The sequence below is a fragment of the Desmodus rotundus genome, chromosome 3, assembly GCF_022682495.2.
Source record: "Desmodus rotundus isolate HL8 chromosome 3, HLdesRot8A.1, whole genome shotgun sequence".
NCBI classification, from domain to species: Eukaryota; Metazoa; Chordata; class Mammalia; order Chiroptera; family Phyllostomidae; genus Desmodus; species Desmodus rotundus.
This window is the reverse complement of record NC_071389.1, coordinates 136,072,076-136,320,465: the sequence shown is the minus strand read 5'-3', so window position 1 is coordinate 136,320,465 and position 248,390 is coordinate 136,072,076. Positions and strand designations below refer to the sequence as shown.

General features: G+C 40.2%; 2 protein-coding genes and 3 pseudogenes across 3 annotated transcripts; 3 read left to right on the top strand and 2 right to left on the bottom strand.

Annotated features, from left to right (window-relative positions):
• The first annotated feature begins 10,720 nt into the window (after nt 1-10,720).
• Nucleotides 10,721-77,908, top strand: TBC1D15 (TBC1 domain family member 15). 2 transcript variants are annotated; one of them, XM_024576483.3, is made up of 18 exons: nt 10,721-10,800; nt 28,564-28,662; nt 29,087-29,161; nt 36,732-36,870; nt 40,777-40,987; nt 49,982-50,084; nt 51,038-51,088; nt 51,392-51,589; nt 53,991-54,119; nt 54,810-54,913; nt 56,737-56,831; nt 62,259-62,375; nt 67,894-67,994; nt 71,785-71,884; nt 72,275-72,372; nt 75,132-75,248; nt 75,777-75,863; nt 76,586-77,908. In XM_024576483.3, the coding sequence occupies exons 1-18, from the start codon at nt 10,771-10,773 to the stop codon at nt 76,805-76,807; spliced, it is 2,076 nt and encodes a 691-aa protein (XP_024432251.1). In that variant the 5' UTR covers nt 10,721-10,770; the 3' UTR covers nt 76,808-77,908. The 2 variants fall into 2 exon arrangements, with proteins under 2 accessions (XP_024432251.1, XP_024432250.1); XM_024576482.3 differs by lacking the exon at nt 51,038-51,088.
• LOC112319178 (ethylmalonyl-CoA decarboxylase pseudogene) lies at nt 51,600-53,440 on the bottom strand (annotated as a pseudogene).
• On the top strand, nt 55,018-55,894 carry LOC112318979 (small nuclear ribonucleoprotein G pseudogene; annotated as a pseudogene).
• An 18,337-nt stretch (nt 77,909-96,245) lies between the features above and the next one.
• TPH2 (tryptophan hydroxylase 2) lies at nt 96,246-191,344 on the top strand. The gene is made up of 11 exons (XM_024576287.3): nt 96,246-96,497; nt 99,462-99,614; nt 102,146-102,329; nt 102,440-102,540; nt 107,219-107,286; nt 132,214-132,410; nt 135,840-135,975; nt 153,858-153,984; nt 181,162-181,257; nt 189,729-189,862; nt 189,984-191,344. The coding sequence occupies exons 1-11, from the start codon at nt 96,393-96,395 to the stop codon at nt 190,156-190,158; spliced, it is 1,476 nt and encodes a 491-aa protein (XP_024432055.1). The 5' UTR covers nt 96,246-96,392; the 3' UTR covers nt 190,159-191,344.
• LOC112319156 (tropomyosin alpha-3 chain pseudogene) lies at nt 160,427-160,987 on the bottom strand (annotated as a pseudogene).
• Nucleotides 191,345-248,390: the final 57,046 nt, after the last annotated feature.

Here is a 248,390-nt window from a genome sequence, read left to right as displayed (position 1 = left end):
CTTGCCTGAGGCAATATAATCAGAAAAAAATATTGCTATGAGAAGTATCTGACACTTTACTGCCTATGTTTCTTGTAGGATTTTTATGGTTTTGGGTCTAACATTTAGGTCTTTAATCCATGTTGAGTTTATTCTTGGTATAAGAAGGTGGTTTAGTTTCATTTTTTTCACGTATCTGTCCAATTTTCCCAACACCATTTATTGAATGGACTGTCTTTACCCCATTGTATGCTTTTGTCTCTTTTGTCAAATATTACTTTAGTGTAAAGTTTATTTCTGGGCTCTCTATTCTGTTCTGTCAAGCAATGTGTCTTGTTTTATGCCATACCATGCTGTTTTGATTACTATGCCCTTGTAGTATAGTTTGATACCAGGTAGCATGATTCCTCCCTCTTTGTTCTTTCACAAGCTTGCTGTGGCTCATTGGGGTCTTTCATGGTTCCATATAAATTTTTGGAATTTGTTCTAGTTCTGTGAAATATACGATTGGTATCTTGATAGGAATTGTAGAATTATAGATTGCTTTGAGTAAGGAAATTTCTAACATGCGGGGAAGTCAATACATATTGCTAAAATTTCAGACAATTCAACTTGCATAAAGTAGGGAGCACAATCCCTCTTACAGTCCTAGGAGTTCGGTGTTTGGTGTAAAATACACACTGTAGATCCTTAGGGCTTTTTGTTTTTCCTCTTTATCCTTCACTCCCTTTAAAAGGTGAGGAAATCGAATAGTTCCACTGAAATAGTTGGGTCCAAAGCATTCTTAAATTCCAATAACAGGCTCCATGTATGCTGTATGTCTTTTCTTACTATTTAATATTAACTCAAGATTGGGGGCATGACATAAGGGAAAGTACACTATGCATGTACACACTGTTATTAGGTAATGTTCACATATAATACTTAAGTAACTGTTGTAGAGAAACGTACACCCTCAAACTTTAGAAGGAATGGATAGACTGCAACAACTGTTATTTTTGAGGCTTTAATTTATGCAAATATGTGAATTTGCCAGGTTTGTTATTCATTAGCTTCATCAGAGTACAAAAGAGAAATGTTGATATTCCTCTTTCTCAGCAAACAGCTTATAAATTTCCTGTTTTCTTTCCCCATTTTATAAAGAGTAAAATGAAAGCATTCAATATAAAGCCTCATGACATATTAAAGGGGAGAAAAATGTGAGTGTTTAAGCAATGATGCTGAGAAGGGAACATTTGATACTAGGTAATATGTGCCTTGATGGAACAAAACAGGAATACCTCCTCAGGGTAAACAATAACTTCATTTCTCAGTAGTTAGCTCTGTTATGATTCAGAGATAAATGAAATCATTACGTGAATAATCATTAGTTTGGGAAGTTATTTTTTATTATTTGCCTAACAGGTCTCTCATTTCCAAAGCATCACAGCAATAGAAAAAAAGATATATGTACAGGCTGTCACTGCGATACAAATACTCGACACTCAAAACTCCCTACATATAACCATGCCTCAGGTTCGAAGTTTTTTGTTTGTTTTTCAATTGCTCTTCATTGCTTTTCCAGCTCACTCCTACAATTCTATTCATAGAAACTCTTTTGTTTATCAGTACTAGGATGAAGAATTGTGGAGAAGCAATCCATGAGAAAGATTTGATGTCCTGGCTGATTGTTAAAGGATGAGAAGCCATTTCCTAAGGTTGGGAATGGGAAGCAAGGGGATGCCATACTAAAAGGAACTAATAAGCAAAGGAAGAAATAACTTAGAATTCAGAGAACCATAAACAATTTGCAGGGAATAGTGGGAAATAGGCTGAAGGGTTAAGGCAAGAAAGGAGCCTGAATTTCAAATTGTCAATGTTGCTGAAAAATTAGTGAATTGTTTTAGGAGAGTAATGATACTGTGACAGAACAGAAAAAAATATCTCTGTGCTTCATTGTGGAGAAGGGATTAGAAGGCAACAATATTTTCAGCAGGGAGTACAAGGAAGTTGCTGCAGACCTTTATGGGGAGATGACAGTGGTCTTAAATATAATGCATAACTATAGAGCTATTACTTTCCAATTGCATTAAGAGTTAAACAAAATTTTTGGTCCTGTCTATACATATGGTATTGCAGACATGTAGGTTCTCTACCCAATAGCTATTTCCCTATTCTTCCTTGCTAAGTGATCTCTGGTAGTGAGGGCCATAAATTTGAGGGCCCTACTACATCCTGATCCGTACTAATTTGGGAATGAGAATAAGATGCAATTCTGGCCAATAAAACTTGAGAGAAAGACTCCTGAGGCCTTTTCATTAGTCTTAAAAAAGGAACACATGGAGAAGATATCCACCAATGATATAAATGATGAGGGGTCACTGTCCAAAATCTATAAAGAACTTGTACAAATTAACACCCAAAACCAAACAATCCAATTAAAACATGGGCAGAAGACCTGAATAGATGTTTCTCCAAACAGGACATTCAGATGGCCAATAGACATATGAAAAGATGCTCAATGTCAGTAGTCATCAGAGAAATGCAAATTAAAACCATAATGAGATATCACCTCACACCTATCGATTGGCTACAATCAATAGATCAACAAACAAGTGCTGGCGAGTATGTGGAGAAAAGGGAACCCTCATGCACTATTGTTGGGATTGCAAATTGGTGCAGCCACTGCTGAAAACACTATGGAGTTTCCTGAAGGTATTAAAAATAGAATTACCTTATGATCCTTCTGGGTGTTTACCCCCAAAAATCCATACGCTAATTTAAAAAGATATTTGCACTCTTGTGTTCATTGCAGCATTATTTACAATAAACAAGATATGGAAATTGTCCATTGATAAATGAGTGGACAAAGAAGATGTGGTACATATACATATACAAGGTCTGTCCAGAAGGTATCCAGCCATGTACTATGAAAAATAGAGACATTTGTTGAAGAAGATACAAGAAACACTGCATGTAAGACAATGGCACCTCTGACCCCTTCAAACTAGGCACCTTGGGACGTCACACAATTCTCCCAGTTACCATCAGCTGCCCCACCATAGTTTTCTGAATCTCATTGACGGTCTGAAATCTCCTCTCTTTCAAAGGTGATTTCAGCCAGAAGATGCGGGGCACCAAATCTGGGTTGTAGTGGGGGCTGAGTCACCTGGGTGATTTGAAGTTTTGCCAAAAAACTCTGCATTAGATGTGATGCGTGAGTGGTGCATTGTCCTGATGAAGCTGCCAATCACCAGTTGCCCATAGCTGCGGCCTTCTGAATCATCCGAATAGTTTTCATGGAGGAATGTTCAATCTTAATGTAAAATTTAGTGCAGATTCCTTGCTCTACTCATTCAGTCATTTTCAAAACAATGGCCACACGATGCACATGCTCAATCAATGGCATCTATAGTGCCCACTGACTAGTTCAGTGAAGTCATTGTTCACACATGTGCATTCCAGTCCACTCTCCTTGGCTGCCAGGTTACATTAATGTCATGCAAACCATTCTCATTATATTAGCAATGGCTGGACATTTTCCAGACAGACACATATTATATTAGAATATTAGCCATAAAAAAAGAATAAAATCTTATGATTTGCAACAACAGAAATGGACCTAGAGGGTTTTATGTTAAGTGAAAAAATTCTCAGAGAAAGATGAATACCACATGATTTCACTTATGTGCGGAGTCTAAACAAAATAAATAAACAAACAAAACAGAAACAGACTCATAGAGAGATCAAACTGAAAGCTGCCAGATGAGAGAGGATTTGGGGGGCTACGTGAAAAAGGTGAAGGGATTAAGAAGTACAAATTGGAAGTTAAAAATAGTCATGGGGATGTAAAGTACAGCACAGGGAATACAGTCAATAATATTATAGTAACTACCACATTGGATAGTTACATTATCCATTGGCCATGGATAATGTGCATTTTTTTTGTCCAAATTTTTGAGGGGAAAAATAAGGATGCACATTGTATATAGGTAGTACTAATTCCACATCTATATAAATATTTTTTAATTCTTAAGAAAAAAAATTTTTGGTAAGCTATATAACACTTTATTTTTAGCTGAATCTCTGACCACAAATTTTCTAATCGGCAAGAATTGAACATATGAAGCACTATTTTCAGGCCAACGCTACTATTTATCTATTTTGCCCTCCAAAATTCAATCTCGTGTCTTTTACCTTACCAGTGTAGTCCTAGACCTTGTGAGGCAGGCAGAGGAGAAGAACAGAGACAGAGAAAGACAGACACAGAGACAAGAAAGAGACACACAGAGAGGGAGAAGACAGAGAAGGAGAGAGAATGAGCATTTGGAAATATTTTATTGGCAATGAGCCTTCACACCCACTCACCAATATGGCCCATTCAGTGACTCGTATTTCTTCTTGGGAAGAGAAGAGATAGGGTGAAAATAAAAAATCTGAGGTAAAAAGAAAGAATCCTAGTGCCTCCCCTCCTTATAGATCTACAATGATAGTGACAAAGAAAATAAATTCTCTTTGTAAGTGATTTTCCAAGATGTGCCCAGAGACCCTCAGTTACTCAAAAAGGTGTACCCTAAAACTGATAGTGACCAATTAGCTAACATCGAAAATGGATGAAATAGGGCCAAGATGGAGGCGTAGGCAGATACATTTTGCCACCTCGCACAACCAAAAGAAAGACAACAATAAATTTAAAAACAAAAAATAACCAGAACTGCCAGAAAATTGAACTGTGTGGAAGTCCGACATCTAAGTAGTTAAAGAAGAAACATTCATCCAGACAGGTAGGAGGGGTGGATACAGGCAGCTGCAGTGGAGAGGACACATAGCAAGGCTGCAGCTGGAGGACTGGGCAGTGGTGAGGCTGTGGATGGAGGACAGGGCAGTTCCACATTTGCATGTGGATAAACCAGGAGGAACAACTGGGGAGCAAAACAGATGGCTCAACCCAGGATTCCAGCTCAGGAAAACAAAGCCTCAAAACTACTGGCTGTGGGGGTTCTGGCTGCAGGAACAACTCCCACGCTCACAGGAGACTTCCCTGGAGAGACCTACAGGGTCCTAGAACATACACAAACCCACCCACCTGTGAATCAGCACCAGAATGGCCTAATTTGCTTGTGGGTAGTGGGGGAAGTGACTAAAAGCTGACAAGAGCCAAGCAAGCAGCATTGTTCCCTCTTGGGCCTCTCTTCCACATAAGCGCCACAATACAGCAAAGCGGGTTGCCCCCACCCTGGTGAATATATAGGGCTCTGACCTTACAATGTAACAGGCCCCATGAGACAAAAAAATATGGCCCAAATGAAAGAACATTTTAAAGCTCCAAAAATAGAACTAAGCAATGAAGAGATAGCCAACCTATCACATACACAGTTTAAAACACTGGTAATCAGGATGCTCACAGAAATGGTTGAGTATGGTCGTAAAATAGAGGAAAAAGTGAAGGCTATGCAAAGTGAAATAAAGAAAAACATACAGAGAATCAACAGTGAAGGGAAGGAAACCAGGACTCAAATCAACAATTGGGACCAGAAGGAAGAAATAAACATTAAACTGGAACAGAATGAAGAAACAAAAATTAAAAAAAAATGAGGCGAGGCTTAGGAACCTCTGGGACAACTTTAAATGTTCAAATATCTGAATCATAGGGGTGCCAGAAGGAGAAGAGGAAGATCAAGAAATTGAAAACTTACTTGAAAAAATAATGAAGGAGGACTTCCCCAATCTGGCAAAGAAAATAGACTTCCAGGAAGTTCTGGAATCTCAGAGAGTCCCAAAGATTTGGACCCAATGAAGCACACACCAAGGTGCATCATAATTACATTACCTAAGATTAAAGATAAGGAGAGAATATTAAAAGCAGCAAGAGAAAAGGAGACAGTTACCTACAAAGGAGTTCCCGTAAGACTATCACCTGATTTCTCAAAAGAAAGCTTGCAGTTGGGAAGGGGCTGGAAACAAGTATTCAAAGTCATGAAAGGCAAGGACCTACATCCTAAGATTACTCTATCCAGCAAAGCTATCATTTAGAATGGAAGGGCAGATAAAGTGCTTCCCAGATAAGGTAAAGTTAAAGGAGTTCATCATCACCAAGTTCTTATTATATGAAACAACCCTGTTTGCCTTTTGTACAACTCTGGTACCTTTTGAGTTGCTATCCCAGTGCTGGAGCTCAGAGTATGTGAATCAGAGTAAGTTCATGCATGGGCCCTTTAAGGGGAATGCATGGATACCAGGAGCCATCTGTCTCCCTCAGCCACACCCCCTGCTGGTTTTTACAGACAGAAGATATGGGGACATCTCTTCCTCTCACTGGAACCCTGGGGTGGGGAAACTTGTGTGGGGCTGGGAGTCCTCTCTCCTCAGGTGGGGACCTTTGCAGCTGAGATATCCATGACACATGGTTGTGGAATCAGCTTTTCTATGTCTCTGCCCCACCTACCTGCCTCTATGTGGCTGCTTCTTTATGTCTTTAGTTATAGGGCTTCTGTTCAGCTAGATATCAGGCATTCTGAATGATGTTTTATCTATAACTTAGTTATAATTTTGATTATAACTAAATTATAATACTCAATTGACCATACTCAACCACTTCTGTGAGCATCCTGATTACCAGTGTTTTGAACTGTGTGGTTGTGGGAGGTTCCATGTACCATATTTACCTACTTAGTCATCTTGACCAGAACTTACTCACTTCTGGGAAATAAAAAAAATTTTTGTTGTTGTTTTCCCCTCTATATTCTCTGTTCTCTCTCATATTGATGTTGGATAACCTTGTCTAATCCACTAATTTTCTTAACTTTTCTCTCTTACTTCTAGAGTTTTGTCTTTTTGCTTTTTGTTCTAATTTCTGGGACATTTCCTCAGCATATCTTCCAAACCATTTATGAGTTTTTAAAAATTTATATTATTATTTTTTAACTTCTAACACCTCATTTTGCTTTTCTGAACATTCCTTTACATGGCCTTTTATTTTCATTTCATGAATGCAAAATCTTCTCTCATTTCTCTGAAGGTATTTATTATAATAAAAAGTTTGTTTTCTGTTCTCTGCTTTCTTTTCTTCAATTGTTTTTTGTTGGGTTTTATTTTGGCCTCTGCATTTCAGTTTAAAGGATTTCTTCAAATGTGGAGTGATCCACAATTATCTGGTTATAGGTAAGGGTCCAGAAACAAAAGCTGACTAGTAGTTTTAGGTATATAGGTGGAGCTCATTGGTTTTTGTTCTTCATTATTGGAAAACATGGTTGGGTCATTTCAGTGCCAATCCCCAACTGTCAGTAACTGTAGGTCTGATTTCATCTGCTGGTCAGTTTATTTAGAGAGAAATCTTGTAATCTCTTGGCTGTCAGCAAAGTCTGTGCTCTCTTCATAGTACCACCTTGCACAGTTAAACGCTAAAATAAAGTTTTAGTCTGAGTGTTGTAAGATTTCAGGAAAGACAGAGATCAATGAGTAGTAGCAAAGTTGGGGGATATCTTCTCAGAAGACGGGACAATTTCTGAAAAAAAATATAGGTCACTCAGAAACTGAGGTGAGGTGTGCTCCTCCTTCCTTTCTCTTCCTCCTCTTCTTTCCCCGCAGGTGTGCATCTCCTAAACTCTAAGGGTCCCCACAAGACTTGCAACCAGGGGAGCAATGGGAAGTGGCAGCTTTCCCTGGGCTAACCCCCTGAGCCTGTCTCCAAGGACTCATTTTCTCTGACTTTTCAGTGAGCCAAAGCAGCCCTGCCTAAGCTCTCTTGTTGCTTCTTCTATCCTAAACCCTTCCTTGTTTCATTGTCCCTAGCTTTAATAAGTATACTCTCACAATAAAAAAAAGAAAGAAACTGAGGTGAAACTGAGAGCATCAGATTGAACAAGTAATTATATTCTGTAGAGATGGGTGTGATCCCTTTCACATGATAGTGTAGTACTGCTGACTGAGTCATAAAATCACCTTGTGACTTTGGTAAGTCATTAATCTCTATGAAATTGAATTTTTTCAACTGAAAAAATCTGGGGAAACTATCTCTGAAGTCCTGCCTAGGTCTAAAGTTTCTTTAAGGTACTTATTAAGATTTTTTTTTATCAAATGACTTGTTGAGTGATGTTATAATCAGTAAATAATTATATAGTTCATGGGAGTGAATTTAAGAACTGTAAAATTACTCACTCCCATGGAAAAAGTAATTATTTTGTTTTAAGTTATAGGGAACTCAATGACTTTATTTACATTAAATTTATATGCATGCTGCTTTAAAAAAATCTGTCCATTTGTTACACATAAGTGTACTATGATTATTTTCCTTCTAATATAGTAAAAAACTAAAGCATGAAACAAACTATGTTGAAATCCCGACCTTGATTCTTCCTTTTGCATATAGACAGAGGATATCATTGAAGAAAGAAAATGGTCTCGTTCTTTTTGAAGGCAATGTATAACTGTGCCATTTCTAAATGGGGAATTGATTTAAATTATTTGTTAAACAAACCCTTATTTAGGTGTCTACTGTAGGTTAGGCATTTGTGTCAGGTGTGGTAGTCACAGAAGTAAAAAGCATATTCCCTGACTTCCAATAGTTTGTAGCCTAGTAGGGAAAGAAAGGCAATTCAGTAAATTACCAAGTATTTTACAGTCTGAGACCATGGGAATGTAGAAATGGAACCTCTGTAATTGATGACTACTTTGGCTTACCCAGAAGCCACTCTTTTTTCTTGAATGGTTCCCAAATTTTTCTTTGACAATTACCCTTCCTCTCATTTCATGTACTTTGACTGGAGCTGTGGGCATATGATTCAAATCTGGCTCATCAGGACATTGTATACTTTGGGTCATAATGATTGGCTCAGGGGTGATTACGCAAGCCAAGCCAACCCAATCTGCTGCAGTCAGAAACAATCTAGGGACACAGCATGGTACATTCAGGGGACATCCCAAATATTTGGCTATGGTTGGGGACTTGGGTCTGAGTGGGCAAAGTTAGGAGATAAAACTGAAATGGTGGGCAGGAACCATTTGTGAAGAACCTTGTACACCATGCTGGAGATGGGAGAGCTATCAAGGGATTTTAAGTGTGGAATTCACATGATCACATTCATGATTTAGAAGAATTAATCTGATAGGGATGTGAAATGGGTTAGGAGGAAGATGAAGCAGAAAGCATAGGCGGTGGCGATACCGGAATATGAAGATAATGGCACAAGGATAGTGTTTGGAAAAAAAAGTAAAATAAATCCAAAGATAGCCCATGGATAGCACCAGCATTTAAGGGGCAGTTGGAGGATGAGAGTTAAGGATATGAAGAAGTAGCAGATGAATCTAGTGTGTCAAATTTTCAATGATAAGCCTTTAATCCCCAAATTTATTATATAAAAAATACGCACCATTTTGAGTATTCTACTCCTGTCACTCAGCTATTTTCTAAAACACAGATATAGGAAATGTCACAGTAAGAAAATTTCTCTAACCATACCCCATTACTATGAGCTGGTGGAAAATTTAATCTGGGTCACTAGTAGGGCTCTCCAAACCACACTCAGAAGTTTTTGAAGGTTCCAGGGGTCTTACTCAGTCCAGTACATTTGGGGAAGGCCCTCAAGTTTTTAGTCAGTGTTGGCTACTATTTCTGTGCTCCTTTCCCTATCCGTTAGAGATGACCTGCTTTGCTGATTCAGTGCCAACCTGGGGCATGGGGTCTTCGCCATGGATAGAATCTCTGATGCCTAGTATCCAGCCTCCCTAATGACACCACACATCCATTCTCATCTAAGGGCTCGCCACCTCCCTCACCCATTACGGAGTGCCCAGATAGTCACAGAACCTGCAACCCTCCTTTTCTGTTATTCCCATTGGTTGCTACTTACTCAAACAACCTCAAGAGCTTCTAACCTCTTTCCACTGAGTGAAGAGGAAGTACCTCAATGCACCAGTCTTTTGGTACAAAGGGCCTTTTATTATATCCTGGGGCAATGGAAGTCCCAAATCTTCTGCCAGAGCTATCACAGGTAGTATCCAATCATTCCCTAGCATTCTTTTATAGCATTGAGAATAAATTAATATCTTACTACCTTGTCAAACCATCTTACCCCACACGCATTGTTACATGAGATCCCTACAACCACTCCTTGAGTAATTCTCATTTTACACCCTGAAGCTTGGTTGAATTCAGAAACTTGTTTCAAGTCACACAGTTACTAAGAGGTATGTACCTTGGACTCTAGAGCAGTGAGGGCGTGGTATATTGTTGCAGTTCTTATCAAAATACCTTGCTCAACATCACGTGTGAGTGGTAGTGACCAGACTCAAATTCAGAAACTTCACCTCAGATGGGAAAGTCTCCAGGTGTGCACCTCGGATAGAGGGCTAGGATTCCTTTAAGCTTCACCACAGCGCTGCTATCTTAATTTTACAGATGAGAAACTGACGCTGAAGCTGAAGGAGGAGGTGACTTGTCTGCGGCCACAAAGCCAGGGCTATGTTTGCTGGCTCCCAACATAGCGCTTTCATTAAACTGAAGTGGCAGGTGAATAGCTGAGTCTAACACCCCTACAAACCCCAAGGCAAAGCGCTCCAATTTTGCCTCCTTCTTAGGAAAAGTAACTTGGCATGTGCGCACTATGCACCAGAGGCCCCACCCTAGCTGCCTCTGAGCCCTATTCAGCACGCATGCGTCAGGCGGCTCCTCCCGCCCCGCCCCTTCACTCCGCGGAGTTCCCGCTACTCCCCGCCCCTTTCCCTCCCGGAAATCGCCTAGTTTTTCCGGATGTTGTTGTGAGTACGAGAGACACGTGAGGCACTGCTACGTCATCACTGGCCCGCGCAGAAAACATGGCGGCGGCGGGTGTTGTAAGCGGGAAGGTAAGTAACGGCCGTGGGGAACACCTTCCCTTTTTCTGGGACGGGGGGTGCTTTTGCTGCCTGGAGGGCGGCAGGGAGGTACGCGAGGGCCTTTTTGTACAAGGAACAGCTTGTGGCGGGTAGAGGAGAAGAGGACTTGGTGGTGTCAGCTGTTTTCGGGAGAATGCCGGCTCAGTCCGGGCATTAGACAGCTGGCTCCTGCCCCCAGGCCAGCTAGGCCTCCGCACTCTTGCGGTCTGCTGTGCCCCGGAGCGAGGGACTTTTATTTGTATTACTTTTCCTACGAGACAGGTGGTTGCCCAGTTCCTTTTTTTATTCCGAGCTCACTTTTTTAGTTCTTCATGTTCGCTGTTTTGACTCGAGCGGCTTTCTCTCTTCGAGGCCTTTATCTGATTTGCTTTCCTCTACTTCACTCTGGTGAAGGCTCTTCGAAAGGAGCTCTGAGCAGGTGCTGTGCAGCAGTGCGCGTATAGGAAAGGTGTATTGAATCCATTTTACCAGACTGCTGAGTTGCTTGGTGGTTGTGAGCACAAGGGCAGATTTGCATTCAGGGAGCTGGAGATTTACACCATCCCACGCTTGTCTAGGGAGGCGTTAGTTAAGGTATTTATTTCCTAGATGTCTGTATGATGTTACCCTGGAATTATCTGTGGTGCCTTCTGAAGGAGGCGGTCATTGATCCCCGCCTAGTTGGTTAGGAAGTAAGATTGGGTGCGGAGGAGAATTGTATATTGCCCATGCACGTTCCGACAGCACACCTGACTTCTTAAAATTAGCTTGTTATTTAGGACTATCATGACATGGCCTGGCAGCATTTCCCGTTGCGAGAGTATTTCATAAACAGTTGGGTCTTGTGATGATTCGTCCCACACTAAGGACTATTTACTGTCTTCCCCTGTTCCTTGAGTTTCACTCATTTTCCCCCTGCTGCATCGCATTTTGAATTACTTGGCAGCACTTGAGGTTTGGTGTATGGATACTACACTAGGCCACCAAAATAACATGCGGTCGTGATTTCTGTCTGCCCTTCATATTGCTTATTTCCAGAATGGAGGTGGTCCCAATCATAATTTCTTGTATTGGAGTTGTTAGGATTACATGAAATTTTTAATAAAAACATTAACAAATTACATACTTCTGCATACCTCCTGTTTTAAATAAGTTGGGCATTGATTTTTTGATTATTCATGCTCTTTGGTTGTCTTGTCAGTTTTTGTCTTCAGGGTAGATGCTGATCTACTTGACTCACTACATACAGAATGGGGCAAAAGTAGGTCTATAGTTGTTCATATTGAAAATAATACAGTAATTAATAAACAATAACACAAGAATAAACTGTGTTTCACATACTCACAACTGTAAACCTACTTTTCCCCATCCTGTATGTGAAGGTTATCCTCTTTGATTTTCCATCTGTGCTGATCTGATCTAAGATTTTCCAAGAAGGGATCATTCCTTTTGAACTACATTTCCCTCCTTGAGGTGTGGATTGGTTTTGAAAGAACTCTTGATATGATGAAACAACTGTGAAATATAAGACTTTTTTCACCCTTTCTTCCCAAGCACTTGCTGTTTATAATCTAGCTTCTTAAAATTAGTCTTTTATTTCATAACTCTACTGTATCACCTCATTCTCACATTGCAGGTTCACACCCATTTCCATCACTCCATCTAGACTGTATTTTCATGCCAAAAGCTGCCTCTCTCCCAAGTATATACCATCATGACCCGCCATACCCACTTACTCTCTCAGTAAGCGCACATCTAGTTTAAAGGCATCATCATTCACCTGGGTGCATGTAAAACACAAAATGTCCATTTCTATGACAACGTTTAACCAATAACCAAGCTCTAGCAGTTTTATCTTAATGATGTTTCCTAAGCTTGCTGCATCCTCTTCATTCTCAGTGTTTACTTCATTCAGGCCTTTAGTTTGCCTGTAGTTTTGAGTTCTTGGCAGGTTTTTTTTTTTTTTCCTTTGTGTGCATTCTCTTTGCCCATAGTCACCTCTCAGCACCACCACTGGAGTTATTTTTCTCATGCACAAATCTGATTGTTGCTTGCTTTAAAAAACAAACAAATCTTTCTTTTGTTACTGTCACCACTAAAATAGTACCCAAGGCATAAAAACCTGTGTTACCTTTCTGGCTTTATCTTATGCCTCCCTATTTCCCAGTGTTTTTTTGGAAATGGGGAGTAAGGAAGTATATATACGAGGTTTGTCCAGAAGGTGTCTAGCCGTGCATTATGAAAAACAGAAATTTATTGAAGAAGATACAAGAAACATTGTATGTAGCACAATGATGCCTTGGTCCCCTTCAAAATAGGCACCTTGGGACCTTACACAGTTCTCCCAATTGCCATCAGCTGCCCTATTGTATTTTTCTGAATCTTATCAACGGCCTGAAATCTCTTCCCATTTGAAGGTGATTTCAGTTTTGGTAACAGCCAGAAGTCTAAGGGCACCAAATCTGGGCTGTAGCAGGGCTGAGTCACCTGGGTGATTTGATGTTTTGCCAAAAAACTCTGCATGAGACGTGATGCATGAGTGGTAACATTGTCATGATGAAGCTGCTAGTCACCAGTTGCCCATAACTGTGGCCTTCGGAATTATTGGAGTAGTTTCTGTGGAACGTTCACGCTTAATGCAAAATTTGGTGCAGATTTCGTTGCTGTACTCTTTCAGTCATTTTTGAATGCGATTGCCATACAGTACACATGCTCACTTAACAGCATGTATTGTGTCCACTGACTAGTACAGTGAAGTACTCATTATTCACTCATGCGCATTCCAGTCCACTCTCCTTGGCTGCTAGGTTACATTGGTGTTGCGCAAACCATTCTCGTTATATTAATAATGGCTGGACTTTTCCCAGACAGACTATATACTGTATTTTGTTGTATATAATGCGAACCCATGTTTTAGTACTAATTCCCATGTATAATGCAAATGGACAAGTACTACCCATATATAATGAGCATTATACAAATTGTATACGGGAATCAGTACTACCCATGTTTAATAATCATCCTTATTTTTCCCTCAAAAATTTGGGCAAATGTGCGTTGTACATGGCAGAATACGATGTGCGTGTGTGTATGTGTGCGTGTGTGTACATATATACATATATATCTAAGAGAGAGTGTATGTGTGTGTATTTATTTACCCTTCTCCTGCCATCCTCCCAGAAAGGTTCAGCAAAGCCCTGTCTACTTTAGAAACCTAGAGCAGGGGATGTTCAACAGTGTTCATAGGAATCACATGTGGTGCCTTTAAAAAATACAGATGCTGGGCTGCAACCTCAGTCTACTGAACTAGAATCTTTCTGTGTTGAGATGTAGGATGTAGAGTAACTTTTCTAATAAGTCTACTTTCCTTGCTTTGAACTTTGAATGTAGGAAGTGGTGGAGGCAAGACGTTAATCTCTGTCATATGGATAAGCAGTGTAAGATAAGAGGTAAGAGTTTGATTCTAGAGCCAAGCTAGTTTCCAAAACTAATTTCATGTATAATATGAAGATGACAATAGTACATACTTTATGGGATTGTTAGGAGAATTAATAAGTATATTAGAACAAAGCCTGGTACACAGTAAATGCTCTGTAGGTGTTATTCATCACCTTAATTTCCCTGTAAGTTATTGGTTGGGTATGATGGAATTTTAAAGATTAAGAATATGATTTTACTATGGCTGTGAATTTTATTTTTGAAGTTACCTCTAGCTCTAATTCTTGCTATTTTGGGAATTTAAAAATACCCTGTTTTAAGAGTTATGTCTTTTTTTTCTTTTAATTATATATTATTGATTAATGCTGTTAACAGTTGTCCTAACATTTTCCCCTTTCCCCCCTCCAACCAATACCCCCCACTCCCTCTGGCAATTGCCACACCATTGTTCATGTCCATGGGTAATGCGTATAAGTTTTTTGGCTACTCCACGCCCTATACTGTACTTTACATCCCCATGGCTATTCCATAACTACCTATTTGTACTTCTTAATCCCTTCACCTCTTCACCCATTCCCTCACAACCCCTTCCCATCTGGCAGCCACCAAAATGCTCTCTGTATCCGTGATTCTGTCTCTGTTCTTGTTTGCTTAGTTTGTTTTTAGATTCAGTTGTTGATAGATACGAATTTATTGCCATTTTTTCGTTCATAGTTTTGATTTTCTTTTTCTTAAATCCCTTTAACATTACATGTAGTAACGGTTTGGTGATGATGAACTTTAATTTTTTCTTGTCTAGGAAGCACTTTATCAGCTCTTCCGTTCTAAATGATATCTTTGCTGGGTAGAGCAGTCTTGGCTGTAGGTCTCTGCTTTTCATGACTTTGAATATTTCTTGTCAGTCCCTTCTAGCCCACAAAGTTTCTTTTGAGAATCAGCTGACAGTCTTATGGGAACTCCCCTGTAGGTAACTAACTTCTTTCCTCTTGCTGCTTTTAAGATTCTCTCTGTATCTTTAACCTTTGGCATTTTAATTATGGTGTGTCTTGTCGTTAGTCTCTCCAGTTTGTTTAGGACTCTCTATGCTTCCTGGACTTACATGTGTATTTCCCTCACTAAATTAGAGAAGTTTTCTTTAATTATTTTTTCAAATAGATTTCCAATTTCTGGCTCTTTCTCTTCTCTTTCTGGCACCCTTCTGGTGCGAATGTTTGATCTTCTGAAGTTGTCCCAGAGGCTGCTTACACTATCTTTGTTTTTTTGTATTCTTTGTCATCTGGTTCTGATTGGTTGTTTTTTGTTTCTTTACATTCCAGATCATTGATTCGATTCTCAGCCTCATCCACTCTCCTGTTTTTTTCCTATAAATTGTTCTTTATTTCAATTAGTGTATCCTTCATTTCTGACTGGATCTTTTTTAATGCTGTTGAGGTCCTCACTAAGTCCCTTGAGCATCCCTATAACCAGTGTTTTGAACTCTGCATCTGATAGATTGCTTATCTCCATTTCGTTTAGTTCTTTTTCTGGAATTTTGATCTGTTTTTTCACTTGGGCTGTATTTCTTTGTCTGCATTTTCACAGCTTCCCTATGTTGTTTTGATGTATTAGGTGGAACTGCTATGACTCCCTGTCTTGGTAGTGTGCCTTAATGTAGTAGGTGTCCTGTAGGGTCCAGTGGCACAGCCTCATCTATCTATCACTCAGGCTCTGTACTTGAGGTGTACCCTTCATGTGGGCTGAGTAAACACTCCTCTTGTAGTTGAGCCTTGATTGCTTTTGGCAGGTCAGTGGAGGAGATTTACCTGGGCCAGTCAGCTGCAAGGACCATGGCTGACCACCAACTTTTGTGGAAGATCAGCTGTGCAGGGGCGGGGTGGTGGTGCTCTGATGTGGTCTATAGCTGTCCACTGGGTGTGCATTCTGTGGGGTTTCCTGGGTGGTACAGGCCAAGGTCAACCCCCACCTGTGTATTGCTTATGGCCAAGGTGCAATGCCTGAGTTATAAAGCAGTCTGAGATGCCTGCTACTTGTGCTGGGCTTGGAGATTCCCAAGTGGAGCCAACTGTGATCCAAAGCTGGTTGCTGCTAGTTCCATGCTGGGGCCACTTAGCAAAAGGTACAGGGGCTGGGGCTCCCTGAGGCCAGCTGTTCCTTGTTTAATAGGATTTAAGAAGTTGTGAAGTATGAGCCAAGACCAGCCATTCTGTGTGGAAAAGTCAGGGTAACAGTTTGGGCGACCCATAAATTGGGTTGGACATAGTCTCAGGGGATCTCCAGGGCAGGGTAAACGGTGTTAGCCAGTTGGTGGAGTCTCAGATATGGCACCCACCTGCTGCCTCTGAGGCTTTGTGTGCGGAGGGCTCAGAAAAACAGTGACTTCTGCGTGCCTTTCTGTCTGGGAGAAAACTGTCCTCCAGCTCCCCTCTTGATGTCAGACATTTCACTTCCTCCCTGTGTGTCACTTGTGCCTTTCAAGGTGCTACCCCAGTGGTGGAGCTCAGAGGGAGTGAGTCTGAATGAGGCTGTGTGTGGGTTCTTTAAGAGGAACTGCTTGGGACTCCAGCAGTTTCTTCCACCAACTCAATCCCCACTGGTTTTTGCAGCTAGAAATTATGGGGACTTATATTCCTGGCACTGGGACTCTGGGCTGGTAGGGCCTGGTTTCAGGCTGGGACTCCTTGCTTTTGAGATACCCCTCCCGAATTTTTATCCACCACACTTGGATGTGGGACCAGCCCATTCCACCTCTCTACCCCTCCTACCTGTCTTGATGGATGTGGTTTCTTGAATTCCATAGTTGTCAGACTTCCATTTCACTTGATTTCTGATTGTTCTGAGTGATGATTGTTCTATATTTTGGTTGTAATTTTGATGTGGTTGTGCAAGGAGGCGGACCGTGTTTACCTGTGCAGCCATCTTGACTGGTAGCCTGGAGTTGTGCAGTTTTGATGAGTTTTGGTGAATGAAAAAAGTCACAGGGCAGTGTTTAAGGAAATGAAGCATGATGGCCTGGGTTCAAGCCCATCCTCCATTGCTTTATAGTTATACTTTGGGCAGCTTTCTTAACTTTATTTGCCTCATTTTTCTCATTTGTGAAATGAGAGCTAATAATTATATTTCCATTGTGGAATTGTAGAGACAATTAAATGAATTAACATTTGCAAAGCATTTGGAACAGTACCTGGCGTCAAGTGTTCAATAAAGATTCACTGCTATTATTACTTTTGTTAAGAAAGATCTTTCAAACTGCCTTCAGATAGTAAGGTTATTACTGGTTTGGAAATAGTTTAATATTTATTTTTGCTGCTATTTTGCACAAAGATTAATACTTCACAAATATAAAAGTAGTATAGTTATGTAAAATAAACTAGAGGGAGAAAGGAGGCAAAAGGAAAGTAAATAAAGGTAGGGAAGGTAGCTGAAACTGAAGTACAACTATTAAATAAATGATGTGCTTTAGTGAGCTCTAGATTGGCTGTGAGTTTTCTAGCAGCCAAAGTAGAGAGGGGAACCTGATTAGTTATAAGAATTAATAGGACCTGTGGTAGAGTAAAACCAAAAGCAAAGCCCAAAAAACTACTTTCTGAAGATTAGACCAGAGTATGTAGTCTTCTGTAGATTCTTTACAGTATGTAATATAATGAACGTGACTATATGACATAGTGTATCCTTTTGGTAAAGAAAAGGACCCTGTATTTCCTCTTAGTATGCTGTTGTTTTTTACCTGTGGTTAGTTCAGTAGCTCAGTGAATACAGGGTACTACTTTGTTGTATTCATTTATCTGATTTGACTAAATTAAAGGGTAGGTTTTTTTGTTTTTTGTTTTTTTTTGGTAAGTGTGTATGAATTTTTTTCTTCATACTGTTTTTGCTGAGCTTTTGAAAGTGGGTTTAAGTTTGACGATAAATGCTGATTTTTAGAATTCACCTATTTTTTGTTGCTATATATGTATAGAACCATGTTTTTACAGTCAACCAAACAGGGAAGGAGTGACATCCTTTTGTGAATAGTGAGGGAAACAGGGACATGTCTGTAAAGGTCATCCTTCTCTTCTAACAGGTGAACAGAATTGAATTAGTGGAATGAGTTGAATTTACCTACCATAGAGAAGGTGGGAGAAAGGAGATAGCCTGAAATAGGTTTGTCCTTATACCCAGTGCCCCTGATGTTACAATTTACTTTCAGTTTTGAACAAATATTTATTAAGCACCTAATTTGTTCCAGTCACTATATTATGCAATGGGGTTACATTAAATAGCCTCTTACTTTGGAACTTACACGTTGCAGTTGTTTAGAAGGAACACATTCACTAAAAACCACCTCTTACCATGTCTAAACAGGCAGTGTGGTATGAGTTTCAAGTCCTTGAAGTTGGTGTATTTTTAGTGAATATTTGTATTCTGAAGACCTGTAGACTGACGAATCATCATGAAGGCAGGGCCTGCAATGTTTCACCTGCATCTAGTACAGATTCTGGCACATAGTAGGTATTCGGTGAAGAGGAATGAACAAAAAGGTAGAGAAAATGAAGGGGAACTAGAGTGAGAGAGAGATGGGCTCACTAATAATAGCACTTGTTTTGGAGTTAAAAAGTCCTATTTTTAGTACACTTGCATTTCACTCTAGGTTTGTTTTTACGTATTAGAATTTGGTTCTGTTGAAAATACCTTGAAACAAATGGGAAATCAGCTATTATTTTTTCTTAAGAATTTGTTTTGGTGGCATTCTTAGTAAAATATATCTTGAAGCTTACATTTGGCCCCTTCCAATTCCTTTTAGATAAACTTACAGTCTTGTGAAACCCTTGTGCTTAAGAAAGATAAAGGATATTTTCGGTATCTTGCAGATTTTCCCAGAGACTTTTTCCTAGACTAGATCTTGTAACATGGTAGTACCTTTCTGGTACGAGGTACGGTGTGAGTATATTATCTTTATTTTTTCTGGTATTCTTTAGTTTAACAAATGTTTGTGTAACTTCTGTGTGCTGAGTGAGTTCTTTGGATATGAGAGTGGTTGAACACAGACTTCTTTCTTGATGGAGTACAGTGATTTGCAATTTTAAAAAGTTACTTCAATATATGAATTAGTAAAAACATGCCTTTTTGAGAAAGAATTCAGATGTTAAGTCTTTGCTTTGAAGGGACATAGCTGCTGGGACTAGATGAAAAATTACAATGCATCCTTTTCATTTTCACTTTTTTTGTGGAAGGAAAGCCTTATGAAATCTGTTAACTGTGTCTTACTGTGCACTACTATAATTGTATATGTAGTTGTTGGTATAAGGGAAGTCATTCGTTTAGTCCTCATTGTAGCTCCCCAGACTGCTAAATTATTCCTGCTGTCCTGTCTGACATCGTTTGGCACACTGATGTCCTTAAGAAACAATAATAGTTCTGCACCTTGTTCTTCATTGAGAATTGTACCATTCTCAGTATCTCAGTGTCTCTATATCTTCACTCAGAATTTCTGTGGTTTGTTTCCCTTAGAACCACCTATGTTCTACATTTCTTTAGTTCCATTGTCATTACTGATTGATACATCCTAAATAAAACTCATTGTTTACTTTCTCCTGTATTCCATCCTTATCTCAAGTGAATAAACTTATCCACTCAGTTTTGTCCTTGACTCTTCTCCCCTTCACCTCCCACATATGATCAGTCATGAAGTTCTATCATTTTGACTTTTTAAAATAACTAAGCCATCTGACTTTCCTCATCCCCACTGCTGCTACCTTAGTTCAAGCCACAAGTCAGTCTCTTCCTCCCTGGCATTACTGCAGCTGTTTATTCTTGGCTTTGTGCCAGAGTACTAGAAAAAGACAGGTCTGACTTGGGCATTCCTCAGATAGAACTAATGGCTTAATAGTGGCAAAGATTATTTTCTGAATAAATACAAGGTCTCAAATTTTTGAGCATAGCTTCAAAACCTTTTATGATCTGATCTCTACTCTTGTCTCTCAACACTAGCCTCTGCTTTCTGATCTGGGTTGTAGCCATGTGCTGAACTGCTCTCTCTATAGGACATACATCTTCTTCTATCAAATAGTTAAAATTGCCATTCTTCAGGCCTCAGCTTTTCTGTCACTCTGGTTAAGTCTTCCTCATTTCTCATCCTGCCTGAGCCCCTTAAGTCTAGGTTAGATATCATTTATAAGGGCCTGCTGTGGCAGCTTATTCATACTTCTTTTGTATGTTGTGGTTGCCTGTTTTTCTAATATCCAATTACTTTGTTAAGTGCTATGAAGGCAATCACTGAATCCTATTTTATTTATACCGAGAAGCTTGCTTTATGCCTCGTGTATTGTAGGTCTTCACTATATATTTATTGAAGAAATAACTGAAATTGACATCTTATTCAGGATCCTGTGCATCACATTCTGCTATGACCTTTGGTTTTCTGGCTTATATGACATTCTAGTTTAGTCAGACACTTTTTTTCAGTATGTGTGTTTTTCCATCAACACCTTTATTATGTGAGAAGCATCAATCGGTTATCTATTTGTGCTTTAAAGAAAGAGATTGGTTAACAAAAAATAGTATATATTTATATACATAATTACCATTATGGGTGGACTTTATTTCTGTGTGTGGATCCAAATTTCCTTCTAGTTTAATTTATTCTGCCTGAAAGACTTTCTAACATTTTTTTCTTGTACTGTAGGTCTGATGGTGATGAATTTTTTTAGCTTTTGTGTGTCTAAAAAAGTCTTTATTTTACCTTCTTTTTTGAAAGATATTTTCTCTGGGTATAGAATTGTAGGTTAATAGTGGTTTTCTTTCTGTACTTTAAAGATGTTGCTCCAAGGAGGTAGGAGGAAACTTTTGGAGGTTTTGGCTATGTTCCTCTCTTGATACTGATGGTTCACAGTTATATACTTACCCCTGTACTTAGACGTTAAATATGTATAGATTCCGATACTAGTATTTCAATCATACCTCAATAAAGTGTTTTAAAGTTGCTCCGTGTCTACTAGTCTTCATTGTTTCTAAAAAAGAAATCTGTTATAGTCATTATATTTAATGTTTTTTCCTTAGACTGATTTTAAGATTTTCTGTGTATTCCTGATTTTGCACAATTTTATTAGGATGTACCTTTATATATTCTTCTTTGTGGTTCTTGTACTTTAGAATTCATTGACCTGTTTAGATCTGTGGGTTTATAGTTTATAGTCTTTGTCAAATTTGGAAAAATTCTGCAATTATTCTTTTGAAAGGTTTTTCTGTTTCTCCTCACTATCATCTCCTTCAGGTATTTCAGTAATATGTATACTAGACCACTTGAAGTTTTCCTGCAGCTTGTTGATGCTCTGTTCACTTTTTCTCAGTCTCCCCCCCCCTTTATGTTTTGTATAGTTTTATTGCTGTAATTTCAAGTTCATTCTTCTGTAGTGTCTAATCTGCCATTACCCCATGTGGTGTCTTTTTCATTTGGGACATAGTAGTTTTCATTTCTAGAAGTTTAGTTGGGTCTTTGTAATACTTTTGATGTCTTCTCTTAACGAGTTCTAACTTTTCTCTAGTGTCTGAATAATACATGGGATTCAGTTATAATAATGTCTTAATATCCTTCTCTACTAATTCTATTATTTGTGTCATTTTGGGTCATATTTTATTGGTTGATTTTCTTCCTCATTATCACATTATGGGCCATGTTTCCCTGACTGTTAGCATGCTTGGGTGCTAGATAACTTTGTATTCCTATAAAATATTCTCCAGTTTTATCCTAGAAGGCAGTTAAGTTATGTGGAAAGAATTTGGTACTATTGGCTCTTGCTTTTAAACTTGTTAGGTGGTATCAACTCAGCATTTATATGAAACTAATTTTGCCCCAGTGCTGAGGCAAGACTATTCTGATTGCTCTAGCCAATGCCCTGTAAATTATGAGTTTTCCACCTCTAGTGGCAACAGCTCTTTGTGAACCTGCAGATTGTTTTTTCTAATAATTTCAGGTGGCTTTCCCCCTCTCCTTAGGTAGATAACTGATACATACGCACTTTCTCAACACTCAGCGACCTCTACAGACCTTTTGAGTTCTCTCTCTGAGCCCTTCTCTTTTCTGGTACTGTTTTGTGAAATCTGTCTTGGCCCTCCCCAGTTCCTACCTCTGAGCCTTCAACTTAGGGAGATTTTTGTATAATGTCCTGGTATATTTTAATACTTTTTAGATATTTCCCGAGCTGGATTACTTAGGAAACTAAATTTCTTCTTAAATAAAAAATAAAATGGGCAACAGTAGAATGATGTATATATGGGAAAGAAAGAGTTGCATAATGAGCTTCAGTTAGGTAAAGTGTTGCATTTGATTCTTTAGGGTTCACTTCATTAAGCTTCCAGAATCTCTTCAGTGTTGAGTATCACAAAACCTTAGATTGTGTTGTAATGATAAGCTTTTCTTGGCAGGTGAGTATCCCCTTTTCTGTGAGAACTATGAAGTTCTTGGTTATTTTAATACCTGAGTATGTTAGACTTAGGTGAAGATATGCTGAAGTGTTCTTTCTGGAAATGTCTCTGATCTATTTGTCACTAAAGTTTGAGATTTTAAGAGTTTTTTTTTCCATAACTTTTTTCATACATCCATTTTGTGGCTTCCAATATAGTTATCCTGTTTTATGAATTGATGAATGGAAGTCTGGAAAGGTTACAGTTTATGCTTTTAGAATTTCTTTTTTTTCACTTATCAAAATTATTTTTTCATTCCTATAACAATACATAACTTTTAACTTAGATATTAAAATAAGTTAGAGGAATTCACATAAAGGTTACAGTTCTACTTTCAACCTTTCCCCATCCCATTCTCTTTCCAGGTGTACCATATTTTTCAGACCATAAGATGCACCTAGGTTTTAGAGGAGGAAAATAGGGAAAAAAAATTAAAGCAAAAAATGTGGTAAAATATTTAATAACATAAATAACATTTCACCAATGTAAATGTAAGCTACATTTGGACTATAAGATGCACCCCCATTTTCCTCCCATATTTGGGGGGGTGTGCGTCTTAAAGTCTGAAAAATATGGTAACTTCTGTTGATAATTTAAAGTGTGTCCTCTCCTAACTTGTTTTATGTATTTTACAGAGATAGAGAAAAACTTAAAAAGTATAAAGGTTATCATACTATATGTAATTGACAGTTTTCCATATCTGTTTGTCCATTTAATCTCTCATTTTTTTCTTAACTTCTGAACAGCATTCACCATAGATTGAATATCCCAGGATATAGTTGGTCATTTCTCTTTGTGGACATTTAGATTCATACCTTCCATTTTTCCTTTTCCCCTCCCCCCTCTGATAGTATAAATAATAAATAATGCTGTTATGAATATTCTTATGCATAACTTTGTGCATGTGTGTAAATCTGTGTGCCTTAACACTTTTCATCTCTGTACAAACACTAGAACTGTCTCCCACCACACTCCAACTTTTGCCTTCTGCTTAACGCTGGTTTGTCGCTTCATAACTATTTCATTGAAGGTCATCTTGAGTTTTTGAGATCAGAACTTCTTTGGTGATCTTGATTATGAGTAGATTCTTTTCTGACATGATATAAGTCCCTATCAGAAGTGACTAACAACACTGGCTGGTATGGCTCAGTTGGTTGTGGTGTTGTCCTGTACACTAAAAGCACGGAGATTCAAAACCTGGTTATGGCACATACCTTGGTTACTGATTCGATTCCTGGTCTGGATACATATGAGAGGCAATTGATTGATGCTTCTCACATCAGTGTTAAATCTCTCTCTGCACCTCTCTCCAAAATCAGTCAACGTATTTAAAAAAAAAGAAGTGACTAATGTAACATAGTAGAGACATTAAAATACTGTGGGAACTTTATAGCACAGTGGCTAGGAGCAGTTTTCTGGTGTCAAACGGCCTGGGTTTCAGTCTCACACCAGTCCTTTCCACCCCTTACTGTTTGTGTCATTGGCCTTCGGCAAGTTATTTAACCTCTATTTCACTTTTTAAAAAATTATATTTTATTGTTTATGCTATTACAGTTCCAACATTTCTCCCTTTGCTCCCTTCCACTAAGTACCCCCTTCTCCCTCAGGCAAACCCTGCACCATTGTTCATGTCCATGGGTCCTGCATATATGTTCTTTGGCTAGTCTATTCCCTATGCTGTACTTTACCTCCCTATGACTATTCTGTAACTACCAATTTGTACTACTTAATCCCATCACCATTTTCGCCTATCCCCTGACCCACCTCCTAACTGGCAACCATCAAAATGTTCTCTATACAGTATCTATGATTCTGTTTCTGTTCTGCTTCTTTGTTTATTTTGTTTTTTAGAATCAGTTGTTGATATGTATTGCCATTTTATTGCTCATATTTTTGATTATCTTAAAGAAGACCTTTTAACATTTCATGTAATACTGGTTTGGTGGTGATGAACTCCTTATGCTTTTTCTTGTCTGGGGACCTCTTTATCTCTCCTTCAATTCTAGATGATAGCTTTGCTGGGTAGAGTAATCTGAGTTGTAGGTCCTTGCTTTTCATCACTTTGAATATTTCTTGTGAATCCCTTCTAGCCTGCAAGGTTTCTGTTGAAAAATCAGCTGACAGTATTATGGGAGCTCCTTTCTAGGTAACTACCTGCTTTTCTCTTCCTGTGTTTAAGATTCTGTCCTTGTCTTTAAACTTTTGCATTTTAATTATGCCATGTGTTGTTGTGGGTCTCTTTGGGTTCATCTTGTTTGGGACTTGCTGCACTTCTTGGACTTGTCTCCCATACAAATACTAACCAGGCCCAAACCTGCTTAGCTTTTGAGATCAGATGAGATCGGGTGCGTTCGGGGTGGTATGGCAGTAAACACTTCTTGGACTTGTATGTGTATTTCCTTCACCAAGTTAGGAAAGTTTTCTATCATTATTTTTGCAACAGGTTTCTGATTTCTTGCCCTCTCTCTCTGCTTCTTCCCTCATGTTGCAAATGTTGGAATGCTTGAAGTTGTCCCAGAGGCTACTTACACTATCCTCATTTTTTTTTTTTGATTTTTTTGTCTTGCTGTTCTGATCGGTTGTATTTTGTTTCCTTATCTGGGATGTTCCAAATTTTAGGTTGATTCTTGGCTTCATCCACTTTACTGTTGATTCCCTGTAAATTGTTCTTTATTTCAATTAGTGTATCCTTTGTTTCTGACTGGATCTTTTATATGCTGTTGACGTTCTCACTAAGTTCTTAAGCATCCTTATAATCAGTGTTTTGAACTCCTTATAATCAGTGTTTTGAACTAGGTATCTAGTAGATTGCTTGTCTCCATTTTGTTTAGTTCTTTTTCTAGAGTTGTGTTCTGTTCTTTCATTTGGGGCATATTTCTTAAGTCTCTTCATTTTTGTCAGCCTCCCTGTGTTTGTTTCTTTGTATTAGGTAGAGCTACTATGTCAACCCACCTTGATACAGTGGCCTAATGTAGTAGGTGTTCTATGGGTTCCAGTGGCACAAGTCTTCTCTGTTACTCAAGCTGGGTCCTCAAGGTATACCCACTGTGTGGGCTGTGTACACCTTTTTGTTGTTGTTGAGCCTTGTTTGCTGTTGGCAGATCCAAGGTCAGCCACTGCCTGTTTTCTGTCCATTGCCACACAGCATAATCTACAAAGTGATCTGCCAATGGCTGCTACTTTTGCTGGGCTTGTGCCCAGACGAGGCCAAGCTGTTAACCAAGGCCATCTGCTGCTGGTGCCAGGCCTGGGGCATCTTAGTGCGAGGTATGGGTTTGCTGAAGCCAGATACTGCTTGTTTGAGAGAATTTAGGAAAATATGAAACAGGCCAAAACAAGCCATTCATATTGAAAAGCCACTGGAAACAGCTTGGGTGGGTCCTAAAGTTGGGTGGGACAGGACATCAGGGAATCACCAGGGTGGAGTAAACAGTATGAGCCAGGTTGATGGAGTCTCAGGTATGGCACCCACCTGCTGCACTTTGGCTTTGTGCCAGGAGGGCTCAGAAGAGGAACGATGGACTTTTCCAACACTTCTATCTAGAAGAAAGATGTGCCCTATCTCTTGCTTTGGTGCCATACAATTCTGTGCCTCCCCATATGATTCTGTTGCCTTTCAGTCTTCTACCCCCACACTGGAGCTCAGAGTGAGTGAGTACCACTAAGTTGGCTTCAGGCCCTTGCAGAGGAACTGCCTGGGATCCAGAGGTTTCTGTCTTCCACAGCCTTAGTCTGCTCTGCTTTTTACAGCCAGAAGTTATGGACACTTATCTTCCTGGCACTGGAACCCTGGGCTGGAGGACCTGGTGTGTGGCTGGGACTCTCACATCTGAGATATCCCTCCTGATTTTTATCTGCCACACATACTTATGGGACCAGTCTGTTCTATATCTGTTCTTCCTACCAGTCTTCATATGGTTTCTTCTTTAATTCCATAGTCATAGAACTGTCATTCGGCTTGATTTCTGACGGTTCTCAGTGATCATTGTTCTGTAGCGGGGGTGTCAAACTCCTTTTCACCGGGGGCCACATCAGCCTCGCAGTTGCCTCTAAAGGGCCGAATATAATTTCATCTCCTTAACAGTTAAGGAGTAGTTACATTTATACAGTCCTAAAATTATTTCAGCCCTTTGAAGGCAACTGTGAGGCTGATGTGGCCCCCAGTGAAAAGGAGTTTGACACCCCTGTTCTATAGTGTAGTTGTAATTTTTACGTGGTTGTGTGAGGAAGCAAGCCGTGTTTACCTTTACTGCCATCTTGACTGGAAGTCCAGTTTTTTCATTGATACATACGGGCTTCTATCCTAATGATGTAGTAGGGAATAGTTGTAGAATTTATGGCCCTGGGTTATTGTAAAGATTAAGCTGTAATTTATGGAGGCCCTAGTGCATAAATGTTCCATAAATGTTAGGTAGAAGCAGGAGAGAGTACAGCCAATTTATATTGTTCAGCTAGTTGGTGATGGTGATGTGCTCTGATGGTGCTTGTCTTGCATTGTTGATCCTCATGCTATTCTGAATAGTGATATGATTATATTAATAAAAAGTCTATGTAAATAGTAAGTACACTGTGTTCCAAACTTACTTATGTTAAAAGTACTAAGGTGGAAGTGACTATTTTATTTCTGTTTTACTTATTTTCATAATCAAAAAAATTTTAATGGTTCAGAGGGATCAAGGGATATAATATTAATTTATAACATTATTCTATAGACCATCAGTTTTCAACCTTTTTCATCTCATGCACATATAAACTAATAGCTAAAATTCTTATGATGCACCAAAAAATATATTACACTTTTTCTGATCTGGCCAAAAAATAGACATAGTTTTGATTCATTCATACCAGATGGCTATTGTGTTGGCTGTTGTCATTTATTTTTTAAATTTGATAATATAAGGGTAAAGTGGTCAGTGCCCCTGACTCAGGGTATTGCATTTTTTAAAAACTTTTATAGACCACCAATTGAAAATCGCTACTATAGAAGATGAGGCTTCACTTTGGGACCATGTTTTAATCATATGTGTATACCTGTGGCCGGCGTTTTACTTGCTTTTACATATAGAGCACTCAATAAATATTTGTGACCTTGAACTAGTTAATCTAGTCATTCCTAGAAGTCCTTGACATTACTGTTTAAAATTCTCATATTATTCCCTGAATTTACATGCCACTGTGCCACAAAGAACACATCAGAATGATCTTACAGTAAAAAATGTGCTATTATAGCCCTGACTGCTGTGGCTCAGTTGGTTGGGCACCATTCTGCAAAATGAAAGGTCACTTTTTCGATTTCCAGTTAGGGCACATGCCTGGCTTGTGTGCTAGGTCCCTACTCGGGGTGCATATGAGAGATAGCCGATCAATATTTCTCTTTCTCACACCAGTGTTTCTTTCCCTCTCTTTCTCCTTCCGTTCTCCTCTCTCTAAAAACAAATAAATGAAAATCTTTTTAAAAAGTGCTGTGATGGGAATAGTTAGAAAGCATTGATTCCTGATTGTATTTTATCTGCTTTTATTCTTGAATATTTTCAGGTCTGTTTTCCATTTGAATGCAATATTTTGCTTAATGTTTGTTAAAAATATATTTAAGTAAAATTTGCATATTGAGACACAGCCATTAGCCTTATATCTTTGTTTATGGAGTAGGTTAAAATTGTGATAATCACAAAACCAAAACTAGAAAGCAAACATCCAGTTTATCTTTGTTTGAAGTGGTCTTAAGTCTGAGTGCTATTTCTATAGTAATACATTGATATGTGAAATAATCAGAAACTTGGTTCAGGCATTACAGGAAAACATCTCAATATTTTTAAGTTGATGTTGAAATAGTATTGAATAAAAATGGGGTGATTCATCTTATTTTTGCTCTTCCAGATTATATATGAACAGGAGGGGGTCTATATTCACTCCTCTTGTGGAAAGACCAATGATCAAGACAGCTTGATTTCAGGAATATTACGTGTTTTAGAAAAGGTATGTTTTCAGCAAATGATTTTATTTAATAATTGGTCATGGTAGTGCCTCATCTTTGGGGCATCATTATCAGCAAGTTTGAATTTCATGTGTAAGATAAAATTATGTAATTTAATAGTGCTTATAAATTTAACATAAATGATGTTAGAAATATAATACTTTAGATAAGTCAGTAAAATAGCAAGGAATATTTAACTTATGTAAAAGTTGCAATAATAAATTTTTTATGATAAAATGTAAGCATAATTTTAAAATCTATATAACATTTGTTGTCCAATTGTAGTTTACGTATGATATTACGTATTTAAAGTGTTAATATTTAAGAGATTAAAACTTCATTTTGTGTACAGGGAATTAAAAATAGGTGAGTAAGAATTTAAGATATTGTTGAATAATAAATATAGTTTATAATTTTTTTCTCTAGGATGCTGAAGTGATAGTGGATTGGAGACCATTGGACGATGCGTTAGATTCTTCTAGTATTCTCTATGCTGGAAAGGTATTTAAGAAAAAAATGAATGATTAAAGTTATTGTAACTGAGCAAAAAAAATGGAGATTGGGCTGCCTGTCACCACAAAATCACAAAATCCACACTTGTGAGGCAAATGCTGGTATGAAAGGAAAGAGGTTTTATTCAGGTGCTGCACGATCTTGGAGGTTGGTGGACTCCTCCCTTGAAGCCCATCGCCTCAGTAAGACCAACAGAAAAGCCAGTGTCCAGAGTTCCTGCCCCAATTTAAAGTACAGTCCTTTGGAGCCCATAGGTGGCTGTTAAGTGGTCGTAGTCCCCATATAGTTAGCTTAGGTTGTTTGTGGCAATTGCCCGTTTCAGACTGCCTCTTGCATGAGGAGCCTGTTCGGCCTTGGGCCATGCAGCTGTTAGTGCTGCCTGGTTTTATGCTCCTGGGTGAGAGGATGTGTGAATGCACTGGTCTGTGCATCACCAGGTAGACGAGAACAAGAGAGAGACTCCCTCCTGTATTCCATGGGCCCATGGAGAGAATAGGCCAGTGCACTGTGTGGATCCTAAGCCAGAGAGAACCTCTTTATTCCCTGGGATTATATTAGCTTTGGTGTGGGACAGACCAAGTGCTTTTTCAAAATGACCAATGAATTTACCAAGCTTTCCTGTGCATTGGGTGGGTCCACCTCCTAACCAATCCTTTCTTTTCCCAGGCTAGACTTACAGGCCTCTTTGGTCCAGCACCTCCCCCTGCACCATTTTGACTTCTGTGGTGCATATTCCTGCCTTCCCCCATTCTGGTATCAGAAGGGAGGGGAGGGCTTTTTCCTATCCAATTATCTCTCTAGCCTTTCCTGCTTGGATCCTCTCCATTGATATTTTAGCTTTCTAAGCACTCAGTGTAAGAACCTCTGCATGCTGCCATCCCAGCCAATGGGTGAGACTCCCTGACACTCCTGAAGGACTGTCTACTGATAACCTTATGCCATTGAAAACAAACAAACAAGCAAACAGCTTTATCGGGGTATAATTTACATACCATAAAACTCTTTTAAAGTCTTTAATTCAGTGGTTTTAGTATATTTACAGTTTTGTGCAACTATCACGAATATCTAATTTTAGAGCATTTTCATCATTCCTGAAAAATAAACTACCTTTTATTGGTTACACTCCAATCCACTCTTCTCCCAGCCCCTGGCGACCACTAATCTACTTTATCTCTAAATTTTGCCGTTGTGGACATTTCATCTATACGGAATCATACAAAATGTGGTATTGTGACTGGCTTCTTTCACTTAGCATAATGTTTCACTGTTCATCCATGTTACAGCATCTATTGGTATTTTGTTTTTTCTTCCTTCTGAATAATATAGCATTTATGGATATACCCCATTTTATTTTTCATTTGATAGACATTTGGGTTGTGTTTACTTTTAGGCTAGTAAAAATAATGCTGCTATGAACAGTCATGTACAATTTTTGTATGGACATGTATTTTCTCTTGAAAACCTGGGAGTGGAATCATTGGGTTTTATGATTATTTGTATTATAACATTTGTATCATGTGTTGACTTCTCACTATGGGAGGTTGATTTAGCTCTATCTTATCTCTGATTCACTTTCATCTTGAAATTCTGGTTCTGCTGTCCACATTTCTTCTCAAAGTATTTAATCACATAGATGATCTTCTGATTTCATCTTCATAGAGACTTTCTTACCAGAGTCTTACTAGCTTCACTCTGAACTGGTTGCTCTTTTGTTTCCTGTGCAGCAATTATCCTGGAAATTCTGTTTTCCTATTTCCGATATTTTAATCCCTGCTTTTTATATCCTATGTTGTTATCTACCTATTTTGCATTACTCCCTTGTTTTGGTGTAGTTCTAGTGCTTCCTGAGAAAAAAGGTATATGTAAGCAAATACATTTCTTTTTATAGACTTTTCTTTTTTAAAAATATATTTTATTGATTATGCTATTACAGTGCCAATTTTTCCTTCTTTGCCCCCTTTCCCCCAAAACCCTTCATTCCCTCTGGCAGTCCCATCTTTACTGACTGAGCTAGCCGGGCCACCTATGGCAGTCCCATCTTTAGTTCATGTCCATTGGTCATGCATGTAAGATCTTTGGGTACTCCATTTCCTGTATTGTTCTTAACATCCTCCTGCCTATTCCATACCTACCAATTTGTACTTCTTAATCCCTGCACCTTTCCACCCTTCACCCTCTTCCCCTTCCCAAGTGGTACCCCTCCAACTGATCTCCATATCTATGATTCTGTTTCTGTTCCACTTGTTCGCTCAGTTTTTTTTTTTTTAGGTTCAGTTGTTGATAGTTGTGAATTTCTGCATTTTAATGTTCGTTTTGATCTTTTTCTTTTTTCTTTAAGTATATTTTATTGATTATACAATTATAGTTGTCCCATTTTTTCCTCCCCTTTATCCCCCTCTGCCTGTACCCCCATCCACCAGTAGTCCCCCCACTTAGTTCATGTCCATGGGTCATGCATGTAAGTTCTTTGGCTTCTCCATTTCCTATACTATTCTTATCCTACCCCTGTCTATTTTGTACCTACCATTTATGCTTCATATTCACTGTACCTTCTCTCCCACTTGCTCCCCTCCCCTTTCCTGCTGATAACCCTCCATATTGTCTCCATTTCTGTGGTTCTGTTCCTGTTCTAGTTGTTTGCTTAGTTTTTTTTTGTGTGTGTGTTTTTTTTAGGTTCAGTTGTTGATAGTTGTACATTTGTTGTCATTTTACTGTTTATAGTTTTTATCTTCTTTTTCTTAGGTAAGTCCCTTTAACATTTCATATAATAAGGGCTTGGTGATGATGAACTCCTTTAGCTTTTTTACCTTATCTGTAAAGCACTTTATCTGTCCTTCCATTGTAAATGAGAGCTTTGGTGGATAGAGTAATCTAGGTTGTAGGTCTTTGCCTTTCCTGACTTTGAATACTTGTTGCCAGCCCCTTCCTGCCTGCAAAGTTTCTTTTGAGGAATCAGCTGACAGTCTTATGGGAGCTCCTTTGTAGGTAACTATCTGTTTTTCTCTTGCTGCTTTTAAGATCCTTTCTTTATCTTTAACTTGTGGCATTTTAGTTGTGATATATCTTGGTGTGGTCCTCTTTGTGTCCATCTTGCTTGGGACTCTCTGTGCTTCCTGGGCTTATATTCTATGTCCTTCACCAAATTATGGAAGTTTTCTTTCATTATTTTTTTCAACAGGTTTTCAGTTTTTTGTTCTTTATCTTCTTGTTTGGCACCCCTGTGATTCGAATGTTGGTATGTTTGAAGTTGTTCCAGATGTTACTTAGTCTATCTTTGTTTTTTTGGATTCTTTTTTCTTCTTGCTGTTCTGACTGAATTTTTTTTCTTCCTTTTGTTCCAACTCATTGATTTGATTCTTGGCTTCATCCACTCTACTGTTGATTGCCTGTCAGTTTTTCTTTATTTCACTTAGTGTAACCTTTATTTCTGGCTGGGTAGTTTTTATGCTGTTGAGGTACCCATTGAGTTGGTTGAACATTCTAAACACCAGTATTTTGAACTCTTTATCTGAGACATTGCTTATCTCCATTTTGTTTAGTTCTTTTTTTGGAGTTTTATTCTGTTCTTTCATTTTGGCCATATTTCTTTGTCTTCTCCTTTTGGCAGCCTCCCTTTTTGTTTGTTTCTATGTATTTGATAGAGCTGCTTTGACTCCCTGTCTTAGTAGTGTGTCCTAATATAGAAAAGCACATGCATAAGTTGGGTGCGGCAGATGGAGCTTTAGTTAATTGCCTGGGCAGGGCAACCTTTGTGAACTGCTTTGATGGGCTCTCAGTTATGGTTTTCCCACTCTGTGGCTCTGTGTGGGGGAGGACTACGGCCACCGCCTGGCCTCTGGTGTTCTGTCCAGGAGGGACCTGTCCTCGCACTCTTGCCCTGATGCCAGACACTTCAGTTTCTCCTCATATGCCACTGGTGATCTTCAAGCTGCTGCCTCAGTGCTGGAGCCCAGTTAGTGAGTCTGAGTAAGTCATAAGTTGGTTGTGGGCTCTTTAAGAGGAGATGCCTGATAAGTTTGCAGTTTCTTCGACTACCCCACCTCCCACTGGTTTTTACAGCCAGAGTTACAGAGACTTAGATTCCTGGCACTGGGTCCCTGGACCAGGGGATCTGGTGTGGGGCTGGGATCCCTTGCTTCTGTGCTATCCCTCCAGATTTTTATCCACCACCATGGGTGTTGGACCTCCTGTTCCGCTTCTCCATGTGTCTGCCCCTCCTACCTGTCTAATGAATGCGACTTCTTTAATTCCTTGGTTGTTGGACTTTTCCTACAGCTCGATTTCCTGGTGATTCTGGGTGATACTTATTTTATAGTTTAGTTGTAATTTTTGCTGCTGTTATGGGAGGACGCGAGCTGTATTTACCTACACCTTCATCTTAATGAAGTCTTCTTTTTGTAGACTTTTCTGTTCTTACTCTGAATTGGATAGCTTGGCTGGTATAGAATTACAGTTTGAAGATAAATTTTCCAACCTGTTTTTGAAAGTTATCATCCCTGGTTTGTCTATTTTTTTTTTTTAATTGCTGTTAGGTTTAATATATTCTAATTCCTATTCCTTTGTATGTGTTTTACTTTTAAAATCTTTCAGAATTGGCTTTTATATCTAATGTTTTATATGTTCTGGTAATGTGCCTTTGCAGTTTTTTTAATCCTTTGTGCTGGGTACTTCATGGACACTTTTAATATGGAAATGTTTTTGAGTTATTTCAGTGATGATTTCTTCTCCATTTTCCATTTTCTTTCTTAATGAATTCTTTAGACCTTCTGGACTGGTCCTATAATTTCTTTAAAAAAGATTTTATTTATTTATTTTTAGAGGGGAAGGGAGAGGGAGAAAAGGGGAAAAACATCTCATTGGTTACCTCTCACACACACCCCAACCCAGAGACCTGGCCCACAAACCAGGCATGTGCCCTGATGGGGAATTGAACTAGTGATCCTTTGGTTCGCAGACTGGTGCTCAGTCTACTGACCCACACTAGCCAGGGCTGATCCTGTATTTTTTAAAAATACTTTCTGTCCTATTTTATAATTCTTTGTGTATAGTGTTTTCTAGGAAATTTCTGCAAGTTTATGTTCCAAATCTTTTATTGCCTTTTTCATTTTTGTTATAGTTTTAATTTCTAAGACATTGTGTTTTGTGTTCTTCCCCACCCCTTTTAAAAACAGGATCCTGTTCTTAGTTGATGTAGTATCCTTCCTTATTTCTAAGGAGTTTAAGGATAGTTTTTTTTGATGATTTCATTTCTTTAGATAGTCTACTTCCTCTGATTGACTTCTTTTCCCTTGTTTCATTTGGACACTGTCTTTTGTGTAGATATTTGCCTTTGATGTTTGGTGATCTTTATAGGACTCATATTTAACAGCACACCCAGAAAAGTGATTATACTCTCTCTAGGTATGGGTAAGCTTGGTAATAGTAGGGACTCAGGGTGACCTGGCTAGGCTCTTTCCTTGGGGATCCTTGGTATTGAAATCTAGGTCTTTCTCTTAGGCTAGTCATTTTTCAGAGAACAATCTGCAGATTCCTGCCTGGAAAGTGTAAGCCTGGATTCCAGTGTTGTGAGAATTGAGTAGAGAAAGAGAGCTAGGAGTCTTGGCAGCTAGGTGTCTCGCCAACTCATTGTTTAGATGGAATTTCACTTCTCCTGTTTTTAGTGTATTATCCCTTTACTGAGTGTGCTTAGTTTCTCCTAATCCAGAAATAGTCTGTGTTACCTTTACCAATGAGTAAACCTCTAGCCTTCTGGACTTTTGTTACTAGTTCTGTTTTTAGCTTGACCTTTATCCTAATTTTCAAAAGGGCCTGATAAGCCAATTCCAAGCCTTTGTACGAGGTGGGGTTCTGTAGATGCTTCTTAACTTTCTCTCCTAGTGATGGTTAGGGTTGGTAGTGATAGCAGTAAGGGTTGTATTTTTTAAATTGGGCAAATATGTGGGGGCTTCGCTATTAAGGACCTGGAAGAAGAAACACTACACTTTATACTTTCATTGATTTAGTCCCACCAACCCAAATTTTTCAGTCTCTATCTATTCTTATTTTTTTCCTGTGCCTTTATAATATCTTCTCATTCCTAGAATTTTTTCCCCTTTTTAAAAAGAAAAGATCGATGCTAGCAATACACGGATGCATTCTTGTAAAAATTCAAATAATAGAAGGTTGAAGTAGTCCTTCTTGATTAGAACCCTGTCCTTCATCTGCCCTTGTTTTTTAGTGTATTGTCTTTTGAGAATTCATCGGTTTTCCTCCCTATCCATTTATCTCTAGTTCTCTCCTCTGTGCTTCTAATTACATATATACATGCAGTTGCTATGTTGCACACATTGTGACAACGTTTTTATTTACTATTACATATTGAACATATACAAATACTAACATATCAGTCCTTAAACTACTGCTTGGTATTTCATTGATTACTCTCTAGTTTATTTACTCATTTCTTCATTGATGGATATTAGGAATTTCCAATTGTTTTTTACTTTTACAAACAATTCTGTAATGAAAATTCTTGTATTTGCATCTTTGCATCTTAATATTTCTGTGGGGTAGATGATGAAAAGAGAACTATTGCGGTAAAACACGTGCCTATTTTGAATTTTAATGTTTATCTTGCCTTTTGGGAGTAAGTACTGTCATCACAGTGTGGGATAGCATTCCTCACACTGTCTTTTGTGTTTTTGTTTTTTTATCGAATAGGGCAAAAGAATTGAAATTCATCTTAACTTGCTTTTCTTTGATTGTTTTGGAAATTGGACATCTTCCTATATATTACTTCATATTTCTTCTTTGACTTGCTTGTTCATACCATTTGCTTATTTTTCTCTTTTGATATTTGTTGATTACTAAATAAATTGGTAGGAGTTGTTTTTGTATTCTGGGTGTTTTTATGTCATCTACATATTTTCGAAATATTTTCACCCATTCTTTTACGTATGCGTGGTATCTTTTGCTATATAGAAGTTACACTTTTTGATTTAGTCAAATTGTTAACATTGCATTTTAGACTTTTGGTTTTATCCTCTTTTTAAATGAAAAATCCTGTAGAACTATACATGTGGATACGTTATTTGCAGCTTTTAGCTACTTTTGATTGAGGGAAATATGCAACCCGTGGTTGCATAAATACATCCCCTGTTAGCTGTTTTCCTCAATCAGAAGTCTGAAGACTTAGAGCTATTTGCTGTGGTTCTCTTGCCTTTTTCCTCATGGTTAGAAGATGGTAGCTATATTTTAAAGCAACACAGCTGCATTGAAAGCAGTAAAAAGGGGGAAAGGGATGAGACTTTTATTAGGAAAGCAAAGCTTTCCAGAAGTTCTGCAGTTGACTTCTTCTCATATTTCATGGGCAAGCCTAACTGCATCCTTAAGCTTTTCTTATGTTTTTGGTAAAGATGGGAAAGGGAGAAAATTATAGGAAATAGTGTTTCATGTTCCCACTGGTGATACCTGCCACAATGTACAAACTTAATTTATATAAACACTAAGAAGATGTTACTGATTGAAATTAAATTCTACTTTTAGTCCCTAAATATTTTATGTGTTATAATTGTTTTAGGACTCCAGTTCAGTTGTAGAATGGACCCAGGCCCCAAAAGAAAGAGCTCATCGAGGACCGGAGCATGTGAACAGTTATGAAGCAGAGTGGGACATGGTTAATACAGTTTCATTTAAAAAGAAACCACATACTAATGGAGGTATGAATTAAATCTTTTGAAATCTTCAACTGATTTGCTGCAATATAATGTAAACAGAAGTGCAAAGCAATTCTTTCAGATTCTTCAGAAAAAAAGGATGCTTTGGTTGATACATATAACTCATATTTTTTTAGTTATATTCTCTTTTCTTTTCTCTTTTTGTTGTTTTGTTGATTGTGAATTCATGAAAAAAGGCTTTCAAAACCTTTTTCTGTTTTGTAGTTATTTAAGGCAGAAAATAGAAACACTTTAGAAAATTGCTTCGGCTTTCTCTCATGCACTTTTTTCTTAATCTAGTAGAATAAAAAATAATGTTATTTTATTCTGAAGCACCAGGGGGAGATGGTGTATGCTACTAAACCATCTGTTCTAATTTCAGTGTTCACTGGGATCTTCAGAGCTCACACAGTCTCCCCTTTATACAAGTTCAGTGACTCTTCTCTTTTATATGTATTTAAATTTGTACTTGCTGTGCAGCAATTATCTGCCTGTATACAACAGCAACGAAAAGCCAGGCTTACAGCCTGATAGAACACATATACTACTGCAAACGTGATCTTAGCTAGCCCATTTGTGATGTGTAGCCAGTTATTTGTGATGGAGCTCTTTTAAAAACATTAAACAGTTGTATAGAGTTAAAATGTTTTTTTTTTCCTATTGATTCATTCGTATTTCATAATGAAAAGTATATTTTAACTCTTTAATGATTTTGATCTGAATATAGGAATTCATCCATGTTTACTAGATTCAAAAAGGCTGGCCAGAACTTATTGGAGTATGTTTTGCTACATTTATATAGCATTGTTACTAAGTAAATTTTATTTTTATATGTGGCCTGGGGAATAATTCTCATATATAATAGTTGTGTTTTGAACTATATCATTTCTTGGAAACAGTGGCAATTAAGAAGTAAATTGTAATTCACAAGATGCCATTATGAAACATTTTCATATTTTTATTTGTTTAATTTTATAAAGATTTTACTTATTTTTAGAGAGAGAGGAAGGGAAGGAGAAAGAGAGAGGGAGAAACTCAATATGTGGTTGCCACTCATGCACCCCCTCACTGGGTACCTGGCCCTCAACCCAGGCATGTGCCCTGACTGGGTATTGAACTAGTGACCCTTCGGTTTGCAGGCTGGTGCTCAATCCACTGAGCCACACCAGCCAGGGCCATTTTCATATTTTTAAATAGCATTTTAAAATAAATTTCTTGTTCATTATTATAATCTTTTTTTTTTTTTAACTCTTTGGTGATTCGCAAAGAAAACTTGGAATAAACCTTTAAAAAATTGAGTATCAGGGACTTACTTAACTTTACATATATATATATATATATATATATATATATAAAATATATATTTATGTTTCCATTTAAAAAAAATTTTTATTGTTATTCAATTACAGTTGTATGCCTTTTCTCCCCATCCCTCCACCCCACCCCAGCTGAACCCACCTCCCTCCCCCACAACTTTATATTTCTTAAGAGTTTCTGCTGCTAAGTCTTTGTTTTTATGTACCAGATCAAATGTTTGGGAATACATATTCCCAGAGCAACAGACTGCCGGGATTCTCTAAACGCAGTATCTAAAATGTCATATCGTTGATGTTAATTCAGTGTGTTGGAGATGTTTTTCACACGTGTTTGGTAACGTAGTAAGTTCATCAGAACTAGTTTTGTTTACCTTTCTGTAAGGATAAAGAAGAAAATTTTAGCTAACTCTTGGTTTCTGTTAGTTTTTCTTTGTAACCATTTATTTCTGGTTAGCTATTAGTGATAGATTAAATTGAAGATTACTTTCATGTTGCCTTGATATTAGATTATTCATTTATTCTAAGCATTTTGAGTACTGATTGTATGTAGTCACTCTTCTAGGACCTGGAGATGAAGTTGTGAACAAGATAAAGTTCCTGTTCTCATGAAGCTTATATTCTATTAAAGGAATGTCTAGAATTGACTTGAAATGTTTCTCTTATCATTTATCAGCAGTTTAAGGAAACGTGTGAGGCATTTTCTATTTTATTTAATATGTAATGTGTGTTGTCTCTCATTAATGAAGGAAAATCTGTGTAAAATTTTTGCTTTTGAAAATGTACAAACTCCCTCATGATTCATATAACCTGCATTTATTATTTAATATTCTCCACATGATTTTCTTACATTAATTTGGGTTAAACACTTTTTGCATAATTTAAGAGTTTTATGTAAAGAATTGTTTATATCTAGTTATTCATTGCTCTTTTGCTATGAAAATATTTTTGGTCTTTGCAGATCATATAATAATATGTATCCTTTCTAGGTAGTCCAAGTATATTCACACTTAAATGATTCATGAAGACGTTGGAATTGTAGAATTGTTCTCATTTTGATTTTAGCTCGTAGTAGTGTTATCAGCTTTATATAAATTCCAGTAAAACATGATGTGTAGTAGCCAAGTGGGAACATGGCACTTAACCTAGTTGTAGCCTTACATATGAGTTCACCATTTGAACTGGTGTGTTACTTTAGCCTTTCTGGGGTTCCTTTGAAAGGGTACTTGCCAGAGTGTCCATGAAATAGTGATTGTGCCTGTATTCCTTACAGGTAGAGATTTCTGTAAGTTACAGATTTCTTTGCGTCAGTTTAAAAGATCTTTTGGAGGTGATGGAGCTATAGTGTTCCTCACTATATAAGAAGGTGATATACATGCAGGTTAATACCAATTGACCTATGCTTTGGTTGAGTTCTAGAAGCATGTATTATCTATGCAGTTTATCTTTGTAGAACTGATAGTATGGGACAGAATTAATGAAGATCTTGAATAACAGAATAGTATGACACTTCTTAGGAAATAACATTAGGGAAAGGATTTTTAAAAAATTTCGGAGATGTGACATGCTTATGTCTAAGTTAAAATGTTAAAATAAAATGATTGGAAATTATAGATTAGAAATTAATTATATGCATTAATGAGAGAAGCATAACATTTTCCCATTCTCTAAATTTTTATTTAAATAGGTAATCTTTAAGTTGCTTGTTATCAATTATGATATTGTTCATACACTTAGGATTTAAAGCTTCTGTAAACAGCCCACAAACTCAGAAAATGCTTTATTTTCATATAACTATAGTTGGTTTGAACTGAGGTCTTAATTTAGTAACAGATTGATTTAGCAGGAAGATTTAATGTACTCATTCTCTTTGAAACATTCACAACTTAGAGATCTTTTCACTCTTAATTCCCCACTGTTTTTTGGGGTTTTCAAAAAATAATAGTTTATTCATTCCAATGTAATTATTTTGCTGGTATACTTACCCATATTCTACTAGTGTAATCTAGTAGAAATAGTTGCAAAAGGAAGTAAGGGAAATAAAGGCTTTGATTTTGCTTTTTGTTTTAAATGACTGTCCAAGAGCATCATACCATTCATATTTGGGGAGAGTGGAAAAGATGAACATTTTTTGAGTATTTACTGTATATTTTGCACTGTACCTAGTTAGTTGAGAGGTATTGTGTGTCTTAATTCTTAGAATAACATTGGGAAGTAAGTATAATTATCTCCATTTTACAGATGAAGAAATGGAGACTCAGAAAAGTTCAGTTATTTACTCCGATCATTCAGTTTGTAAGGTGGTGGTGCTGCAAATTCAGACCAGCCAGCCTGCTTTCAAAACTGTGTTCATTTTGGGCAAAGCTTATATTTAAATGTGGATAACCTTTCAGATTTCTGTGCAATAGGGTCATTATTTAAGAAATTATTCTTTTAAAAACTATGATGCCATTTTTAATACAGGTGGAAGCCATAGTGATAATGGTATAGTCATACCCTAGGGTCAACAAATTCCTGTTAATCAATCATGAAGATCACTGTGAGTACCTTTTAAAAAGGTGAAAAAAATTTTTTGCCCCACTTTCTTATTTTTAAGATACTCCAAGTCATAGAAATGGGAAAAGCAAATGGTCATTCCTGTTCAGTTTGACAGACCTGAAATCAATCAAGCAAAGCAAAGAGGGTATGGGCTGGTCATATCTGGTATTCTGTCTAAAGGACGACGTCGTTCTCCCCGCTCTGCACTTTCATCAAGGAGACAGCAAACTACTGATTGACTCTCTTGAAAAATATGTGGTATTGTGTGAGTAAGTATCAAATTACTTTCTACTTATTAAAATTGAATTGTTGTGTTGGTCCCAAGACAAAATATTTTTACTTGTCATTGGATATCAGTAACCTGTGTGTGTATCAGGGCACAAGCAGTTTTGATTTTTCTGAGGTTTGACTGCTTTGGATGAATAACTGCATAAAATTTTTCCATTTGAGTGATGTGTATCAGCTACCTATCACCTTATTACTGTTTAAAGAAAAGAGTGTTCTGTATTTTTATGCACATTTAAATGAATGATGATTCATCAATAACTTACGGATTATGTATTTACCAAATTTACCTTTTATTACATAGTTTCTTTTAAACGTAGAATTTTTATCTGAAGTGTTGCAAACTTTAAGTTGGGCCCTTAAGTTTAAGCCCTTTATAATTTATAAGTATGGCAGATAGGGCTTCCTCATTTTTCAGAAATCTTGTATCTTACATTTATTCATCTCTGTGCCTTTGGATACACATAGTCTCTCTTGCTTTCGCTGTCATCAGATATATTTTGGGTATCAGTTATGTTCAGAGCACTGTGCTAGTTGCTTGATATTTAGTAGTGAACAAAACAGGCACATTTCTGGATATCTGAGAGTTTCCATCCTTGTGAAGGTTGCCAACCACTAAATGGCATTAAAACTCAGGACCTAAGGTGGAGGAGGTATGAGGTAGGTACTTTGGCATCTCCCAGGAAGAGAGGAAGTGTACCTCATTCAGATTGCAGATTGGGTAGGAGTCAGGGAATACCTTCTGAGGAAGTGACATCTAAATTCAGACCTCACAAATGAGTGAACATTAGCATGAAAGGGAAGGAAATATTAAGAGGGAGAGATGTTTTAGGTAAAGGGAAGAGCGTAAAACGTGGTGTAATGTCAGAACAGTAATTGAATATCACAGGTTTGCATAGTGAGGGAAGGGAGGGTGCCAAATGCAGAGATTAGACCAAAGAGCTGGGAAAAGGCCAGAACATGAAGGAGTTTGTAAATTACATCAGCAAGTTGTTGCAGTCATCCAGACGAGATTATAATGGCATGAAATAGGAGGGTGACAAGAAAGATCCAAGTGTTAGACAAATGTTTAAGGTTGGAGTTTGTGACTGATTGGATATGTGGAGGTGAAAAGAAGGAAGTTGAGATTTTTTAGCATGGGGAACTGAAGGGATGATTGTTAACTTCATTAATAATGTCCTCACTTTTTAATAGAAAATAGAGAAATGCTCTTACTTTATCGTACCTAAATTTAGATTATATAAAAAGCTAGGAGTGATCCAAAAGTTGGAAGACATTGACATTGTGTTCTTTGTGTTTTCTTGAATGAAATTACTCCCCTATCATGTTGATCACTTCTGCCTGGCACTAGGTATGCTGATCAGTACCATTAACCGTAAGAAAGTCCGGTCTGATTGGTAGTACTTGGATCTTGAACTTCAAGTGAGCAGCTATGAATAGGCTACCACCCAAGGGGTTAAATAGATTTCAGGAGGGGCACTGTCATGATTGAGGCAGAAGGTTTGGCTCTCTGAATAGCAGGTGTTAAAGACTTGGGGTTTTAGCTGTATAGCAAGCTCAGTATTAATCAGTGTTGTGATGTAACAGGCATAAAAGAGCTCACTCAGTCTGAGACTTGATTAAAGCATAGAATCGAGGATGAAGTAGAACCTCTCTGCTCTTCACTGGTGGGGTCATACTTTGGAGAATTAGTTTTAAGCATTTCTTTTTAAATGTGTTAGACTAACTACTACACAGAAAATATGACTAGTGTTATGAAACAATCAAAATGTTATCATGAAAAACATTAGAAGGATGTGGCAATTTAACTTGAAGAAGAGGAGTTTTGGTGTAACATTAAATAAAACCCAAACTTCCTGCCCTATCTTGGTTCTGTTCATCTCTTAAACCTCATCTCACACTATTCTGTTCTGTAGTCTAGCCACATGGTTTTCTTTCAGTCCCTAAAGCACTCAGTGCTTTCTTGCTTTAGGGTCATTACATGTGCTGTTTCTTTTATGTGGAATATTTTTTTTGATTTCTGATCGTGGAGGTCTGAGTTTAATGGCGCTTCCTCGAGGGGCTTTCCTGCATGTCTCCTCTCCCATTGTCTGTAGGTTCCCATGCGCGTTCCTTTTCACTGTCTCAGTCCCTTGTTAGCTTCCTTCATGGCCCTTAACAGAGTAAAATAATTTTGTCTATTCTTTAATATTCTGCTCTAGAGTGTAAGTCCATAAAGACAGGGATTGCTTCTGTCTTATTTACATTGTCTCCTGAGTTCTAGCCACAGTGCATAACACATATTTGCACAGTCAATCTTAGTTGAATGAATAAATGGCACGTTAACTTCTACAAATAATTTTGAAAGTGTTGTTATAATAAGTAAATTGTACATTTGTTTTGTGTGATTCCAAAGAGAAAAATAGAAGGAAACAATTTTAGTCCAAGAGGTAGGAGTTTTCTATCCTGGATGGGTTCAAGGATTTACAGCAATCCCGTTATAATGTACTGTGTAGCTTGAAGGTGTGCTTGTGATGTTTTAATGAGGGCTCTGAGTGAAACTTTTGCTTTCCTGCATTTGTAAATAGTTGAGAAATAAATACAAAAATCAGACAGTTAGTGATAAAAAATATACCATTATTGGTGAGGCTTAGATACACGGCTGCATAATAATTCACCCCGAATTTGTTTTGAAGTCAACTAGTTTTTGTCACTTTTGGACAACTGCAGGTCTCCCTAGTGAGGACAGATCACTTACAGTGGGAATGAGAGTAGACTAGAGACCACTTTTTCTGTTGGCAGGCAGGTCAAAGAGAAGGACAGAGCTGGGTGGGATTATGCCAGGAATCCATCTTATTCTTTCGTGATCTCAGCAATCAGATGTGTCCCTGTGAGGAAAGAGAGTTTTTTAGAACAAGTGCCTATTTCCATTTGGAAACATGAAATTATGGGAATGCTGTTCCTCTTTCTCCCCCTATTTTTTTTTAATTCAACAACTAATTTATTTTGAGGAACTGTGCCCAGTTCTGGAAAGAGAGCAATAATGAAAAAAGATATGAACCCTGCCTTCATGGATTTTGTACTATTGTGGGAGAGACTAACATTGCTTATACAAATATGTGTAAATTTTCAGCTGTAGTAAGTTTATTTGATAAGAGACATATAGCATTATGAGAGCATATAATAGGATAATTAATAAGATAACATACATACATAATTTTTTGTGTCAGTAGTAATTGAAGCCCTGAGAGAAGATGAGATTAAATAAGTGGAGAATAAAATGGAACACTATATGAGCATATCTGATTAACTACTGTCTTTAATGACCTGGTCAGAGAGAAAAAGCAGAGGAGACTAACCTCCTTACACTTTGTTCTCTTGTCTCTTCCCATTCTCTTGCCTTTTCCCATTGGGCTTTATCATTAAGTATCTGGTCAATCAAGGATGTGGCTGTTTTGGGGTGAGGAGATAGCAGTTTAAAGTAAGTCCTTCGAAAGCTACACCCCAGTACCAGGCACTCCTCCATTGTGTATTCTTCTGTGACAGTGGGGGTCAGTTTACTCTTTGCCACCTGAAGGGTTTATATGTATACGAATAGTACATCAGGTATTTTAACTCCAAGGCTCCTCTGTCCTTGGAGTTCAATTAGCTGAAAATTAGCACTCCCTATTCTCTTTCCTATCATAAATTTTGACCAATTACTATGAGCCTCATAGTTCACCAGAGATTATATGTTCAGTCCAAGTGTTAGAATGTAGATAATCCAGACAAGCAGTCACCAATATAAAAGAAGTCTCAAATTGCCATTATCAGATACTTAGGGAGATATTAGAGTTCATTATTATTTGTGTTCATTAGTTATTATCCAAATAAATGGAATTCCCAATTAAGTTAAAGTCCAAAGAAATAAAAATCCCCAGATATGCCCCCTCCCATTTTTTTTTAAACTGGGTGTCAGCCATGTGGCTCTCATTTTCTGTCACTGTAGTAGTTATCCTAAGGAAAACGATGTTTCTAGAGTCATATTTCTGTGGTAGAGATTGTTGTAGAGACCAAAAGGAGGAAGAGTAGTCTAGGAAAACCTTGGTTTAAACATCGTCACTGGGATGCCAGCCAGTCTATGTCTGGACACTCCCTCCTTGTCTTCCTCTGAGTTCAAAACCAATAGAGGAAAAATCAGTCAGGCCATGTTATTTTTTTCTCTCCTTAATGTAAATTGAAGAATGTGGCTTGCATCTTTGGCCATGTTGTCTTTCTAACACTTCCCCAAATGAATTTAATGGCATGAACACACAGATGGGTAAAAAAATGAGCTGCAAATACATTTTTGTGACCTTTCTGGAGCCAAGTTGGTTGTAGGATATGAATGAAGGTTATTGTTTCCACTAAAATTATATTGTGTATTCGCCCTGGCTGGTGTGGCTCAGTGGATTGAGTACCAGCCTGCAAACCAAAGAATCTCCAGTTCGATTCCCAGTGAGGGCACATGCCTGGGTTGCGGGCCAGGTCCCCCCAGTAGGGGGTGCCCGAGGGGCAACCACACATTGATGTTTCTCTTCCTCTCTTTTATTCCCTTCCCCTCTCTCTAAAAATAAATAAAATCTTTAATAAACACTGTAAAAAATATATTATATATTGGGCCATTTTTGTATAAATACATAAATTTCCAAGCAGTAAAATGTTCTTCTTAAAAGCCAAACTCATTGTATCAGTTATTGACAAGATTAAGTTACATACCCTCATTTATTTCCTGTGAGAGATATTTATCTCTCATATGGAAAGGGTTGTTCATATGGAAAATACAATTAATAACTAATAATACAGAATAAACTCTTGTGTACTCACAACTGTAAACCTAATTTTGCCCCACTTTGTATGAGCCAATCTTATGTATAGTTTTGTTGTAAATATTATGTACCCTTTTAGTAATCTTCCTGATTGATAACTTTTGCAATGAAATTTTTACTGCTTTATCTTTACATATTGGTCATTCTCAGTGGCAATATAAAATAGTTACTTCTGCATCTCAGTGCACACACATTCTTAAATTCTAATAATTTCTGAACTTATACTGAGGTCTTTGGGAGAGGCTCCCTCAAAAGCTTGGGAAGTACTTGAGAGTTTTTAGGAGATAGGCTTCAATAGTTGTGATACTAGACTATGGATTTCTTTAAGCCATTTAGTGGGCTCTGGTAGAATTACTAACATTAGTACCATTAAAAGTTTTGTCTTACTACTGCAGTGAGCTTGAAAGTCTTGAATAATGTTATCATGAGAGATCAACTTCCTAAAACCCATAATAATTCCAGAATACATAAATATAATACTTATAAATCTATAACATTGAATCTTCCCAGATTAAATCAATGTGATAACCTGGCAGGTGGAAATGAACAATATTTAGAATGCCAGCCCTCTTTTTGATGAGCTCTGCAATTGCCTACCAATATACTACTTGTGTTTTGACTTACGTACTTTAAAAAAATGTTTTGTTGATTTCTTTAGGGACAACTAAGTCATAAATTTCTTATATCTCTCCTCCTAGAGCTTCTCCCAGCCCCTCTTCATAGAGCATTAGGTATAAAAAAAAATCCTTCCTTTTTAAAAATTATCTGTGGTTGCTTGTTTGTTAGGCAGTCATTTCTTCCATTCTACAGTTTCCTGGCTATAGCTTTAGGTTTGTAGCTGTAATAATGATCTGAGTCGAGATAGTTGAAGGTTGTACATTTGTTCCCCTTCTCCACACAAAGCTGGTGTTTTGACTTCATGACCAATTTTTATTTGGATTTTAAAGAAATAATTGGACTTAATTTATTGTTAGAAACAAAATAATAAGTACTGTGCCAGCAGCTAGGAAAAACTGTTGTCTACATCAGTTATTGTTCTGGTGTCACACTTAGAAGTTGATCTGTCATTTGAAAATACCTTGTGAGAACCCCTAGGTCTTCCTGTTGAGTGTGACCCCATAAGTGTTCAAAAAACGCTGTTTAATGAAAGTTGAACATTTTCAAGTGATGTTTCCCCCCTCCTTCCAATGACTCAACCTCAGCTACTTTTAAAAAGCCAAGGGGCTTAACGCTCCTATTGTCTCTGTAGATTAAGTACTGTTTCTGAATATCTAAGAATAAGATACTGTTTTGGATTTCATATTCCCCTTCCATTGCTGTTGCATCCTGTTATGTGAGAATTGAGAGGAGATAACTGTTATTAAAGTTTTTATCTCAAACATTTATAATACACTAGAGATAGATATCAGCAAAATAACATTTAACTTTTATTTTAAACACAAAACTTGTGGGTTCATTATAACTAAGTTATCAAACTTATTGAATAGAAAAAATGGATAATTCATCTGATTACTTGAAATTAGACAGCTGTCTATTTGGAATGAATTTTATTTGTTCTGTAGCTGTTAAGAAATAGGAAAAACTTGTGTGCAAAGTTTGATAAACAAGAACTAAAAAATATTACTGAACTGTATGTTATAACCTTCTTAAATATGTTTGTGTGTCTTAATAATTATGGTGAGCATAATTAATGATCTTTAACAGAAAATTAATCTATTGTATCTTATAATTTTTTATATCAGAATTAGAATTTAAAAATTTTTTAAAAGTATATTTTATTGATTATGCTATTACGGTTGTCCCATTTATTTCTCCCCTTTGTTCCCTTTCACCTGCACCTGCACACCCCCTCCCACCAGAATTCCCCCTTTCCTTAGTTCATGTCCATGGGTTGTACATGTAAGTTATTTGGCTTCTCCATTTCCTATACTATTCTTAACCTACCCCTGTCTATTTTGTACCTACCATTTATGCTTCTTATTCCCAGTACCTTTACCTCCATTCTTCTCCCCACCCCCTCCTTGCTGATAACCCACCCTCCATGTGATCTCCATTTCCAGTTCCTGTTCTGTTTGCTTAGTTTGTTTTTGTTTTTGTTTGGGGTTCAGTTCTTGATAGTTGTGAGTTTGTTGTCATTTTCCTGTTCATATTTTTGATCATCATCTTTTTCTTAGATAGGCCCCTTTAAAATTTCATATAATAAGGGCTGGGTGATGATGAACTCCTTTAACTGTACCTTATCTGAGAAGCACTTTATCTGCCCTTACATTCCAAATGATAGGTTTGATGGATATCAAAAGATCTTGGATGTAGGTCCTTGCCTTTCATGCCTTTGAATTCTTTCCAGCCCCTTCTTGCCTAGAAGATTTCTTTGGAGAAGTCAGCTGATAGTCTTATGGGAACTCCTTTGTAGGTAACTGTCTTTTCTCTTGCGGCTTCTAAAATTCTCTCCTTATCTTTAATCTTGGGTAGTGCAATTATGATGTGCCTTGGTGTGTGCTTCCTTGGGTCCAACTTGTTTGGGACTCTCTGAGTTTCCTGGACTTCCTAGAAGTGTGTTTTCTTTGCCAGATTAGGGAAGTTCTCTATTATTTTTTCAATTAAGTTTTCAGTGTTTTAGTCTTCCTCTTCTCCTTCTGGCTCCCCTATGATTTGAATGTTGGAACGTTTAAAGTTGTCTCTGAGGTTGCTAAGCTTCTCCACATTTTTTTTTGAATTCTTGTTTCTTCATTCTCTTCTGGTTGAATGTTTATTTCTTCCTTCTGGTCCAAATTGTTGATTTGAGTCCTGGTTTTCTTCCTGTCACTGTTGGGTCCTTGTACATTTTCCTTTATTTCACTTTGCATAGCCTTCACTTCTTCCTCTTTTTTGTGACCATACTCAACTGTTTTGTGAGCATCCTGATTGCTAGTGTTTTGAACTGTGCATCTGATAGGTTGGCTATCTCTTCATGGCTTAGTTCTATTTTTGGATTTTTGATCTGTTCTTTTATTTGGGCCATATTTCTCTGTCTCTGTGCATCTGTTACATTGTAAGGGGCAGAGCCTTAGGTATTTGCCAGGGTGGGGCAACCCACATCAATGCAATGTGGTGCTGTATGTGGGGGAGGGGTCAGAGGGAACAGTGCTGCTTGCTCAGCTCTCGGTGGCTTTCAGTCACTTCCCCTGCTACCCACAAGGAAATTGGGCCCTTCTGGTGCTGATTCCTGGGTGGGTAGGTTTTTGTTTGTTCTAGGACCATGTGGGTCTCTCGAGGGAATTCTCCTGTGAAGCGGGGGGTTTATCCCATGGCCGCACTCACAGGTTTTTACAGCCAGAGGTTTTGAGGCTTTCTTTTCTTGTACTGGAACCCTGGGTTGTGCGGTCTCTATTGTTCCCCACTTGTTCCTCCCGGTTTATCCTCACGCAAATGTGGGTCTGCCTGATCCTCCAGCTGCTGCCGCCTTGTCCTGTGTTCTCTCTGCCCTGGCTGCCTGTTTCTGCCCCTCCAATCAGTCTGAATGAATGTTTCTTCTTTAACTCCTTGATTGTTGGAATTCCATACAGTTTGATTTTTCTGGCAGTTCTGGTTATTTTTTGTTTTTAAATTTTTTGTTGTCTTCTTTTGGTTATGCAAGGAGGTAAAGTGTATCTACCTATGCCTCCATCTTGGCTGGAAGTCATATCTTGATTTTTAGTATCTTGTATACAATACTACCAAGCTGTGGAATGAAATTGGAACAATTTCAAAATAGGACATTTCCTATAGTGTATATATCATATATATCCTGATGAATCCTAAAATGTATTTTGACTTACTTTAGTTTTTTTATGATAATAAAGGAAGATATATTTGCAAGATTTTCTACTATTTATAATTCTGAACAAGAATTTGAGTTCATTACAATTAGTACTCTTGGCTTTGCCTAGAATAAAAATATACTTCAACCCTTTCATATTTGTTAATTTAATATTTCATGTGTCATGTAGTTTTGGGACTCAAGGTAGTTCCTAAGTATTTGTTACTATTGCATAAATGGGAAACAGTTCTTAAACTGGACATTTAAGTTTTTTTGTTTTTGTTAAGGAAAAGTAGCTATGTACTAGTAGTTATTCAGGTAGTAATTGATGCAGTTTGCTAGTGTTTTTAACACATGCCTTCTTTTTATTACAGATCTCCACAGGATAAAAGAACACTCCTTGTGAATTGTCAGAATAAGAGTCTTTCACAGTCTTTTGAAAATCTTCTTGATGAACCAGCATATGGTTTAATACAAGTATGTTTTTTAAATATGTCCTGTATTGTTCATTTGTAAATCTGTCTCCTTTATTTTATATACCCCACCTCCCAACTTTCTCAGATTATACAGAATGAGGCAAATGTCTCTCTGTGTATAAAATTTATAAAACTATCCTCTAATTTTATAGAAATAATAGTATGTTTCTTATTATTTGTTAGACTCAAAAGCTTCCTTGGTTCTTAGTTACTCTTAAGGCACTGTTTTCCTTTATACTGAAATTGGGCATCAGTAGATTTTTATTATCATAGCTTTCATTGATTAAGTGAAAGGTCACTGGGCAAGCCACTTGAATTCATTAATGATAAACTTAGGCAAAATCTGGTTTGAATTGTTATTTTCCATTTAAGTAGGGTCTAATTTCCCTTAAAGTATTTGAGTGTATTCTTGAATTTGACTAAAAATATTCACTTAACACAGATAAAATAAAAGTTAATTTATTTTCATTCAGATTTCTATGTAAACTAACAAAATGGTGGTTTATTCATTCATTTATTCACTTATTTATTCATCAAATGTTTGAGTGCTTACTCTTTCCCAGGTGTTCTCTTCTTGGTTCTGAGATGAGTAAGAGAAGGAAAAAAACGAGAGCTAAACACTGATTAAAATAAAAAGTGAGGAAACAGTTTTTCCTATTGTGCAAAATACTCATTTTAAAGATGAACATTAAAGAAGTAACTATTTTTGCTAAATATGAATAATCAAGCAGTTTGGGATTTAGAAGTAACTAGCAATAGAAAAGGCTTTTGTTGTTTTCCAGGACAGCACTGCCCAGAACCAAGTATTCTTATTAGCACGGCTTACTAATCATATAGTTAGGTGAAAGTATCAGCTAATATTTAAATATTATGAGCTTTTAAACTTAGCTACCAAATGTTTTTGTTAGACTCGTATGGTGCTGTTCACTTCAAGAAATATATTTTTTTGTGAAGGCAGGACTGCTAGACAGAAGAAAGCTGTTGTGGGCCATTCACCAATGGCAAGTAAGCACTGCATATGTTTCTGATGTGCAGATTGAATGAAGCCTGCAAATCACTTGTTTATCTGCAATTCAATCAGTAGCATTAATTTGCCATTTAATATACTGTTTTAACAGAATGAAAAGATTGGCTGAGAAATTTAAAATTTTTCTTCTCAGAAAAAAATAAAATTTTAAGAAAATCTTAGAACACTCTGTTTTAGTTCTGATTATTCCCCTTTTAAAAAACTTTGCCCTTTTACCCATCATGAGGTATTTTTATTCTTTATTTGAATAAATAATGCTAATATTTTTTTCTACTATATAGAAAATTAAAAAGGATCCTTATACCGCAACTATGGTAGGATTTTCCAAAGTTACAAACTACATTTTTGATAGTTTGAGAGGCAGCGATCCCTCTACACATCAACGACCACCTTCAGAAATGGCAGATTTTCTTAGTGATGCTATTCCAGGTTTAAAGATAAATCAACAAGAAGAACCAGGATTTGAAGTCATCACAAGAGTGAGTGGAGATTTATATTAATGCAAATCTTATATTTTAATAGGAGGAATGTTTTTAAACATCTATGAATGCTATACAAATAGAAACTCAATTTTGGTTATATCTGCCTCTTTCTCATAATTCTTTCTTATAAATAACTTTTTGCTAACTAACATCTAACAACTAACACTTGTCCTGCCACCAAATTGTTGGTTTGTTTTTTTGATTACTACATATATTTTCTGTTCATTAATGTTGGATCTCTTTTCTGTGATTACTTTTTTCTACTGTTATAATTGCTTTATTAGTTATTGTTGTTAATTCTTAATATGCCTAATTTAGAAATTAAACTTCATCATTGGCATGTAAGTAAAGGAAAACAGTACACGTAGGGTCCAGTACCATCCATGGTTTTAGGTATTCACTGGGGGTCATGGATCCTATCCCCCGCAGATAAGGTGGGGACTACTGTTTACTTAAAAGTATGCCAAAGAGTTTAGGTGTTCAAAAAATTGTTAAAAACAAACCCAGATACTAGAAGTACCATTCCAAGTAATTCGACATTCATATTTAATATTTATTCAGCATATTCATTGGAGGTATAGTAGGCCATAATTAAAAACAACTACCTACAAAGTTTTCCTTTCCTAGTAAATAGCCTCTAAATTCGTGGGTCCACCCCAAACTGTTCTTAAAAGATCTCTTTTGGTCTGTAAAGTCTCCTGGGAATAAAGCTTCTTTGACTGAAAAAACAGAACTTTTCAAAGCTCTGATTACTTCCAGTGGCCCTTTGATAAACTACTCTAGCCACTCTTATGCCTCTTCTGGATACTCAGTTTCATCTGAAGACTGGAAGACCTCTTTGACCATCCCTAAGTTTAAAGCTAAAGCCTGTTCTGAATCCAGTTGAGGGCCGCACTTAACACTTAAAAGCTGTCCACTACTGATAATTTCATCCAGCGAGGTAGTACAGCCCCAGCTTGGTACTATACCCATCTCTTTGTGAACAAATCTGATCTAACTCTCTAGTCATTAACCTGAAATTATGTGCTGTAACAAATTCTGCTCCTCCACCCAATGCCAGACCTTGATCCATAGCACCACTTTTTAATGGAAGTCTCAATAAATCTTGTTAAGGTATTTTGCATGAACATACATCAGGCCACTCCATCATCTGGAGTTCCTGGTGCTTTCACAGCATTCAGATCAGGTTGAGGAGAAAGTATTTTTTGACCCACAAATAATGAGGGGCAAAAAATACTTTCCCCTCTGTTCAGTTTTCCAATTCAATCACTTTTCCCAAAAGTTGTACCATCATAACATCTGAGAAGTCGTCCCTTTTACTTGGGTTATTCAGAGTAAGAAAAGCCAGTGCTGTTGTCTTGCTTCTGAAGGTCCGTGGATCCACCAGGAAGCTGCTGTAGTTTTGTTTTTAATTCTTCCTCATGGAAGCCATGAGATGTATTATAAAGGGACAACAATCCTGTTGGATGTAGCAGTTTGTCCTTAGAGACAAAGATATGTCTTTAAAAGGCTTCTTGCCATTTCCTGTTTGGACTCCATTTCTCTTTGCAAGGTGGTTTCTCTTATTGGAATGATCTGATTACCTTTTGATGATGATGAACAGGTTGGTGGTTCCATTGAGTGCATAGCAGTGAGTAAATAGTGACCCTAGCATGTTATCCCTAGTTCTGTTCCTAATTTATGTTTTCTTAGTAGACACCAGAGGCAGCCAGTCAGGGCACTACTACTCCAAGGCCTTTATTCTCATGGGAATCTTTTCTTTTTCAGATAAGATGGACTTTGGCCCTGAATTATGACCAATCTTTATATAAATGCTCAACAACACTTTTAAATTTGCTACAGTGCTAGGCTGCACATAGTTATAGTTAGAACATTATAAATACCTAAATTGTGGTACTTAATTAAGGGGCTTATCTTACAAATGGCATTTTTAAATTACCAACATCTATTAATTGAATAAAAAACTATAGAAAATATCCAGTGGAGCTAACGGATCATGAATCAATTCTGAGAGCTACAAATTTTAGTTTGGAAGAAAAGCTAATTTTAGAATATGATTAATGTGATAATACTGTTTTTTGATAATATAGCGTACCATTTAGTTTGAAGGCTCCCTTATAGAATTTACATGTTAACTGTTCTGCATGTAATTGAAACACAAAATAGCAAATGTTTTCCCATCTCTGAATTTATAACCTCATTATATGTATGTTTAGTAGGAGGGAAAAAATGTATGGAATGCTAGTTGTTTTAGTTCATGAACTAAATATTGGAAAATAAGGGAAGATATTAATAATGTTAGAACATTTCTGAGTAATTTTATTTTAAGTTTCTCTATACCTTGATTTCATTTCACTGGTTAGAAGTGTACTCCTTATTACTTATCTTCCTATTTTAGATTGATTTGGGAGAACGACCTGTTGTTCAAAGGAGAGAGCCAGTATCAGTGGAAGAATGGACTAAGAATATTGATTCTGAAGGAAGAATTTTGAATGTAGATAATGTGAAGCAGATGATATTTAGAGGGGTAAATACTTTAAAATGGATTGTATTTTATTATAACCAGAGACATTGAAATTAAGAACATTGTAACAATAGCCACAGGGGAGTGGGGAGGGGATAGTGGAGAGGGGTCTATAGGAGCTACTGTAAAGGACACAAGGACAAAATCAAGGGGGAGGGTAGAGGTGGGGAGGGAGGTGGGACTGGCTGGGGTGGGGTGGAGGGAAGGGGAGAAAATGCAGACAATTGTAACTGAATAAAAAAATAAATAAATTAAAAAAGAAAAAAAAAAGGATTGTATTTTAAACTGCTGGTATTCAATTTTTCTTTTTCTTTTTGTGGATAGGGGGAAGGGAATAAAGTCCTTTTTGAAAAATGTTGCCTTAAAATCCCTGTAGAACAGAGTGAGGTGCTCGTGATGTCCCTGATGTCAGATGGGGGAAGACCATTAAGCCTAAGGAGAGATATTTCTCCTAACTTGACATTTTATGGGTTATATGAAGGAGACATGTATGTACCTCAGTGGTACTTGCCTTACCTAGTAATGATTGGGCTTCAAAAGACTTGGCAGTTCTACTGTCTGCTATACAGTCTACTGTATACTCTGCATTGTTTGAGCTAGATTAGTCTACCTATTTATTTAAATGCAAGTTTTGTGAACTTGGAGTATTGTATTCTTTTTCGTGAATGTGTTTACTATACATGTTTTCTTCAGGGACTGAGTCATGCATTGAGAAAGCAGGCATGGAAATTTCTTCTGGGTTACTTTCCTTGGGACAGTACCAAGGAGGAAAGAACAAAATTACAAAAACAAAAAACGTAAGTAATTGTCTTTATATGTTCATCTAAGAAATTCAGATAACTCACCCATACAAATTAGTAAAGGGTGGGAAAATAATTTTTATCTTTTTAATTTAAAAATTATGAGCACCAGTGTGAGGGAGGCCACAGATCCTCTTTGGAGGTATCTTTGGGATTGCTGAGTAGACACCATCAGTAAAGTTCACCCTCCCAAGTTAAAAAATACGGACAAGAAGTTATCATTGAAAGTAAGTGGTGGCAGATGTGTCTAGGGATATTGAGGGGATTTGATCCCTTTAGGAATCTTGTGACAGATGAAAGTGGAGAGGGCAACTAAGTGGGCAACAGAACAATATTGGAATGGTGGTAATACAAGGAAATTCTATCGTCATGTTAGAAGCCTCGGAAAGAGTATAAAGAATGTCTGTGTTCACCAGAGAAACCAACTGCTTCCACACGTCCCCTCTCCATAGCACCTGCTTTTAATACAATATAAAAATTGAGTTATATGCATTTTCCTTTAAGATTTTATTTATTTATTTTTAGAGAGAGCGGAAGGGAGGGGAAAGAAAGGGAGAAGAACATTGATGTGTGAGAGATACATCTATTGGTTGCCTCTTGCATGCCCCCTACTGGGGACCTGGCCCCCAACCCAGGCATGTGCCCTGACTGGGAATGGAAGTGGCAGCCTTTCACTTCTCAGGCTAGCACTCAGTCCACTGAGCTACACTAGCCAGGGCATGCATTTTCATACTGAACTTTCGTAATAGTCAAAAAAAATTGAGCACCATAGTTATTTCAGACCAGAAATGTTTATTAGAAAGACTTCATTGCAGTTATGTTGGTGAATATGTAGAAAGATGTTAAAAAATATTTCAGTCCCTTTGTAAAAACATATTGCATACTTGAAAAATAACTAATAAGATTTGGATTTTAAAATATATCTCACTCAGTCATAGCTGGTAGCTCATTTGTTTAGAACATCGTCCTGATACGCTAAAGTTGTGGGTTTGATTTCTCATTAGAGAACATACAAGGATCACCCAATGAATGCATACATAAGTGGAACAACAAATCGATGTTTCTCTGTCTCTTTCTTCATTCCTCTTTCTAAAATCAAAAAATTAAAAAATTTAAAATATTCATCTTGATTTATTTTTGAATTTTTTTTGAAATTATAAAAATGGCTCATAAATATATTTGCTATTTAGGTTATTTAAGTAATTTTTCTTGTGCTCTTGTAACATAAACTGGTCTTTCATTCGTTTTGGAAGAGTGTTTCTATTTTTAAACAATTTCTCAGATTTGAGAAGAAAAACTACAACTTTCTAGGTACACTACTTATTCTCACCTCATCAGTCTAACTTTTGATTTAAAGGTCACTCCTAATCATTATGTACATATTCAAATTCTCAGACAGTTCTTTCTCTTCAACACTCTCACCAGTCCTTCTAAGACATTTTCACTTCAACAACTTTGCAGTAAGCTTGTCACATTTAAAAAAACAACAAAGTATAGATTTACAAAGTGTAGATTATTTAGAAACTTTCATGGTTAAAATATTTGATGACTGAAATAATTTTCAGTATGATATTAAGGGTTAAGGCAACTGTTTCCTTACAGTCATGCCTAAATGAGTAGTTTAAGTTTATGACATGTATAAGGTAACTTTATTTTTCCTTTGTTTTCATAACTTGAAACATTTTAATATCATATTTATAAAGGTAAATCTCACTAGCATTGTAACTACTTGGATATATTGTTTGTAGAAAAGCTTAATTAAATTTTTTAAATGTTCAAAGTAGAGTAAGCTGTTTTTGGTGTAAAATTGTTTTCTATAGCGATGAATACTTCAGGATGAAACTACAGTGGAAATCTGTCAGCGAGGAACAAGAGAAGAGAAATTCGAGGTTAAGAGATTATAGAAGTCTTATTGGTAATTTTTTCTTAATTTTGGAAGTGCACAAGAGAGTTTTACGTTGAAATCTTGATAAGATTTAAGAAATGAATATATGCGCTACAGAATCGGGGTTCAAAGAGAACTCAGAATTTGAGATCACATTAGCATGCGTGCTTACTGTTCTTGGCTGTTCCTCTTCAAATAGGTGTGTGACTTCAGTCAGTTTATAAATAAGTACTAATACATTCCATTTTTAATTTAAAAATAGAAGTTAATAAAAAGAATATTTGCTTGCTGAATTAATTGCATTAAAAGTTGGCTTCCTTATTTCAAAAACAGTTTGTTAATTATAGAAAAAATTAAGGCCCTGGCTGGGTATCTCAGTGTGTTAGAGTGTTATCCCGATAGGCTGAGGTTGTGTGTTTAATCCCTGCTCAGGGCACATACAAGAGTCAACTGATGATTGCATCAGTGAATGGAACAGCATTCCCTTGCTCTCTCTCCTTTCTTCTCTTTACTTATTGTTTCTAAAATCAATAAGTAAAAATTTTAAAAAGGAACTATAGATGAGCAAAAAGAAAATAAAAATTAGTTTGTTTCTGTCATTCACAAATAACTTTTTTTAAAAATCTTCACCCAAGGACATTTTTTCTTATGGCTGTTAGAGAAAGAGGAAGGGAAAGAGAAACATTGATGTAAGAGAGAAGCATCAATTGGTTGCCTCATTTACCTGCCCGGACCAGTAATCAAACCTGCAGCCTTTCTGTTAGCGGGACGCTACAGGCTACTGAGCCAAACCAGCCAGGGCCAGAGATAACTGTGTTTAATAGATTTTCGTTTATATCCCTCCAGACCTTTTCTAAATATACATGTGTTTCACTTTTAATTAACTAAATGACTCTAGATAGATAGTAAATTTTTGTCAGTTTTTATCGTTTGAATAACTAGTCCTTAAAAAAGAAATGCATGATAGAATTTTACATAAGAAAATTAGACTTATTTCCAAATAGTGAATACTGGGTTGTCTGGCTCTTAGGGTGAAGGCTAGGTTGGTATACGTTATGGAAGGAAAGCGTAGTTACTGCTGTACAGGTCTCACCTGACAAGTTTCGATTCATAATCTCCATTTCACAGATAAGAAAGCTAGAGCACTGAGAGTGTAATGACTTATCCAAGGTCACCTGGTGAATAAGGGCACTACCCAGTTTCAGTGCTCTTAACTGTCTTGTTACCTCGCCTCTAGGTAATTTCCGGATGGTAGTGGAGCTTATTTTTTTAATTCTTTTATTTTATTTATCTATAGATTTGTTTATCTATAGTGTTATGAGTGAAGATAGAGGGATGTTTTTATACCTCCATGGTTATCACCACCATCCCATGAGAGAAAAAAAATCCCTAAAAGCCCAACATAATAGACTGATTTGGTAGTTTTTGGACACAAAAAGACAAGTGCAGACAGATCTTTTTAGCAATAGTACTTTCGATTGAAAAAGAATTCTATTTTTTTGAAAATAAATTACACCAGAATAAACCATTCTTTATCTTGCTAAGGAAAAGGTGGGGGATCTTGAGGCATAGCATTATCTGAAGTTGCCCACTGAAGCCCTCTGCTATTTTCAGTTTCAGTAGGGAAAATGATAACAGACTCCTTTTTCCTGCTTGGACATGAAATACTGGAACTGCACGGAATCTTAGAGATCAACTAATCGAGTATTTTAACCCTTTTCTTTGCACGTGTCAGATCCTCTTCCCTTTTTATGAAGCAGCAGAGATTGTGGCTCTGATCCTCTCAGTCTTTCTTGTGTCCTGTTCTCGCTCTTTCTGGGAGATTGGAGGAAAATTTAGATGTTTTAAATCCCTGTAATATAATTTGAATTGAGAAATACTTTAGCAGATAATAAAATTAAAGTGCAGGAAAAGTTAGTAAATTGTCTTTAGTAATCTGTTTTGTTAGTTCCATAGCCCAAAGTCATTCATAATCAGATCTAATTCTTAACGAAATGACTTTTCAGCTGTACCATGCTTTCTACCAGAAGTATACATAACTAGGCTTTAAAGCATTCTTTTTCTATAGTACCTTTCCCCAAAATATTTTTTTAGGAAAGATTATTAAAAGCTTTTTTTTTCCTATTTGGTATAAATTCACTTTATTAAAAAATACTCAGGTAAGCTGTAGGCCTTGTGGGTTGTGCCAAGAAGTTGGATTTTAAGTATGAAGAGAAACTACTGGAGCATTTTAAGTAAGACCATCTTATTTATATTTTAAAATTAATTTTTTCTTCTGTGTAGAAAAGGGATTAAATCAAGGTTAAGAGTAGGAACAGGGAGACCAATTAGTAGAAATGACTCCCAGGTAAGAGATGGTTAGTGGAGATGTGGAGAAATATATGTATTCAACTTATATTTTAGTGATAGAACTAATAAGACCTTCTGATTAAATGTCGGATACGAAGGGGAAAAAGAGAAATCAAGGATAGGACTACATTTCTTGACTTGAGATATTGGGCAGTTAGGGTGGTACCACTGGCTGAGATGAGGAGAATGTGGTATGGTGAAATTAAGTTAGGTGTTGTGTATGTGTACTGTATCTTAGGGTGAGACATATAAATGTAATGTCAAGTGGCTAGTTGAATAATCTGGAGTAGGTTGGGTATTATCAGTATGATTATCTGTGGGGATACATGACATCACCTAGAGAAAAAAGAGATAAGAAGACCCAGGAATACCAGTCTGTAGAGCAGTGGTTCCTAACTTTGGCTGCACAATAGAATCATCAAGGATCTTTTTGAAAGTCACACTGATTATTTTAAGCATTCCCACATTCATTCAATATTTACTCAGTGCCTATTATGTAGTAGGTTCTTCTCTAGGCATTGGGGAGTAATCAGGGAACAAAACAGAAAATTCTTGCCCGCAAGGAGCTTCTGTTCCCGTGGGGGGAAAATGACAGTAAAAAAAGATAAATAATATGTGACGGGGGGACCCCAAAACCCTGGAATTATCTTCTGAAGGGTGGGCACCTTGTAGTACCAGCTTGCCCTGCTAAGTGAGTGTTCTAGGAACCCAACTGTATCAGTGGTACCAGTTGGCATTGTTTGTTGTGAGAGGCTGTGTTTGGCTCAGTGAATTTTTTTGGAAGACTCTTTTAACTCATCTTCCCATTTCATGATGGGTGATTTAAGGGTGTACCTGCCCACACTGCACTGAATGTTCAGCAATCTTTGACCAAAAACAGCATGACCCCTGTGCCCACCCTTCCTAGTTACCCAATCTCCTCCTGAGTGACTTTCTCTTATTTCCCAATGAAAAAAGTCCTCAAAGGGATACGTTTTGCTGATGTGGGAGAGGTGAAACAAAAATCTGCAGAAACACTAAAGGCACCAAAATCGGAGTTCAAAACCTGTTTTGAGCAGTGGAAAAAAACATCTTGATAGGTGTATTGCATCAAACGGAGAGTGCTTTGAAGGTGACTGAAGTTTAAACATGTAAGAATAAATACGCAATTTTTTTATAAATAAATTCCATTTTCTTGGGTCCTCCCTCATATGTGGTATGTTGGTGATAAGTGCTTAATAGAAAAATAAAACAGGGAAAATGGCTAGGAAATGAATGTGTTGTGATATTGTTTTCACTTGGGTGACCAGAGAAGGCTTTTCTTGAAAAGGTGGTATTTGAGTAGAAACTCAAAAAGGGGGCATTGTTGAGCTGTGTAGATATCTAGAGGAAGGGCATTCCAGGCAGAAAGAAACATGTGTCACACTCGTTTCTATCCCAGGGTCTCTGCGTATTTGAAGGACGGTAGAGATAAGAGGGTGGCTGGAGTGAGTTGGGTCCCGCAGAAACTGATGAGGTCAGAGAAGAAACGCACATGGGAGAAGATCATGTGTTGAAGGCTTGAGGAGAGAGAAGTTGTAAAATAGTTACATGAGTATGCAGAGGGAATGAATAAGAAGGGTTAGCGGTGGTGAATGCAAGATGGGATAGTTGGCATGGTTGTGTTTTTTAGCTTTATAGATGGAGAGTTGGGTTTAATGAGGGTTTCATTTTTTTTTTAACCTAAGTACTCATTTTTTTTCTAGAAATATCTTCTAGAAATACATCCGTTATAAAATACTGTTTCTGTTCCCTTTTTGTTTTCTGCTTGGCAGAAATATAAAAGAGGAGAAAAGTAGATTGTGAGAGCACAAATAACTTTTTACTACGTTTAAAACACCTGTTAAGTCAGATAATCTAGATTGGCATTATGACAGTGTAAGTTGTGTTCAAATTAATAAAAAAAACTTTTATGTACTTCTTTATTAACTGTGATATGAAACTGAAATATTTTGACATTTTTAAATGAAATTTTGCATTTATAGCATGGTTTTTCTGGTATCGCTTTTCCTCACTAGTTGGAAAGATATATTCACAATTCTGTATATATATACTTCCTTTTATTAAATCTAATGTGTATTTTAACAGAAAGCTAGAATATTGCTCTCATAATTTTTTTTAAATGTTCTTACAGAACCTAAGCTGAAGTCATTTTCTGTGTTAGATTCTGCTCTGTTGTGTAATATCTGCCCATCTCACCACAAGTACTGAGAATGTTTTCAAATTATTCGGTTTGAGGGGGAATGGAAGTCATTTATAACTTTTAAACAGAATTGGTTATAGAGTAAATTAATCATTTGAGTTTTAAAAATTCTTTCTAATTTACTGAGGGATTTAATTTAGAGGAATACCTTTTTTTTTTTTTAGTTGTAAAGTCTTTCCAAGATACATTTAATAGGTATCAGTGTTTATAAACTGAATTGTCTCTATAACTTGGAGTACTCTTGTAGTGATGTTTTCAAATCTCTTTTTAATGTCATGAAATCATCTTCAGCAAAATGTGGGTTTTCATTTTTTCAAAATTAAAATGAATTGCTTATATGAAGGTATAAACTGAATAATGAATATATGAGAAAAAGGAAGTAATTTGTACTGAAGATGATTATGGAACATGACAGAGAAATTGATAATACTCATAATGAATGAAGCAAATATGAATGAAACAATTTCTTTGATTATACTTGGTTGCATAGTAGCTTTTTCATTACTGTTTTCAAATAATACTGCCTAATCACAAGCATTCATGACTGGCACTTTTATTGCTAACTAATGTGAATTATTACTTAGTATTGCTTTTAATTAATGGGAAGTATTGCCAGTTATTCAGTTAAAAGATTTCTGTGTTGAGATAAAAACTGAAAGATATTTAAAATATACCCATGAGGAGGTAGACTAATTTTTGGAAAGTATTCCAAAATGCTACTTTATTGCATATCTGAAATGGAATTTGATGAATTATTTTTGTTAAGTCAAGGATTGGCAAGAGAATAAAATTAATAGCAAGGAAAATAATCCTGTACTTTTAAGATGTGAGCTTTATAAAAATCTGTGTTGAAAGGTTTTCAAATATGTGATGATTTTCCTCCTCAGAAAAAGATGTTAACAGAACGGATCGAACAAACAAGTTTTACGAAGGCCAAGATAATCCAGGGTTGATTTTGCTTCATGACATTTTGATGACCTATTGTATGTATGACTTTGATTTAGGTAAGTTCTCTTCTAGTTTTCTAATTTTAAAAGATTTAATTTATATTAATTGTAGAATTTCAATTTAATAACCTGTTAGACATATGTAATACAACAGCTCCGTGGCCTGTTTTTATAGGAGCTCTTCTACAGGGCACTGGGAATTTACAAGGCTGTGGTTCCCAGATCGCGCACCGGGGAGCACTGTGTTGTCACAGTGAAGTCGTGGGGGCAGCGTGGGCTATTTTAAATTTTTGAGGGAACTATAGTAACATCTTTATCTGTAACTACTAGCTGAAACAGTTTAGGGTTTCAACATTAGATCACCACATTCCTGCTGATGAAGTTGTATCTTTGCAAAGCAGTACTTTAGCTGTGCTTTGATAAGCAAGTAGTGGTGAAAAATGGATGAGGAACAGAAATGAGGATGGTGGTATCCAATTGGATTTCAAGGTTTGAGAGGTAGTGTAGTGCCCAATAGGTGCTAAGTTCGTAGGACATAGAAATTTAAGTTGTTTGGATTTAAATACTTACTTGTTTCTTTGAGTCTAGGGGTGCCTTGGAAAAATTTACTGAGACATTAAGGATTCTGTGAAGTCAGAATGTTTTGGAACCTTTGATAACTGTTCTCCTTTGTTAAGGAAAATACTGATTTGGTATGTTAGACATTGCAGATGATTATATAGGGCATGTAGAACTTTTCTTCTCTGCTTTTCTTTTCTTGGTAAGTCTGTTCCCTACCAAGAATGGGTTGGAAAGACTGGGACTGGAGGTGAGAGTTGGGGATTGCATGGGGAAAAGATGCAAAGGGATAGAGAACCTAAGGAACCAATATTTTAAGGGGCAAGAGATCTTGAGCTGTTTCTTTAAAGGACCAACAAATTCCCTAAGCGTAAATCTTTAAACAAGTATAAGCAATGGGAAATTTCTGAGTTACCTACTGTGTGAGTGACTCTAAAGTAGAGGATAGTGGAAATAAGTGTTTTCCAGATTACTTTACTCAGCTAGAGACATCTTGGGAGAAGGTAATTGGATATTCTGCATATTAAACCCAAATGAACCTTGAATTATGGGTACATTTTCTTCATTTGTATCTATGTGAGTTCCTCTTGGCTTCTTATATGTAAATTAGGGGAAGATATAAACTCTGTTGTGGATCTTAAGGCATTAGCCTCTTTGGTGACAGAAGTTGAAAACCACAGCTTTCTCTTTAAAATTTGGCCAGGCCTGCCTATCATACCTGTAATGAGTCTCAGATCATTGAAAACATTGATAGAGTGCTTTTCGGGTTAGAGAGTGCTGCCGTACTTGATTTGGATTTGGATTCTAATGGCAGCCTTTCGAAGAAGTGGAGAAATAATGCCTACTTTATGAATAAGGTTACACTGATTCAGAGAGTGATTGAAGGTTGCTCAAGGAGTAAATATTGTACTGAGGGGTGGAGACCCAGGTCTTTCTGGCAGGCAGTCTTGCCAATATACATTCAGCACCCCGGGTCTTTGCCATTTTGGTTTCTGTTACCACTGGAGGAAGTAGAACAACCATCGTCCTAGGGAGGAAGACGTTTTGCCCTGAACTCTCAGATTGTCATTTTGAGGTAGGAGTTCATTCATAGTTTCAGAAGGAGGTCCTGAATGCTCAGGTTTTTTCAGGGCACAGGTCCAGATCAGCTAACTGGACAAATTGCTGTTTTAATTTGTCTGTGTTAACTCCACATTCTTTCTAGTCAAATATTTAAGTTATCTGAAACATAGCCAAGGTTCCCATTAGGAGCTCTAGCCTTGTAAGAAGCCAAGGTAGTTTGATAAAGCAGTGGACCAAATTTCTTGCCTTTTACTCATAGCAAAGGACCTTGGGCTATAAGTTTACTCTTATAGGTGATTCTGTCATATTAAGTTGTTTACATTCTTAGCCCCTAGATTAAGTAGATATAGGTATATTTATATTGAATATAATCTCATTAATAGTGAGGAAGGAGCCAAAAATCAAAAGCAGACAGAAGATTAAAATTACCAAAAGTGATAGAACTCAAGGAGGAGCAATTTTTAGTTAGTTCAAAGACCCGACACCCAGGATGTGTCTATGGGAGGTATCTTTTCTACAGTGTATGTTCATAATGATGATCCTGAATAACCAATAAAAAGTGAAATTATACTTAAAATACTGTATATAAGAAGGCAGTGAGTGTCTAATGTAAAAAAAAGGATTTCCAACTGCTAAGATTTTAAAAAATTTGATACTTTAAGGGCTTAAGGTTCAGTTAACCTGGAAAAATGAGCTACGTGTAGATGAAATTCTCCTTACCAAGGTGAGAGTACACCCTAGGGTGGTCAGGAGGCCACTTCTCACACCTCTGCACTGAACCAAATTCGCTGTGAAAATAAGTTCAGGGAACCACTTCAGAAATTGTGGTGGTGCTGATTAAGATGTGCATCAGTCAGCCCTAGTGCAGATTCTGAGTGTCACTGAATGCTAATTCATACCGCTTTAATCTTTCTTTAATTAAAAGGAATTTGTACATTAATTCCACCCCGGCAACTCATGACATACTCCAACGAACATCATGTATAAAATAAAATATAGATTAAAAGCAACTAGAATACAAAGATTAATTTGACTACTTGCTTTAGCAGAGGCTTGGAGAAGAAATATGGTAGTGATGCCATATGAAAGCTGAGTATTCAGCCTTAAATTAACTTCTCAGAAATTTTATTAATTATACCTTTATAATAAAGCGCATTTTTTCCAGAGGAAAGGTCCTTTGTACATCTCTTGAATAGCACACTTTGAAATATTTCTGTTATAGACCATAGCAGTCAGTCAGACACAGTCAAGTAGTAATCTTTTGCACTTTGTTGAATTCAGATCAGATTTCTTTCATGCTTTAATTCATTTAATCTTTACGTTTGCACTGTTTTCACTCGCTTTCACTCTGTTAGGGCCATGTAGGAAAGTTTTGATGATAACAATTTAGTCTTTCTTCCAAACTACTTATTCTTTCCTTCGAAGTCTTAGTTTTAGTCAGGGTTCGCCAGAGAAACAGAACTGTTAAGATTGTGTGTATACACACGCATGCACGTACACACACACCAGAAAAAGAGAAAAGAAAAAGAAGTCTGACAGTTTGCAGTCTGCAAGCTGGAGGCCTGGGAACGCTGGTGGTGTGGTTTGAAGAACTGAGAGCAGAGGAGCAGTGGTGTAGATGCCAGTTCAAGTCTGAAGGTATGAGAACCAGGAACACTGTGGGCAGAAGATCAATGTCCCATCTCAAGCAACCAGTCAGAAAGCAAATCGGCCTCCCTCCATCTTTTTATTCTGCTTAGGCTCTCTCAGTGGTTTTGCTTATGTCTACCCACATTGGAGAGGGACATCTGCTTTAATCATTTCTCCAATTCAAATGCTAATCTCTTCTAGAAACACCTTCACAGACATTCCCAGAAATAATGTTTACCAAGACATCTGGTCCTCCTGTGGCCCACTCAAGCTGACACAAAATTAGTCACCACAACTGTGCATTATTTTAAAAAGCATCTGCAAGTATATGTAGAAATGTTTACATTTAGATATGATGTCACATACCATTTTTCTGGCACTTTTCTTTAAATGTCTTGATAACTGCATTGTCTCTCTGGTACTGTAATAATCAGATGCCCACCATGGGAACCCAAATGTTCTTTTGTGCTAAAGGGAGTAGAGCCATACTTTTCCACTGGGTATAGTGTAGACATAGGTTGATAAGACTAGGCATGGTAATAGATCAGGGGTGTCAAACTCATTTTCACTGGGGGCCACATCAGCCTCGTGGTTGCCTTCAAAGGGCTGAATGTAATTTTAGGACCGTATAAATGTAACTACTCCTTACCTAGGGGCAAGGAGCTTGGCCCTGCTGCCAGCTAGAAACAAGGTGCTGGGCTGGATAAAACAAGGTGGAGGGCCGAAATTCGGCCCACGGGCCTTGTGTTTGCCACCTGTGCAGTAGATGATAGGGCAGAGGCTCAGAGCAGATGGAGCTAAATATTTGTAAGGAGATCCAGAAGTGACCTTGAGGGCCTCTCTGTTACACATTTCATCTGAGATTTTTCAAGAGACTTTGGCTTATGTGCTTCCTAGGTCATTTTTTTGTTAAAGTTTTCTTCCAAAATAGGAAGAGTGATGTAGAGTTGTATATCATTTCTAGCAGAAATATCTTCTTCCCTTTAAAAATATTATATGCTCTTTAAATGGCTTCAGTGCACATAGATTTTGATGACTGATAAAAATGTAAGCTTTGTGTCTACACATGAAGGACTGATTTCCACAGACTTCCCAAGCTACCATTGGAAAAAATCTCCATGTAGCTTTGACAAATGTACAAAACTTACCGAAGTTAAATGATAATATATATGCGAGAAGGGTTACTATGAGCTCTTGTCCCTTTGTTGTTTCAAGTAGCTTATGTCTTATCTAAAAATCTAATTGTAAAACACTTAAGAAAATGAATGTTTTATAAGTTTGAGCCAAAAAATAAGATGCTTGACACATTCAGTGAAAAGTACAAATAAGACTTTTCGGTCATTTTTAAGTAAGGGGACTCTTAACTTTCCAATTTTTCTTTTAAGTTAGGGCTGTAATTAGTGTCAAGACTAAAATTGTAACAGCACTGAGAGAAAGGCGGTTGAAGTAGCAGTCTTAGGCACAGCATATTGATTGAGTTAAATCCAGTTGCTAGCATTGTTTGGTGGGTAGAGAATAACAAGAAAAGAAAGACAGATTCGACTGTTTAAAAGAGGTAATTTTGTGACTCCTTTTATTTAGATTACCAGTGATCTGGTTGCTAAAGCAGTTGGATCCTCCTTAGGGCTTAGTTTTCTTGGCTCATTCAAGGCAGCTTGGCACTGTTTATAGCTCTGGCCTGGCAACTTTCATCCCCTTGACTTTTACAAAAAGCTTCTCCCTTGATTTCATGTTCCTTTGACTATTTTAATCTCTTTTGAATATGTACTCTTAAATTTGATGTTTCTCTTGACTTTTCTCTCCACCTCTCTTCTTTCTCTTAATGCTTTTGCACATTATTTTTTAATAATACTACCCACTCTTGCCCTGGCCAGTGTGGCTCGGTTGGAGTGTTGTGCTGTAGACCAAAGGGTTGCGGGTTTGAGCCGCAGTTGGGGTGTATACGAGAAGGCAACCCTTCATTCTCTTTCACATCAATGTTTCCATCTGTCTCCCTTCCCTTCCTCTGAAAACAATGAAAGAAAATGTCTTTGGGTGAGGATAGACATCATGATGATGATGATGATGTTACCCACCTTGTAGTGATATTCACGCTAAGACATCTACTGGGAGATGTGCATCTGCCTGACATCTCCATCTAAAACAACTCGTCTTTCTTACCTGGCTGCTAAACGTCCTCCTTGTTTCTTTTCCTTTCTTGATGAACATTATACCTACCGATTTCTGAACCAAAGAAAAGATGAAATTTTAAGTGAAATGGTGATGATATGCACAGAAGGATATATAAAGCGAAGGTTTTCAGAGCCATGATTGTTTTTCTTCTTAGGATATGTGCAAGGAATGAGTGACTTACTTTCCCCTCTTTTATTCGTGATGGAAAATGAGGTGGATGCCTTTTGGTGCTTTGCCTCCTACATGGACCAAATGGTAAGAATGAGGTTCCTTCCTTTAATAAAACTAATTTGAAAATTTAAGTTGTATAATCTCATTATATAAGATTGATGCTTCTATTTAGCCAGTTAGGATGGAGCTTTAGGAAATTGCTTCATGTTGTTTGTTTTTTCCTTAAATAGCCTTTTCAAGAGGCTTGGAAATGCTGGCATTATTTTTAAATCAAAAAGTAGATAGAAAGTGCCCGTAGTACAAGACCAGTCAGGTTTTAATATCAGTAAATGCCGTGAGTCATTACAGAATATTGATGAAATTGACGAATTCAGTTTTTGTGAAGTAGTTGAACTTTCATATCATCTGTTTCAGAGATAAAGCTTAGTCATACCAAGTAATATCCTTACCTTTTGTGAACATTTTGGGTTTTGTCACTGATTTTTCTCCAGATGTATTTGAACTATTAGTAACACTGATACTTTCTTAGTAATTCACCATTATTTTCTCAGAAGCATGTGGTTATTAGAGTTGAACTCTATCTATCTATATATTATTACAAAGAACATTTTATCTATTATCATTGATATATCCTGGTAGTAGAGTTCTAAGACAATAGTACAGAGACAGTGTAACAAAAAAATAAAATAGAACAGTCTTCTCAGGTTATCTTAAAAAAAAAAAAAAAAAGCAGAGGGTCTAGGAGTAGATAAAGCATATGAAATCCAAAGATTTGACTACATAGGTCACTGTACTGTTTCAGAATATGATTAATATGCTTCATCGTGGTCCTTGATGTCAGATATTGAAATGGCTTGCTTGCAAGGGGATAAAGATTTTGAATATGTAATCATTGAAAATGTTTCCCTGTAATATAGGTTTTAACTTAGAGTTTCTGGGACACAAATGTGGAATTTGGAAGTGGTACCCTTCTCTTTTTTGATTACTTCTATTCTTTCCCTGTTGCTTGCCAATTTTTCTTCCCCTGTAATCTTTCCCTCTTTTGTCTATTTCCTCAAGTCTCATCCATAGTTCCAACTCATCCTCACTTTCCCACTCCGTTTCCACATGCATGATAAGATTTGATGGCTTAAAAATATCTTTTGCTATTAAATTGATAAATACTCAAATTATGTAGTTCTTTACCACAAACTAATATTTTTGGATTTGGAAAGATTATTATTTGCAGTAATCTAGTGATATCATAGTTTGTCTTCCTTGCCTTTGTAATTGATTGATTTTACCTGCTTTCTTAGTTCCAATTACTCCCAAGTGCTCTAGAAACCTGAGGCATTTATTATAAAGGTCTGTACAACTGATAGTAATTGTATAAAAACTCTGGTCTGCCTTCCTTGTGTTTTTGTTGTGTACCCTCCTTTCACTATAGCTAGTAGTTCCTTGATAAAAGGTTCATTTCATGTCTTTGCTTTAACTAGTTTGCTGGTACGCTTCCAGAGTTTTCCTAATGCCTGATAGGAGGTTTTTATTCAACACATTTTTGTAGAATAAACACACGAATATTTCCCCAGTGCTTAGTTTAGACCTCTGTAGTAGGTACTCCAAAACAATTAACATGAACATACTGTGTTTAGTTTTTTACAATAATAGTTTTCATAAAACTGAAGAAATACTGGCATGTTCAAATATGTTGGCTTATAATACCAATTGCATACATACATGTGCATGTATTTAGGTCTCAAATGTAAAGATTACGTTCTGAACATCTGTAAAACATACTTCCAGTCTCTGTTATTTTTTGTCTATGAAAGTTCAAGTTCTTCTGTCTTTATCACTGTAAATGTTCTCTGTGTTTGCCTTTTCACTGAGGATGGTCTGGGGACTTTTCTAGTCTTTATTCTAAAAAGATCCCTTAATATATTGTCTACTAACATCCCTTTTTTCATAAAATTTGAATGAAAGGGCAGTATGTTGGAAACAAAATAACCTGCATGATTATTTTCACTCTTTGCTGCTTAGTGTCCTAAGTCGGTGCTGCTGCTGTTCAATTCCATTTGGTTTTACAGCTTCGTTTCATGTAAGATTTTATTTCTTGTGATGGCTGAACCTAACATGTGTAGATTTACTTTTGTTGGTATTTTCTCACATCTGATGTAGGTCTAGGCATAGACTTTGTTACAGAAAGTTATGGAAACATTTGCAAAACAATCTCATGAACTCTCTTATACCCACCATTCATTTTGCCATAAAGCTTAGTCCCTCCTGTCTTTTCCTCACTCCCTACCCCCGTATAATGTATACACATGTGTATGTATGTATCCATTATACCTATATGTGTGCAAACATTTACCTATAGATACAGTTGAGGCCCTTCGTATATCCATGTGGATCTTACTTCTTCTCCAGGAATAACTACTTTGAAAGTTGGCTTCTGTCATTTTGGGAGTGCTGCTTTCTATAGCTGAGGGTCAGCAGTGGCTGTGCCATGTTGGTACTCCCAAACCGATTAGGCTTTGGCTGGGCTGTAACAAAACTGACGCTGTTCACCAGAGAGTTCATCCTGCCTTTCCCTACAGGTCCATATAGTAAATGTGAAGAAATGGTAACTCAAAGGCTATGTTAGCCTGTTAAACTGTTCTTTTAAGTCATTAAAGAGAAACTTGTTTGAGAATCAGTAGCCTTTAATTTTTTTTGTTTTTACCAAGAATGGGTGGTTTCTCATCTGATACGCACTTCAATTATAGCACTGCTCTTGTCTCGAAAACTGAAGGAGAAGTGTGAGAGAGGGGCTGTTCTCAGGCTTTTCACAAGGGTTAGGGCAGAGGTCACTGTAGAGGGGTCAGGGCACATTTTAAAGGGATCAGAATCATCTAAGAAGCCCTTTATTTATTTTGTTGCCCCCTCCTTTGACTGAAGTGTTGGTAGGGAGTCTACTCAACTTTGAAGATTTTTGAAAGCAAGCAAACCACAGCAGTTCCTAAAGTTTGTGTTCAAAGTTTACTCAGGAGCCCTTCACACTCTTAAATGTTAGTGAGGACCACAAAAGCATGTCTTCATGTGGGTTATATTTATTGATGTTTATCATATGAAAAATTAGTATTGAGAAAGTTGTAAATATTTATTCATTTAAAAATAACAGTAAACCTACTATACCTTAACATATATAACATTTCTAAATGGAAAGTTAGTTTTTTAAAATAAAAACAAATTTACTGAGAAGAGAGATGGTTTTCCATTTCCATTTTCTTTAATGTCTATTTTAGTAGAAGACAGTGGGATTTTCGTATCTGCTTCTAGGTTATCTTTTGCATTAATCAGTATACATTATGTAGCCTTTACACATGTGGGAGATATTAAATTGCAAGATGCATATAACTAGTATTGTCATGAAGGTGGTTTTGACATAGATTTCTCTCATGTCATCAAATATAAGAAATAGTCAATTCTTTAAAATGAGATACATGTTAAAGCTGAAATTAATTTTATGTCATGATAATTTGAAGAAATATTTAACAGTGTAAGTGATTTATTTTGGGGAATAAAGGATTATTCCCCAAATGTGTGTTCCTTTCACCAAATCTCTTACTCATCGTCAGAAGTAAGTATATCAGTCATTCTGTAGTTGCTGCTGCTGCGTTATTCTTTATCTAAATCAAATGAGTAGAGGGAACAAATACTCCTTAGTCTGAGACCCAGGATTCTCTTTTCCTCCTCTTTAATGTTCCTTTTAGCTTTTTAATTTGTTGTGATTTTTAAAAATAAAACCAGTGTGGCATTTGTCCAACATTTGTTTTTAGACTCATGGTTTAGTTATTATGTACTATAAAATGTTTATTAAATATTACTCATGTGGTAACATCTATTTCCTTCTATAAAGCATCAAAATTTTGAAGAACAAATGCAAGGCATGAAGACCCAGCTAATTCAACTAAGTACCTTACTTCGCTTGTTGGACAGTGGATTTTGCAATTACTTAGGTAAGGTTAGTGAGTCAGAGATACACGCAGCAAATTATAGGGTAGTACACGCAGAGATAAAATGTAAGTAACTCTTTTAAAGACATATATACTCTACTGCTGTTGCCTGGGTTCCTCCGAGGAATAAAGGTGTGGGACCAAATTATCTTTGTGTAATTATGTCTTAAAACAGTTTATTTATAAAATGAATTATTTGTTGTTATTTGGTTGTTTTCTTTTAAAGAAGTTAGCCTGCAAATTTGAATTGTTAACTTGAATTACAAGACAGTTAACTGTATAGGGCTTTTAATAGCCTAAGATACATAGAAAAGTTTGAGTTTGAATAGGTCACTGTATTCTGAGATAATTAGCATAAGAGTAAGCCATATATGTATTTTTTCTTCTGTATAGAATCTCAGGACTCTGGATACCTTTATTTTTGCTTCAGATGGCTTTTAATCAGATTTAAAAGGGAATTTAGTTTTCTAGATATTCTTCGATTATGGGAGGTAAGTTCTTAAATTATTCAAATGTAATATTGATTATGGAAAACATCTATTCTGTAGACTATAAATGGATTATAGTAGTCTAACTGAAATTTCTAAAGCAAGTATGTTCGAAATTCTGATAGTTTGCTATCTTTCCTTAAAAATTAATGATCTTGCCCCGGCTGGTGTAGCTCACTGGATTGAGCACGGAATCCAGTTCGATTCCCAGTCAGGGCACATGCCTGGGTTGCAGGCCAGGTCCCCAGTGAGGTTCACATGAGAGGCAACCACACATTGATGTTTCTCTCCCTCTATTTCTCCCTCCCTCCCCCTCTCTCTAAATAAATAAGTAAAATCTTTTTTTTAAATATATATATTTATTGCAAATATTTATCTATTTGCATATATTTTGTTACCAAAAACATCATGCCTATTTTTATTTTACTTTTTAAAATTTTTTAATTTTTATTCAGTTACAATTGTCTGCATTTTCTCCCCATCCAAAAACTATGGTATGTTTACACAATGGAATTGTACGCAGCAGAGAGAAAGAAGGAGCTTATACCCTTTGCAATGGCATGGATGGAACTGGAGAGCATTATGCTAAGTGAAATAAGCCAGGCGGTGAGGGACACATACCATATGATCTCACCTTTAACTGGAACATAAGTAAAATCTTTAAAAAAATTAAAATTAATGATATTGAACTGAATATCTGGTCTTTGGAGCCTTTTTGGAAACCATAATTCTTATGAGAGATTTGGGGCCATTTGGTTGCCTAAAACCAGTTCTCTAGACCATTTGAGTCTGTTCTGTCCTCGGGAGACTTGCCACATTCTGGTACTGGTTGTGTGGGGTTTGACAGGTCAGTCTGTTGAAGTGGCACTTTATTTGTAGTGTCAGGTATTGGGATGGAGCTGACCTGTGTTTTGCTTTGTAGAAGAATTTTAAGTTAGAGCAAGAGAATGAGAATAATATAACACACATCCTACCATCCATATTTAACATTTTGCCATATTTGTCTTTTTTTCCCCAAGAAAAAAAATTAAAGAAATCATCTGCAACTTCTTTAATCACCACCCAAGTCTCATTTCCCTCTCCCCGAATCTAAGAGATATTCAAGATCATGTTTTTGGTGTATTGCCTTTCATTCCATTTGGTATCCAGGGCAACTCTTGATGAAAAACAGAAAAATCATTATTTTCTTTTCAAATATCTGCTAATATCAAAATAGAATATTGGTGTGATGACTGATTGCTATGTTTTCTTTATAAAAATAAGAGATTACAGAAATTTTCCCAAGGAAAGGATAGGGGAGAGAATTCATTTGGATAAATAGACTTACATGCAATAGAAACAACCCCAGTGCCCTCTGAGGCTTTTATGGCTGGAAATTGTTTCCTATGCTTATGGTAACTATGTTATCATTGGAGAAGCTCATGTGTTGAAGGATCATAGCTTTGTGGAGGATCACTTCCTCTATTTGAAAAATTCACATGTTCTTTTTTCCTCCCACATTTCATTTAATTATCAATACAATCCTTGAAATGGAAAGATAATTTTATACTCTGCATTTTCCAAATGAGGAACCAAAGAGTTTAAAGGAAAACTCATGTTCTTGAACTGGAATTTTTTAAAGTTTATAGATTTTGTTAAATTTAGTATCTCAACTTTTTTTTTAAAGGATGAATTGAGAATATTATTATCACATAACTAGAATAATTACCTAATCTGTGTTTACCAAATACATTGGAACTTTAAATGAAATCTTGGAGGTTAAATTTCATTTAAACATTTAAAAGTTGGATTAGTGTGGAAATTATACAGCGTCATTTACTCCTGGTAAAAGAAGTGAACACATTGCAGGCATGCTTTAATACTGTGGTTATGTGGGTCCAGCAATTATTAGGTCTGTTAACCAGGAGGAAATTGCGGCCTTAAATTTGAAGGCATCACTTAGGAAGAAGTGCAGTTATTGATCAAACGTTTTATGCATTTGGGTATAAATTTTGGGTAGTTGATTCACATTGTATCATAATCAGGGATACTCTGACTTTTCTAATATGATGTTTAGGCCCTGACCTTTGTGGCTTAGTTGGTTGGGCGGTGTCCCGCAAAGTGAAAGGTTGCTGGTTCGATTCCCTTTTTGGTCACATGCCCGGGTGCAGGTTTGGTCCCTGGTCGGGGCTCATATGAGTGGTAACCAGTGGGTGTTTCTCCCTCACATTGATGTTGCTGTCCCTCTCTTTCTCTCTTCCTCTTGCCCTAAAAAAATAATTAAATAAAAAAGTAAATATGATGTTTAAAGTGTAGAGTTATTTCTGGGTGTTTTTGATTCCATGCATTGTGTAAATGAATCTTTTTTTTATTTATAGAATTTAGCTTTCTTCTTTTTAAAGAGACTGAGGGTGGTTTAAAAGTAAGAAATGTAATTGAAAGTTCAGAAAAATATTGAAAGTGCCTCTAACCCTGACACCTTAAACTTAACCTCATTGCCGTGGCTTCTTAATTAATGCCATGGATCATACTGGTTAGACTCAGTGATTTGTTTATTATAGTTACCCAAAGAGCCACATCTGAAATTCATCAGAGTCACATAATGTTAAGCTTGACATTGGTTACTTTGTAGGTAACCTCACTTGCTAACTAGAAGATGGGTAGATCTACCAATCTAGGCAACTTCTGCTTTGTGTAGAAGTCATTTATTGTTCAGCATTGTATATATGAGGAAAATATTGTAGAATTCATATATTTTAATAAATGGTTGTTTTGTTTTCTAGGTAATGTGGACTGAACTACCATGTAAAAATTTCCATCTTCTTCTCTGTTGTGCTATTCTGGAATCTGAAAAGCAGCAAATAATGGAAAAACATTATGGCTTTAATGAAATACTTAAGGTAGTTACTCCTTTCATTTAAATTTTAGTATTTTGGCTCTTTTCTCTATTTGGTTGGACTGATACACAAAATATTTTCTGGGAGCTTTATTGAATCGCTTGAGTAACTTCAGTTGTATCAGTAACAGCACTAGGCCTGACTGAGAATGACAGCTCACCAAATGCATATTAGCCCGTTGTTTTTACCTGGCTAATTAAGAAAAAAGAAAATTCAACAAATGCTTTTTTATGTAGTTTAGTTTTCTAAAAAAAAATTGTATTTTGCTTATAACTTTGAGGTGGTAGACTTGAGATAGATGCTAGATTTAAATATTCCTTAAGTTTATCTGTTATTTTTTAGCTTTAAAACATGAAGCGATCTAAGAGGGTCTAAGGATAGATATATTGAATTTTCTGTTTATTTGCAGTATGTGAATATATTTATTTTAAGGATTTTATCTGCAGTGAAATATAACGTAATACATTATATAGTAGAACATAGTAGTGCTTTTAATTTTGATTATCATTTTATTTTATTGATTCATTTTAGCATATCAATGAATTGTCCATGAAAATTGATGTGGAAGATATACTATGCAAGGCAGAAGCAATTTCTCTACAGATGGTAAAATGCAAGGTATACAGTATTTTAAATAATTGCAAGCTTTTTTGTTTGTATGGTTTTGGTGGGTTGAGGTCAGGAAAGAAGTTTTCTTAGAAGTAATATAAATGGCAGTTTTAGCAAGTTGAAGCCAGACACAAAGCATTGGCTAGCATTTTGTTTATCATAGATTTGTAGCAACATAATTGGAAAGTTGATTAATAATGCTAGGCACAATGGCAGAAGTAATGAAAACATTTCTCTAACAACCAGCGAGTCTGTGGAATTTAACTAAGCAGTGGTCTTTGTGTCCTTCGTTCATGGTTCCAAACACTTATTTTGGTTCAGTTCTGTAAACACTTACTTGGTAGCTATTCTGTTGAAAACATGTCAGTAATACCTTCTTATTTTTATGGAACCTTTGTGTATTGAGGGGAAAGGACTGTGTAAGTAAGATATTGTAAAAATAATTAGAATTAAATAAATGCTAAATATTGGTAAACTATATGTTTGTGGGAGTGGTAGGATGGGATGCAGAATGATTAGTTCAGAATAGAAGATCAATAGACTTAGTGAAAAAAGTGGTTAGGATTTCATCTGGAGTGGAGAAGGAAGGTTTGAGAGGGTACACAACAGTTACACTGTTAGAACAAATGTTCGGATTCTGGAATCAGTGTAGTCTTAATTAGAAGTGTTACTTTGTGGTTAATTTCCTTCTATAGTGCATGATGGTTCTGTGTTTGATTTTTCATATTCAGGAATTGCCACAAGCAGTGTGTGAGATCCTGGGACTTCAGGGCAGTGAAGTCACAACCCCAGATTCGGACATAGGTGAAGATGAAAATGTTGGCAGGGCTAGTTGTCCCCCGCCTGCATTTCAGAGTACCTCCTTGCCTGTGCTTGCTGCCAGTGGAGCCAGAGATGACAGCCCACCTCAGATACCAGTGTCCCCCAGTGTTAGCAGATTAACACCTGCATGATCCTTCTTGTTGTTTAATTTTTGAAGAGACACTTTGTTGCAACTTTTTTCCCAGTACTTGAAAGGTGGAAATTTAAAATCTTGGTAATGATCATGCTTTAAGGTTTATGGAAAGAAAGTGTACTGATGTTCTTGCATTAAAGCTTTACAAAGATTTACACTAATTATTTTTGTAGTTACTTCTACCAAATAGCCTTTCTTTTTCAATAACATTCCTTAGTATTTTTATAGCCGAGTACATTTTATTTTCTTGCTGATGAACTGGAATTGGATAAATATTACAAGTGGATGAGTTGGAAATTATGCACTTTGAAAACATTCACTTCGTTTACTCAAAGTTTAGTGGGTTTGGATTTGATTAAATTAAATGTTAAGGCTTGCTGCGGCATTCTAGCTGAGAAATAGATCGCTGCCCAGTAACAAAATAAAAGAATCTGTTTTTCTCCATTGTTTACAACAGTACTCAGCTTAAATATTTATGCTGGTTGAATGTGATTTAAATTGGACATTTTCATCAATGCAATTTAATGTGTAAAGAGCTATTTCAACCATAATAAGTGGATTGGCAGTATATTTTTTACATTGAACTTTTCTTCTCTTGTATGTAAAGACTGTATAAGTACTTATTTATGAGTATAAGAAAGGATAGGCATATTTTCTTTAACTGAGTAAACTTGACTGTTGATTTATATAACCTGATTTGACAAAATTAATACATAGCTTCAATATAAAATCTTTTTCAAAACTATTTTCTTAACCAAGCATTTATTTCATGAAACTACATTCGACCCTTTACATGGTATAATTTTGAAGTTAATTGCTTGTATCCTCACTTTACTAATAATGTTTATTAACTTTCCTAATAATGTACTAACTAATCAGGTCTTTAAATTTTTATAAAATACTCTGCAAAAGCTTGTCAAAAATTTCAATATACTATCACAAGTCTCAAGATAGTGCTCTTTTGTATATGAACAAAACTGTTGTTTTTACCATGCAGTGTTGCATGATTTTAAGTTATGTGGAATTAGCATAACTGATTCCATTTTAATTGTAATTTGTTGATTCCTGTACATATCATTAAAATAAATTTGAAATTAAAGTAGTGTTTTCAGTTAAATTATACCTAGAAATAGTCTGCTAGTTTCTTCATTAGGAGAAAAAAATCAAGGTGGGTCCACTAAATTTCATATTTTTTATGTGATTGAAACAATTGTTTGAATGAGTTGTGAAACAGGGAAAGAAAAATGACTCCTTTTATAACTGAAAAAAAAAACGTTCACCGGCATGAAATTGGGCATAGTATTGCCTTGCAGGATATAATTATGTGACACAGTAAAGCAACGTCCTGCAATTGATGTTAATAATATAAAATGTGACGCAGTTCTAAAATGGTCTAATAGATAGATCCCCCCTAGAAAGCTAGGGAACCAAATGAAATTCTTTTCCTACTTGAGCGGTGACTGACAATCAGCACAGTAGAACCATTAGATGTTAGTTTTTAATATCATATGTGTTATCTTTCATCAGTTAATAATGAGTAAGTTTGTTCAGAAAAAAGAAGTAAACTGATCAAAAACTCAGCATCTCCAGTTTTTCATTTCCTGCTGTTCAGGAAATTGCTTAGAACATCTTGATGTCCTTCTTGTTCTTCCGAGACCGGGGTATTTGGACGTCTGTTCCACTACATAATGGGATACCTACTTCAGAGTTTTAAAAAATCTTAATATATTTAACAAGTTGAACTTCTGTCAAGTTTTGTTATAAAACTACTTTAAAACATTTTTACTAAACCGCCTGAATTTATATGTAGCACATTTATGATATGGAAGTGATAATACAGTATAGTGCTAGATATTTTTTATTATAGTATAGTCGACATTCAATATTTTACTAGTTTCTGGAGTACAACATAGTGATTTAACATTTATATACCTTACAAAATGATCTTAATAAGTCTAGTAAGCACCTGTCACTGTACAAAGTTACTATGATCTTCTAGACTATTTTCCATGCTATGCGTTACTTCCCTGTGACTTAAAACCGGAAGTTTGTTCCTCTTATGCCCCTTCACCTTTGTGGCAGTTCCCTCCATCCCCCTGCCCTCTGGCAACCATCAGTTTGTTCTCTATATCTGTGAGTCTGTTTTGTTTGTTTTTTATATTCCACATGTTAAGTGAAATCATACCGTATTTGTCCTTCATTGTCTGACTTATTTCATGTAGTATAATACCCTCTGGGTTCACCCTTGTCACAAACAGCAAGATTTTGGGTTTTTTTTTTTATGGCTAATATTCCATTGTGTGTATATACATAGTATATGAGTGTGTATATATATTTACATATATACAACACATTATTTGCAAATGTATTAGTGAACACCTAGGTTACTTCCATATCTTAGCTATCGCAAATAATGCTGCATTGAACATAGGGATGTGTATATCTTTTTGAATTAGTGTTACTGTTTTCTTTGGATGAATACCTAGAAGTGACATTGCTGGGTCTTACGGTATCCTATTTTTAACTTTTTGAGGATCCTCTGTACTGTTCTTCAAGATGGCTGCACCAATCCCACCAACAGCGTATGAAGGTTCCCTTTTCTCCACATCCTTGCCAACTTTTGTTAACTTGTTTTGTTTGAAAACAGTGGATCTGACAGGTGTTAGGTCATACCTTATTGTGGTGTTGATTCGCATTTCCCTGATGATTGGTAATGTCCAGCATCTTTTCATGTGCCCATTGGCCATCTGTATGTCCTCGAGAGAAATGACTGCAGGTCTTCTGTCCAGTTTTTAATTGGACTTTGTTTTGATGAATTGTTTGAGTTCTCCATATATTTTGGATATTAACCCCTTACCAGACATGCCATTTGCAAATACCTTCTCCCATTTGGTGGGTTGTGTTTTTTTTCTGTTGATGGTTTCTTTTACCCTGAAAAAGATTTTAGTTTGATATAATCCTGTTTGTTTTTGCTTTTGTTGTCCTTGCATGAAGAGAATGCTAGATAAAGTCTTAAACAGAGTCCACAAAATCCAGTTAGCAAATACTATGTAAACGACCTATTGAGATTGCTGAAATAGGTAATTCAGCTAACTTTGTTAGCCTCACTTTTTAAAGATTGTTTTCCAGTTTTCACAAGATGCTCTATTTATACCTTAATATAACATGTAAAATATATGAGGTATTGTGTGATACTTAAAGTTGTTAAAAATTGAAGTAATATCTAATTTAAATAAACAGGTTTTTCATTTCTGATATGAGTCTTTAGGAAACCTTTTTGCATTTAAGAACATCCCTATTTTGATTGTTTTGTGTGTCCAGAATTCCTCATCTCTGTGTGTTAGAAACTTTTAATCTTGATGTTGTCTGAAGTTCTTTAAGGAAGGAAAACATTCTTTTGGGATAGATAGTGATTTTTGCTGAACTTGACTTTCCAAGGGTTTTTATGGATGCCAAGTAGTTCTTACAGGAAATTCATGTAATTATGCCCATTATTAAATATAGTTTGTGTAAAGTAACTCAAAATGTTTACTGAAGAACCTAGTATTTTACCTGACTCGTGTGCAACTATGTAACATGGTAATGTCTTTGGAGCTCGAATTCCTTTATTTGGGGTTTTCAGAAGGTGTGTGACCCTCTTACCATATTTGAAGCCTTGTGTGTATACATGCATGTTTGGGGGGACGTCACATCATTTCTTAAAAGATTCTCTGATTTTCCTCAAAGTGGAGAACCATTGTGATAAATTATTTAATGTGAGAATAATTATGACTCATGCTAATGACTTTATGTGCTAAGCCTTCAGTAGTTAAAATATCTTCAGAGGGCTCATTACCAAATTCTTGGTCTGTATTATCAAAATTCATGGCCATGTTTATACTTCCGACCTATGGAATCGGAATCTTTGGAAGTCAGGTCGAGGAATCTGCATTTTAGCAGGCATCCAAGTGGTTCTGAGCCTCCTGAAGTTAGAGAACTACCACACATATTTTGTCTCCTTGGGTGAACATTGTGACTGTGGTCAGGTATACAAGTCCCTAAGTTTTTAAAAAGTTGTTTCTTGATTTTAAGGCAGGGGTGTCCACCCCATGGGTCAGGATGGCTGTGCATGCAGCCCAGCACAAAACTGGAAATTTACTTAAAACATTATGAGATTTTTGTGTGTGTCATTACGTGTTGCAATGTATTTTATGTGTGGCCCATGAAAACTCTTCTTGCAGTGTGGCCCAGAGACGCCAAGAGGTTGGATACCCTGTAAGGTGTATTTGTCCTAGTTTTGGTCATTATTTTTGGTAAAAAATGATGCCAGTCATCTTAGCACATTATTTTATGTAGATTCGCCTGTTCATTCCCACATTTTGAAGATGAACTTTCGATGTCACTTCTAAACATGAAATGATTAAATTTGAATGAATCTGAAAAGGTTCCTTCAGTGCCTCATGTCATTCCCGAGTACTAAAATGTCTCTGCTTTTCATGTGGACGCACTGCTGTTTGAACGATGTCATGTATTCGGCCTGTTCTCCCCTGGGGCCCTCATGGGGACTTTCGCTTGCAGATTTTTGAGGATTGTCTGATTACAAGTGTTTTTTGCAGTGTTTTGTAATTAGACTCCTCTCTTTTTCAGGCTGTCCATCTTGCCATAGAGAAAAATGTTGTGTTGCTCTTAGATGCAAATGTAGGGTTGGTTAGGGCAGTTAAACTGGGCATACTTATCTACTCTTTTTGAATATCCAAAGCACTCTTAGAGCCTTTGGGAAATTACACTGTTTGTGAAGTCACTGGAAACAAAAAAAAATTGATAAGGCCTCCAGTCAAGATGGAGGCATAGGTAAACAGCTCACTTCCTCACACACCCACGTCAAAATTACAACTAAAATATAGAACAACCATAACTCAGAACCATCAGACACTGAGTTGAATGGAAGTCTGACAACTGTGGAATTAGAAACCACATCCATCCAGACTGGGAGGAGACGTGGAGCGGGCTAGTCCCACATCCATGTGTAGGGGGTAAAAATTCGGGAGGGATATTTTGGCAGTGAGGAGTCCCAGCTGCACAACAGGTGCCCCAGCGCAGGGGTCGGTTCCAGTGCCACGAAGATAAGTCCCCATAACTTCCGGTGGCAAAACCCAGCAGGGATTGCGTCGGTGCAACTGCCGGAGTCCCAAGCAGTTCCTCATAAAGAACTCGCATGGAAACATACACTCACTCTGAGCTCTGGCACCAGTGGCATACAGAGAGAAAGTGAAGTGACTGGGATCAAGAGGAGCTGAGGGACCGCTTTCTCCCAGACAGGCAGGCAGAGGCCATTGCTCCTTTTCTGAACCTTAGCCCCCATTGACCCACAGAGCCGGTAGGCCAGTGCAGTGTCTGAGACTCCATCAACCTGGCTAACACTGTTTGACCATGGAGATCCCTTGTGTATTGCAACCTTTCAAGGCTGGACAGGTTACAGGATTCAGGCAGACGGAAGAAAAGTTGCAAAGCTGTGGGGATGCTTGATGTACCTTTAATCCAGGGTGGGCAATCCATGCATGCTGCAAGCTGCATGTTCACCAGTGGGAAGCCCCTACCTCCCTTATATACTAAATGCAAACAAAGCCGGCAGGGAGCCAAAATACTCTGTAACAGTGTGATTCTGTGCATGCAGACCCATTCAATATTATGGGAATACAGTTTATTGTACCCAGACTTAGGCTATGAGAACACATCTTATCTTAGTTCCTTAGACATCTGGGTGAGGGAGCCAGACTTTATTTACCCTTCATCCTGAGGCTTCTGAGATTCCCCGGAGACCCCCTGGGACTCCTTCACACCCAACTAGTGGGCCTTCCCAAGCTGTAAACAGAGACTTCCATATGAACGGCTGGTCTTGGCTCATGCTTCACAACTTTCTAAATCCTGTCAAACAAGCAACAGCTGGCCTCAGTGATCCCTCAACCCCTGTACCTCTTGCTAAGTGGCCCCAGGCCGAGCAATAGCAACAGCCAGCCTAGATTCACAGCGTGGCCTCTCATGGGAATCTCTTAAGTCCAGAACACGTAGCAGCCATCTCAGATTGCTTTATAGCTCAAGCAGGGTGGCCCAGGCAAAATGCAGGTGGAGGCTGACCTTCGCCTGCACCACCTGGGGATCCCCAGAGCCTGAGCACCCAGTGGACAGCCACAGACCCCGTTGGAGCACCTCCTCCCTGCCCTTGCACAGCTGATCCTCCACAGAGGGCAGAGGTTGGTGGTCAGTGGTCAGTCAGACCTTGTAGCTGACTGGCCTCCCATTGACCTTCCCACATTAATCACACCTCAATTATAAGAGGAGGGTGTACTCAGCACACAGGAAAGGTGCACCTTGAGTCTCCAGCTTGGGTGATAGGGGAGGCTGTGCCATTGGACCCTACAGGACACCACACTACCGAGACAGAGTCAAAGCAGCTCTACCTAATACATAGAAACAGATGGGGACTGCCAAAGCAAGGAGACAAAGAAACATGACCTAAGTGAAAGCAAAGTAAAACTCCAGAAAAATAACTATACAAAGTGGAGATAAGCAATCTATCAGATGCAGAGTCCAAAACACTGGTTATAAGGATGCTCAAGGAACTGAGTGAGGACTTCAACAGCATAAAGACCCAGTCAGAAATGAAGGGTTCACTAATTGAGATAAAGAACAACTTAAGGAGAAACAGTAGAGTAGATGAAGCTGAGAATCAAATCAATGATTTGGAACATAAACAAGCAGAACAACAAGAAGAAAAAAAAATCCAAAAAAATGAGGATAGTGTAAGCAGCCTCTGGGACAACTTGAAGAGGCCCAACATTTGCATCATAGCAGTGCCAGAAGAAGAGTAAGCAAGAAATTGGAAATTTATTTGAAAAAATAATTAAAGAAAACTTCCCTAATATGGTGAAGGAAATAGACATATAAATTTAGGAAGCCAGAGAGGCCCAAACAAGATGGATGCGAAGAGGGCCCACTCCAAGACACATCATAATTAAAATGCCAAAGGTTAAAGATAAAGAATCTCAAATGCAGCAAGACAAGTTAGTTACCTGTGGGAGAGTTCCCATATGACTGTCAGCTGATTTCTCAGAAGAAACTGCAGGCTAGAAGGGATAGCAAAAAATATTCAAAGTCATGAAAAGCAGGGACTTATAGCCAAGATTGCTCTATCCAGCAAAGCTATCGTTTACAATGGAAGAGCAGATAAAGAGCTTCCCAGAGAAGAAAAAACTAAAGGAGTTCATCATCACCAAACCATGATTATATGAAATGTTAAAGGGTCTTATTTAAGAAAAAGAAGACTACATTTGTGAACAATAAAATGACATACATATCTGTCAACAATTGAATCTAAAAAACAAACTAAGCAAATGAAGAACAGAGACAGAACCATGGATACTGAGAGCATTTTGGTGGCTGCCAGATGGGAAGGCGTTGTGAGGGAATGGGTGAAGAGGTGAGGGGATTAATCAGTACAAATAGGGAGTTACCGGACAGCCATGGGGATGTAAAGTACAGTATAGGAAATGAAGTAGCCAAAGAACTTATACTCATGACCCATGGCCATAAACAATGGTGTGGGGATTGCCTGAGGAAGGGGGGATCCTGAGTGGAAGGGAGCAAAGGGGGAAATTTGGTGCAACTGTAATAGCATAATTAATGAAATATAATTAAAAAATTAGAATCTCTTTTTCTAAGAATTACCAGAAATCAGCAATACCATGTTGGCCTAATGGTAGTCCAATACCTAAAGTTAGAATTAGAATGTAATAGGTCACTGTTACATAAGCTTGTGTTTGTAACTATCTAACTAGTATATTGCTCCTCACACATCTCTCTGTGCAAGAGAAGACAGAATGAAAAGAACAAATTCCAGGAAGCTTAGCTATGATCAATGAGCAGTCCAGTTCTGGTTCTGCTTTTCTAATTAAAAAGACTTATTAACTTCAGAAATGGGCTTTTGCGGTGACAGTCAATAACAGATGTTTTCCGACACCACACTAGTCTTATTGGAGATACAAGGCCCAATGGGTTTGTAGACTGCTTTAAAAACAAACAGTGCTGTTTTTACATTGCTTTAGATGCAGGGCCTGGTTGTACAAGGGCCTAGAATCTCATCGATGGTGGGTCACAGGCTCACTTTGCAAAGCAAATTGCTCTCTGGTGGGGAAACCATTGAGGTACGTCTAAGTGTTCAGCAATTACACTGCAAGCTGGTGTTACTTTGGACACAGTATGCCTGATGCACCCAAAGAAAATTTGGGTCACGTGCTGTTTGTTACCTGAATCAACTGTTAAATGTGCCAAGTGGAGTGTGTGCCAGCCAGGGAGTCATTAGCAGTTAATAGTATCTAACCCAACTAGACAATGTAAAGATTTAAATTGTTCAGTTTTCTAAGTCAAATTGTTCAGGTACTTTTTGTACTCTTAATAGAAGTCATGCTATTTAATAATACACAGATGCTCCTATACCCCCTCTCCACCTTTCTCCCCTAAAAGGGCAAAATTCAAGATACACTTGCTTGTACATGTCAAGGTGTAATGAAGGCCAGAAAACTTACCTTTGTTAAATTGCTCAATTTAAATTTAACTTCTGGGTAACTTTGGACAAATATTTATTCTCTTGATTTTCAGAGCTTTTAAGGATTCTATGTAAAGGCTAATGGACTTTGCAAAGGGGGAGAAACCCAGGCTTATGGTTCTCACTAGCTTCTTTCACTCCTATGAACTAATAGTATTTTCTAAACTAGCTTTTAACCTTTTCTGTTTAGTATGACTTGTGCTGAAGTTTTGATTGGTGACGGTAGAGAGGAAAAGAATCCCTTTCATTGACATTTCATATCTAAGAAGTGTAACAAAAGAAACTCTAGGTTCATAAGCTACAACTTCCAGAATGTATGGGTTGGTCTTGGCAGAGACCCATCTTTTCTTAGGGAGGAAGTTTCAGGAATAAAGATGCACCAACCGAGGCCCAGTGGACTGAATTCAGATGGCAGAATCCTGGAGCCATTACTCAGCCTCAGCAGACTTTTTTCCTAGCTATTCTGTCGATCCTAACAGGGCTACGAGGGAATCATTCAGATATGAGGACCTACCTGCTCTCCTTTCAAAACACTTGTAAAAAAGAATATTCTTTACCACAAAAATTTTTTTGTTTGGTCATTCTCTAAATTGGATTTTGCAATATTTTTCATATGTCTGGGTTGCTGAATTTTTCATATCTCTCCTCAACTCTGTAGTTTGGAATCAGAATAATAAGGTAAATTTAGAAGAGTGGAAGTTTATTTTGAGAGAGCTTAAATAATTCATGGGCATTTCTTACGTCCAAGTGTTTAATCCATTTTGAGTTGGTTTTCCTGTGTTGTATAAGACGGTGGTCCATTTTCATTCTTTTGCATGTGGGTGAGTCATGTGATAGCTTCACAGGGTGGGATGACTCCATCCTGCGAAAGCATCGCCTGGTCTAAGGGGTCCCAGGCAGCCTCTTTTCTAAGTTTATCTTAAAGACTCTCACATTGTCTGAGAGCATCACCATAGATTTAAAAATATAAATATTATACATTCTTTGTTAAGCTTTTAAAAATCTTAGTTTTGCATGCTTTTTTCTCCTTTTCTTATTTATCTGCCATGACTAACTCAAAGCTTCTTGGTTACAATGTAGAGCTCCATACCTGTGTAAACACGGATAACATGAATTGTGTTGATAGTGTAGCAGAGTAAAAGGCTCAGTGTCTCAGTCTCCATCTTGTTCAAGCCTGCTTTGTTCCCATGGCCTTCAGGCTAACAGCTCCGGCTTGGAGCTTGAGGTTTTACAAAAACAGCTCTTCCCATTTCCACTCTTCTTGACAGAAGAGAAGACTGAGCTCTGTACTTTCATCAGATGGACTTGAGGAACTCCTGGACTCCCATCTTCTAGGTTGGTGTCTTCTTGGTCAATAAACCTTACCTTGCTCCAAGCTCTAATGTTCCTTTTGAAGCCTCAGACACGCAAACTTCGGACTGGTAACAAGAGGTGGTACTTCTGGACCAAATCCCCCCAAATTGTTTACTCAAGGAGTTCGAGGGGGCGGAGGGTGGGTGCGGATGCTTTACGTTCTTGGCACAGAGGGAGAATTTATTCTATGAGCTCCAGCAGTCAGATGTCAGGGGAAAAAAATTCAGTCAAACTGATGGAATGGTTCATTTCAGGAAATGTCCACGGTACCCATGAATGTGAAACAGAAGAGCTGAGCTGTTTGGGTAAGGGCACAGGTTCTGGAGCCCGCTAGTCATGGATCTGACTCTGGTGCTTCTTAGTTTTGTGATCATAGCCAGTCTCCAAGCCCTCGGGGTTCTTATCTGTAGGTGGGAATAATACCTCCCCCAGTTGTGAGGAGTAAATGCAGTGAGTACAAATACGGTGTTTACCGCGGGGCCTGGCGATAAGCCTTAATACATGCTATGATTATTGTCTGATGGCACCCGAACCGATACTGCCACCGGCCACCTTTTTTTGTTTGTTTGTTTGTTTTTGACTTTTATTGTTATTCAGTTACAGTTGTATGCCTTTTCTCCCCATGTTTTTTAACATGAAAGCTCTGTGGTTTGTTTTTCCTCCCAAAACATACTATCCTACAGGAACAAGAGGTGGTACTCCTTGGGGCACCATTTGGTTTGTTTCCCATTGACTGAGGGAATTTTAATTTCACATTTGAACTGTGTATTCTGGTTTCATCTGAGCTACAGCCTCACCGACCCCAAAATAAATCCCTGTCCTCTTTGTGCTTCAGTTTTATCCATTTCAAATTGGGCTTAAATGTGCTGGTCTCTTATCAACCTCCCCTTATGAAAGTTTTTATACAAACAATGAGAACACTACTATAAGATATGTCATATTTTGCTTATTAATGAAGACTGATCATTCTCAAGTCAACCCTCTTGGTCAATATGGCAAAAAAGAATTACAAGGCATGTCTGCATTAAGCATTTTTAGCAGCATGGAAAATTGTAGTGACTATAGACGGTCTACCGTTTAATCCCTTTGCCTGGCTGGAGGCTAAATACCTGCTCTCAGCCTCCTGAGGCTTGAGTCTCAGTATCCACTGCATACGTTCATTTAATCACCCTTTTCTTGGGATGACACCCCTATTCTCAACTCTGTGTGGTGCTTTTCAGTCCAGAGGCCCTGTTTTACCCTTCCAGAGAGTAATTTCCATTCACCTGCCTGGGGGCTGGGAGGGAAGTGGTTTAGCTACATAGAATACAGGAGGGAAATAAGGCTTTTTAACTGCACCCCTTGAAATAACAGCTTTATGAAGATATAATTCATGTGCCATAAATTTACCTTTTAGGATATACAACGAAGTGGGTTTTAGTATAAGTACTTTATTCCTTTATATTAATATGTATGTACATACCATATTTTCTCTTACCAGTTGACATTTGATTGTTACCGCTTTTGGCTATTAGGAATGATGCTGCTCCGAACGTTCACGCACAACTTTTTGTGTGGATGTGTGTTCCCATTTTGCTAAGGTCTTTACCTAACAGTGAAGTTGCTGAGTCATATGGTAACTCTAGGTTTAGCTTTTTGAGGAACTGCCAAACATTCTTCCCAAATGACTATGCTATTTTACGTAGGAATAAAAGCGCTGGGTCATAAGGTAACTTTATGGTTAACTTTTTGAGGAACTACCAAACTTTTCTAAAGTGACCGGACCATGTTTCTATCCCAACAACAATATATGAGGGTTCCATTTTTCCACCTCCTCCCAATACTTGTCTTTATTATTTTAGCAATCCTAGTGGGGTTTTTGTTTATACTAAGAATGATATTTATTACAATGTCTTCTTTTTAAAAAAAAAATTATTGCTGTTCAATCCTAGTGGTTTTTGAAGTGGTATCTTGTGTTTTTTGGTTTGCATTTTTCTAGTGACTAATGTTGTTGAGCATCTTTTCACGTGCTTGTCGGCCATATATTTGGAGAAATGTCTACTTAAGTACTTTAAAAACAGTTTGTTTTTCTTTGTCGCATTGTAAGAGTTCCTTATATATTCTAGATAATGTCTCCTATGAGATACGTGATTTATAAATATTTTATGCCATCCTGTGGGTTGCTTTTTCATTTGCTTGATGGTAAAATTTTGTTGAAATCTTATTTATCAGTTTTTAATTTGGTTGCTTATACTTTTGGTGTTATAAAATATACTCCTATGTTTTCTTAAAAGAAAAAAACAACCCACAGGATGTTTGTTTGTTTGTTTATTTATTTACTATTATTTTTTTATCCTCACCTGATGACATGCTCATTGATTTTAGAGAGAGGAGAAAGGAGGGAGAGAGAGGGGGAGAAATATCAATGTGAAAAACATCAGTTGGTTGTCTCTCATACTAGTCCTTCCTGGGGACAAAGCCCACAACCTAGGCATGTGCCCTGAGAGGGAATCAAACTCACGATCTTCCAGTTTATGGGACAATATTCCAATCAACTGAACCACATCGGCCAGGCAAGGTTCAGCTTTCTTATGTCTGCAGAGTCTTTGATCACTCTTTCCTCTCCTGTGAAGCCTCCAATTTTTTTTGTTGCTGATGATACTATTCTTTTGTGCCTTAAAAAAGAAAGGAAATTCTTTATTGTTGCTTTAGTAGGATTTCTGGAGGGAGCAAAATAGTTAAATCTATACTCTTAACTAAGAAGGGCCTTCATTTTCTTTTATAAAGGATCTAGACCTGTTGCCTACGCTTCAGCATCCACACTCTATTTGACTCCTGTAATACGAATTTTATTTCCTCTCTTTTGCTAAAATTGCATTCTTTAAAATTATGAATGACAGTTTTATAACCAAATCTAGTGGTTTTCCTCTAGTCCTCATCCCCTTTCTCTTCTCTATGTTTTTTGAAACATTTGACCATGAATCTTATCTCTTTTTTTAAGCTTTCATATTTCGTCTCCTTTAATCATCTTGTTACCTAAGGACTTCTCTTTTTCTTTCTATGATTAATTGTAAAATATTCACATTGTGGTGCAATCCATCTCCCAATCTTTTTATCTCATAAAACAGAAAATCTGTACCCTATTTTTCCCTCCCCGCAACCCCTGGCAACCACCATTCTACTTTCTGTTTCTATGAGTTCGACTGCTCTAAATACCTCATATGAGTGGAGTCCTACGGTGTTTGTCTTTGTGACTAGCTGATTTCAGTTAGCACAGTGTCCTCAAGGTCGTCCATTTTGCAGCATGTGCCAGGATTTCCTTTTTATGACTGAGTAATATTCCACTTTATGCATATGTACCACAGTTTGCTTGTCCATGTATTCATCAATGGACAGACACTTGCATTGCTTTGACATGTTGGCTGTGGTGGATAATGCTGCCATGTCATAGGTGTACAAATATCTCTTCAAGACCCTGCCTTCAAATGCTTTTGCATATAGCTATTGCTATATCATATGGTAATTCTGTTTTTACTTTTCTGAGGAACCGCCGTACTGTTTCCACCTTGGCTGCACCATTTTAAATTCTCCACAACAGTGCACAATGGGGTTCAAATCTCTTTTTTCCTCTGTACATACTCTTTAATTTGGAGAGTTCATCTATCAGCTAACGTTAGAGTTACTCTCAAATTTCTATTCCCAGCTGTAATCTATATCTCAAACTGCAGTCCCCTATTTATAATTGCATGCTGTTTAAAGTCTTATGATAGTACTGTGATCAACTCAAATTTACTATTCCTAAAATTTCTTTTTTTTAAATCTAAAACTTATTCCTTCTTTGGAAATAGTGAAAATCCCAGTATCCAGCCGTTGAGGCTTGATAGTTTAGACTTTTTCGTATGTTTGACATCACCTTCTTTTTTAGAAGTAATGTTCAGTGAACCACCAATTCCTTGTTGGTTCTTATTTTGACATTCCTTTTTCTGTTCATACCTGCCACCGCCCTAGTTCAAGCTTTTACCCATTTTCTTTCCTCTTACTGGTTGTCCTGCCTAGACTAAATCTTACTAAAGTAACATTTTCATTAGGCTATAGTCACAATACATTAAAAATATATAATTTTTTAATCTTGGCATTCAAATTTCCAAATAATCAGTCCTTTATCCTATCTTTCTTGTTTTATATTTGTCTTCTAGAAACTTCTCTTAGCTCCTTCCTCCCTTCCTCCCTTCCTTCTTGTTATGATTTTTTATTTTAAATTTCTTCTTAAATTTGGTGTCCTCAATGTCGATTCTTGGCTTTCTCTCAAACAACGTATTCTCCATGAGTGAAGCTATACCCACATAGACTGAGTAATTTGACAGTACCTAAATCTCTATATCTAGCATAGGTCTCATTTCTTTAATTTTTATTGAATTTATTGGGGTGACATTCGTTAATAAAATTTTATGGGTTTCAGGTGTACAGTTCTATAATACATCATCTGTATGTTGTATTTTGTGTTCACCACCCCAAGTCAAGTTTTCTTTCATCACTATTTATCCCCCTTTTACTCTCTCCTAACTCCTCCCACCCCCCTTTGCCCCTGGTAAAGGGGGCACCATACTGTTGTATCTATGAGTTTTGGGTTTCTTTGCTAATTCTTTCACCTTTTTCACCAAGTCCCCAATCCTCCTCTCCTCTAACAGCTATCAGTCTGTTCTCTGTATCCATGAATCTGTTTTTATCTTGTTAGTTTATTTCATTCATGAGATTCCACATATAAGTGAAATCATATGGTGTTGTCTTTGTTTGACTGGCTTACTTCACTTAGCATAATACTCACCAGATCCATCCATGTTGTCACAAAAGGTAAGAGTTCCTTCGTTTTTTATGGCAAGTAGTATTCCATTGTGTAAATGTACTACCACTTTCTTGTCCACTCACCTATTCATGGGTACTTGGGCTGCTTCCCAACCTTGGCTATTATAAATAATGCTACAATGAACTTAGGGGTGCATATATTCTTTTGAATCAGTTTTCTGGGTTTCTACAGATATATTCCCAGAAGTGGAATCACTGGGTCATACATATAACAGTTTGAGTTTTAATTTTTTAAGGTAACTCCATACTGCTTTCCACAGTGGCTGTACCAATCTGCATTCCCACCAACAGTGCATGAGAGTTGTCTTTTCTTCACAACCCTGCCAGCGCTTGTTGTTTATTGATTTATTGATGATAGCCATTCTGACAGGTATGAGGTGATATCTCATTGTGGTTTTAATTTGAATTTCTCTGATGATTAGTGGCATGGAGTGTCTTTTCATATGTCTATTGGCCATCTGCATGTCCTCTTTGGAGAAGTGTCTATTCAGGTCTTTTGCCCAATTTTTAATTGGCTTTTTTTTTTTGGTGTTGAGTTATATAAGTTCTTTATAAATTTTGGATATTAACCCCTTTTCAACATTGATGAATATGTTCTCCCATTCAGTGGGTTGTCTTTTCATTTTGTTGATGGTTTTCTTCACTGTGCAAAAGCTTTTTAGTTTGATGTAGTCCAATTAGTTGATTTTTTTTTTTCCTTGCCCGAGGAGATATATCAGAAAGATAATGCTATGAGAAATGTTCAAGATTTTACTGCCTATGTTTTCTTTTAGAGTTTTTTTGCTTTTGAGCCTAACATTTAAGTCTTTAATCCATTGTGAATTTATTCTAGTGTATGATGTTAGAAGATGATCTAGTTTCATTTTTTTGCACATATCTGTTCACTATTCCCAACACCATTTATTGAATAAACTTTCTTTACCTCACTGTATGTTTCTGCCTCCTTTATCAAATATTAATTGACTATAAAGGTTTATTTCTGGACTCTCTATTTTGTTCCATTGATCTAATGCTATATGTCTGTTTTTTAATGCCAGTACCATGCTGTTTTGATTACTATTGCCTTGTAGTATAGTTTGATATCAGGTAGCATGATTCCTCCCACTTTGTTCTTCTTTCTCAAGCTTGCTGTAGCTCTTTGGGGTCTTTTATGGTTCCATATAAATTTTTGAAATTTGTTCTATTGCTGTGAAATAGACCATTGGTATCTTGATAAGAATTGCATTGAATCTGTAGATTGCAAATTCAGTGTTAATTCTTCCTATCCATGAACATAGCATATGCTTTTTGTGTCTTCAGTTTCTTTCTTCAGTGTCTTATAATTTTCTGGGCACAGGTCTTTTATATACTTGGTTAATTTTATTTCTAGGTATTTTATTCTTTTTGAAGCAATTGTGAATGGAATTATTTTCTTAATTTACCTTTTTGATAGTTCATTATTGGTGTATAAAAATGCAACTGATTTCTGGATATTTATTTTGTATCCTGCTACTTTACCAAATTCATTTATTAGTTTTAGTAGGGTTTTTTTTTGGTGGAACATTTAAGGTTCTCTATATACAGTATTACATCACCTGAAAATAATGACACTTTTACTTCTTCCTTTACAACTTGGATGCCTTTTGTTTCTTCTTGTCCGACTGCTGTGGCTAGGACTCCCAGTACTATGTTGAATAACAATGGTGAAAGCAAACATCCTTGTCTCATTCCTACTTTTAAGGGAAACACTTGTAGTTTTGCCCATTGAGTATGATGTTTGCCCATTGGTATGATCATTGAGTATGATGTTTGTCATATATGGCTTTTATTACGTTTAGGTATATGTTCCTCTATTTCCACTTTGCTGAGAGTTTTTATCATAAATGGGTGCTGGATTTTAGCAAATGCTTTTTGAACAAGACTTATAAAAAAAGATAGGATCCAAATAAATAAAATCAACAATGATAGAGAAGTAACAATGACACCAAAGAAATACAAAAGATTATAAGAAAATATTATGAACACCTATATGCTGACAAACTGGGCAATCTGGATGGAATGGATAAACTTCTAGAAACACACAATCTTCCAAAACTGAATCAGGAAGAATCAGCACTGAATCGACAGATTGCAACTAGTGAAATTGAAGCAGTAAAAAAAAAAATCTCCTAATAAACAAAAGTTTTGGACTAATGGCTTCACAGGTGCATTTTACCAAACATTCAAAGAAAGACCTAACACCTATCCTTCTCAAACTATTTTGTAAAATTCAAGAGGAGGGAGGATTCAAGCTCATTTTATGAGGCCAGCATTATCCTAATTATAAAACCAGATAAAGACACTACAAAGAAAAAATTGATAGGCCAATATCCCTGATGAACATGGATGCTAAAATCCTCAACAAAATATTAGCAAACTGGATATAGTAATACATTAAAAAGATCATATGCTGTGATTAAACTGGATTTATTCTGGTGACACAAGGTTGGTATGATACCCACAAATCACAAAATGTGCTATACCATATAAACAAAATGAAGGATGAAAATCACATAATTATATCAATAGATGCAGAAAAAACATTTGATAAAATCCAGCACCCCATATAGCCACGTGCTAATTGGACTTGAACATTCATATGCAGTATGTATAAAATTAAACTTTACAAATTCCCCCTTAAGCTGCTAGTATTTATGTGTGGTCTAGTTCAATGAATGACACTGTCATTTACCTAGTTCTCCAACTCAGAAATTTGGGAGTCATTCTGGAACCTTTCTTCCTGCTCCCACATCTAAGTAGAGATGTTGTCTGGTGGATTTTACCCCTTAACATCTCTTGTTCTTTTCATTGCATCCTTAATGCTGTTGCCTGATCCCAGGCATTTTCTTCTGGCTAGACTATTTCAAGTCCTAAATGGTTTATGCCTTCAGTTTTGAAGTCCTCCTCCAAGCTGCTACTTTTCAAAAATACCAATATGGTTATGTTATTGCCTTGAATAAAACCCTTTCAATTGTTTTCTTTCACTTAGAGGATAGGGCGAAGTGCAAAGCCCACCCAGTGCCATTCAAGGTTTATCAGGATTTGGACCCTGCTTTCCTCTTCAGCCCAGTGTCTCACTGGACACCCTTACCTCCAAACCATATCTACTATTGTTGAGCAACAATTTTTATCTCTATATTTTCTTAAATATTTTTTCTACATGAAATATTTTCTTTACCATCACCATGTCCTTCTGACTATACAAAGTAATTTTTAAATAGTCAGCTCAAGCAACACCTCCCAGAAGCCTCTCCTGACTCCCCTAAGATAGCATTGACCACTCCGTCCCTTGTTCTTTAATGTTTTCTGTGGAGAAGTCAATATTTTTTGTTTTGCTTATTTATTTCATGTATGTTTCTTTTAGCCAGTCTGTGATATCCTTGAAGGTAAGCACTGTATCTCATTCATTTTGCTTCCCTGGGACTCAGTTGCAGTGCTTAACACAAAATGAATGCTTAACAAATCTTTGTTGACTTACACATCTTCCCAAACTTTGTTCTAGCTGAAATTATCTTAAAAATGTGCCTAGAATAAAAATCAGCAAATGCTAAGCTCTCAGGAATATTAGCTAATATTATCATTACTTCAGTCAGTGTATTTAAACTTGCCTTTCCTTTAAGTTGGTAAGAGCTTATTTTTAGAGGAAATTCAAGCCAAATAACATTTCTAAAATTAGATCAAATAATTGTTATTTGATTTAATTTTAATAATAATGATTTCCTCTGAGTATTCCAGGAACAATTAAAATTCATTTAATATTAGTTCATGCATTCCTGTTTAAGAATTTTTATTTTGTTTTCTAGGTTGTTAAGCAGTGTCAGCCCCAGGTTTTGTCTAGTTTTGCAGTCAAACAAGCACATTTGGTCAAGCAGCTTCCATTCCTCAGGAGGTTGGCAATAGTTTCCTGGGACATGGTGAATTTTGTGACATTGAATTTGTTGGATTTAAGTTATAAGAAGAGAGGAAAAATTCACTAACCATTGATAACATCAAATGGCTAGACATTTAGGTTCCTTTTCCTTCCCACTTTGTGAGAAAGATTCTAAGGCTAATATTTCAACTATATCTATGTGGTTAGTCAAATATATGGCTAATATATATATATGGCTAAATCAAAGCCTCACATTTTCTTTACAAATTGCCTGATTATCACCACGAAGTGCATAACAATTGGGAAGCAGTGTCTTTATAAAAGCCATCATACATACACATGGGCACACACAATCATAACACATCAGATCAGAAAAATCTTATCAATATAAAATCAAATGGCTTAGGGATACAGCAGTGCTGATATTTATTATTTTCCTTCTTTTGCAAAGAAGCTCAAAACCTTTGAATTCATAGTCACCTAAAGGCGGAGGTTAACTTGCCAGTAACAGGTCTGAGGGGTGAGAGCTAACACCAGGGGACAGATATTTTCTGTTACAAATAACACCCGGTTATGTATTGTTCTCCATCACCCACGCCCAACTGACTACTCGACCTACGAAACAAATCGCACCATGAGCACAGATAACCCCAGGCTTCAGGTCTGTAATCTGACTGCAGCCATCAGCAGCCAGAAATGAGTTTCTTTCTAATCAGCCTTCCATCAGTCCCCAGTCACTCATATAAAGGAGCCTGGGGAGGGGAGGATTCACATTGTTCTTTCTTCAGCACCAGGATTCTGGACAGCGCCCCGAGCGGGCTGCCTTTCTCCCGCTTCTTCCTTTCTTAATCTCCGCCAGGGCTGCTATTGCCCCTCTAGTACCCCCTGCTGCAGAGAAAGAAAATTACATCGGGATCCATGCAGCCGGCAATGATGATGTTTTCCAGTAAATACTGGGCAAGAAGAGGGTTTTCCCTGGATTCAGCGGTGCCCGAAGAGCATCAGCTACTTGGCAGCTTAACAGTGAGTACGGAGTAGCTGGCACTCTTTAGAGAGAGCTTTCAGGGTAGCCGTTGTCTCATCCTGCCATATTGCCATATGGACACCTGGTGTAGAGTAAGCACACACACCTCAACTCCTTCCTCTCTCACCTGTGTATCCTACCTCCCCCTGTCTGCCTCCAGTCTTCCTTCTCCCGAGAGTAAAGCAGGTGTACTGATCGCTACATGCTAAACTTCTTTTCCTCAAAATTTGTAAGTAGAAAGCAAAGAAAGTCTTGAACATCAGCAAGAGTTTGTATAAACCAGTGTCTTATATCTACAACCAAAAGAAGTGTGCAGAAATTTGAATTGCCATTTATTCTGGGAAAGAACGGGAAGAAGAAATGAAATAGATTTCTGGGGTTCCTGCAGAATTACTGTGTCTCCAATAGCCCATTCCATCTACAAAGCCTGGTCTTTGAACACTGAAATAATCTTTTCTATTTTTCTCTATCGGTACTGGTTATTGGAATAAAAGAAAGATTGAGTTTTCAAAAGTCTTTCTACATTCCTCATTTCTCCATTTTTTTCAGTTTAATTGATGAAGTAATAAAAACAATATACTACTTTTTTCATTATTTAAGATAGTTTTTATGTGTAAATAGTAACAGAATAAAAAATTAATATTCTGCAGGATTTTACATTCTGATTTGAGGTTATGGTCATGGGACTTAATAAAAAAGACACTGGAAGAAAAATGTATTCAGATTTCTAGTCACTAAAAATATTAAATGACCATATGATCTCACCTTTCACGGGAACATAATCAACAAAAGAAAAAACCAGAGACATAAAAATTAAGGACAATTTGACAGTAACCAGAGGGGAGGGGGGAGGGGATAATGAGAGGAAGGGTTTTCAGGAACTACTATAAAGGACACATGGACAAAACCAAGGGGGAGGGTGGAAGCAAGGGAGGGAGGTGGGTTTGGCTGGGGTTCAGGGGAGTGGTTGGGGGAAAATGCAGACAACTGTAACTGAACAACAATAAAATAATTATTTAAAAATAAAAGGGACAAAAATGAGTGTGGTTTAATAAAAAATATTAAATGACATTTCATTACTGTACTATCAGACTTTATCACCAATGTAATTCAGTCTGTATCACAGAACAAGTTTTTACTATTGTAACTCCAACTCTGTGCCGGAGGGTTTATTGTACTTGTTTGTTATTACTGCTAAAGATGGTGAAAAGTAATCAGGGGAAGTTTGTAAAACTATTTAATCAATTTGAAAAAATGAGGCCAAAATCTTAAACATAGGTTTTCTAACATTTAAATACCCTGAATATTTGGATGAGATATTACATGGAAGAACTTTGAAGTTATAGAGTACTGCTTGCAATAAGGAGAGCAAAGAGAACTCGGAGTTATGGTAATTAAATATATGAGATCTGTGTGTTAAGTGGTGAGGAGGAGGCAGGCGGTGAGAGTACTAACACATTGAGCTTTGAATGACCAACATTCTGTCAAATGCCAGTATCTGCATAGACTTCTTTTCTCCCTCAAGTGATAAGTAATAAGGTATTTTTAGTGATATATAAATCTAGTGAGTGAGGCAATACTAACATGTGAAAATAAAGTCGGTAGAGAAATCAAAGGAGGACAATGGCAAATTACTATTCATTGGGTTCCACATCTAATGTATATTTCTCAGTTTCGTAAGGAGGTGATAGATTGGTGTGATTGTATCATATCACTATTTGCCAGTGAGAAAGTTCTCCGTATACACAAAAAAGTAAACCCTAATTTTGCTTTGTTTGTCAGAGGAAAGTTTCCAGGTTTTTTATTCTGCAGTTTTACCAATGTGATCTGAGTTTCTGGAATCTACCATTTTTTAAAAGATGTTACTTATTTATTTTTAGGGAGAGAGGAAGGGAGGGAGAAAGAGAGGGAGATAATCATTAATGTGAGAGAAACAATGATCTATTGCCTCTCACATGTGCCCCAACCTGGGATGGGACCAACCTGGAACTGAACCTGCAACCCAGGCATGTGCTCTGACTGAGAATCGAACCAGCAGCCTTATGCTTTGCAGGACGATGCCCAATGAACTGAGCCACACTGGTCAGGGCTGGAATCTGCCATTTTTATCTTTAGCTAAAAGGACTAATAGTCATTACTTAGTCATGTATACAGTATTCTGAATGGCTAATAAAATGTTAATCGCTTTCAGCTTCTCAGATTCTCCTCTTTGCACCTAAAGGTTAGGTGGTTCTCTCTCATTCTCTCTCTTACACTCTCTCTCTCCCCTTTACCCCACCCACACCATTTCTTTGCTTTCCTTTCTTTTTCTTTGTGGCTGAATTTTAACAGCCACTTTTCAGAGATCATCTGCTGACACAGATGGCCTTATATGCATGTACCCTTTGTGCTGAACTTCTGCAGACAGATTCACATTGGCAACGTGGGTCTAACTGCAGACAGTAAGGTTGTCAATTTCGGTGCCATTCTGGACACATTTCAGAAGGAAGTGAATATTTTGTTTTTAAGTTTTAATTGAAACTAAAATTACTGTTGTGAAAAATATACATATGACCTTCTTTTATTATATTTAATAATTAATAATATAGTTTCCATGTGAGTCAATGAGGCTAACAGATCAAATTTTATGCTGTAAAATAAACTTAGGCAGGATTTATTCATATCTGTGATTTTCTACTTTATGATAGTCAGATGTTTGTTGCTTTTAAAGTGAATTAAACCTGATCCCCCTTTAATTTTAGCCACTGGATGATGTTTTAAGAGCATTGGAAAATAGTTTACCAGAGAAAATTAGACCAATATTTATGATCCAAAGTTAGCAATTGAATTGAAATAGCAACTTCTTGAGTTTACATGATTGCTGGGGCTTCCGGCATATGAATGGAGTATCTAAAAAGAATGTAGTGGAAGGGAACACTGGAATCCTAACTAATATTTGTGTGTGTGTGTCTACCTTCTCGAAGCTAAATAAAGCTAACTCCAGCAAAAACAGTGATACAAAAGGCAACAAAGGAAGCAGCAAAAGTGAAACTGCTACTGAAAGTGGCAAGACGGCGGTTGTATTCTCTTTGAAAAACGAAGTCGGTGGATTGGTCAAAGTGCTGAAACTCTTTCAGGTGAATGTAAACTGTCCTCACGTAACTTTGTAAGTGACTGTGTGCCTGCTTACGAGTCTGTCATCTGTGATGAAACATGACTGAATCGTTTCTGGAGAATGTGTTGAAAGGTTTGGAGAAACCAAACTTCATGAGGCTTTTACAAGGGGAGTTTGTCTGCCAAACAACGAAATAAGCAGATTCGGGTTACTATGGGTCATGAATTCAGAGTTAGCCTATTAGTAATTCTGCGGACTGTTGCCAGGTGAGGCAGTTAGTAATTTAAAAATGTGAGCCTCACACCTGGAAATGCAAACACAAAAGGAGTCGGTATGAGTATTTTTAAATATCAAGAGCCTGCAGCCAGATTTGATTAACATTTGAATCATGCCCATGTCATGGGAGCCCATTTATTGCCTAAAACGAGATGCCGGAGTGTAGGCATTTGCTGTTCCCCTAATCCTCATTGTTTCATGAATTTAACCTGCCGTTTGTAAAGATGAGTCACTCTCCTCACATATGAGCGAGCTCTCTTAGAGAAATGCAGTAGCCTTTTCCCAGGCCTGAAAGGCTAGTGTGAAAACTGAAGAAAGAGCTGGTTGAGAATAAGATTAGAAAAATCCAGAAAAACGATTGCCATCCTGCCAGTGTGTACCTGGTGGTTCCCCTACTGTCCAGGAAGCACCCTCCCTTACAAAGGCATTTTGTTTGGGGGCAGTGGCTGCTGACCAGCTAAGATAGGAAGCCTAGCTCTTTGAGGTGACTTGGGTCCTACTGCAGCGGAAAGATGGTTGGGATCACAGTCAAAGGATTCGGACCTGTGTTCTCCTGGCTTGGCTAAATTCCAGAGGCTGCCTAGGTTCAATTTCTTCACTTGTGAAGTAGTAATAATTCTTCCTACCTAACAAGGTTGTTGTGATGAAATAATACACGTAAATGAAAATGCTTGGTCCAGTATACAGATATGAGGCATTATTGTAATGTCTCTTGGATGACTGTAGAGGGGAAATTAGCAGCCTGATTTGGTAAATATTTCCTTGTTCTCTTTTGACCTCGAAGAAAGGAACCAGGCACCATAAACAGTGGTAATGGAAATCTGGGGCAGTATTTTACACATAATTACATCATCTAGCGCTGTCTCCACACAGTGCCCAAAGGCAGGCCAATTCAATTAGACAGCTGGGCGCAGTGGAGAAGCCTGGGGAGAAGGAGTAGCAGCCCTCCGCTTTCACCTGGCCATCCGCTCATCATGAGGTCTTAGCCGACCACTTAACCCATCTGGACCTACTCGGCTTCAACCAGAGGACATTAGAAGTCCAAAGTGACACAATCTGGGTGAAGACTCTTGAACTTTGAACTTAATATTAGTCTTACCTTTATTATCTGCCAGTTTAGAAAATGTGGCATTTGTGCAGAGGTTAATCAAAGCAGAAACAGAGGATTCAACCTCCTTGTCACAGGACTACTTTCTTCACTCAGAGGAGCACGCCGTTTGATTTGATCTTACACTGGCTCTGGACACTACCTGTCCTGCCCCTGTGCTAAAAATTCCCAGACCACCCAGGACTGAATTAGGAATTGTGCTGATAATCAGAGTGCCCCATCCAGAGTGATGGGGAGGTGTCAGCTTATCTGGGGGTGGATTAGGGTGGAGAGGAGAACTTAGTCTTTAGTTAACTCAGGGGAAAGGAAGACTACATCCCTGGGGAAATTTAAACCTGAGGTTTAGGTATTAAATTGCTGCCATCCCTCAAGCACCTTATTGTAGAGAGACTTTCACCCCTGAAATCCATCATGGGGTGGTAATTGCAACAAAACACTCTCATATGAAGCTAGCCTGGAGGTTGCTGAAAGAGAACAGTTACTAAGTGGTAGCTTTTCGGTTTCTCCTGCCCTTGAGAGATCCACACATGGCTGCATTTCTTCCTTCTCTTTTCCTGCAGTGTGGACTATGCTTTGGCCCATGTTTCCCAAACAGCGGTCATTTTCAAATCACCATCCCAATTTCGGCCTCTTGTACTATTTGCTTTTTCAAAGATTATTTTATTTTTAAATGTTAGTTTATTTTTAATCTTGAATTTATAGTGGAAACTTTATACCACTATAAAATCAGGGGTTTGAGTTTTAGTTATGTTTTTGGAAACATACAAACAAATAAAGATATATACCTGGGGATTATAAGATAATAACCTAATTCCCCCCCCCCCCCTCAAAATAATCGCACACACCACCAGTGGGATGTGGACTGCTCTGGGAAATGCTGAGGTTTGTAATTACAACACATTTTATAGGGCCCTTCATATACCTTAAGGCCCTCCCCCCTTTTAAAAATGATACAGGAAAACTGATTTCCTATGAATAAAATATTCCTATCAATAAAAATACTGGTTGAAAACATATCCATGTTTTCATCAACCAAAGAGAGAGGAGATTATCTTCTTTTCATGTGCGGGCACTTGGCAACTTGTTTAAGAGTTGAAGGAGGACAGGTTGTGGCATCTCTTCCCCTGTGCCCTGGAGGTGATTTAGAGATGTTGCTTCTTTTTCCACAGGAAAAACATGTCAACATGGTTCACATCGAGTCCAGGAGATCCCGGCGAAGAGGCTCAGAGGTGGAGATCTTTGTGGACTGTGAGTGTGGCAAAACAGAATTCAATGAGCTCATTCAGTTGCTGAAATTTCAAACTACAATCGTGACGCTGAATCCGCCAGAGAACATTTGGACAGAGGAAGGAGGCAAGGCCAGTTTTTGCTTGTCGGGTGGTTTTGCAATCTGACAAGTGTTGCAAAGGGGAAAACACAATCTGTGAGCTAATATATTTGATCCTGCACTGTGTTTTCAACAGAGCTAGAGGATGTGCCCTGGTTCCCCCGGAAGATCTCGGAATTAGACAAATGCTCTCACAGAGTTCTCATGTATGGTTCTGAGCTTGACGCTGATCACCCAGTAAGTGTCCAGTACAATCCCTTCCCCACGCGCTTTTCCGCCTCCACCCATGTGCCAGGCACTGTGCCATGTTCTGTGCTGCAATGCTTTACTGTAGAGCAATTTATTATTTATTCCCTGTAACTGAGAGCAGACTTTTAAATGGTAAAGCTTCCTTGTAAATACGCGTTGGCTGGAAACAGGTTAGAAAGATGGCATTTCCACAAAGCATTCATTTTTTAAAGGGTTGGATAGAGGCGGAGATTTTAAACCTTGGAGAATACTTCCGCAGAATTAGACAGCCTGAAATATACTTGCAGATGGTGACCCCTGGAAAACCGATGAACTGAAATTGATCACTCTTTTGGGGAACTAAGGAGGAATTGGCATTATGGGGCTCAGTGAGAGAATAAAATTCTCCTTGCTATTTACCTTGACTGGAGGTAGTTAGGAGTAGAGTAATATAGTGGACGTTAGTCTCAATGGAAAGGCAGAGGGTTTTAGAACAAGGCCGTGACGGAAGAGGCATCTCTTCCCACATCTACCTGGAATCTATTTACCACCATCTCTCCCCTGCTTCAATAAAAATGACCACCTTGAAAGAAATATGATATGTAGGTAAGCATTTCCCATGATTCCCTCCCTCCCCCTTCACATTAGTTTTTATTTAACACAAGAGACCTGGAACTTCTTTATGGTCAGAATGAAGTACAGTTAATAGTCTGGGAGAAATAAGCAATGTCCTCATTCGGTTACGAGCATTCCCCCCCGCCCCGCCGTGTGCCCCTTGTCTATAAACAGGCGAAACCCAAGCAAATCAGTCATGCTTACAGGAGTGTTTATGGTCTGAGGGTAATGGCTTATAGATATTCGTTTTATTTAAATGGGGGCAATCTGGAAGTAGGATAGCAGGGCTTCGTGCAGCGGTTCTCTTGAGTGTGTTCCCGAGACCGGCTGTGTGAGCAGCCGCCAGGAGCTCGTGTTAACAAGCCCACTCTTGAGTTTGAGAGCTGTACTTTAAAGACAACTGTGACAACTTCAACAAGAGGAACATTTTCAGTCAAACCAGTCATTTGGCAAAACATATCCATTCAAACTAATCATAACATGTAATTCATATACAAATGGTCAAACACACCTAAACATCTAATTCAATTACATTATTTTCAAAAACCTGAATTTGCTCAAAGACACGGTGTGTTATATTTGCCATCATAGCCTAAAATTTCAGAAAAATTCACAGTAATTTCCATGTAAGACTCCTGAACATTAGAAAAACACTCAAAAGAGCCTTTAGGAGTCATCCCTTGTCATCTTCCCCTCCCCCACCTTCAAAGGGGCCAGAATGAACCCAAGTTGGGTGCGAGAGGTTAGCAGTAAGAGGACTGCCCAGATGCCAGTTGTTAACTTGCAGGATGACCTTGGCCAAGTCCTTCTCCCTCTGCGCCTCAAATTCCTTATGCAAAAAGTGGAAATAAAATTCTTAATGACCTCAAAGGGGCATTTACAAAGCCTAGGTCATAAAGGGAGTGGAAAGCATTTTGGCAAGGGTAAATACTTAATTCCGGGAATGGAAATGCTGTATTAAATCATCCAGATCAATGCCTGGAGACTGAAGGGTTTCTTGCTAACCTATTTCCAAGAGCTCCCCTTAGTTTAGCTTGAAAATTACTTACCTGGAGAAAGGGGGTCAGTCCTTTTCATGGAACAACCACAGGGACCACTGACCTTGCTGTGAAAAAAATGATTTCAATACCGAGTGCACATCGTCCTAGGCTTAATTTTTTCCATTATTCCTAATCACACTCACCTTGCGATACCTTTTCTTATTTTCTTTGCAGCCACTTTAAATAATTGCAAGTACTTAGCAATCTCCTACCTCACTCATTTATTTTTACCACACATATTTCTTTTATAAGCACAGCAAATGTTCATTATGCAAAATTTGATATTGGCAAGTTGATGGTTTTTATGTCATTATTTGATGAAGACAGAAATGTTGTCTCAGGCCTTTTTGTGCTTCAGAATAATCCCAGGCCCGAGAAGGGTTATTGTGAGAGGCCCGGTCCCCAAGTGCTGGGGCGGCTCAGAAGGAAGGGGCTTGGAATGTGAGTCAGGCTGCTGGCGTCCTTAGAAGGGTTAAATATCTATCCGGGTCAGTGCCTCTCAAACTTGAATGGAAAAACAAATCACCTGGCATGTCTTCTTAAACTGCAGATGGGGTCCTGAGGTTCTAGGGAGCTGCCTACCGTCTGTGGCGAGCTCCCATTTGAGGCTACGGCAGCGTTCTGGAGACCACGTATTGAGTAGCAAGGATCTAGACTGGGAGGGTCTTTCAAAGCCTGGTTCAAGGTTCACCCAAAAGGTATTTGTTAATGAGCGCTAATTTTTGAGAACTACTGTGCTAGCTCAGTGATGCTCAGCCTCGCTTTCCATTTGAATGATCTGTGGGAAATTAAACGACACACGATGCCAGGGTGTCATTTCAGAGTGCTTGAATCAGAATGACTGAGAGTGTAGCTAGGTTTGGAGTAGCATTTAAAGCTCCCAGGTGACTAAAACTCCACTAGGGGGACTTGTTTGGGACAGCTGCTTGAGCGTCAGTGTATATTTAGCTGAGTACTCCAGGGTGCTGGCCTGGTCTTCGGTTTCCCTTGATTTAAACTGAGAGAGGAAAGGCGTGTGTCCAGCAGCTACTTCTGAGTGCTAGGGTTGCCAGATTTAGCAAATAAATATATAGAATGCTCAAGTTAAATTTTAATTTCAGGTAAACAACAAATAATAATTTTATCTTAGAAGTATGCCCCAAATATTGCACAAGTGTTTGGTATTTTATCTGGTAACCTTACCCTGGCTTCAGTCCAGAGCAAATGGAATGCGTGCCTGTGATTGCTCATGCAGCCAGAATCCCTGTTTTATTTTGCCAGTCCACAGTTCAGTCCTGGAAGCTCTGGATTGCCCACAATGTTTGTGTAATCACCGCCACACTAGGCTAATGAGGCATGATGAGTAAATCACTCTCTCGCATGCCTGGAAAAGGTGCAGGTGTTTGCTGAGGAGACAATTGAGATTCTTCAGGAAGCCCAGCAGATTATGATGCTGTTACCATGGTGTCCGGTTTGGCAGGAACTGGGGAACAGATGCTGTGCTTTTCACATGACTCTTTTCCTTTTGTCACGGCCTGCTTTCTTCTGGAGCAACAGAGGTGCTTGGATGTCTTCAGTTTAACCATCCTAGGTTGCTCGGTACCAGTGAATATTGAAACTTGTCCTCTGTAGCTGGATCAGACATACCCTCTGCATCACAAATCCCCTATTGGTCACAGACCCACTTGTGAATGTGGTAACTATGGTCACAAAATTTTGTATATACACATTGTAATACTCATAAGGTTCATGTGCAAGCCTGCCTATGAGCCTCAGTTTAAAAACTCCCAGTTCCTAGCAAAAGGAGGAACATGCAAGCTGCTAGGGCAGGAAACTTCATTTCCGCAGGGTGTTTGGGTGATCTGAGAGTACTCTGTCTCTCTCTGTTAGTAAATCTCTTGTCCCTCCTGAGAGAAAGGCTGCTGGCAATGGTAGCTCTTCATTTCCACCCAGCAGACATTCCTGTGAAGACTTCTGGCCGGAAGGCCACTTCTCCTTCAGCCGGGAAACAGAGTGGAACGATATTCTATGAGTTTGAGTTCCTGCGGGACAGCCCACCTTGCAGAAGTATCTGAGGGGCAGCAGAGGTGGGCTGGCCTGTGGGGGTCTGTGCTGGCTCTCCTCTCAGAGCCCCTGTCCCCAGCGGCGGTCTTCTTGTCTGGCCCCCCTTCTCAGAGTGGCCACCGCTTCCTTGTTGTCTTTCGGGGCTGCAGCAGTAGGAAGTTAAGTTGAAACAACTCCCTCTGGGCTTCCAGCAGTTTGAAGACACAACCCTGGAGAGAACTGATTGTCTGAAAGTACCTGAAGAGAAAGAAAACGGAAAGCCTGTTGACAAGAGGAGATTCTTGAGTAAACCAACAAGTTTTCTCAGAAGGATTCCACATGAGTGAAGAATGGCACACAGGATATTTAATTTCCCAAGTGTTATGATGATGGATAGAAATCCTGAAGTTGCTAAGGCTCCCCGGAGTCATAGGAACCCAGAGCAGAATGGAACTAACCTCCTATCCTGTGCATGAGTCCCTTATAATTGATTTTGCATTGCGGGCCTATATTCATAAAATACGGTGAAACCTCTTTAAGTTATACTAATTTGGGGATTTGATAATTACTGTGAATGATGGAGTCTTTAATAAATGCCCATTTATTGATCATTTACACAAGGCAATTAAATTTAGGTTAACTTACCAAATAACCAGGTGAAAGGGACCTGTTTTAATGAAAAGGATAATATTAACTTGTGTTGAAGATCTTACATGTAAATGAAAACCAGCTGATGTCGTTCACTGTATCTACTTAACTAGGCCCTTCTGCCTACATAGCGGGAAGGGCAACTGTAGCCTGACCTCCCGCACCCCCCAAATTAGCGCAGGCGCAGTGTAATGAGGTTTTGCTGCCAGCACACTCGCTTCGGCCTGCGTCATCAAGGTGGTCGCACGGGGATAAAAATTTACACTTGAATCGAATACACCCCGCCGCTGTGGTTTCTTTTAGGCCTTCTGCAGTAATTTTTTGGCACTCTGTTAAATCACTTAATCTCTTTTCTGTTTAAGGGATTTAAGGACAATGTCTATCGACAGAGAAGAAAGTATTTTGTGGATGTGGCCATGAGTTATAAATAGTAAGTACTTGTATAACTGTTTCTACAAATTGTCGCTGGCTAGTTAGAAAAAACACATGCTGTGTTTAACACACCTGTCTTCCCTTCACTCGCACTCTGCTGAAGGCAGACCCGAACCATTGCAAACGCTCCCCGACTCTGCAGCCCACAGTGCTGTTCGACACCAGGAACAATTGTAGAAGAACGAGACCTGCGGGCCATGCCCAGTGCCGCGTTCTCACCACTGTGTCCGCAGCTCCGCCAGGGCAAGGAGCCGTTTCTGTACGCGCTGCAGGGCCCAGAAAATGTACTTTAATTTTACTTTTGATTTGACTTTTCAGTAATCTCCTTCAGTGTCTAGCTTCCCCAATGGAAGGAGAGAATTCAGCAAGAAGGGCAAAAGGGCTCAGTAAGCAGCCTTAATGAAAAGAAATGTGTTTGCTTTATGTGAGAAGCAAAGCTTCCTAAAATCTGGAACATTTATGGAAGAGCCTCACACCAGTCCTGAATTAGGGTTGGTATGAAATCGGAGGACCTCCGGACTGGGGTGAGGACTGTGCGTTGTGCGCGGTGCTGAGCGGCAGTGACAGGATGTTTGCGACCGGCAACGATGCAGTGTGTCCACTGCAGCCACGTCTAAAAAACGGTGTGAGCGTAAGGCCTCGGTTTATTCTGCTTCCACTAATAGAACTTATAGACCATCACGGTGCTACCTTTACTTTGTCTGGTATGTGACCAGCCATATAAATCTTGTCGTCAGAAGAAAATATAAATCCATGACTGGTAGGAAAGCTTCTTTCTTATTCTAGTGGATTTTAGGTGAGAAACTTGACTGTCCTGAGGAGCAAATTTGTCTTTGGTGTTTTCCTCAGTGTTTTCCTCCCTCCCCTCCCCCCCCCTCCCCTCCCTCCCTTCCTTCCTTCCAAATATGACATACAGGTGCTTAAAGCAAAATGAGAGGGTTTCCTATCATACCTCCGATGGGGCCACTTGTAATTACCCTTGATGCTTTGGTTATCTTCCTTTCCTTCTCCTAAGCCCCACCCATCCTTCATTCTTTCTCTACTGGTTTTAATCCTGAAAACTAGGACTACTTGGCACATGCTTTTCTGCATGTGTCTATTCCATTCTCATATTCTCAGCTGCACACAACTTCTTGACTCTTTTGAGACTACTGTAACTTTCTACCCCTCACAATGTCAGCGTGCGTGTGGCTTGTGCTGGCCCAAGCCCAACCTCATGCCCCCTTTGACCCTCGGCACCACCGTTTCTAACCCCACCTTTGAGTGTTTCCCAGTCAAATTGTGAAGGTAGCACTCTGATGGCCCGGGCTCACTTTTTCACATCAGGCCCTGGCAAGTGGTTGTGAATGTTCAGATTAGCTCCCCTTGGTTCACAGCCCCTCCCTGTGGAATCGGGCCATGCCTGTACCGATGGCTCCTTAGAAGGGGTGTGGGTGGGATGTGCCTTTGGGACCTGTGGGTACCTGTGCTTGGCAGAGCCTTTTCCTTTAGATAAGGTAGATAAAAATGTATTTTATATGTAGATGCTATATTTAATGTATTATACATGAGCAATATATACATGTATGTGTGTGGTATATAAAGAATTTTGTTAGAGTAGCGATCAAGGAACTAGCTCTGTTTCCAACAGAGCGCAGAAACTAGACAAAGGCAAGCTGATATTGATGACACTAATAGAATTAGTATAAATGAGTTAACCAGTTTTAAGAAGAATTGATATGGGGAGTCTTTTTGCTTTAAGGAAAACATGCTTCTATAGAGAGGGGAGGAAAAGAGCACACAGTTGATATAGAGGGGAAAGCTCTCAAAGTATTAACAAGTTTGCATTTGCCATTTTCCCATAGCTAAAGAGGGACATGGAGGTGTGGTATCTGTGGGAAACAAAAGTAAAAGTTGGAGGTTGGAAATGGTGGAGATTTTACACAAAGGAGGGTTGGATGCAGCTGCAGCGTTCCAGGGTCTGGCCCCAGTTTACAGAGCTGGGGGGAGGGCGGTGTCGGGGGAGCAGGCTTGAGGGCCTGGCCCTCCCTAAGAGAGCAGGTGGCTGAGGTAGACAGGACACCGGCAATTCTTCATTTTACAGGGAGAAGCTACGCTCATGCAACTTACAGTCTCCCTGTTATGATACCAGAGAGGCCAGATTATAACCTCAAGGTTATTCAGTGGTTATACAGTCAAAGCAGCTAAGACAGTTTGGGATACAAGGCCCTATAACCCTCTCTCCTGGCCAGTGCTGAGTCCAGCTGACTATTACCAAAGTGAATAAAAACTGAGACACGGGAGCCAGACAATCTGGGGTTTGGGGCTGACTCCACTGTTTCCTACATGGGTGATCAGCATCACGGAGTCCCCACTTTTTCATCTGGGAAGTATGTCTAACAATGGGACCCATCTCACGGGGTTATAGTAAGGATTGCAAAAGAGAATGCATGGCTGTGCTTCATAGTGCCTGGCACATGATTGGTGATCATAACTGTCAGTCATTATTACATCCTCTCCCCTTTTCCTTTTCCACAGACTGTCTTCAGTTTCCAGCTGACCTATGTTTAATTCTTTAGCTGTATTTAAAAAAAAAATTTTTTTTTACTCTGGTTTCTTTTCAGATCATATAAATCTTTCACCTTTTTAAAAATATATTTTATTTTATTAAAATTTTTTATTGTATATTTTCCATTACCTTTTAGTCCCCTTATAACCCCTCCTAGCAATCCCCACACTGTTGTCCATGTCCATGAGTCCTTTTTCCTTTTGCTCAGTCCCTCCACCATCTAACATCCCCCGACTAGCTGTCATCTGCTCTCCATCTATGAGTCTGCCCACATTTTTCTTGTTAGTTCAGTTTGTTCATTGGATTCCACATATGAGTGAAATCAAATGGTATTTGTCTTTCTCTGTGTGGCTTATTTCACTTAGCATAATGTTCTCCAGGTCCATCCATGCTGTTGCAAAGGGTAAACTGTTCTAAGGCCAAGTTCTCTTCCATTGTGTAAGTGTCCCATAGTTGTTTTATCCACTCATGTACTGATGGACACTTGGGCTGCTTCCATATCTTGGTGACTGTAATAATGATGTAATGAACATAAGGGTGCTTATGTTCTTTTGAATTAGTGTTTTAGGTTCCTTTGGATATATTCCCAGAAGTGCGATCATTGGGTCAAAAGGCAGAACTATTTTTAATTTTTTGGGATATCTCCATACTGCTTTCCACAGTGGCTGGACAAGCCTGCATTCCCACCAAAGGTACAAAAAGGTTCCCTTTCTAGCACTTGTTATTTGTTGATTTATTGATGATTCCTATTCTGATCAGTGTGAGGTGATATCTCATTGTGGTTTTAATTTGCATTTCTTTGATGATTAGTGACATTGAGCATCTTTTCATATGTCTATTGACCATCTGAATGTTCTCTTTGGAGAAGTATCTATTTACATCCTTTGCCTATTTTTAAACTGGATTTGTGTGTGTGTGTGTGTGTGTGTGTCTGTTGAGTTTTATAAGTTCTTTATAAATTTTGGGTATTAATCTTGTATCAGATGTATCAGTGAATATGTTCTCCCATTCTGTGGGTTGTCTTTTTATTTTGTTGATGGTTTTCTTTGCTGTGCAAAAACCTTTAAGTTTCATGTAGTTCCACTTTTTTATTTTTTCTTTTGTTTCCCTTGCCTGAGGTGATATAGCAGATAAAATATTGCTAGGAGCAAAGTCCGAGATTTTACTGCCTATGTTTTCTTCTAGGATTTTATGGTTTCAGGTCTAAAGTTTAAGTCCTTGATCCATTTGAGTGTATTCCTGTGTGTGGTATAAGAATGTGGTTTAGGTACATTTTTCTGCACTTATCTATCTGTCCAATTTCCCCAGCATCATTTATTGAATAAACTATTGTGCTCCCTTCCTTTGCCAAATATTTATTAACTATAAAGTTGTGGGTTTATTTCTGGGCTCTCTTTTCTGTTCTCTTGATCTATGTGTCTGTTTTTATGCCAGTACCATGCTGTTTTGATTACTATGGCCTTATAGTATGGTTTGATATTAGGTAGCGTGATTCCTCCAACTCTGTTCTCCTTTCTCAGGATTGCTGTTGCTATGTGGGCCCTTTTGTGGTTCCATATACATTTTTGAAATATTTGTTCTAGTTCTATGAAATACATCATTGGAATCCAATAGGAATTCTGTTGAATCTATAGATTGCTTTGGGTAGTATGGACATTTCAATGATGTTAATTCTTCCTATCCCTAGACATGATATATACTTCCACTTACTTGTATTTTCTTCAGTGTCTCATAATTGTCCAAGTACTGGTATTTTACATCCTTAGTTAACTATATTCCTAGGTATTTTATTTTTACTTTTTTGATTCAGTTGTAAATGGGATGGTTTTCTCAGTTTCCCTTTCTGATAGTTCATTATAGGTGTGTAAAAATGCAACTGATTTTTGGATATTAATTTTGTATCCTGCTACTTTGTTGAATTCTCTTAGCAGTGTTACTAGTTTCTAGGTGGGATATTTAGGTTTGTCTATGTACAGTATCATGTCATGTGCAATTAACAACAGTTTTACTTGTTCCTTTCCAATTTGGGTGTATTTTATTAACTCTTCTTGTCTGATTGCTGTGGCTAGGACTACCAGTACTACCTTGAATATATAGTGAAAGCAAACACTCTGTCTCGTTCCTGATCTTGAGGAAAATGCTTTTAGTTTTTCCCCATTGAGTATGATGTTGGCTGTGTGTTTGTCATATGTGGACTTTAATATGTTGATGGATGTTCCCTCTATTCCCACTTTGGTGAGAGTTTTTATCATAAGTGTGTGCTAAATTTCATCAAATGCTCTTTCTGCATCATTTGATAAGATCATATGATTTTTATCATTCATTTGTTTATGTGGTGTTGCAGATACTGTGCTAACCCTGCATCCCAGGAATAAATCCCACTGATCATGCTCTATGACCTTTTCAATGTATTGCTAGATTTGGTTGGTTGAGGAATTTTGCATCTATGTTCATTGGGGATATTGGCGTATAATTTTCTTTCTTCGCAGTGTCTTTATCTGGTTTTAGATTTAGGATAATGCTGGCCTGGTAAAATGAGCTTGGGAGTCTTCTCTCCTCTTGACATTTTTGGAATAATGCCGACTGGCTCTGGCCCTGGAATCACACTTCACACAGTGGTCTGTACCCTAAAATTATGAACATGCTAAAAGGGTATTTATTTATTTATTTATTTATTAGCTCTAATCCATCTGGAATTTCCCTTTGAAATAATCAAAATGCTATTTCAGATAAAAACAAGCAAAATATGCTAGTGGACACAAAAAAGCACCTATTATAAGATTCTATTGATAGGAAACTTCCAGAATAGGAAAAGGGGCAGAGACAGGAAGTAGGTGAAGTGTTGCCAGGGTCAGGAGGAGTGGGGAGTGAGCACTTCTGGTCCAGGGTCTCCCTTTGGGGTGATGGGAGCATCCTGCAGCTAGTTAGTGGTGGTGATACTTGCACAGCCTGGTGAACTTATGTCATGCTCAGGAATGGCACAGTTTTAAAATATAAACAATAACTTTTATTTATTACTTATAATGAATCATGACATGGAAAAATGAAGGATAAAAAAAGAAAAAAGAAACAAATGCAAGAAAAAACACCCAAAGAGTCCTAAATAATAAAATTAAAAAAACAAAACAATGAATCATGCCATAGAGTAAAGAAAAACATAGCAATAAATGCAAATAAAAGAAAAAGGTCAAAGAATGAAGGTAAAACAAATTCAACAGGTTCAACTTTCCCAACACCTTTTATTAAATAGACTATCTTTAGCCCATTGTATGTGCTTGCTTCTTCTGTCAATTATTAATTGACTGTAAAGGTGTCAGTTTATTTCTGGGGTCTAAATTCTGTTCCATTGATCTATGTGTCTGGTTTTATGCCAGTACCATGCTGTTTTGATTACCATGGTCTTATAGTACAGTTTGATATTAGGTAGCGTGATTCCTCCAACGTTGTTCTTTTTTCTCAGGATTGCTGTTGCTATGTGTGGCCTTTTGTGGTTCCATATACATTTTTGAAATATTTGTTCTTGTTCTGTGAATTATGTCATCAGAGTCTTGAAAGGAATTGTGTTGAATCTATAGATTGCTTTGGGTAGGATGGACATTTTAATTATGTTAATTCTTCCTATCCATGAACATGGTGCCTACTTCCACTTATTTGTATCTTCTTCAGTGTCTTACAATTTTCTGAGTGTAGGTCTTTTACATCCTTGGTTAGGTTTATTTATAGATATTTTATTCTTTTTGTAGCAATTGTGAATGGGATTGTTTTTATAATTTCCCTTTCTGTTAGTTTGTTACAGGCATATAAAAATGCAACTGGTTTTTGGATATTAATTTTGTATCCTGCTACTTTGCTGAATTCATTTACCAGTTCTAGTAGTTTCTTGGTGGAATCTTTGGTGTTCTCTATGTACAGTATCATGTCCTCTGCAAAGACAGTTTTATAACTTTCTCTTTGCTGCCATCTAACAAATACTATAGTTCAAATGTCCCTGGAAGTAATGCTTGGAATAAAACTCCTTCAGTTTCCCACTTAAAGACTATTGTATATACTGATACTTTTTGTCTGAACAACATCCTTCTTCATGGAGAGAATTTTAAAGGAAATTTTATTGATAATGCTATTACACATGTCCCATTTTTTCCTCCCCTTTATCTCCCTCTACCCTTTACCCTCCTACCCTCCAGCGTTCCCCCCACCCATAGTTCATGTCTATGGGTTGTACATATAAGTTCTTTGGCTTCTCCATTTCCTATAGTATCCTTAACCTCTCTCAGTCTATTTTGTGCTTACAAATTATGCTTCTTATTCCCAGTACCTTTTCCCCCATGCTCTCCCCTCCCCCTCCCCACTGATAACCCTCCATGTGATCTCCATTTCTGTGATTTTGTTCCTGTTCTAGTTGTTTGCTTAGTTTGCTTTTGTTTTTCTTTTTGTATTTTAGGTTCAGGTGCTGATAGCTGTAAGTTTGTTATAATTTTACTGTTCATAGTTTTGATCATCTTCTTTTTCTCAGATAAGTTCCTTTAACATTTCATATAGTAAGGGCTTGGTGATGATGAACTCCTTTAGTTTACCTTATCTGGGAAGCATTTTATCTGCCCTCACATTCTAAATGATAGCTTTGCCGGATACAGTAATCTTGGATGTAGGTCCTTGCCTTTCATGACTTTGAATACTTCTTTCCAGCCCCTTCTTGACTGCAAGGTTTCTTTTGAGAAATCAGCTGATAGTGTTATGGGAACTCCTTTGTAGATAACTCCTTTCCTCTTGCGGTAGAGTTCTGGCCAAGATGGAGGCATAGGTAGAAACACTTGGCTTCCTTGCACAATCAAAAGAAGGATAATGACCAATATAAAAACAAAAAGCAAAAGACCCAGAATTGCCAAAAAATCAAACTTTATGGAAGTCCAACAACCAAGGAGTTAAAGAACAAACATTCATCCAGACTGGTAGGAGGGGTGGAGATGGAAAGCTGGTGTGGAGAGGATGCACGGCAAGGCAACGGACCCGGCGGGCAAAGTGGTGGCTGGTGGATGGGATTTCCCCCATTCGTGAGTGGATAAGCCAGGAGGAACAACTGGGGAGCAAGAAAGACCATGCAACCCACAGTTACAGCATGAGGAAATAAAGCCTCAAAACCTCTGGCTGTAAAAACCTGTGGGGTTTGCAACAGCGGGAGAAACTCCCAGTCTCAGAGGAGAGTCCTTTGGAGAGTCCATGGGATCCTAGAACATACACAAGCCCACCCATCTGGGAATCAGCACCTGAAAAGGCACAATCAGCTTGTGGGAAGTGAGGGAAGTGCTGAGTGTGGGGTGAGAGCCGAGCAAGTGGTATTGTTCCCTCTCTGACCCCTCCCCCACATACAGCATTTTATTTCCCCACTCTGGAACACTGGGTTGCCTGGTTTGTCTCACTCCCCAGTTGTTCCTCCCAGCTTATCTGCATGTGAATGTGGGGACTGCCTCATCTGTCAGCTGCCTCCTCGTCCTGTGTCCTTGCCACCCTGGCTTCTTCGCCATCCTGGCTTCCTGTCTCCACCTCTCCTACCAGTCTTGATGTATGTTTCTTCTTTGATTCCTTGGTTGTTGGAGTTCCATACAGTTCAATTTTCTGGCAGTTCTAGTTGTTTTTTGTTTTTAATTTGGTTGTTATCCCTCTTTTGGTTGTGTGAGGAAACGAAACGTATCTACCTACATCTCCATCTTGGCTGGAAGCTCCTAAAATACATCTCTTTGTGGAGAGATTTCAAAGAAAGTAATCATATTCCCATTTGTGTGTGTGTGTGGGGGGCAGTTGCCAAAATACTTGTGGTAATAGGTTGACAGTTGCCTCGGGTGCTTCTTGTCAGTGGACAGAGTGAGGAAGGTGCCTACCAGGAGTGCTTACATCTGGAAAACATGAAGTGGAGACTCGTAGAATGTGAGAGAAAAGGGTCATTTCTTAATGTCCTTCATGCCATCATCTGTGGCTTCTGTAGGTATGAGTTTGAGGATCGATGAGGGGTAGCCATTTTTGTGTGTAAAAATACATGTGTATTCACAAGCTGAGGGGGGTGTCCTGCTGCTGGGGGGTGGGTCACAGGTCCTAACAAGTCCCAAGAGGGCCTGGGTCATCTTCTCCAGTTTGCCATGCAGTCAGTAAGGGTAGCTTTTATTAAAAAAAAAAAAACAAAAAACTACAGTTTCTCATTGAAAAAGCTCTTTTTCTAGTGCCAATGACTTTCTGAGTGAGCAAAGGAAAATGATGTCAACACAATAATTACTTAAAATAAGCCCATTTGAGTCATTTCTGGCAGTGTGCTAGGGTCTGATTTCCAAGCCAGAGCTTGACTCACTGGTGTAAGTGCAGATTATTTGAAATCAGGGTGGTCCTGAAAAATCTGGCCTGTGAGGTCCCTGCAAAGGTCATTTGGTGGTAAAGTTAGAGACCATTCCGACACAAGAAGACCAATTTAATCCCTGTTAATATTTCATTAAGGTGTTCAGGACACTGAAAAGAAGTCAAATATGTGGTCAGAAATATAGACAAAGATGGAGTAGAGATGTTTTGGGGTTACTGTTGGTATTGGCAGGATGTAATCTGAGGTGTCTAAAGGGAAAGAGAAGGAAAATATATGAAATACAGAATAATATCTATTGAAACCATGTCCAGGAAGCCCTCTGGGGAATTTGTAATGAACACTGTGATAGTCTTAAGGGATAAGGCAGGGGGGAAGAATCAACACACGCAGAGAAAATGAAACTATTCCACTCTATGATGAGAAAACAGCAGGCTCAAAGTCTGTGTAACCATGAACCTGAAAGAGGAGAGGGAATGAGGGCTGTGTCAGCATACTGAGAATGGTTGATAGGTGCCACTCAGGTGAGTTTCTGATTGATGACACTGGTGAGAAACATGACTGATTACCCTGAGCTCACCGCTGCCTGCAGACATGCCTGAGCTCTGCGGCCGTGAGTGTCAGGAAGACCTAATGGCCTCACCAATGACAGCAGAGGAAGCGTTCCTCAGTGCAAATATCACTCTCTATAGAAGGCCTGAGAATGAAGGCTCTGGATAGCCTGGACACTGTTTCAACACCACAGGTGAGGGATGCGGATCACAGCCTGTCCTTCCCCACCTGAATGAAAGAAATTCTAGTATAAACAAACAAAGACGTGCCCCGTGATTGGAGAATGTGAAGTGCGAATAGACCTGCAGTTGATTATTAGTGGAAGTGTGATGCTGTGGCTGTAAGGTTTGTGTGATGTTCTCCAGTTTTCTGTCATTGGCACCTTCATATTTCAACCTTGGCCTTAGCTTTCCTGCACTTCTGTGGCTTTCACAGTTGCTATATTTTTTGGGGAAAAATTAGTAATATATGTTTTTAATTGACTAGAAATAAACAGATTTTTCTTTGGGGGCCATTATAATGATCACTCCTCAACAATATGCATGCATATTTAATTTAATTATATTTGTGTGGGCGTAGTGGTAGTTATTTCAATCCGTCTTACTCTCTTGAAAAGAGGCCCCAAGCTCTGACTTTAATATGCCACTCTTGTTTATGTAAATTGATTTTGAATATTTCTGTGATTTGCTATGAATGCACTTTCTCCTGGTTGAAATTAAGGTGTACATGAACCTCCTGTTCTTCTCACGGGGCTGCTTCCTTTTTGCTCTGCTTATTTATTTTTTTAGTCCATGGAATCTGAAATGCAAATAAGTAAAAGCAAATGTCAGTGGTAAGGTAAACAAGGGAGTTTCAACATGTCATAATTTTCTTCAGTCACAGTGGGAAAACTTCCTAACTGGCCAAGGAAACTCACTTGATTTCAAATTGAGGGATCCAAGTGGTTCCTTGACATCTCTCAGCCTCAGTTTTCTCCTCGGTAAGATGAAAGATAATAGCATCGCACTGCCTCTCTCCAGGGAGTATTGTAAGGATTAGATGAAATCAATGGAGCGTTGCTATACAAAGTGCGTTACTATTAGCTTTATCAAAACAATAATCAATGACTCTAGGCCAAAAGCCTGGGGTTTAGTCAGACCCCACCCCGCTTGTAGGGCCTCTGTTACTTTCTCCAGTTTCTCTTTCAGTCTGAGAGGCAGTGTGTGGAATGGTGCAGGGGTCAGGAAGTTAGGGCTGGACTGCCTGGGGGGAATTCCAGCTTGGCCACTCAGCAGCTGAGGGACACCTGCAAGTTATTTGTCCTCACGCTTCAGTTTCCTCTTACCTGTAAAATAGGGATAACTCTACTTCTGCTTTATTGGGTTATTATAAGAATTAAATGAGCTACTATGCTACCAACAGTTAGAACAACTATTAGGAGGTGCTATATAAGTATTTGCGAATCTTCTTGTAACATTAGTTTTCTCACTTCAACCGAGCTCTCCTTTTTCTCTACCATGACGCTCTACCAGCGGTGTCCAACCTGTGGCCTGTAGGCTGCATGCGGCCCAGGATGGCTGTGAATGCAGCCCAAGACAAAGTCGTAAATTTACTGAAAACATTATGAGATTTTTTTGTGATTGCGTGTTGCAATATATTTAATGTGTGGCCCAAGACAACTCTTCTTCTTCCAGTGTGGCCCAGAGACACCAAAAGGTTGGTCACCCCTGAATCTTAAATGCCTTTTGCTTAACACCCTTGTCCACCCACCTTGACCAAGACTTTCTTTGAGCCCTGCATTCCATCTGATTTTTACACAGTATTAGTTATTTATTGCTGTGTAACAAATTACTCCCAGGCTGAGTAGCTTAAAACGGCAAACATGTATTATCTCACAGAGTTTCTCAGAGTCAGGAATTAGGGAGCAGCTTAGCTTAGTTCTGGGTCAGGGTTTCTCATGAGGCTGGAGTCAAAGTGTTTACCAGGGAAGCAGTTGTGTGAGGGCTTGACTGGAGCTGGAAGACAGGTTCCAATGTCACTTACATGGCTGTCGGCTGGAGGCCACAGTTTCTTGCAATGTGGGCCTCTCTACTGGGCTGCCTGAGTGCCCTCACAATATGACCTGGCTTCCCCCAAATCAAGTGATCCAAAGAGAACAAGGCAGAATCCACCTAACCTCAGAAGTGACATACCGCCGATCCTGGTGAATTCGATTGGTTTCATAGCCCAACCGTAACGTGCTGTGTGAGGGGCTACACCTGGGCATGGACACCAGAAGGTGAGGTTCACTGGGGACTGTCTTGGATATCAGCTAACACATACATTTAACGTACTTTTTCTTTAAGACCCACCCTGACTGCTCTACCACAGTGGGTGCTCGTGCATCACCCACAGAAAGCAGAGGTGGCACAGTGTAGCAGCACGTGGGTAGCACGGATAGGCGTTGGAGCTCGACAGAATTGAGTGTGAACTCCTCCATTTACAAGCTCTGTGGCCATGAGCATTGACACTCTCTAAGTCTCAGGGCTCTCCTCTTAACATCAGCACGTGATCTACTTGTATTACTGAGGATGAACACGTTTACAGGGCCCAGATACTGTCCATTATAAGCTGGTATTGCATCTGTGATAATGTGAATATTATTATCACGTGTTAGTAAGTTGCTAATGGTTCCTCCATTCCATATAATCATTTGTTAAGTTCATTTGAAATGAATAAAGGACTTTGAGGAGAGAATGAATTAAGGAATTTTTGACTCCATGGTTGGCTGGGTTAAAGGAGCTTTTCAAAAAATGTGTGTTTGTGTGAGTACACCTTTTAATTTCATGTGACTCATGCGCACATCTTGCTTCTTCATTCTGAAAAAGTGACCCTCTGCAAGGTCTTTCCAGGTCAGTGAGCCTCAGCTCTGGTCAGAGGGCACAGGCTGGGTTGGGCCGTGTTAGAAGCATCCCTGAGTGACTGCTGGCAATAGCACTATTCACCGTAAGTGGACCTCTTAGCTGGCTTTTTGGGGTAGTTTTATCTCCCTTTTGTTAAATTCTGGCCGTGTGCTGGACACCGTGTTAAACACATTGCTTTTGTTCTCTCATTTAACCTCACGACGAGCCTGGGAGGTAGGTGGCATTATTGTGCTGATTTTGAAGATGAGGACACTGAGGTTCAGAGACATTAAGAAACTTACTAAAGGTGATACAGCTGACTGTCACCTGCAGTTGTTAATGCTTTAATTTCTCTGAAATTGAGCAATAAGCTGAACAGTAGAACAAAAGCAAATATTTGTAGTCCTAGGTTTCTTTCCCAGATAATCAGAAGAGTTTCTGAATAAGGCCACTTTCGGGGGTTTCCAGTACCTCTCTGATAGAATCTAAGTGTCCTCAGCTCAAGAAGTCACATCTTTTTTAGGGGGATGGGTGGCTAACACTTCCACTCACTGTAGGTGTCTTCATACACAAGTTGAAAATAACAATGACACAACTAAGTGACTTGGAATTTTTGAAAAACTCATTCTCTTTACAGAATTCTCAGCATGTTTGAAATGCACTTACTACACTTAAGATTTTATGGAGCCAGAACTTAGAGCAGCCCTGTGGACTCCAAGGCTGTGTGCTGTCTCTTGCAGAGTGCTTGGGACGTCTGCCTGGGCCTGGCCGGGCAGCCCCACGTCCTCGCCCTGTGCAGTCATTGCGCTCTCCTCTCTCAGGCCCTGTGTTCTTCTCCTGCTGGAAGCCTGACCCTCGTGGGATATATTATGGATGCGAATAAACACAGCTGGGCTGAGGCTTGAAAAACAATTGCTAGAGATTTGTCTTTCTCTGGCTTTTTCTAGTTGCTAGCCTATTTATTTCTTGATTTTTTGATTTACAAAATTGCACCCTTTGTGATTCATTTGCTCTGAGGGTAGGTACACAGCTAAACAGAGACTCTAAAACAAAACAGCCCCAAATGAAGACTAGCGTATTTGAAAAGTGCAATCACCAGCCCAGCAGGCACATTCAATTGGGGTGAGCTTGTGAATATTCCACTAGCTCCGTTAGAGAGAGAATTCCATCATTCAACACAGAATGGTGGTGGGACTCTAACCTCCTCTCCGCATCAAAGCAGAGAAGGGCATTTTTTTTTTTTGCCACTTTCCCTCCCTGCCGCTTCCCCACAGCCCCAAGTACCACATATTGTCAAAATGAAGCCCTCTGGGACTGAGATTCCGTGCTCTTCAGTGCCATGCATTTTAAGGTGTTGAATAGACACAGATTATGGAATGGATGTGCCTTGGAATAAATGTATTGGGCTCCTAAGCCAGCATCTCTCTTCTCTGTTCCCTCTTTCTGGCTGGATGACTCAGCAGGAGTCAGCCCTAGGTTCACAAAGAACTGGAAGGAGATGGATGATCAGAGAAAACGGTAGGCTCCCTTGAGTCGAAGTGTTTGGCAGATATTGGGTAGAGCTGTTTGCTGCGCTGCCTCTTACCTCCCGACGCCCAGTGTTAGAAAAATTTCACAGTTGGAAGCTTTCCTGAAAGAAAGGGTTTATTGAGCCATTTGCTAGCCAGAAAAGGACCAGGTGCTGGGGCATAAAGTCTAAAGCACCGGCAGCAGGGAACTGTGGAGCAGGCGACACGCCCCTGACTTGGAGTGGATGGCGCTTTCCCACATTATGTTTTGGGGAAGAAAGATGTAAGTTGTTTTAAAAGAATTTGCATTGGCTACAGAGAAGGGGGGTGGGAAAATGTGAAGCAGAGCAGTTCTAGGATAGGTGCATAGTCTGTAAAAAGAAAACATACACTACATTTAAAAAAATTTTTTTTATTGAATTTATTGGGGTGACACTACGTAGCAAAATTACACAGGTTTCAGGTGCAGAATTCCACAGCACATCATCTGCACACTGTACTGTGTGTTCACCACCCCAAGTTAAGTCTCCTTCCATCACCATTTACCCCCCCTCTACCCTCCTTTACACCACCCCCAGCAATCACCAAACTTTTGTCCATGTCCATGAATTTTTCCTCTTGTTTTCTCAATCCCTCTACCCCCCATCCAGTCCCCCTTCCCTGACAGCTGTCAGCCTGCTCTCTATCTGTGAGTCTGTGTCTACTTTGCTTGTTAGTTCATTTTGTTCATTACATTCCACATGTAAATGAGATCATATAGTACTTGTCTTTCTCTGACTGGCTTATTTCACTTAGCATAATGCTCTCCAGTCCATCCATTCTGTTGTAAAATGTAAGATTTCCTTTTTTGCAGCTGCGTAGTATTCCGTTGTGCAGAACCATTTACTGCTTTTGACTGGTTGCAGGCCGTAGTCCTGAATGCTCATGTATAAGCAGGATGCATGCATCTAGTGGTAGGCTAATACACACCTGAAAGTTCATGCAAAACTCCCGCAAACATTCAGGACTATGAGCAGTCTTGTTAGCTGCCCCACAGCTATGAACTGGTTAACAATTCTTGTCTCTCTCTCTCTCTCTCCAGCCTGCTGTAATTTAACATAGGACATCTGAGAATTTTTCTCTCTGCGTATTGGGATTTTCCTACTTCCAGGTACCTGTGACGATATAGCTTTAGTTTGAGCTGGAGGATTACTTCCCATCGCTGAGTTTTTCCCAGGAGGCACTTGCAATTATTGCAGCTTGCAGGAAAAGAACTGGGGTGGCTCCACCTCTCCACCTTTCCAGAAATTTCTGTTGACCTTAGCATTTCTCATTTCACACGAGGAGACGTATGATTTATGGGGCCTGCTTGGTTTCAGAATGCAGCTTAAAAAAAAGCATTACTAACAGGAGTCGTGAATGCTACATTACTTATTTTAGATAGGCGAATCTTAATTGGAAACGAAACAAATAGAAGACAAAGACTGAAAGGGAAAAGTTAGGCTTCCTTAACAGGAAAAAAAAACCTTACCTGGGCAGTTGCGAATTTTTATTCTTAATGACATTTTCCTCATCAGTTTCACTGGCAGATGGTCACCTTGATGAATTGTGAGCTCGCTGTGTTGTGGGACCAAGCTTTAATTTTTTATCTTCTCTGTCTTTTTGAGAAGAGTCACTTTAGCAGGCAAATATGTCTTCTTTCCAACTGAGCTAATTTTATCCCATTTCATTATCCTCCATTGATTTGCTTTCCCAGGTTTCGAATGAAGCTGAGATCTGTGTGGCTGTCCGGGTACGTGGTGACTCCTGCGTAAACACCAGTTGTTGATAGTTTAATTTCTTTGAAATGGAGCGGTAAATTGAAAAGTAGAACAAAACCAAATATTTGTGGTACTAGGGTCATTTCCCAAATGACTAGAATAGTTTCTGAGGAAGGTCACATGAGGGGTTTTAAGAGTGCCTTTCTTGTAGAATCTAAATATCTTTTTTTGCCCAAGAGGCCACACCCTTTTATTCTTTTTAAAAAAAAATCTGCAGAGCAACTGCTGTTTGGCACAGGTTGAATCAATCAAGTTGCCAACAGGAGCAACGGAATTCAATGACTTGGGGTTTTAAACAGTTATTCTGCTCTGTACAGAATTCTCGGTATATGTGAAACACACAGTTCTTGTGAGTGTTTCAAAGACATCAGGCTTTATGGGAGAATCATTTTCATGCCAAATGTTTCTCATTACTGGAGTTCAGCTCAATGGTGGAAAGGAAGGGAGCCCGAGAGTCAGTTGCAAAGGAAAACAAAAGGGAAAATTGATTTGGAAAAGGTTTCTCCTTTTCATTTTTGGGGCTTGGTGGGTTTTTTAGATGTGCACGAATGCCTCTGTAGGGTGTCGTCTGATTATAGAGCGGCTCCCACAGCTGTGAGAAATATTGACACAGTAAGGCCCCGTGTTACTGACAAGGTCGGGTAAAGTCGCACCAAATTCGAATGTGCTTCTCAGGGAATGAGGTATGAGCTTTTTTCCTGTAAAATGATTTTCACAAACATGAAAGATTAAAATAACTCCCACACATCCTGTCCACCAGGTGAATGGATTTATATGAAAGCGCTTCTTTGTCATCTCCAGACCTACTCCCGCCCCTGCAGGGAAATGATGAAGCCTTGCCCATTTCGGTACACCCAGAGGAAGAGAGCCGCGAGTACTAGGCGTTGGCCCACGTGCTTTACAGATGATGCGTCTTGTGATCCTCTCCGTGTTGTGCCCTTGTCTTATTCCGCTCAGTCTCAAACGGGGGAAAAGAGACCGAACTCAACGCAGGATACATGTTAGGTACTCAATACCTACAAGTGAGATGTGTTGGTGAAAAGTGGGATCTCTGGAGGCAGCCTTCCTGAATCAGAGTCCCTGGTCTGCCACTTACTGGCTGAATGATAATGGGAAGATTACTATGTCTATAAGCTTCAGTTTCCTCAACCATAAAATAGGGATACAAACAGTCATTTAATCACTGTAGACAGTGAGCAGTGCGTGACATAATCCATGTCGTGTGCTGTTTTATTATTGTTACAGTTAAATGGACGAATGGGTGGGTGCATGCTATTACTAGGCCGTGAACTGTGGGGTAACTGCATTCCCTCATCCACTCCTGAAAGAGGTGGGAGCGCGGTAGTTGCTAACATTCCGTTCCTGTTGGTCAAGATGCAAGACGTATGGGTTTGAAAGTGGGCTCTAGGAGACTCTAGACCTGGGACTCTTCTTCCCAGTGGCCTGAGATTGTTGACTGCTATGGAGTTCAAACTCTTTTCTGGATTGCCTTCTTCGAGTTCCACTTCTTTGTGAGTGTTGAGCACGCACATTTCAATGGATGTTAGGCCCACTGTTGTTGCCGTTGGTATTTAATTTCATGGTAGTTTTGGCAGAAGAAAATCACTCCTCTTGAATGTGAGGAGGGCTTTCTGCAAGGTGAGAAAATGGTGGGAAGCCCTCTCCCGAGGCACAGGATGAATAAAAACAATTAATTTCCAGGAGCTAAATCTTCTTTCTCCCTGAGGCTCCCTGGGCGCAGTAGTTTATTTTCATTATGCCTGTTATAAAGGCAGCACCAATATTAACAATGGGAACAAAACAAACTCGCATTTCTGCTTTCTACCATCTGAAAGTTCCTTAGGGCCCATAGACTCATTTAGGAAAATTCATGTGCGCAAAACGCATTTGCCAAAGCAAATAAAATATGTGATCACAAATGCTCTTTACCTGACTGGCCTAGGGGACCCGCTGAAAACGAGTACGCCTGTGCCCTGACCGCTCGCTCGCGTGGCTCAGCAGACGCGCGCTGCCCAGTCTCCTCCCACAATGAGCCTTTACTGAGCCACTGGATGTCCGACAACTTGAATAATTTGAAACCTTGGTACACTCGGTTATTAAGTCGCTGTTGCGATTTCTAAGTTTCCTTTTTGAAAAATAACATTCAATCATCATGCCCTATGGCTTTGAAAATATCTTTGAAAGTCCATCGATGAGGATGCCCCGTGTAGGACACAGGTCTGTGTGTGGCGAGGTTTGGCTCTCAGGACCCTTCGGATTAGGTATGCTGCTTTCTTTCCTAGTAAAAATTCTGGCACGAGTGTGATGGGCGACAATGCCTAGGAGGCCTGCGATGAGGTAATCGGAAAAAAGAACCCCTTATTTGTAAACTGTGTAATACATAAGGGTAAATGCAGCTACCAGAAAACTTATTAAATCTCAAAGTCTTTGAACTGCTTTCTCCGTAGCAATCAAAATGTATGAAGCAGAGATGAAGCAAGATGAATACGTATCAGAGTGTCTGATGTACAAATACGATTTTGTTCAATCTTCAAATTTGTGGCTTGTTTTGGCCTGATTGGTTGATTTATTTATTCAACAAATATTATTTGCTGAGCAGGTACGTATTCCAGGCTCTGCTCTGGGTGGCAGAGGGATGAAAATGAACAAGGCAAGTAAAACCCCTGCCTTCAAGGAGCATGTATTGTAACAGGGGAATCGATTTAGTAGAATAATAATTTTAGAAATTTTACTTTTCCCCTCTAGGTATTACATGTCTGTATTTTATTATAAACTTATTGAGTGTCTTTTATGGTCTGAATTATGAAATGTAATTTTATCAGATGTGGGAGCCTTAGAATTTTCTCATGGACTCGTAGAAATTGGTAGGAAAAAATGGCATTTGCTCTCTGGTGTAACTATAAGGAATCCATCCACTCCATTCACGAGATATATACACATTTTTTCCAGTCTCAGGGACATAAGCCATCTTCCTGTTGAATACTCACTGATCCCTGGCTCTACTCTAGAGATGCCGGGCTGCAGGTACTACGATTTCACGACAGTGGTACCAACCAGCACAGCACTGGATGACATTATGGTGACTGGCACAGTAAGAGTCCTAAGGACTGATTGACATTTCGTCACACTGTCAAGCCACCTCAGTTGTGAGAAGTGTAACAAATGCTTGGTAACAAGTAATAGGAAATTTTGTGAATGATAAATATTTCTTTTTAAAAATTAAAGTGGGTCAAAATCAGGATTATTCTATAATAAGGTTAGAATAATGTCAGCCTCACTGTTGTATACTCTCACCTGCTTTCTTGGACGGGAAGGAAAGAGCACGAATTACAGACAGTTTCTTGGGAACGGTGCAGAATCAGGGAACGCATACTGAGGGCTGCAGCTGCCGCACACGGGCCTCATAATTCAGGAAGGAACGAAGGTAGAGACCTCCTGCCTTCATTTCCCAGTAATCTTTCTACAAAGGCCCCAGCCAGACCCTCAGAGGAGCTGCTAATTGCTAATGAGTTGCAGAGTAGATGGCTTTTACATTCACCTCTTCTTATTTCCCTGCTGCCACCCCCAGGTGGAAATGTCAATCAAGAGAGAAATGTCTAACATGGGTAAGGAGAGAAAAGATGAAGCAGAGATGAGAGGGGCAAGTCTACTGCAGGCAGATGAACAGCTCTTGAATAAGTAAGGCGTCTCCTGCCCCTAGGAACATGAAATAAAATAAAATAGAAAATGAGTTCATTCCTAACCATTTCTATCGGATTCACACGTCCCGCTAACCAATTCTGTTTACCTTCTGTTCTGTTCCGTCCTTGTCACTGAGGAAATCCAGATGTTTTCAGAACACAGTCTATGTTGTGCTTCAGCCAGTCTTATTATCGTGATGTATATATTATCAATTGGAGCCTGTCACATCTTCCTCCGTTGAATAGGGGAATTGCTTCCCGACGCTAGAGTTGCTCTAAAGGTAACACAAGCAGCAAAATTGCATCTCCTGTTGGGAATTCTATCAGCAAGGACTCCAGGAGGCAGCCAGGACATACCACCATAATCAAATATTTTCCAATCCTCCCCAATTTAAAATTTTAAAAAGTATGTGTAAGAAAAGTAGCTTGCTGTTGGACCTGCTGGAGGAGAAGATCAAACAAATAGTTAAATGAAAGGCAAGCATTGTTGCTTATTCATCTGGCTATACAAAGGCTCCAGCATTTCAACCTCAGTGGGGTGCATGTCCCTGGATTTCAGTGTCGAAATGTACTTGTTGAACAACTTTCTTCTAGCAAGCTCAGGACTTACAAAGAACTCTGTGTACCTGCCCCCAATTAGGTTTGTCTATGTACTTCTGACTCCCTCCTCCCTGCAGGGACAAGCACACTTTTCAGAATCCTCCTGCCTCTAGGAAGAGTGGGATTTAACCTTCCAGGCAGAAAGATGCCTCCCACAGTCTTCAGGATTTTCAAAGAATGTTTTCAGTTATCTCTGAGTGACACTGTGCACCGGAGTTTTCCCCATTGTCAAGGCCAATCCCCATCATGACCACGTTAGTCCTTTCCCTAGTACATCTTCACTGAGCCCTGGGTCCCTGTCATGTTTATAATGCCTTAGCATTTAGTGACATCTGTTTTTCTCCAGTGAATTAAAAATCTGTGAATAATAATTTTGGTAGTTGTTGAGAATTCTGGACCCCAACTAATTCCATTTAAATGGAGGAACTCCCTAGAGATCCAATGATAATGTTTACATATAATTAGTTTGCTGAGGAGTCTCATCTTGTTGGGGTTTATGCCTACGTAAAACAGTTTTATTTTCCCTACTCACTGCATTCAACTGTATTGTGTTGAATCCTACTTTCCTGCTGGGAAGCTAGTTTCTTAGCAACGTCTAATTTCCTGTCATTTTCAATTATTAGTATGATCTCATTTGGGTATTTAAGACCTAGTCCTGTTCACTTAAAAAAAGATTGATATCAAACTTGATTTAACATGTATCCTCTCTCCACCTCAGTTGTTGGTAGTTGTGTGTGTGTGCACTCCGGTTCTGAGGCACATTTTTTTTCCTTCTAGGACCTAGTTCCTCTGGAGTTGGGACTACGAGGAGGGAAGGGAGAAACTGAGGGGTTTTTACAGCGTTGTTAAAATGTCATAGGTGGGCAGGCCTTGGGCCACACTCACCCTGGTTCAGACAGTTTTCTGATGGGGTGGACTCTGTTGAAATGGTCTCTGCAGTGTTATGTATAGTTTTCTCGGGGCAAGACCATTCCCTCCACCTCCGCGCCTGCAGATATGAGCCCTGACTCCTCTTGGCCTTGTCAGTGGTCACATCGCCAACCTCTTCTTCAGGGTGGGCATGCTGTAGCTTGGGCACTCCTCATGCACCTGCCCTTCAGTGCTTCTTCCCCAAGGGTGATGCAAAGCCCAGAACATTCTTCTGCCTTCTGAGAACTGAGCACACTGGCGGGGTGGGGCTTCCCCATCTTCCTCCCAGGTATGCCACTCTGGGTCCCCTGGAAATCTCTGGATTTCCCTGGGCCCCTGGCTCCACATTCATATGAACCTCAAAGTTCAGATGACATGTGGCAAGGATCCCTTCTCCTTCCCACAGTGTGTCATACTCCTAGGCTTCCAGACATCCTTCCAGAACTGTGTCTCTACTGCTCCCCTCTGCTGGCGGCCCCAGGGACCCCTCTGCTCATGTCGTTCAGCAGGGGTCCAGACCCCACTTCTCTCAGGCATCCACAGTCCCTCTAAATGATTCTCATGGCTCAGCCTGCCCTCCTCACTCAGGGAAGGGGAAAGAACCTACCCTTTTTCTCAACCCCTGGCCTCCCCACAATCCTATGCATCTCTTATTCCCTGTTAGACTGGTGGGCGGGGTCTGGGGTGGGCAGGTTGGTCTGAGAGGACTTGGTTGGTGGTAGGGCCATTTCTGTTGCCTCTTACCAAGCCCTGCAGGGAGATGGTTGGCTCCAACTGCTGGCAGCTAGCTCTAGAATGTGGAGTAATAAAGCGACTTTAGTTTGGGACCAGAAGAGTGTTTGAGGATGCTGAAATACGTGTATTATAACATTTATCCACAGATAGACGCATAATGATGTGTGGGTGTATATCAAAGGCTTTAAAAAAGCCATGTGCAATTCACAAAACCCCACGGACCCAAAGGACAAAGAAGTGCAATATATTCTGATTTTCCCCATGAGAATAATTTTATTTTTCCAAATGTCAAATTTTAAAGTTTAGAAAAAACACACTGGAGCTCCTGCATTCCTCGCTCTCCAAGCACATGTGTCCTGTTGGGGAACCCAGAACGCGTTCCAGTCTTATCAGAAAAGTTAGATGAATAAATAAATGTGGGGGTATCGACAAAATCCTGTGACCTACAAATGCATGCTAGCGTCATGGTTACATATAATTGTACATGAGATTTTTATATATGAACACACTTACCCATAAGCCGTATTTTAGTTGGGTATGTGAAAATCAGTTGGTGTCTGGAATGCATTTGTTATTTCAGTGGTATATATTGTCCCAATCAGTTAGGACTACGGCCAGTCTTGAGCCAGACTGACTGGATGTTAAAACGGACACTATGATTTTAGGCAAATAGCTTCATCTCTCTGAACCTCAATTTCCTCATCTGTGAATGGAGATGATAACAGTGTCTACCTCAGGGAGCTGATGTGAGAATCAAATGGGTTAGTTCATATAGAAACACTCAACCTTGAAAGGCATCTGGCACTATGGTCAGCTCTCAGAGATGAGCTATTATTATATATTTGTATTAACTACATGAAAAATGGGAAATTTCTTTTCTGTATTTCAGACGTTTTAAATAGAAATTAAGTGGATAAAACTAGCCTTTACTTTGTGGTGAAGCTGATTTTTAAACATTTACCTCACAGATTACCTGGGGGTAAGGGCTAGAGTAGTAGAAATCTCTTGATATGACTGGAATCAGATTTACCTGCCATTGATCAGGGTAGCGATTGATCAGGATTCACACCACTCTGCACCAGCCATTCATTCAGAAGAGCAGGCTAGTCAGTTGCGCAGGCGGGACAGACAGGCGGAAACAACTGAGAATGTGCATGACCGTCTGTACTACCCAGACTGTGACCTGCACACTCATTACTGAGTAACAGACCTGCATACCTCGTTCTTTCCACCCTAACTCACGCTGGGTTTCCTTCTGCGGCTTCCCGTCGGCTATATGCAGCTCCCCTGTGAAAGGCTGCATGTTTGCAGACTGGTATCAAAGGAAAAAGTTTGACTTAACGATTCTTTCCAAATGGCTTCTCAATATTTCATTAATTGTTTCAGCTTCAGCGCTTTCCTAACCTTCCGACTGTGCAAACCCTTATTAGCTTCATTGGCTTACCCGACTCAAATTGATTTCGTTGAATTTTCTGGACCATTTATATATTTATTTCCTTATGTCTTTTCTATTTTTATCTGCCCATTTCGAGCTTTCATTCTAAATTTATCGCAGATGCTAAGTCTTAGCAATCTTGATCTTCTTACCAAATATTTGCCAGGTTGTAATTTTTTCTATTTGTTATCAACAGCCCAATTTGAACAATGCTAATCTTGTTCTAATTTTGCTTGTATAAGCCCTACTCTTGTTACTGAGGAAAAACAAATGTTAATTTCTGGTTCTCCCCTCCCTGTGTGTTACTCCCTCACCCTTCATGTACTGCAGTTAATTAAAAAAAAAAAAGGCGGGGGGCAGTGGGAACCATATTTGGACTTGAACTTTAAACAAAAAGTATTTTGGCAAGAAGGGTGAAGTAGAGGGTTGGGGGCAGGGGCGGTTTGCTAGCCCACTCTCACTGTTGTCCTCCGTCCCCATTTTACCTGGGGGGGGGGGGGGCGTGGGGCTGGTCCCAGCCTGTTGCAGGCGCTCCATGGCATCTCTGAGTGGCAGTTGCTGCCTGTGCACAGGTTTTTGTGGTGGCTGCTGCTACGGGTTGGATTATGTAGGCTGCTGGAGCAGAATTCCCAGTTTTATGTGTCCGTATTAGGACTTCCATAGCTTGTGTATGTATATTTGCTGGCGGCAGAGGTAGAATTGCGGTGAGTGGCAAGGGTAGGCAGAGAGGAGTGCTGCAGGGGGCTGCTGAGCATGTCGTGAGAGGGTTTCTCGAACCCTAATTTCACCTTCCAAACAGGTGTTTTAATCAGAGGCTAAATTCAGATTCTGGTCCCTCAAGCAAGAGTTTGCCGAAGCGCATGTCTGTGCCCACTCCATCTACTGGTCCCAGGCCGCTCAGAGCTGTGCTCCCTGCTCACGGCTGCCGGCTGCTGTTAGAACAGCATTTCGTTCTCTCTTTTCTTTCTGTCTGGGAACTTGCAGGTCATACCTGGCCCATGGGGCTCAGCTGAAGCTGTGCTTCTTCGAGGAAGCTCTCCCTGACCAGTCCCGTCCAGGGCCACCTCTCAATGGTCTAAACCAGGCATCAGCATGCTATTGCTTATGGGCCAGATCTAGCGCACCGCCTGTTTTTGTAAAGAAACTTTTATTAGATCATATAGCTACATACCTGAAACTACTGCAGAATAATATTGAATGCAAATTGTAATTGAAAAATAAAATTGAAAAACCCATGGGTAGTATTTAAACAAAACATCCAGCCACATTTATTCGTTTACATACTGTCGATGGCTGCCCTCCAGACCCAGTGGGGGAGTTGAGCAGCTGTGACAGAGACTGCAGAAAAAGTCTGGGACCCTCTCCTTAACTGAGCGGGCTCAATGCCCGCGTCTCGCAGCATGAGGTGTAATAAATGTTCCTATTTTGTAGTTTGCAAAACTCTCAGTTTTCAATTTAACATAGTCTTTTAGTATTTCCCAGGTATTTTGCTCACTGAACAAATAATCTTAAAATTACACTTGGAGATTGGGGTAAGCTCCCCGCAAGGGACAAAGAGAACCCACCAGCAATTTTATTTTCCAAGGACAACATTCATTTGTCACTGCTGTCAGGTGACTGCAGATAAGGCCTCCAGAGCACAGCTCTGTGCCTAGACTTCCTTCCAACCCAGAGCTCACACTTGTTCCTGATCTCAGTGTCGGAGTATGAATCTGATCAAATTTCCATACGGATGTATGAAGATGTAACTTAATTGAATCATTTCTACGGGAGTCTGAACACACACACAATTTTAGAAGGTTAGCACTTCCTTTAAAAAATAATACTAATGGGATCCTCCTGGCCACTCAGGTGTCCTACTTTGCAAGAATCTGGCTTGCAGGAGGTGTGAAGGTGAGAATATGCTTAACTCAGCGACCCAGAGCTAGCTTTATTCATCCGTCTTCTCTCCCGCCCAGCGGTCAGCCCATCCCCAGGGTGGAGTACACTGAGGAAGAAACGAAAACTTGGGGCGTTGTATTCCGGGAGCTCTCCAAGCTCTATCCCACGCACGCTTGCCGGGAGTATTTGAAAAACTTCCCTCTGCTGACGAAATACTGTGGCTACAGGGAGGACAACGTGCCCCAACTTGAAGATGTCTCCGTGTTTCTGAAAGGTAAGTCTTCACGCAGGCTTACATCCTGGCCAACATCCTCATTTGCCTTCCGAGGACACACTTCTCTTCTCTGCCTCTGACCCTCCTATAAGGACTTTGTACTTACAGATGGCCTGACCTGAATAATCCAGGATCATTTCTCCTTCTCTAGATCCTTAACCTACCTGTGAAGTCCATTTTTCCATATAAGGAAACATATTCACAGGTTCAGGGGACTTAGACATGGAAGTCCTTCTAGAGCCATCATTCAGCTTACCGTGGTCTCCCAGTATTGCCACATCTAGCTTTGTGACCTATTGTGAATCTGTCCTTTTCTTCCATTTCTGATATCATCACACAAACAGAGGTCCCCATCATTTTGTAACCTGGATACCTGTACTCTCCTGTCCACTGTGTCTAGATAATGCTCCCAAAGCATTACTTTCTTCCTGGCATCTCTGTTCAGAAGGTATCAGGGCCTCTCCTTGGTTTTTATTGGGGTTGGCAAACTTTTTTTTTTTTCTGTAAGGCCAGATTGTAAATATTTTAGGCTTTGTGGGCTAAGTGGCAAAATTGAGGCCATAATGTAGGTACTTATATCCCATTGACATGTGACTATTAAAGAATGTAAAAACTATTCCTAGCTCACGGGGTGTACAAAAACAGGCAGCTAGCTGGATTTGGATGACAGGTCATAGTTTGCTGGTCCCTGGTTCATACTGTCAGGTTCTGAACTGCTCAGCCTCAATTCACGGCCCAGACCCAGCCTCCCAAGTTTGTCTCCTGTTCTGACCGCTGCACAGTTCTAGCCCCCTGTTCTAGCTGCTCTGCACGCCTTTGCTTAGGCTCTGCCCTTTGCTAGAAAAGTCCACCCATTTTCACCTACTCAACTTCTACTTACTTTTCAAGACTCAGAGCGAATCCTGCCTCCTCTCTGAATCCTGATCATAACAGCTGCCATGACCCTCCCCCCCCCCCCCCCCCCCGCTCCGATTTAGTTCGTTCTAGACCATGTGGGTACCAGGGGAGAGAGACGTGGTCTGACAGTGGTACCCTGAGAACCACACCAAGCACGATGGGAGGGTGACCATCATCCGCGACATTTGTTACTGAGGGAATGAGGTTGAGAGTCAGCACCTATTTACGTAATGCCTTATGTTATGTTTTCTTATTATTCTTTTTAAATTGAATTTATTGGGGTGACATTGGTCCACAAAATCATACAGCTTTCAAGTGTACCACTCAACAAAACATCATCTACACACTGCATTGCACGTCTACCGCCCCAAGCAAAGTCTCTTTCCATCCCCATTTTACTCCCCTTTGCCCAGCCCCTCCCACCCCGCACTCACCTGTGTGACTGTTTAACTAGATTATATTTTCCCTGATAGAGCTGTGTCTGACATGCCCCTGTTTGTCTGCCACAGCGTCAGGTGCGTGTTACGTATTTACCAGGGACTTGAACGCTCATATAGGGGATCGCTTTCTACTGCATTGTTTCTCAAACTCCAGTACTTAAACCATCTCGTGATTTTTGCCGTGTCTGTCCCCCAACCGAACATTTTCATTAGGAGAGGTGGTGTAATGTAGCATGGATTCTGGGTGACTCTGCCTTCTGCCAGCTCCTAGCTATGTGACTTAGATGAATTACCTTCACCTCTTTGTGCCTCTGTGTTTCTTCTCTGCAAATGAAGATAATACTTTTATCTACCTCCTGAAGGGTTGGGAGGGAAACTAATTAATATAACTGAAGCCCTAACATTATTGTCTGACACAGACGAGGCACAGCGGAATCTCAGTTATCATTACCGTTGTCATTGTTGCTGCCGTCGGTGCTGTTTTCCCACCCTCGGTGTGCGGGACACGGGGGTGCAGCTGGCATCACTCACTGGCACACAGCAAGCTCAGTCTCAGTGTGTGTGTGGTGTTTGCTTTTAACTGATTGACTTTTAAAGTACCTAATTTATTGGAAAAGAAAACTTTTTAAACAATGGTGTCTGCAAAGTCAAAGTTTTTGATGTAATAGATACATATTTTAAAAAATTTATATAAAAAAGTGCATAACTATTAAAATAAAGAATATTCCTCTGTGTACCACCACTTGTGTCCTGCATGTGGGGTACACTGGCTTAACTGACATAAATAGAAGAAGAAAATACACTTATTTATCTTTTTGATACTCAATGGGGAACAATCCAAAACGAAAGCTCTGGGACAAGCACAAAACTGTTAGCATCATCGGTCTGGGGAGGCCAGAGGACGGGGTTATTTCCGTGAAGACGCCAGAAACTCCAGGGGGACTTGTTTCATAAGATTAACTGTGTCTTTTTTTTTTTTTTTGTCTTATAAACCATTTCTGACCATTCTAAGGTACTCCCCTAGTGAGGGGAAGTTTTCGGAAGGGGATCCTGGAGTGTGCGGGTATCTGAGGCAGGAGCAGCCTCCTGTTGGGAATGTCTGGGCCTCTGTGAGAAGGAAGCGCTGTGTAGCCCTTAAACTGGGAACACTGAGCATCTCTCCACAGCCTGAGTTAACAGTGTAGAGCAGTTTCATAGATTTTATTGCATTCTGTTTACTTTATTCTCTCTTACAATCAACCAATAAAGCATGCAGAGCTTTAGTGTATCTCTTCAGATTGTGGTAATTGATGTGACTATTTTCATAATGTCGCAGAAAACAGCAATACAGAATGAAGGAGTTAGGGGTATTGACAAAAGAAGGCTGGAACGGGAACTGATCCCACGATGCCAGGGAAGGGAGGGAATTAGCCGTGTTAACTGACCACACTTGAGAAAGATACCAGCTAATACGTGGCTTTAGATGGTCATCTTCTCCTGTGGGTTTGAGCTTTCTTGTTCTAATTTGGCTTCTGAATTTAAATCCTTAAATATTTTTTCACCTTTTCTTCCATTTTCATAAATGTCTTGTTCCTCTGGAAACCATCATTCAACAGTGTAATTTAGTAATCAGATGGCACAAATGTGACAGTTGTTAACAGCAGATTTGATCCTTGCACAACATAGGGGTCCTGCCCCCAGCACAGCTGAAAATGCACGTATAACTGGACTCCACAGTTGGTTCTTCCCATCTAGGGTTCAACCATCTGCAAATCAAAAACAGTGTTTTTGATCTGTGGTTGGGAAAACGTAGCTGGGAATGTGAAAATGGTTTTTCTGACCCACAGTTGGTTGGATCTGCAAGTGTGAAAGCTGTAGAGAGGATGGGCCGACTGCACTTGTTGAAATTAACCCACATATAAGTGAATATATATACATTCATTCACACCCATGTGGCTCAAGGGTCACCTGTATAAGTCTTTCAATTGTCAAGAGTTTTAGGACCTTCATTTCTTTGTTTCTAGAACATTCTTATAAATAATAGGAAGCCCTGCTTGGGCCCTCAAGTCCTGTTGGCTTATTATTTAGTTGGCTCTTTCTGTTGTCTCTTTAGAAAGATCTGGCTTCACGGTGAGGCCAGTGGCTGGATACCTGAGTCCCCGAGACTTTCTGGCAGGACTGGCCTACAGGGTGTTCCACTGTACCCAGTACATCCGGCATGGCTCGGACCCCCTCTACACCCCAGAACCGTGAGTACCCACACTGGGAGCCTAGGCTGGATGGAGACCCCGCAATGTGAAGTAGTTAATGTTCACTTTACTTGAGAGTGACTTAGGCCTCTTTTCTTCCTAAGTTCACTCTTCTAGCCGGTGAGAGGCAAAGCCCTCACCTAGGGAAGGAAGAAGTTACTGAAAGATTAGACTCCTCAGCTGTGTCTGTGGGGCCTCTGATATTCTTTCTCCAGCTTGTTTCTCTAACTTTATCCCAACACTGAGCCTTTTGCTTTGGCCAGGATGTTGATGACATTGCTCCTTAAGCCATGTATGGTTTTCATAAAGCCATGATCCCTACGGACAGTTAGGACAGTGTTGCATTGAAAGAAGCAGGGCTCACACCACAAGTCCAATAAGAGGGTAATTCCTGCGTTGCAGGCTCTACCCTCATCGAGTCATTTGATCCACATAGCGACGCTATGAGGTAGGTACTGTCGTTATCTCCATTGTACTGACGAGGAGATGCAGGCACAGAGGAGCAAAGTAAATGCGGACACATGTGCCTCCCCATGAGGAGGCTCCTCTCATGCTGAACAGGTTGCACATGCAGCGCAACTCTTATCACTGATCCCCTCTCCTTTCGTCTTTACATCACCCCCAGACTCAGAGCTCTGAGCTGTGATCTCCCTGCTGTCCTAGTTTCTTGGATGCTTCCCCAGGCCTACCCACCACCTCTAGATTCATATGGGGTGTGTGATTCTTCATCTTCTTTTTTAATCCTCACCCAATGATATGTTTATTGATTTGGGGGGTGGGGGAGAGAAACATTGACGTGAGAGAGAAATATCAATACGTTGCCTCCTGAACATGCACTGGGAATCAAACCCATGACCTAGGTTAAGTGCCCTGACCAGGGATTGAACCTACAACCTTTTGGTGTATGGGATGATGCTCCAACCAACAGAGCAACACAGTTAGGGCAGGGTTTGTGATTCTTCTTTGGCTGTGTCAGCTTTCTGCAAGAGAGTTTGTCTTTGGGACTTTTAACCTTCCTCCCCTGGACAATGGATGGGCTAAAAGCGCAGAGAGAAGCAAGTGATACCGCTGCACTGCTCTGTCATGGGTGGGGACAGAGGACAAGCTGTGAACCCCTTCTTGTTAATGATCATCCTCATGACACATGGCATTGTACAGTCTCTCCGTGTGAAACACCCTGGGCCCTTTTTTTGAACCTACTGAATTTTTCACTGCCTTCTAGGTGTACACGAGTTTCATCTTCTTTGAAACACTGTCTTGCCATCTTGTGCATAATCACCCCTTCCTCAGAAAACCTGCCATTTGCCCTCCTTATCTTCCATCTGTTGCATGTATTTAACCATGCTATCTTTTAACATGCTAAACTGTGTCTTACATCTTCCTTGAAATCATAAACTACTTGAGTGGTCTGAATTATATATTTTTGTGTGTGTTAAAAAAGTTGCACAAACATTTATTGGAAGGCTTGGATATGCTTGGATTGTCTGGGACAAGACACAGTCCCTGCTCTGCTGGAAGAACGGGACAGACAACGGTCAGCATGTAAACAGATCAGCGATTGCCAAGCTTCTTCGTCTCATGGCACATACAAAGTAATTACTAAATTCTGTGGCACACCAAAAAAATATTTTTGCTGATTTGACAATAAAAAACAAAGGTGTGATTTTGATTTGTTCACACCAAATAGCTGTTGTTGTGTTGGCTGTTGTCATTTTTAAATTTAACAATCTGAGGGAAAAGAGGTCAGTGCTCCTTACTAAATAGTCAAGTATTGCATGTTTTACAAATTCTTGGTGCACACCAGTTGAAAATCACTGAGATAGATAGATAGATGATGTGGTATCAGGCACAAGTGCTATGATAGGCTAAAAATGACGTGAAGACAAATACAGCAGGGTGAGGAAATGAGGAATGATGTGAAATGCTTTTTAGGATTGGACATTAGGACAGCCTCTTGGAAGGTGACCAGACTATATCTGGGGAGGGGTAGGCACATCACGGTAGAGAGAGAAGAGCAAAAGCAAAGATCCCTTGGGCTCCATTCAAATGATGTCTAATCCTAACCTTACTCTAATTTGTCACCCATTTGTAATAATGTGAATTATAATAAGAAATACATATTTGGTCTTTGTCTCCATTTCTAGTAAAAAGCTTCTAAAACTTTCAAAATTCCCTTGGTGAGAGAGATAATGTTGTCTCTTGATATTATTAATGAGGTGGCTTTTGGAAAGCCTTAGGTCATCTAAGAAAGTGAGCTGGTCATCAGGGGATCCAACCCTGTGATTGGAGGGTTGGAACTTTCAGTCCCACCCTCCTGGCCTCTAGAGATCGAAGAGGGGTTGGAGGTTGACTTGGTTGCCAATGGCCAATGATTTAATCAATCATGCCTGTGGAATGAAGCTTCCATAAAATCTCAAAAGGATGGTGTTCATAGAGATTCTGGGAAGCTCTTCACCCTTCCCACATACATTGTCCCACACATCTCTTCGACGGGAAGTTCATCTGTATCCCATATCATATCCTTTTGTAATAAACCAGTAATCTGGTAAGTAAAATGTTTCTCTGAGTCTGTGAGCTATTCTAGCAAATTAATGAAACCCGAGGAGGGGGTCATGGAAACTTCTGATTTATAGCCAGTCAGTCAGAAGCGTAGGGAACAGTCTGGACTTACGACTGGTGTCTGAGACCCAAGGCAGTGCTTGTTGGTGCCTCCAACCTAAAGCCAGTAGGTCCAAAGCACAGGTGACAACCTGGACTTGTGACTGGGGAGTACTTGTAAGACTGAACCCTTAACCTGTAGAATCTTTGCTCTCCCTGGGTAGGTAGTGTCAGAATTGAGTTAAATCATAGGACACCCAGATGATGTCTTGAGAATTGCTCCTTGTTTGTGGATTTGTTGGAACTGGATTCAGGAACCCAAAAGACCTCTGTTCTTCAGGCCACTGGGGTTGTCACTTGGCTTATGATGCTGCTTTACTTAAATAATCTTGTGATTAATGGGCTGCCAGGGACTTCCCTGGGAGCAGAGAGCCCTCAGAGGTTTAAGCAGTAAAGTAGCTGATGGGCAGAGATTGCAGCTCAGCTTCCAAAGTCCCCCTCCTCCTTTTCAGTGGGCGTGAGGCTCACTGAGCAGGTGGGTCCCTGCAGAGTTGCTGCAATTGTTTTTTTTTTAGCCCCTTTCAGCTGCCCTGAAAGTGTTTTTAGGATAAACAAAGGTTACTTATAGGACTCAAGACATTTGGAAAAGAAATGCTTCTGAGAGTGGAGTTAGGGCTCAAAGGAGTGTTGTCAGAGTTAGAAAGGCAATCTCTAAATCCAGTCCAGAGGGTTTACAAATGGCCCTATTTACAAATAGCAGGCACTTTGTTAGTTTCCTTTGAATACCTGGCCCTCCTGAGACCTGTGATAGCATGCCAATGGGTGTGCAGAGAGAAAGGGCAAAGAAATGAGATTTTAGCCACAGAGGTCTATAAAATTTTGGGATAATGTGTTACATTTTTACCAAAGTACTTTCAGCCAATTCATTCAGCAAACATTTATGTGCAATGCTAGCAGGGAGATGCAGTGGATTCAAATATGAATAAAATATAGCAGGTGTTTTTTAAAGCAGCTCACATTCTGGCAGGGGAGATAGATACATAAATAATTGTAAAGGACTATGGTAGGACTATAATGGGGCTGTGTACAAAGTCTAGAGGAGCGGAGAGGAGAGAGCAGTCCCCAAAGGCTTTTCACAGGAGGCGTAACTGAGTGGAGGTCTAGGAAGGGGGACAGGAAATTCTTTTTGGGATAAGGCAGGGTGTGGAGGGAAGGGAACACTTTCAAGGCAAGGGAATAGTACGTGGAGGCAAGATTGTGGAGGCATGCAAGGGGAAAAAATGATTGAGGCTCACTACACCAGAGTGGCCAGAGCATACGTTATGTATTAGCGATGAAATGTTTTTTCAGTCCTTAGTGTAAATGGTCATTTGTCAAACTAGGTCCTTTGTGCTGAATTCTGTAGGCAGTAGGGAGCTATCCAGGGTTCTCAGGCATGATCAGATCATCTTGTTTGAGAAAGATGATGGGGGTTGAGGCCAGGGAAGTGTGGAGAGTAAACTGGATGGAAAAGCAGACAGGGAGCTCACATTTTACTGAAGGAATGTAGTTTATACGGTGTTGAACTGGGACAGGTAGTGGGAGAGGACAAGAGGGCACCCGTGTGAAAAACATGCGGGTGAGGAGAGGGGAGGGTCCCTAAGGTGGTGCTGAGGTTTTTAGATCAGGAGGCTGACTCAGCACGTATTTCTAATAGTGACTGAGAATCCTGGAGGAGGATCCTATGTGGAGGGAAGAGGAAAGGAATAGGGACAGGAGGATCGGGCATTGGGGCGTGCTGTCTTTGTGGTGCCCACGCTGGGACCTTCAGATGGAGAAGTGTCTGGTTGTTGGAAATAGGGTTGAATTCAGAATTATCGAGATAAATCAAATCTCTCACTATAGACTTCAGCATTTTCCTCTTCCCAACTCCTGCTCTGACACAGACAGGAGGAGACTAAGCCAAAGGATGGAAGCTTGGGATTCGCTGACTTAGGGCTGTTTTTATAGGCTCTTTTACTGTTGGTGGGTTTGATACCATTCTTTAAAAAATATTATTATTTTATGAATAAGTAACACATGTGCATGATCCAGATTTCAAAGCTACAAAAGGGTATATACCGTGAGCACTGACTTCCTTTCCCTCCTCTGCTCCCTTGACACCCACTTCTTCCTTCCTGGAGGCGACTGCTGCTACGTGTTTCCAGTGCCTCCTTCCAGAAACACACTATGCGGACAAGAGCCTCAGTAAAGATCCCTTTAATCCTTATGTGTTGCCCAAGTTCCTCCCTAGCCGTGCAGTTTGAATCTATGGGACACTATACGGGGAGTGCCATCCCCTGCCCAAGCGTTTCCACAGGCATCATCTTTATAATGAAATCCCATTTCCTCAATTGAAAAGCAACAAGAGGGCAGATTCTTCAATTTGTGAAGTTCAACTTGGCCACTGTGTTTAGTGCTCTGACCTGCTTGCAATTAACTGGCTTCCATTGCCGAACTGTTGTAGGGGAGGAGAGCTAATGAGACAAAGTTGATCCCTGAAGATGAAGGTGGAAATGGGAGTGAAAGCAAGAAGACAATATTTGAAAAAAAGAATTTTATTTTTCTTTCAGTCTAGGTAAAACGTATTTTAATGTCACAGCTTTCAACACACATTGGGTTTTAAACATGTCTTTGGCTTGTTCTTGCAATTTACATTTTAAAGACTCTGGATTCTCTCAACCTGGCCAGATAATGGGACTTGGATTTTAAAAAATGTTGGCAGGTTGGATTGGTTTCCTGCTGAAAGTTTTCTGGCCTGGAGGACTACAGAGAAAGTGCTGGAGAATCGGCGACTCCTGGTTTCCTTGGTGGGGGGAGGTGCTTTCCTGCATCCTGGACTGACAGGTGCCAGCGCTGCTGGAAGTGGGGAGATACTCCTGCTCTTTCTCCCCTTGAGCAGCACCCGAAGCCGTGGTTCGGTACTTCGTTGTTTTGTAGCTGCAGGCTTTGATCAGCTGTGATTGCAGGCAACTTTGTCACTACTTGAGTATTGAAATTTGTAAATGATTTCATTTAAAAACTCAGTTGGGTCAAATTCAAGGTTATTCCAATAATAGCATCCCTCTCACTCAATGGAATGAGAGGGAAAGATGCAGAGTTCCAAGCTGCACGGGTGTGTGAAATTCACCTAGCATGTAGGTAGTGGCAGAACAGAAGTTTGAGAAGCCCCATGATCTCCTGGTTCCTCTTTGCCTCTCTGGGAAGTCCACTGTGGGCTGTGTCATATTGCATCCCCTGGCCTCCTCATCTTCTCTTAGGAAGGGGTTTTCAGCCTCAGCACTTTTGATATTCTGGGCCAGGTAATTCTTTGTTGTGGGGAGCTGTCCTGTAGGATGTCTGGTGGCATCCCTGGCCTCTACTCATTCTTCCACTCCTGTTAGATATGACAAACAAAATGTCTCCAGATATTGCCAAATGTCCCCTGTGAGAGCCACTATTCTAAAAGAAGAAATTTGACAGGTCACTTTAACATTGCTTCTCTGTCTGCTGATTATTGGGCTGCTTCCTCTCAGAAGCAATCTGTAGACTTTGTTTTCTTTCTGAAACACCAATCTGAGTGCAGCATTCCCTTGTTTAACTTCTGTTGGTTCCTTGTTGATGTAAGGGAAAAAGTCTAATCTCATTAAACCATGCCTTCTGCTTCTCTTTCTGTCCCTTCCAAACCTTACCATCCAGCCACACTGGACTTCTTACCACCCCCATGGGCCTGCTGATTCATGCTTCCATCTCTTGCTTGGGTGGTTCATTCTGCCTGGAATGGCTCTGATAAAATCCTTTAATTATCCAGGATTAAAGGTCAGTTTCAACCTTCTCTGTGAAGACTTTTCTAGGCAGAGTTTGACGTTCTTGTAGTACTTTGCCTTACATCCATTACTACTTTAGCACTCACAGCAGTACGTGGTAATTATTTGTTCGTGTATCAGTGTCTTTCATTAACTCAAGGCCAGTTGGCAAAGGCAATACAAAAACAAGTGAAAACTGAGTCCAAAGTGGGCTGAAACCATGAACAGCACCACCACCAGGAGGTGCCAGGTGTGAGATACTCTCAAACTTCCAGACCCAACCAGAGATCCGTGGAGTGAGGGAGCACGGGGAGTCCTGGGCATGCGCCGTGCTGCAGCAGGGCCTCTTCCTGAAGAGATGCAGCCCTAGACTGTGAGTGTCCTTCCCTCGCCCCAACAGCTTTACTCTAATTTTAGGGACTGATGCTGGACGTCCCTCTATGAATAAGGCATTCACAACCTAGGTATGTGGCCTGACTGAGGATTGCGCATGCAACCTTTTGGAGTACAGCATGATGCTCCAGCCAACTGAGCAACCTGGCCAGGGCAAAATTATGAATTTTTAATGATGGAAATTTAAGTACCATTTGGAGCTATGAGGATAGGCCACTTGGACCACCATTTGAAGATTAGCCTTCTCCTCAAATCACATCCAGCAAGGGGCAACCTGTTTTCCTCACCTGTTTTGTTTTTGGGATAAAGATAATTTCAGAATAAAAAAGTGGTTATTCATTGTGAAGCTGAAGAAGAGTGGCAAAAGGCAGTGTGAAAGTCGTCCCCCCCGCCCCTTATTAAAATGAGAGAAAGAAAAGAGGAGAGGAAGGGAGGGAAAGAAAAAAAGAGAGACCCACCTGCATCCTATATGGTGCTAAAAAAATGTACATCCTTTTCCCCACTTTGCGTAACTAATCCTGAATGTTATCCCACCAAAAAGACAGGAAAGTTCATTGCTTTGTCTGTAAAATTACCACTTAGTGACATGTTCTAAGTTATATTTAAACTATTTAAAATATTACATTAAGAAATAATTCACACGGACAACATTACAGTGATTGCTGGGGGGAAGGGTTTATAAAGGGGACTAAATGGTAATGGAAAAAAATACAATAAAGATTAAATTTTTGAAAAGAGAAAAGTAATTCTATGAGATCGGCAGCTCCTGTCAAACACTAGCACCGGGACTGTCCAGGGATGGGTATGTTTTCCGTGTCTCAGGTGGGTGGGCGCTCCTCCTCCAGGGAGGAGAGTGCATCGGAGAGGAGGAACCTCTCTGCATTTGTCTGTTGAAGTTTATTGCTGGAGGGTGGTGATGATTCAGTTTATGGAAGTCTCGGGCACACTGCGAGGAGAAGCAAGTTGGAGACAGGGCTATTTCCTTTACCACCTGGTCTGATTGGGCCTGGTCTGGTCTCTAACAGGCTTCTGGTTTTCAGAGGGTACTTTGAATTTCAGATGTTGTATTTAGTCCCCTAGCCTTGCTTTAGTTCATTTGGCTTTGCTTCCCTGGGCACTTCTTTCTAGGAGATCTGTGGTCTCTAGTCCTTCGTGTGCAGAGTGGACGTTGAATACTTGGTAACTGCATGTTCGTGAGCACATCTACTTGGGTATACTGTTTACAATTATATCTGTAGTCCTGATGATCAGTGGTATCTTAGAAATGCAGAGCTCTTTAATTAGAAACACAATTTAACAAAACCATATTTTCCTAGAGCCAAATTTCATGCTTTCCTATAAAGCTGTACAGACTGACTGAGGTCTCAGAAATGAAGGGTGATGGGACAAGAAGACCAAATTTTCTAAGGTATGACTAGGAAACTCCAGTCTTGTTCTCATCAGTATAGGTCAAATCCCCGCGATCTAGATTTCTGGTTGGAAAGCAGAGGTGGCCAGATGCCTGGTGGTTCTGTACTGATGCTCACAGGAATGCAAACCATCGCCCAGGGCAATGCTGAAATGCTCATCCAGAGCTCAGCATAGCACAACACCATTGTTCAGGGAGAAGCAACTGGGAGTTTTAAATATAAACATATATTCTTTGACATAAATTCTTTGCAGTCAAGCCAGCACAATATCTATCTCTCCAGAAGAGCTGTTGCCAAAGTAATAGTGCAATTTTGCATCAGAATTCCCTTTTACAAATGCTTTAATGAAAACATTTAAAAATATTCATTCCATTTTATTTTTTAGATATTATGCTTAACATACTAGTAGCCAAAATATACTTGGCTCCATGGGATATAAACTTACTCCATGGAGGAGTTCCAGATTGAGGACGGCATTGGGACTGGTTGGCCAGCCCGGCTGGTGTGGGTGTGTCTTCTGCTTATTCCTGGCCTGTCATTTTCACATCAAAGAGCAAGCATTCGCTCTCGGGAAATAACTCATGGCACTAGTGACTAGTAGGTCCACACTTATTGCCATAATACAACTAAATGCCTTAGCATTAAGGAAAATATTTTTTGCCACAGCTAGCATTTTAGAAGCAATTAATGTTATTTTAAAATATAACTGTTTTAAGGTTTAAGAAAGGTTTGGCAGTCAGGTGATTTTTTTTCTTATAATTGCTACTGTGTTTCAATTTTATAAGAAAAATAAAAGTGAATTATTTCTGGCAATATTTTTTGTCTCTTTTAAATAAAGTAAGTGAATTGTACGCTGAGCCCTTGCTTGTTAGAACGGAACACTCTCTAAAACAGGCAGAAGATGCCATTTACTTCCTTTTCTTATGGCTAAGCCATTAGTCCTCATTTGCTAAGTAATTATATCAGCAGGTAAAGAAGCAGGCTTTCAGATTTGTAAGAAGGGTTAGCTGCTCCTCCCTCAAGTGAAGAGATGCCTCTCACTGGATCTGTGATGAGAGGAAGCATAGGATCTTTCCTTTCCCAGCGCTCCCTGATTGCTGACATCTGAGAGACTCTGGGTCTGTGAACGGGTCTGACTCAAGCCCTGGCTGTCGTGGGTGTTTTTAGTGTTGGGCCTGGCTGGCGTCACGTCTCGGCAAGGTCTTTCTGCAGAGCCGGGAGGATAAGCCGGAGCTTTGTAGACTTTAACCTTCATTCCTATGAGCTCTGTTTAGCTTAAACTTGCTCCTTCCCATAGGACACCTGTGCCGTGCCAAGCTTCCTGCCCAGCCAACTGGCTTCCTCCACAGTGCTATTTCCATTTTTGCTGTTCAGGATTGCAAGCAGCATTACTGCCAGTGATTCTCAGAAAATGGCATGTTCTCTGAGAGCCGAGCCCATCTGGCCTGTTTCCTGTACTTTAACCCAGACCTCACAGCCCCAGCATAGCAGCCACCTTCTCCCTCAGTTTGGTGGGGCTACAACCAGGGCCAGTTAAGATGTTAAAGGCTCTAAGACCTGCAAATATTGTCATCCCTTCCATCTTCCAACACAGATAATTTCAACAACAGCAGCAGCCATATATATATATACGCACAATAATTAATATGTAATATATTAATATATATTTACTATTAATAACAAGCAATGTATATATCAACTATTATGTGCCAGGCACTATTTTAAGTGTTGTATGTGGATGGACTCAGTACTCATAACAACCCTTTGAATTCTTACTGTTATTATTGTGGATAATATTATTGTTTATGGATGAAGAAACCAAGGCACAGGATGGTTAAGCAACTTGCCCAAGGTCACACAGCCGGTAATCGAGGGAGTCAGAATTTGAACTCAGGACATAGTGCCAGCATCTGTGGGAGTAACCACTATTTTATGTGAAACAGTAGTACTAAACAGAAAAACTCAAAACATATATGTGCTGAAGCTGAATAGCTTCTTTCTTGGTTTTCTGATGACAAATTTTGTATAAGGTAGTAAAGTGATACTTTCTCACTTCAGTTTGGTGGTCCTGCCTTGACAGAACCCTAAGTGATGTGTGTGCCTATTGAGTGTCTAGTCCAACTACCGGCGTGTTGGAAGCCCCTCCTCTCCTTTGATCCTCACAGGGCTGGTGCCTCCCTAACATACAGTAATGCAGAGAGGAGGCTGCTGGGTCCCTGTCCTCAGGCAGAAAGACCTTTGGACGCCAAGCCTCCAAATCCAGGCCCCTCTGGGCTCTCAGTGTGACTGGTGGCAATCCACTTAACCTCCCTGTGTGAGGGATGATGAAATAAGGCTTTGATCTTTGAAGAGAAAAAAGCTTTATATAAATACCAAAGAGGTCCACTCTCACTTGGCACCTTTTAAATTCATGTGGAGGCTGATGTGCCTTGTAAAATTCCAGCGCCTCCTTAGTTACAAGGCCACATTGCTAGGCCTGGACTCCCAAGTTTTCAATCATAATATTGCGTCTAGTTTTGCAAAGTGCCTAACAGCAAAGATCACCCCTAGGGCTTTGCACCGAGACTTCTGGCTCAGGTGCTCCAAGCACTCTAACAGTAGACATTCTATAAAAACGAAACAAACCACCTTGTACATTTTTAAAACCTGTGCATTTGTAAACCCAACTTGTGCCCTGTGTGCCTGCTGGAGTCCTATTTTTGTTCTTTTAGGCAGTTATTGATAGCGACTTGGGGTAAAGCATATTCTGCATTTAATTTTTTTAATTTTTATTTTTTGGCAGATGCAAAGCAGGATTGCCTTTTGGCACTGTTCCAGGTTCCCAAGCTGTGCCTTCCTTTCACGGTGCCTGTAATCCAGTATTAGCCTCCACACCTAAAGCATAGTTCATGTTCTGTCGGTGTCAGGGAGTTAGTGTTAACTGTCTTCAGGCGTGGCAGACTCAGGTGACCTGGGAGAAGTTTTCAGGGATATTTGCATTTTTAAATCGCAGGTTCAGAAGAAGAAATTCAAGATGATTGAATTTTTTTAGGCAAGGAAGAGGTAGCACCCACTGACCACACCCTTCACTACCGTGTGGGGAAGTACATCCGTGGGCAGGCACAGCGGCCACCACAGTAGAGGGAAAAGAGGGACCGGACACCTCCCACACACGCATGCCCGTCTAGCATCTCACGGCTCAGCTCTGTGAGGTAGGCAGGATTGTCACCGTTTTATAGATGGCAATTCCAACGTTCAAAGAAGTCAGATATTTTCCCTATAGTCACACAACTAAGAAAGAGCAAAACCAAGGTCTAGTCCAAAGCCCTACACTAGAAATCAGGAAAACTATACTTAGGATTCACTTACCTCCACGTGGAGCAACGGAGCCCCATCATCACTGCTGTGCTCGGTTGAGTTCAGAAAGTCGTCATCGAGCGTCTATTAGGTGCCAGGCCTTTGTAAGCACCGAGCACCCAAACATGAACATGGCATGACCTCTGTCCTGAGAAGCTTGCTGCTTCTTGTTTAGGTGATAACATGTCTTCCAAAAGGGCAAAACTCATGGAAGTACAATAGTATTGGGTGTAAGTATAATTTAATGTAGTATGATGAACAATCCATAGCTTGTTGGGAGCTTATGTTTAATGCATTATCTTACCACATTGTTTAGGAGCTCTATGACGTAGAAACCCCTTGTAATCTCCACTTTATAGCTGAGAAAACAATACATCCATGCTATCCAATATGGCAGAGATGTGACTATTTAAACTTATTACTTAAAATTAAATTAAACCATAAATTTAGTTCTCCAGTAGTACTAGCCACATTTCAAGTGCTCAGTAGCCTCCCTTGCCAAGTGGCTTCCATACGGGACGATGCAGATGGACTAGATTTCCATCGGGGCAGAAAGTCCCATTGCACAGCGCTGCTCTGAGTAATTTGCTTATGGAGGAATGTGAGAATGGACTTAGGTCTGACTCCAGAGCATAAGCTTTTAACCATTATGTTGTATCACCCACTTAACAGTTAGTGAAATTTAGGAGGGGCAGGGAAAGAGTTAAAAATCTCTTATTTTGGGGTGGAGGGATGGGGAGAAAAGGCATACAACTGTAATTGAATAACAATAAAAAATTTTAAAAAATCTCTTATTTCTCTAAGAAATAAGAAGTATCTGAGACCCTGGAATGGTAGGGAACTAGAGACATGTTGACAGTTTCCCTTGCAGGTGTTTTTGTTTGTTTGTTTTCATTTGTTTGTTTGTGCTACCTGCAAGAACTGGAAGTTTTTTTTTCACTGCTCAGGAAATTTAGGGCTTGCTGCTTGCGTTTTTATGGAACCATAGGTGACTTGCTAAAAGCTATACTGAAATTATGCTTTATTTACTTTTAAGCCTCACTTCCTAACAGCGTACCTGGTTCACAATAGGCACACAGTGAATGCTTCTTGAACTAAATTTCAGAAAAGATAACTAGAGTATTTTCTGCAGTCTCAAAAGAATAGTAGTGCTGAAGAATGACATCGGTGGCCTTCCTTACGATTCCTAAGGGGAAAAAAGTAAAATAAGACTGAAGCTGAGCAGGTGCTCAGCTTCGTCAAAAGAGGGCCGGAGATGTGTTGACCTGCCCCGTGACAGGGATATAGGAGGGAGCCATCACGAGTGCTGCCTGTAACCTGGGCTGGGTCATACAGAAAGCTATTTTAAATCTAAACTGCAGAGACTCCGCATACAGCTCCAAAGTGAGCACTGAAAAGAAATCTCCTCATTACCAAATTAATTCTTTGTATCATCTCCTTAGTGCAGGGCAGACAAACCAAGTCACCCTCTTTTCAATGCATCCTGGTGTGTTATCCCAGATGACTTGCACTTACCCACCAAATGTTGTATGACAGCGGAAAAAAGACCCTATTTTGGCTCCCAGCTCATCCTCCTGCTTCTTTTCATCAATGCAAATGCGTCACTCCGCCCACTCATCTTTCTCTCCTTCGCTTTGTGATTTAGCTAAAGTGTTGGCTTCTGTGTCATTTAGAACAAACAAAACCTACAGAAATATGGTTTAAAAGACAGATGCGCTGATTTGGGATGGGAAGCAAATGTTGGATGCTCACTCACTGCTTCTTAAAGGCTTTAATTCACAGCAGGAATAAAAATGAGTTGTCCAATGTGTAACACGAGCAGTCAGCTTTGAAAACTGATAAGAGGGGGAAAAAATGCTGGACTCATTTTGAATTTGAATTTAACAACCAGGATCCTTGTTCCTCCATGCCACAAAGTGATGGCGACTTTCTTAGAATGATTTAAGAATTCCCTGGAGGCATTTTTCCAGGCCCCTTTGTAGGCCCATTTCAACAGGCTTTTTTGAGTCCTTCTAATAGCACCTATCAGAGAAGATTCCAATTCAGAGCAGCCGCAGTTTAGTGCCTGATACCAGCTTGAGCTTCTCATTCATTCTTCCTTTTTTTCCCCCACAAGGAGACATGATGTTTTACAGTGTTAATGGTTTTGAAAGGTCTTACATTTCTAGTGAACAGAGCACTTTTGTGAAAAGGGCTCTGAAAAGCATTATTCAGGTGAAAATGCATCAAAGGAATGTGAGTTAAAAAGAGAAAAGTTTGCTGATGTAGAGATTGGAGGCAGCATGTGCTGACAGGTGCAATTATAGCCAAGTAATCGAATCTTTTAAGAGAGGTCTGGTGAGATAAGGAAAGAGCTGTGGACTCTCATCGGAAACCTGTTCATAATTAGGTGCTCGGGTCCAGCTGTGGATGCCATAACCGAGGCAGGGGAACTACTCTACCTGCTGGACATAATAACTATTGCACTTTGAAAATAAGGTGAAATGGCATGATTTCAGCCCAACAGAACTTGATTGATACAAAGGTTGGAGAGAAGGCTTAGTCTTCTCGCCTGGGGTCCCCATAGTCTGGAACCTCTTTTAGCCCCAGAGAGTTGTAGTCAACCCAGCTTCTAAGTCCTTCAGTCTGAAAGAAACTCAAGAAAGCGTCAACTTTTCAAAATTAATTAATTGCTTGTATTAATGATGTTAAAGATCTTTCTACTTCAGTTTCCTTTGTGTACTACCAGTGCATTAGCAGAAGACACTGGGATGGAGAACAAGCTGGTGTTTCTGAGCATGCTCCACTAATGTCATTAAAGGTAGTAACCTTCTTTCTGGTCTTGAAATATTAGGTGCTTCAAGCTGTGGCTCAAGGACAAGTGAGTTGCTGTCTGCAGTGCTTCTCTACTTGCTCAGGAGTCTCTGCGGCAGTTCTTCTTGGGTTCTCTGTGGGGAGACGGAGCTGAGAAGTGGGCACAGACTTGTGAAATACAGAGTGACCATTTCTACTTATAACGGGGCAAAGGGCACCCCTCACATGCCATTAATGCTTCTGTTAGACCATCTTGCTTCAGGATTTCATTTGTTTTAATCCCCACCAGAGGATATGTTTTTATTCTTTTAGAGAGAGAGAGAGAGAAACATCGATCAGTTGCCCCCCATACACACCCCAATCAGGGAGCAAACCTGCAACCTAAGGGATGTGCCCTGATCTGGGATCGAACCCGTGATCTTTTGGTGCACGGGACAACACTCCAACCAAATAAGCCACCTTGGTGGCCAAGGCCAGACTTTCATTCTTAATGAAACAATATATCTTAAGCTGCTAGGTTATGTGATTTTTTTCTTTCAAATTTATAATTCTTCTTTTCCTTTTCTATTATAGTTGGGTTACCTTGTCATTGTAATGCTATTAAAGATTCTTAAATTGGTATAGGTTTCTGATAATGGTACTTTAACTTAAAATCCAGGTGACGGCTCTTTTTCTACCACAGAGAATTAACTCCTTAACATCTTTGGATCTTCATATTTCCCTTCCTCTCTTCAATTGCCAGACTTTCACTTTCCTTTCTACCCTTTAGACTCCATCAGGACCTAGGCAGATAAAGACTTCTTCTGCAGCAGCCTTCCTCAAATGTTTAGCAAGCTCAACAGTAAATCCAGTATTGCACCAAGAATTCACCAGCACAGTAGCCATGACCTTCCCAATTCTCACATTACGAAGCACTCAGCACTGGGCCTGACCCATAGCAAGCATTTAATACGTGTTGGCCACAAAAGTTGTTTTTGTTTCTGCTCACCTTGCTTATTTATACCATGAGCTAATGCCATCTTCAGTATTTCCCTAGAGTTTGACATCTTGTCTCATTTTGGAATTATTGTTGTCACATTTTCTGCCTGGATCAGTGGGGTGCTTTAGTATTTACATCATAGGATACAGTGGGGATGTTCAGATTTATCCATGGTGGGCCACTTGATCCTAATTCCAGCAGGGGTGCAGACTGCTGGCCTTTAAAAAAAACTGACCACACGAGTGAGTCTGTAGGGTCCACGCCTAGTATGGCAGTGTTAGACTTGCAGTGGAATCGAATGCAGGTAGAGGAAGAATTAGCTACCGAGGGACATTGCTATCTCCTCCTTTCATTTTTCTCCAGTATTAATGATATGGTTCCAGTGGGATTAAACGTGGGCTGTCCAAAATTGCATAACCACATCCAGCTGCAGCTTCAAGTACTAGTTGCCTAGACATGGCTAGCAGAGCCCTGGCATCATCAGTGATGAATTGGGTCCCCATTCTGGCTGTGTTGTATTATCACCCACAGAGCTTTTTGAAAAATGCAGATGCCCAGGTCTATCCCAAAGAGTCAGACGGAATTGGCGTTAGGTAGAAGCCACTCACTGATATTTTTAAAAAGGCTCCTCAAGTAATGTGGAGGGATGAAGACCACTGAATGGCCATAAAGGAGACTTTGGACATACTGACTACATTTTTACTTGTGCTAACTAACGTGGTTGAACTCTCCTCCTTACATCCTAAGGCCCATCAAAAATACATGCTAGTACATTAGAGTAATACAAGTGAAAATAACAGAAATCTGATTTCAAATCTTGTCTCTATCTCTTATTAACAGAGGGGCCTTGGGAAGGATGCTTAAATTTAGCGACTTTTAGCTTCCCATTTGTCATCTGGGAATAGTAAGACTTCTTCGTAAGTAAAGATTAACATGATGATGTGATATGAAACATTTAGTACGGTGCCCTGCACACAATGAGAGTGCAGTATATCTTAGCTTTTTAAATATTCCTGTCTTTAATTTCTTGTGTACAATGAGGAGCTTGGATATCATTTAAGTCCCTCTCATCACTGAGTCTCGTTCTCTGCCTTAAGCATTATGATTGGAAACAAAAACAAAAACAACAGCACATATTATCCTTTACAAATTCAATTTATGTGCAAGAAGGAAGCTATTAGCACACAGTTGACAGGGAATGAATTTGGAGTTTCTTTTAGTATCACGTTCATGTGTCTCACGTGGCTGCTCTTTCAACTTGATGTGTCTGTGAAGTGGCTGGCTGATGTTGGGGAAGTGGTTTCCGTGGTGGGACAAGACTTTTTGACTGAGTAATGCCATCTGTTTTATGTGGCCATCTATCTTGTGCCTTTGACCACCATTCACTTGCTTCAACCACATGACCATCCAACCTACTTTATACTTGTAATAATGGTGGCAGCACCTGGCGTTTATATTATAGCACCTGCTTGATGTGATACATTTCAGAGAAGCCAGGTGAAGTCAGGAACCATCTTTCAATTACTGCCTGGCTAATTGGTTTTTGTAAAGAAAAGATATTGCTGCCTCTTGATCCATTCCCAGAGAGTCATAGGGGACATCATTCCAAGATAGCTTGGTATCAGGGAACAGTTTGTGATTCACGGAAGTGACTCAGTAAGGCATCTGCTTCGCTAAATTGTGACACATACTGCCTTTGCCTTGTCATCTGGCCCAAATGGAAACTCAGGCAAATGAGCGAGGGTCTAAGCTTGCATTGTTACCTAGTTCTGGCTAACCAAAGCAGAGGACTAGGAGGGCCAAGGGATTGCTCGGGTTGTAGGCAGATATAACTTGTCTGTGGGAAAGGCTGCTTGGATGACGATGTAATCCTCTGCTGTTTCCCAGTGCCTAGCGACGTGTAACATGAAGTGCATTTCAACAGAAGGGTTAAGAGCAAGAGTTTAGGAATCATGAAAAGCTGGCGTCAAATTTTGGTTTTACCACTATCGATAGCAAGAATCACCAAAGTTTTCGATACAGTGCCAGCTAGGAAATATCTTAGGCTTTGTGGACCGTATGATCTCACTCACAACTTCTCAGTTCTGCTGTTATAGTCAAGAGGGGCCCCGGACAATACAGAAACGCATGGGCGTGGCTGTGTTCTAGTACAACTTCATCTACAAAGACAAGCAGTGGGCCAGATTTGGTCTGCGGCTGTAGTTTGCTTACCCCTGGTCTACAGGATCTTGCACTAATAAAGTACTTTAATCCTATAAGTGTCTTTTGAGGATTAAAAAGACATAATGTATATGATAAAACACTTATGTGCTTGGTATAAAGTAAGCACTTGAAAATAGCAGTAGCTATTATTTTATTAAAATGTTACATATTCTAATCTAAGATGCCACTGATTGTAAGGTACATCTGTATTTCAGAGTTGTTAAAATGTGATGAAAAGCCTTAGAATAGATTAAATCAACAGTAATTAATTAGAGCAACAAGGTTATGTTAAGGATTTTAAGTCTCATTCTACCAGTGGTGGTTTACAGCGTCTAGTGTAACATTTCTTCGTGCTGTTTTTCTTGTCAGAGACACGTGTCACGAGCTCCTGGGACATGTTCCACTGCTTGCGGATCCTAAGTTTGCCCAGTTTTCACAGGAAATAGGCCTGGCATCTCTGGGAGCATCTGATGAAGATGTGCAGAAACTAGCCACGGTCAGTTTATTTTCAACTTAAAAAACTGTCCTACTTATGTCCATTTGTAAGGTAGAGAAAGCTCTAGCCTCATCAGTTATGAATTTTAAGGCAAACATTCTGGATACGGCGTGGCGACTTTATCTTTTCCCATGTTGTGTTTTTTTGAAGAGTGTGTTTTTGGCTTATTAACCATCTAAATACTTGCGTTTTATTCTTCTCATTCAGGGGTTGGCTAAACAGTAAATATTTCAGTCTTGCAGCTCATGAGGTCTTCGTCACAACTACTTAGCTCAGTGACTATGATGCAAAAGCAGCCACAGACGATGTGTAAATGAATGAATATGGCTGCGTTCCAATAAAACTTTATTTATAAAAAGCTGGTGGTGAGCCAGATTTGGCCTGTGTGCTATAGATTGTTGACTCTTATTTTAGTTCAATGTTAATTTCCTAGAAATATTAGTAATAGTAAAAGGTATTCATTTATGATTGTGCTTGGGATTATGCCTGGCTAGTTGCTATGGTTGTGGTCAGACCCAATTTGAGTCAGCAATTAGAAGCTCAGGCTAAACAACTATGATATGTACAAAACCAGAAAAATATTTAATAGACACTATGGTCTCAGAAGGGTTCTTCTCAAAATATGCATTACGAGAGGAAAGGTATAATATTGGCAGCTGCCTTTAAGATGCTGAAGAGCCAGGTCTATCAAATTCGTGTGACTTATCTTAGCCTGTTTTCAAAGAGCCAAGGGTAAGAAAGAGCAGGTTTTGCAAACTCCCTTACCTACCAGGGTGAGTCAGGTAGCCTAAATGAGCAAGCCTACCTGAGGAAGAAAAAACGTGATCTCAAGTGGTGTGTATTTGACACAGATACACACTGATGTCATAGTACACAGGCAAGAATGTATACTATTCTGGTTCTGTACTTTGTGTATCTGTGTACTATTCTATACACAGATAACACAAAGAATGCGTACAATTCTTTGCTCCCACAAAGAATTAAGTTTTTCTTATATTCCCTAAGACATACAGCCCTTTGGCATATCTTTTACCTCCTACTTTTGATAGAGATATGGGACCTGGCAAATATTTCCCAACTGAAAGAGGAAGAGAAGTGCAAAGCCGTGTGGTAGGGGTAGCATGGCCCTGAGTTGGGGCTGGTGTGGCCTGCAGTGGCTCTGGGAGAGCGCCAGTCTTCTTCATCAGAGGGCTGGTCTTGCTTCCCGATCGCGGCCACCAGACGAAAATGCAGGCCTCTGTGCCGCCAGACCTCTGACTTTGTGAGAGACTGGTCATCTAGATTTCTAAATAGAATTGAATGTCTTTTAAAATTTTGGCTCATGAAAAATCTACCATTTTGAGCTGGGGAAAATATATTTGTAGACTGAATCAGGTTCCTGACTGATCAATTTGTCACCTTTGCCCCAGGGAGTATATCTCATCTCTACTGACCATCTATTTTACTGCATAACAAATAATCTCATAATTTAGTGGCTTCAAATAATGAACATTTATTACCTCATCTTTTGACTTGCTCATATTCTATTAGAAGGAGCTTACTCTACCCCACACTCAAGGGCAGGGGGAATTAGGCTTCACTTTTGCAGGGGAAAGGACTGTCAAAGTGTTTGTGGATGTATTTTAAAACTATCCATCACAGATGGGTCGTGCAATTTAATTCTCAAACCTTGGATCCGGGCTTAAACTCCACATTTTGGAACCTTTTCTGTGCCTTTCAAATTTCCCTTGAGATGTTCTGGTTTCAGCCTTTGACCCCAACAGCTCATACTTTTGATCAGGGATGAATGTATTGCTTACTTGTCTGACTCTAAACAGCCACAAAGTGGGATTTAACTCTGCCAGGTTGTGTGTGTGTGTGTGTGTGTGTGCAAAGAGAGGAGGGGAAGGAGTAAGGTAAGACTTGATGAATGTGAATGAAGGTGGATCCTCGTGAGTGAGTGATCTCACTCTCTTCTTAAGAGACAAGAAAGGAGTTTTATTGTCCCTTATTTTTACACTCCATCAAATGATGATTAATTAACTCTATCATTCAAACTAACATGTACAAAGAACATATGTTCCCCACTTTTCAGACATTACAGCTTATATAGATAAAACCAAGATTTTTCAGAGAAGAGAGTGTTTATACTGTCTTGAAAGATGACAAAAAGTCAGCCAAGTGGTAGAGAGGGAAAGGGGGGATAGAAGGAAGGTTTCAGCTGAAATAAAAAGTCCCTCTGGTTTGGGGCTCATCCGGGAATATCTGCTCAACAGCATTGAGGGCTGTGCTGAAGCCCAGGGTTGCCTTTGTATTCATTTTCTATTGCTGCTGTAACCGATTATGCATGGTTTAAAACTACACAACTTTGTCACCTTACAATATCATAAGGTTAGAAGTTCAATACCATTCTCACTGGGCTAAAATGAAGGTGTTGGCAGGGCTGTGTTCCTTTCGGCGGCTCTAGGGGAGGATCCGTTTCCTTGCCCACATTCCTTGGCTCATGGCCCTCACCTTCCGTTTTCCAAGCAGCAATGTTGCATCTTTCTGACTTTTCTTCCATTTTCACATCTCTCTCTCTCACTGACTATGGCTGGGAAAGGTCTTCTACTTTTAAAGACTGATGCGACATGTTGGGCCCATGTGGATAATTCACAATCGTCTCCATCTCCAGGCCCATTCCCTTCCTCATATCTACCAGGGCAACATATTCACAGGGCCTGAGGATTAGGGCATGAACACCTCTGGGACATCATTATTTTACATTTCTTTTTCATATTTATAAAAATAAAATCAAATACAGGTACCTTGAAAACTATTTTGTTAGGACCAGTAAATCTGTAGGATGATCAAGTTTTCTTTTGGAGCTCACATGTCTTAGCATGATTCCAATACCCTTGGCTGTGGACTGTCCTAGCTCCAACAGCTAAAACCATGTTCATCTGTTAGAGAACGCTAGGTCATTAATCTCGTTTCTCTCTCTTTCTCCCTCTTTTTTCATTGCCCTTTCTCTGGAATGTGTCTGCTCTTCTGAAAAAAACAGTCCAAGTCAACAGGTATTTTTTAAGTAGCTAAAGAATCTTAGGTTCCAGGAAGTAGGGATAGGAAAAGTCTAAGGGTTAGTACTTGCCTCAGGGAACTCACACTCTAGTCCACAAAAATACAGAACACCCAAAGTCAGTGTCCACCTTTACTGAGCTACAGGAGGAGCTTTGTAGGAGACGTGGATTTAAGGTAAATCTAAGTGTGTGTGTGTGTGTGTGTGTGTGTGTGTGTGTGTGTGTGTGTGTGTGAGTTCTGAGTTCGTGGTTGGAGTCGAGGATTCAGTGTGGGAGCAGGTTCAGCAGAGGCGTTCCTCTCTATTTGGGCAGTGACTGGGGACAGGTTAGGGAGGATCGAGAGTCTCCCAAGGGAGCCAACGGGCCTGGAATCTAGCAGTTTAAAACAAAAACAGAGTGTAAACTTGCAAAAGACTTTTACCTGGAAGATTTGAGTCCCTTCTAAATGCAGTGGTCATTTGGGGCAGAGGAGTCGAGTCTCGCCACGGTTTTGCCTGACCTTGTTTTTCTTTCCCTGATACTGCCTGAGCCCCACCCCAACTCTCTTTGATTTTTTCTCTCACAAGCCTTACAGTTCCAGTTCTTTCCAACTTTATAAATTGCCTACTTACTTTGAACAGTGTTTTGCAGACCAGAGAGAAATTTGGAAAGCTTTTACAGTGTGATGTGCAAGATAAGAGGAGGCTAGGACGATTTTTCCTGAAATGACACTAAAACTTTCTTTGACTCTTAGAACACATCTCATTCCTCAGTGAAAACCAAAGTGAATGGAAAACTGCTGAAAAATGATCTTGAAAGAAAATAGTTAGATTTCAGCCAGGCAATTTCAAAGTAAACCCTGGAATAAATAACCTATTAGCTGTCATGCATATTAATGATGCTCAAGCCATACTCGAGAGCTAGAAGCCGGGTTTAATGACGCAGTTGCAGAGACTAAGAGAGCAGAGCTAAGGTCTCACTAGAAGGGTAAAAAGTCCAGTGAAAGGGACAGTGGTGGTCAGCAAGTCCTCTTAGCTGTCCAGATGAGAAACGGAGGTATTGTTAGCTGATTTCCTCCAAGTTGTTCCCGTTAAGTCCCCTGGAGAAGCCCTAGAATCAAATGAGATGAGATGTACCCGAGGAGAAAAATCCATAGAGAGGACAAATGGAAATCCACGAAAATCGCTTTATACAGACCAGTGAGACAAGCCATATTATTCTTTTACTCTAGGTGAGATTTATATTATTAATGACTCTGTTTACATAGTGCCTGCTTTTCCTTGCTTAGTGAATTTAAGCACTGATAAAAAAAGAGAGTCATGCCTAGTGAAAGCAGATGCTTAATAACTTTCTGTGATGTGCTGTCAACATATCTATCTAAGGAAGAAAACAGCCTCTGCTAGGACTAATGGGCACTGCCAAACTCTGTCTTGTCCCAGCTGCTTTTGAACTTCTAGGTCCGATTTCAGAGGGGCCAGGCTATTGCCTGTAGCTACCACCTCCCCTTGCTATATTTCTGTGTGATATTTATTTTGACATTTTAATAATGCTCATTTGAGAATGCAGTATCTTTGCTGTTTTATGGGGGCAATGATTTCTACGCCCTGAGAACCATTTAAATGAAACTCTTTTGTATCTGAAGAAATGGATGCTGCTGCTTGGTAAATGTATTTCAAATGAACTGTTATACATGTAAATAATTTGCCCTCTGGTGGGTAATGAATAAGGCCATGGGTTTGGGTAGCTGCATTCTTTTCATAGTCATCGTAGCAGCCCAGGGTCTGTGTGTGACAGATATGCAAAAGTATTCCCAATAAGAGCTGCCTACAGTGTGCTATAATTCTGACACCAGCCATGTCCCCCTGCAGTGCTGGCTTAAGTGGATTTAATAGATTAGTGTCTTCTTTAAAGGTTGTAAACATAAGTGCCTTCCGGGACCGGATGGGTAGCCAACATGTGTGAAACAGCCTACTGTAAGATAATACGGAGCATTGGAGCCTGTGGAGAACTGGAGAATACATATTACACCTAAAGGCCTTCCAATTCAAAAATTAAAACAAAACAAAAATCTCTTTGGCTACAAGCGATGTCTGCGAGCTGAAACAGAACTCTAGGCTCTCAGAGGCCAGCTCTTACATCAACAGTTAGATTATACACTAGACTATACCACCCTCCCATCCCAGATTCGCCTTCACGTCATACTGAGTGATCTCAGTGACTGTTTGCTTGGACAACTGGCTATTCTTTCCTAAGAAAAGACAGCTATTACAGTGTGCACTAGAAATAAGTATCTGAGAGGTGACTAATTTTAAATTGTAATTTTAAACAGTTACAAGCATGATTGTAATAGATATGTGCTAGGCACATGTCAAAGATTTATTTAACTCATTAATGAGAGAAAAGCAGGATGGAAAATCCAGTTTGAAGAAGAATTTGAGGGACTGAGACTATCTAGTCACTGAGAGAAAGAAGCCTGGAATAAGGCGCAGAATGGCGTCTGTTTTAGAGGGCAAGAATCTGTAATCTGCAAGTTATCTTTTCGACCAGGCAGACATCATTTACATGTCTAGGAAATAAAAATAACGTGCAACTTAATCTTCACAAAGTAATATCTAACTCACAACACGTGGGCCCTAATCATCCGTAAATAGGAAGTCTGACGAAGGTTATATAGCTCCTAGATCAGTGCTTCTCTTTTCTTTTTCATTTTTTGGAGGGATTTGCTCTTTATTTTGAGAAGACATTTGCCAATTTTCAGTATCAAAATAGTGGCACTATTGGTTTTTCTTTCCTCAACCGGCCCCCAAAGAGACCACACCAAAGGAGAGTACCCTTTAAGCCAGTAAGCTGCAGGCCGCCAGCCTAACAGACCCCACAGAAACCTCACCAGTAGGGGGTGTGGGGTAAGGAAATAAAGGTCAGCACGCCGCCAGCCCAGGCTGTGGAGAGCTTTCACAGCCAGATGGGGTGGCCAGTGCACCCCAAACCCAAAGAAGCAAAGTTTCAAAATAATATCAAATCTAAAGACAGTTGTGTACATAAACTATTCAAGGTTTCTCCAGCACTAACTGATACAAAGCACGATGAGATGGCACCTGTAGACACAGCAGCTTCAGACCCAGAAAAGGGTAATGAGATGATTCCATATGGTTAAGTCAGTGACTAAAACATAATTTTCTTTTTTTCAAGGAGGCAAATAACTGGTCTCTTCAACATAAGAGGCACGTGATCCATTTTGTGAACCATTGAGAAGGGGGTAGAGATGGGACAAGGATTTGGTCTCAGAGAGGTATTACCATCCTTTAAACTGGCAGGCTGGCCTCAGGCAGAGTCAGGAATGCACAGAGGAACGACCTGAGCTGGCAGAGTCCCGTCGCCGAGAGATGGGTGAGCAGATCATCCATCAGAGGGAGGAGCAGCGGCAGGGCAGGAGTGGGGTGCTCTACGTCTCATTCAGGTCAAGCAGAGTCTGGTCCAGCATCCTTTGTGTAGAGAGGTGTTCCTCTTTGGTGCATTTCAGTTTATCTTCCAAGTCATCAATTGTCCTTTCCAGCTTGGCTACTGATCTCTCAGCAAACTCAGCAAACTCAGCTACCGATCTCGGCCTCCTTGAGTTTATCAGGAAGAACCTTTATCTCTTCCTCATATTTGTCTTCTTTTTGAGAGTACTTTTCTTCGGCAGCACTCAGACACTTCAGGGTCGGGTCCATCAGTCTGATCTGCTCATCCATCTCTCCTCGACGGGACTCTGACAGCTCAGTTCATTCCCCTGTGCATTCCAAATCTCCCTCAATAATCACCAACTTACGAGCCACCTCTTCATACTTCCTATCTGTCCCTTCTGCAACGTCTTAGCTTCTTTGAGTTCGATTTCCTGGAGTTCCATCTTTTCTTCATTTTTTTAAAGCTCGGTTTTCAGTAACCTTCATACCTCTCTCGCTTTCATCAGCAGCTTTCTCAGCTTCCTTCAGCTTTTGCAGGGCAGTGGCCAGTGCTCCTGAGTACAGTCAAGCTCCTCTTCAACCAGCTGGATCCTATGATTCAAGGAGGCCACCTCGGCCTCAGCCTGTTCCCAGGCCGCCTTTCTCCTTCCACTTCCCACTGGAGGCGCTCAGCCCGCTCCTCTGCATCTTTGGCCTGTTGCTACAGTACTTGGATCTTGCATGTCACCACCTCGATGGTGGTGATCCCGGCCACGGTGTCCCCCCAGCTCCTGCTCCTGCTCCACTTCCTGCCTCCTCCAGTTGGCACTGCAGCCGCTCCTCCCTAGAGATCAGTGCTTTTCAAACTGTAATATACAATAACCTAGACATCTGGTGACAATGCAGATTCTGGTCATGTAGGTCTGGAATGGGGCCGGAGATGTTTTGGCATTTCTGACAAGATCCCAGGTAATGCTGATGCTGCTGGTTCAAGAGAGGCAGGTGGCCTGTAAGACAGGTGGGCCTGTTAGACAATGCTCGAGAGGGTCTTTGAAAAGGCACATGGTAATCTTTTAGACGTATTTTCATACTTGATACTTTTCCTAAAAACTGGATCCGTATCGCGTGGTGAGAGATGAGTTTGTTTAGGTGAGTGCCAGCCATGTCACTGGTTTTGTTTTGCGTGTCCGCCTCACACTCTCCTGCCACCTGCTATTTTGCCATATGTTCTATATTATTGAATTTTACAGGAATGCATGAACAGAAACTTGCTGATAAGGTACAATTAGGAACTAGTTGTAGAAAAATATTGATTTCTCTTCTCCCAAGTGTTAGGAAGTGTAAAGGGGACCCTTTCACTAGGTGGTAAATCCCACCCTATTGATGCAGAGGGCTTCAATTCCGTGTGTTCATTTTTCACATCGTAAAGGCATTTGAGCAGGCAAAACTGTGCATCACTTCTAGGAGAAAGCAATCAGTATGAATACATCACAGATGTTTCCCAAGCAGAATAAATCGGCTTCTGGCCCAGAATACTGAGTTTCAGGTCACCCATTGAGTTCTGTTGGTCGTGACACGTGTTTCCCTTCACTTTCTGATGGAAGGGATTCTGTCACTGGGTCTTCTTCCTGAGGCTGGCGAGAGAAGTATCTTGGCCAAGGGTAATGAAGGAATAAGTGAACTTCTCAGAATGTGCTACCAGAACCTTAGTCACATGAGGTGATATGATGGGTTCTGCATAACGAGGGATCCACGGGCAAATACATGTGGGGAACTCTGGGTTAAATACAGTGAGCGGTGTTGTTTTCCAAGTGTAGGACTTCTCAGAGCCTTTGATAAAGTAAGGTGCAGAGTAAATCTCCACAAGTGATAAAAAATTATTTTTCCAAATTGACCATGCTTTCTCCATTTTAGGATGCCATTGGTTGTAAAATACCCCCTTAATTTTTTTAAAGGGGGAATTAGCAAAATTTTCTTGCATTTTTGTAAGATGAAGTTCCATTTTGTTAATGTTAAAAACTGAAAAAAAAGTGAACTTGAGAATGAAGAAACTATATCATATGGTCACAGAAGTCTATTTCTATGGAATGTGTATTCGCACCCCAGACTATTGATATTCCAAAGAGCACAGTTTAGGAGATACAAGTCTAGAATATTTTTTTGAAAGGGATGAATTCATTGTGAGGAGAGACCTAATCACCAGCTAATTTTTTTTGCAGGAATGAAATGTCATAAAACTAATAACAGTATTCTGTTTATACTTTATCAAAACAAATAATTCATTTGTTCCAAGTTAAAGAGTTTGCATTGATTGGGGCTTTTGATGGCCATGAATCAAGTGTGTTTGAATTTTCAGGTGTAACCAGTACTTTCTCAGGCTGAGAGTGGTAATAAAATGTACATTCAGTCTTAATACTCTACTTGGATTCATGTTAGAAGTATAATTGAAAGGTAAGCTAGTTTATGAATCGGCAATTAATGCTTTTCTGTCTGCGGAGGACGTGAGCTTGTTTCCAGGTCTCTCATATCTTCGCCCAGCTGGCTGGAGTTGGGAATTTTTGGATGCTTTTAAAAGAAAACTCTAGTTCTCTCTGAAGATGGATGACATTAAAAGCACCTTTTAGTGTCTCTACAGAAAGCTCGAATTAATAAACCTCAGGCTAATTTAGTCTCTGCAGCACCTTTGAAGTACAACTGTTCGGATCGTCTGATACAAAGCTGACAGAAGGCTGAACTGAAAGGAATGCACTTTCCTATATTTTTAATTGAGATATTTGGGTAGATGATGAGTTTGGGTATTTTTTCTGAGAGCAATTTAACTAAAAATCAATAATATCTATTCCAACTCATTATTTTCACTCTTAGGTCTTCCATGAATATAGAGAAGTAGTAACTCCTGGCAAAGAACACTGTATTTCTTGAGCCCCATAGAGCTCGTTCCGTCCTTTTTCATTGTTTTCACCATTACCTTCCCTTGGTGCTTCAAGGCCAGGCCTACTTCTGACCAGGGCTCTTTTCTGAGCATTTTGATATAGAAGCTAAGGCAGTTTTGCTCTGTGTGTGTGTTTCATGTATGATATTCATCGCTGCCATTATGAGGTGTTTGTCACCTATTCACATCATGATGTGAACAGAACACCACCATTATCTAGAAATGAAAAGTGAGCTCTCGCTCTGGCCATGTAGCTAATTTGGTTAGAGCATCATCCCCATATGTCAACATTGTGGGTTCTATCCCCAGTCAGGGCACATACAAGAATCAACCAATGACTGCATAAATAAGTGAAACAACAAATTGATGTTTCTCTCTCTCATTTCTTCTCTCTGTCTAAAATCAATCAATAATTATTTTAAAAGAGAGTTCTAGATTGCCCACTATGTTTAGAAACAAAACCATTTGCAATCTGGAATAGTTGTATATTTTGCAACTCAGATCTTTCTTCATCATTTATAACTATGTCCTAGGGGCTTCTGAGAGCCATTACATAGCTGCAGATGAAGAAAACCCCAAACCTACTTCAGATATTTGGAAACTCACAAACATAGAGCTGCTTTGGTAACTGTTCATTCTCTTTGTGTGCTGAGTGAACTCTGTACCCACTTAATTTTGTCCATGTGGATGCCACAAGTCAGCAGTTGGGGGGTCTCTCAGCACCTGATGTGGCTGCTCTTCAGGATCTTGGGTGGGCAGTACGTGTGACGCAGTGTGATGTGGACAGGGTTTGAACCTGAAGCCGGCCCAATAGGGCCAGAGTGCCAGCTTTTTTACCCCCAGTGTTATTGAGATACAATGGACACGTAACAATGCACAAGTTCAAGGTGTACAACTTGATATAATACACTCATATATGGCAAAATGATTGGTTAGCTAACACCTGCATCACACCACACAATTACCATTTCTTTTTGTGCATGTGTGTGCTGAGACATTTAAGATCTACTGTCTTAGCAACTTTTACGTGTATAATATAATATTATTAATTATAATTGCCATGCTATGGATTAGATCCCCAGAACGTATTCATCTTATAACTGGAGGGTTGTGCACTTTGACCAATTCTTTGTCCCCACCCCCAACCCCCACCCTCTAGTCCTTGGTAACCACTGTTCTAGTCTTCACTTTTATGAGTTCGGCACTTTAGATTCTACGTACCAGTAATATCATACAGTACTGTGTTTCTCTGTCTGACTTATTTCACGTAGCGTAATGCCTCCAGGTCCATTCGTGCTACCACAGTTGGCAGAATTTCCTTCTTTCTCATGACTGAATAATGTCTGAATAATGTTCCAATGGGGGGAAAAGTGTATATATGTACATATATATATATACATTTACATGTATATATATGTCTCTATTCATTGATGGATGCTCAGCTTGTTTCCATATCTTGGCAATTTGAATAAAGCTCCAATAAACATAGGAGTGCAGTTATCTCTTTGAGATACCATTTTCATTTTCTCTGGATATACTCAGAAGTGAAATTCCTGGGTCATATGGTAGATCTATTTTCTTTTCTTTTTTTTTTTTTTGAGAAATCTCCATTTTGTTTTCCATAGGGGCCGTATGAATTTATATTCTTACCAACAGTGCAAAAGGGTTCCCTTTTCTCCATTTCCTGGTCAATATTTGTTATCTTTTGTCTTTTTGATGATAAAAGTTCCAGCCTTGTTACTTCCTAGCCTTGTACTCAGGGACAAATTAAATGATCTCTTTGCGCCTCAAGTGTCTTCTTAAAATGGTGATGTTTTCCTACCCAGTGCTGACTGAGGAGCATGGGGGGTGGGCTGCCTCAGTGATGTCTGCCTTTATCTACGTCACACCCGGGTACCATAGTGTTTGACCTGGCTGTTACCCAAGAAAGCCGAATTGCCCCAAAAGAGCTGTATTATAATTTAAAGAATTTTAAAGTCATTTCAAGACCTGGAGTTCTCTAGGTCTTCATCCAAAGCTAAGTTCTTCCTGTGATTCGAAAGCCCTGACACTGAGACCTTCTTACTTTTTCTTCTCAAAGTGAGCCGCAATGCACTCATCAAGCACAGGGGACCTTTGTAGTCATTTTAATTTCCATAAAGATGTGCAAAGAAGTTTTCTGGTTTAACTCTAATGGGGAAGGCTCTTCAAATCTTCGACTTGTATTAACAGAAATATCTGTGGTGTAATTCCATTTCTGTGGTGAAATTCCAAAAGCAGACAGAAGATGGTTGGGAGTTTTATATTTTATGAGGTAGAATAGCAGAGATAATATTATATCAAACTATAGGAATTTAATTACCCCATTCCACAAATGCCATTTTCACATAAAGAAGTCAAAAGGATTTCCAAAGCTATTCTTCTGAACGGCGATATAAAGACCCAGAATGCATTTAACAGATGTAAAAGGTAGGGCTGTACGTACATTAGGAGCCACAATGAACAGCAGCACAAAAAGAAACGCGGCAGGAGATTGAACGCAGAGTGATTAAAAATCTCTTTGCTCCCTTCTTCTAAATATTGTAAGTTGCTTGTAGTTTTATATGCTTGTCACAGTAACGATGGGCATTTCTAGGATATTTCTGATGGGTGGATTTCATACTGGGGAAAGGTTTCCCAGAAAATGAAATCCTGTCACTTGAGGATTTAAATCCAAAGTAGGTGCGAGTGAGAAGGCTGGGAGGGTTGGGAGGAGTAAATCACCCCAGGGGCATCATCATTCCTTCCAAGTCTGTCTTTATAGGGTCCATAAAAAAATCACTTTCTGAGCACTGGAGGGGGGTCTGACGTAGGGGGACTTGGGGGGCTCCTTTACTGAAAAGTCTTTACAAAAACCTTTGTGTCTCTTCCTTATTCCAAAAGTGACACATATTCATTGTAGAAAAATTAAAAAAAAATGGATACAGTAAGGAAAAGAATATAAAGATCATTTGCAACATCATGGCGGTGATAATACTATTAACATTTGGTATATAGCCTTCTAATTTTCCTGAACAGTCATTTTGCCGAGTCAAGTAAGAACTAAGTAAAAGGGAGCCCTGGCTTTGGGGAAAGGAGCAACCAGGTGTTCATCCATTTATCAAAGACTTAGGCCGTCAGGAGAGGCCTTGTCTTGCACATCAATAGGAGAAAGAATAAACTGGAAGTACTCTAGAAATAGGGGATTTATGATTTTTCGCTCATATAAATTGTGAAGTGTTTTAGTGAACGTCTTATGCAGCTAACGAGTTTTGTTTTCTTTTTCTTTTGAGAAGTTAGCCAACAAAACTTTTAAATTAAAAATTAAAACTTTTTAAAATTAAAAGTTGGTTTCCATACATATTTTAATTGACGGCCTTTACGTATTGCATTAGTCTTGCCCCCATTAGTGAGTGCTATGTTTATCCAATCAATGTTCACCCTCCTGCTCTCTTTTTGAGTAAGATCATAAACATCTTTCCTCATAACGCTTGACCTCAGATAACCATACTTGCAGCGAGTAAAGGGAAAGCTGGAATAAGATAGAGTGACCCTACCGTATAGGACACTGTTGGTTTTCCGTGAGCACATGCATCTTAGGGGCCTGCTTGTGAGGCAGTAGTGTGGTGGGTGATTCAGAGTGCAGGCTTTATGGTCAAATGACCTGGGTTTGCATCTAGGCTCCATCACTTACTGGCTGGGTAACCTTGGATAAGTTAGTTAACTTCTCTGTGTCCTCGTTTTTCATCTTCAAAGCAAGAGCAACTCTCAAGTCTTGCAGACCTGTTGAGGATCAATGAGAGGATGCATTGTAAAGCTGCTTAGCACAGGGCTAAGTGTCCGATAAATGCTGGCGAGTGTATTTGACATGACTGTACTCTTAGATACCTAGGTGGCCACATTGTAAGACTCAAGTACAGGAAAGGCCCCTGTAGAGAATTTCTGTCTTCCGTGTGACCTTGGGTAATTCTCTAACTTTCAGCAACTCAGGTTTTCTCTTCTGAAATGCAGGCTATTCAGTTTATATTACAAAGGGGTTTTAGATGGAGACAGCATACTACCTTGTAATATGAAGTGTTTTAACCATAAATAATAGAGGGAAGGCCTCCTCGAAAAGATGTCAAGCTTCTCCCTGGAGGTGGAGGAGGCCTCCCCTGAGTTAATTAGCACACCTCCCTTCAGTGAACATAGAGAAAGGCAAGTGACAGAAAACAGCTTGGGGAAACAAATGAATAAATATTGTTTGTGCCGGTGAGAGCACATGAAATATGAAACCCTGACTAAACTCTTCAAGCAGATTAGGAGTGATGCTGTTCATCGATACATGCAATCCTCCCGTAATAACTAAAGAAAGCAAGAAATTTGGGGTTCCAAATCTTGGCTGCTCCTCCTTATGAATTCAAGTTTCTGAGAATTCAAGCCAGGTGTTTGCCGTTTGGCTGTAAGATGGCTGCATTAACATAACAGCATGCAAAGAAGCTGTTGGAAGACTCCCAAAAGATGTTGCTTGCTCTAGTTTCCATGCATTTTTGGATGTGTCTCCATGTTGGTAACAGGAGTCCTACGTTGGTGTCTAATTAGCAAGGTTTGAAAGTTCTCTGTAATGAAACAAGGGGAGATATCTTTAAATGGCATATTTTAGACACATTTAAATGTTTAGCTTCCACAAAAACTTTTTTTTTTGGATGTTCACCTCAAATATAATTGAGAAGGCTTAGTTCTCCCCAGGTGAAAGTCAAGGCTATAATCGGCAAGAAAAGGAGCATTGGATTCTGCTTCTTTGCCACGGTGATCCAGCAAACACATAACCTTGCTGGATTCCTACTAAATGTCGTTTCCACAAGTCTGATAGAATCTATTATGGCCCATTCATTCACTGATTCAGTAATATTTACTGAGCCTCTGCTATGTGCCAGGCATTGGTAATTACACTGTGAAGCAGGTAGACCTGCTTCTTGGGGACTTAGGGTGTGGTGAAGGATACTGGTAAGTAAATGGGGATTTAAATATAACTTGATAAGTGCAAAGACAGGGGGAGGACACTTAAGTCAGGTCCGGGGACGAATGATCAAAGGTGGTTTCCTGAAGGAAGACTTTCTCAGCAGTAGAGTTGGTAATTTTTAATTTGCTGATATATATGCTTGCTGATAGAGCAGATGTTAATACTTTGGGGAAATTTTGCATCTCAGTGAATTGTCTGCATATCAGAAAGCTCCCTAGATTGGGTTGCAGGAGCTGTTGAGCTGTAAATAAGCCCATAACCTTCCACCCGGAAGGAATTTCTCTATGGAATCTGAGCCCCGAGATGGGTTGAGTCAGCCATGAAGGTAACTATGGCCGTAATCACCTCAGAGCAGGGAACCTTCTCCTAAGTCATAGCTCTTATACTGAATTAGCATTTGAGTCTCACTATGGCACTTCAAGATCGGCAGGACTCAGGTCATTGTCCCCTAACACAGTCCCTGGTACCCATAGGGTGCTGTACACACAGCTGGTGCTCAATCAAAATTTGGCAAGGAAGGGAATCCTCATTTTATAAATGAATCAAGGGAGGCTTGGATAAGTGCAAAGACTTGCCCAAGGCCCTACAGTAAAATAATAACAGAGACGGAGCTGTTGGATTTTCTAAGCCCTGATCCGCTGCACCAAACCACTTCTTAGGAGTTGATGTCAGGGCAAGGTGTGACCAAGTGAGGCGGCAAAGGCCTGCGCTTGGGGTCTGGGAGGCTGGTTATTATTCCAGAAGCGGGATTCAGATTCTATAAGTCACGCTGCCCTCTGCAAGTCAGCGCCCTCTGTTCTGGCTAATGTCTCTGGCGGGCAAGAAAATGATAGATTTAGCCTACACCTTGCTTAAATTTAAAAAAGGGGCTGCATTTACATATCAGAGGCTATCCCATAAACATCCAAATTCTTAGCTTCTCTGAAGAAGATCAGCCTCTCCGGTGTCAGAGTGCCTTTACCCAAGGGGACAACTGGCCAGAGCTGAGCTGTTGTCCTAACTCAGTGAGGCACCTGATCCTGAATTGGGAGTGAAATTTCATCTTCAGTCACCTGCCTGTCTCCCCTTTACTGAGTAGGGGACTCTACTGACTAGGGGAAGGGAGAGAGAACAGAAGGATTGGGTGTTAAGTAGCAGCAAACACACCAGTCCACTTGGACGCCAGAACCAGAGAGTAAATTTGGCAAAATCGCTTGTCATGAGATACCAGAAATATTTCGTGTCATACCATTTTTTGATATCTCATGAATTCTCACTAATCTTTACCAAATTTATTTTGTGCCCATCAAATAATGCATTTACATCAAAAGTTAAGTAGATTGCTGTAGTTTAAAGCAATGCTATGTAGTACTTAGTTTTGTGCTTCGTGATATGACTTTTTAACATAAACATGATGTATTTTATTTCCAGCCCAGTCTCATCTATCATAGTCTCAGCTCTCCTGAGCTGGGCTAATTGCAGCACTCTTTCCTCCCTGTAAGACTCAGAAGACTTGGCTTCCCTTTGTGACTGGCTTCAATGTGTGTTCCTCACTGGCCCCCGACAGAGCTGTGCTGTGTTACTTGGCTGATCCAGAGGCTACAAAGGGGTGAGAGCACCCACCCCAGTGCAAGCTATAGAGGGCTGGCTGCAGGCAAGCTAGGCAGACCCCGACCTATTCCGGCACATACCAAGTGCAACTGTCAAGCATGTGGCATAAATCCTAGGCTCTGCAATGTTCAGCCACTGAGGACGAGGGTGGACAGCGTGGTAGAGTACAAACAACATAGACTTTGGGGGTCAGGCACAACCAACTCCCATGTGGCTCTTGCAGCCCTAAACTTGCCCAAGTTCTTCAACCTAATTTTAGTTACCCCATCTGTAGGAGGAGGGATTTAGCACCGACACATTGTAAGAATTCCATAAATGTTAGTTATTCACTTTATTTTCTCTATTTTATACACGGGGAACCTAAGACTGGCTAAATAACTTTCCCCAGGTGAGGTAAAAGGCAGAGCCTGCCCTTGCACCCTGGTTCTTCCACTCCAAAGTCAGTGCGCGCGAAGCACCGTGTCCTGTTACCTCCATGGTGCCGGCCTCTTGAGGTCTGAGCGTGAGGTGAAGTGCTTAGCGCTGTGCTGGAGTGCAGGTTTCAGTGACTGGCTGTGATGATTGTCAGAGACAGGGGAGCTCAACAGAGCTGAAATGCTGTCTAGAGGTTCAATTAGCTATGGACCCTCACTGTGACAGGGACCCCAATTCACAGGTAACACTTTTCAGCCCCATTTACACATATAGATGGTAGTGTCAACTCTGAGTGTAAGAGATGATGATGGTAGTGGCGATGGTTAGTGACTAGAGAAGAAACATGACTTCATTAAAAAAAACCCTTAAAATAGAAGATGCCCCGGTGCAGTGGAGTGGCGAGAATGGCTCTCTCAGCTGAACATACCTTTCTTGTCAGTTTGCAGACATATGAGCATCCTCCAGGATTCCTGGTCTTGCCTGGAAAGAGATAGGGGAGGAAGTGCAAGCTCTGTAGCCCCAATGTCTAGGAGGGTGTTGCTTTCCGTAATGCAGAGATAAAAATGAAACGACCCTCTAAAAGCAGTGGTGACTACCCACAGCTTACATGGAAGTCAGTAAAAACCTCATCTTTCAAAGCAGCATTCAAGAGCTGACCTTTACAATCACCACATCTGGGGAGAATGTATGATTTGATGCAGAACATTTTAGGGCATGCCGAAAAATGAACGGCCAAGAATGTGCTCATCAGTTTCCTCCTCCTTCAAGGAGCTCAGAATTGCTTAGGTTATAAAAATCAGTTCTTGGGCACTTCCGAATCTATAGCATTTGCTTAAGTAGGTCTTCTGTGCAAAGGAGATTAAGCACATATATAAATGGGATGCTAATCTACGCACCTGGTATGATGGGCGTGTGTGTCCTCAGAGTGAAGTCTGGCCATTTCAAGATAGCTAGTTAAGTAATAAGTTCAGCAAAGGGTCATTTGGAAAAAGATGGAATTGCTTTAAAAGGGGAGCCACACTGTGCGAATCACTTTGTTGCAGAGATCTTGCATTGAGGCACATGTACTACCACATCTGGGGTCCAAGGAATAGTACTGATGAATATAAAACCAGCTTTTGATTGGTAAAACTCAAAATGCCTGCAGGTGCAGAAGGCATTAAAAAGAAGCCTATTTGTATTCCTAATACCATTTTTAAAGAGCCACAGAACTATGTGGAAAACAGAATTGGACAAATGGTCATCTCACAAATTCATGTCCAGGTGAAATAGCGTCTGTCTGATCTCATGTGTCATCGCCTGCTAGATGAAGGTCTGGGCAGTGGTGCCGAGAGAAACTCTTCGTAGCTGCGAATTCTGAGCAGCCTGGGCCATGAGGCACCTCAGGGCCTGGATCCATCACAGTCAGACTCCTCTGTACCCCGACCAGGCACAGTTAGCATTTTCCCTGGCTAGTCTCCAGTTGGCTCCAACTTTCAGAAACAGCAAACTGAAAAACTTTCCTCCTGACATTTTCTGATGAGGATCCAGATGTCGGAATCAGTGGGTTTTCAGAGCTCTGCTTGTAGTAATGAAGGAGGCCGGAAGCCACTTAACCATCAGGCGGCTGAGCTTCCGCAGGAGACACCTGCCAATCAACCTCCATCCTGGCGCCTGCTAGGAGGCTAGCTCCTCTCTCCCTCTGGCTTGGAGGGTATTGGCTGTTGTTGAGGTGGCCAAAGAGAGAGAGAGAGAGAGAGAGAGAGAGTGAATGAGAGAGCGATCGATCAACAAACACATCTATTTCTGAAGCCATAAGTGAAAACTGATTTGATGGGTACAGTAGCAAGATTTTCATCTTTTCAAAGCCTGTAATATTAGAAAATTTGCTGATGGTAGTAGTTACTGGTCCGGAAGATTGGCACTGACCCTGTTGGCTTGGCCCACTGGGAAACTCTTCTTGCTTAACCATCCCCTCTCTTCCTTCAGTATTTGCACAGTACCTGCTACATGTCAGGCAGGGTGCTGTAGACCAGGCATTAAACAAGAATAACAACAAATAAGTTACACCCTGTCCCTGGCCTCCGGGAGTTCAGGGTCTGGTAGAGGGTGAGACAAGAAGACTGGCAGTTTCAGGATGGCTCCATGTGTGCTAGACGGAGGGTGAGAAGAGGGCCACCTAACCTGGGGCACAGGCAGCAACTGGTGATGGGCAGTGACAGGAACATTCCAGACAGAAGCAAGGTGTGTGCAAAGCCCTAGATGGGAAGCTGAAGACTGCCATCAGTCTGCACCATGGCAAGCAGTTCCCTCAGGGGTGGGCAATAGGGAGGAGGAGGGCTGAGAGACGGGCCGGGGGGATGCAGGAGCTGGGTCACGGAGGGTCTTCTCTGCCTTAAGAAGAAGTTTGGACTTTTACTTTAGGGCAGTAGGGACAGGGAAGTTCTGTGATTGGGCTACCGTATGGTCATCGTGACATGCCATTGAGCCGTGAGGGTGGAGCGCCTTACAGGGGGTCTTCTCGGAGTCCTAGGGGTGGACCAACAGCTTGGGTGGCACTGATGGTAAGTGAATGCTGGCCACTCCTGTTAGTGCATGAGTGGGAGGAAGAGAATGAGGGATGTTTTTTCTTTTCAAATATAAAAATACCATAAAGCCTGATGTAAAAACTAGTAAATATTAAATGATAAGCCGGGTGGTCTCTTTTGAAATTGAAAATGCTCTGAGATAAGAGATAAGCTGAAGAAGGGGCAATAAAACTGAAATGGCCAGAGGGCACTTAAACAAAATGCATTTGTTCTGGAAAGCAACCTAAAAGATACAGGAAATGGTATTAAGAACCACACAGAGAAACTCTGACTAAAACAGTACAGCCGGAAATTGCCTATGTCGGTGTATTCTTCAATAAAAGTTGTTTTCTGCTGACACTTTTTTCTCCTGTGATGGTCCTCTTCTATTTGATGATCCATTTCCCACCAGGTTTGCCATAATGTTTCCTCGGAGCTTAAGTTTTTACATTTTAATTCATTTGACGGCTGTTCTTAACCCAAGACAATCTATGCTGTTTGCACAGCTCAGGTCATTGTTTTCTAGCTGACAAGACAAGTGACTCAAATCTCAACCCTCCGCTTTTCTCTACCTGTTCTTGTCTGTCTTGCTTTGAGAAGAGTCACTGGCCAAAGAGGCCGTCTCTACCTGTTCAAGTGGAGCCTGTCACCTGGCACATCTCATAGTTTGACTTAACTCTATCTCCTCATGATGTCCGTTTTGGGATCTCTTAAGTCACCCCTCCCCCAGCCCCCTGATGTTATTATTTCCCTCTTGCTGAAGCCCTCCCAAGATTCCATTTACCTTTCAAAGTCCAACACAAGCTTCATACTCTTCGTGTTCTGAGATCAATAAGCCTGCTGTAATTTCAAGACAAAGAAGTTTGTGGTGAGGTAAAAACAGCAGAGTTTAATTATTGTTTTTATATTAGTCTGGTCTTCCCATCCATATGGCACACCTTTCTTGAGTGTAGAACCATATCTTTTGGTACTTTTGTAATCTCAACTGGAGCTTAGCGTGGAATTTAATAAATAGAAATGAAAAGATTTTGATGATGCTGTGACCTGGCAAGCGCTGCGGTGATTTTCATTGAGAGGCTCGTGGTGAAATGAGTCTAGACCTCCGGGCTGGCCGCAATAGCATTCAGACGGCGGTGCTTGGAATCTGTGCAGCCACTGGCCCCCATATCTATGAACACAGGAGGAATGACTTCCTTTTGCCAAGGGGAGGCTTTAAGAGTGGTGTGGGTGGTCTGTGGTTACAGGTCAGCTGCAGCCCTAGCACCGTGGATGACCAGTGTCTTTCAGTTGTAAGTGTCCAGCATTTCCTTTGCTCTTGTGTCACACAGGACTAGCTCAGGGCACAATAACGAAGCATGCAAATCTCCCCGTCTGCTCTCTGCTGGAGCCCAGTCCCAGAGAGCTTTCCCCGTCAGAGCCCTCGCTCCGCCAACAAAGCGTCGGGCTGTCATTGCCATCGCACCTAATGTGACCTGGCTCTGCGTGAGAGCCTTGGGAGCACCTGCAGTTTAAATCGTTAAAGAAATAACACAAATTGGTGTCTAGTGGGAAGTTTCCTGTCTTATGCTGTTTGAGTGATGGCTTAAGCAAGGCAGCTTCCATTTTCACTTGTGTTTCCCAATTTTTGTTGATTTGTATCACCTTAATATTTTTGTCCTACAGCTTCCTGCTTAGCTCTCTGGCCTCTTCCAACCTGTTATCATTTGTCATTTAGTCAGGATTAAGGGAATTTTGGCCAAAGGTAGAAGATACTTGCTGCTTGTAAACTGCATTGTGATGTAGCTAAAATTCACACTCTGGTGTCTCGAGCTGACTGATGGAAGGGTGAGCGGGAAGGGGACTTTGAATGGTCTCCATCTTGCAAACAATGGTTTCAGTGTGTTCTCTGACGTTACTGGTTGTTCGAGCGTGGACCCCCTTTTGTGTGCTTTTATCTGCACTTACCAGGGGTACAGACGTCTGATGTTAGAACATCTTTGAGTGTCATCCTTCCCTTATGGGATCCACCCTTTTGTTATGATGGGGGCGGGGCAAACAGATCAGATACTTGTTAGACTTTCCTGGGGCAGGGTTCTCCCCGCTTTACAGGTCTTCAGACTTTATTTGCTACGTCATGACAGGGTGGTGGTGAGGCGGGCGTGGGGCACAGAGCCCAAGAGTGGGCTGGGCTCATGTGAGTGGCTGGGGGCACATGGGGGCCGAGGCGATAGCTATTTATCCCCAATCACGGATGTGTTTCAGTATTTCAGCAACAGGAAGTGCTGCGCCTGGGTGAAGGCTGATGGTGGCCTGTATCCATGCACGCACCAGTTGGTGAGGAAAGAAAGCTGGGTTTGAAATTAGGAAACTGGAGCTTGACTCCTAGCTCTGCCAGCCAGAGTTACGGATTTTGAGCAAATTGCTTGACCATTGAGCCTCAGTTTTCCCATCTATAAAATGGAAATAATAATTACTGCTCTATGTCAAGTTAGTAGTAAGACTACATATATGAGAACACTTTATTAAACTGGGAAGTCTTCTGGCTAAGTGTATTATCTTAATGTTTTAGCATTGTTGTCGAGTTCTGTGGTTTGGTGATAACTTCAAGTATGGAAGTGTTTAGAGTTATTTACCCACATATTATATTTCTGTGCTTTTTGAGTACTCTTTTTGTATATTTTTCTTGTTCCCCTCTTATGTTAGGGTATGGACTTGGAAGCCACATAAGTAAACTTTGTTTGAATTATGTGCACCTGAGGAATTCTTTTATATGGAAAGTAAATAAAATTAAGCACATCTCAGGGCTTTTTAAAACTCTCTTTTCTAGCTTCTTGCTTTCCAGATATATGGAGAATGGAATTCTAAATGTGGTATAATGGGCCAATGATTTTAAAATATATACTACCAGTATTAAAGATCAAATTTTTAGTGAAGGTGATAGAGAAAATTTATCACTCACTCAGGCGTTTATTTCTATTTTTTAAAGATTTTATTTATTTATTTATTTTTAGAGAGACGGGAAGGGAGGGAGACAGACAGGGAGCGAGAGAAACATCATTGGGTGAGAGAGACACGGATCGGTTGCTTCTCGCACATTCTCAACTGGGGGGCCTGGCCCACACCCCAGGCTTGTGCCTTGACTGGGCATCGAACCAGTGACCATTTGGTTTGCAGGCTGGCACTCCATCTACTGAGTCACACCAGCCAGGGCTCACGTAGGCATTTATGAAATGACATGGGTAGCCAGTCTCTTGGAGAAAGTGAAAGAAGTAGGACACCTGGGATTCCTCCTAGAAGTTTGTGTACCAGTTTAATACAGCTTACGAATATAGCATGACTCTTAGGAAGAGGTTATGTGATTTTTCATGGATTCAGGGAGTGGGGGAAGTGGGAGGCAAAAGGACCCGTTAAGAGGAAAATTTTCTTTCCATTAAGAGCTCTTTGAAAAAAAAATGTTCATCTCTTTAATTGGAATAGGTGCCTTAGCACGAGCTTCAGGCGCCCATCACCAAACATAAGAAAGATGTTGCACTGTGTGCTCCTGTAAATCACCACATGGGACCACTGTGTACTTTCTTGGAGTGTTCAGTTTCTGTGGACCGTGTTCGCTCAAGCTGTGCCTGCTGCTGGTTTGGCTAGGCCAGAACTGATGCACGGGTGGTGCAGTACCACTAGTGATCTGACGATGGCAGCATTGGGCGACCTATCTCACTTTCCTCCCTGCCGCATGGTGCGGAGCCTGTCCTTCCACAGCGGTGTTTGGATTTCGATTGTCACTCAGACTTTCTTCTGCTTAATGACTGCATGTATGCAAATGACTCTGCTCTTTTCTGTGGAAGAGGTCCAATCTGTCATTCTTGTTTTGGTTTTCAGTTAATGATTATATGTAATTATAATTCAAATAAAATATTTATAAATAATTACATATAATTAGTGGTATGCAAACCTTGGAATTCATGAACGTCAGCTTTGATGAAAGGTACCCTTCAATTTGGGAGGTGTTAGTCTTACTATTATTTGTTTCTATTTAAAAGACATTAGTGGCCAAGAATCTGCAATTGTCTTTCACTGGTGTTTTTATAAGATTCAGAGTTTTTCGTTTGTTTGTTTGTTTTTTAAATAATAAGTAGGATATTTATCTGGTAAATCGCTAGGGAATTATAGATCCCCAACATCTGGAGAATCCTCTAAGGAAAACAAATTATATTTTTCTTAAAAATTTCGGAAACAGTTACCATTGAATGCTGAAAGGTCAGCAAGGGGTCATCCAGGTCAGCTCTAAGCAGGCTCTGCAGTTACCCCCCAGACAGAGGACGCGGGTGGTTGCCCTCTCCTCCCCATTTCTGACTGCTACCAGGGCAGCATGCATTTTGAGGTCTCTACTGCTACTGAAAACATAAAAAGGAAAATTATTCTGAGCCAGTCCATAATTCAAATTTTGCCAACACCCGAGTTCAGGTATATTTTACCATTTCTCTTTATCTGTTAGCCATGTGTGGAGCTGCAAATGGAAAAACAGTCTCAGAGCAACAGGTCTTAATTCTCTGGGGAGAGTGGGTTGCAGACAGAGCTTCTTGGCACCTTCCGTGGTTGAGGACAATAGGAAACCAAAGCGAAAGGTAGATAAAGGGAATGAGCGGATGGAGCTGTGTGAGGTCAGAGTTTCAGGAAGGACTCCCAGAGTAGGTATGGGGTGGAGAATGTTGCTAGTGATGAGGAGCAGAGGGCAGTGACTCCTTCCTCTGCGGTTGCCCTGATTCTAGAAGCACGTGGACTAAAGACACACTGATAGACTTAGCTTTGAACCTTGAGTTAACTTGATGCAGACCTTTTAATTCCGCCTGAAATTGGATGGGATGCCAGATCTATGTGAAGACTGTGTATAGGGCACACCAAATTTTCTGAGGGCTCCCTCAGCCTGTTCGGATTTGGGTCACGATCATGCTGACGCATTATGTATGCACTGGTGTGGCATAAGGAAAATGCTCTTAGTAGGCTGACCCGAGTGCTGCTGTACACGGCTCCGTCTGTGCATTTTGCAGGCTTTAGAACATGATGGCATCCCCCCTCCATGTCTGTATGCAATGTTCAGGCTCCAAGGATTCAATTCATGTGCTATAAATGTGATGCAAATTAGGGAAATCAGCTGAAGACGCACAAAGAAGATGCTATGAGGTTCTAATTTTCCTGTGTGACTTTTCCTTCTCCATTTTTTGGTTGTAAGGGAAAATCATGCAACATTAATCTTTTACCTAGAAACTTTAAAATACTGAGCTCTAGATCTCTTCAATGTCACCATCTAGACTGGTCTTGAGTAAATCGCTTTACCTCCTTAAACTTGAGTTTTCCTTTTGATATAATAGGAGGCTGAACTTTGTCTTCTTGTTTTACGAGTGTATGATCGCTCCTCTTCATTGTGCCCAGCATTGTGTGAGGTTTTTGGAGGGCAGACTTGAGGGCAATATTTTAACTTTTCAAAACGTACTCACATCTCTTAGTTTGGTTCTTCTTATGAGAGGCCTCTATGATATTCCTTCTCCAAATCCCCTGTCGCCCTTGGCCCAAGTCTGTTTAAGTCACTCAACCCTCTTGTCTCTAGGCTGCCACTTCCTTCTGACTGGTTTCTTTGCTTTTAGTTCTGCCTCTACAGTCTATTCTTTACCCATCATCAGCACAGTCTTTTGAAAACTAAATCAGAACATGTCTCTCCACACCTAAAACCTTTCTGAGATTTCCCAGTGTCCTTGGAAATGCAAATCTATTCCTGCCTCAGGGCCTTTGCACTTCCTCTGCTGGGAACACTCTTTCCCCTCGATCAGCAATTTTCAACCTTTGTGCTGCAAGAATTTTTAAAACCTGCAATCAGTGACTATTAGTCAGAGGCACTGGCCTCTTTTCCCTTAGATTGTCAAAACAATGGCATCAGCCAACACAACAATAGCAGTCTGGTGGCAATGAATCAAAATTATACCTACTTTTTTGTCGGATTGACAAATACATTTTTTGGTGTGCCACAGATTTTTTAGTAATTAGTTTATGAGTGCCGCAGATGAAGAAGGTTGAAAATTGCTGCCCTAGATCTTTGCACAAAAGTCTGCTTTTCAAGCTGTTTAAATATTACTCCCTCAGAGAGGCCTTGCCTCACCTCTCCATCTAAAATAGCTAAGTCTTTTGCTTAACGTCTGACACGTTACATGGTTTTATTTATATAGCATATTCTACCTGAAATTATCCTGCATGTGGATTTTTGTTGCTGCTGTTGTTGTCTGTCTCATCTCGGTACAGCCTATATGCTTCATGGGAATGGGGGCTTTGTTGCCTTGTTTGCTGCATATCCTTAGCAGCTAAAGCAGTCTAGCGTATAATAGGTGCTCAAGGAGTATTTGTAGAATAAATGAATGGGTGTTGTCTCAGGCAGGAAAACTGTGTGCTAGAGAGGTTGTGGTCACGTAGCTAATTAAAAGTAGGGCCCAGACTAAACTCAGGGCTCCTCGTGTTTCTTTCCTCCAGGTCATACTGCCATACAACAAACCTAACTTAGAGATAATTCTTTCATTCACTATTTGTTTATTTATTCACCAGATGTTTGTGGAGCTCTCATTATGTTTCAGACACTATTCTGTATCAGTGGTTCTCCACCAGGCATGACGTTGCTCCCCTGGGAACGTTTTTCAACGTGTAGTGTCATTTGTGGTTGTTACAGCTGGGGTGGGGGGTGCCACTGGCATCTAGTGAGTAGAGGCCAGTAAACATTCCACGATATGCTGGATGCCCCACCCAATAGAGAATTATTTGGCCTACAATGCCAATAATGCTGAGCTTGGGAAACCCTCTCTAGGTGAACAGATGCTACCTGTTTCCGTGGAGTTTATAATCTATGGTGGGGAGACAGGCGACAAACAGTACACACCATACAAAAATAAATGGAAGACCGTGTCCCAAAGTGGTGTAATGGAAAAGAAAGAAAAGTCAGAACAGAGGAGTCTGGTGGGCCCCGCGGGTGATGGGGGTGGGAAGGGCTGTGCTCTGAGCTTCCTTGGGAGGTGAACCAGGAAGAGAGAATCTGCCTCTGGGGTTTTAGCTCGGTGACCTGGACTAATTGGTCCTTTGGGTCCGGCCTGGTGCTGCAAGATGTCGGCCCACTTAACTCAGATCACCCTCACTCTGGGAAAACGTGAAGCCCTCCTGAACTGAGGGTCCTGTTAACCTCCACATGAAAATAGAGCAAACTGCCACAGGCAAGAAATATTAATTTCTGCCCCTTTTAAGGAGTGTTTCAATTTTCCTCTTTCTCGACACTTCAGCCCACTATGATCACTAATGCAGGACGGTGTGAATTTGATGCAAGTTTTATTGCTCATTGTCAGCTTCTCACTTTTCTCTCAAAACAAAAATGGTGTGATTTCAGCCTCTTTCAAGGGCATTGTGAGTTTTTAGTTGTGCAGAGGTTTCTGTCTGTCTAGGTTAATTTCCTCATCTCAACAGAAATAATTGTAGATTTTAATACCTTGGGAGAGCTGTAGTATCTATAGTAGAAGCTGATAAAACTCAGGTCAATGAAATGGTTCTTATGATTTTATGTATATATATTTATATATGTATTTATACACACACATACATTGTATATGTATGTATATGTATATACATTGTATATGTATGTGTGTGTATGTACATTGATTACATTTAAGATCTCACTGAAAAACATACTAAAACTGTGGTTTTGGTAGTTTGGTAAGCATGCACTTGCTTTATTGGTCTCTTTTATTTCTTTACCAAGATTGGCACCCTGGAGGTACTCAGCAAATGTCTGTTGAATTAATGGACAAATTGCAAACATCGGTTTGTGATTACTAGGTTCTAAGTTATTTTTCACATATACATGAACTCACTTATATCACCAAACACGACTTAGTGAATATCATATAATAGCATGTTTTTACAGCATTGTCACTATGACATATTCATTTATTTCTAAATCTCTGTGTTTTTTATTTTTAAATTATTGCATAGGATCTGATTTGACTCATGGGTTTCTGAATCTGGTAAGTGTAAGACTTTCAGTAGTAGATACCTTTTCTGTATACTTTTTGGCTAGGAAAGAATTACTAAGCAAGAAAATAGATTTCATTAAATGTTTTTGATTGAAATATATGTGAATTGACATTGTGGAAGAAATTATGGACAGTGCACCATTTCATTTTGGATGCCATTTTATTCTATAGAAGAACTTGTTGACCAGTTTACTGGGTGTGTGTTGATTTCTTTTTTTTTTTTTTAGTGCTATTTCTTTACAATTGAGTTTGGCCTGTGCAAGCAAGAAGGGCAGCTGCGGGCATACGGAGCAGGACTGCTTTCTTCCATTGGAGAGTTAAAGGTATGGAGCTGTGAATGAAAGTACCTTTCCCGGGAAGGGACTAGACCACATGTATGAATGACCCCTGGACATAGACAACAGTGTGGGAAGTGACTGTGGGAACAAGGGGTGGGATGGGCGGGGGAGGGCAGAGGGAGAAAAATTGGGACAACTGTAATAGAATCACAATAAAAAATGATTTAATTACCCCCCCCCCAAAACTACCATTCGATAGAAAATACACACAAAATAGAAAGATGGACAAAGACTTGTAAATGTATGGCCCATAAACATAAAAATGGTATAAACTTTTCAACAATCAGGGAAATAAAATTTTGATCAAATTGAAAAAAAAAGTACCCTTCCCAAGCAAACTGGTTCAAGGTCGTGGAAAATATTGATTTGTGTGTCTGCACATTTCTACTTGCAGATACTCCATAAATATTTAACACAGAGGAGTCGGCACCTCAGATGTGGGTGCTGACCTAACTTTTTGCTCTTCTGAAAATGGGTCAGGCCTTTTCGGGTTTGTGGTGTGACTCAAATGGGTGAGCATCTATGTGCACAGTCAATGGGAATGACAAATGCATGCTCGGATGTTGGCTAACAAATGACTGTCCCACATTTAGTGCTGAACAGTAGTCAATGAGCTCGCAGCGTTCTACCGATGAAAATTTCCTCGTCAGGTTGCCTTGACTACTCTCATTTCCATCACCCCCTGGCTCCCAGGGACTCCCCAGCATTTAATTCCCAAAGGGGAATTTGAGATTATTTTAGCCTCTTCAAAATTAATGTGTATTAAAACATATGTGGACATATACAATTTAGAAAAAATCTAAATAAACATATGGTCTGAGAGGTATCTCATATATATAGCGATGCCTAAAGGATGCTGTCTTTGTGCCTTAAAATATAGTTATGTTACCATTTATTCAGAAATGCTGGTGCCTGAGGCATCTGGTAATTTAAACATTATGGTTACTTAACACTATACCTTTGGGGATAGGAAGTTTTGATGACTTTAGAATGCAATGTGAAATGTAATCTGGAAATGGTATTAAAATAATTTTATCTTTCTTTGATTATTCAAACCAAGATCAGGATTATGGACTACATTAGGGTTTGAGTTTTCTTAGAGTATTGATTGTTCTTATATAATTAGGAAATATATGGTAATTGGAACTTTTTGTTTTTTCTGTCCTTGGAAGATGTCGTTTATAATTTTATCAAGTCCTTTCAATTATGACCCCATTCATTCATTCCCCAAACATTTGGTTGAGTACCTAGTATGTGCCATGTACTGTGCCAGTCACCGGGGAATACAAATACAAATAATAATGATGAAGAATAAGAATGAAAAGAAAATGACAACTACCTCAATGGACACTTAAATAGACCTTACTATTTTGGGTGATTTCACCATATAAACCCATTTAATTCTCACAAGAACACAAAGAGATAAGCACTACTATCATTACAGATGAGAAAGCTGCAGCTCAAAGACATTAAGAAACTTGCCCAAGGTCACACAGCTAGTAAGTGTTGGAGCTGAACCCTAACAAGTCGGGGCTCCAGAACCTGAGCCCTTAACCAGGAGGCCACATGGCCTGGGATCCCTGTTATTAAGGGGTTTACATTCTAGTTCAAGAGATGACAATCAGATAATACAATGTGGCAAATGTGCCTGGCCCAGATGGGGCCATGCTTGGGAAGACTTCCCGACAAGGGCCCAGCCGCCCAAGCGGATTCCCGAGGAGTGGAGCGGGTGCCTGCCGCGGAGGATGCGGTGACACAGACCGGTCACGGGACAGCGCTGCGTGCGCTCTTGTCAAATCCGCCCCATTCTGGGAGCTGCCTGAGGTTTGGCGCGGCCGGTACACTCGACGACATTTAACATAACCAAACCTGATATAATGCGGTGAAATATTTTTTACTAAATTCTTAACAGGAAGATCCATCTGGGGTGAATCCAGCGCAGTGGCCAGAGCCCACAGCAATAGCAGGATGTCATAGCCCTGAAAGACCCGAGCCTTCGATGGAGGGCTTTTTCATTTCCCTGGAAAAAGAATGAGTCAGAAAATGATGCAGCTCTTGAGCTACATCTATTTACATTCTCCTCAGAGGGTTTATAAATTACGCCAGACACAAAAGAAACAAATCTCCTTGCCCCAACTTTCGGCAGGGTCCTCTGGTCTGGTTAATGAGGCATGTATAGGCAGCACTGGGGTGAATCTGTTGTTTTCGTTTCTACTGGTGCGGTGGAGTCATCGAGAGATGGGAATCAGCCAGAAACATGTACACCGAAGGGCGCTGTCTGCCATGAATCTTCTTGTTCTGGTCCGTCACCTCTGGTCATTAGCATTCTTCCATTCTCCAGCCTCAACACTCTAACATCCCTATGATTGCTGCTTTGGACCACTTTTACAATTCGGGAATTCTTTCCATAAGAAATATCTTCTGATTGCTCACAGAGAATACATAACGCGATGCAGACGAAGCCCTAGCCCCTCCCTTGCCCCGCTCCTGCAGCATCCGGAGCCTTCCCAGCCCTTCTGAATACTTCAGTCTAACTTTTATTTAAATGAACAAATGATCATTCTCGATCTAGGTAGAGACAACTTTATTAATAGCATTATAATAATTCCAGTGTAGACATGCTTACAATTTTGAATCTAGTTACCTTATGTGGTAAAGTATTTTTGCTGTTCCAACTGCAGCCTAAATGTAGGTCCCAGCTAAGTTGTTGGAGGGTTTGGTGTAGTCTTTATAACTTTTACATAAATATCCACAATTCACCTTCTCACCTTGAGCAGAACATATTTTAAAATTTGTGCTTTAAGAGGTTATATTTTTTGGTGCATAGATATTTTACTTCAGAGCTGACCAAGTATTTCCAAGTAGTTTATCTATAGTTTGGAGGATAACTTTCATCTGCAGGTTTTTTTTTTTTAATAACAACAATGTGTTTGGTTATTTTACAATTTTTGACAATGATTATTTTTATATTCAAAGACAGAAACAAAATACATGGAAAAGCTTGTAAAGGCTAACATAAATCTGATAACCATAAAGGCTATTTTTTTTTTTAAATTTCATAAATGGTTAATCTCTCCTTCTTCCAATTATCTTTCAGACATTGTAAACGTGTGTTTGGGTAGGGCCCTTCCCTCCCTTCATCACTGTGGAAAGAAGTTAATAGTGAGCTAAGTTACCTGGAAAACTGACTTCTAAAAAAAGGTTGAAAATAGCAAGATTGGCTGCCCTTCACCCACAGCCCAGCTTGTGTCTTTCCTTTCAGGGCCTTTTCCTCTCAACCCCAGACTTGACCTGGGGTATGTCTTTCATTTAAAAATTTTATTATTCACCCATTCACTCATTTTATTCAAAAACCCCAAATTGAAGGTCACAGATTTCAGGGGAGTTGGGGTCTGTGGTAGGGCAGATTTCGGAAATTAATTCATAGGGGTCTTTGTTGAGTGTGGTTCTTTGGTAGAAGCACCAATGAAGTTCCTTCACATTAGGTATTAGGGGAGTGACTGCTAATCGATGAATTGGTGAGTCTTAGCTCAATAAGTTAATGCATCTCAGGAGAAAAAGGCAATTTCTCCTTTCTCCCCCATGGGTTATGGTAAATAAAGTTTATTTCCTGAAGGGCAGAGATTAGATTTTTTTTTTTTTTTGTAAATGGGCTTAGCACTGACCCCATAGTAGTTGCTGGAATATTACATGTAAATATATGAAGCTGATGGTTTTTAAATTGTAATTATTATTATTATTTTGGCTTTGGTTTTAGGATACCTTTGCACAGTGAATTTATTGTGCTGCATTTTTTAAAAAATAGCTGTTAATCAGCATTCACGGAACAGGTTTATATTTATAACCATCCCTTGTATTTACCACCACTTACAGCAACTCTGTTGGAGTCAGGATTACTGCCAGGCTGCCGGGAAGAGGGTTCTCTGAGGTCATCTGGTATAGCGGCGGTTTGGCTGCCGTGAGGACTACAGTTAGGACTTGCTGCTTCTGAGCTCCCACTGTCTTTACCCTGCTCAGCTGGCTCCTGCCTCCTGACTTCCTCCTCCCCTTTCCTTTCCTGAAGGAAAGGAAATAATGACTCATAATAACGACAGAGAGAATACCTGCTCATCAGGAGCTGGAGACTGGTCTTTGGCCTTTGTGAAAGGATGGCATGAAGAGAGAGTTGGTTCCCTCACCCCTGTAGCTGATTCAAACTGATGAAACTGTCAACGTCATTGATATAAAAAAAATCAAAAGGAGGGATGCCGTCATCCCCCAATTTGGCAACAGGGATGTCAGTGCCAAGTCATGCTTGGTTAGCAGGAGGAACATTTGAGGGAGGTTAAAAATATGATATACATATGTACATATGTGCATATACAAATGTATATATTTATTATTCTAATGTGGGAAGAAAAGATTGTAACGTGAGTGTGAAGGTGCTCATAGATTTATTTTATTCAGAATTGTGGGCCCAAACCTACCAATAAACCTGTCTTCACACTTGAGTTCCCCCAACTTTAACCAGTCCTACCATAGAGGGTGAGGGTCACTGGGTTTACATCTGGAATAGTTGAGATCATAACGCTGAGTCTTTGCACAGGCGGGTGGCTGGGAGGAAGGGGGATTTTACATGGATGAACTCAGGGCAGGCCCTGTTGCCTTGTAGGACTGGAAACCTCAGAGCCAGGCCCATGCTTCCTCACCTGTGAGTTCCAGACCCCTGGGGGAGAGGAGCTGCCCGGGTGGTGGCAACTGTGGCCTAATTCTTATTATCTTGAGACTAAATTAGCGATGATAACTATATTGAGCACTTGTTATGGGCCAGGTACTTTGCACGCATTACCTCGTTGAATTCTTACCGCAACCCCGAGCTGCAGTTACTATTAGTATTCCCGTTTTCCGGCTGAGCGCTGGCACAGGCTTACAGAAGTGGAATAACTTGCCCAAAGTCATGTAGGAACTTTAGGTGACAATCGGGTTCTGGGAAATTTGGGATGTTGAAAAGATACTTTTTAATTTAAAGGGCTGGAATGGCAAATGAATCTTAGTTTGTACTCTACAGCCAATTAATTAGGAATAGCCATCTCTGTTGGGAAGGGAGGGAAAGGCTGCTCTGGCCTGTTCTTGCTGGCTGGGGGGGGGGGGGGGGGCGGGAGGGGATGGTGGTGTGGGCGCTGTGTATTTGCAGGCACTGTTAAAATTATATTTCAAGAAGAACTTTAGAATTCACGGAGGTCAATCTTTTCAGTTTATCGAAGAAGATCTCTGCCCTGGCCTGGGGATTTTTCACCCATGTGATACCAGGCCTCGGGGACAGCTTTGTTTAGAACCCAGGTCTTGAGCTCCCAGTCCTGTGCCCAAGTCTTCTGCATTGTGGGTGACTCCAAAGCAGTCCTTTTAGGTGAGAGCAGGTGATTCTCAAGCTTTCCTGCATTTTTAAAATGGCTTGAGAGTAAAAGGCTGCCAGCCAGATCCTCTCAGCATTGCAAAGCCCCTGTTTACAGAAGGTTGGATTAATTCTTGCAGACTTCAGCCTACCTGAAGAGCACTGCAGGAAGGACTCACCAAGGTGTTCCCAGGACCTCTAGCAGTTTGGCTGGATATTTACAAAGAAGCCTCTCTGGACATAGAGTGGGGATGATAGCTATTCTCCCAAACTCAGCAGCTTAGAGAGAGACATGGATACAGTTGAAGAGCAAACTCAGCAGGACTTCACTGGAGTGGGCTTTGGAATCAACAGAAACGTGCATAGTTTTTATATCCCTTGGGCCACGCCCTAGCTTTCAGAAACGGGACCTCACGAGCTGCGTGGGTGTTGCTGTCAGTCATCACACAGGGCGGATCCTCATCAGGTAAATGAGATTGTTGATAGGTGTGGTCACCACTTCATTGGTCGGCCTCTCTCACTGGCTGCTTCCCCAATGCCAGGGGGTGAAGTTATTCTCCAGGCTAATCCTTGGGCACCATTATCATCCCCATATTCGTAACCAGCATATTGGACTCGGGCAGGCTCTTGAGGATACACTACATTTTTGAGAGTTTAGAACAATCAGCTTCCAGTTTTTCTTTTGACTATTATGCGAGGCAAGTGTGATATGTATTGCCTGAACTGAATGAAGGTCCGCCTCAAATTATATGCTGCGAGTCCACTGACTTTTCTTGACGTCTGGGGCATAGCACCCTGACCTCTGGGGTTTTTCTTGGTGTATTCTATTCCCCTTTACCAGTGAAAATGCCTGAACAAGCTCACCCGAGCATCCAGTGGAGGGTCACACGATAGATTTTTCTAGAGCTGCACTGATTCCAGTCTCTGTTATTGCATACACACGATCTGGGGGCATCCTCTCCACGTGGCGGCGGTTACATTTGCTAATTTCCACCAAGGCATTGCAGACCCTAGCAGAGGAGTTTCACCCCTAGTGTGCTTGGCCTGACCCAGTGAACAGTCTGGGCTCCACAGGGATAGCCCAGGGGAGCCGTGCCTTAAATGTTCCTATGGCCTGCTCTGCTTTGACTCTGCCCGTGCTCCTGAATGTGGAGCTGAGAGAAAGATCAAGGACACTGTCAGTCACATTCCTTCCTTTAATATGTGCTGATTGGTGAATGGACAATAAGAGAAACATATAAAGTAAAATGCTTCCAGAGTGTACGGCTGCAAAGAAAGCAACTTCTAATTCTGAAACCGGTGACAAGCCAGCAGGAGGTCTATTCTTTGCAAAGGAACAGCAGCTCTCGTAAAAGGACATTTTGTTTCTTGAAACTGAAGTTGTTTTAAGAGTGTGGACAGAATTATTAGTCACGTGGAACCCAAATCCCCCGAGACCCACTGCGCTGCATCGACTCCAGCACAAATGCATTCGCAGGGGTAGTGATGACCTTTGCTTCTAATGAAGCTGTCTGTGGGCCAAAAAATGAGTTCACTCCGAGAGTCCCTCTGCATTCCTGATTCATCTGTGCAGTGATCTGGACAACAAACTTGTGAGAAAGCACGTCAAAGGCTGTGGTCTTGTGCCCTTTCTCTTTCATGCCAGTTCTTTGGTTTACAATTATATTTTCAGACATCGGAGACAACAGTCTTCTTCATGGAAGGCCGCAAATCATTCTGTGTGTTTTGAAATTGTGGGGGGAATGCACCAAGAATGCTGGACAAGAAAGTTTTGTCAGCATTTCTCTAGGAAACCTCAGCAGTTAGAGGTTGAGAAGGTAGCAGTGTGCTTTCGGTGGCATCCAGAGGCTGCAACAGAAATCACTAGCCCAAACCTCTCGCTACAGCAGAGGAAACGGAGGCACAGCCAGGTGAGGTGATTTGCCAAAGTTGCCCAGTTAGACCCCAGTGACTCCTGGACTAGAGCCACGTTTCCAAACTCCCACTTCAAGGCAGTTTCTGCTTCCCCTCGGCTTTCTCTCCTGACTAATTTGCCCTTGAAATTAAGAAAGACACAGAATCTAGTGGTGTGTTTATCAAGATATAGTTCACAGTCACTTCCGTCTGAGTCACCATGGATGCCCTTAAAATGCAGATTTCTGGGATTTATCCAGACCTACCAAATGACATCAAAGCCTGGGTACCTGCATTTTCACAAGCTGCTTACTGATAGTATGCACATTCCGTTTGAGAATCACCGATTCAGGATCTATATAAATAGGCAGGTGGCGCATGGCAGGAAATGACCCCTAACTTATGGCATCACTGAATTTATCTTGAGAATCCAATCCTTTATTGTTTCTTGCTGCTCCTCAGGCCAGTCACGTAGTGAGCTGAATGGAGCTAATGATGGTTCAAAGAGCAGTTAGGCTGGCTTTCCTGTTTTCCTAAGGCCTGCTCTGGGCATAGCTATAACTATTAATATTAGCCCTCTTTTTTCCCACCCGGAAATATTTGTCTGCTGTGTATTGCTCTGCTGTACTTGGTGGAAGGTAAACGAGTGCTTTGCAAATATCCTCAAGTATGCAGGTCCACTCCAGACGCTGGTGATAAACAGTACTGGCCTCAGAATGTCTCTCAATGAGTCTGCAAGTAGTTTAGTCAGAGTCCCAATTACCTCTCCTTGCAGGTAATTATTACTTCTGCCATTGAAGTGAAATCTCAGTACATAGCTTACAGAAATAAATTCAGGACCGTATTTATGCTATCCCTGCTTCTATTCATAGCGTAGATTTAAAATTCCATTTCTGTTGGGTTATAGCTCTGAACTGGTCTTCAGTATGGATTTGGCTGATAATAAATAAAATAATACCATAATCCCATTTTTTTCTTTCAGCACCTAACAGACTTCAAAACAACAACAATAACAATAACAAGATCCCCTAACACTCCATTTACCCTGCCTATGGGAGGCTTCCATATTTCATGGCAGACTAGTAACTGAACAGTTCTGTGAAATCCTTGAGCCATGCTGTAGAAGTGGGCCATCGCGGCGCCTGGGAAGCCCCACGGGGGAGTCTAACGGGTGTTGCGGTGTGTTTTGCAGCATGCCCTTTCTGACAAGGCACGTGTGAAAGCCTTCGACCCGAAGACAACCTGCTTGCAGGAGTGCCTTATCACCACCTTCCAGGAAGCCTACTTTGTTTCCGAAAGTTTTGAAGAAGCCAAAGAAAAAATGAGGTAAGCTTGTTTCTCTGCCATCTAGAGAAAATAACTTGTTTTCCTGGCTCTGTTTCTTCATTCTATCTCTTATACCAATGAGGGTCGATCGCGTATCTTTCTGTTTCTGTTGATTTTGCAGGGACTTTGCCAAGTCAATTACCCGTCCCTTCTCAGTGTACTTCAACCCCTACACACAGAGTATTGAAATTCTGAAAGACACCAGAAGTATTGAAAACGTGGTGCAGGATCTCCGCAGCGATCTGAACACAGTGTGTGATGCCTTGAACAAAATGAACCAGTATCTGGGGATTTGATGCTTGGGAACCGTGTCGTTGCCAGCCAGCAATGATCTTTTGGGGGGCTTAGCAGTCAATGTCATATAACACCAATACCTGTCTGTGTCATGGCTTGGCTAGCAGGCATGCAATTATGTATATCTCTACTACCTGCTTGTAACTTACTGTGCTAATGTGTGAAACACCATTAAGAGCCCAGTGACAGGTAACCACTCATTGTATGAAAGATTGTAATATGTTTAAATGTCTTAAATCGATTTGACATTCCTGCTTAGTGTCTTTAACCAAACTGCATCTATGTAAAATTTGTAACAAATAGCCCTCTTATGATTCTAGTTGATGACCTTTTCTTTCTCAGATCTGAGCCTCTCCTCGGTGTCACTAGATAAAATGAAAATAGCAGTGAAACTGTTTCTGCGTTCGATAGCATCAGTACCTCCGCAGCTTTCCTTGCGATAAACCCAGAACTGTATGAAACTTTCCGTCGTGTTAACAATATTCAGTCTGCTGTTCAAAAATTGTTGAGGTAACGCACTAGTTGGAATGACTTTGAGGTTGACTATTTAATGCACTGGAAGAAAAGAAGGCTTTTAAGAAACGGGATACATGGGCTGCACTGACCTTGTGGAAACTGAGCTGTGGCATGCTTCCCAACGCGTTTTGGAAGGAAACACTTCCATAAAGGGCATGAGGAAAGACGAAACAGTGGGGAATAAATCGTGGGACTATCAATTTTATGCTGGAATAAAGTGAATTATCATGCTCAGGTGTTTAACCTATTTCTTTTAGAGGGCAATAAAATCATAGAGCTCTGCTTTCAGGGGTGTGGAAATTGAGTCTCAGAGAGGTTAAGTGCTTTGGTTGAAGTAGCACAGTTAGTTCCAACATTTACAGCCCATCGCATACTGCTTTTGGATCGCTAAGAAGCTCAACTCGATATAGGCATGTGTTTACATGGAGTCAGGGAAGGAGACTGATGCTTATCAAAACTAACGTTTATCACTGAATTGGACTTCGTTTGCGATTAAGACCTGCTGACAGTACAGGTGTTTCCTCTCACGGGCTGAAACCAAGCCAGATCCCTGGGAGTCTTTCTACTTGTCCAAAGTGTGGGCTCATTTGGCCAAGATGCAGAGATAATACCACAGATCTCTGGTCGTGCTTGCCATAAGAGGCATGATCAGGTGATTGAGTGAAAAAATAAAAAAACTGGAATAAGTGAATGAATTTCATCTTCTGATTTCTTCAACACACACGGCACTGTTCCCCTCACTCTGCTTTGGTTGTGCAGAATCCCAGAGGGAGGTGGGGTCGATGGGGAAAATTACAGAAGGAAAGATGATGCAATCACTTTTAAGTCAGCAGTTGCAAAGTAATTGTCAGAACAATTTCCGAAGATATTCTTTTAATAATAAATTACATATAATTTCTAATATTCTAATTTCAAACTACCTCTTACTCTTATCTGAGCCCATGATGAGACAGTTTTGGGTATTAGTTATCTTAACTATTGAAGATCTTTCTTTCCTGCAGGATTCTAAGAAAAACCGAGTCTTGGAAAAAGGATTTGGTGGCTAGAAGGTGAGGGTCATGCCATTTAAATGCTATTCTAAGTGAAAGAGATAGTGGCTTGAAAAATTATTGGTGGTAAAGAAATTACGAGCAAGCTGAACCAAATTAAAAGGATCTAAAGAGATCAAGTAGCTGTATTTTCGGTAGTTTTATAGATCCATAAATGCATGGTTTCTTAGATCTTACTTTGCTAGATCTAGATGATTCTGAATAATTATTTACTTATAAATACTAGTCCAGAATAATAATCCAGGAATTTCCAGAACTAGTTGCTGCATTGGCGAAGAAACTCTTAATGTCTACCTGTTGTGTTTTTTCCATAATTTGGTGTTGCTTTAGACACCAGTAAAAAACCAAACAAACCTGTAAGTAGCCAAGAAGCTTTTCCCTTCTAGCCCCGTAAGAGGGGAGCCTCTTAGTTAAATGTACTGAAGGCAGAATTATATTTAATTGTAAACAAATTCTCTTAACAAAAATTACATTTGAGCAGTCTTCTGATTGGTTTACAGTGGCATCTTCAGTTTTCTTACATGTGCAAAATCTACATTGTTCCAAAAATAGAAGGGTCGTAAAGTAAATAGGCCTCCCCACAGAGCTTATATAGGTATCATACAAAGAGGAGGAATTACTGTACTTCATTCTTTTTAGATTTGTTCTCCATTTGGAATAACAGTTACCATGGTTTTCGCCACATGAAACAATGGGATCCTGGTTTTCATTTGTTGTGAGCATTTAACTTGCAAATGCCATTACAACTAATGGTGGGAATAATCCTATAAAATTTAATAGCCATCGTAGGAAAAATGTTGGCAGAAAAAGTCCCCAACTGAAAACAGTACAAGAAAAGAGTCACAGCCAGTTTCTTGTCATCTCTGATATCTGCTCAGTGTAACCATTTATCTCAATTATGCCTCATGACTTAAAGCTGAATTAAATAGATCCAAGGGCAATTATAAATTTAAAGATACTTGCTCACTGTCATCTCACTGTGAATTGCCACTTTGTTTTGGTTTACTGCTGACTTCAGTCATCAGCGAATCAGAAACCAGCCCAAGGTTCCTAGCAAGACCCGTTTTCTTGCGCATCACCCTTTGCTAAAGACAGCCAGATCTGATCGGCCCAGTTTCCTCTTTGAACCGTTTTTGTATGTTATGAGTTAGGGGCAGGCATCCAGTGTATTCTTGAATGATCAGCATAATATTGGTAGATTGATCATAAGTTACATCTTTCATAAGTTGGGAATTTTGATCCAAGATGGTTTAAGAAGTTAGTTTTGTTTTTTTTTTTAAACTTTAGCAGTAAGGGTTGTGAAAGTTGGGTTTGTGGCTTAGTACTTATTTACAGTGTAATTTAGAAATGATGCTCTATGGGGATGGCATATCTCTGCTTGTCTCACTTGCACATAGTAAATGGGCCCGAGCCTAATGAATGTAAAGTATTGCAACATTTACCAACATGAAAAGTCTAAAATGAAAAACAGTGTGCTTTAACGTGGAAGCAAATAGAAATACAAAGTTTCATTTTCAAATGGAGTCATGGCTCACATCACCTCATTTTCTTCCTTCGAGGAGGAAAACATTAACACAAGATGTAGTTGTCCTCCAATTCATTTGATCTAATTTTCAACATCTAAAGGATCCAGCGCTGCTGCTCACTCTCATGAACCTTGTCCGACTTATAATGAAAAAGAAGGCAGCCCAGAGTTTTCCGGGGTGTCTGATTTTTTGTCTTCTCCATCAGTTTCCGAAGACACTCTCTTATTTGGGGAAATGATTCTTATGCAGATTGCCATAATCTGGGAAGAGTCAAGGGAAGCAGTGATGGGATGCAGCTGCTTCTAATACTAGATTTGCGTGTGTCCAAAATAAACCAGTTCTGGAACGTGGAGTTCTTCACGATGTGACTTGGGTCACAACATTCATTCAGTGGTTTAGGCTGTGTCAGGGACCGTAGCAGACACTGTTCCAGACACTGAGGAAACGGTGATGCATAAGACAGAGGAAGTTCATGCCCATTTTGAACTTACATTCTAGTGGATAGATACAGGCAAAAAACTAGATTATTAGACTGAGATCCTGGCAAATTTTATGAAGAAAATAATCAGGGTAATGTGATAAAGAAATGGGGGAGGAAGTAAGGTGGGGAGGAAAGAGCTTCCTGAACAAATGGCATTTGATGAAGAACCACAGGATGAGAAGAAGTCAGGTGTGAAGGAGGCCATGGAGGGAGTGTTCCTGGAAGAGGGGACAGCGCATTTGAAGCTTGAAGGCAGAAATGAGGTGGGTGCGTTTGGGGAAGTGATAGATTGCCAGTGGGCTGGAGAGGAGGGAGCGGAGAGCAGCATGGGGTGAGGATGAGTGACAGGGATCAAGAGGGGTCACATGTACCCCTAGTCTAGTGGGAAGTCCCGGAGGGCTGCAAGCAAGGCAGTGGCCTGATCTGATTTACATGTTTATGAGGTTAGTCAGGTTGCTGTGTGGAAATGAATTTAGGGGGGCTGGAGGGTGGGGTGTGGACAAGAATGAGTGGGTAGAACCAAGCAGGAAGATACTGGGGATCTGCAAAGTCCATATCCTGCCGGCTCGTGGTGGATATTACTAGAAATAGTTGTAATTAAGTAGGTTACAAGGTGAAATGGGTAGGTCAGAACTGTTAGCTGGAACACTGGGTTGTTCTCATTTCGCCGGAGAGGTGCATATCCTATGATATCCCATGTCTTTTGCAAAAACTTAGAGCTCCTTTGACAAAACAACATCATGCTTGTCCTGCTCGTCTGTGAAAGACAAAGCCAGACTGGAAAGCAAGTGCATTTTTTTCTAGTGACTCACAGATACTGACCCCTTAAGAAAAATGAAGTAGAGAATAGGGTGTCCTTGGTAAGAGTTGGTGGTGCTCATACGTGTACAGTAATTCAGGCCATAAAGAAGCTTCCTCACCTCTAGGCAAACTAAATAGTGGTGTTCACTCTGGACATTTCTGCAGAAATAGGCCACATAAATATAAGTGAATTAAAGTCTATTTTCACTCTTCTCACTGCCTCTCATCTGCCCCAATGTACATTTCAGATACCCCCGACAGGTTCACTTGCTGTGATTCCTTCTCTCCAAGAAGGATGGGTCTGGTGCAGCAGCTGGAAGTGCATTTCCTTCTTCGGGAAGATTGTAGTGAGCCTTATGTTCAACCCAAGGGCATCTGTGGTTATGGGGCCTGCAAACAGCATTCTCATAATCCAGTCTGGATACAGTTTTTATAATTGAACAACAAAAAACATCTGACAGATGTGGGAGGGTAATTTGAAAGCTAGATGGCACAAAGAAATCAAGTTCATTTTCTGTCATAATCAAATCTTTAAAAAAGATGCAAAGCTAGTTCTCACTTTACAGGTGAAGAAAGATAGTACTAATTATAGGAAGGTGGTAGGAGTTTCCTGGTCCCTCCTTAATCCTTCCAGATCTCTTGCAATCTCCTTACTTCTTAGCTTGTTAATTTCCGTGGCACTAGCAAGATGCTGATTCAGTAGGTCTACTATTCCCAAAGGTTTGCAAACCACTGAACATACCTAATGTACAGCTTGCCCACTTGTAGTGAACAGTTAACTTCAGAGACGCTAATGAGGCCAGTTATTGGCAAGTGAGTTGGAAGTGAAGAACGCGTTAAGGTTTGCCACTGGGGCAGTTATTTGTTTATTCTGATTGATGGAGGCAAACCTCTTTTGATCATTACATCTGATTGATCACGGCACATGGCATTATGAAAGAGTGAGGTTCCCAGATCAGACAGTTACTTGGAAGAAAATCTCCACCTTGCAAGGGTGGAACATGTTCTGTTCCTTTATCCATTTCAGTGTGAGAGCCTAGCCATTAGGTTGGAATGGATCCTAATTAGCCTCCTCACAAATCTCTAAAACTTTTTTGGTCTTTCCTGTTAAGCAGAACTTAAAAGAAACCTATTAAAAAAAAATAAAAAAGAAGCCTAAATTTCTCCCTTGCCCACGTGTAGTCAGTATCAAAGAAAATAACTTGCAGGGTAATACTGCTGAGCATGAATGCAGACCTAGCAATCCTGATTTGAAGTGGCATTGGAAAGTGTAATTTGATTCACCGGCCAAATGAATACCGCGGAGGACGGATCATCAGCTCGGCCCACTCCAGCACCTTTGGATTGGTGGTCAGCTGACAGCTAATTGCCAGACCGAGTCTGCCTCTTGAGCTTCTGCCTGGGAACAGAGGGGAAAGTCGTCCTGACTCCTACCTAGCCTGGCAGAGGTTTTCTCCCCTTTGAGAGTGGTCGGCACTCTGCTTACACAGGTAGCTGTTGTTTGCCCAGCATCCGTACCTTTGTCTGGTAATCGCACCGCCCTTTTCCTTCTGTGGTCTCCGCTGCCCCTACTCTTTGTTCACGCCTGGCGTGAGGCTGACTGCACCTCTCAGTTGCAGGAGCGGGCTTATGAGCAAACCTTGGTCAATGAGATATTATATGCCCCTGCCCACAGTGATTGGTATGGGAGGGCATGCTGTGAGGTGGCCAATGAGGGTCAAACCTTGGACTTCTCTGGAACCATTGGGAAAGAGGTACGCTGCTTTTTCCTGTGACAGGAAGGTGGTAGTATGTGAATCTGGAATTTCTGGGGGCCGCCATGTAGGGAATGCAAGGACAAGAGTAAGAGATGAGGGCAATGTGTTAATGACATTGTCAAGCTCATGGATTTAGCTGCGAATGAATATACCTCTGGACTTTCCAGGTCTGGGAGCTAATAAACAGCCCCTCCTCCCCTGCCCTCATTTTCAAGCTGCTATCACTGACACCCGAAGACTGCCAACGCCCAGGATGACAGCCCAAGAGGAGAGCAGGAGATTTTACATTTGCTTTCTCCAATTTTTCCTCTTGGTTGTGGAAATCACAGCTTCCTGAAGGAGTACTATTCGTGGTTTTTTGGTTTTTGTTTTTGGCCTAGTCTATGCCATAGAAATACGGGATGCCTGACCCTGATGTGTTAATCTGCCTCCCATGCTGGAAACTGTGTGACTTCTTCCAGTGAGACGCGGCCAGCAAAAGTGTTCCACAGAAGTGCTTAACTGGGTTCTAGGTGACTCCCTGAGATTCAGTCTGTAGCCCACCAATTAGTTTTGTGGAAAAAGAAAATTAAGGGAAATTAAACTTAAGATAACTAGATAAAGCTTTTTCTGCTCTAGTTTTTTTTTTTTTTTTTTAAAGGAGGACCTGGTTTTCATTAGGATTGTGCACCTTTAAAGGAAAAACCCGCATAAGAAAGAGAACATTGGCTTTGGAATCAGGAAAACAGGAGTACGAATTCTCTCTCTCTCTCTTTTTTTTTGCTTATTAGGTGGGTGATCTTTATAGACTTACTGATTTTTTCTGAGCTTCGGTTTTGTTTTCTGTAAATGTATGAGAATACCTCATTTACGGAATTATCATGAAAATTAAATACTATATATGTCTAACCATAAAATTACTTAAAAATATTAATTTCCTCCTCTTGAGTTTAAATCTGTTAGCTCTTCAACATCACCAGCTTTTCCCACACTCTTAGATGATGAAATCATTGTAACTTAATGGCCCAAAGAAGTACAATATCAGTGTTACGGGTCATTGTTTTTATTTCTGTGACCTTTCATGCTTTCACTGGATGATTTCAGTAGAACTGACTGAATCTCATTCAGATGTAAATCTCTAGCTTGTGGCCGTTTGCATGATGGCCTTAAATCGCTACCTGGAAATTCAAAAGCAATGGATACTAACCGATTCAGTGACCTCAGAGATGTTTTGCATTTCTCTCTGGACATCAAAATTTATATCTATGAAATGGGAATAAAGACCTATTTAAATTAATGAAACAATATAAAGGTTGGAACTTCCTGGAAAAAGGACACTAAGCAAATCAAACTATTATTCATAGTTCATTGAATTGTGGCAAGAAGGCCATTCCACACTGTCTATCTCAGAGAAACTTAAAGAGAGGGCAGAGCGGTGCCGGCCATCTAGAAAGGCAGGCCCCACCAGCCTCCGTTATGTCAAAGGGAAAGCGTTCCCCAGGCTCCATTTCAGAGAGCAACTGCTTAGGGCGGCTGTCTCTGATGAGAGTGAAGTCCTGGTCAACGGGAGTAAGTTAAGGGCAGAATAGAAATGCATTATATGTGCAGAGCAGAGAAAGGAAGTGCTAAGTGAAAATAGGAAATTGGAATATTATGTGTTGGGAGAGCAATTCTTTTCATCCTTGCAGCTAATGGACTGAACAAAAAGTGAACAATTTGTTTCATGTGATGATTCACTAACGCTAACTGACAAGGTTTCCATTTCTGAATCTCCTCCCACAGTCAGCTGCTTGTTTGCAGTGCAATCGCACACTTATCTGTCTATCTCTTGCACAGCATAAACAGGACAGCTGAAGTGTATGTGAGGGATAACCGTAGCTGCTTACATCCTTCCCGCTAAAGGGAGGAGTGAGGGAAAGGCAGGATGGAGTGTCTCCTACTCGCTGCTACTAAAATAGCCATCTGTTTCCTTTGTGACGTCTTCCCCTTTGAAGAATTCACTTTGAGAAAAATATTCTAATGTGGGAAGGGAAACAGAAGCTACATTCAGTTTTACTTTGAGCTTTATTCTTGCATCCTTTGCATCTGGGTTGTAAATTAAACAACTGGAGCCGAATCCATGTTCAGACACAGAGCAATTACCCCGTGGCTTTGCCTTTACCCGGAGACCTAGGTTAGGCATGCGGAGAACTGCCCTTTCCCGTGTGGTCTGAAAATAGGTGCTCATTCCAGTAAGGAGTATGATCAAAGATCAATCAACTATTAGCTTTATTTTCCATTCCTTATTGTTTGACTTTTATTTTCATAGTATTTTATTATTTGGGTTAGCTTGGCAGGCAAGGGGGACCCTTTTTATTACCTATGACTCATTGGAACCCAAGAGCAAGGATGTAATGGGCCCCCCAAAAGGACAAGAGGTGGTAACTGGAAAGACCTCAAAATTTTCTCTCTGCCTTCACCTCTGCCTTCTCTGCACACCTGTTTCATTCTCCTTTCCTGGACTCTCTTTTATCTTCATTTTTTCCCTCTGCACATGAGATTTTTCTGCTTACCCATCTGCATGGTGGGATGACGTGACTCGAAAACTGCTGATTTTTACACTTTATACAATAATTTTAGCCAAAGAAGGTTTCATTGCTTCTGAATTCAAATTTCCAGTCCTTGGGAAAAGGATTCTGATTGATCCAGTGTGGGTCAGCTGTCCATTCCTGGTCTGGCCAACTGTGGCCAGAGTGGAGGGAACAGGGTTGGCATTTGACCCCTTTTAGCACTGGGGAGGCACTTGTGGGAGAATGTGGGCTGGGCAGAGATCCAAAGAGGTTTTGGTCGTCCAGACTATTCCTATTGTCCCATTTTAAAAACCATAATGCTTAAGGAGTTTGCCCTGAGATCCCAAATGATCAGGTTTGAGGTGGACTTTTACCCCTTGTTTCTCATTTTTTAAAATTGTTGTTCTATTACAGTTGTTGTTTCTCATTTTTAGCACTCACTATTGGACTTGCTAGCTTCTCATTCAAATGTCCCACTTTTTGGAGTGAAGTGAGCTCACCTTTGGCCAGTCCATTCATACCTCTCTCCACTCCCTACTTTGTGTCTGATGTCATCTCACATGTGAGCTGGAAAGGTGATGTGGGGGCTCTTCCAGTGGTGGACAGAGAGGAGGGATGGTGAAGACAAGAGGAGCATCAAGAAAGATAGGAGGCTCAGGGACGTGTGACCCCAGAGGCCAAAAGAGAAGAGCTTTAAGTGTTAAGAAGCTACGGACTCCAAAGAACGGAGCCTCCAGCTGCTAGGGATGTGGATGGGCGCCTGTGCCCCTGACGTGGTCACGAGCCTGCCAGACGAGTTCTGGGCACGTGGATTCTGGGGGCCTCCTGGCATTCCTGTGTCAAGCTGGAGTTGTGTTTTCCTTTCTTTGAAAAGTGAGGTTTATTTTATTGTGGCTTAGTTTTTATCAAGGCCCTACCTGAAATGTGGGCCTACATAATGAATAGACTCCCACTTGACTACTGAGATACGTGAGAGGTTTATGGTACCTGCTATGGGAAAATTTAGTCTTGATTTTTTTTTTTGTCCCCAATTTTTCCAGGATTATTTTCCCCCTTGGTATGCTGTGACATTGTGGCTGCGATAATTTGGGTTGTATGACCTAGAAAAATAAGGACAGAAGCTCAAGCTCAAGAGGTCTGTATAGTGTCAAATGCCTCCTTTAATCTGAGAAGGAAGCTGCTCATTAGCTGCACTAAAACTGGACAGTGGAAGCCTCTACCCTACACTAAAAATGTCATCTTCAAATGACCACACTCATTTTAAAGATATTTAAATATACTTATAGTTTTTCTCTCTTATTTGAGATGTATACTATTTCTTAAAAATAAATGAAAGTGTTTCACTAGCTAATCATAGTTTATACCTACCTCAATCCAGGGAAAGTTGGATAACTGTGCACTAATATTAATTAGCTTCTTTGGTCAGGATTAGTTTAAATCCATTATTTTTACTATGATTGCTACACATAAAATGAAATCAAAGAAACGTAATGGTGGATTTGTCTGAACACAGCATCCCATTGCTCTGTTTCAGAGGCATGCACCCAAAAAGTTAAAAATGTCTCCCTTTTATCTTACGATTTTTCTGGTCCTTCTTCCTGAATCAGGCTTAAAGCTTATCCAGCAGTCATTATTCTTCAAGTGTGGACTAGGAAAGGGGTTTGCTCTGGCCTAGCAGACATGCAGGTTTTCTTTTCTCTATGTTGCAGTGGCCACAAGGGCAGTGGCTGTGGTCAGACAGCCTAGCTGCACGCCCGTTTCTGCTGCCCGCCAGGATAAGCCAGCTTAATCACTCCATCTCGCCTGTGAGGTGGGCACTAATAACAGTGATCTCACAGCATGGCTGCGGACATTCAATGTGGAGATACATTTAAAGCACGTAAAATAGCATCCATCACCTATCTCGCAGAGCTCCTGTGAACAGGAAAGTGCATGACGAGCCTGTGGCCCGGTGCCTGCCGTACGGCGTTCGTAAACATGCAGTGAATCTGGGACATTATTATTCTGTCCGTTGTTCTTTGTTAACCATATGTCTCTGCTCATCAGAACTTACTTTTTATTATACAATTGATACATCAGTGCATTTGCTTTTAATTGGGAAAGAGTCAAGAATGCAACAGAGGGAACAAAACAAGAACATTCCACTCTGTTCCCCACCCATGTCACTGCCCTCCACAAACTTGACAATTGTCCGCCTTTGGTTTAGGGAGTTCTGGGCCCTCTCACCGTCTTCATCTGTCCTCCCACACCATATTTTGATAGTGGAGCTTTCTGTATTTTCATTTCATGCAAAGTTCCGAGCAAACACAACTTGGAACTCAATACTGTTTTCTGATGGAAGGTCAGGATAAAGCAGCTTCTGGGAACTAGGGTCATATGAGCTGTACCCAAAGGGAAAGGAGATTTACAAAAAAATAACCTACCAGTGGGTAGTAGAACTGCCTTCAGCCATCCGGGGATATCTCTGGGTTGCTGACCTCAATACACTCCTGTATACATTCACGAAACCTGTGTTTTGTGGGTTCTTTCCCACCTCCACTGCTGGTTTCACCAGATTAGAGCCTGGCTTCTTACGTAAGTTTTAAGGAAGTCAAACTTCTTTGAATGATGTTTTTTTGACTTGTAAGTAACAGAAATTAAAAAAAAATCTTCTTTAAATGAACTTTTCACCATACTGGAGAGAGGATTTGGAAGACATTCAGGGCTTTGGAACATTTAAAAAATAATTTTGAAAGGCAAAGAAAGATCAAAATAAATCCCCATTGTACATTGTTTATTATTTATCAAATACAGGCGCTGGGCTAAGCCCTTTAAATGTGTTTATCTCATCAATCTTCACAACCACTTTGTGAGCTAGCTATCTTTATCATACTATTTTTTTTCCAGATAAAATAATCTGAAACTCAGAGAAAGTAAATAACTTACCCAAGGACATACTGAAACCTGGCGTCATTTTTTAAAAAACGTGGACTGTCTGACCCATCGCCCGGTGTCCGAATGTCGGTGGTCAGTGCGGTGCAGCCTCGCTTGTGCCGGCACTGGACACGCACAGCCAGAACCCGGCGCTTGTCCATGCCGTCCGTTGTCTAGGTGGAGCTAAGTCCGAGCCCGGCCTCAGCCCAGCTCTGCCATCAGACCCTCTTGGTTCACATTGCAGTTTTACCACCTGGGAGAGACAGGCGGCTTCTGACCTTAACCTTCATAACCTTCCTGTGTCTCAGATTTCTTGTGTGTAAAATGGAGATCACCCTAGGTAGGTGAGCTAGGTAGACGGACACAATTCCTGTCTTGATAAGAACTCAGTGCCCAACTCTCCAAATAACGAATATTCTTCCCTGTGCACACTCATGCACACCCACACATGTGCACACACATTGCCCCTTTTGCTACGTCTTTGCTCCCAATGGTAACATATAAATGCGCTGTAATTGAACACACCGCTCTAAAGTGGTTACTATGGATTGTTCCTGAATCTTTGTGTAGCCATGTCCATTCACTCTTCATTTCCTCAGACTGAATTCATCCATGTAACACACTTGGTGAAGAGCTTTGAAGAATTCATAGTACCTGATACACATCAAAAACATTTTTCTGAGAGAGATGGTATCAGCACCAGAATTTTGCCTGCGGTAGTTAATAGCTTTACAGCTCAGTCTTGACTCACGGCTCCTACAATACCTGGAAGGGGTCTCTAACTTGGCTCTTCAATTTTGACTGAATCCGCACTATGAGATGAAAATATATGAACTTTAGTTTTTGGTAAACCTAGGTACACTCATATATAATAAACTTTCAATGCTGATAATGAGACCAGAATTTCAACTCACCCTCACGGAGCAATGAGTACAAAGCCCAGCTAAATGTGGCCGAGCGTCTGGTTCCTGTTTTCTCTCTAGTACCATCCAAGTTTTTTGATCCTTTTCTGTGCATCTCCTGGTGTTCTTGTCCCACTTTAGAAGGTTATTTCCTTTGAACAGGACATTTCTTACTATTCACAGCGAATTTTTAGTTTCCTTCTGCTTCTTAAAATACAGAGCCCATCATAGTGTTCAAAAAAAAAAAAAGGCTGCTATCCCCTTCTACGATGCTGTTAAGTCCTCCTCATCTGTTCTTTACTATACTACCCTGGCGACGCTCAGCCATTTATAAGGCCTTCTGCTGTCACTCTCTGTTCAATGGACTGCCTAGTTGTGGTGGCTTCATCTAATGGTCTGAATTTGGGCAGGAATACTGGATTAAATTGTACAGTAGTATAATCACGGTTATATTTTCTATGTCACACTGTTATACGTGCAGGTCAGTTTAATTATTTAACCTACTTCACAACCACATTCATGCAGCCTACATTAGTGAAAGATGATACAAAGTTACAACATAACTTACTACATCAAAACTCATTCCCATGTAAAAGGAATCAAAGGGAACCGCCAAGGCAGAGATTCTCATTCACTTAGCAGTGCAGGAGCACTGCCTTCCCAGCAAGTGTGTGGCCCCGATGCACTCGCAACATCGTTTCCATTGCAGTGATGGTAAAAATTTGCACAAATAACAAGGAAAATGAAAGTCATTGTTCAGTTCAACTGGGTCATGTTTTTCCCCCCTGTTTATAAAAGACTTACCTCAGAAATGAACCATTTGATCTTTGTGGTTTTCTTGTCTAAATTTAAATTCCAGTCTAGTTTAAAGTAATATCAGCACCCCTTTAATTTAAGGCAACCAGGGCCGTTGTTAAAAGGGCTAATTGAAGAAGTTGGTTAAAGCGGAAATTATTTTTAAAAGACACCTTAAAGATTTTATTTACCTTAAGAATATATAGCCCTGGCTGGGCAGCTCAGCTGGTTAGAGAATTGTCCCAATTCACCACAGTTGTGGGTTCAATCCCCTCTCCGGCCACATTCAAAAATCAACCAATGAATGCAAGTGGAACAACAAATTGATGTTTCCCTCTCTCTCTCTCTCAAATCAATAAAAAAAAGAACATGTAAATTTGTGTTCATTCACCCGTATTTTGCTGTAGACCCACTGTCCTCATTTTGGGGGTGGGTCCTCCGACTGGAGTTGGGCGTTGTCTTTCTTTCATGGACCACAGCCGTAAGTCATTGTCTCTGAGCCCTGGTTTGGCTTTCTTCATGCGGAGCAACAATAACCTAAGGACATGGGCACAGCCATCTGAGTGCTGACGCCTTCTACATTTTCATGACTCTTTAAAAATACTTTGTCTCACTCACATCTAATCTGACAACATAATTTTTAGTGATTCACCTTTTAAAAATCTTTCTAATGCATTCAATATGGTTTTCAACTTTCAATTTGCATTCATATTCAGTTGACTTACATGCTATTTTATCAAATTATACAATTACAAAAACATGTTTAAGAGGCATAAACAGGGCTGAAAACAAACATAGCCAGCTCTTGGCAAGCCCCCAGTTCCACTGATGGGAGCACTGGCTTTCTCACTGCTCTAGGCTTCAACAGAAAAGCTTTGTACAGAGACGGGAGCACTGGGGAAGTTGCAGAAGTGGGGATGGTTAAAAGAAATCTATTGTTCTTCTCCTATTAACTGTTTATAGGGAAATTTGAATGCTATTTACTATGATTTCAGTTAATGTGTGTAGTAAGTCTTTTGCAAAGGTCAAAACCTTTTAATTTGAGATCCTGAAAGATTTTATTTTTTTGTTCACTCTTACACTTGTCTTGATGTAATTCTTGGCGGCTTCAGTAGCTGAGCCTCGATGAATCTCCTGAGGCAAGGACCTTCCAGTTCCTTCACCTGCCCTCTCCCACACATCTTGTCTGTCCTCCGCCCGCCTGCAACACTTCATTCTCTTCATTCTCACACCTTAACTTTGTCGTTGTCTGTAACTGCAACCGGCCCGTAAATCCGGTTCAAAAAACCACTTTCTGCAACTACCATTCTGACTTTGCGGCTACGTTCAGTAACCTCAGCTCTACAAGTCCGTGTACCCCCTACAGCCCCCCTCAGCCCTACTTGTATGCATTGCTCCACCTTTCCAACTGAAGTTCCAAGGTCAAACATTACCATCCCCTGTCCACACCCTCAACTCCCTTGATGTACTCTGTAGCTTTCTAAGTTTTCTTTGGGAAAACCCCAACCTTCGCTCTGTCTAATTATCTTCCTCCTCTCCGGATGTAACAGAACGGGGTTGTAAACAAACACACAACTGTGTGATTGGTCTCACTTCAAATTCACAGTCACTCTCCCCAAGTGGACCTTATGCAGCCTGGACCTGTGTAGTCCACTGCCTTTCCCTCTCTCCTAGATGATTATTTCACACTTTCTCCTCTCTCTTTAAACTCTCATATCTCCCTCCCCATACTCTCTTAGCTGACCGTGCTTCCTGGTCCATTAAGATAATATAAACAAGCGGAAGAGACTTTTCATAAGCTCCCATCCACAACTACTCACCTTCTTGCATTAGTTCCCACATGCTCTCTCTTCCTTCCTGTTTATCAGTTGTCTACCTCTCTCTTTAGTCAAGCTTTCCTCTTCTGCTGCATCTTCTCATCAGTACATGAAAAGGATATGCTGTTTTCTCTCCCCTTGAAAAACAAACTTTTATTTTTATTGATTGATTGATTGATTGATTGAATTTATTGGGGAGACATTGGTTCACAAACCCATACAGGTTTCAAGTGTTCAACTAAAGAAAACATCACCTGCACCCTGCACTGTGTGCCCATTGCCCAAAGCAAAGTCTCTGCCCATCTCCACTTCTCCCCCCTTTGCCCACCTCCACCCTCCCCACCCTGTTCTCCCTCTGATTATCACCAGGGTGTTGTTGTGTCTATATGTGATGTGTAAATGCTTTTTGCTTAATCCTTTCACCTTCTTTCATCCAGCCCCCACCCCCTCCCCTCTGCCAGCTGTCAGTCAATCTGTTCCATGTGTCCATGCCTCTGTTTCTGCTTTGTTCATTAGTTTATTTTATTCATTAGATTTACATATAACTGAGATATAGTATTTTCTTTCTCTGACTGGCTTATTTCAGTTAGCATAATAATCTCCAGGTCCATCCATGCTGTCACAAAAGGTAAGATTTCCTTCTTTTTTATGGCCGAGTAGTATTTATTGTGTCAATATCCACTCAAAACTCCTTTTAAAATCTCATTTCTCCCTCTAGCTACTTCCTCACTTCTCTGCTCCTCTCTTCAGTGTAGCAAAACTTGTTAAAAATAATCTGTACATACCGATCCTTTTCCTCTCCTCCCACTCTCTTAAATGCATTCCAATCAAGCATTACGTTTTTTAAAATTCTCACCCGAGGAAAGTCTTCCCCGTGCTTTAATAGAGAGAGGAAGCAAGAGAGAGAAGCATTGATTGGTTGCCTCCCGCACGTGCCCAGACTGAAGATCCTACGCGCTCAGACTGGGGATTGAATTGTAACAGGGTGCTGAGCTGGAGGTCCCCCCAAATGGAGAAGACCCCCATAGCTGTCGCTTGGGGGTGAGGGAAGTGGAGCAGGGCCAGTGAGAACTACTTTGCACATCTGAAGAACGGGTCCAGTGTTTTAATGGTGTCTAAAGCTGTGCCCGCGCTCAGAGCCAGGGAGATGGCGTGACTCTAACTCATGATGCAATGTAGCCAGAGGGGTTCCTGAGCCTGCGAGAGCAGCTTGGAGGGAGCTTCTGGGTCAGGCGCCATGCTTGCCCAGACTAACAATGGTAGCCAAGGAAGGCAGAAGAAAGCAAACTCCTGGCAGGTGTGACCCAGTGTGGGAAGAGTTGGAAATGGGGGTATGGAGGAAGATCTCTGCTGGGATTTAAACCGAGGTGCAACAGCCATGCTGGGGCGTTTTTACCATGTGGTTTGGGAGTGGAGAGGGCACTGTTGACCCCATAGCTTAGAAAGACGCAGATAAGGAGGATGTAGCAGCTGTGCGGGCTCTTGACCATGGGGCTGGGGAAGGGGAAGCCCCTTAGCGATGTAGCAGTAGTGCGGGTTTTCCCCACGCGGTGTGAACGGAAGCAGACGGATTCCCCAGCCCACCACGGGGATGCAGTTTTGGATTAAGAACGGGAGGCTAGAGGAGCTCCGGACTTCTATTTCTTTTCCTGAGGTATGGTGCCCCTGACTGGCCTGGTTTGGCAAGGGGAGGCAGGACTGTGTGTGTGTTTGTGAGTGTTTTAAAGGGACTTCGGAATTTAACAGCGGCATTCTGCCTTTACTCTAGACCTGTGTAACTTTGGAATAAATAGTTCCTTTCCTTCCTACCAAACTCTGGCATTGAGAGCCACAGTTCTTAATTGGCGGGCAAAAAGAACCATAGAGTAACAAGACCCCCCAGGGGCAGGGGGGTTTTCTGTAACAGTACCTGACGCCCAACACGTGGCATAATTGCTTGTGGCAGAGTGACCCTCTCAGGTGTGGGAGAGTGAGACGGTGGCATTTCCTGGTCCGAGAATTTCTCTGCACCTCGGCTGCCTAAACATGCCTGGTAGGTAAAAAGGAAATGGATCTGGGAAGGGATTGGAGAAGTGAGATCGTTTGGCTGAAAATTTGTTTCTGAGCACTGATTTGGAATAATGGAGTTGTGGAGAATAGTTTGGTTAATATGCTGCTTCCAGGTTGCTCTGGTCTGGTCGCTTACTGAACCACAAACTAGGTGTGTGCCCTGACCAGGAACGGAACCACAACTCTTTGGCTACAAGATGACGCTCTGACCAATGGAAACACTCTGGCCAGGGCCTAGTCAAGCTTTTACCTCTACTGCTCTATCGGAACTTAATATAGTCACCAGATCTTTACATTGCAGACCCAATAGTAAAGTATCAGTCTTCATCCTTACTTCACCTATCAGTGAAACGTCCGGGCCAGTGGACCACTTCCTCTGTACATTGCTGTATTCATTAGCCTTCCAGGCACCATCCTCTCTTGGGCCCTTCTCCTACACCTCTGGCTGCTCCTACTCAGTCTCCTTTGTTAGTTCTTCCTCATTTCCCCAACCTCTTCACAGTGAAGTGTCTCAAAGATAAGACTTCATCTCTTCTTTACCTGTACTCACTTCCCTGGAGATCTTAACTAAGCTTATGGCTTTAAATACTATCTAAATTCCTATGACACTTATATTTTAACCTAGACCTCTTCCCTCGCATGTGCAATTCTCACTCAATCCCTACTTTAAAGTCTAAAGGGAAACCATATGTGTAAGACTAAGATCCTGATTTTCTTCCCCTATCTCGTTTCTCTTGTAGGCTTCCTTATGTTAGTAATTACAACTGTACCCATGAAGGTGTTCAGTGTATCAGTTAGTTATTGCTTCATAACAAACCACCCCATTCTCAAAGGCTGAAAACAACATTTATTCTTAGTTGCATGTCTAAAGGTTGATTTGGAGTTGGCTAATTTAGACTGGCCTTGGCTAGGCACCTCTGTTCAGGCTTCAGAAGTTAAGGCTCTGCTTCCCACCGTAGGTCTGCTGGTTCCCTGAGCACTCCACCTGTTTATTTTCCTGAAACAGGAAGGCTGTTTTTTTCATACTGATGGCAGAGGTATAAGAGGGCAAGAAACAATGTGCAAGATCTCTTAAGCCTTAGGCTCAGAACCTGCTGGCGATAACTTTCACACCCGTCTTTGGCCAAAGTTAAATCTGTGGTTGAGCCCAAGGTCAAGGGGTGGGAAAACAGGTAATGCCCACACTGAAGTCAGGAGAAGGACGCTGACTCTGGGAAACATGAAGAATTATGGTCAGTAATTTAAATGACCATGCTCAGCCAAAATCCTTGGTCATACTAGACTCCTCTTTCTCATACTAGCCCTAAACATCTAACTAGTGAACTCTACATGCCGAATCTGATCACTTCTCATCACTTCACTCGCCACTACTCAGGTCCCAGGCAATATTAGGTCTTATTAGGTAACCATGAAGATTTTTCTAACCTGTCTGTCTGGTGCTGCTCTGAATCCATCCCTTTACCTCTATGATACTACCTTTACTTTCTCCTGCCTCACATGGCACCAGAGATACTTTATTCCTTGACGTTTCTTGAAAATGTCAGCCCTATCTCTGCCCAGGGCCCTTCCACTTGCTGTTCCCTTTGCCTGAAATGCTTTTGCCCTAGATATCAACATGTCTTCCTTCCAGTGTACGCACACATGCTACCTTCTCAGAAAGGCCTTTATCGTTCGATTTTTGCTCTCCAAATCTTGCCACTCCCAGTACTCCCATCATCATTTTTTGCTTTGTTGTCCAGAGTGCTTATCACCATCAGGCATATGTATATTTTTGTATGTATAAAATTTATTTATATATATATCAAACTTTTTGTCTTTCTTTACTGGAATGAAAGCTCTATTCTTACTCTTTCTAGTGGAGATTTTCCCCCTTCTTGTTCACTTGTTAACCTCCAGTGTCTAGAAAAACAACCTACACCTTCAACAAATATTCAGTAAATAGTAGGCCTTAAATAAATATTTTTGAACCAAAGAATAATTGAGTGAATTTTACTGTTTTATCAGTATTTATTTCATAATGGGCTGAAATAATTACCTTAGAAATGTTTAACTTTTGAAATACTATTGATTAATCTAGTCCTCTGAAGTTGGCTATGGATTTAGGAATTGTTTCATCAGAACACTTTTATAATTGGAATGTTGATTAATTGTTATTAAAGTACACAGTAGAGAATATATTAATTGAAATTACTTCTTAACTGAGCTTCATTTTCATCTTCCTCCTCCTTGTTTAATCCATAGTATTTATTCTGGCCAGCACAAAATCTTTATTATTTCTTCCTTTCTTTTGCAAAAAGACTTGTTTTGCAATTTCAGCACAATGGCCTCAGTTGGGGAAATGAGTACACTTAATTCTCTTTTAGGTTTTGAGGTGATTAAAATTGAGAATAGGTGAGATGTTTCTTTCATATATTATTTCTTCAGCTTTATAATTTTATGTTCAAGCTAGTTTATTTTTCTAAGCCTTCCCTTATTTTCCCACCTCAGAGGGCAAAGCAAATCACTTTACCTTGCAGAAATGTACCAGCAGCATCCTGCAAAATCTTTAAGGAAGATGATCCATTGTCATTAATTTTGGAAGATTCATGGGTCCCTGTAAAAGACATAAAAAGTCACTGCTTGGAAGTTGATGATGATTATTTTTTACTTTTCTTCCCTTTCATATGCAAGGGAACAGGGTGGGTATATTTCCTTAGTTTTAATGATAGTGATACATGATCAGGGACAGTCATTCTTCCGCTGCTCTAATGGGGTAGGGGGTGACTGCTCATCCAAAACATAGAGCTTGGTCTTCAGTAAGAATGATGTGTGACTGGATGAAAGAAATTGGTTTGGGTTTCCTAGCATATATCAATAAGTTTAGTTTCCTTTGTATATCTTACAAAGTTCCTTTTATTTCTTTTACTATATGAAAGGTGATTGAAGTAGAGGTTTAAAGGAACTAAATATATTGCTGCAATTCCCTGCAACTATTATTTCCTTCCATATGTCAGGTTGGAGACAATTATCAATAAAGTGCATGGAACCATCATTTGGCACTGAACACTCACCACCTATCACCTTTATTAAGGCAAGAGGGTGTGTTGGCTTAGGTTCTCCACGTCTTCACAAAGACATATTTTTATCTTTTATTGTTTTAATTCAAACTTAATTTTTAACTCACATTTTAATCTTCAGTTTTTAACAGGAAAAAATCCTCACTATGTGGCTCCTTTGTGTTCCACATTTTAAAGAAGGTTGTTTTTTTTTTTCCAGAAATGCATAATCTTATCCCCTCCATCCATGGCAATGATCAAATACTAGTTTTTCTTTATGTGGAAAAAACTGAACGTAAATGGTATCATTTTTAATGGCTGGCATATATTAAGAAAATATGTTATATTCATTATTTGATGTCCTTTCTAAAACAAAGGCAGTATATGGGAAGCAGTAGTCACTCTAGCGTTCTCCTACTGAAACCTCCCCATCTGTTGGTAGGATCTTGCAATATTTTCTTTGGGTCCCAGTGATCCTGAGACCCATGTCTCTCCTGGGAAAAAAATAGAAAACTTTACCTTAAAGAAACAAATACTTTGCAGATATTTCCAAAGTTAATTTCTCCCCAAGAAAGGGCGATAACCAGGCATTCACTTTGAAAGGTGAAAGTCTTATTTTTAGCCATGGAAAATGGGAATGTTAATAAGAACACAATTAGAGTAAACAGTCTACAGCTCATGTGAGAATCATCAAAGTTATGAACAAGAGGAGGCATGTAAGTGGTAAACATAATTGCTGGAAGGTGTTGGAAAGAAAAAAACAAGATTGCACTGAGGATATGCTGTGGGATTTCAATGAGACCTTGGCTCCTTTTCATACACTCCCCTCAACCTGCCTCCCCAAGTATCAGTCAAGCTCTGGTCTTCCTGCTGGGTGTGGAGGGGTGGGAAGGTGACCCTTCAGAGACAAGGTGGTGATTGCCCGTTTCTCCTTCCCGATTCTGTTCCTGTGCCAGTCTCCTGGCCCACCAGCCTGTAGGTTTTACTCCTTGCTGGGTCCAGGTCCGTGCGCTCTGGGCAGAAATGGTGTTTTCCTCGTGTGAAGGCACACAAACATTTATTCGGAGAGGTCCTGATAAGGCTTTCTCTATTTCTATGGAAAACTCAAGAAGGGGACTGGTTGGAACTCAGGACACCGTTTCTAAAAGTTGAAAGCACTGGAATAGTCATTATTGTAGAAAAAGGCTTTAAGTTTCTGCTTTTGGAGATTGTCAAGGAAAACATTCAGTTCATCAACAGCTATTCACTAAAGCTTATTTTGTTCTAACGTTCAGAGTTCTCGCATCTGCTGTCATATGGCTACACCAGGACGTGAAGGACCCATGGGACTTCTTGGTATGCATGGTTTAGACTGTGCTTGTCTGACAGTGAGAGCCTTGCCTGGCCCGCACCTTCCCCAGTCTGAAGGGGCATCTGGCTGGTGGACACCTTGGCCTTAGTAGTCAGATTACTTAGCTTTGAGTTCTGGTTCTCAATCTCACCAGCTGTGGGACCTTAGAAAGTTATCTAACCTCTCTGTACCTCGGCTTTCTCATCTGTAATATGGGAGCAATAACAGTATTTCCTTCACAGAGTTGCAGGAGAGTGCTGAGAACAAAACTTTCTGACACATTGTAGCTCATAAGCTGGGAGTTGGAGGAGGCTGACAATAAGAATGATTCTACTTTGCATTTAATGTGAGATGTGACTGAATTCTGCAAAATTAAAGTGACTCATTAAGAAGTGTGACATTTTATTCTGCCCCAGCCAACATTCAGGTGTAAGACATTTCTTTTACTTCTCTAAATCAAATTTAATCTGATTCAAGCTTTCATTTCATTATGTTGGCTGACAATTACATTTCAGTAATTATTGGAGTTTTTTATGTCTCCAGATTGGGCAAAGGTGAGGGTAGAATGGGGCGGGGGATGATATAAATCTTGTGGTGAGAATATTTGGGGATAATTCTTGTGTCTTTGCTTCAAATGGGTCTTTGCTGAAACTCACATCTATCCTGGATGTGGAGAGGCTCTGCTGCCCAACCAGACTTTATTGAGGCAGAATTGACAAATAAAATCATATATACATTCATATATATGTATAAAGTGTACAATGTGATGATTTAATGTATATGTGTGTCTATACACATACATATGTGTATACATACATGTGTGTCTATACACATACATATGTGTATACACACATGTGTGTCTATACACTATACACAAGTAGAGCTGCTTGGACTCCGTGTCTTGGTAGTGTGGCCTAATGTGGTAGGTGTCCTGTAGGGTTCAGTGACACAGCCTCCCATAAGGCCAGTTTCCTCTCCTTGGGTGCCAGCTGGGTACTCAAGGTGTACCCTTCATGTGGGGTGAGTACATCCTCCTCTTGTAGTTGAGCCTTGGTTGCTGTTGGCGGGTCAGTGGGAGGGATTTACCCAGGCCAGGCAGCTGCAAGGACTTGTGACCCCTTACTACAAAACTCCACCTTCTGTGGAGGATCAGCTGTGCAGGGACAGGGTGGTGGTTCTCCAACATGGTCTGTAGCTGTCCGCTGGGTGTGTTGGCCCCTGGGGTTTTCTGGGTGGTGCAGGCCAAGATCAGCCCCCACCTGTGTTTTGCTCAGGGCCACCCTGTCTCAGTTATAAATCAACCTGAGATGGCTACTAGTTGGGCGGGTCTTGGAGATTTCTAGGCTGCTAGTTCTGGGCCTGGGGCTCACTGAGGCCAGCTGCTGCTTGTTTGAGAGGATTTAGGAAGTTGTAAAGCAGGAGCTAAGACCATTCATATGGAAAAGCAGCTCGGGTAAGCCTGTAAATTAGGTGGGGTGGAGTTTGTAAAAATCTCCAAGGGGGGTCAAACAGTGTTAGGTTGATGGAATCTTAGATATGGCAACCCGTCTGCCAGTTCTGTTGGGGGGAGGGCCCAGAAAAGGGACAATGGCCTCTGCTCACCTTGATGCTAGACACCTCAGCCTCCCCCTGCATGCCAATGGTGCCCCCAAGCTGCCACCTCATCACTAGAGCCCAGAAGGAGTGAGTCTGAGTAGGTGAGTTCACGTGTGGGTTCTTTAAGAGGTACTGTTTGGGGCTCCAGAAGTTTTTTCTACTGACTCAATCCCCACTGTTTTTTCAGCCAGAAGTTGTGGGGACTTATCTTCCTGGCACTGGAACCCTGGGGTAGGGGGCCTGGTGAGGGGCTGGGACTTCTCACTCCCGAGGGATCCTTCCTGAATTTGTATCTACCACATGTGGATATGAGACCAGCCTGTTCTGTGTCTTCACCCCTCCTACCAGTCTGGGTGGATGTGATTTCTTTAATTCCGTAGTTGTCAGACTTCCATTCAGCTCGATTTCTGTCAGTTATGAGTGATGGTTTTTTAATATTTTAGTTGTAATTTAGTTGTGGTTGTGGGAAGAGGCAACTCATGTCTTCCTAACCTGCCCTTTCGACAGGAAGTCACTTTTTTGGGGGGTGGTAAGAAGCCTTAAAATCTACTCTCTTAGCAAATTTCAAGTACATGAAACAGTGTTACTAGCTATAGTCATCAGGCTATATAGTAGCTCCTCAGAACTCTTTCCCTTGTTCCCGGAGCTTTGTACCCTTTGGGCATCTTCCTGTCTCTCCTCCCCTCAGCCCTGGGAACCACCGTTCTACTCTCTGTTTCTGTGAGTTCAACCTTTTAATTCAGAGTCCACATATAAGTCATACCACCACATGGTATATATTTTTCCCTGTCTGCTGTTTTAGTGATAAGCTGGAGCCTGGGCCTTTGTGAGGCCTAGGCACCCGCTGTTGAGACTTCCTACATACATAGAGCAGTTGGTCTTTTTGAGGTCCTGCCGCCCTCTCCTCACTTTGTGGAACCTCCTTGTTGTAGAATCGACAGATCTCAGTCCCTTTCCTAGTTTTGGGAGAAGCTCTCTCTCCAAACATTCACTTTATTTCCCTCCCTTCCTTCCCCACAGACCTAACATAATGTCCTAAATGAGCTTAGACTTTTAAGGACAAAAATCCAGAAATTTGCATCATCTTTAGGCAACTTCTACTTGGGTTGGCAACACAAACTCCCCTTAGAAGAAAACATGGAGACCTTGTGGCCAATTGGCCACTTGTAACATGGAGAGAAAATTATAAGAAAAAGAAAACATGTGAATCTCACCGTGTTGGTTTTAGAGTGTGAAACATGGGGGTTATTTTTCTCTAGAGTTCCTCCCATGTGCCTTTAACACTTGTAAGAGTCATCTTCTCAGTCACTCATTGAAACCAACAAATGATGTTAAATGGCAGTTAATACAGTTTTAATAATTCCTGGCTTATTGCATGGCCCATGCATTATCTTCCATTGGAAAATGCAGTATGATTTTTCCCACGACAGAGATCTCGAGTGGTGGAAGTTCGATGCACACCAGAGCAGATCTGAGGGATTCAGACACACCAAAGTAACATTGAATCTGTTATATTAGAGATTTTGCTTCACAGAATTGGAGGAGGTCACCAAGAGGAAGTAACCACTAGTTGACTGTGGGGGGTTTTGCCCTCAGGGCCCCCCTGGCCACCACAGATGAGAATAAGGCTACCAAGACATGATCTGCTTGGGGAGGAAAGGTGGGCGACCTCTCAAAGGAGAAGGGCCTGGAGCCTTTTCCTCAATGGGCTTTTATTGGGTTTAATTTGCGTAGGAATATAGGGCATATATGTAAAGCTCAATCATTGTCAGGCAGTAATGATCAAACAATAGATAACATTCAAAGAACTCTGAGGGCTTATTCTGAGTCAGGGTCAGTTAGCCAAAGGGCTGTAAAACTTTGGGAAACAAACTCATTTCAGGCTTGTACCCTTATCATTTAAATTGAGGGTATTAGCAAAGCAGTTTTCATAGGATTTTATGCATTCTTTCTTAGGCCTCATGCCCTAGGGAACCCACCCCTTCCAGCACATGGCTGCACCCACCTCCAGCATTGTTTTTTAGGCTTAAGTCAGGCAGGGGAAGTAAGACAGCCAAGAGATTAGGAGACTTCTTGCAGACAGAATGAGGACTCAGGCTATGTCAACGCCGAGGAGTGAGGGTCCATCACCCCCTTTTTCTATAGCCCCCCAAGTCCTCCCCTGAGGGCCTCTTTGTGATCATGCCTGTCTTAGCTTGTCCCTCCCTTGAGGAATCTTACAGGTCATTGGCTAACTGGTCACACACTGGGGGCCAAGCAGGGTGAAGGAAGGTGGGCAGAGGTGATGCCCCTGCCAGGGAGATAAGCTTTGTCTCCTTAGTGGCTTATGGCCCCAAGGTCTCTCACTCAGCCTTAGCTCTGGGGGGTTGCAGCTTCTGAAACCAGGCAGGGTAGTTCCCAGCAGTTGACCTGTGAATTGGACCTGGGCAATTGGATGCTTCTTACTCCCTCTCCTGTCCTTGGAATGTACATCCTGCCCATCATGCCGATATTTGGGGCCATTTTAAGGGTAGATGTAGAGAGAGTAAGGTGTTGTTGAGACCATGTGGACTGTGTATATGACTGAACCCAGTTAAGGCCTCTACATAAATGTTTAAGATTCTGGGTATATGTGGAGATTTACTTGTGTTGAGGATGCCCCAGAAAACCTCGTCAGTGTTCCCTTGCTTATCAAAACTGTCACCTACCGATCAGGAGTAGTCTGCCTCTTTCCTTTGGCCTCTTTTTGCCCTCCATGTCTACGGACGGTGTGAGCCAACATATAGAATTGAATTAAAGCAATTACTTTTATTTCTGTAAAATCTATGTACTAGATTTTTGAAAACTACTGTTAACCAGGCTTTGATCATCTATGACTCTGGACTGTTTATATAACCTTGAAGGAATCCTTGACAATCTGCCACTCCTACCACAGGCTCATTGATTTCTGTCTCTTCTCTTTCCCTTATTATTTCTTCTTCTCCTATTTCTATTTCTATTACTTTCTCATTACTTTTTCTACCTCTCTATTTTCTCTGTCCCATTTCTCTGCACTTTCCCTAATTTTCTATTATAGAATAGTTATTTCCAGCTATTTGATCTGATCTAAGCCTTCATCTCACTGGGGACAATCAGGACCAAAGAGACTGTAGTTGCCTCTTGCACACCCCCAATTGGGGATGTGGCCTACAACCCAGGCATGTGCCCTGAATGGGAAATGAACCAGAGACCCCTTGATTCATAGGCCAGTACTCGATTCACTGAGCCACAGCAGCTAGGGCTGCTTTTCTTTTTCTAAAAGAATATTACATGTGTATAGGATGGTATACTTTTGTTATCTTTTTTCTAAACTATAGAAAGAAGGTATCTAAACTATAATTTAGGGAAACAATATAATCTCAGTAAATATCATTCCTTGAGTTCTCATCAGAGAAAATAAGGCCAGTTTTCTCTACACTAGAACAAGCATTTGGTTTCCCAGACTGATACTCCTTTAGATCTTTTTAAGACCAAGCAGTTGTATTGATGTCCCATTCTGTTTTCAGTTCTGCAGCAACATTTTCTGGAGGTGCTTAGTGTCAGTTACCATTGCTTGAAGCAAATATGTGTGTGTGTGTGTGTCCCATATTTACTGATGTTACTGACCTTCTTGGTCTGTTTAGCCATGTTGCCACAGACATATACAAGGCCTCTCCGGAAAAATTCCAGCCATTGTTAATAAAACAAGAATAGTTTGAGTGACATTGATGTAACCTGGCAGCCAAGGAGAGTAGACTGGAATGCACATGCATGAACAGTGATGACTTCACTGTACTAGTAGATGCCATTGAGTGCGCATGTGTACTGTGTGGCTATTGCATTCAAGATGACTGACTGAGTAGAGCAACGAATCCGCATCAAATTTTGCGTTAAGTTTGAACTTTCCTCCACGGAAACAATTTGGATGATTCAGAAGGCATCTGGGGATGATGCAAAAATGTAGCACAAATAAAAGTGTGGCACAAATGCTTCAAAGATGGTTGAGAATCTGTTGGAAGTGATCCACATTCTGGAAGGCCCGCAACAAGCAGAACACCTGAGAATGTTGAATGTGTAGGGGCTGCAACCAACAAAGATCAGCGACTGACAGTGTGGGAACTAGAAGCTGATCTGGGGATTCCAAAACTACTGTGTCCAAGATTTTCACGCAGGATCTTGGCATGAAACATATTGTGGCAAAATTCATTCTGTGGCTTCTGCTACCAGAGCAGAAGGAACATCGTGCTGCAGTTGCTAACGACTTGATTCAAACTGCTACCAATGAACCGGATTTGGTGCCCGGCGACTGCTGGCTTTTCCCAAAACTAGAATCACCTTTGAAAGGAAAGAGATTTCAGACTGTTGATGAGATTCAGGAAAATACACTAGGGCAATTGGGAGAACTGCACGACGTCCCAAGGTGTCTACTTTGAAGGGGACTGAAGTATCATTTTCCTGTGTACAATGTTTCTTATATCTTGTATTTTCTTCAATAAATGTCTCTATTTTTCATATTACACAGCTGGATACTTTCTGGACATACTTTTATGTGTGTGTATATATGTATATATATGTATACATGTATATACGTGTATATATGTGTACACATGTGCGCACACACACATATATATACACACACATCAGCAAAAATCAGAGTTCGAAATCAAAAGAATAAAGTCCTCCAAATAGTTCAGTTTAATTCAACAAATTACAAAGATGATTAAAACGGTTTCTATCCCGTACAACGAGATTCAGCAAGCGTGTCCCGTGGGCTAACTGTGGATCACTGTCTGTAAACAGTGTTTTATTGGGATACAGCCATGCTCATTTGCTTCCACATCGACTATGGCTGCTTTTGTGCTACAGTGACAGGGTTTAACGGTTGTGACAGACACAGTGTGGTTTGAAAAGCCTAAAATATTTACTATCTGGCCCCTCGCAGAAACTGATCCGGCTATCAAAGCTAACATTTGGCGTGCGAAGCGGCGTGGAGAGTGGGTGAGGGCACACCCCCACCTTTTGGCGTGGTGTTATTCTGTGTTGTGCAGGATGAAGAGGCAAAGCCTGTTGTGTCCCCTCTGGGTCCTGCATATACTTTTAAAAAACAGCAGTTGTCACTGTGTTAGTGCAGTGCTCATGTTAAAGGTCCGCTTTGTGCCAGGCATTGTTCTAGGCATGGAAGATAGGACAATAAAAAACAACAAAATGTTTTCCCTCACTTTCCTTCTCTCTCCATGGAGTTCACCGTCTAATGTAGGTTTGTAAACCCAAATGACTTCAGGGACCAGGCTGGTAATGTAAATGAGTAAAGCAGCCCAAGTTTCTTAGTCTGTGCAGGTAGTTATAACAGAATATTATGAAGAGGGGGGCTTATAAACAATAAATATTTATTTCTCATTGTTCTAGAGGCTCGAAAGTCCAAGGTCACGGTGCCAGCAGATTCAGTGTCTGGTGAGAACCAGCTTCTCACTGTAACCTCACTTGTGGAAGGAGCAAGTAAGCTCTCTGAGGCTTTTTTAAACATGAACTTAAAAAAAAAAACATTTTATTTATTTATTTTTAGAGAGTGGGGAAAGGAGGAAAAAACAGAAGGAGAGAAACTTGATGTATGAGAGAAACAGTGATTGGTTGCCTCTCTCATACCCCCAGTTGGGGACCTGGCCTGCAACCCAGGCATGTGTCCTGACTGGGAATTGAACTGGCAACCTTTACAGTCCACAGGCCAGTGCTCAGTCCATGGAGCCACACTAGCCAGGATTCTGGGGCTTCCTTTAAGGGCATTAATCCTATTCATAAGGGCTCCACCTTCATAGCCTAATCATGGCCGAAGGCCCCACTTCCTAGTATCACTGCCTTTAGGGTATGATTTCGACATATAAATTTGGGAGGGGACACGAGCATTCATACCATACATAACAAGTGTAAGACACAGGCTTGCTTTCTTTGACTAGTAGTTGTGTGAAAATAGTTTTCACTTCTCACCATGTGTGCTGCTCTCTGGTTTTCTTGAAACATAACTTCTTCCTGGATTGTCTCATCTTTTCTAATTTTGATAGAGATACATTTGAGATATATTTCTCTGCTCTAAGAAAAACAACAGCGTATGATGATAAATGGGGACTACCACTTGGCTTTCATATCAGAGAAGCAGTAGGGATTGGTGGGGACTGCGGCACACTCAGATGAATACCTCCTTCAAAGGAAACACCAGCTACTCAACTCCAGGACATTGTCATACAGGAATACTAAATCTTTCCTCCTTCTCCTCCTCCTTCAGAGAAAGAAAATGGATAGCTGATCTGGATTTTCTGTGAACTCCTAATCTTTAAATGTTGGCTGAATTAAAAAACTTCCTTGCAGCCCCAACTCAATATATATACCAGTCAAGTTCTGTTTACAGTCCATCAGTTTGTGTTCTCTGTGAAAACTGGGTAAGGTCCTGGGGAATAAGTACCTTGCTTTAATAGGAATAGCAATATTCTCAGTGATTCCTTAATTATATTATTATTCATATTTTGCAGATAGAAATGAGGTTCAGACAGAAATAACTTGTCTGAGATTCTGGAAAGCTCTTTTTCTTTCTCCAAGAAAATAGTACTGAAAATACAGGACTTTTGTGAAAATTTAGAAATAATATCTGCAAAAGCTTTTTTGTAAACCATAATGCATTGTCTAGATGTTCATTTATAAAGTGATAAAAGAAAAAAAAAAAGAGCTTCAGTATTCTCTGTGAGAGCTGAGAAAAGAGCAGTTTTGTTTTGTTGGCAGAGACTTTCCTGGGAAGCTTCTCAGAAGGCTGGGGATTTGGAGGTGCGGGGGAGGGCATCCTGGGCAGAGGGAACAGCCTGGGCAAGGCCAAAGCATCATTTCTTAATCTGTCTCTAGGAAGCCCACTGCAGCACTGCTGTTTGCAAAACGTGGGCCTGAAATAGGTAGTTCTAGTGTTCATTTAGGGAACTGAATATAACTGTGTAACTGGAACATACTTGAAGGGGAAGGAATTTGCCAAATGGGAGAGGGTTTTGAAAGGCCATGCTGGAGACTTTGAACTGTATTTTGTAGGAAATAGGTGTCACTGGAGGTTTTGGGCAGGCAAGTGGTAGCTTATTTTCAAGTTTAAGGAGGAAATAAACTTCTTTAAGCATGGCAGGCACGATGGGGAACTTTGGGAAACTGACCAGAGGCTGGGAAGCCAGTTTGCTCATCCCACCTGTGCAAATGAAGGGTAAGGTCGGGAGAAGTTTTCCATAATCTTCTTCTTGTTGATAAAGCTGCATTTTCATGTTGCTTATATATTAAAGAAAAATAATGCGGTATTTGGATCTAGGCTGCAGATTACTTCCGAAGAACCTGAAGGAGCTTTGCATCACTGAATTTGATCCTTCCGTCACCATCCATTTAGAGGAGGGAAGTGAAAGCTCTGGATGGAATGATAAACGTTAGTTTTCATTTAGGAAAATTTAACTATGAAGAAAAATCCATTTTGATGGAAGCACTTGATGTTCTGATGTTCTTGAAATTGGGTGCGCTAGATTTATGCACCAAATGTGCAATGACAGGCTGTTCTAGGCTGTTGATGGAAGCTCTTTAGTTCCCCTCACCCCCTTTTTAGTGCAAATAGTGGATTTCTTTATTCACTTTCTTCAGAATATTATCTAGTTTAGAGATTCAAACCGAGTTGTTTTATTATCATTTCTGAGTTGCTTAGGCAGGTGGCTTTAGTTACATATGTTTTAATTTTTTTCTTTCCCCTGTAGAATCCTTTAACAGGTCATAACTTCTCTGCTTTTATTGAAAGCTGGTTTTCCAGGCCTGCTGGAGACAGACTCTCAGATAATAAACAATCAAGAGCCTGTCTCTATGATCTACGTTTCCCGTGTTTAGGTCAGCATTCTGCATCCAGAGATGTTCCGAGATTTTGTGTCTGATATTTTTGTGCAAGTCCTAATTTCTACTTTAGTTTGGGAATAGCCATCTCAAGAGAAAACCGGAGGAGAAAATCCTGAGTAGAAGGAGTTTGTGCAGATGGATTCAGATTAACATTATTCATTAACCCCAGGAGTGTGTGCTGGTTAATAATAGCCTACACACTGAACTTTGGAAGATTACTTGTTAGGTTGTATAAATCTCCCTTCAAAGACATTCCTGCTGTTCCATTTAAAAGACAATGGATGAGCCCTGGACATCTGCTATCTCTAATTTCTATCTAGTGGGACTGCCCTTCTGTACAGCATAAGAGATTTTAGAGCTGAGGAAATTTCGTCAGGTAACATCTTGTTTCTCTAGCGGAGGAAAGAATTGGGAATGAGAGCAGTGTCAGGAGTGATAATAAAATTTACATATTTTTTGTTTTAAATTTATTTTTTAGTGAATTTATTGTGGTGGTACTAGTTAACAAAATTACACAGGTTTCAGGTGCACAATTCCACAGCACATCATCTGTGCTCTGTATTTATTGTGCATTCACCACCCCAAGTCACGTCTCCATCCTATCTAAAGTTTTACTTCATTTAAAAAAATCTTTATTGTATTTTTTTTCCATTACAATTTAGTCCCCTTGTATCCTTCCCACCAGCAATCACATTGTTGTCCATGTTCATGAGTCCTTTTTCCTCTTTGCTCAATCCTTCCACCCCCTCACCTCCTCACCCACTAGCTGTCATCTGCTGTCCATCTAGGAGTCTGTCTCTGTTTTGCTTGTTAGTTCAGTTTGTTCATTAGATTCCACACATGAGTGAGATCATATGGTATTTGTTTTTCTCTGACTGGCTTATTTCACTTAGTGTAATGTTCTCCAGGTCTATCCATACTGTTGCAAAGGGTAAATTTTTTTTTTTTAAGTCAAGTAGTATTCCATTATATAAATGTCCCATAGTTGTTTTATCCACTCATCTCCTGATGGACACTTGGGCTGCTTCCATATCTTGACCATTGTAAATAATGCTGCAATGAACATAGGGGTGTTTATCTTCTTTTGAATTGGTGTTGGGGTTCCTTCATATATGTTCCCCAAAGTGGGATCACAGGATCAAAAGGCAGATCCATTTTTAACTTTTTGAGGTATCTCCATATTGCGTTCTGCAGTGGCTGCACCAGTCTGCATTCCTACCAACAGTGCAAAAGTGTTCCCCTTTTTCCACATCCTCACCAGCATTTGTTACTTGTTGATTTATTGATCATAGCCATTCTGACCAGTGTGAGGTGATATCCCATTGTGGTTTTAATTTGCATATGTCTAATGATTAGTGACGTTGAGCACCTTTCTATATGTCTACTGGCCATCTGTATGTCTTCTTTGGAGAAGTGTTTATTCAAGTCTTTTGCCCATATTTTGATTGTTTTTTTTTTGTGTGTGTATGTGTGTGTATGTTGAGTTTTGTAAGTTCTTTATAAATCTTGGATATTAACCCCTTATCAGATGTATCAGCAAATATGTTCTCTCATTCTGTGGGTTATTTTTTATATTGTTGAAGATATCCTGTGTTGTGCAAAATCTGTTTAGTTTGATGTAGTCTCATTTGTTTATTTTTTCTTTTGTTCCCTTGCCTAGGGAGATATATCTGATTACATATTGCCACAAGCAATGTCTGAGATTTTGCTGCCTGTTTTCTTCTATGATTTTAATGGTTTCAGGTCTAACATTTAAGTCTTTGATACATTTTGAATTTATTCTTGTGTGTGACATAAGAAGGTGATTAGTTTAATTTTTCTGCATGTATCTGTCTAGTTTTCCCAACACCATTTATTGAATAAACCATCTTTACTTCACTGTATATGCTTGCTTCTTCTGTCAAATACTAATTGATTTTTGAGGTGTGGGTTTATTTTTGGTCTCTCTATTTTGTTCCATTGATCTACATGTATTTTTTTTTTTTTGCCAGTACCACCATTTTGATTACTATTTCCTGAGAGTATAGTTTGATACTAGGTAGTGTGATCCTTCCAACTCTGTTCTTCTTTCTCAGGATTGCTGTTGCCATGTGGGGCCTTTTGTGGTTCCCTATAAATTTTTGAAATATGTGTTCTAGTTCTGAGAATACATCATTGGCATCTTGATGGGAATTGCACTGAATGTGTAGATTGCTTTGGGTAGTATGCACATTTCAATGATGTTAATTGCCCAATTTGTTTCTTCAGTATCTTACAATTTTCTGAGTACAGGTCCTTTACATCTTGGTGAGGTTTATTCCTAGGTATTTTATTCTTTTTGTAGCAATTGTGAATTGGATTGTTTTTGGAATTTCCCTTTCTGTTAGTTTGTTGTTAGCATATAAAAATGCTACTGATTTCTGGATATTAACTTTGTATCCTGCTGCTTTGCTGAATTCATTTATCAGTTCTATGTTTCTTGGTAGAATCTTTGGGGTTTTCTCTGTACAGTATTATGTCATCTGCAAATAATGGCAGTTTTATTTCTTCCTTTCCAGTTGGATGCCTTTTATTTCTTCTTGTGTGATTGCTGTGGCTAGGACTTCCAGTCCTATGTTGAATAGGAGAGGTGAAAGTGGACATTCCTGTCTTAAGGGGAGCACTTGTAGTTTTTGCCCATTGAGTATGATGCTGGCAGTGGGTTTGTCATATGTGGCCTTCATTTTGTTTAAGTATGTTCCTGCTAATCCCACATTGCTGAGAGTTTTGATCATAAATGGTGCTGGATTTTATCAAAGGCTTTTTCTGCATCTATTGATATGATAGTGTTTTCATCCTTCATTCTGTTTATGTAATGAATCACATTTATTGCTTTGTGAATGTTGTGCCAACCTTGCATTCCCAGAATAAACCCCACTTGCTCATGGTGTATGATCTTTTTGATGCATTGCTGTATTTGGTTTGCTAATATTTTGTTGAGGATTTTAGTGTCTGTGTTTATCAGGGATATTGGCTTATAATTTTATTACTATGTAGTGTCTTTATCTGGTTTTGGAATTAGGATAATGCTGGCCTCTTAAAATGAGTTTGAGAGCCTTCTTTCCCCTTGAATTTTATGAAATAGTTTGAGAAGGAGAGGTGTCAGTTCTTCTCCAAGTGTTTTGTAAAATTCCTCTGTGAAGCCATAGGTCCAGGGCTTTTGTTTGTTGGGAGTTTTTTGATTACTGCTTCAGTTTCATTAGGTGTAACCTGTCTATTCAGATTCTCTGATTCTTCCTGATTTAGTTTTGGAAGTTTGTGTGTTTCTAGGAATTTATCCATTTCATCCAGGCTGTCCAGTTTGTTGGTGTATAGTTGTTCATAATATTTTCTTACAATCCTTTGTATTTCTTTGGTGTCCATTGTTATTTCTCTGTTTTCATTTCTGATTTTATTTATTTGGGTCCTCTCTCTTTTTTTCTTGATGAGTCTGGTTAAAGGTTTGTCAATCTTGTTTATCTTTTCAAAGAATGAGCTCTTGGATTCATTGATCTTTTGTATCTTTTTTAACACTCTATTTCATTTATTTTTGCTCTGATCTTTATTATTTCCTCCCTTCTGCTCACTTGGGGCTTTGTTTGTTCTTTTTCAAGATCCTTTAAGTGTGAAGTTAGATCGTTTATCTGAGCTTTTTCTTGTTTTGAGATAGGCCTGTAATGCTATGAATTTCCTCTTAGGATTGCTTTCCAGTGTCCAACAGGTTTTGGATTGTTGTGTCCTCATTCTCATTTGCTTCCAGGTATCTTTGATTTCTTCTTTGATCTCCTTGTTGACCCATTCATTGTTTGACAACATGTTATTTAGCTTCCCTTCTACATAGCATATTAGATTTTAGTGCTGGGAAAATTTCATCAGGGAACATCTTGTTTTTCTAGTGGGGGAAAGAATTGAGAATGAGAGCAATGTTAGGAGTGATAAAATTTACATATTTTTCTTTTTAAATTCATTTGTAAAGTATCAAGCAAGTACATATTTAGATCAGGAAATATATGCAATGTGACACAGTATTTTAAAACAACCCAAATTTTATGGTATGGAGTATGATAGTTCAAATTCTTGAGACTGTAGGCCCAGGTTCATCTGTTAGGTGTGACTTTGGTCATTACTCAACCTCTGTGAGTCTCAGTTTCCTCAGTGCAAAATCAGGATATTAACAGCAGCTTCGTAGAGTGTTTTTAATGATTAAACATACAGTGCTGAGAAAGCACTTAGTGGAGTACATGGCACAGGGCTGGGCCTTAATAAATAGTAGTTACAATTATTATTGAGACAAATTCTTCTAGGAATTAATCCACTCCTTGTTTGTAAGTTTGATGTGTAATTTTGGAATAAATTCTCTGAGATATTACTTTGTAGGGGTTAAAATGCAGACGAATAGTTTAGAATCTAGGTTTTCTCCATTTACTTTACTGTATGATCGTGGACAAGTCATTCATTTGCTCATGCATTTGTCTCCTTGTGCATTTATTCAGTGTGATTTGGTGCCATTATGTGCCAGGGTCTAGGCATTGGGGATTAAGAGACAAACAGGAAAGAGAAGGTGATTATCCATAGGATGCTTATGTCTTTATAAGAGATGTTAGACCACCAAAAGTATAACAAAGAAAACTTAAAAAAATAACTTGAAATGGTGTTACAGGCCACAGTGTTGGGGAATAGTTGGGAGGGGCCATATTAAAGAGTATGGCCAGGTCTGAGAAGATCTATTTCATTTAAGATTAAATCACACAGCAGCCAAACATACAGACACCTGTGAGAAGTGATCAGGTTAGTGAGGACCATCAGTGGGAAAGCCTTGAAGGGGATGCTTTCGGGGTGGCTAAGGGACAGAAAGACGCCTGGTGTGGCTGAAGCGCAGTGAGCTAAGGGAGATCAGCAGGGGCCCATTGAGGAAGGCCTTGTACATCACAGTACTAAGTTTGTATACCATTTTAAGAAAGATAGGAAGATATTGGAAAAGTTCAATAAGGAGAAAACATGTCCTGGTTTTTATTGTTTAATTTTTACAGGGTCTTTTTTTTTGCATGTAAAAAGTGAATAATAATAGTTACTTGGTAGAATGCCAGATGATTAAATGAGATATTGCACAAAAATGCTGTAACTGGCATACATAACCACAAAATAAAGATTAGCTATTGTTATTTTGTGTAGTTCATATTGTTTTTACTGTATTATCATTGCTGTGGACTGAAACATGTCCTCCCCTCTCACCCCGACTCATACATTGAAGCTCTGACCCCCACTGTGATTGTATTAGAGATAAGACCTTTAGGAGGTAATTCAGGTTAAATGAGGTTATAGGGTGGGGCTGTATTGCATAGGGATGATACCCCTGTAAGAATGATTGGAGACACAGTCCTCCATTGGTGATGAGTTTGGATGGAGTAATCTCTATTCCTAGTTGGTTTTCTATGTGAGGAGCAGCAAGCATTTGGGGAGACACACTGGCCAGGGCTCCAGGTAGGGCCATTGACATGAAGCAGGAACAATGTTTATTGAGCTAAGCAGTCGTGGCTTCTAGGTTTTTAGTTCTGGAGTCATGCTGTACAAGTCTGGCTGCATGTGATAATGATGGGGAGAATTTTAAAATTTATAGGTTTCTGGGTTCTACCTCCAGTAATTTTGATTCAGTATTTCAGTGATGGAGCCCTGTAATCAGTATTTTTGACACAATGCCTCAAACTCTCTGCCACATTTGGAATGTACTGGTTTTAAAACATTTTCTAGTGACATAAAATGATGTCATTTAATATATTCAGACACATCAGATCAGATTTTTGCCTGGAGAGCACCAGGCCCTGGGAAATTCTGATTACTTAAACTTAGAGTTATGGGTTTTCTATGAAGTTTCTCCATAGCTTTTAAGAAGCTATGCAGTGTGATGATTTTGTACACGTCCTCTAAGCTTAGACTTTATAGACTGAAATCCCAGTGATACTACTTACTAGCTATGCAGTTTTGAGCAAAGTATTTGCCTCATTTTATTCATCTATAAATGTCATAATTATAATGCCCCAAATCCTAGTATAAATCTTACTAAAACCAAAATAAAATGAAGTAAAAAATTTGAATACTCCTACAACTATTAAATAAATTGAATTCATATTAAAAACTTTCCCACAAAGAGCCCTGACTGGTGTGGCTCAGTGGATAGAGTGCCACCTTGTGAACCAGATGGTCACAGGTTCGATTCCCAGTCTAGGGCACATGCCTGGGTTGTGGGCTGGGTCCCCAGTGGGGGGGTGCATGAGAGGCAACTTTATGTTGATATTTATCTCCCTCTTTCTTCCTCCCTTCCCCTCTCTCTAAAAATAAATAAATAAAATCTTAAAAAAAACCCCAAAACTTTCACGCAAAGAAAACTCTGGCGCAGGTGACTTCATTAGTTTATCTTAGAAAATAATGAGAAATAATGTCAATCTTATACAAACTCTCTCATATATAAGAAATGGAGAGAATACTTTCTGTTGTTTTATGAAGCTAGCATGACAATATTAAATCCTGACAAAAATATTACAAAATGAGAGATATTATTGGTCATCCTCAGTCGTTATGCAAAAGGGTTAATGCAGCAGGCCTGAGATTGCTATTCTTAGAAAGGCCTGCTTATGAGGTTTGTCCTTGGTTGGCCTCTGGAAACTTGAATTTCAGGATCACTTCCACCATTTCTAACTGATAAGACTGACTCACTGGGCCTAAGCTGTTCATACAAACACTATGGTCTAGGCTGAACACCTGCTTTCCTTCTAGAAATATGGAATTGTAGTGCTAGGCAGACGGCCTATGTGACCGGCTCCCAACAAGAACCCTGGGCGCTGAGTCTCTAAGGAGCTTCCCTGGGAGACAGCGCTGCACACGTGTGTCACGCATCAGTGCTGGCGGAATCAAGCAGGCCTGTCTGACTTCAGTGCGGGAGGCCTCTTGGAATCTTGCTCCTGGTTTCCTCCACATTTTACTCCTTGTGCCTTTTCCCTTTGCTGAATTTGCTTCGTATCCTTTTGCTGTAATAATTCAGTATGACTGCACACTGAGTCCTGTGAGTCATAAAACTGGAGGTACTCTTGGGGATCCCCAACAGATGCATGCACTGTAGATGTTAACCAGTTCAGTAAGTCATGGGAGAGTAATGAAAGGTGTAAGGATTATTTGCATATGACATGGTTATGTATATGGAATTAAAAAATAAGTTTAGCAAGGTTACTAAGTACATCATCAAATATTTTCAAATAGACTATGTTTCTATACAACAGAAACAGAGTACAGGAGAAGGTAGTGGCATCAAATAGTATTAAGGACCTTAGAGTAAATCTAATAAATTAGTAAAATCTCTTCACAAACATAAAATATTATTGAGAGAATTAAGGAAGCCCTAAATATTTTGATAGATGTGACTTATTTATGGATTAGAAAATTCAATATAATAAATATGAAAACTTTCCTAGTTGATTTATAGATTCAGTGGAATATCAATTAGAATTTGATTTTTTGCGGGGGGAAAAGCATCAAGCTGAGTCAATTGTTTATCCATAAGGAAAACAATACCCTATATCTCATAAAAATACATTCTACATGAGATACAGACGTGAATATACAAAAGCAAAATAATAAACAATAAAACTTCTAGAAGCACGCTATTCTGTGAAACTTTCTGTGATGGTAGAAATATTATACAATTGGACTGTCCATTACAGTAGCCACCAGACCATGTGCCTATGGAGCCCTTGAAATGTTTCTAGTGTGCTTGAGAAACTGAATTTTTATTTCTTAAAAATTTTGATATAAATTTAAATTTAAATAGCCACATGTAGCTACTGGCTACACTAATGTACAGTGTGGTTCTTAAGCATATTATAGGAGTCTAACTTTATAACCTTGAGATAACGGAAGATTTCCTTATTTCAAATGAACAGGAGAGCAAAATTACCAACTAAAAAGGAAAATGTAATAGACTACATTAAAGTTAAAAATTTTTGTTCATTAAAAGATACCTTAAAGAAGATGAAAAGTTAAAGTACAGAGTGGGAGAGGAATTTTCAGTACAAAAAAATTTATACTCTTGTTCAAAATATATAAAGAACTTCTATGAAGAAGGTGATCTAGTTTCTTTTTTCTGTAAGTATCTGTATAATTTTCCCAACACCATTTATTGAATAAACCATCTTTAGCCCGGTGTATGTGCTTGCTTCCTCTGTTGAATATTAATTGACTATAAAGGTGTGGGTTTATTTCTGGGCTCTCTATTGTGTGCTGTGAATTTATGTGTCTGTTTTCAAGTCAGTACCATGGTGTTTTGATTATTATGGCCTTAGAATGTAGTTTGATACTAGGTAGCATGATTCCTCCAACTCTGTTCTTCTTTCTTAGGATCACTGTTGCCACGTGGGGCCTTTTGTAATCCCATTTAAACTTTTGAAATATTTCTCCTAGTTCTGTGAAATATGTCATTGGAATCTTGATGGAAATTGAGTTGACTCTGTAGATTGCTTTGGCTAGAATGCACATTTCAATGATATTCTTCCTATACATAAACATGGTATATGCTTTTACTTATTTGTATTTTCTCCAATTTCTTTCTTCAATATCTTATAATTTTCCAAGTACTGGTATTTCAAACCCTTGGTTAACTATGTTCCTAGGTATTTAAACAAAATTTTTTTTGATTCACTTGTAAATGGGGTGGTTTTCTAAGTTTCCCTTTCTGATAGTTCAGTATTGGTGTATAAAATGCAAAAGAATTTTGTATATTATTTTTGTATCCTGCTACTTTGCTGAATCCATTTATCAGTTTTAGTAGTTTCTGGGTGGGACCTTTAGGGTTCTCTCTGTATAGTATTATGTCATCTGTGAATAATGACAGTTTTACTTCTTCCTTTCCAATTTGGATGCCTTTAATTTCTTCTTCTTGTCTTATTGCTGTGGCTAGGACTCCTACTACCATGTTGGATAAGAATGGTGAAAGTGGACATCCCGGTCTTGTTCCCTATCTGAAGGGAAATTTTGCAGATTGTGCTCATTGAGTATGATGTTCGCTGTAAGTTTATCATATATGGCCTTTATTGTGTGCAGGTATGTTCCCTGTAGTCCCACTTTGCTGGGAGTTTTTATCATAAATGGGGGCTAGATTTCATCAAAATCAAATGCTTTTTCTGCATCTATTGATATGATCATATGATTTTTATCCTTAATTTTGTTTAAGTAGTGTATCATGTTAATTGACTTGCAGATATGGTACCAACCTTGCATCCTAGGAATAAATCCCACTTGGCCATGGTATATGATCTTTTTAACATATTGCCAGATTCAGTTTGCTAATATTTTGTTGAGGATTTTGCATTTGTGTTCATGAGGGATATTCGCTTATAATTTTTTTTCTTTGTTAGTGTCTTTTTTTTTGCTTTTGGTATTAGGATGATGCTAGCCTGGTAAAATGAGCTTGGGAGTCTTCTCTCCTCTTGGATTTTTTTGAATAGTCCTGACTGGCTTCTGGCCCTGGGGTCACACTTAGCACAGTGGTCTCTACCCCAAGATTATCAAAACACTGACTAAAAGGGCTTTTTCCCCCTTAACCTGTGATTACTAATCCATCTGAAATTTCCCTTTGAAATAATCAAAGTGCAATTTCAGATAAAAACAAACAAAATATGTGAGTGGACACAAAAAGATACCTATTGTAAGATTCCATTGATAGGAAACTTCCAGAACAGGTAAAGGAGCAGAGAAGGGAAGCAGATCAAGGGTTGCCAGGGGCAAGAGTAGTGGGGAGTGAGCATTTCTGGTGCCGGGTCTCCCTTTGGGGTGATGGAGCGTCCTGCAGCCAGACAGTGGTGGTGACACTTGCACAGCGTGGTGAATGGACGTCATGCTCAGGAACGGCACGAATTTAAAATACAAACCATTACTCTTACTTATTATTTAAAATGAATCACACCATGGGAAAGCAAAGGATAAAGAAAGAAAAAAAGAACAGAATACAAGAAAAAAACCCTAAAGGTTAAAGGTTAAAAAACCCCCAAATAAGTAATTAAAAGAATAGAGAATTGAATCATGCCATGGAGAAGAGAAAAACATAACAGTGAAAGCCAATAAGAGAAACAGGTCAAAGAATGAAGATAAAACAAATTCAACAGGTTCAACAGGCAGCTCTAGATCTGGTCCTGATGCATTTTCCAGAGGCAGCTCCTTCAGTGGCAGGATCCAGGACAGGTTTGAGGGAGGGCTCTTTAGGCAGGGGTTGGCGAGGCCTCAGTCAGGTCAGGAGATGCTGCACAGACCGGCCTGGCTCTGGAGCTGCAGCTGGAGTGGCCACTGGAGGCAGACAGCCCTCCAGGTCTGGAGCAGCCTGCTGGCCTGCCCCTGCATTGGGCTCCTTGGAATGTACGACAGGCATTGAAACAGGAGCCAGCTCTGCCTCCTAGGCTGGTGCTGGGTTCAGGAGAGGAGGAAAGATCATCCATGTGCCTACATTTCCATATGCCCCCCAAAGACAGAACACAGCCAGAGCCCAGGACCTGCCCCAGACGTCCTTGCCTGTAGGCCATCCAGCACATAGGTGGCCTGAGACCGGTCTTTGCTCCTGCCAGCCGCTGCGGGTGCTCCCTGTGTGCCTGGCCCCGACCCCTCCCCATAAGCTCACATGTGCCTCCACCCGCATGATTCCCCCACCAGCCCCACCTTCTCACCCTTGGGCTCTGCCTCTGTGGGATCCCCATCATCTGGCCCTGTGTGTTTAATGTGGGTACCATGCTCCAGGCTGCAGCGGAAGTGGTGAGCTGGCTGTGGAGCCGGGGAGGCTTCGGGGGTGGTGTCCTTCTCAGCTGTCCACTGGGCCTAGTTCCCCAGACCCCCAGGTGGTCACAGTCACATTGGGTCTGCTCTGGCCCTCAGTGATGTGGCACCCCTGCTGCTCTCTGGTGGACATGGGGCGGGGGTCTTTGTTGACCAGATGCCTTTCCTCCATGACCTGGGTGGACCTCTGCAATGACAGTGACTGGCAGCGGTCCAGTGGTCTCAAGCCCTGCCCGGCCCTAGTCGCTTAGGTGCTGCTGCTTCAGCCCACTGGAACTTCTGTTCCCAGATCTGGCCCAGACCTGTGTCTGCACAGACCTGCACCCAGGGGAAAGGAGATTCACCTTGAGGGCTCAAGATAAACCTCTGGCAGAGGGCACCGCCCACACTCCACGTCCACCTAGCCAGCCTTGACCTAAGATGTGAACATCACCAGCCAACCAGGGAGCTGACCACCCCCCTCAGCCTGTTCCTTACACACGCACACACAGAGGGGACACAGGGCTGCCGAGTTGGGATCAGAGTGGTAGCCTGGCCTGAACAAAACCACCCTTGGCCATCCTGTGTTACCTCTGGGTCCCTCCGTGAAAAGTGCTACAGGCATTTGGGATGAGTGTGGACCCAGTGCCAGCCACAGCAGAACATATTATCACTGTTGCCTCTTTTGAGGCCGTGGCATTGGGATATGGGGAGACAACAAGAAAACACCTTGTGTACTGATATCTCTATCCAAATGAGCCAGGGAGGGGCAGGTTTAGAATGTGGCTGCCTGGTTACCAGGGTTGCAAGTTCTGTCGGGCTCTAACCTCAGGAAGCGAGGTCACTGCTCAGTGTAGCTCAGTGTAGTGAGGTCACTGGCTGGGTCCCTTCCCCTGAGCATCACTTCAGACAAGAGCACTGACTTCACTTCTTTTATTTTGCACAGTATTTTTTTATTGTATTTTTTAAAATTTTTATTGTTATTCGATTACAGTTGTATGCCTTTTCTCCCCATCCCTCCACCCCACCCCAGCTGAACCCACCTCCCTCCGCCACCTCCACCCTCCCCCTTGATTTGGTCCATGTGTCCTTTATAGTAGTTCCTGTAATCCCCTCTCCTCGCTGTCCCCTCCCCACTCCCCCCTGGCTATTGTTAGATTGTTCTTAACTTCAATGTCTCTGGTTATATTTTGTTTCCTTTTTTCTTCTGTTGATTATGTTCCAGTTAAAGGTGAGATCATATGGTATTTGTCCATCACCTCCTGGCTTATTTCACTTAGCATAATGCTCTCCAGTTCCATCCATGCTGTTGCAAAGGGTATAAGCTCCTTCTTTCTCTCTGCTGTGTAGAATTCCATTGTGTAAATATACCATGGTTTTTGATCAACTCATTTGCTGATGGGCACTTAGGTTGCTTCCAGTACTTGGCTATTGTAAATTGTGCTGCTATGAACATTGGGGTGCACAGGTTCTTTTGGATTGGTGTTTCAGGGTTCTTAGGGTATAATCCCAGCCGTGGAATTGCTGGGTCAAAGGGCAGTTCCATTTTTAGTTTTCTGAGGAAATTCCATACTGTTTTCCACAGTGGCCTCACCAGTCTGCATTCCCACCAACAGTGCACTAGGGTTCCCTTTTCTCCGCATCCTCTCCAACACTGGTTTATTGATTTGTTTATGTTGGCCACTCTTAACTGGTGTGAGATGGTACCTCACTGTGGTTTTAATTTGCATCTCTCTGATGGCTAGTGATGCTGAGCATCTTTTCATATGTCTCTGGGCCCTCTGTATGTCTTCCTTGGAGAAGTGTCTGTTCAAGTCCATTGCCCATTTTTTAATTGGGTTGTTTGTCTTCCTGGAGTGCAGTCATGTGAGTTATTTATATATTTTGGAGATCAGGCCCTTGTCTGAGGTATCATTGGCAAATATGTTTTCCCATACTGTTGGTTCTCTTTTTATTTTCATGCTGTTTTCTTTAGCCATGCAGAAGCTTTTTATTTTGATGAGATCCCATTTGTTTATTCTTTCCTTTATGTCCCTTGCTTTAGAAGATGTGTCTGTGAGGATGTTGCTGCGTGGAATGTCTGAGATTTTCCTGCCAATGTTTTCCTCTAGGACTTTTATGGTGTTATGACTTATATTTAAGTCTTTTATCCATCTTGAATTTATTTTTGTGTATGGCGTAAGTTGGTGATCGAATTTCATTTTTTTGCACGTAGCTGTCCAGATCTCCCAACACCATCTGTTGAAGAGGCTGTTTTTGCTCCATTTTATGCTCCTGCCTCCTTTGTCAAATATTAATTGACCGTAAGGGCTTGCATTTATTTCTGGGCTCTCTGTTCTGTTCCATTGGTCTATGTGCCTGTTTTTATGCCAGTACCAGGCTGTTTTGATTATAGTGGCCTTGTAATACAGTTTGATATCAGGTATTGTGATCCCTCCTGCTTTGTTCTTCTTTCTCAAAATTGCTGCAGCTATTCGGGGTCGTTTATGGTTCCATGTGAATTTCTGAAATGTTTGTTTTGTATCTGTGAAATATGTCATGGGTACTCTAATAGGGATTGATTGCACTGAATCTATAAATTGCTTTGGGTAGTATGGCCATTTTGATGATGTTAATTCTTCCAATCCATGAGCATGGTACATGCTTCCATTTGTTTGTGTCTTCCTTAATTTCTTTCTTCAATGTTGTGTAGTTTTCTGAGTACAGGTCTTTTACCTCCTTGGTTAGGTTTATTCCTAGGTACTTTATTATTGTATTTTTTTCCATTACCATTCATCCCCCTAAACTGCAACACCCCCAGTCACCACACTTTGTCCATGTCCACGAGTCCTTTTTCCTTTTTGCTCTACCCCTCCACCCCCCACCATTCCCCCCTTCGAGCTGTCAGCCTGCTCTCTCTCTGAGTCTGTCTCTATTTTGTTTGTTAGTTCGGTTTGTTCATTAGTTGCCAGATATGAGTGAAATCATATGATATTTGTTTTTCTCTGATGGGCTTATTTCACTTAGCATAAAGTTTTTCAGGCCCAGGTAAATGTCCCCTCCCCCCCCCCCCCAAATAATAAGAATGACAGGTATAAGCCTCAATGGAAAAAGAAAAAAAAGAGGTGGCATATGAGAGAGCCTTTGGGGTTCTGGTGTTTTGTTTCTTGACGTGGTTTTTGGTCACATGGATATGCTTGCTTTTTGGTAACATACTGATACAAGCACTTATATGAATGTGTTTTACCTCTAGAAAAATGCAAATTAATGAAAAGAACAAAGCAGATGATAAAAAGTAGGCTGCAAAGTAGACTAGATATAGAGAATAAGACGGTTCATTTTAAATGCATAAGGAACATGCATTCTTTTCAGAAATAAAAAGAAACATTCTGTCTTTGTATGCATGGCAGTGTCCATGTTGGTGTTAGTTCCAGGCTTTGGCGGATGGTGCAGGACCCTCAAGTGGTTCACTCAGCTGGGCAGGAGAGAGGAGGGCTGGCTTCCACGCAGCAAACACTGAGAGGCCGGCTGGCAGGTGGGGAGCTGGTGTCTGGCAGGCCTGGCTGTGGTCTGCAGACAGATGTCCTGGCTGGTGGGTTAGGGCTCTCAAGCTGGCCGCCGGCAGGCAGTGAGTGTCCAAGTGGTCAGGTGGTTGGTGCAGGGAGGACATAGAGCAGGTAGTACTGACCGTGCCATGTAATAGGGCTCAGGGGCTGGCATCCATAGCCTGAGAGGAATGGGAGGAAAAAGAGAATTCAAGTCCTGGAGAAATAAGGGACAAGGTGGCAACTCAGTTCATGGAAGTGGGGTATAATGTTGAGGTTTGGTCAGAGGAATCTCAGAGCCTGGAGCTATTTTGAATCTATAGGTGGAAGTTTAATATTTGCAGATATGCACTGTGGAGGCGAGAAAGAGGAAACCAGACTGGTAAACAATTTCTAGTACCTAGGGAAAAATAATAGAAATATAAAAAAGTTAACGGCAGAGGGGATCTCAAGGCTCACCTAATTAAATTCCTTCTTTTTACTAAGGAGACTAATATTATTAAACACCACCTGTTAATTGCTTTTTGTAAGTGAATCCATTTGATCCTTGGAACCATCCTGTGAATTAAATAGTAATATTGTCTTTGTTCTGTAGCTGGGTCAGAGAAGTTAAGTAATTTCCTGTGTGTCAGACAGTACTGACATGCTGTTTCCACTTAGTCAAATAGCAAGTTGTGGCAGAGTTGGGTCTAAAATTCAGCTTCTTTGACTCCTAGGTTTATTCTATTTCCAATATGACAGAAATGACTGTAATTTTATTTACATGGATTGGTGGAAGAGGAAAGGTTCTAAAATTTCAGTACCTCTCCTATCCCACTTGAGCTGAAAACATGGCTTGACTGATAATTTACACTGGAAGTATTAGTTTCCTGTATTTGAGGGTTGTTGAAAATCTGATTTGTGCTTGAAATGGCCCCAAATACAGAAGGATGCTTAAATGGATCAAATTGTATTTTCAGTTTCCAGATGAATTTTCCTATGTACAGACTTAGTTCAGGAAAACCAGAGTATGTAAAGTTTAAAAAAAAAGTCAAATAGGAAACTTCTAGTCAACTATTCTGAAGCTCTTTGTGGATGAGAGGTGAGCTGATGGCCTGGGGAGAGGCTAATGACACCCCTGCAGCCTACTATCACAGACCTATTAGCCCTGCGGCAAGACTGGCGTAGACAATGGAAGCACTCTGCTGGGGTAGAGGAGGAGAAATTTCCAAAGCCACCTGAAAAGCAAAATAATTATAGAGAGTCACCTGAAATTCAGCCAGAAACATAGCTTGGACAAGCCACCTAACACCTTTATTCATTCCGTCTGAGTTGCAGATAAAAGCTTTTTTATCTACCTACCTCATGGAGACATAAAAATACATGTAATTTTTGTTGTAAGATTCTTTCAACTATTTCACAAAGAATCCTACCTAAAGACAATGTATTGTTATTATCGTTTCTTTCTGCTTTGCGTCTAGGGAGATTTTTGTAAGATGCTACAAATCTACAAATGGATTAGATGGGTTAGGGATCATATAGTCCCCATCTTCCAGGAGGGTGAAATCTGTAGATGGCAGTGATTTTCTCCCCAGCACCTACATGTGTAAATGCAAATGAATATATATCAATAAGCATATAAGATCTAGAGGTGGCACTGTATTGGTACATTGTGTTAAGCACCTTTGCACTAATCATATGAGATTTCTTGTTCTGTATGTCATGCTTTGTGATTTGCCCCCTTTCCTCTCCCAGTCTATGCTCCTTCCCCCCTCTCTCCTCCCCTCCCTGCCTTTCTTCTCATCTTTCTCATTTCTCCCCTTTAGGCATTTATTGGCTGAGATGCGAAGTGAAAATCATGGATGTTTTCTTTTTCTTTGAGATGCCAAATATCCAAATATTCTTAAATGTTTGCAACTTGGAAGAATCTGTTTGGTGTGTTACTGAAAAACAAGTGGACATTCTCTCTGAGTTCAGTTTTGAAACAGGTCTCGTAAACAAACGAAATGCCCCAGGGGTAAGAAACACATGGTGCCCTCAGTCCAGATGCCATTTTCTCAGGTAGTAAAAGATACTCATGGAAAAGCCCCTGACTGTGCCATGAAGAAGAGGCTGTGTACACTTGCTGATAAGAAATGCTGATGTGCAGACTGGGGTCTGAAGGTGTGATGGGGTGGTGGAAACTATGGTTCTTACTCCTCACGTGGAAACATGGGTCCAGTTTAGATACAGTTTACAAATTTTCAAGATAATTCAGAAATGTCCATTTTTAATGGCAATATCCTCCTTTTCAAATATTGGCATCTGAAATCTTTTGACATCTCTGTAGGGCAAATAAAATGTGTTTGTGGTTCAAATTCTGTTTACAGGTCCTAGTCTACAGCCTTTGAGGTAAGATCTTGCTGAGAAATTTAGATTTTAATATGCATGCAATGGGACATCACTAAAAAGTTTGAGTAGCAGTGATGTAATGTGATTTACATTTCCCAAAGAACCTCATGACTGTGGCGATGGGCTGCTGGGTGGGCAAGAGCTCAAGGGGGTTACGGCTGGGGTCCAAGTGAAAGACGGCGGTCCTTGGTGTGTGAAGTGCCAGTGGAAGAAGAACTTAGAAAGGGCAGAATCTAGGATGTCACATCGAGATGGGGCTGATGCAGTGGGCTGGAGGGTGGTGCCATCTACTGAGATGGTGAGAAGAAAAAAGTATTCAGTTCCAGGAAGAACCAGAATTTAATTTTGGAAAAGTTCTTTCTCTAATTTCTTACATTGACTATTCACTTCTCATTTCTTTAAAACTTGATAGCATTTCTGTCTGACCCTATCAAGATTGTCAATTTTATTTTTCAGTGGTTTCCCTTCATCAGTTTATCATATTTTTAATTTCCTTTTGGATCTAAATCTGTTTGGGAGAATATTTAAAACTATTTAAGTGGTCTGGCTTTGGTACTGACTTCTTTTTTTCTCATTGTCATTAGAAAATGAAGCCTGTCCAAATTCTGCTTTTTCTAAATTGAGATGTTCTTTATATTAACATCTAGTATAAAATCGGTTCTTTTGGAAAAAGTACCTATTTTGTCTCAATTGCATTTTGCTAAGGTTTTAACACCTCAGAAGGCCAATCATAGTTTCTTATTCAGACTACTTTAAGAACGAAGAATTACTGTTCTATTTAAACTAATGGTTGTTTTGCTCTGTCAGTGAAAATACCTCATACAAAATTAATCTCGTGAGAAGGTAATGTCATACCATTTTTTACATATGCATTTCCAGTCAGACACAGTGAACATTTGCTACAGAACCATTTACTTTAGGTCTGACTGTGACAAAAGGCAATTTCCTTTCGGACCTTGTCCAGAGAAGTTTGATCTCTTCCAAGGGAGTTAAGCTACCGAGGGCGAGCAAGTTAAGAGGGTCTCTGGCTCACTCTCATGCCACAGCCCTGTCCCCAGCCCTGGTACAACCTGCCGGTTCCGGGGACGTGCTGTGCTTTCCATCACGGATGCCTCGTCCTTGCTTGTTACAGGGAAGCACTCCCTCAGTGGCTCTCCTCTGCCCCTTCCTTCCCAACCCTCATTTCTGTGAGTTCTTTGATAGCATCTCTCAAGGGCTGCATCTCATGCACATACCTTTCTTAGGACATTCCCTTTCGATTGAAATAGTGTGCGGGTGCTCTGCAACAGAGTGCCGGTCTTGTTCCCGCCACTTTTTACAGGCTCCTCTAGCCTCGTTTCTCTCCTTCTTAACAAGGGGTCAAGCAGAGAGACACCTTGCCAAACTCCTATTTCACAATGGAGTCACCTGTTTGTTTGTTTGTTTATTTATTTATTTTTCAGTTTCTTTTTCTCCTTAGGTCCCTCCCTGAAACTACTGGGGTGAGTATATAGTGTTTATCTCACAAGCATAGTGAAAGGCTTCCTACTTGTTATTATAGTAACACATTCGGTAGTAAACCTGCTTGCCTGTGCTATACCGTTTTGGACTTCTGTTTACACGTTTGGGTACTGTCTTTGTGAATCGCTGAGCTCAACTTTCAGTAGAAGGGAAATAGGGAAATAGAGCCTAATGAAGTATAGCAGAGCCAAAAGCTTCCGTAAGAAGAGAGCCTCTCTTAACAATGCAGTTTCAGAAATACCACCATGTGAAGGTTGTGCTAAAAGTGAGGCAAGGTGAAGAGTCAAATTTAAATCCCCTCAAACGGTAGCCAATATTTCTAGTGTACATTGAAAATAAAGTAGTCTGCCAGTTCCCAAGTAGGCTTGAATATATTATTATGGGAGGAAAATGATATAGGATTTAAGTGCCAGCTCGGGAAGAGAGAGGCCAAGGTGAGCTTTCTTGCCTCCTCTGGTCTCCATTTAGTTGCAGCTTGCTTCTGAAAGAAGCAATCAGCAGTGGTTTATGGGGCTCAGACATTTCTCTGATGCATGCTCCCTGAAAATCATTGATGTTTCTGCTTTAACTAGATTTAGCTACTTTAAGTTGAAAGCACTGTGCTGCCTGCTATCCCATTTTACTAAACCCGCCAGTGAGTCAAACCACTGAGTCCTGCAGGAAAATTCCACTGCACAGCTAGAGGAAGCTGTTAATTACGGCTACACTCAGATCTACCTTCAGGGTACAGGAATTCTGCCTGCTCCAGCTGTCTTTATATCCAGCCCATGTGGTGCCATTCAAGTGGTATCATGTGGTTTAGCCTTTTTTGATGTGTTTCCGGAGCTCCTATGATTTTTGTGTCCCTGCAAAATGCTGTGTGAGCAAGGCCACACATTTTTCAGACATATCCTTTCTTTTCCATTCCTGGGATTCCAGGTTTTCCCTACCCGCCGTCCTCCCCACTCCCCTTTTAACAAAACACCTACTTAAAAAATAAGTCTAAACAGCTCCACACTCGATCATGTGTAGAAATGGCCCCTTTATACAGAATATGTTACCTTGGGAACTGAGACAAATTGTAGGCTTATGGATTATAAAGATTTTTTTTTACCTTAATGAAAATTTAATTTGTTATGAATGGTTCATCATAACATATGCCAAGAAGAGCGTGCCAGAAATAACAATCTGAAGGAACACACGGGATCTAATGTGCCATACTTTTCCAAGAGCGAAAGATCACTGAAACAACACATGTCAGATGCCATTACTGTCATATTGTTGAGGCCATCTGTTTCAGCCGAGATCAGGACCTGCTGTGTTCACTGAATGTGAAGTACCGACAAGGACAGTGTCAAAGGAAATTAAGTTGATTCTGTTAAGAAGAATGTACCTGAGAGATTAAATTTATTTTTCAGAAAGATAAGCCCATTTTATTTGTGTGGATGTCCATAGAAACCTAGCAGCCTTTTATTAAAAACCCCTACAATTCATATCATGACACTATTCAGTTTTTAAAACACAAAATCGCAATAATCATTTGTATGTTTGTTTACATGTTTGCGTGTGTGCACGTAAACAGGCAAACCATGGCTACATGCCCGGTAAAGCTGGCACTTAGAATACTTAGGGGCTTTCAGAATAAATAAAGGATGACTGCAAAAGAATATAAAAAGAATATAAAGAATTAGTTTTTAAATGAAAAACATGCTCTGTTTCCTTTGATATTCCGACGAGGCCTGGAAAGTGGAATTTATGAGTGGTTTTTAATAAGATGCTTGCTCACTTTTCAGCCATTCTTGTTTTTGTATTGAAACATCAGGCTGGTTTTATTAAACAATAACTACGTGGGCCTGCCAGTCTTCTAGAATGTTTTTTGGGGGCAGTATTTCAAGTGTCCCTGCCGATTCCATTTGTCTGTATTGTGTGCTTTTTCCCCATTCTCCTCTAATCCACCCACCCCTCACATAGATAACAAAAGAGTAAAAATTTGATTTCTCATTCTATTTCTTAACTCTGCTCAGGGTCTGCGGCTGGGGCTGTTTAGTAAAAGTGTATTTGCCAGATGCATCAGCTCTTAACCGGTGGCTAAATGCACTGGAAAGTCATGGAAAACCCTTTCATTGTAGTTTCCTCATCTATTAAAATCTTGGAGTGTATTCGTTAATCACTAATGTCCTTTCTATCTCTGGAAGTGCAGGATCCTGGTGAAAAGGAAGTCTTCTATATGGCTATGAAGTGATATAACATGCTCCATCTAAATTTTATCTCACTGGATGATATAGAGTTAATGATATACACCAAAGTTGCTAAGAAAATCTAGGACTTAGAACAATGTTTGACATAAATTTGTACCCACCGAAGTTGCTGATACTTTCTGAATAGTTTTCTAATTTTTCTTTGTTTTTTTAAATCTTATTCCATGTTTCACCACAAATCCATATCTATCTATCTATCTATCTATCTATCTATCTATCTATCTATCTATCTATCATCTATCTATCAAAGTTTCTCTTAATGTCATTGGATGGCTTACATGCATGAAGCTTCTTTCTCACTTACTTTCCGTGTGATGCTCAAGGCTGGTCCATGTTATAAGAAGCCCAGAGAATTATTCCCATTCTTCCCTTGCATGGCAATGGGTCTGAGAGGAAAGGAAGTGGGCTGGGGACCAAGATCAAACGGATGTGGACCCAGATGGTGAGAACTGTGTGTATGTCAATGCCAAAGCAGTCGGGATGGCTGTGTGGGTGGGGAGAGGAGGTTCATTTTAAAGGCCTGGGTAGGGTTTTGTTGCTGGAATCCTTCATTTATCTTTCTCTTTCTTAGGGTTTCCAAAAGAGGGACACAGACGGTAATATCTGAGTCGTTGCCTGATGGTCTTGCCTGACAAATGCTGGCACATAAAACAGGTGCAGAAACCTAAGGGCACATTCCCAATTCCCTCTCCCCTGACGGCTGGCCTGCAGGGCAGACTCAGTCGGACTCGTCCAGCCACAAACTGAGACTCACTGTCTCTAAGGTCACTGTAGTGATCCTGTCTACTTGTGAAATGGATTCAGGGTGTGTTTCAGGCTCTCACTAATCTCTGGTAGCATCTTACTCCTTTGTTGGGGCCCTGGAAATGGTGTGGGGAGGTGGAATTTGGCTAGTAAGGGAGTGGACAGTGGCGGAAGCGTAGGCAAAAGTTACCCCTGTAGGCAGAAGGAGAGAGGCAGAAATGCCCCCAATCCAGGCAGCTCCTATATAAATAGCAAAGGTGACAAACTGGGTTGATTGCTCAACTTCTTGGTCCTACATGCAACTCTCAGGGAACTTGTTGCCTTCCACCCCAAACTACTATACAAATGGGTATTGGGGGTCACGATGCTTTATGCCTTTGGGTTTTACACTTCTACTAAAAAGGAATCTGTTATGTGTTTGACTGAAATTTCCTATAAACCCATTTTATTCCAGTGACATTATAAGATACTGATTCATGATGACTCTTCCTAGATTATGAAAGGGTCCCTAACCCATAAGGAAAGTTTTAACTGTCTTCTGCATATATTTGATTAAATGTCACAAAAGATTATTGCCTACTATAAACCAAGCCCTGTAGGGTATACAAATGAATTTTTCTGCTCTTCAGGATCTTACAGTTTGGTTTAAAAATGTTAATACTGTACTTACTGATTCTAAGATAAACATTTTAACATCTCTAAATTTGGGATTCTTAGAGTTGATGACATGACATACTTTAATTGGCTGCATTTAAAACTTTTGATGGTACATAAAATTACATGTCTCAAAGTTAATGTCTTCAGATGCAGTGAGATGGTAGCATGAGAAATTTGGGCGAGTCACCTGCCATTCCACTTGATAAGCACATGCTGTGAGTGACTGTGACTTAGGAACTAGGAATCTGTAGTTCTTTCGGTTGATTTTGGTTTTCAGTTTCCATCTGCCTTTTATTGTGTGAGCATCGCACCAGCTGAAAGTGATTCCAGGATTTAAAGATACATCATTGTCTTCCACGATGCAAATCAATGGCCTCATTGGGCAGTTAGGAGAGTAAACAAATACCTCTTGCATCCCTGGAGGGAATGTTGGGTTTTCTAGATTTATTGAAAGATAACGTGAAAGACTTCAACAATGTGACACTTTTCTAAGAGATTTTCAAAGGTAAATCTGACTATATATGATTTTTTTCCTATTATAACTAAAAGACTATGTAGGGTGTGTTTTAACTTTATACATCAAGACGGGATGTGGCATTTTTGGCATTGGTATGAAGGCTGGATGACATCCAAATTATTCCCATGCATTTGTGTATTTGGAAAACATACTGAATGTCTGTATGTGCAAGGCGCCCACCCAGTCTGAGACAGTCTGTTAGCAAGAGGCCGAGAGATATCACTACAGATTTTGCCTTTAGGGACTTTGTAATATAACATAGCAAATAGTATACAAATATTTAAATGAGAAAATATTGTAATTGTTGATATCATTAAATGCGTTAATATTTTAAAATGTGTTTCATACAGTGTCTAGAACATTGTAAGTGCTACATGAAAGTGTTTCTTAAAATAAATATGCAAACAAAGGAAGCACAATCTATAGTGTGGTATGGTATGGGATAAGTGATCTAGTACCAAAAAATATGGAGATTGAAATAGAGTGATATCTTCCAGCTGGGGGTGATCACAGAGTCAAGGGAATTTTTGAGCCAAGCCTGTAAGGAACAGTAGGATTCCAGTGGAGAGAGAAGAGAAAGCACTCTGGATCTAGAGTGTCAGAGGAAAGCTAGTTACACTGGCTTGTCTGATTACTCTAGAGCATGTTCATTTGCTACAGGTAGGAGCCATGGGAAAGAGAAAAGCTAAAGACACAGGGGCCAGTGGGGTCAATAATTGAGTGTGACTTGGGAAGAGGGAAGAGGTGGTGGGATTTAGACAGGCAGAGAGATTAATCTTAGATAAGAAAAGCGACATCTATTCCGCCAAGGCATGAAGAAAGGAAGGAGGAGTAGGTATGAATGCAGTTGAATTAATTTGGAGTTGATTCCTTTACCAATCCTTAGCAGCTGAGGTGTAAAAGCAGAGAAGTAGGAATTCAGTATCTCTACAAGGTTGAGTTGCCTTGGAAGCTGCAGCTCTATAGGGAGGAAAATGAAGTTAAGAATGTGTCCAAAGAGAAGAAGGGAAATGAAGGGCCAGGAATTGGCAGGCTTCAAGAAGTTGATCATTAATTTTGGTGGGAATGAGAGAGTGGGCTATGTGGAAGTCCATGAGGTAGCTCTGTAGAACAGAGTATCAGAGTCTTGAGTCTTTAGGCTGAGGTGGGTCTCTGTAGTGGAAGAGGAGCTGTAGGATAGTCATCCACATTGATACTGAATTAACTCAACTTTCAAAGCCCTCAGTGGATCTTGAAACGTAATTTGGAAGTCAACAGATGATTAGAACAAGGATGGTTGCAAGGAGTTACAGAGGAATCAAGTGTGCCTTGAAGAAGTACAGGAATATTTTCAAAGGTGAGGGTGGAAAGAGGAAAGATCTGCAAGAAATAGTGGGGGAATGGAGAGTCATATCCGAATACTTTAGCCTTAAAGTACGTGTGCTATAGGAGAATGAACATGGGGGAGGTGTATAAGGACAACAATAATGTTAGGGGAGAGACTTGCCTTGAAGATTATGCCTATAGAAGTTTAGCATTCTGAATTAGAGTATGGACTCCATAATTGTACAAATGAGTCAAATCCAGGCTCTAGAACTGTTTGACCCTGCACAGTATAACTTTGCTATGCCTTGGTTTTCTCATCTGTAAGATGGGAATAATAATAGCACCTGGTTGCTGTATGGATCAAATGCTATGGTGTTTTCCTCCTACTTCAGAGATCTCTCATTCTTACTTCCTTTTTTTTTTTTTTTTTTTGTCTCCCTGGGTTTTTAAAGTGTCTTAGGGCTCAGATCTTGCTCTGCTTTTTTTGACCTCTTCTCCTGTCCTCCCCTTCCCTTCCCATCAGCCAGCCTCAGAGTTTTAAATACTGTTCATATGCTGATGCCTCATACATTTTTATATCTAATACAGACCTTTCTCCCAAACTTCAGACCCATACATCCACCTGCTTATTAGACATCTCCATTTGGAGGGCTGATACACATCTTCTACTGAACATGTTCAGAACTGAAATCTTGAGCTATCCCTTAAACCTGCCCTGCCCACAGCTTTCTCCACCTCCAGAAAGTCCATCCAGTTGCCAAGGCACACATTCATGTGTCTCTGTCTACAATGTAGATCCTGAACCCAGCCACTTCTCACATCTGCTGCTGTCATCCTGATCTCCTACACTGTTTCTAGCATTGCCCTCTGCAGTCTTATCTCAACATAGCTTGAGAATGCTAGAGAGAGCTTTAGAAATGTAAGTCAGGTCATATCACTCTTCTAACACCGTCCAGTGGAGTCCATTATTCTCAGAAAACGGAAGTCCTTACAAAGGCCTGTACAGCCTCCTTGTTCCTTGAACAGGTCATGCATGCTCTCATTCTATAGCCTTTGTGCTGACAATTTTCTCTTCCCAGAATTGTCTTTCTTCCCTGTTTTTGTGGCTGACTTCCTTGCCTTCAAATCTGTGTTCAAACATACCTTCTGAACGAAGCCTGTGCTGCCCACCCCAGTAAGCAGTGCACCATGTACCAGCCCCCTATAGCACTCCCAATCTCCTAACCCTGCTTTACTTTTCATTTTCACCTCCTTACTACTATATAATTCACTTATTATGTTTACTCTCTATTTACCATCTCCCTGTGCAATAAAAACTCCATATGAGTTATCACTGATATATACTAAGAACCTAGTATGGTGCTTGGCAAGTGGTGGGTACTCTAAATATTTATTGAATGAATAAAACAATAAATAAATGAATGGATGACTATAAAGCACTTTCTGTATGCTGGACATTATACTAAGCACCCCATTAGTGCTACCTGTTATTGTTGCTGTGTTTTAGTTGGGGGTGATGAATGAATCATACATTCTAGAAGGGTTTGCAAAAAGGAAGAAACAGAAGAGGAAGACTGTTAAGTTGACATAGGCTAGAAACTGGATTATGACTTTAAAATAAATCCTAGCAGACTATTGGTTTCTCTGTAAGAGCTCTCCGGAAGAAGTACCTTTGGGAGAGCATAGTTAGGAAAGAATTTGCTCTATTACTAGGGATAATTATTACTAGCAGGAATGAGTCTTTTCCCACCCTGTCACATACAATGGAGACTACTTTGTAGTAATTACCTTGGTTAAGTTTTATTAATCTTTAGGCACAGAGCACAGTGGTGCCCTTTATTGGAGGACACTGCTTGCTCCTGAGGTTTTAAAGCTCTTGGGGGAACATTGGAATGAGAACAGAATTTGAGAACAGGAGGATTGATTTAGGAGTGATCACATTTTCCTTACTTTCCTTTTTCATATTTTGAATGTTTGCACAATTGGTGAGTTTGAGAGAAAATTGCAAAATTTTAGTTCAGAGAATATGAGGTTTTCTGATTACTTTGAGTGGGTTTTTATGCCTTTTGAATTTTGATGCTTCTTGCTTGTACTGCCTATTGATTTAAATATTGAAGTGGCTTAATTGCTGTGTTGGAACTTAGAGTTTTACGGACAACCCAGGGATATTGGTAGGTATTTTTTTCCTTAACTTGATCTTTTATACCACTGACATAATTCATATTTATCATAGGTAATGCAGACAAGGTACAAAGAAGAAAAATTAGGCCTTATCTCATCACCAGAGAAAACCATTGTTAACCTATTGGTGTATTGTGCATGTCCTACCTTGAATCATTTCAAAAGTTGGGTATATTTCTCTTAGAATTTGTTCATCAGGCATCAAAACCACCTTACAGTCTACAAGATGGTGATTTCTCACCCTTTCCTGCATTATGGACTCTTCTGAGAACCTAATAAAAGCTATAGTTTCCTTTTCCCCAAGTCTCCATATCATCATGCATAGGAATTTTGGGTTTATTGTAAGGGGTTTTATGCACACTCTGAATCCTGCAATATTCTATGCACTCTATGTGAACATCCTTGACATAAGGCACAAGACACTCTTAAAGTTTTTTAATCTGGTAAATAATAAAAAACTAGAATGTTTTCTCATAATGCGTAAACTTGTGCTAAGGTAACGACAGTCAGTATCTGTTGTTTTCTCTCTCTTCTGGTAACACCGTCCCATCACCCTGTTATAAGGATGGGCATATAACCCAGGCTGCAGCCAGAATATCTGACCTTAGGATAGCTACTGTTGAGTTAAAATTAAACAGAGGCTGACATTTTATCAAGTGTAAGAATCTATGCATCTGAATATTTTTTCTATTGTCATCACTTTGGGAGGTTTTATTTCGATTATACTGTCATGGTTCAAAATAACGTATTTTTGTGTAATCTTCTGGCCTTGCCTCTAAACAAATTTATGACCTATGTAAGCATATTACATGATCAAACTTTTGGTTGAAAGTTACAGAAAACCCCACTTAAATGATTTAAGCAAAATAGGTTCATCAAGACCTTGTTTGTGTCCTTGTTCCTGAGCTCCGCTTCCTTTCCGTCGGTTCTATTCTCAGTCAGGCTTTTCCTGTGTGGTAGCAAAAGTGACTATAGCATCCCTTCAGGCTCAAATCCATTAGAAGCAGGAGCATCATTTCTGGTACCTCCCAGAGAAGTCCCACGACTTAGACTGCATGCCCAGGTGAAACCATGCTGAGGCCAAGGGAGTGCACTGTGGTTTTTGGTTTAGTTCTGGGGTATGTGCTTCAGTTCACTGTGGAGTCTTAGTTCTACCTAATATGCATGGACTAATTAAGAATGAGAGAGGAGGTTAAGACTGATAGGAAGCTACTGGAAGAAGGGCAAAAGGATACTGAGAATACTCATTATACAGTCAATAAGATTTTTTAAAAATATAAGTATAGTTGACATATAATATTAGTTTCATGTGTACAACATCGTACATTTATATACCTTACAAAGTGGTTACCTTGACAAGTCTAGTAACCATCCGTCACTGTACAAAGTTACTGTGATATGACTGACTGTATTCCTTGTGCCATGCATTACATCC

Excerpts from the sequence above, each read along its gene's own strand:
- TBC1D15 (XM_024576483.3), top strand. The coding sequence starts at position 10,771 with ATGGCGGCGGCGGGTGTTGTAAGCGGGAAG. Across the intron at positions 72,373-75,131 it reads ATATTCTTCGATTATGGGAG|GTAATGTGGACTGAACTACC; the intron begins GTAAGTTCTTAA and ends TTTGTTTTCTAG. Across the intron at positions 75,864-76,585 it reads TACAGATGGTAAAATGCAAG|GAATTGCCACAAGCAGTGTG; the intron begins GTATACAGTATT and ends TTTCATATTCAG.
- TPH2 (XM_024576287.3), top strand. The coding sequence starts at position 96,393 with ATGCAGCCGGCAATGATGATGTTTTCCAGTAAATACTGGGCAAGAAGA. Across the intron at positions 107,287-132,213 it reads GTGGCCATGAGTTATAAATA|CGGTCAGCCCATCCCCAGGG; the intron begins GTAAGTACTTGT and ends TCTCCCGCCCAG. Across the intron at positions 135,976-153,857 it reads CCCCTCTACACCCCAGAACC|AGACACGTGTCACGAGCTCC; the intron begins GTGAGTACCCAC and ends TTTTCTTGTCAG.